Source organism: Rhinolophus ferrumequinum, chromosome 16 (assembly GCF_004115265.2).
Source record: "Rhinolophus ferrumequinum isolate MPI-CBG mRhiFer1 chromosome 16, mRhiFer1_v1.p, whole genome shotgun sequence".
NCBI lineage: Eukaryota > Metazoa > Chordata > Mammalia > Chiroptera > Rhinolophidae > Rhinolophus > Rhinolophus ferrumequinum.
The window spans coordinates 29637776-29863339 of record NC_046299.1 but is presented as its reverse complement, the minus strand read 5'-3'; the positions used below and the strand labels follow the sequence as shown (position 1 = coordinate 29863339).

Below are 225564 nucleotides of genomic sequence, written 5' to 3'. Positions count from 1 at the left end.
AAAGAAACTACTGTTTTAAAATTCCAAGAACCAAATAGCTACCTGGTTGGGCCTAGGTTATCGGTGGGTCCTTCTAGCTCAGAAACCTGCTTTTCAGTGAGTGACCTGAGGGACTTTGACCAAAGTTAGCGTCTTTCATCCTTGGCATTTTGGTTGTTTTTTTTTTTTTTCCTTTTTTTTCCCCTCATCTCCTCTTTTCTTTCTACTTTTACCATTTTTCCTTTTTCTTTTGCTCAATTTTTAAAAATTTAGTTTGTTGGTATTTGCTTTTATTTTTATTTTTGTCTGGTATTGTGTTTCGATTCCATTCTAAAGACCAGCTCATCAGGTGAACTTTGAACTGATTTTCTTTTGAGGTGATTTGGGCAGGGCTTCGCACCAGCGTTTCCCAAATATAAGCTGACGTGAGGACACCGTGACCCCACGCAGGGCAGGAAGCCCGGCGGGCCGCGCACAGGCCTCTCAGCCATCTGTGCGGAGCAGAGGCTCACTCTGGCAGCAGTCTCCTCGAGCGCTGACGGGGGGCGACTCCGCTGCGTCGCTGCGGTGAAGCTGGCCCAGCACATCCCGACTGGGAAAGCGACAGCCGTGAAGATCATTGCTGAGACTCAGCAGAACTCCTCTCCAGCCTCCAGAGACGATCTCACAAAGTGGGAATCGTGAAGGCTTGGGTCGTCCCTACACAGTGAAACACTGAAGTGATGGAGGCTGAGGAAACTGCCTTTGTAGGAAGGATGCTGGTGGAAGAGAGGTGTCTGCGGACCTAGTGGCTCACGACAGTAGGAAAGAGAAGACGCTGCAGGCAAAGTCCACCAGTTAGTGTCTGCTGTGCAAACTGTCACCAGAATGTCTTGTTCTTAGAGACTTAAAGACAGAAAGCCTGCTCTTGCATGTTGACATGAACTTCAGACTTTGGCTTCAGCAGCAAATTCTCCTTTACAACAGGCTGGATACCTTCTGTGGCAGTCTCCCTAGGCTGCCCTCGAACTCTCCCAGGGTCAAAGTATGACCCAGTGGGTATATGGAGTCTGGAAGTTCTTCTACGTGTATGTACACTGGTCTACAGATTCCTGCCTGTTGATGGACAGAACTTCTAGGAGCTGCCAGAGTGGTACTAGAACAGAATATATGTTCATGGAATGTGAAAACCTTTTTAAGAAATTTCTGATTCTCAGTGAGGAGCAAATCATGAAAGAGCCAGGGATTAGTGTGGGTCATAAATATGAGGAACTAAAGCCCTAGATGGAGCAACCTCCTAACTACGAGGACCCAGAGCAGACTGAATTCATGGTGTCCCTGGGTTACACAGGGAAAGAGAGATCAGGACTCACTGACGGGCTAGACAGGCAGTGAGATAACGGCCACCGGCCACCTCTGTGCTGCTGGGTTACACGAGAGCCCAGCCGGATGGCTACCCATCACCCTGAAGCCTCAGCCCTCAGCTGACCTAACCAACAGCAGCACCTCTTCCCCAGCCCACAAGGTACAGCATAGGGTCTTTGCCAACCGCAAGCAGCATGGTTTCCACAGCCTGCCATTTAATTCCACCTTTGATTGCGACTCTAAGACCACTCCAAGGAGCCATGCAGACACTGAGGAGGATCAGAGGACAGGGCACAGCCAACATGCCTGCCAGCCCCCAGCCCTGGCCCTGGCCCGCCTGCCAACCACCACCGCTCCAGCAGCGCAAATCAGAGAAGGATTCCCCACTTTGGAAGCGAGTCAGCCTGGGCCAGGCTTCCATGCAGAACAGCAAAGACAGCCTAACTGAGCCAGGGTCTGGGCACCATGCTTATGCTTCTGCCACAGTCTTCTGGAATCCAAGTGGGTCTCAGGCAGCCCAACCGGGCCTGTGGCTTTCCCCCATGGAGAGGACCTATGAGGAACCACGGCCCGGTACAGCCCCCCAGCGTGTCCCTGTGGCCTGCAGTCCACGAACAATGTCAGCAGCGGTGGGGGAGCCTCCAAGGGTGTCCAAAGGAAACCCCACCCACGCTAGGCAACCCTATAGGTGCTAGACCCAGAGATTTTGCCCTCACATGAGACCCCCACCTCGCTCTATGGCAACAACCACACCAGCAGGGGCCACTGGGAGCTTCTTCAGGAAGTTCAAGTTCAAATCTACAGGCAGAAATGTTTGTTCGAGGTTTGCCACAGGAACCTGAATGAACCTGAAAGCAGAGAGAGAGGGAAGTCACTCTACCCTCATGTGGTGGGCAGCAAAGGCAGTGATTTAAAAAAAAAAAAAAAAAAAAGGATTTCCAGCAGTCAAGCCGTGCTCTCTACACTTTGGGTGAAGGATGAAGGTCACGAGTTCTGTGGAGCCAGAGGAGATGTCGGGGCCCCCCCTACCCCTGAGCAGCTGCTGTGCAGCGGGTGAGCAGGACTAGCAGATGCGACGACCAAGTACACACTGTAGGGAGGCCTCCCAACCCGGTAAATATACACGTGAATCCTGTACCTCCATGGCCTTCAGAAGCCTTGAGACAACACTACTGGGGGGACAAGAGGAGAGGACGCCCAGAGCATGGAGAATTGGACTTGCTGCCGCCACCTGGGCCAAACTGCAGCCCCACTTGCTGGTGTCTCATCTGGAGCCCTGCTCCCTCTGCTGCCCTTCCTTCCCGTCTTCTCCTCCGGCCATGGGAGGGGAGATGGCTCTGGAAGAGACACACACAGAATTCCAGTGAGAACAGGCAGAGGCGATCAACTCAGAGCTTGCTGGGGCAGAGTTGGCCCCCGTCACCTGGGACTGGCAGACTCCAGGCAGGCAGGGCCGTGGGAGAGCTTTCTAGTGAAAAGGGAGGCTCCAGTTGTGCTGCCGGAGGCTGTTGACCAGCGGCCACCTTGCCTCCCTGCTCCATTGGGACAGAGGAGACTGGATATGCATCCCATTACGGCTAATAAAGTTGGGGAAATACCAAAGAGAGGAAGGATTACAGATGTTAAGCGACCAAAAATAGTCACAAGTGTCCATAAGAAAGAGTGTATTGGATGAAGGTCAGTGAATGTGCTATGATTACCAGACTGATTTCCTTCTGTGGCTCTAATCCACACTACCAGGAGGGAATTCCAAGAGAAAAATTACTCTCCTGAAGGAACCACCTTCCTTAAATAAAAACACTTGTTTGGATATTTGTTTAAATATTATTATCAAGCACATGATCATTTTTTTTTCCTTAAAGAGGGCGCAGCTCACAGTGGCCCATGTGGGGATCGAACCGGCAACCTTGGTGTTATTAGCACCACACTCTAACCAACTGAGCTAACCGGCCACCCCACATGATAAAATTTTTATAAAACAATGTGATAGATGGAACAAACGTATATCCTGACAATATCATTTGATATCCCCCTTGATCCAGCGTACCTAGGGTGGAATAAATCCTTGGAATTCCCAGGCATTCAAACAAATTACCTTCTTAATTCCAGTTAGTTTGAGATGATTTTCTGTCACTTGCACCCAAGAGAATCTGGAATAAGTAAATATTTGAATAGAATTTGCACTTAACATTTGTTGATTCTATTTATTTGGACTACAGATATAAACGGACTTATATGAGAACATTTTTTCGTTAAATCAGAAGGGAGAATAAAAATGGAAATGATTATAGATTATTTTTATAACCTGCCAGTTGTGAGAGATTGATACATTTTATTTTCTTTACAATTATTTTTAGTTTATAAGGTTTAGTTTTTCTTAATGTAAGTGGGATAAAAGCACATATAACAAAAAAGAAGAAAGCAGTCCTACCATATTTAGAAAAAGTTTTAACTTCCAGGCAAGGCAGGTTCTATTTATTCCTGAAAAGAAACAAAATTTGACATAGATTTATTTGACATGTCAATGTTGAAAGAATAGATAAATAAAGTGACAAGGAGACAATAGCAAAATTCTGGAAGCAAGAATTCAGGTGTATGAGTAGTAACTTTTTAGCAAACATGAGAAAGCCAAAATAAGCCAGCAGTGGCAGAAGTGTAAGCAGACTCATTCCTGCTGCAGGTCCCTCAAAAGCTCTGAACTTGAGCTGTATCAAACCTTTTTATGAATGTTCACATCTGTGTTTTCTCCTGCCCTCCCACACGTGTGGCCAGTTGGAAATGTCTGGTGTGGGTTCATCTCTCCCTCATTCCTAGAACAGGGTCTGAGACCCCACCCCACATCTCCTATGCTCTGTATCCATACTTCTTTTGGACATTTAAGGTTGATTGATGCAAAAAAAAATTATTTAAGGTGTATTGTCAGGGACTATTCTATGGAGGAACCAGTGGGTTAAAAATTGGAGGAGTCACTGGAAGTGTGGAGACAAAATGACTGGAAGAATTCCCTTTTTCTACTGGAAGGAGACTGGAGGTTTACTCTCTGGAGATGTTAATTCAACAAAGCTCTGGACTTTGGGGCCCCCGTCTCCCCTGTAGGCAGTCAGGCTGTGCTGAAAACATGGGAACAAGTGAGAATCTACACACCAAACAGTGAGACCCTCTCCCCGCTTGTCTACTAGGCTCCCCAAATATTCGTGGTTAATTTAGGGGGCAGCTTTCAGGCTGCCTTTACTTCTGTTTGTATGTTATGAATTCTTTACAATGACATGTATTACTTATATATAAAAACAAATAAAAATTCAGGAGGTAAATTACTTTCAAGTTAGATATACCAGACATCAAAAAATGTGTCGAATTGCTCCAACAATGAAATGACATCTGGCAGCTAAACTGGAGTGAGCATCTGACTAAGTTGATAATAATCCGTTATTCACCAAGATTCATCCACCTGCCCTTTGTGTAGATATAACTGAGCAAGCCTTTAAAAAGGAAGAAATTGGGGTCATGGACACACAACTAATAAAAGTCTGACTAGAATTCCAACGTGTCTGGCTGGTGCCAATGTCTAAGCCCTTGCCCCACACCACAGACCATCAGGGGCTCCGTAATCACTGTCAAGTTGCCACCCGCAAGTCTGGAACTGCGTACTCATTACTACGAATTAGTCTCAATTTTTAGTAAAAACTATATTTAAAATAATTCACCAAATGTTAAATAGGTGGCAAGGTAGTTACCCAAAATAATATCCAATCCTTTCCCCGCAATACCTCAAAGGTTTCCGATGGAAATCCAAATCGTGACTGGCTTTCTAGATGGCCCTTTGGTAACGTACCAATGTCCTTAACGGTGATGATGGGCACGCCGAGCGGCGGGGTTGCCAAGGAGCCGAGTGCCTGCAGCTCGCAGGCCTCCGGGAAATGTCCTCGCGGGGTGCAGTGACCTCAAGTTCCAGCTCCAGGGACTCAGGCCCTGGTGCTTGGCGCAGCTACTGGAGGCACTGAAGCAGCAAAAGAAACTTCGCACGACAAAAAATTCATGTGCAAGTTGCCCAGAAAGGGTAGAAGATCTTAGACGCTGTGGCCAAAGGGCAGGCAGCCTTGCAGAACGTGAAGAGCTTGGAAGAAAAAGCAACGAGTTTCATCCTGTCAGATTAGACTGTAAACTAAGGCGGAAAGCCACTGTGGGAGTGGATGTGGACACAGATAAAACCTAGAATTCTGACTCTGATACTTGACATTTCATGACTAGTTTCTGACTGTTCGGCTGTAGATAACAGCAGGTCATCTAAAACAACCCCACGCTCACAGAGACTGTCTGTCCATGTCCTGCACAAAGAGATGGAGAGATTTCAGAGGCGAAGTCCGCAGCAGGCAAGAGCTCGGCTTCCAGCCACAGAGCCAGTACAAGGAACATTATCTGAGATAAAGAGGGGCATTACATAACGAAAAAGGGGTCCATTCCCCCAAGAAGACATAACAATCTTGAACATGGATGAGAGTAACAACAAAGCACCAAAACATGAGCCAAGAATTGATAGAGCTGCATGGAGAAATAAACCAATCCCCTATTATATTTGGAGACTCCAGTACCCCTCTATCAGAAATAGACAGAGCCAAAGGTAGAAAATCAGTAAGGATATATTTGAACTGAACAGCAACATCAATCAATTGGATCTATTGACATTTAGAGAATGCTTTATCCAACCAGTGCGGAATACACATTTTTCCCTCAAGCTCACATGATAGACCACATTCTGGAGTACAAAACAAAAACTTTAACAAATTTGAAAGACTAGCAATCCTACAGAGCATGCTCTCAGACCACAGTGGAATTAAACTTAGTGGAAATCAATAACAGAAAGATGGCTGGAAAATCCCCCAAATAGTAGAAGATTCATCAACACACTTCCAAATAACACATGGATCAAAGAAGAAGTCACAAGAGAAATTTAAAAAAAATTTTGAACTAAATGAAAATGAAAATACAACTTACCAAAATTTGTGGGATGCAGGAAAAGCAATGCTAGAGGGAAATTTATAGCATTGAATGCATATATTAGTAAAGAAGAAAGATATAAAATCTATAAACTTCCACCTTAGTAAACTAGAAAGCAAATTAAATCCAAAGTAAATAGAAGAAAAGAAATAATAAAATTAAAGCACAAATCAATGAAATTTGAAGGCAGGCAATCAATAAAGAAATCACTGAAACCAGAAGATAGTTCTTTGAAATGATCCGTAAAATCAATAAACCTCCAGCCAGGCTAATCAAATAAGAGAGAAGACACAGAATGCTAACATCAGAAATGAAAAAGAGGCCATCACTACTGATCGCAGAGACATTAAAAGGATAACAGAGGAATATTACGAACAACTCTATGCCCATAAATTTTGCTGATCTTTTTAAAGAACCAAACTTTTTCTATTGTTTTTCTATTTCCTATTCATTTATCTTCTCTCTAATCTTTATTATTTCCTTCCTTCTGCTACCTGTAGGTTTAGTTTGCTCTATTTTCCTAGTTATTTAAGGTGTATAGTTAGGTGATTGATTTGAGATTTTTCTTCTTTGTCAATATACGCATTTACAGCTATACTTTTCCCTCTTAACATTTCTTTTGCTATATTCAATAATTTTTGGTATGTTTTTAATTTAGCTCATGATATTTTCTAATTTCTTTTGTGATTTCTTCCTTGACCCATTGGTTGTTTAAGTGTATTTGGTTTAATTTCCACATATTTGTGAGCTTTCTACTTTGCCCTCTGTTATGGATTTCTAGTTTCATGCCACTGTGATCAGAAAAAATAATTTGTATGATATCAATTTTTTTAAATGTATTAAGATTTGGTGTATCCTGGAGACTGTTCCACTTGTACTTGAGAATGATGTCTATTCTTGTATTGTTGGGTGAAGTGTTCTGTACATGTCTCTCAGGAGTAATTGATTTATAGTGTTGTTAAAGTCCTAGATTTCCTAAATGATCTTCTGTCTGGTTGTTCCTTCCATTATTGAAAGTGGGGGTATTGAAATATCCAACTATTATTGTAGAATTGTCTATTTCTCCCTTTGGATCTGTCAATTTTTACTTCATATGTTTTGGGGCTATGTTATAAGTTGTGTATATGTTTACAATGTTACATATTCTTGATGAATTGAAACTTTTATCAAAATATAATATCTTTTTTTGTCTCTTGTAAAATTTTTGATCTGTAATCTATTATGTCTGATAATAATATAACCACCCCAGCTCTCTGTTGGTTAACTATTTGCATGGAATACCTTTTCCATTCTTTTATGTTCAACCTCTTTGTGTCTTTCTATCCAAAATGACTCTTTTGTAGACAACATATGGTTAAAGTATACATATTTTTCAAAATATGTACAAGACCTACATGACAAAAACTACAAAACTCCAATGAAAGTAATCAAGATCTAAATAAGCAGAGAGATATTCCATATTCATGGATAAGAAGACTCATATTACTAAGATATCAGTTATTCCCAACTTGACATATAGATTCAACAAAATCCCAATCAAAATCCTAGCAAGTTACTTTACAAATATCAACAAACTGATTCTAAAGTTTATATTGAAAAGCAAAAGATACAGAATAGCCAAAACAATACTGAAGAACAAAACTGGAAGACTGACACAACTGACTTCAAGACTTACTATAGAGATACAGTAATGACAACAGTGTGTATTGGTGAAAGAATAGACAAATAGATCAATACAACAGAAGAGAGAGCCCAGAAATAGACCTACACAAATGTAGTTAACTGATATTTGATAAAGGAACAAAGGGAATTCAATGGAGAAAGGATAATCTTTTTAACAAATGGTTCTGGAACAGCAACATGCAAAAAAAAAAAAAAGGGAATCTAGACAATGACCTTATATCCTTCACAAAAATGGACTCAACATGGATCATAGACCTAACTGTAAAATATAGAACTATAAAATTTCTATATAATAGTATAGAAGAAAATTGAGGTGACCTTGGGTTTGGCAATAAGGTTTTAGATACAACACCCAAAACACATGAATGAAAGAAATGATTTTAGACGTCATTAAAATTAAAATCTTCTGCTCTGTGAAAGACATCATTAATAGAATGAAATGACAAGCCACAGACTGGGAGAAAATATTTGCAAAACACATATCTGGTAAAGGTCTTGTATCCGAAATAAACAAGAAAACCTTAAAACTCAATAATAAGAAAACCTCATGAATAAGTGGACAAAACATTTGAACAGACACCTACTAAAGCTGGCAAATAGCAGATGAAAAGATGCTCAACATCAAATGTCATTAGGGAATTGCAAATTAAAACAGTGACATACCACTATACATCTATGAGGATGGCTAAAATCCAAAACACTGACAGCAGCAAATGCTGATCTGGATATGGAGCCACAGGAACTCTCATGTATTGCTGGTGGGAATGCAAAATAGTAGACCCATTTTGGAAGATAGTTTGGTATAACAATGTCTTGCAAAGCTAAACATAGTTTTACCAACCAATCCAGCAATCATACTACTTGGTATTTACCTAAATGAGTTGAAAACTTATGTTCACACAAAAACATGCACACGGATGTTTATAACAGTTTTATTCATAATTCCCCAAATTTAGAAGCAACCAAGATGTCCTTCAATAGGTAAGTGGATAAACAAACTGGTACATCCATACAATGGAATATTATTCAGTGATAAAAAGAAATGAGCTATCAAGACAAAAAAGAAAAAAAAGACTCAGAAGAAACTTAAATGCATATTGTTCAGTGAAAGAAACTATTCTGAAGAGGCTACACACTATATTATTCCAAATATATGACGTTCTGGAAAAGACAGAACTATAGGGACAGTAAGATGATCAGCAGATCACAGAGGTTCCTGGGGGAGGGGTAGATGAATAGGTGGAACACAGGGGTTTTTTAGGGCAGTGAAACTATTCTGTCTGATGCTGTAATGATGGATACATGACATGTGTTTGTCAAAACTCTTTGTACGTTGAATGTACAACACAAAGCGTGAACCCTGAAGTAAACTATAGACTTTAGTTAATAATAATGTATCAATATTGATTCATCAATTGTAATAAACATACCACACTAATGTAAGAAGTTAATAATAAAGGAAATTATGATGGGGGGTGGAATGGGGGAGACTGGGGTATTTTGGAATTTGTACTTTCTGCCCAATTTTCCTATAAACGTAAAACTGCTCCCCCCCAAATAAAATCTATTAATTAAAAAAAGTAGGCTTATTTTTAACATAAAATGGGAAAGCACTAGAAAGACGTTAGTCAGGAAACCAACATGGTCAGATGTAGGTTTTGGATCATGGTGTCTGGATGCAGGAGGGATTGGGATGAGGGGTAGAATGAAGAGGAAGGGGAAAATGCACAAAGCCTGGCCTCAAAGAGTAATGTGTGGTCCTTATAGAAGATGGAGACAGTCTCAACTAGAGTAATGAAGAAGGGAAAGAGAAGATGGGCTTGAAAAATATTTAGGAGGTCAAATAGGGAAGATGTGGTGGTTGGTTGTGTATAAATGATAAGAGAGGGAAAGGAAAGGATGACGTCGATTTTTCTAACTTGAGTGACCAGGTGGGTAATATTCGGCATAATTAGGCATGAAGTCCCCCTGTTGACTCTCAGATAGCACCTGTGTCCATTCTTCATCACCACTGATTGAAATACGTAATTATTTGTGTGCTGCCTTGTTTAATGGCCGACGACCCCTCCAGACTAAAAATGCAGCGGGAAGAACCAGGTCTGGTTTTTTGCATCCTTGTACCACCAGCATCAGCACAATGAGTGGCACAGAGTCCGCAATGAATAAAAGTTGTCCAAAAAGTTTATGGAATGAGAAAGGAATATACAGGAAGCAAGGCTACTTTAGTGAGTTTCTTTTTGGACATGGTGATTTTGAAATGACTCTGCAAATCCCCAGGTGTAGAGAACCAGGAGGCAGCTGGAAATGAGTCTGAAACCCGGGGAGAGGTTAGGTTTGGAGATAAAGATTTGAGAGTTACCAGTATGTGATAAAATCATGACAGTGAGTTCGACACCTAAAGGGACTTAAACTTCCTCCTACTTCCTAGTCAATTACCTTTGCCTGCTATAAGTCCACTGTCACTGTCCCCTGGGCTGCTCACAGAGCTGGCATATGACACGACTCCAGGAGACACATTTCTATGCTGTGCTCAAGAGAGGGCCCAGCTATGCCTTTATGACCTTGCCAAGGAAGCTTCATAGGCCAATCATATCTTCCCCCCATTTTGCCAACTCAGTTCTCCCGAGTCCTTTAAACAGCCCCGGAATTCTGTGAAATCCTCTTCCCTGAAATCTTTGTGAGCCTACAGAATTGCAATTATCCTGAATATCCTAGCTATTAAATTGCAGATTGCCACTCTGCTTAATCAAAACATAGAAATCTTACCCTTTCCCAGTTCTTTTTCCAATTAGATACCTTTGTGTGTCATCTACCCTTAAGATCAAGTCAGGCCTGTGTTGATATAAATACTGCTGTCTATTGCTACTGGGTTTATTGCTTATATTCTGGGTCTGTGTGTCTGGCCCTACCTGGTGTGTACGCTGGTGGAATCACGGGCTGTGTCAGGTAGGATGACGGGACACCCTGGCTTTTTCTAGCATCGTTCTGTTGAAAGTATTCACCCTATAACCAGGTGATACGTCAAACTATGCATTTTAGCTCAGATAATGTTCATCAAGGAAGGATCCAGGCTCCTCCTGCCTGTCCTCTCTGCCATCCTTGGTTATACTGGTTTGTCCAGTATAACTTTGTCATCTCATGGACAGGGATGGTTGTTCTACTTCCAAGTCTTGTGTCCCCAGAAAGATGGGGACAGGAGGAGGGGGAAACAAGGGAGAAAACAAATTTCTTGTACTAAGTCTTTGTCATTTTATTCTGGAAGAGAAGCCTTCTCCAGTGGTTTGTTTCCTGCACCTCACTGACCATCGGCAGGTACAAGAGGACAGAGATCAAGCTTGTAGCCTTTACAGCTTCTATGACAGAGCTGGGCAAGAGATGGGAGAAATGAAAGTGGAGAGCTGCTAATGAAGTATTTCAGATTTAGGAATCAATGTAAGTTGCATTATTACATCTATATATTTTCTAAAACCTGTGAGCAAATCTTACACTAATTTACTCGTGATGACGTTGATTTCTATTTGCATAATTCTTATTATGATCTTATTTCAAAAATTTCCACTCTCTAATATATGGACAATATTACCGTCCTGTTTTATTTTTCAGTCTTTTGTCAGTTTATATGGTCTGTTTTATCAAAATGAGCTAGGAAAAGGATTGAAAATATTTCTAGAGGCTGAATCAGATATATTTCTATCCACATGTTATTTTTTAAAGTTAGTTCCTAGAATTTTCCCCAGGGGTGGGAAGAATATTTTTGGTTGGCAAGCAACAGTACCAAGGATAATTTTACCTATCTTCCCACATGTTTGCTCTGCTTGGTACATTATATAAATTGGAGTTGCTGCAGCTGTAAAATCAGAGAATGGGTTTTGTGTGGTGCTTTTTTATGGAGAAGTGCTTTGTCTCCATCTGGTGGACAACTTTATCTTTGCAATGTCACCCATGGTTCTCAGACCTGGATGTCCTTTAGGATCACCAGTGGTTCTTGTAAACAAGCCCGGTACCCAGGTCCCTCCCCAGACTAATTCAATCAAGTCTGGAACAGGACCAGGCATCAGCACTTTTTTTTTTTTAAAGATCTGTAGCTAATTTTAAGGTGCAATTAAGGTTAAGAACCACTGAGTTAGAAGAAGCTTTAAATTGGTAATGAATACTGTACAATCATTCCTCCTATAAGATTGCCATAAAGGAAAAAGAACTATCTACATAGGTAAATTCTATACTCTTCCAGAGGCCCTTTTACAACTTTCGGAGCAGAGATAATCAAGGAGTTGCTAAGAATATAAGAAATTTAAATCTAAATTACTTCCTGTGTGACTCTCCCTATGATGACATAGAATGTGCCGAGAAAAGACACACGCGCGCACACACACACACACACACACACACACACACTATCAATCAGACTGGTCCCTGGGCAAAACTGTCAAGTAGTTTCAATCTGATTTTGGTATCTTATGTATTTACCGAAAACTTGCTTACCCATTTTCTCATTTAATTCTCTCAAGCACTGGATGAAATGAGTGTTCCTTCTTCCCACGAGTGCTAATACTCACCTACAGAACACAGAGCCTTAGAGTCTCTCAGGTGCCCACTCAGACCCTGCATTTCCCTTCATCGTTTTGCTCTTTCAATCTTACACTGCCAGAATCAGCTTCCTTCTCAGCTTGCTATCTTTTTAAAAAGCTTCTCTAACTAATTCCCACTGACGATGGCTCAGCATTCATTATATAATACATGCATTACTGGTATCAAATGTAGTTATTAAAAAGGGGACCAAGTTCTGCTCCTGGCAATGGTTGACCAGATGGTTCTGAACCCTCTCACTGAAAATGAGCTTAATCTGGAATATGTACAACTCCTACAACTCACTAAGAAAAAGAGTGAGAACACAATTTTTGAAAAGGGCAAGAAAAGGAAAGGGAATATTGAAGTAGTCAATACGCATATGAAAAGGCTCTGAATCTCATTAGTGTACAAAGAAATACAAATTAAAAGTACACCCATCAGAATGGCCAAAAATTGAAAAGACTAAGAATATCAAGTGATAGTGAGCAACTGCAACTCTCACACCGAGCTGGTGTGTAAATTGGTACGACCACTTTGGAAAATTGTTTGGTGGTTTCTCCTAAACTTAAACATACATACATATCTTCTAACATAGCAATTTCACTCTTAGGTACACACACAGAAATGCATGTAAGTGTGTACCCAAAGACATGTTTAAGAATGTTTATAGCAGCATTATTTATAAATAACCCCAAACTGGAAACCTAAATGTTTTTCGATAGTAGAATGGATAAATTGTGATCTATTTATACAATGGAAAAGCAGAAAAAACGATAGCTACACACACAATAAATGGGTAAATCTGACAAATGCAATTTTGTACAAATAAAGTCAGACACAAACAAAGCATTTTAAAATGTCATTTATATAAAATTTAAAGCAGGCAAAACTAATCTATGCTGTTAGAAGACAAGATAGTGGTTACTGTTAGGTAATAGGAAGAGGTAGTAACTGCAAAGGGGGAAGATAATGATATATTTCTTGCCCTGAGTTGTCATCATTACATAGATGCGTTCACTTTGTGATAATTAATTGAGCAGTAAACCATTGTGTGCACTTGAATTTTAAAAAGTTAAAAACCAAAATGAGGTATTCAAAAATAGTTTTGTAAAAATGAAGCCTTCCTTGTGTTTGTCATCTGAAGTAGGGGAGTTTTAACTGATGGGATGTAACCGGCAGTGTTCCTCAAACTTGACTGTATGACTCATCTGGCGATCTTGCTGAAAAACAGAGTTGATCCAGTATTCTGATGTAGAATCTGCCTAAGATTCTTGCATTTCTAGCAAGATGCCCATATTTTGAGTAGCAAGGACCTAGGGCTTTCCAAACCGTGTTCCACAAATAGTAATGTTTTGAACTATTAATAGATGTTATGAAGATTGCTAAAATCTAATCAAAATTAACTTTTAAAATATAATACTAAGTACTTTTAGGCCATTCCTCTTATTTTGTGGTAAATTGTCTTTAAAAATAAGTGTGCCATACTTGAGAATAATAAACTCAATAAACATAAAGCTCAATAAACAAAGCTATGTGCCAGGCGTGGTAACACTACCTTATTGAATCCAGAAGAATATGCCAGAAAGTGGCAGGAAACACCGCCTGATTCTGAACACACACATTTGGCATCTTGCTGAATAAGTAGCACTTAGGAACTGGCATCTCTGTGTTGGATTGTCTATTGCAGGAGCCAGCAAATTTTTTCTGTAAAAAGCCAGGTGGTGAATATTTAGGCTTTTGTACCATAGCATCTCTGTCACAAATACTCAGCTTCGCCCTTATAACGTGAAAGCAACTATAAACAATATGTAAATGAATGGGCATGACTGTGGTCAAGAAAACTTTATTGATGAAACTGCTGGCAGGCCACAGTTTGTGACTCTGGTCTATTAAATCTTTAGTCAATGATATGTGTCCTGTCTTGAAATTTCCACATAGTTTATCTTAGAAAATATTTAAAAATCTCTAATAAAAACCATTTTCTATTAAGATGTCACAAATGAGCTTTAACTTTTTGAAAACAAATATTCCATGTGTATATTACATCTCAAGAAGAACTTTTTGGTGTCATGAATGGTCACTCATGGTCAGATAAGTTAAAAAATGGCCATCTAAGAACAAAAGAGTCCCCAAATTAAATGACATATGGAGTGATAACACAGGGACTAAGTCTCAGTATAAAATTGCATTCTTGAACTGCACACTTGCTAGGCCACTGACTTAACAGCACTATGGTTTCCCAGGACTAGCAACCATCAATCATTAGATTTCTAAGTTGGTGTACAAACAGCACAGAAATAACATACCTGAATTTAGATTCTGTATAGAACTTAATCAGGCTGAATCCATACCATGAAGCTGTCAGAGATAAATAAAGCCGGACATTAGTAATTAAAGTGACAAAAAAACCAGATTTTTTTTTTTTTCTTTCAGTAACTACTGACAGTAAGGCAAGGAACTGAGCTCCATTTCAATTTGTGAGGCCGTGACTGGGCATTTCAAAGGGAGAATGAGTGCCTGGGACTCAAGTGAAAATTGCAAAGGGTTGGTCAGGCCAACTGTGTCTGCTAGCGGGCAACTGTCCAAGTTGAGATTTTATCTTCCCACAGAGACTGAGAGACCGAGGCCCTCTCCTTCCGGGTGATTACATTTCCAAGGAATGGTTTAGAGGTCCTTGAGAAAGACACTCCTGGGTTGTAGGAGATATGTAACATCTCAAAGAGACAGAGGAAGGATTCGCAGTTGTAAACACTTTTTAGTACATGCTCTAAGCAGGGGCCTGTAGTCAGGTACCAGACCTGCAAGAACCAACCTTTGGTTAAATTTGGATAAATTCTTTGACAGCCTTGAGATTTCCAGACAAGAATTCCAAAGGGGGCTGGGTTGTCCCAGGGCCTCCACCTTAGGCTGCTGTTAATAGAAGCTGTGATACAGCTTGGGCAAGTCTCTTACGGTCCGGGTTTGAACACTGTTCATACTGAGAGTTTTTGCCATTCTTAAGTCCCATTTGTTATTGTATGTTGTTTTAAGTTCTTGGTACACTTGGAAGGTATAACCAGAAAGGAAAAATGGTGTTTTAGAACCAAAAGACCAAACTGACCAAACTTTAAGTTAACAATTATAATTAGACTAAGCTCAGCTAGCTCAAGCCTCAGAAAGCCAAAATGAAGACTGACATTTGTGGAAGTTCAGCTGACTTGGCCATGAAACAGGTCTAAGCAAAGCCTAAAGTTGCTTAAAGCCTAAAGTTGCTTAATGACTCTTTTTGGGAAACTAGGGACTTTATTGTGATGAAACTCTGAGACAGAGTTCAGACATTGATTCAAAGGTGCGAGTGACCTCTAAACAAGGAAAGGCTTTGAAGACTCTAATTAGCCAGTAAAACTCCACACTGGTCACTCTTTGGGATTCGGCCAAAGCAGATATATTGACAGCCTCTATGCTTTACAAAATAGGTGGAAAGGAAGGAAAATGCCTATTTTGATCAAATTGCAATCATAGCAATTACAGCTACAGTGGTGGATGTAAGCCGAGTTCAAATAGCTGACGTGCTTTTATCTTGCTCCAAAGTGGCGATGGGAGGAAGATCAGGTTAGGGAAGCCAGCAGCTGGCAGATGAAGCACAATTTGATAGGTTAGGGTAACCAGAACATTACGTTCATCGGGTCCCTGTTCTGGTGGAATTTAATCTGGAGATTAGGGGAGACTCAGGTCAGTAGGAACATTCAGTATGTCGGACTGTGACTTCACAAAATTGGAACAGTTGGAGCAAATGGCGAACAAACCTCCTGAAAGCCGTGGACCAAGCATAATAGAATAGGCTCAGCATGCCCTCCAATAATATTCTGAATTTCCTTGAACTCGTTCTTTTGATTTTAACATTCTTAATTTCTCTTGAATGCTACTGAAGATCATTATAATCAAAATGCTTCCCATTTTTAGATTTACTGTACTTGGCTTTCTTCTCTTGTGATTTTAAATAGTATTTATTATCAACAAGTTTTCATAAGTACTTGCTAAATGACTTCTATCACAAGCACGGGTAGCCCTCTGTAATAAAATAAAACCTTAAACTTGTAAAACAGGTAGATTAGAAAGTGATTATTTTAAGTATTAAAACATATTTATACCCTGTACAAAAGGCTTCATAAGGAGGTTCCTTTGGCTAATTATCTCCCTTAGGGCATTTAGAATTAATGCAATTTACACTTGCCTTATAAACCATTTTGAGTACTATTTACAGAATTTCAAACTGTCCCCAAAATCTGCTATCAACCATTTTATCAACTGGAACTATTAACACTTGTATTCTAAAGTGAACTCCATTAACTCTGTATTTCTAGCTCACCATACCTTACAATCGTCAAAAGCTGCCTCCAAAATATTGCCCAAAATATGATCTTTTACTACTACAATAAAGGACTACTCTACAGAAGGAAATTTTTAAAATACATATGCTAGAAGATATAAGCTTTTACTTGGTATTGTTTTTCTAATTTTAGCTATTCTAGTCTGCATGGAATGATATCTCATTTTGGTAGTATTAAAAATATTTTTTCCAGCTTTTTATTTATATAATATATATATATATATATATATATATATATATATTTTAATGTTTCCTCATGTCCTTTGATCCTATCTCCTAACCATGACGTCCAGGCAATCACTGATCTTCCTTCTCACTGTAGTTCTGCCTCTCCTGTTGATGTTAATTTGCATTTCCCTGATGACTAATGATTTGAGTATCTTTTCAAGGACCAGTGTTTATACCTCCTTTAGTGAAGCATCTATTCAACTTTTACCAGATTTGTGTCTTATGATTTTAAATTTCCCATATATTCCTTCATATATCCTTGGTCTGATTTATGTATTGCACATATTTGCTGCCAGCCAGCAGTTTGCCTTTTTATTTCCCTAATGGTATCCTTTGAAGAGAAGACATTTTTAAACTTAAAAACTTCAATTTGTCCATTTTTTTCTTTGGTTAGTGACTTTTGCAGCCTAAGAAATTTTTGCCTAACTTAGAAAAGATTTTCTCCTCTTTCCCAATAGAAGTTTTATAATGCTTAAATCTAGTCCTTGTTGCATTAATTTTATATATACTATGAGGTAAGGGTTAAGGCTCAATTTTTTTTTCCCATGAAGATACCCAGGTGTTCTTGAACCACTGTTGAAAAAGCTATTTATTCCCCATCAGAGAATCATGACACTTTCATCAAAAAATCAATTGAAATCAACTTGGGGGTCTATTTCTAGACTATCCTCTTCCATTGATCTATATGTCTATCTTTAGGTCAACACCGCACTATCTTGATTACTAAAGTTTTTTTTTTTTTTTTTTTTTTTTAATAAAACTTGCTTTCAGGAAGGATAACTGTTCTTCTTTTTCAGAATTAGCTACTCAAGATTGCATGTCCATGTATATTTAAAACTCAGTCTGTAAATGTCAGCCCCTAAAGGCTGCTGGAATTCTGATAGGCATTGCTTAGAATTTATAGATCAATGGGGGAGAATGGATATCTTAAAAATACTGTCTTCCACTCCATGAATACGATGCATATATCCTTTTATTTAGGTCTTTAAAAATGTCTTTCAGTAATATTTTTAAGTTTTCCAAATTAAAAAAATTTTACCCCTAACTACTTTTTGGTACTATTGAAAATTTGAATTTTGCTGACAGTAAAATTTGAATTCCTGCCACCTTGTTAATTCAGTTAGCAGTAGCATTTTTGTTGTATTTAGAAATTGTTTTTTATGTGCTCATGTCATCTGTGACTAGACAGTTTTACTTCATCCTTTCCAACCTCTGCTGCACTGATTAGGACCTCAGATACAAGTTTGAACACAAGTGGTGAAAGCATACATCCTCATCTTGGTGCAGATCTTAGGGGGAAAGTGTTCAATATTTTATCATTCAATATGCTGTTACCAGTAGGAATTTTGTAAATTCCCTTTATTAGGTTGAGGAAGCTCCCTTTTATTCCTTATTTGCTGAAAGATTTTATTATGAACTTTGTAAAAAATTTTTACTGTATCTATTAAAACGTCTTTTTCTCATTAATTCTGCTACTATGACAAATACTATTGAGTTTCAAATATTATACCAATCTTACATTCCTGGGAAAACCACTTTGTCACCATGTAAGATTGGCATAATTGAAAATGCACTGTATAAAAAAATTCCTTTTTCTACATTGCTGGATTCAAATTGCTAATATTTTGTTAAAGACTTTTGGGACTTTTTAAAGGGTAATTGGAGTTTTCTTTACTTTAAATAACTTTGATGTTGTTATCAAGGTAACGCTGGCCTCATAAACACTGTCCTCATAAATAGGGTTCCCTCTTCTGTTGTAAAATTTTATGTAAAATTAGTATAATTTCATCTTTAAACATTTGATAAAATTTACCAGTGAAGCCATGTGTGCTTGGAATTTTCTTTGTGGTAAGGGGAGTAATTCAATTTCTTAAATAGATAAGGGAATATTCAAACTTTCTATGTCTTTTCATATCTGCTTTGATAATCTGTCTTTCAAGAAATTTATCTATCTCATCTAAGGTGTCCGATTTATAGGCATATAGTGTCTAACCAAAGACAAAGGAGACAAAGGTGAGACCTTCCTTTGGGTGAGGCCAAATTCCTTACCCCACACTCACCTTGTCACTAGGAGATACTTGATGATGTTATTTAGGGGTAGAGTCATGAAATCTGCAACCTACTGAAAAGAGAGAGGAGGCAGTAATGTGCGGCAAACATAAAACTGGTGAATCTAGGGTGGCCGGTACATGGGAATTCATTGTACTATTTTTACAATTTCTCTGTAAATTTAATTTTTTTTCAAAATAAAAGTTAAATGACATATTCATATTCTATAACCCAACAATTTAAATAATCAGAAAAATCACACACGTACTCTGCACAAGTTTTATCACAGAACAAGGTTTGAAAACGCCTTAAACATCCCACAAAGAGGATTCGATAAACAAACTACAGTATGACACCAAACACCCCAAAACAACAAAAGATCACATTTTTTTCAAGAGTATCCATGTAGAAAATTCTCAATACAAGTAGACTACTGAAGGAAAAAGTTGCAGAGCTGAATATATGACCCCATTCTATATGAATAGGAAAAAGACTGCACAGAAACGTAATGCAAATGTGGTTGTCTCTGAGTGGTGGGGTCACAGGTGAACTTGAAATTTCTTCACACTCCTTTTCTGAATTTCTTGAAGGATTCCAAATACTCTCACCACTCCAGGGACAACAGGAAGGAGAGCTTACATTGATTTAGGGGTTTAGCAGGCCAGGAGGCATGGGTTTGGATTAACCCCAATGGGGAGGGGGAATCTTGCTGGCAGTGGTGCTAACTGGCCACAGGGTAGCCCAGCAGAGCGGAACCAGTGGACTGGAGGAGGCACATAGGCTCAGATCCGGTCTCACTCCCTCCAACATAGGCAAAGGTTGGGAGATTAAGATGTTGCATGTGAAAAAATAGCTTCGTACAAACGTAAAAGCTCCTGCTTTTCTACTTTGTTCCACAAATGCATTACTGGACATGGTAGCTATTACTATAGCAAATCCACATGGAACAGTGAGATGCAGTGTTTAAAGATCTGAGTGGAGTTATGAATTTGTCCTTCCTACATGATCCTGGGCAAACGGTTTAGCCTTTCTGAGCCTATGTTCAGCTCTGAAAATCTGAGATGATGATAATTTTTATCACAGTCCTCCTACGTCCGAAGGTTATTGTGGAAAATCTATTGTGGAAGATGTCTGTGAGGGTGGTCTGTAATCTACGAAGTGCTTTATATTTATAATGTTAAGGTTAATTCAGGGCATTAGCTGTCCCAAATGCGGAATTATCTTTGAAGAGGCAGACTTGGATGAGAACAGCAGCAACGCACTACCAACAAGCTTTGCCACAAGAAACCCTGGGCTGTTCAATGTTCAAGTGAACAAGGACAACTGATGAATTTTGTTCGATGGGCAGCGCCGAATACTAGGGATCCTGGAGCCAGCTGGGCAGAGGCCTGGCCAGGGAAGGATTAGGAATAGGAAGGCGGGAACCACCCTTACAAAAGGGAGCTAAGTAGGTGAGAATCCTCGGTTTTCACCATAAACATTTCAAGAAGCTATATTGAATAGTGGAAAGGACCAGATGATTCCCCGTCAGAGAGGGACACTGCCCCAAGACATAAAACTTGGGGTTACTCTGGGCCTCTGGATGGGGCTGCTCCATCATCCCTGAGCATAATGCTGACTGTGGTGGATGGGCACCACTGTCCTAGGCTGGGAACTGAGGAGCGAGCACATTTCCTCCGAGACGCCTGTCTGAACTAGCCAGGCAGCACGCAAGCAGAAAAATTGTCTTGACAGTGTCAGAGGCCAGAGATATCTGCCTAACCTGCTGCTGGAGGTGCTGCAATAAGATGCAATCTCGAGCTGGAGAGGGAAGAAATTCTTGTTTTTCTACCCTTTTTATTTTCCGCCCTGTAATGCCAGGGACAAATCTTTCTGGGTTTGGGGTCATTGACAACACCCATAGCCAGGAGGTCAGCCTCTTACCCTGAGATTCCTGTTTCATAAAAGTGATCTTTTTTTTTTCTCATTAAACTTTGTTTTAATGAGTCTCAAAATTCTGTGGCAGATTTTTGGTCAAGTTGTTTCCACTAAAAAGTACTGATTTTAAAAACTAATAACTTAAAAACTGCCAGACACACAGAAAACAAATGGTCCACAAAACATTCCCTTCTGAAGGATTTATGATGCATTGTAATCATTAGCCAGTCTTTTACTATTAAACTTAAATGGCCAATGAGACAAACAGTTCTGAGACCGTTCTTCCACCACTGATTAAGACTGGGGTGGCGGGTATTGGGGATTATATTCATTTAGGCTTCTGAGCTTTCTGGGAAGACTTGGTGACCTTGCCAGCTCCAGTTGCCTTCTTGTCTACTGCTTCGGTGTCACCACAGCAACTGTCTGTCTCACATCACGAACAGCAAAACAGCCCAGAAGAGGATAGTCTGAGAAGCTCTCAACATATGTGGGCTTGCTAGGAACCATATCAACAGTGGCTGCATCACCAGATTTCGAAAACTTCTGGCCACCTTCCAGCTTTTTCCCAGAATGACGATCAATCCTCTCTTTCAGTTCAGCAAATTTGCACGCAATGTGAGCTGTGTGACAATCCAGCAGAGGTGCATATCCAGCACTGATTTGGCTTGGATGGTTCGTTCAGGATAATTACGTGAGCTGTGAAGCCAGCTGCTTCCATTGGTGGGTCATTTTTGCTACCACCAAACACTTTGCCATGACAGACATTTTTGAAAAACACATTCTTGACATTGAACACATTGTCCCCAGGAAGAGCGTCACTCAAAGCTTCATGGCCCATTTCAACAGGTTGTACTGCAGCTGTAACACTGACTGGAGCAAAGGTAACCAACCACCTTGCTGGGTCTGAGAACACCAGTGTCCACTCAGCCCACAGAGACAGCACCAACACCACCAACTGTGTAGACATCCTGTAGGGGAACATACAAGGGCCTGTCAGTTGGATGAGTTAGTGGCAGGATGCAATCCAGAGCTTCAAGCAGCATGGTTCCACCTGTTGCCATCTTTACGGGTGATTTTCCATCCCATGAACCAAAGCATGTTAGCACTTGGCTCTGGCATGTTGTCACCATTTCAATCAGAAATTGGCACAAATGCTACTGTGTCAGGGTTGTGGCCAATTTTTAATGTAGGTGCTGACTTCCTTAATGATTTCCTCATATTTCTTCTGGATGTAGGGTGTCTCAGTAGAATCCATTTTAACACCAACAATAAGTTGTTTCACACCCAGCCAGAAGGCTATGATCACAGGTCTACCCACTCTTGGAGACACTTGCTTCAAATTCACCAACACCAGCAGCAACACAGCACAGCACAGTCAGCCTGAGATGTGCCTGTAATTGTGGTTTTGATAAAGTCTCTGTGTCCTGGGGCTCAGTGAAGGTCACATAATACTTGCTGGTCTCGAATTTCCACACAGAGATATCAGTGGTGATCCCAAGTTCACGTTCAGCTTTCAGTTTATCCAAGAAACAGGCATACTTGAAGGCACCATTTCCTATCTCAGCGACCTCCTTCTCAAATTTTACAACTGTTCTTTTGTCAATCCACCACATTTGTAGATCAGATGGCTAGTAGTGGTAGACTCGCCCGAATCTACATGTCTAATGATGACAAATTGATATGAGTCTTTTCCATTTTGGTTTAGCAGTAGTTTTCATGACTGCATTCTGGTGACAAACCCATTGAGAAAAAGCATGATCTATTCTTAAGAGTGTGAAATTGACCCATTTATTTGACTAAATCATTGCTACTCAGATATACTTAAAAAAAATTCACTGCTTTCTGCATTAGGAACAATGAAAGCAATAAACATTGTCAAATCAGGATGTCGAAAGGTATGTTGAGGATTCGCCGGTGAAATTGCAAAAATAATACGCAAACTCCAGAGGTTAAATTCAGGCGATTTATTGTAAACAGGATTATCCTAGCACTCCACCATACTGGCTGTGTCATACACATGCTCTCTCTTCCAAATCAACTAGTCAAAAAGACTTTATTAAAAAGTCACAGGAAACTAATAACTTAGTGTGTTTCACTAATCTCCTTCACTAAATAAGCATTGAGTAAATAGCAGTGTCGGGGTAGTCTGTTATTGCTCATGGACTGCAGCTTGGATCCATTTAAATGAACCCATTAGTATGCCTGAGTGATCCAACAGTAGCTCTAGATCCAATTTAGAAACCAGCCAATGCTGGAGCACACTGAACCACGATCACAGGTTCCTGGAAGACCACATGCGATTCCTTTCAGATTTCTTCACGTGACTTACTCATAAAAATGACACTGTTAAATTCCATCCGTTTTTTTTAAAAAGAGCTAAAAGTTACTCAACAGCATATAACTTTCCACAGAAAAGGTAGGTGGATCATCTACTCTTACAGTGGTGGAGTTAAACGCTCAGGACTAATTTTAGATCCCCCTCATATATATTTGCAGTTTGATGAAAAGCTGCATAGTCTACAAATGCATAAAACATGATGATTGATGCACCTTCGGATGGACAAGGACAGGCTTCATACAAGGAAGCTCTTGAAGGTAGGGATAAAGATAGTTACAGCACCACATTTAGGTGACAGAAATGGAGCCCCGCTCTTGAAAGCAGCCTCCACAGCTGTGAGTATATCATTCTGCTCCAAATTTAGATTATCTGGAAAATGGTAAATGTGAAAACTTAAGATGTGAAAAGATATGACTCTACAGAAAGAAGTCCTGGCAAGGCAACTCATATGGAGGTAAAATGTCACTTGAAAATGCCATTCTTTACTTTGCCTGAGTTAGTGGACATCAGGGCCCCTTACTGTTGTTCCTAGTGCCTGTATGTGAAAGTATATTCATAATTTCTCTTGAAGTTTTAGAAACAGTAAATATTTCAAAACAGCTGTTCAATCTATAGTAACAATTTCATCTAAAATAGTATCTCATGAAAAGAAAAAAATTTTTTAAGTCGACTCCAGTCATCATTTGTGTGTTTGTATGTTTATATTTATATATTTGAAAAATAACACTTAAGGCAATATTAGACTGGTAGCAAAAATGGATTTCAGAGTCTTATGGAGATCATGCTACTTAAGAATCCAAGGCTTTATTTTTTTAAACCTCCGAAAAGGTAGCTTTGTATTCGTTGCCTTTTAAATTCATAATGGGGCAAATATTTTGGTTCATATACTCACTGTAATTTCACAATAGTAAAAAATTACAGGTGTCTACAATAGCTAATGTTGGAAAAGCATGTCACACACTCAGTGGGATCTGAAGTTCACCTTATTTGTACTTGTTAAATAAATACAGTAACATATTAATGGGAAAAAGTAAAACTGATAGAACACTGCAAACCAATTATGAACAAGAATGTTCATATAATTCAATCAGAAAGAAACTAATCACGGTAATCCTGAGAAATTCAGTTTGGGATCAAGTTGATGTTAGGTAACTGTATTTCTAGCACTATAAGTAAGTAGGGTGTTCTAGAGTTTTCCAGCATTTGACTAACATGAATAAAAAACATGTTCAAATTTTATAAAAAGATTAAAACCATGCCTTATAATCAGCAATTTCACTAATAAAAGAAAATCACATTGCTTGTACACTGCTTTGTTCATTATCTGCCAAATGTAATGTCTCCACTGATTTACATGAAACTATTCAGTAGAAAGCAAATTTGAGGGCCAATTTCTTAAAAAGGTATTATTACCATTCTAAATGTTTTGAAGCCTTTTTTGGTCAACCTATGAGGCTCTTAGAAAAAAGATAACACATTTTCTTCTGACAAGTGACTATTTTACAGGACAGGGAGGGAAGAGTCTATAGGAATATCACCCATGATTTTAAGTATTGCTATATAAGGGAAATTTCTCTTAGTAAAGAAAAAAACTTTTTAAATATTTAAGAGGCATGTATTTTAAAAATACATCTATAAGATTTTGTAATTTAATTACTTTGGATTTTTAATATTTCTACATAATGACATTTGACAACTTCTCTTTTTCTGTTTATCTCTCTAATAGTGAACCAGAAACTACTAAAGTGGCCAAGATTGTTTTCCTAGCCCCTGGAAGACTCAGGAATGCATCCACTTGCATTTCCCACCCATGGGAATCTTCAGAGTTTTGCAGCCATGAAGTTAATATGTGGCTTCACAAGGGGAAACAGTGGCAAACCACGCTTGAACTCGGTCATGTTCTGAATCACTTCAGGCTGCAAAGAAAAAAAAGTTTCTCTCAGTATGTTTAGCCTAAAAAGCAGACTGAATAGGACATTGACATTTTTCTTTTTTTCATACATACTAGTTTCTACCCCATATATTATGATCTGCTGACCTTTCTTTTTGGATCAGTAGGGCCAGAGGGTCTATGCAAACCTATGGTGAAGGTCCCCAAAGGGACTCTGGGCCAGAAGAAGGAAGACACAGCTTTCCTCTGGGTATTCAGGGCTGGCATACTAAGGGCTCAGCACCAAGGCTTCAGCAGAGTGGCAGAGGCTGCTGTGCCCACCCAGCAAGGACCTGGTTACATTGCCAGTTTCCTCCTCCTGCACGTAAATGCCAACCTTTCCAGATGACTAACATATGCAGTCCCTGTGGAAGGGGCTGGGAACAAATGTGGCTGGAGATGGCTTGCTGCAGAGTAAATTGAGCTACAGGCAAAGGCAGACAAGGGCAGAGGCTGAGTTTCTGTGCAGTTGAAAAGCGACAGGTATGACCACTGGGAACCGTCGGAAAGAATGGGGACCTGGCCTTTAAGGGAGACCTAAAGTAGAGGCTCGAACACCAGGTGACCTAAAACCTCTAGGCCTTATGTATCCTGATGAACAAGCTCCTTCTACGTAGGAAGTCCTTTTAACAGTGCAATCTAAGATAATATTTATATTTCTTACTTGTGGCAAGGCTGGTGCTTGTGACAAATTTATATCATTTTGACATGGGAACTCTCCAACCACAGGACCTATAAGAAAATAAAAGGTTTAGTGCTTTGCACTTACTGATACTAACACACAAAAGCCACTTTCAAAAAATAATCGAAACAAGGTTAGGCTCGTTAAAACCTGTGCCAGGCCCAGTGCATGTACTTCTCAGACCCTCTCGGGCTACCTGCCCCCCTCAAGGCCTTGACTGCTTATCCTGCCTCCTATCCGGAGTGTCCCCATTGATGGTTCATGATGTTACCATGGTTATTAAAGCATTGGCAGCAGGTCTGACCTCACTGGGCCCTGAAGCTCTGGCCACCGAAACAACCCAGAAGGCCGAAGGAGATAATGTTTGTGGGTAAACCTTGTCCAGTCAGACAGGAGACGGGAAGGACTGAATGGATCAATTGCTCATCCTTCCTCCCCACATGCACTGGCTCCATATGGTTTCTTTGGGGATGTCCCGCCAGCAACTAGCTGTGTTTTCTTACAGAACAGTGGCCAGCTTGGCATTGTGCCATCTGGTGTTGGCTCTCTCCTTCACTGCCTCATTCTTTTTTCCCCCCTTATTTTTGCTTTGCTGGAGCAGACCATGTTTCCAGTTAGTTTCCCTTCTGTACCCCTTTACTTTCTGGTGCTCGATAAGCGATGTGGCTATGGCAAGGGACGGCTATCATGTGCCTAAAAATATACTTAATGAAAAAAGTCATTATTAAATACTTACAAGAATCCATTTCTCTGGCAAGAACATGGACGGATACCTTATGTCTCCTCGGGGCATCTACTGCCAACATTTCCTAGACAGAAAGAATAGCAAAGTCATCCTTTTGTTTCATTAAGGAATTTAAACTGAGGTGTTCTCTTATAACTATGAAGAATCAGCTCTTGCATATCCAGAAACAGAAAAGATGCATCTTTTTCTTTCCCCTCACAGTATTTCATTTACGTTCTACAAATATTAGGCAAGAATTATCCTTAACCCCATTTGACAGATGAGAAAACTGAGTCCAAGGAGATTAAGTGACGCACGTTCAAACTCCTACAACTAATAAGTACCTGGGCTGGGATTAAAAACCTATCCTAGTCCTCATTGGGGTGCGATGAAGAGCCCCACCTAGTGATCTTTAGTGTCTGCAGAGACAATGGCCTGAGCTTAGTCAAGGGATGACCACAAAGCCTGCTCTCCTCTAAGAACCTTCTCAGATTCTGCACCAGGGCATTGCTGTGGTTCCTCATCTACCAAAAGCTAAGGAAACTATCACTTACTGAGTTCTGCCTTTTATCAGGCGCTCTCTTATGTTAGTTCACTTGATTCTCTGTAAGCCAAGCATCATGATGATTCTTATTTTAGAGACACAAACTCTAAAACACAGAGAGATAAAATGCCTTGCTGGAATCATACAGCTCATAATGGCTTCCACAGCCAAAAATGGCTCAAATCTCATTGCTAAAAAAAGGTATATTCAAAAAAAAGCTCATAAGGGACAGTGTCAGAAGTGAGGTCCCTCTTGTTCTCTCCATTCCACCACGTGCTTTGAGGGATTCCCCTTAGTTACTACCATGAATACCAGGAGTGGCAGGTTGGCAGAAGATCCTGTGGGGAGGTGTCTCTTCACCTTTCCCTTAACGCTGGATCTTTACCTATCTTTTTTAAAGGGAAAACACAAGTTGTGAAAAAGCTTCCCCTGATGCCTCAGCTAGAAGTAATGTTTGTATCCTCAGCAGAAGAGATCATCAGCGAAGCCAAATCCACTCAACTGTTATTTATGGAGAGTTATTATAAGCCCAGTCCTGTGCAGCTGCAATGGAAGCCCTGCTGATGCTCCATAGCAAACTTGACCATGGTTTCCTCCAACTGGCAGAATAGCCCAGGCTCATCTGATAGCATCTAACTTATTGAAGCAAACTTTTTGATTCGTGATAACCTTATGATTCTTCATCATTTTTGATTGCTTCCTTATCAATCTATATCAGTAGACAGTAGAACACTCTCTTCAGTTTCAGATTGTTCTTAACTTCCCAACCATCTTTGGACCATCCCCATTTTTCTAAAAACCAACCAACTAACAAACCAACCAACCAATCAATCGATCAACTGCATTTTCTTGCAAAATGTACTCTAAAGAACACTAGAGTCCTAGGAGGTACTTATAGATATTCAGTGCAAGTAAAAGGGTCTATGGTGAAATCAGTTTAGGAAATGTTTTGTAGATCAAAATTAAACAAATGCTGGACTAAAGGAGTCTTTACTCTGGGGCTTCTTAGAACTTTTAAAATGCAAAACCAAACTCTGTGATTCTCCAAGAATGGAAATAAAGAGTGTAGACATCTTCAAACTTATGTAGTCACTAAACTCTTTTTTCTAGGTATCTCTATTATTGTCTTATAGAACACTAGTGTACTATGGAACACAGCTTGGGAAATGTTGTTTGAGACTTAGCTTAAGCTTGGTAACAAACACTCAGTTTTGAGACAAGAAAAATTCAGCCTTATAACTGCTATTTTTACAAATTCAATAATCAGGTATGACTTATGCAAATGAGTAATTGAATTTGTGGAAGGAAATGAATAAATAAATTTGTGGAAGGAAAGACAAATCTCCATTTCTTCTGGAAACATTACAGGACATTATATTAGGACATCATTCTTTTTGAACACACATAACTAATAATGCCTTAAAATGAGTGTTTAGAAACCAAAAGGAGCTGAACATGATCACCCTCTTTTGTAGGCAATTGAGAACAGATACCTAATCTCACGGAGTTGGGACAGTCTTAAGCAGTAAATAAAAACAATTAAAACTTATAACATCAAGGAGGAAAACGTATTCTAATTTAAAGCATTCTGATGAAAACATTTTAAAAACCCTAGGATTAAGTATTGCTAATAAAGAGATAACAACAGAGACTGTTTATTAAATACTACTAAGTGTCAATCACTTTACAAACCTCATTTCAATTAATTCTCCAATTAGTCTATTCTCTATTTTGTAAATAAGGAAACTGAGGCTTAGAAGCTTAAGTAACTTGGCCGTGGTCACGGAGCTAGCTAGTTGGTGATGGGGTCGACCTCCCAGGTCTGTATTCAGAGGCCATGTATGGTCCTGCTGTTGCCCCCACGGGTAAAAGCACCTTTGGAGAAGTTGAGATCACTGAGTGAGGTTGGCACTCTAAGCAGGGCTCTCTAGACAACTGAACAGCCTGGCAGTGGACATGTGTCCTCAGCACTGCTCCGACACCTAACGCAGTCCCTCAGAGTCCTACGGTAGCTCTCCCTCATTTACACGACGACTACCTGGGATTATATTTCAGATCACAATTTTGTTTTATATACATTTTATTAACAAACTAGGTATGTATTTTTATACATACGTACATACATAGGGGCGGTGCCAAAAAAATGTATACACATTTTAAGTGATGTTATCTATGATTTACTTTTCAAAGTTGAATTGAATTATGGTAGCACTGTGTAGCATGACATTCGCTCAAAAGATGTTTTTGGGAATGATCGATTTTACTTCCAACAAGTATTACAATTTTAATACAGTTTTTTCCTTTCTTAAAATGTGTATACATTTTTTTGGCACCCCGTGTGTGTGTGTGTGTGTGCGTGTGTGTAGTTTTTTATAGCAGTTTTGGGTTCACAACAAAAATGAGTGAAAGGTACAGAGATTTCCCATACATCCATTGCCCCTACACATGCATAGCACCCCCCCTTACCAAAATATATATATATTTTAAAGACTATTATTGCAAAAGAGCAAGAGTAGTTTAAATGAGACACTTGTCTTCCTTTATACAATGCAAAGGGATCTGTGAAGTAACGGAAATAACTTGCCCAGCCATTTCCACAGCCAACATGGCTCAAATCTCATTGCTAAAAAAAGGTATATTCCAAATTCTGGCTTTTACTATCAAATTTTGAAACTAAAATAGTTGTTGTCTTCCTTTTCTTATCGCTAAGGTGTTACGGGCTATATTATACTTGTTTGCACATATGGAGAACAACAGCCTTGTAGTTTTTCAGAGGATTTGGGGGAAAGAAGTATAAGTGACTTGTAGACAGTGCAAGATCACCATTTTCCTTTAGGAAATTATCAGCTCCCTCGGGTTAGGACATTTCCTTTTTCTCACTCTCCCCATAGCACCAACAGTGGTGAATTAAGTGCGTATTAGAAACTCCAATACAGGAGAAAAATGTGGTTAGCCTTCACTGTGCAATTTCACAAAATCATTCTGATGAGAACTGCAAGTACTGACTCTTGTATTGTCGGTTACACTATATCCCTGGAAAACGCCACTGTAAAGTAGATGATTTCCCTCCCAAAGTGATGTCAGCACAGGCGGGACTGAGTCCCTGATCAAACAACTGGCACCTAATAAATCAGATATGAACCAGGAGACGTGGCTAGAACCCTAGCTAGGATATAATTCTAAGGCACTATGGTAATTAATAATTACAGAGGATACTTTTGCTCCTTATCCTGCAAAATAGACAATATTTTACGCAAATTAGAGGTCCCAATATATTACAAAGTATATATGGAACACTTTAAGCACAACTTTCTTGCAGCTTACATTTTAATTTCTGCACTTAGCATCCTTATTACACATTATACACCCACTTAACGAAATTTTCACTACCCTTAGAATTTTGTTACAGGTGGGGAAAATTTAGATGGTGCAACCCTCTTAAAGCTGTACTGGGAAAACGAATGGTGGTGTTTCTTTTTTCTCCTAAGAAACTTTCTCAGTGGGCACAGGCATTGACAACTCGTAAGATCATAAGACACCTGAACAAAGTCCAAAGGTGAGTCATCATTAATGTAAAGAAGCAGCCACAGCAGCACCGAAATGGTTGAAGATAATTTATAGTTGTCAGAGATTGGAGAATTATCTAATTCTCATGTTCTATTTGTTTTCTTTGTTCTTCCCTCCCACCAAACAAGCTCAGCAATGTTCTTTGTGGGTTGGGATGGGAACAGAGAGAAGAGACAAAAGGGTAGCTAAAGAGATACATCTGGAAGCCAGGAAGGGCCTTCACAGTCCCTGGTCCAGACGGAGAAGGAAACAGTACTGGGTGCAATATGAATTGTCTCTTTCTGCTAACAGTAATATGTGTCAAAAATACTTAAATCCATAAAAATGCCTTCATAAATCCTGCCCGAAAGGATTCAAAGAAACAACATACAACACAGTACATACCAAATTTCTTATCAGTCAAAATCAAAATACATGAATTGAATTTACCTTGTAGAATTTTATGATATCTTCCTTGGTAAGTGTCTTTAAATACGCAACTTCTGTATTATCTAAAAAAGTAATCAAACAGTAATTTACTAAGAGTCCCATTTTAAGTAGCCCAGATACTACACTAAATGACAATATACTTCACTTCAACACTTCTAAGTATCCATATTTTTAAGTGATCATCTGCTCCTGCAAGTAGTGAGGAAATATATTTCAAGTAAAAAGTCAAGAGGATATTCTGGCTCTCTACTTATGAGCTGTTGGATCTTGGGCTACTCACTTTCACTTTTCTGAGCCTCAGTTTCCTCTCTGGGAATTGGGGATAAAAATGACTTAATGGAGCTTTACTGAGGACTAAGAAAAATGATAAATGACAATAACACATTGCTAGGGCACATGAGAAATGCTCAGTAAGTGGCAGATATTATATTTATAGTGAATACAATTGCTAGAAAAATTACAGGTAAGAAAACAAAGGCCCCAAAAAAGGTGAGTCAGCCAAGATCATAGCTTCTTGGTCTTAGAATGAGAACACAACCCAACTCTCCTGACTTCTAGTGTATCTTAGCACACTCACTGTGAATCTCTGCTCTAAAAGAAAGGTGAAAGGAAGCTTTAAATCTTTCAGAAAGATTTAAATCTTTCAGAAAGGGTCACTTTAAATCTTTCAGAAAGGTGACAGGCAAGAGACTTTGGGGAGCATGCACATTTCTAAAAGCAAGGACAAATTTCTGGAGATCCCTACAGGCAAATGTCTGAACCCCTGGGCCTCCAGAGTAGCACCTGCCTCAACTGAGTTCAAACTGCAAATTTTTCTTTTTCTTTCTTTCTTTCTCTTTCTCTCTCTCGCTCTTTCTTTTCTTCCTTTCTTTTTTTTTTTTGGTGTGTGTTACAGGAAACCAATACCTACATATCCACGCTCAGAGCCGCAGGGGCACAGTGATTCAACACAAAAATGAAATTAGATTTATTATTAGTGCATTATTATGTAGATCCAGCTCTAGCTTGAGAGAAGAGAAAAAGATGAAGTTTCTTTTTTAGGAAATTGTTATGTTAAATCACGGTTCTTTAGAAATGCTGTACCCTCACCCCCACTCCCAAATCAGTACTAGAACGTCATCTACAAAACAAATACCATTTTATAGAACGGCCTCAGTGTCCTCTAATATTACACTTATATGCCATGAACGTTGAGGCCCTAATTTTGCCTTACCTCTGTCAAAATTGTATTGCTGGGAGATGATTTCCCCCCAGTATTTAGCACACTCTGCAGAGAGTTTCTTTGGTTTGTCTAGTCGACGAATCGCTAATGCTTGAATGTGTTTTTGGAAGGCCTCTTCTGTCATGTCCTCTATGGACTTTTCCATGGTGATTAAGAAAGCTTCCACTCTGCTTTCTAGGTAGTGAGGAGGCTTTTCTGACTGGATGATGAATCGCAAGCCCTGTATGCCATTGGCTCGACGTGGCCCGCTGAAGACGATATAGCCTGGAACACAAACACCAGCCAGTCAGGACCATGGCATTTGAGACTCGGGTCACTTTAAATCTTTCAAAAAGCATGCTTTCAGAACAAATAAAATCTACTTTAGGGTTTTGTATTATTAACCTTTGAAGAAATATGAACAATTAAGATATCCTCAGTTCCTACGGACACAGCAGAATAGTTAGGAAGTTGGAGATACCTCTTCTTAAAAAAGTAAAACAAAACCTCAATATCGCATAACTCCTCGTTATCTGCCAGTTAATCCCCTTCAATCTGTTAGTTATTCCCTTTCCCATGAAATGCTGAACTCATTTTCATCCCGTAACCATTGTCCTAGAACTGTTTCCTTTCACATTCAAATTCCTTACGTGAATTGGCTTCTATACTGCATTTTTTGTTAGAGAATCCATTCCTAGACCAACTCTGTTCAGACTATAAATCTTTAGAGACCAAGTAATTGAGGTCATAGTTCCATTGTCATCTTGTGAGCTCATGCACTACCTCCTTCAGCTGCCCTCCCCTGAACCACACCTCTGACAGCTGTGGTGTCTCTGGGTTCCACTTCTGAGGAAGAAACTATCTTCAGCATGGCCTTTAGAGTTTAAACACTCTTCGTAGCATTTATCACACTGTACAATAATTACTGTTGTTCCTTTACAGGTCTGCCTTCCTGATTAGACTATGATATGAGGTCCTTGAAGGAAAAGGCCATCCATAACTTACCTATTTCCACTGTCCAGCATCTAGCATGGTGGTTGTTTAACACTTGGCACTTGGAGACACTCACCCAAACCCTTTTTCACTGGCTCTTCCAGTCATACTAGAGCTTCTTTCTTTTCTCACTGATCAAACCCACTAGGATCTCCAAGACTTTTAACAGTGCCTAATACTCTGCCTGAAACATTTCCTCAATACCTACTGAGTACCTTCTATGTGCCTTAGGCTTGGGATACAAAGATGAATGAGAGAAAATACCTGTCCCCTCAGGGAATCCAAAGTTTAGTGCATATAAACTCCTCTGATGGCTTGCTTCCCACTCACAACATCCTGCCTTAGCATCTTCTCCCCTTTACCCAAAATGTCCTCTTTACTGACATGTATGTAATGCAAACACAGTGTTATCTCCTTAAGAATTACTTTACTGTCCATTTAATATTACTTGCTTATCTTTTAGAAGGGGATTCCTCACAAACAAGTTTTTCACAAGTCTTTCTGAATAGAGCACGCCTGAAGCCACATGCTAGCAGACTATTATGTGTGGAGAATGTCCTCTGAGAACAATGGCTGTTCCTCAAGGTCTATGGTACCCGGCTATGCCCCGCTTCTCTCTCACCCAGCTGTTCCTTGGTGCGCAGGGTGTTAAAGCAAGGCTCAGAGATGATCTGACAGAAGAGCTCCAGAAACATGTTCTCCGAGGTGCTCTGCATGTCCGTTTGGTAGTATATCTCGATGCCACAGTTATTGTGAACTTCATTCCTCTGCTGGTAAACGAACCATCCTCCTAGGAAGTTTCAAAAACAGAACAACACGTTCAAACACTTACTTAAATTTTCATAAAGTTAATGTTTTGTTTGGCTTTTTAAAGTTCTTCAATGTGGTTGGTGTTTTTTGGTACTTCCAAACTGCAATTCATGTATTAACAGTGTGAAACTCAACTTACCTAAGAGAATCCTAAACCAGTGATATGCATTTGGCAGGCGCTCGCGTGCTCATTTCAGAAGCACATATACTACAATTGGTAGGCCCTCGATAAACACTCATTGAATTTAAAGGGCAAAGAACTTATAAAATACCCATTTTATGACTAAGTATTAATGTTAAATGAGACCCATAGTTAATAAAATGTACAATGTAGTGCATGTACTAGATTAGAACTAGCTAATACATATAAGAACCTCAGTAGAAATACCACCTATGTTTTAATATCCATATATAACAATTTTTTAAAATTACTAGTTGTGCCTTTATTATTTTGTATTTCTATTTAACAGTCTATTGGTAATATTGTTTACTAATACTCACACTATAGGTCATTTCACAAATTGACACAAACGTGTAGAATGCTTAGAGATAACTCAGACTAACATCTCACTTTAGAGATGAGGAAATTAAGACCCTGAGAAGTAGGGTGACTTGTCCAAGGACACAAAGTCAGATGGTAGACAGCGAAGACTCAGATATGCGGATCAACTATTTCATCAGTTATGAGTATGATGATCATGCTTTGTGATCTGATGACTACTTCATGAGCGATAAATTTGACTAAGCAAATATGTAGTGTTTAGTTTTAGTACTATATAAGACTCATGAATTGAGGATTTCTCAGACACAGTAGTAATGATATGCCTGCTCATTCTTATAGATGCTAATTCAGACATCAACAGAAAAGGGAGGCAGCGGAGCCTGGAATTGCATTTCATCGATTTCACTTTTCTGACCAGGTCCAAGTCTGACTAAAAGTCAAACTTTCTGATCGTACATTGGCAGCACTAAGTTCCCTCCTATCAGACAAGGTCAGGGAACCCAGGCTGCAAGTCCGACATACAAATCTCCAAATGTCTCCTCCTTCATAATGCCTGAAGCTTTTCTTTTTAAACTGTAAATATTGTTCCATGGAGAGTTAAGTGAAGTACTACCGTGTTTCCCCGAAAATAAGACCTAACCAGAAAATAAGCCGTAGCATGATTTTTCAGGATTCTTGTAATATAAAATAAGCCCTGATGCGTCTTTTGGAGCAAAAATTAAATTAAGACCTGGTCCTTTTTTTGGGGAAATACGGTAGAGCTTATTTTATATTACCAGCATCCTGAAAAATCATGCTAGGGCTTATTTTCTGGTTAAGTCTTATTTTCGGGGAAACACGGTATTTAAGACTTTCATACCTGCTCAGTTGACTAAATTAGAATGATTTCCTAACAACTAGCATTTTGAGAATGGGAAGTGAACGGAGTTATTTTTGAGCATGGGCAATTTGAGAGACAGAAAAGATAGGGTCCTAGGAGAGGAGAGAATGCAGGAAGTGTAGTAAAAAGAGGTGAAAAAGATAGATTTCACTTTGAAATTTTGTTTCTAGACCAGCCTCACTGGCTTTTGAATGGCAGACGCTTCCTCCCAGCCACACTGCAGTGACTGAGGAACAAACTAGCAGAAGTCTGAAAGGAACCATCAGCAGGTCTGTGATGACTGGTCATGCAGAACAGCAGAGCTGTGCTCAAGGTATCTCTGTGCATTCAACAGTGATATCCTGAGATAATACCATGCTTGAGTTGTTTTAGTAGCTACTCAAGTGAGCTAGACTCATAGCCTTGTGTTAAGAAATGTAAAGCTAATAAGAGATATGGAGATGCACTTACTTCAATCCTAACTCAAGAGAAGAAGTACTAAGTGCCTTAACTAAGTAAAGGTTCAGAAAACCTGTGCTGGGAGGTCAGAAGAGAAAGTGATAGCTAGGAGTTTTAGAAAAAGTTTAGTGGAATAGGTGGCTTATAAGATGGGCCTGGAAAGATGAATAAGGTGTAGACATAGATCCATGAGGAAACGGGGGGTCAAGGGATGGGAGCATTATTTTCAGGAGGATAAAAACAGCTGGAGAAAAAAGCACAGACCATGAGTGGATGGAGAACAGGCAACAATCAAGTTTGGCTCCCCCCCCCCAAAAAAAATAAAATCAATGCTTCTCCTCCCTGGTCTAATATACTTTCCACTAGATAATTTTGAACAATATTGAAAATAATGCTTAATGAGTTTTTATATCAACAGAAACCATTTTTAATGCAAAAGTAATCCAACATTGTATACTCTAATATGTTTATTATCCATTTTATGTTAATTCCTCATAAAATATGCATGTAATGAATACATTGTGTTATCTGCACCAGTGGTTTTCCTAAACTATTTTTGCCAAAGACCTATGGGCTTCCAATTAGATATTATGATTCTAGTTTTCATGTTTTATAAATAAATTGTATTTCATGATTAACAATCAGCATTTCTTTAGTTTTGTGATGTTTTTATTTCCTAACTCTTCTACACTCAATTACCAGTCAATTCCAGTACCACTCTCTTCAAAATAATTGCCTGCCTCCAATTTCACCTCTATGGCCCTCCTACAGAGAATTTTCTGAGAAATGTCTTTAACCATACTTCAATAAATAGTAGAGGATCCCAGTAGATCTTTACCATAAAACTATATATTATCATCCACGTGAACTCAACCTACCTGTAATCACACACAACATCATGTCCAAGTACTCCATTAACAAAGTTATAGTATTTCAACTTACTGTCAGGGAGCTGAACTTCTCTATACCGAACCAGCTGACTTGGAAGGAGAGGTTTCGTATGAGCATGTTCAATAAGAGTGTCTTCAACCATCTGCATAATTCCTAATGCAGCCTGGGGAAAATCACAGGACACAGTATATTACAAAAACACAAATGTATCTTGTCTGTGAAAATAAAAACAGTATATTGAACGACAGCCCATACAACATGAAAGAAAACATGCTTGTGAAATAAACCAGCCTAGCTTATCATAAAAATGGATGAAAATTGAATTTGTCAATTTGCAGTATAGTCAATATGGTAGTGAAGAGACACAGAGACCCAGACAATCTTGACGCTGGAAAAAAGGCACTGCTAAAGCTGGAGATGTCCTGGTCATGGAAAGTTGGTCCCAAGTGAGTGACACCTGGAGTTACAGCAAAGAAAAGGAAGTGAGCATAAGCCTTTATTTTGAGTAAAACTGACCTTGCTGAGAATCCTGTCTCTGCCACACTTATTAGCATCTGACTTTGGACATATTGTTTTGGAGGCAGCATAGCAGAGTGGTAAAGAGTGTGGGCTCTTGAGACAGACTGCCGTGGGAAAATTCTAGAGTGTTATCCATGTGCTACACATTTGGCCTTTGCTATTTCATTTAATCCTAATAACACTAATTTTACAAATAGGGAAACTGAGCAGAGAGGGGTTAAGAACTTTTCAGACAATTACATTTCTAGTATGTGGCACTGTCAGGACTTGCACCCAGGCTGTCTGATCCCACACCACGTGCTCTTTCTTATAGTCCTGCTGTCCTATACAGCGTTGGGAAAGCTATCTCAACTTCCTCCTATGATTGCACGAGACAGGCAACAACAGAGGCGGCCACCACGAAAGTTGGTCCATAGTTCACCACCATCATTCTACTTCCCTTATGCCTCCCTCCACCTTCCTCCACAGAGCAGAGAAGATTGAGTGAACACTAATGTGCTTATAAACATACTGTGGTAGTTAATAGTCTCAGACAGACGAGGGTAAAAAATCTCTTGCATTGGTCCATAAAACATTGCTAAGGCCTCACCCACCCACCTGCTTTGTTATGTTTCCATGGAGAAGAGCTTCAATATGCAGCCGTGACAGGAGCTGAGGTATGAAGGCCTTAAGGCGAGGAAGGGTGACATCTGTAAAGGAGTTAAGAAATAGTGAGCTGTACGTATGAGCTTTTTTAAAAAAACTTTGAGATAATTTGAGAAGAGTTTGGAGTTCTAAAATAGTACAGAGTTTCTGTATACCCTTCAACCAGTTTTCCCTAATGTTAACATCTTTCATAACCATAGCACAATGATCAAAAGTAAGAACTTAACACTGGCACAATACTATTAACTAAAATAGACTTTATTTGGATTCCATTAACATCTCTTTTCTGTTCCAGGATCTAATCCACAATCCCACCTTACATTTAGTTGTCATGTGTCCTTAGTTTCCTCCAACCTGTGACAGTTCTTTGGTCTTTCCTTGTCTTTCATGACCTTAAGATTTTTGAAGAGTACTTTCAGTTATTTTATAGAATGCCTTTTTTTGGGTTTGTCTAATGTTTTCTCGTGAGTAAGCTGAGCTTATGTATTACTAGGAAGAATACCACAGAGGAAACGTGCCTTTCTCAGGGCATCACATCGGGGGGCACGTGATGTGGATATGTTGTAGGACTGGCAATGTTAACATTGATCACTTGGTTAAGGTGGTGTCTGCCAGATGTCTTTATTGGACGTGCGCTATTTTATTCTTTTGGTTGTTATTAACTCACGTATGCTCAACAAGCAATTAGGAAAAGCCATCTGCTCATCAATACTTTTCCCTCTGTAACTAATAAATACTTATTTGGGGGGGGAAATGTTTCGAAACTATACAAATATCCTGTTTTCTCTTAATTTTCACCCACTAATTTTAGCATCCAGTGGTATATACTGCCTCAATTATTATTATTATGAATTATAATCAATTGATTATCAATTATAATCAATTATTATTATGGCATCCCAACAGTGGGTTTTCTGTTCCCCACTTTCCTTTTACATGTATTGACTTAATTCTTCAATAAGGAAGAACTGTCCCTTTCGCATTAGGACACCATCCTAATAATTGTTACAATGGATGTTAAAACTAGTGGTTGAAATTTAAAAAGAGACATGGGAAAGGAATTAACAAGTGCTTACTATGGGTCAGGCACCTTATAGATGTTATAAAACTGTAAAGCATGTACTATTATCCACATTTTAAAGGTGAGAAAATGGACGTTTGGAAAATTTAAGTTTCTTGTCCAAAATCATCAAGCCAGTAAGTTACAGACCGGGCATTTGACCCTTAGTTGGACTAATTCCAAAGGACACACTCGTTCCTCTCCACTGCACTGCCTTAGGAGCCCCGATACCCCGTTATTCTGGGCAGACCTCTATCACAACACTTACTCTCTTTGCGTTTACCAAAATGATCTGTTTACACTTACGCTTGACCACTAGACTGGATCTCCCTCATCAAAGAAACCCCACCTAAATGATCGTTTGCTTTTTTAATCTCAAGCACCTGGAGTCTAGGGCCTGGTGCATGGCGGGGAATTGGTAGATACTATTGGATCACACTGAAGTCTAAGGTTCTTGTTACCAAGGCACCTGCATAGCTAACAGACTTGGAGTCATGAGGGAGCCAGCTTCTCACATTGAGTTGTCTCCAGATTAAGCCAGGTGGGTATTACTGGATTATTTTATAAGTATACATATCAAAACAGAATGATTATTTATTAGAGTAGAGAATTTCAACTAAGAAGGTGCTGACTTTATAAAATACATTTTAGGAAGGTTTCACATGCCTATGAGACACATTAGAGCATATTCTGATTAAAATTTACATAACATCTCACCCAGAATCTAAAACATAGGGAAACCTTCAACATCTCTGCTTTTTGATCATGCTGAATGTAGGTTCCGTTTCTTAAAAAACATATTTAAAATCAATTATGTGGTATTTTTTTAAAGGTAAAATTCTTGCTATTAACTGGATGTAACTCATAACCATTTTGCAATGAAAGCTATGTTAACTGGCCAGATTAAAAATGTATCTGTTCTAGTTAACGAATTTTATAATCTATACGTCTATCCAATGCCTGAGGCAACCAATAAAATAATGATTCTTCAATACTTTGCTCTTGATTTGTCACTGAAGACATCAAAAGCATAGTGTTACATAATAAGTAAGCACTTGTCATAAAAGATCATTAAAAATTCAAATGACTTTAGAAAAAAATAAAGAAAACCCATTAGGCTGCAAGTAGAAAAGTAGTCTCACCGTCCAGGGCTTCTTTTAATTCATCTTTAGTCCAGGCCACTTCAGTCATCAGCAGGCGGAGGTAGTACATGGCGTGCTGATGCGGCTGCTCAGCTCGGAAATTGTTAAGAGATCGCATATACTAGTGAAGGGAGACACGGGCTCATTAATTTGAAAAGTCCTTAAAAATCATTTCATATTACCTTAGGAGCACAAAAACAATACACTATAAAAGTAAGGTTGGAAAACTTACTGCCTCTTTGATAATTTCAAATCTTTTTTCATCAATCTCAAAGGTAGCCATTTTCTCAATAATCTTCTTTAGCAAAACTGGCTGCTTGTCATTGTAACCTTTTACCGAGAGCTACAGAAAGAGTTCAGGTATTAAAAATCAAAAATATCATGAAACAACTTAAGCTTGTTTTATTAAATATTTATAAAATCCCCAAACCAGGTGTATTAAAATAAAAATTAAATAAGAAATTTAATTAATTTAACTTCTCATAAATATAGTTTAACACTTAGGAAGACAATATTAACCATCTCTATTTACTAATACCCAAAAGCATAATTTTGCTTTTCCTAAACAAAATCAACAGTAAGAAAACTCACCTGATGCCAAACTATGGCAGCACACACCACATCATTAAAATTCAAATTCACATTAAATCAAAATTAATTATAGACTATATTTTAAGTTTAATCTTCAAAAAGAATTTCTAAGGAATGGCAGGGTTAAAGTTTTTATAGGTTTAATAAGAAGGCAAAAATCACAGGGGAGTGATATCTACAAATTATGGGGTACGTCCCCCAAATTGTTTACATTGAAATATTTTTAAAAACATATTTGGAGAAATCGGGCAGCCCCAATTGTATAGCATATGGCATTTTGCCACTTTTCTCATTCAATGTTGCCCAATAAGGATCCATACATCTCACCACTTGCTTGTTTGATGGGTTCTGCTTATGTTCCAAAAGCCAATGGCAAAAAGGATGTGTAGTGAGGACACACTGTATATACCATCAGGATTTTGCCTTAGGACGATCTACTTTAATAGTCCCTGAAAACATAACATTTTGAAAAGTGGGGGATGCCTATTATCGTATTTCCTATCATTATATTTCCACATGGTGCCATGCACAGAAGTAGAGGATACCTTGCAACTAGAACACCTGTGAAAGCCTCTACCTTATGAAAAATGATAGGCAAGAACCTCAGTAGGAGTGAACGTCCTTGGCCATGGAAAGCGTATCACATACTGTGGGAACTAGACTGACAATTAGCAGAAAGCCCATTTTGTCACAAACAAAAAAGTATTTATATTAATGGTAATAAGCCCCTAAAACTCAATAGTGAACACTTAATAATAGATTATTACTTTTCTACTTGGAGTTTATTTTGATCCCTGAGCTTCAAATATCCCTGGACTTTGAGAATGGTTAGGTTATGTACATTCTTATACATTAAACAAAAGCTACCAGAAAATTAACTGTGTGAAGAAAAAAAGGTACTGCAAAATAAACAAAATTTTAAAACCCTAAAACCTTTTGTATTAGAATTTATAAAGAGGAGCACACAGCATATGCTCTCATTTTAGTTGTTACTAAAACATACAGTACATTTGCAAGAAAAGTGAAGATGAATGTGTGCTATAAAAGGGATGTTAATTTGGAAATGAGATACCGTGTTTCCCTGAAAATAAGACCTAGCTGGACAATCAGCCCTAAAGTGTCTTTTGGAGCAAAAATTAATATAAGACCCAGTTTTATATTATATTATGTTAGATAAGACCCAGACTTATAGTATAATAAGACCGGGTCTTATATTAATTTTTGCTCCTAAAGACGCATTAGAGCTGATTGTCCAGCTAGGTCTTATTTTTGGGGAAACACGGTATAAGTTTGGAAACATATCACAAACAGTACCAAGAGAAAGGATCTAGATTTCTTAGAGTGCACTTAATAATGCTTATTTTAAAACACACTTAAAAGTTGTTAATGATGCATGCTACAAAAAAATTAAATGAGAATGTCACATGTATTTGAACTCAGGAACTTTCTGCTACTGTCAGCAAAAAGAAAGGAAGTTTATATGAGGTCTGACAATTAAGTTCGTGAACTTGTTGCAACGATGTTGTTAACCTATTTTGATATCAGAGAGATTATTCATTATGGATTTGTACCAACTGGACAAACAGTTAACCAGTTTACTATTTGGAAGTGCTGAAGAGGCTGCATGAAAAAGTTGGACACCCTGAACTTTTTGCCAACAATTCATGGCTCTTGCATCACGACAATGCACCAGCTCACACAGCACTGTCTGTGAGGGAGTTTTTAGCCAGTAAACAAATAACTGTATTGGAACACGCTCCCTACTCACCTGACCTGGCCCCCAATGGCTTCTTTCTTTACCAAAAGATAAAGGGAACATTGAAAGGAAGACATTTTAATGACATTCAGGACATCAAAGGTAATACAATGACAGCTCTGATGGCCATTTCAGAAAAAGTTTCAAAACTGCTTTGAAGGGTGGACTAGGCGCTGGTATCGGTGCATAGCTTTCCAAGTGGAGTACTTCAAAAAATGGTGACCATAGTGATACTCAGCCATGAGGTATGTGGCACTTGTTCTAGGAGTTCGCAAACTTAATTGTCAGACCCCCATATATAAATAAAATTCAAGCACCCCAACAGTAAGTATTGACATCTTTCACTTACAGATGTTAATATACTCACATATATAAAAAGACCAACATGCTTTCGGGATTATATGTTAAGCATTTCAAGCAGAGGAACATGCAAATAAATGTAGCACACATACATGTTCAAAAGATGCACTAAACTCTGCGAAATCATTCTTTAGTATAGCTAATACTAATTTGAGTTCTTCAATCATTAAAAGGTTGCAAGGAAAAAACCATCAATCTTCTTGTTTAAAAATGCAGAAGTTAATAGTTTTCCCAAGCTCAACATAATGCTTAAATGGTGTGGTGCCTTTTCTTTGGTTTTCATTTTACTTACAAGTATTGCATTCATTCCTGATGCAATGCCATAGCTCAAACCTGAGAGGCGTGCTGCATATGTATACTCTTTTAAATCATCCTTCAATAACCTGATAAACAGGTATGTCATGTTGCAATGGAGAGGATCAGCATAAATGTAGCGACTAACAAAAAGAAAAACAAAAGAAATGCTTTGATACTTCAAGCAGTGGTATGGTAGTGAAGAAACATGACCGAAGAGTATGGATATGCAGCCTCATGATCTGAATTGCTAGGGAAATAGTATAGGCCAACCTTAGGTTTTACAATGGCAGCAAGAGGTCATTCTCTGTTGTCAACGACCAAGAATTCAGATAGTGAATGGGTAAGATCTAAACCTAAATCAGGGTCCAATTTTGTTTGAGGAGAAAAATATGACGAGCTGATGAAGGATGTTAAAAAAAATAATAATAATAATAAAAGAAATCAAGGAAAATTTGCATGGTATGAATGATATATTGCTGAATACTTAAAATAAGAGCTAACTTAAAAATTAAATGAGAAAATATGATTAACCATAAAGATTTAAGAAAAAAGAAAAGAAATTAAACTCATACCCTCAATCGAAAATGCTTCCATCAAATCAATGTCAAAAATGTTGATGAGTGGAAGACTCTAAGACGTGGGTACTTACATACATCCCATAGATGGTATTTTGGAGGTCATAGCTCAAGCCTGCTAGCTCTGCTGCATATGCATACTCGTTGAGTGAGTCTTTGAGGAGCTCAAGGTACAAATGGGCCATGTTACAGTGCAAGGGGTCCACATAAGCAAATGGGCTGGAAGAAAATGTTGACAGGAAAATAGCTGATTTATTACTTCTCACTGTGATGTGTGGCCTTTGAGATGGATCAAGAAACTGAACACTGATTAATACAATTTCCTGAAGATAAGGTTTCAATTCTTGAGTCTGTCTCTTCTTCCCATGCGGAAAAAAATAAGAGGTTTAAAAAAGGAGTCTGAGGTATGTCATGTGTGCTGGTGGTGGTAAACAGGGAGAAGGAGCTGCTTACCCCAGATGGTGTGGCAGAACTGACAAGTTTGAAATGCAAGGCAGGAAAGGACTGGAATCAGCCAAAACGCATGCCTACGTTTAGGCGGGTAGGAGGAGGTATGGCTCAAAGAGCTGATACAGCACTGGCATGTCCTCTTTCTCCTTCTAAACCGAAACCAGGGTCCAATTTTGGCTTCTAACCAAGCCATTCCCTTGGTGGACAAGAGTATGAGATTGAGAAGTCTGTGTGTTATGATTAAGTGAATTTAAAGAGAAAAACTGAGACTTGTGAAAATGTTAGCTTATTTCTGAGTTTCCCCAAACCAATAAAGATAGAGCACTGTGAGTAAAACAAGTGATGATTTCCACCATGTAACTGCAGCCAGAACTAGGAAAAAATATTAAAATAGGAAAATATTTAAGTGAGAAAGAAAAACAAAAGACAAAAAACAATTATAGAGTACAAAAGATAAATAGGACCACAGAGATCATCTAATTTAAATCTTCATTTCCCAATTAAGAAATCTCATTTTCCTCAAGTCAACTGGGCTGCAAGTGGCAGGGTTAGGATTCAGATTTAAGTCAAATGACCTACTCATCTGACTATATGACACTACTTACCTTTATGAGAAGGAAGGAAAAGATTTATTCACTCAACAAATACCTATTACATGCTTACTACAATGCTAAGCTCTTCTCTAGGTACTAGGAATAAAGAAGGAACACATCAGGCAAAGTCCCTGACCTCAGAGTTTATAGTCCAGTTGGAGGAGACAAATGATAAATTTAAATATGATAGATCAGGTAGTAATAGTGCTGTGGAGAAAAACTAAGCAGGCTAAAGGGGGTAGGAGTGCTGGGTGGCAGTGATGGTGGGACAGGAAAGTTGCTAAGATGGTTCATCGCAGCCTCTCTCGTAAGGTGACATCTGGGCCCAGACCTGAAGGAAGCAAAGGAACAAGCCCTGGGGATATCAAGGTAGGGCGGAGAACATTCCAGGCTGAGAAAACAGCCTGTGCAAAGGACCTGAGGCAGAGGCCCGCTTGGCCTGTTGGCGGTATATTCAAAGTTTGACTCTATCCATAACACAGGAAGTATAACTAATGTACTGACAGCAAAGCCAACATTTTAATCAAAAATTGATAATGAAGCAAAAATAGGAGTAAAATGTTTAGCCACTTAGAGAATTAAAATCAAAGAGAAAACTCTACAGCTATACAAATATTTCTTCTTCTGGAAAATCTAAATGAATGCTCTGCCATTGAAGTTTTTAAAGTATTATACATGACGACACACTTCCTTTTTCAGGCAAACAGCAGCTCAGAAACTAAGGGTACAATTCATAAAAGCAAAATCATCAAAACAAAAGAGAGCCCATGAAAGCGCTCAGCCCCACGGGCACCTTTCTATGCACCTCTCTGAGGTGGACGTGAAAAGCCAGAGAAAGCCAAGTCTGGGAGCTCAAAGCATATGGTCAAACTCAGAATGCAATTCTAGAAGTGTCCTAAAATGCTGCGCCCATAGCAGCGGCACTGGTGAATTAGAGAGGGTCCTAAACTAACTTTTAAAAGGGAACATGATTCAACTACAATGCTTAAATTCTGGCTCATTTGTTAATTTAAAATGTATTTTGTAATCTGATGCTATATGCTTAAATATAGACCACAGAGTTTTAAAAACTAACTAAGTATGCATAATATAATCCTGAAAAAATTAAAAGGATGACACACACAGAAAATTTCTAGCATAATGTAAGAAACCTAACAGTGTTTACCTCTAGGGAGACCAGAACACAGAGAGGGATTGGTGGGAAGCAAACATTTTTAATTCTAAGGATTATGCTGGGCAGTTTACAGAATGCAAAAATGTCCAATGGGCTCTCAAAAGGTATTCTGAAGCCAAATCACAGAAGCCAAATGGGAAAGTACAAGCTTACCCTCATTTTATTGCACTTTGATTTATTGTGCTTCACAGATATTTCCTTTTTTACAAAGTGAAGGCAAAACCTTCCACCAGCGAAAGGACGGCAACTCGTTTTATTGAGATCCTCACTTTCCTGCAGTGGTCTGGAACCCAACCCCCAGTATCTTGCCTGTAAGCAACCCAGAAATAGAGCAGTATCCAGGGGCATCAGACAATGAAGGGGCTGGAAAAGACTCAGGCCACTTAGTAACTACCACCTCTTCTTCTGGGCAAGTTCTAGGAATACAAAACCAAAACCACAACAAAAAAACACCAAATTATCTCATTTTTCTTCAGTGAAACCTTTGGGGGAGTCTACAGCCTCCTCAGACTCCAAAATCCTGAAGGTGAGGAAGGTCCTCCTAACAGCTAACTTAGCCATTTCAGTTACAGGGTGTACCCATCAATAGAAAGGAAGAATCAACAACCTTGGTTTGTACAATATCCCTTAACGGCAGCAGCCTTCCTTTGCCTAGGCTAAATAACCTTTTATTTCTAGACATGGGTCCTCAAGGAAGCAAAGAAAACTTTTCGAAATGCAATTGTTGATTTTTATAAGGAGCTTTGTAGCTAGAGTCATCTTACATACCTGAAAAATTCAAAGTTGAGACAAGCCTTCGGCAAGAAAAACTTATCATCTTGTTTGAACCAGAGTTTGCTCATAGCTGTATCCTGTGATGGAGAACACAATTTGGTTATGCAAATATGGGCATATGGGAAAACCACATCACCCTTCAAGAGGAGGAGAACAAAGGCAATAGTCCAGAGTTTTGTTCTGGAGAGGCTGCTGTCTCATGGCCTTGAAGTATATGCACAGGGTCAGCAGGTGGGAAGTGGAGAGAGAAGACTCGGATTCCAGTAGCAGAGAGAAATCACCCTTTTATCTCCCCTGAGTTAAAGAGACAGGAACACAGTGGAGGAAGAGTCAGATTGGAGAAGCCAATACCAACTGCCCTCTCCCTGTCTTTCTGGACCCCTGGGTGGCAGATGCAGGAGTGCTTAGAGTGCTGTGGCTGCCGCCTCCAAGGTGGGCTGTAAGGATCCCCGCCTGCTGGAATCCATACCCTTGTGTTATCCTTTCTCCCACATTGAACCAGGGTTGGTCTGTCTGCCCAACAAAATATGATAGAAATGATGGCACGATACCTCTGAGATTAGGTTATAAAAGACACTGTGGCTTCTATCTCAATCACTCACTGTCACTTTTAGAGCACTCATTTTAGGGGAAGCCAGCTGCCATATCAAGCAACTCTATGGGGAGGCCCAAGTGGTGAAGAACTAAGGCCTGCCAAAAACCACACAACTGAACTTGGAAGAGAATCGTCTAGCTCTAGTTGAAAGTGCAGATGGCTGAAGCCCCAGCCAATGGTTTGACTATAACCTCATGAGAAACTCTGAGCTATAATCACCCAACTAAGCCACTTCCCAATTCCTGACCCTCTCAAACTGCGAGAGATAAAATATTTGTGGCTGTAAGCTGCTAAATTTTGGAGTAATTTGTTACACAGCAATGGATAACTAACACAGCCAGGGATGAACAAATAAGCCACTACCTTGACTTTCCACATTACTCATACTATATTAAAAATAGGCTTAGATGGTCACTTGAAACTCTGACAAGAGATAGAAATGGTTTAATGTTCTCCTTAGTTTACTCTGAGAAATAAAACTAAAACAAACAACAAATAAAATTTACAAGCTTTTTCTTTGAATAACCTAACCTATAACTCATTAAAATGGCATTTTAAAAGAAAAATGATTGCTTTATTAATAATCATGTAGTTGTTTGAAATAAATTAAATTTTGTATTCCTAAACACTAATTCTTATCTCATTGAATTAATTGAATATTAGGTCATTTGAAAAAAATAAAAAGGAAAGCTGTGTGTCTGTGGTGGTGAGTTTAGAAAGAGGTAGTTTTAGCGTTTAGAAAAGAGGATGTGCTGCAATTATCTTATTCATTTTTCTACACAATTTACATTAGGTGTAAAACAATAACATGCAGAACATTCTGAAAAGAAAAATAAACCCCACTTCTCAATCACCCTTTCCACATGGCTTATAACTCCATTAACTTCATGTAGCCACTCTGTCAAAATGAGAATTGTTTTTAAGGGCACGAAATCCAACAGCTCCCCTTGGGGATGCTTTCTTCCAGGCTTCAGAGATTCTTTCTTATCTCTAACTTTCATGATGTAGCATAAAATCTACTTCCTTATTGGGTCTTCAGAGAATAGAAAAGGAGGCCGCTATTTTTCAACAGACTTGTGGTTACTGTCTTTTTTCTTTTCTGCAAAGAAAATGACTCCCTAGATTCTATGTTGCTTAGTAGTTTAGTTTGTTTGCTTTAACATTTCTAGCCTTTTACTATTTCTTGCATCATTCTTTTTGCAACTTTTCTGTCATCTCTTTAGATTGAGCCCCCCAAATCAACACAGTACCAAATGCAAGAAATCATCGCTCTAGTCCCTTCCATGTAATATATCTGTCCCCTGGATTTAAAATCACTGAATCTAACATGTTACCTTAATAAGAGAAGGGTATGGTGCCGCTTCTTTTTCTAATGATAAAATCTCAAAATTCGTAGGAATAAATTCATTCTTCATTGGAAGTTTAAATTTCCCATTCAGCTCAGCATTTTGCCACTTCTGGATGAATAATGAAAAACACAAGCAATTAAAATAGTCACTTTGCTTAATATCCTGGCAAATTATTAAGGGGATAAACGTCACACAGAATTCTTTTCCATCATATGGAAAGAGACTATTCCCAAGATCTATTGATGACTTTTTGTGAAATTTGAGCTGGAGTCTCTGGTATTAATCAAGGTTTTAAACTTATCTGCCTTTCTTTTTTACAAATCTCCAAAATGACCAGCTAAGGTTAAGGAAACATCTGAGACTGTGGAACACTGAGAGCCTAATTGGTCCCCTATAAAAATCATGTTAGCTTTAGCTCTTTAACGAATGGAGAATAACCTATACAGGGATATTTCCCATAACTGCTAAGCAATAGGTCATTTACATGTGAGTTAAAATTTTAGCTACACTAAATCACTAGCCTGAAAGATAGGCTAAAGGAGGCGTCTTTCCCTTCAGTACATCTTCTTAAAGCACGGCCCACACCTCTCTCAGAGGACCATGTGAACTTCCAAGTGAAGTAGTAATTCAAGCAAAAGGTTAAGGACAAAACTGAGACTTAAATCTGGATTGTGAGACCGGCTGTCAACCTGCAGTTCGGATCTATTCCATGGGCTAGTGCCAGAAGCTAAGTGGGACAGGTCACACTGTCTGTTGAACTCTAATTTACAAGACTATCAAAAACAAAACAAAACAAAATAAGAGAAAAAAGAAGCCATCAACTGCCAATAATTCTGGGTTCAGTAATTCAGTCTGCAGATGATGTGGCAGAAGCCTTGTAGTTTCTGCAGTTCTATTTTGGTCCCTGCATTTGTGTCTTCTGGCACTGGGATAGTGGGGACGTTGGCCATATTATTTATAAGTAGCAACTAAAGTCTCCAGAATGGCTGAATAATGGCACGGGTAAAAACTTAGCAAATAATTTCACTGCTGAAGTCCCCGATAAATTTGTTTTGAAAACATTCCCATTCGGGGCAGGGCTGTCATGGTCAGAATTTGGTAAATATGGGTTCTCTCATTTTAGGATTAGTTCAGACCCAGCATAATTCAAGGGCAATCAGCTACCCTCACAGTTTAGCAAGATGGGTATTTTCAGACACTGAAGAGCTCCAGTGATGTGAATATGTCAGAGAAGTACCAGTAACGATTTTCTTTCTTAAACTCTTAATTTTTCTGTTTTGTCATTCCACGGGTATATTTAAGAAATGTCCATTACTTGAATTTAACTAGAATCTAATCAGAGCAAGGCTTCCTGGTATCTCGCCATGAGTAAAGCTCATGTAAATCTCAAAGCTACAGCTACACAGCCAAGAAGAACTGAAAAGGAAAAATACTAAGTAAGTAGATAAGATTCGCAAACAGAATCTTGAAAACTACTGATGAATGGGGTAGTATGCTATCTAAACATACCTGTTTTGAAATGAATCCTAATTCCCTTATGTTGACAAAATGAGCAATGATACAGTATGAGACATAAAATATAGCATCTCCTAAAGCGAAGACAGTAGGAATCCCAGAGACTGCTGCTCCCTGCCTGTGTTCCCACCAAGGTTGTGAGCTCTCTGTAATCCATGCATCTGTTTTTCATGCTCCCTACTTCCATCTCTTCCTGCCTGTCTTCATACCTTTGTTTCTCTGTGTACTTTGGACTTCATGAGCTTTGACTGCATGAGGCTGGGAGTCTGCCTGACAGCCCTGATGATTTGGGTTCGCTCTGCTTTGTCACAGACAGGAGAAGGTGGCCATAGCACCATTTCTTATACAAAACCTAAGTTCCTGCTCTCCAGCTCTTTGTTCACTTTTCCCAGGACAGTATATACAGCGCTGGGCCATCATTCACCACTCCCCGTGCTATGAGTTGGTGACCTAGGGAGCGCATGTTCTTGTGTGTCCCTCACACACCATGCTTATTCGCAGATGAGTAAACCCTACCTTAATGACTTCATCGGGTATAGCTTCTTGTTTGTAGTGGGTTCCATACCACTCTTCTGTGCGATCAGTTTTGCCTTCAAAAGATTTGGAAACTACTGCAACCCTAGAGATAGATGGAAAAAGCAAACAGAAAAAAAACCTATAAACTCATGTTGTATATATAAATTTATAGACCCTGACTCATGAAAATAGAAATGACAGCCAAGAATGTGTTGGGCTTTAAGACCCGGTAAATTCTACAAGGCTTAACTGAAATAGGCAATGTATGTATAGAGTCTGTTATCCTTTCGTTATAGCCCATCATTTTCAGTATGAAAAGTATTCGCAGGAAAGATTCTTGTGGGTATGCTATTAACTAAAATTTTAAAAGTAAGTAGCGAGGGAAAAATGGAACAAGGTCAGTTGAAAAACAGTACTTAAAAAAGCAAAACAAAGTATTTCCTCCCAGGAACAGTGCAGGCCCGGGATTAACAAGAGTGGCTAAGAAAGCCTGTTGGCTCATCCAGAGATCAAAACAAAACAAAAACACACTTTATTACTTGTAAAGTTTGTGCTCTATATTTGTTTTCCTGCCAGAGATGACCATCAAATATATCTACTACATGTACACTGGTCTTCCTGCTGCTAGAAGACAAAGGGACAAGACCAGGAAGCACCTTTCTATCTTCTGGTTTATTAAAAGTTGTTTGTTTGGTTTTTTGATGGGAGAATAGAAATAGCCCAGAAGTCAGAAGGACAAAAAAAGTTCAGGGAGGGAAGGTGGAGGTAAAATAATGTCAAAAGATAAGGGAACAAGAGGAGCAAAAGCAGCTCTGTACCAGTGGAACTCTTGTCCCTGTGCAGGATGATCAAGGACACTTCTGCCCCTGCTATCTTTTAATTATCAAAGTTGGAATCATTACACTTTCACCAGCATACTCAACTCCAGGCTGGAACCAATCTTATTTTGAATCCTATGGACAGAGGAGTTCTAGGCCAATAGCTTCTCCCTTATGTGCCAATTCAAGTAGGTCCATATCTGTTCCTGATTGTTCTCACCTGTCCTCCCAGAGGTTTGGCTGTAACCTCCAAATGCTGGCCTCACAGCTGAAGGCCAAGTACTTGTAATCAAAACTTTCCTCTGATGAAAAAAATACCCATTTTTTGAATCCTAATCTGTATTTCAAATACCTGCCCCTCATTGGACCTCTCCAACTTCAAAGCTTGATTGTCTGAACAACCACCTATTTCTTATTCATTCTATACAAAATACTCTACCCGGCTAACTGGATTTGACCTTATCACCTGCTTTAGGGTAGATATGATAATCTGACATTTATCTGCTAGTATGACTGACTAATATTCCAGTTCAAAGAGTTCCTAATGTGGCCTTGCTGCCGCCGACCACTACTAGTTCTAGAAAACACGCTAAATAAGAACATGTTCCACAGAAACATGGACAGGAATCACAGGGTTTAATGGATGAAAGAGTTCTGTCATCGTGTCCAGAAGTGATGCATGTTGGCTGTTTGAGAATCCCTTTTGGGGGGTATGTATAGAGTATGTATAGAACTCACACAGCCACATGAAGGGTACATGCTGTTTCTTAAGGGCTTTCATTCAATATCTGACAGAGCCTAGTAAGACTCAGCCCCAGAAACTGCTTCCACTCCTGCTGATTTCTCAAAAATGGATGGACTGACTCTCAAGGAGACCTCTGAAAAACGTGTTAAAAAGTAGAATAACCTGGTAGAGCAGCGATAGTACCGTCTTCTCTTCCATGACACACTTGATTTTGGAAAAGTTTGTTACATAGATGGCTTTGGTTTCCCTGAAGGGACAGCCCATGCATCAGAATAAGACACAAGGGACTGATAATAACTTGTGAAGCCTGAAGCATTCATTTATCAGTGCACTTGAGCTCTGAAGCAAGAAAACTTTAAACTCACTTCTGAGAAAGAAGGTGAAAAAGCTCAGGGAAAGCTGCCAAGTGCTTTGGGAGGATGACTCTATGACACAGAAAGAAGCAGACCCTGGAGGCTGCCCAGTAATGCTCAGGTTAAAAAAGCAGGGGAAGGAAGGCGATTTGTCAGGTAGAATCCTAAGGGATTCAGATAGTCACATAGTAAAGTGTATGGGTAACACCTGAAATGCTATTATAAGGAAGTAAATATGAATTAGATAAACATAGTTTCTCAAACTAGGCAAATACTGAATATGGGCCTGTCAAAAAGAGATACCTTTGCAGACCAAGAGTTAGTGTACTATTGAGGAATTCAAAACTGAAACATACAATGGAAGAGTATGTATTTAAAAATAAATGATAAAAGGTAGGGAAGGGGAATAACAACAGAGACAGCACAGACATATACTGAAATCTATGAACTAGTGTGGAAGCACAAGAGCACTTGAATTAGGAGAAAAGAGAAGTCACAATAAAGTATACCACAGATAGCTGCAGTATATTTAACTGCAGACAGCTAAGAAAAACTGGCACAGATATTGTATCATCTTAGACTATATGCTGGGAATCTAATTATGCTAAAAATAGTCTTGGTGAATTTTTTTCTTAAATTGTGATCTGTGTATGCAGGCACCTATGTGTGTGGCAATGCTATTCTTTAATTCTGTTCACAAAGAATCCAATACTAATGTGGTGCTGACATGATCCTTCGAAATATGAGAGAAAATGACCTTTTCTTTTCATACTGAAATTTACAACAGCGAGAAAAAGAAAACAGTGGGCTAGAATGAATGCTGACTGCTGACTTCAAGTCAGCCATTTAGAAATGTTCAGAGAGAATGAATAGCTGTTGGAGCTGGATGGGACCCATTCAGAAACAAGAAATATCCTGACTACAGATGTTAAAAGGCAATATGGTTCCCAAACAATAAATTCTCATGAGATTTTTATAAATAATCCCTGAGAGATAAAAAGGGAGAAGACATCCAAGAATGAGGAGAGGCTTTATAGATAACTGTGATGAATGCAAACAGAATTACTAGAAAGGGCACAGACATACATGGCCATCAAAAACTTAGATTCTGGTAGATAGTTGTGACCCACTTTCTTTGAGATCTTGCCAAAGTCAAGGTTAAGATCTAAATGAGGCAAGTCACAGGGCTTCAGTTTCATTACTTTCTTTTTTTTTTTAAAAGATTTTATTGGGGAAGGGGAACAGGACTTTATTGGGGAACAGTGTGTACTTCCAGGACTTTTTTCCAAGTCAAGTTGTCCTTTTAATCTTAGTTGTGGAGGGTGCCGTTCAGCTTCAAGTTGGTGTCCTTTCAGTCTTAGCTGTGGAGGGCACAGCTCAGCTCCAGGTCCAGTTGCCACTGCTAGGTGCAGGGGGCATAGCCCACCATCCCTTGTGGGAGTTGAACCGGCAACCTTGTGGTTGAGAGGATGCGCTCCAACCAACTGAGCCATCCGGGAGCTCAGCAGCAGCTCAGCTCAAGGTGCCGTGTTCTATCTTAGTTGCAGGGGGCGGAGCCCACCATCCCTTGCGGGAGTCGAGGAATCGAACTGGCAACCTTGTGGTTGAGAGGACATGCTCCAACCAACTGAGCCATCCGGAAGGCAGCTCAGCTCAAGGTGCCGTGTTCAATCTTAGTTGCAGGGGGCAGAGCCCACCATCCCTTGCGGGACTCGAGGAATTGAACTGGCAACCTTGTGGTTGAGAGCCCACTGGCCCATGTGGGAATCGAACCGGCAGCCTTGGGTAAAGTTAGGAGCATGGAGCTCTAACCGCCTGAGCCACCAGGCCGGCCCCAGTTTCATTACTTTTTACATAAGGATTCTAACTACAAGAACTCTATCCTTCCATTAGTAGAATTCTATAATATCACGAAATCAAGTCTTATTTTTAAAAGACGCAAACAGAAGAAGGCAGGTGAAAAACAATTTACTGATAAGACTCAAAATCAAACTTGAAGAACAGTGACATGAAGGCTACAGTGCTAAGGAAATTGAGGTCCATGAAAAACGCTACAAAACATGTTGAAAAAGGGTTTTTCAAAGTAAGAAAAAAGAAAGGTTAGGCTAAAAGTTTAGAATATTTAATCAACTTTTACTGAGCCCATACCAGCTTGAATTCTCAGAAAGACAAAACACAGTGCCCATCTAGAAGGAATTCAGAATCCAATAGGATACACGACCTAAAGCTGCATGTGATATGCTGATCTCATGTTAGACAACAGGGCTACTCACCTCCTGTGTACAGTGATTGTCTTAGAAAGAAACATGGGTCTTAAAACTGCAAAGGTGGACTGAAAACAGAAAAAAGGAATTGAAGCCCAGGATTGGTGAGTGAGCCAGCCATGTGATTCAAATGAACTTACACAGATGAGTCACATTCTCTGATGCTTAGGCAACTAATAAATTCCAGTAGAATATCTGCCCATCATCTTTTAGAAATCCCAGAGGACAGGAAAAGGGGCAGAAGACAGGAGATGTGCGAATGCTCTAATTTTCAGAAAGGGAAAGGAGCGTAGCCTAAAAACCGTAAACCACTGGATTACACATTGACCCCTGTCAAAATTCTACAGTCAACTCTCAGACTATCAAATATTTGGACAAGAAGACAGTTATCACTAGGACCTGCATGGACTCACCAAGAGTAACTCCTCCCAAATGAATGGAATTTATGACTGAAACAAGGCATGTGGCAAAGACTTTACAGCTGTATTTGTAGGTTTAATATGGCAAAATGGGCATCAAATGATAGGATCAAAGGAGATGGGTGATGATGATGATGGAGTAGTAACAGGTAAACATCTTGGAAAAGTAAATCAAGTCTCAACATTCAAAATAACTTTCTAACAATTAGGACTGGCAAAATGGAACTGGGAACCCTGATATTTAATGAATTCCCCATCTTTGGAGGAATTCAAGCTGAGGCTGGTAACTACCTGTTGGAGATATTGCAGAAGAGATATACCTAATGAAGGGTAGATTAAATGACCTTTAACGTTCCTTTCATTCTGAAGGATTTTTCCTGTTTTTTTTCCTACCTGGTTGCAATGTTAAATTTGTCTCAGTAGGTATTAAAGAAAGAAATCTTACCCTCAAGCAACCTCAGTCTGGCCTGGCAGCTGGCACTATTATCGCAGGCTGTTCTGTACTGTATCATTGACCTGCTACAGTTAAAATTATAACAGCCACAGAGACCAATCCTATAGAGAAAACGCTTTTTCTTCAAAGATGAGGGTAGAGAGAAGAAAAGGTTCTCAACTCTAATTGCATAAGATATCAAATTTAGAAACAGGCAATTTAAACAAAAGTAAAATGTATACTCCTGAAAATTTACTCCTACAAAATGTTGCTGGGATAAATTACTTGCTCTAGAGCGGCAAGGATTATATCAATGTAATTGAAATCATTTTCCTTGCAAAAAAAACCACATCTTTAGCAAATAATTATAATCTTAATAGCATGACCTTGTATTTGTACAATACTTTTCAACTTTGTTAAATCATTTTGCATCAGCTAGGAAGATAAAGTACTATCGTTATTTTGCAGATGGGCAAGTTTCAAGGAAATTAAATGAGAGCCTGTGTTCATAACATTATATGAAGTTAACTTTTCACATGTCCCCTTTGTAGGATGATGAACTCTGAGTTTTCACATTAGTTATTCAATAAACATTGGTTAAAGAAAAAAGTGACCCATACAAGATCTCATGACTAGTAAGTAACAAAACCACTCATAACTGGTCACTGAAAAGAAACTTACCAATTGTCTAGTGAGTTCTATTAAGTTTAAAGCTTTTTCTCCTTGTGCTGACAGGAGGTTTTGTTTTTAGAAGGTCTATGATAAAATTCAGCAGGATTTAGGTGTTTTTTTTTTTTTAAAGAATGTATAAGCTACATTGAGGAAAATACAAATATTTAAATTGTTTTCACTTGCCTAAAATGATTTAGTATGTATTCTGAGTATTTTTCTTCAATATATCTTAATTATGTAAGCAAATGCATAAATGACCTTATGAGCAGAAGTTTTTATCTCAATGAAGTCTAATTTATCAATGTTTTCTTTAATGATTATTACTTTTTGTGGTCTAAAAAATCTTTGCCTATCCCAAAGTTTAAAAGATATTATCCTGTGTTTTCTTCTAGATGTCATATAGTTTTAGCTTTTATACTTAGGTCTATAATCTATCTCAAATTCATGTTTATGAATGGTGTAAGGTAAAGGTCAAGCTTCATCTTTTTTCATATGAATAATGGATAATGGTTGATTTTATTCATAAATGACTGTGTCAAAATACGTATCTATTCAATCATTAAGTTCCCATAATTTTGGAAATATGAGCTTGAGAGAGGAGAAAAACTAAAAATGCAAAATATGTGTCTGTCTAGTATATTGCTTTTATTATTTGACTTTAGAACAATATAGATGAAATTCAATTTTAAGGCAGAAATATCACGTGTTAGCTCATAATCTCTTTACGGCTGAACTTCTTCTAATAGGAATACCTCTGTTAACTGTAAGAACTCCTACAACTTCTGATCTCCTGATTAATCACTGGATGGTCAGAAGAATTCTGAAATTGTAATCCTTACTTCCACTTAAAAGAAACAAAAAGAAGGGCTGGACCGGTGGCTCAGGCGATTAGAGCTCCATGCGCCTGACTCCGAAGGCTGCCGGTCCGATTCCCACATGGGCCAGTGGGCTCTCAATCTCAAGGTTGCCAGTTCAATTCCTCGAGTCCCACAAGGGATGGTGGGCTCTGCCCCCCGCAACTAATATTGAACACGGCACCTTGCCTCTGAGCTCCTGGATGGCTCAGTTGGTTGGAGCGCATCCTCTCAACCACAAGGTTGCCGGTTTGACTTCCGCAAGGGATGGTGGCCTGCGCCCCTTGCAACTAGCAACGGCAACTGGACCTGGAGCTGAGCTGCGCCCTCCACAACTAAGATTGAAAGGACACTTGAGGCTGAATGGCACCCTCCACAATTAAGATTGAAAGGACAACAACTTGACTTGAAAAAAAGTCCTGGAAGTACACACTGTTCCCCAATAAAGTCTTGTTCCCCTTCCCCAATAAAAATCTTAAAAAAAAAAACCCCAAAAAACAAAAAGAAGAGTGTTCTCACTTACTTATTGAACCAGATAGGTAAGCTGGGTCCTTTGGGCATTTGAGTTAGGATGAAGCCAGGTTAAGATGATCTATTATTTTATTTTATTCATGATAATGAAATTATGATTATGTTAAAAAAATAAAAGTCTTCATGTTTTAGAGATAGTGTCTCAAAATAATTTAGAGTGGAGGGAGGGTAAGTGAAGCAGGGTGGGTAAAGATAAAAAAGACTGGCCATGTACTGATCGTTGAAGCTTGGTATTGTTCATTATACTATTCTCTCTCCTTTTGTAATCATGCTTGATAAAAAGTTTTAACGTTTTATTTGCAATTTCAAAATTTCAGATTCTGATCATTACTGAAAATTGAGTATGTGACAGTAAAATATGTAGAGTGACTCACCGGACATTTTCTGGTCTGAGTTTATCGAGAACCATCTCTATTAAATCGGGTCTAAATTCTTCCAGTAAACATTCAGCTGTGAGCACTTCTTCTAGGGGATAATACTTTGAAAAAAGAAAATAAATAAATAAATAAAATGTGCAAAGCTAACTTATTAAAAAGCAAACAAATCTCTAATACATTAAATACATTATTTTATACCCCCCTCTTTCCTTCAATGAAATTTTTACTCTACTAGAAAATCTTCTCTTTTTTCTTTCTGACCATATTTTAAGCAGTTTTATATTGTGGCATGATTTTTGTAGTTAATCCCCAAATACACTTACATAATTGCTAAGTGAAATAAGTCAGACAGAGAAAGACAAATACCATAAGATCTCACTTATATGTGGAATCTAAAGAAAAGAATAAATGAATGAACTAATCAGAAACAGTCTCAGAGACACAGAGGAAAAATTGAGGGTTGCTAGATGGGAGGGGGGTGGGAATAAAAGGGAAGGTGAGAGGATTAGAAAGCACAGTCAGTAACCACAAGATTGCCATGGGGTTACGAAAGTTAATTTGGGGAATGTAATCAATAATGTTGTAAAGATTTTGTAGGGTATCCAATGGAACATTTGTCTCATTAGGGAGACCACCTCAGGGATGATGAAGATGCCTGATCACTGCGCTCTACACCTGAAGCTGAAGCCGAACAATAATGAATGTCAACTACAAGTTTATATATATATATATATATATATATATATATATATATATATATATGTACAAGAAGCGGAGTACAGCATTAGGAATAGAGACAGTGGAGATGTAATGACTGTGTGCGATGTCAGAGGGATAGTGGATGGGGGGAGTGGGGTTGACACAGTGTGAGGGATATAAATGATAAACATCTAAGTATTACTTTGTTTTGTGCATCTGAAACTAATAAAAAAAAAGAAAAACAAAATAAGACAGATGATGCCCCTGTTCTTTAAGGAACTTATATTCTAATTGGGAGGGAGGCAGACAATAAACAAATACTGTCATTATATTGATAGGTGCTTTGAAGAAGTTAAAAAAGGGAAGGGGTATGATTGGGGGCCAGGTAAGGTCTCTCTGAGGAGACATCTGATTGGAGACCTAAAGGATAAGAAGAAACTAGCCATGCAAAGATCAGAGAGTATTCCAGGTAGAGAAAACACCAAGTATAAAGGCCCTGAGAGGGAGGAATAAACTTAATGCTTAAAGATTAGGCAAATAGCATCACTGGAGTGGAATGGAAATGGGAAAGGTGGGTTAGGAGTGGTATGGAATATGATCAGAAAGAGGCTGGGGCCAGATCACCTTGATGGCCAAGGTCAAGTTTTGGATTTTATTCCAATTCTGATGGGAAACCACTGAAGGACTTTAAACATCTGATTTTGGTTTTCAAAAGATCACTGAGGCTGGAAGAATAAACTATAGTGGGGACAAGAAGGAAAACAGGGAACCCAGGTAACAGACTATGATGGTAGTGCAGATAAGAAACAATGGTAGTTCAGACTAGAGTGGCAGAAATGAAAACGGAGAAAAGTGAATGATCTATAGCTTTCACGTAATTAGCAACTGATATATTGCAGAACTGAAAAATATTTAAAGTCAATAAGCAAAATGCCTAGGCAATGAAAAATATTACAGATGATCATTTTTAGGATGATGAAAAAAGATTTTAAGCATGTCTTGACATGCTTAAAATGTCAAGCATTTGCCTGGTTGTTGCAAAATCTAAAATTTTATGTTGCAGCTTCAATTTTTATCATTTATGTAGTACTAAAAGATATGTATGATTACTGAAATACTCTATAAACCAATATATACGGTAAAATAACAGCAAACTTACATGTAATATTCCTGCAATCTTAGAGGTATAGCCCCGTGGTCTCTCTTTATCTTTAAACCTAAAAGCAACAGCATTCAAGTCCTAAAATGGAAAGTTAATCCAATTAGACATAAGTTAAGTATTATTTTTAAATACCTTTTTTAGTGTTTGTTTTGCACTATACAATTTCTACTCTATATTTAACGTTATTCCACTTTCTGTAAAATGACTATGCTTGATTTAGAAATGTATAGAACATGAATGAAAATAACATACAGAATATGATTCTATAGCCAAATTAGTGAAAGAATTAGAAAAACTGTGTAAAAGAAACTTGTGAGATACCACAGTTGCATTGATGATGATTGTTGACCCATTCAGAGAATTGCACCCAGATTAGAATTTATTGTCAAAAACTTCACAGAGATTATACCTTGAAACTTTTACCTAGGTAAAGAGGATATTTTTCATCCTAAAATACATTTCAGAATTTTGATAGGCCTTAAATATAAAGTCCATATTTAAAAAAAAAAAACTTTTAGAAGAAGCCTTTAAAATTTTGGAAGACAAATACGTTTTGTTTTATGGGAGAGAGAGAGAGAGAGAGAGAGAGAGAGGGAAAAAAAACAGCCAGGCTTTTCCATGCATACAGTAATAAAATCACTTTTAAGACCACAATCATATATAAAACAAATTCACTATTTCCTTGAAAGTTTGCTACAGATTTTTATTACCAGGTCTGAAAATGAGGGAGCTCATGCAGCTTTGGGCATAGTCAAGTTAGCCCTGATAGATAGAAGCTCAAGAAACTGCTAGCTTTCTTCCGAGGGATAGAAAAGCAATTCAACTTCTTCCCTTTTCCCTCCTGAAAAAGGCTACATGATGTCTTCACCCTTAATTGTGCCCGAGACAGCCAATCAGACTAGTACAACTAAGCCTTAACTAAAGCTACTATGCATTACAAAATTTTGTTTAGATTAGGAAAAAAAAACCCTTCACGATTCAGTGGGCCTTAAATTTAAATTAATTCACATATATATGTTTTATGAAAATTTTGGTGAAACAAAAGTACCTTGCACTCTTGGAAAACCCATTCTTGAGGTCCTTCTGCACGTAACTTCTGAATGTATTGAAACATGTGCAAAATTATATCTTCAACATGTACTGGAAAAAAGGGACACACTTAAAAACCATTCAATCCTCAAATCCTGTAAAGCAGTGAGCTCACTCCTAAGGTAAAGTCAGGTAAGTAGAAGATGGTCCCTCTTACAAATGGAGTTCTCACCTCCGTGAGCCTGGTTTTTAAGGTTCCACACACATGGCCCTCCAGGCACTGGGATATGTGACAGAAGGGGCTTTGGGTCAGTAAACGAGCAAATGAAAAGCGAAGTCCACATTTTACAAGTGCAACATAATGATCAGTCGTTAAGGTGGGAAAATCATCCATGAAATGAAGGCCATGTTACACACGAAAAATAAAATGGATAAATTGGATGAATTAAAATGTTTAAAGTTTTACAACATGAAAGAGATCCACAACATAAAGAAGTTTAAAAAAATAAATCACATGAAGTCAATGTTCATTCAAAAATAAAAAAGTCAATACTTACATAATCCTTCCTCAGTCAAGTCCACATTAATGATAAAAAACATAAAACCTCGGGCTCCTTCCTTCTGCCCACCAACAAGAGTATTAACCCAGCCTGTAACATTCAAAGGACATCAACATGACTACATGTGTAGCTTCTTTTAAGACAAGGAATTAAAAAAAAAATACATACTGTATGTTCCCTAAAGATTAGAGTAGACCTCTTGCAGAAAAGACCATCCCCCAAAAAACCAGAAAAAAGTTCAGAAAAGCAGTTTCAGACACTGCAGAAGACTCGAGGGATTTTTGGGGGGTGGGAGCTTTCCTCAGGACTCCTTAAGTCAGTTCCCAAATCAAGAGTAGATTACTATGTGTGTTATATAAAAGCAGAGTCTGAGATAAGAAAAGCCTTGGAAATCATCTATTAACTAGATCCTAATACATATTCTGGTTCCATGGGTAAGAGCAGGGAAATAAACAATGCGTATTGACATTTCACAGAGATGGTAAAGAATATCCAATGTGAGCTTGTACTTTTTAACCTCTTTTTTATTTAAAACATGCACCACAATATCTTATGAAATATCTAACCTTCACTGCTCAGTACTGAACGGTAAAAGAAATTATGAAAAAAGGAAAAAAAAAAGCGAAAAACAAAGCACACTAACAACTACCACATTACTTTCCCGTAAATCCAAATGGTCTCACCCAAAAACAGTCTTTCACAGGAAATAGTTAGGAGCAATTGAAAGCCAGAGTGAAAGATATGGTGGGGTACTACACTCAGAAGTTGGAGCACAACAGACTTACCCTTTGATTTAAGTTCTGATAACAGACTTCCAGGACCTTCGTGCCCAATGAGATGACCCAGATAATGACCAGGATTTGATTTGTAGTATTTCTGAAGGTCGGGTATGGGAAATGTCACATAAAGATTCCTAATATCCTTAATGGGTACTATTTTGTAAATTTGCTGGGGAAACAAAAAAACACAAATCACAAAAGATTCACTATATCCAACACCTAGGGAATAAAATATTTACGCACTGTGAGAAATACTGATTTTCATGAAAGTATCCCAAATTCAGGAAACAATCAATTGCCACAGAATACCCTACTGATCACAGAGAAAGAAAAGGCCTGGCTTCTTTCTTGTGGAATGTCATTACAGTTGGTATGCGGCCCATGTTTGGTCCCCTGGCCCATGCAGCTAAAAACTTCTGGATGCTTGCCTTCTGGCACTAGATCATAGCTTTTATAGTCTGCCAAGGCTATTGCTACCAAAACTACCTTTAGCATGCAAAGATCAGATCATATTGGTATCTTTTTGGTGATACTTGTCCCTAATAAATGTGAAAGTGATTTGATTATCCAAATACTAAAAGCTACATAATAATGAAACCTCCCAAATTTTCCACCTACTCTTTGGTAAACTAGGCATATATTAAATCCATAAAAAAAAAATACTAGAAATACATGCACTTACTTTAAGATGTTCTTCTTGGAAAGGGTGTTCAGGGAATTCTGGCAATGGGACATTTTTGTTCTCTACTTCAGAAAATAACTTTACCACCAGATTAGTCAAGTCATCTAAAGATTCTACAAGAAAACAAATAATGAAAACAGAACTTAACCTAATAATAACATACGACAAGCAGTATTTAAGACCTTGGGATCATATATACATATATAAAATCACTACATTGTACACCTTAAACTTACACGTTATATGTCAGTTATATCTCAATAAAGCAGGGAGGGGGGAACCAAAGGATCTCCTGAAACATCTCAGGACTATTCAAAGGAAAATTTGGAATTAAAAACAAAAACAAAAACAAACTACTTTTGATAAAATTGAAGCACTCAATTAAGTCCTACCAGTGACTATATAACTTCTAAAGCTGCTAAGCAATATTGATAGTGATTATACCTCATGTGTCTGCTTCTTTATCGTTTAAAAAACTGTTTCACAAATGTTATCTTGCAATAAATTTAAAACAAATATTAGAAAAAAATAATAGAATAATTAGTTGCGTTTGGAAACTATTTTTCCTACAATTCCCAATAAGTATATACTAAACCATCATCAGCTGATAGACTGTGACATTCACTTTATCTTTGCCCATTGTTAGAAGTCAAATATTAGAGCTTGATTTTGTGGGGGAATAGTGCAAAATGATGACAAGAATCCTGGGTGGGGATCAGGGGACTTGGATTCTAACCACGGCTTTAACAAGCAACCATGTCAACTGACCACTTAGACAAAGTGGTTATCCACTCCAGGTTCTATAAAGCAAGGAAGTTGGGTGGGATGATCACAAGTCTCTTCCAAGGTCTAACATTAAATGATTCTATATCATAATGTGTATGCCAAACTCACTCAAAGACTTTTCATTGTTGATAAAATTATATGGCCACCAAAATGAAGTTCTGCTACCTATATTTTTTTAATAAAGAGTTATACTTGCAAAAGTTTATAAAGTTATATGTATAAGATGTTCACTGCAGCACTGTTTATAACAACAAAAAATGGGAATGACCTAAACATCTATCAATGTGTAGATGTTATGAAATGTCTATACATTAGAATTTTATGCAGCTTTTTAATGAGGGAGAGACCTGTACTTGCTAATATGGAAATATCTCAAAGCTCTATTAAATGAAAACTACAGGCAACAAAACAATGCCATGTAATATAATCTTGTTTAACTTTTAACAAACATATATATGTAAGTATATTAACAAAATTCTACTTTTGAAAGCATAATAAGAAATGACTGAAAGTGACTATCTTTGAAGAGGTAGTCTTGGATGGGATGAGGAAGAAGAACTTGATTTCCATTTTATACCCTTCTATGTTGGACGAAATTTTTTCTGTGTATACATTACTATTATTCTAAAAAGAAAAATGTGAAAAAAGGTTCTCTTTTTATAAAGAAGATAACCACTCACCTTGATTCTGTCTCAAAAATAGGTTATTTATAAATGGTATAAACATTCGTCACTTGTTACTTTCAGGAAGCATGTGAATCAAATAAGAAATTTCCCTTGATAATCTATGACCCATTTTGAACTTTTCTATGAACTCTCGAGAGAGCATTTAATCACTATTTGAGAACTGCCTTTATACAGTATGAAATTCTTTTCTAGGCCTATGAATGTGGGCATTTGCACTTTATTCATAAAATGTATGTGTGTTTACTTCAATTTTTTTGGCATGTATGAAGGACCCCAAAATATCCAGATCCAAATACAAGGCAGATCAGTGGCTGCTTGTTATATAAAAAGTGAACTCAGGAATGAAGTAGGAATATTTGGAGTGAGAAATATCAGAGACATCTTTGACATAAAGAGACACAGATGGGACATGTGACATGAAACAAGGTGGGCAGTCAACAAAAGTTTGTTGACCTAAAGTGCTGATGACAGCGAGGCCCTTTACAGCAAGGTTCTACCAGGTATGCCTTTTGAGTATTTGCAGCCCAAAAGCAAAAAAGGTAGATTTTTAAAGGTAAGGCAGCTGTACAATACTGCAGTCTGTCTTCACCACTCAGCTGTGAGCTACCAGATATCAGGGAATTGGGTCTCATTCATCTTTACATCGTAGGACTTGGCAATCAGTGTCCATACTTGATAGGTACCTATTTGCCAAGTGTCCAGGTAATTAGTGCTGCCACAACTAGAGGGACAGCCCCATGGGAGAATAGAGAAAAACATTTTTGTCCCTTTGTGACAGAAATCCTTCCACGTCGTAACTCTTTCTCTACCCTGGTCCCAGAAGGACGGATTAGCTTTTAATTCTTTAAGAGATCCTGCTTCCTGCTAACTCCTCTGTACTGTAAGGACACATCTCCCAGACCCCTCATCAAGTCCACTGAGCTTAGCACAGGTCAGTCACACTGGGAGAGTGATGTGTATGCAATCAGGGAACTGAAAACATCTCGTTTCGTTTAGACACTTATTCTATCACTTCCACTAAACCAAGCAGGGTTCATGTCTGATTCACCCGCTATCATTATCAACTGCCTGCCCAATAAGTGCTTATTAAAATCATGTGTTTTATCTCAGTATGACATAGACAAAAATACAGTTTAGGCACCTATTCCCAGGACTACGCTCCAAATACCACGTGATATTTAGCACTCCAGACCTACCTACATTTAGAAAGTACATAGGATTATAAAGCACACTTTTTTTTATTAGCCCTTACTCCGTGGACCCATTTTCTATCCTGGTTCCTATTACCAAGTTAAAATATACATAATTGTTTATTTTCTAACTACCTAAGTAACATTTGCCAATAGCAGAAAACTTAGAAAAACAAAAGCAAAGAGAACAAAAGTCATCCATAACCTCATGATTATGGGATGCTAAGAGTAGCCACCAGTAATGGAGCTGTTGCTATGTGCCAGGTACTATGCTAAGCACTTTTACTGCATTATCTCAACTAAAACTCAAAGCAGACATGAGGTACCACCTCCATTTTACAAAGGCAAAAACTGAGGTTCAGAGAACGGAAGTAACTTTGTTAGCTCACAGACACACAACAAAGTAGGAAGTATTCCGGAATTCAAAACCAAGCTGTGGGGCTCTGGAGCATGAGTTCTTAACTACTACAGCACACTATTAAATTTCCTGTATGTGTTTTTCTGTTTCCTCATATGCCTACCATTTGCATCCATTAGAATTTTTTTTATATCCCAAATGGGACCAGATAGCACACAGTGTTTTTAGAGACTACGTTTGTTTTCTATTTAATATACTAAGAATGTTTTCCCGTGTTATTAAAATGCTGTCATAAAATTATTTATTCTTACAGTATTTATTTACCAAGTACCTATGATGTGCCAAGGACCATCCCAGGAGGCACGAGGGAGAAAGCAGTGAACAAAACAGTTTCTATTCTCAAGTAATTTACATTCTGATATAGTAAACAACAATAAACAAATAATAGTTTAGGTGTTAATAAATATTATAAAGAAAACTAGAGCAGGTAGACGACAGAAAGTGGGAGAAGGGATGCTATTTTCTATAAGGTGCGCTATTATATTGTTATAACATCAACATTTTAACCAATCTCCTATTAATGAACATATAGATTGTTTCTAACTTTTCACTAATAAATACTATACTGACAGAAACATCCTCACACCTGACCTGTTTGAACAATTCTGATTATTTCCTTAAACTACATTTCTAGAAGTAGAAATATATATTTTAAGCATAGTGCATCTTGTTAAACTGTCCTCCAGAAAGGGTGGAGCAATTGTATGAATTGTATATATCACCACCAACACAAAAGAATACCTCCCCTTCATAATGGGTATTACCAAAAACAAAATTATGGTATTTTAATGAGGGAAACAATATATTATCATTAGTTAATTTGCATTTTTAAATAATCAAACCTTTGTGGTTTACATTACAAAGTTTTTCCAGTTTATCATCATCTGTCTTTTAATGCTGTTTCCAGTTTTTGAATTTTTATCAGGTCAAACCTGTCAATCTTTCCTTTATACTTCCTGTCTTTACTAGTATATACTTAAGAGCACCTACTATTAATTTATATTTTTTTCAGGTCTCCATTTAAAATCACCTAAGCTTCTTTTTAGAACACAGTGAGTTAAAAACAAAATTGCCCTCCACATATTCTCTAACAAGATCATTTTCAAAAGCCTATGAGCAGATAAAGTGTAGTATCTTTCTTCTAAAGGATAGTATTTCTTCTAAATACTATCCTTCTTCTAAATGCTTTGAAAAAGCCAAAATGGAAAACTGTTATTACCCAATTCTATGAAAAAATGCTAAGGATTCTTACCTCGACCTAAAACACAAATAGCCATTAAGTTAGATGAATAATAAGTAGAATGGAATTTCAGTAGCTCTTGTCTTACATCAATGCCTTCTTGGGTTGGTCTAGTCTCCAGAGTATATTTGTTACCTGAAAGGGAGGAAAAACATTTCTTAGAAAAAGCAAAATATGTGGACTTAAAATTTTGAAATTATTACTGACATTGCTATAAGATGAATTTAAAAAAGAGTTCAAACGAACACACATGATGATTAGTCAAATATGTTTGAATGTAAATTGGGTAAACGAGACAGTTTGTACAAACTAGTAACATTTTAAACTAGAGATTTTTCCTCAGGAACTTGACGTGCTTTAGAAAAATTACGTTTCTTAAAATCCCTATGAGATAGTAGGCGTTATGAGCACTTATAAGACAAAATGAGATCCACCTGGCCTCCATTCATACCTACTTTAATTCCCTATGTGCTCCATAATTAATTGAACATAGTCACTTGAGGGATCTTTTTGGAATTTGCCAAGTTACTTGTGGAAACAAATATACTATTCTTGGATGAAGCATTAAATTTGTGATGTGATTTAATCTATACTGGTAAAAAAAAATAGGATACAATGCTATTTTTATAAGTCTCAAGTGATGTATTAGTGTACCACTATGAGATCTCTTATGAAATCTAATAACAAATCAAATTAGGATAAAATATGCATGTCAAAAGCAAATAGCCAAACTCTCTAAGTACTACCTTTCTAATAAAGAGCTTGCAACTTAGAGATTGAGGGATGGAATTTCAATGATTGGTGTCTCTCTGAAAATGGCATCTTGATTAGAAATATCCTCAGATCCTAGTATAATAAACTTTATTATTGTTCCTGTTTACACTCCTAAATTGGCTCCTTGTCTTTTATCTGCAGAGACGACACTATGGCTGAACATATTCTTGATGTAATTTCCCCCCTTGGGTTATTATAATTAGTGGTTGATGAACTGACATTGGGAGAGTCCCTTTCACTAAATTGAATATCTAGAGAGAGCCACCAGATGGCAATCTCAGACCCAGTCTTTAGACCCACAGATCTGCATAGTACTGAGCCAAGATTCATGCCCCAGAAAGCTTGAATGCACAGATCCAGTGGAGTGTGCAAATAACAGCCTAGCAAGTATTCATTAACCTTTTTAACCTTTGTCTAGTCCCAAAGCAATAAACTACTCACATTCACTAGCAGTAGCCTGCTAGTCAAGCTTCCAGGTTCTTAACTAGTCTCAGTTTCTCACTAAAGACCCACTTCAACTCCAGATCAGCTCTACATGGGGTCCTGGGACATCCCCTCACTCTACTTGGGGGGGGGAAGGGGGGTTCAAGTGCTCTTAAAAGTATCCAGAGCCCCAACTCATCAGAAAAAAAAGAAGCTTTTTGCTGGGTAATGGCTTGAAGTTCTCTCATATTACAGTGAAACTTGAGTATTGATGGTGTTTCCTTTTCCACTAAATGAAGATTCTAAAAGCCTCTGTTCTAGAGGGATTAGTACTCAGAGCTTCCTTAATCATTTACATTGCCAAGCTAAGATTCCAGTACATTCATTCTTCAAAGAGCAGCAAAAGTCAAAACCACAACAATTTATCAAAGCCAGATACACTCTGTGTATTTATTATACTTCAAGTTAAATGAAAAATGCGCCAAAGATGCCACTGTCAACAGCAACCTGGCTCACCTAAGGTACAAAAACCTAATGATACTGGCTGGATCTCTGGCCAAACTGGTAAACAGAGACAATCACACTTATTCTGAAAAGTGGCTTTGAGCGACAAATAAATACCATTCCACAAATCCTCATTTCTTTGCTGCCTAGATGTTTTCAGTCTTTCTAACACGTGATGACAAAAGGAAATGGTGGTCTATTTGGGAACGCAGCCCAGACGGGCAGTTCTGTATCCTCAGAAGCTCCTGAATTAGAAAGAGGAGAAGGTTCTCCACTACGAGTCTCCTGGAGTCAGGATAGTCAGCTCTCAATACACTGACAAAGAGAAACATGGATACTAGGTATAAATGGGCCAAAGAGCCAGGCTTGCCACTAAGTTGAACGCTTTTATAACAAGTCCTTTAAAAGGTTTTCTAAAAACAGTAAAGCTAGCTGGTGGAAGTTCTCCAGAAACAGTTAGATGAGGAAATGAAAAGCAGGATATAAAGCACAATTCCATAATTAGTCCTTAAATTACCAAGTGGACTCTCTTACTGTCTGTACCATCATCCCCAGGTAGGGAGGTACAGAGAAACAGGCACTAGCTTTGGTGTTGGCACAGCTATCATCTAATCCAGGGTCAGCCGTCTTTTGCTTGCATAATCTTGAACAAGTTACTTTACTTTTCTTAGGCTTAATCTCCTATCCTGACATTGGTAGGCTTACACCAAATTAGAAAAAAATACACGTAAAAAAGTATAAGACTAATATACTTATAACATCCAATAGCTAGAATGGAAAGTCTGATGACACCAAGTGCTATTTAGAGATGCAGAGAAATGAGAACGCAGACACTGCATGAGGGAGTGCAAATTAAATCAACCACTATGGAAACAATTTGGTAATATCTGTTAAATCTGAAGATTTATATGTAATTCCACTTCTAGTACCCTAGGGAACTGTGTATAACAAAACATGTACAATGCTCACAGCAGCACTGTTCCTTTAACAGGAAAATCATAAGTTGTGGTATATGTGTTCAATGAATTTTTCAAATCCCGCAAAAATAAAAATCTTAGAGGCACATTTACCAATATGGATAACTCTTAAAACTCTAACATTGGGGTCAGACCAGTGGCTCAGGTGGTTGGAGCACCACGTTCCTAACGCCGAGGTCGCTGGTTCAATTCCCACATGGGCCAGCGAGCTGTGCCCTCTACAGCTAAGATTGTGAATAACAGGTCTCCCTGGAGCTGTGCTGTCCTGAGCAGCCGGAGGTTGGCATGAGCTGCCGCGGGGCTGCTGTGCTGCCGTGGGCTACCATGTGCTGTCGTGAGTGGCAAGCAGCTGGTGAGAGCTGTTGTGAGCGACCGACTGTCTCAGCCGGGGGAGCACAAGGCTCATAATATCAGCATGGGCGAAGGAGCTGTATCCTACACAACTAGACTGAAAAACAACAGCTTGAACCGGAGGGGGTGGGGGAGTTGGAAGAAGGGGAAAAACGTGTATATATATATATATATATATATATATATATATATAAAAAACATTGAATGGAAAAATACAAGTGGCAGAGATTACTCATAATAAAATACCATTTTTATAAAACCTAAAAAACTATACAACATATTGCTTAAATATATGACTAGCAAAGTTTTTATAAAAAAGCATGAGAATGATAATCATAAAACTTAAGATAGTGGTGATCTGTCAGGAGCAGGGAGGAAAATGCAATTGGAGAAGTATGTATCAGATGCTCAAGCTGTATTTGTAATGTTGTAGTGTGAAAATAACCTGGCAAATGCATTTGTACCTATCTCCTTTATGACAAATAACAAATCTGTTAAAATGTTAGTGTTTAACATAATATGATATATAGCAGAAAATAAACACACAATAAACAGCAGCTACAACTGCCATGATTTAAACTACAGGAGGGACTCCTGGCTTCGGAATATATCATAGAAACCATGGCACTAACGAAGGGAAGAAAGCTCAGTAAAAGGTCCAGATAACTTTCTTCTACTTAAGAATCCATGTATGGAGAACAACGTGAATATGGCTGGGACAGCAAATACCAGTTCAGTCTCTAGACACATACTGTCCTAATTTAGTGCTAATTCAGCTGGGTCATTTCTATCAAATTAAAATGCTACTACCAAAATCCCAAACCCTACCTTCTGTCTCTGGCACCACTAGAGTGAGCTCCAGTAATGGACTGAGGGTATCAGGGATACCCTGACCGACCAGGCCCCTGCCACTCTGGGCCTGCTGGGAGAGCACTGGTTTGGCGGGTAGGAGGTTCAGGGTTTCTTAGACTCCATCACATACTAATTAAGCAACCTTGGAAAAGTCTCCAAATATCTCCCAGGGGTCATTTATTTTATCTGTGAGATAGGGTAATGTGGATACATGCCCAGTTGTTAAAAGTAAGGGCTCAATCCCTGACTCTTTGGTTTCCTAGCTGTGGAACACAGGGAAGTTTCTTAATATCTATAAATCCATTTCCTTATTTGTAAATAAGAATAATGACAGAATCAACCTCACAGGATTGCTGGGAGGATTAAATAAATAATCTGTGTTAGGGCTCAGCATAGCGTCTGTCAGGCTTAATTACTTACTATAACTTGGGTTTTTTTTTTTTATTTATTTTTAATTTATTGGGGTGACAATTGTTAGTAAAATTACATAGATTTCAGGTGAAACTTGGGTTTTTGTAAAGCTTACGAAAACTAATAATGGATATGAGAGGGTTTCATAAGTTAAAAGCTCAGTAAATACTATTTTATATTTTCATTGTAACGATTTCTTAAATTCTATTTTTGTTAAAAGCTTACGAACTCAGTACTAATGTATATGAATGCTGATTTTCATGGAAATAGAATTTATTTTCCTGAAGCTAGCCATATGTTTCTTACACTCTGAGGCAAAGACTGAATTTGAAGTTTTAGAAACCTGCTTTAGAAACCAGAGCTGTCTCCAACTATGTCTGATGAGGTTCTCAAGAAAAGGTCAGCTTGATAACCACGAAAATCTTAAATATTCTCTGAAAACCCACGATTCCGAAGGTTAGGTTAATATATCTACAGTGAGTTACTTGGAATTATTATAAACTTTTCTTTTTAAAGCTCTTCCTCCTTGGTGTAGCAATGTTCTAAAAATCCTGGAAGAGACTAAAGCCTATGATATATAAATTTTCCTGTAAAACTTGAAAGGACAATTCTTCTGCAAGTGGGTAGGAACACGCAAGTACAAGAGTTATGACAGGGGACTTGAAGTGAAAACCTTTTAAATGCCACGATAGAGCACCTACACACTTGATTAATGCAGTTCTCGCGTTCAGTAAATTTCTACTTTTCCATAGACACATTTCGTACCGAGGAACTCCATGGAAAAACTTAGGGAATAATAAATGACTAAGTGAGCTAAAACATATCAAATATTTTTATATCCATGAGAATATTTGGATACTATAAAAACAAGTTAGTCATCATTCAAAGATGCTAGGGAACCAACTCATTATTTTGAAAACAGGTAAAGGGATGAATCAAACATTTGTCCTGCCTTTCTTATAACAAATGTACCACTGGGTAGCCAAATAGTAGAAAAGGAAATTTTCTTTTTATAGCAGTATTCAAGCTAATCGACATGAGAGGAATAAAATTAGAATTAGAGAGGTAATGCCTTGAGGAGCAATGGTTGCAACATTATAAATAGAGAGAAAACTAGACAGTATGTGCCCCTGATGGGAAGAACACATCTCCACCTATGAAGCCTTGTCCGAAAAAGTCTCACAATCATCTGATCAAGCCATCAAGCCTCTACATCCAACTGCCAAGTTGTGGAAACAGAAGACAGAGGAGATGTTAACTACATTGCTGAGGATGCAGTCAGTAAAACCTACGCTATGAAAAGTTCTACACAACAGACAACCAGATTCTTCAATGAATACATTCTTAGGAAGCAAGAGGAGGGAGTGGGGGGAAAGATAAAGAATGAACCTATAGACTAGAAACTTAAAAGACATATCAGCCACTAACATTTGAAGCTTATCGGAATCCTAATTTAAATCAACTTTTAGAAATTATGATTTTTATGACACAACTAGAAATTTAAACACTAACTGGCTATTTGATGATATTAATGATAATGGTATTTTTGTGTTTTTTCAGAGTCATTATCTTTTAGAAATATATACTGAAATATTTGTGAGTGAACTTGATATGATGTCTGGGATCTCTTCAAAATAATACAAGGGGATGAATGGGAATGTGGATCAGACAGGACTGGCCGGGGCAGAGTGATGCACACATGGGGCTCATTACAGTATTTTGTATACTTTTGCAGGTTTTAAATTCTTCACTTAAAAAGAAGGAGGGAAAGTGGGGAGAAAAAAGTAAATGATTAGCTTTTATCAGTGTCCGACTTTGTGTATCATAATCATCATCCCAGGCTCAACTACGTTCTGGTTCATATTCCACAGTATTTTTTGGTTCTAATCCATTTTCCTACTCTATTCCTTCCTACTTTCCTACGCAAAAGCATCCTTCATTATAGCCAAACTGTACTAACTCATGTTTTCCAAATGACACGGGGCTCACTCCTTGGTCTTTTTTTCTTGTCATAGTTTTGGGGATCAGTCTAAGAATATCGCAAAGAACACAGCTCTGAGTTCAGACTGACTTGCTATCGAATCCCATAATCTACACAGACACTTTCCTCTACCACCCTACCTATCTCCTCCCTGGATCTGCCCTAAGACTATGGAACTTCAGTCTAATTACTCTTTCTCAGTATCAGTTACATCATCTGTCCAAGGGGATGATGAAATTTCAGTATTGTGGTGAAGGATAAGTAAAATCATATTTGCCCAGCAAAAGTAAAAACATTTGCCCAGCATGTGGCACTTAATATTTATTCAATAAATATTAGCTCCTTTTCCTTCTCCTCTTGAACGGCTCTGCCTTCTGCTTAAGAAAATCCTACCCACCCTTCAGGAGAATTCAATTTGCAACCCCTTCAAGATGCTGCAGAATTCAATTCTAGGCAACCCTAAAGCAGGCAGAATAGAGAGAGCAGTGGTAAAAACACCAGATTTAGGGTCAGATCCTGGCTCCGGCACTTAAAAGCTGAGTGACACCAAGCAATTTAATTACCTTGAGTCTTAGTTTACTCATCTTTAAGATGGAAATAATAAGAGCACATGTCTACTGGGGATATTGTGAGAATTTAGTTAAATCATCCAGGTGAAGTGCTTAGCACAGCTCGATAAAAATGAGCAAGGAGGAGGAGGAAGAGAAGGAACAGCTCACGACCCTAGAAATCAAAGTTGAGATTATAATGCGTGAAATCCTGGGTTTGCCTTGCCTCTCCCCTTAAACTATTAGCACCTTGAATGCAAAACATTGAGTACATTTCTTTGCATTTTCTAATATACTTTATATGTAGGGGGACTTATAAAAATTACTTGTCACCTGAGAGAGATAACCTGGGCTCACTTATAATACCCTACTCAGATTCTTGTAATCTTATAGCACATGTGACGAAGCATACAAGAGTAAATAATTAAATTTAAAAATGTCACCCACTTCTGAAATACAGCACCACCTTCTGTCTATTTCTATGTGCTCTCCTCCCACTGATACATGAAGGAGTGCCTGTTTTGTTTCCCTCACCCACATTTCGACTTCCTTCTTTTATTTCCTTCCCAGCTGACTAAATCAGTTGTTCCCACAGTGTCTGTGGGATATGTTTAGAGAAATAGATCACTAAAGAATAACCAGAACTAAGTTGTTTTTTCCCTTTCCTGTTCCAAACTACTTTTAAAAATTCAACTGCTCCTGATTTTATTCCATGGAGAGGCAAATTTTTAAAAAAGGCAAACAGGGCAGAGAAAAAGCATCCAATGTATCAGGGATATGAAACTAAAACTGAAGGCATATGTGAAGGATAAATGAAGGGGGAAAGTCAATGTGGGCAACCACCACGGGTTCCGTTTAAAAAGAGAACAACATTCCTCTAATAAGATACTGCTCTACAGTTGGTTCATCAAACCCACTGGCTCTTCAAGAAGCCCTTGGCTGGCCACCTCTCGCTTCATGTCTTTCACAGCTACCAATAAGCTAGGTATTATATTGTTGTTATGAAGGCTACTATCATTTACTGAGCGCTATTATGACCAGACTTTTTGCTAACCCTTCATATGCACAACCTCCTTTAACTCTCACATCAACCTGACCTGGGAGGAAACTGAGGCTTACAGAAGTTAAGAAACTTGCCCTGAGTCTCTCAGCTGGTCAGTGGTAGAGCAAAGATTCAGTACTTCAGAGGCCAAATTTTAAATCACCTAGGAATATGCTGGTGGGAGGTGGGACTCCTGGTGGAAGTCTGAGGCGAGGGGACATGTGTAGAGACAGATTAGCACAGAACATCTATGAAAACAACTTTCAAATAAAGTAACTGACTCAAAACAGTAAAACAATTGCCAGATGGCAGTTTGAGAATGTGTGAACTGTGATCATGGAAACCCAGGACACAGGAGGAAGGACAGTAATTTGAGGGCTTGTCCCATTTGGTTGGACAAAAGTTTGCAAACTCACATGTTTCCTAGGACAAGACAGGTAACCTACAGGTTTCTTTTGACATAGACACACTTGAGTAGTAAACACACCCACTCCTCACACACGAAAGAGTGCTCTCTCTTGCTTATCTTGAAAGGTGTCACCCTTTCAGTCTTTCATTTCCCCATTTTTGTTAGATAAATGGGTATAAGAAATACTTCACATTTCTCTTTTAATTTTAAAAATGTGAAATATTTTAAAATATTTAAACACACTGAAGTATAAAATTAACACCTATGTACTCAACACCCAGTTTTATCACTCTTCATTTTGCCATATTTGTTACAAATTATTCCCCCCCAGTAACAAAACATTAGGGACAGAGCTAAAGACTTTTTCTTTCTCCTTCTCTCTCTCTCTCTCTCTCACTCTCTTCTCCCTCCCCAGGCATACTAATCAGAATTGGGTGCTTCATCATTTTGTGCATATTTTATACTATCTTATATACATATATAGACATTAACACTATGCAGTACTATTTTGCCTATCTTCAAATTTTAAAGAAAGCTATCATACTAAGCATATTCTGCAACTTGCATTTAGCTTAAAATACTTTGCTCTTTACCTAGTTCGATACATGAGTTCTAACTCACTCATTTTAACTGCTGTAGAATATTCCACTGTACGACAGACCAAAATATATTTATCAACTTATTCAATTGTTGATAGAAATTTTAAGTCATTTCCCATTTTTTTCACTAATTCAAAAAATGCTTCATGAACACTCTTGCATCTGTTCCCTGTGCGCAACGGCTACAGTTGTTTCTCTCTAGGATATACGACAAGAAGTGGATTCCCTACATGGAAGGGCACGGACATCATTTTATTAAATACAGGTATTGCCAAGTTGCTTAACAAGGCAGCTGAACCAATTTATTTTCCCACCAACAATGTATGAGTTTCTGTTTTTCTACATCCTCACAAACACAATACTTGGTTTTGTTTGACTTTCAACTGTTGCCAACGTGATAGATGTGAAAGGGTATTTCTTCATTGTTTTATTTTGTATTTCCCTGATTACTAATGATTTGAGCAGCTTTGTAAGTGTGTTTATTGGCACTCAAATATCCTCTTCTGTGAACTCCATATTCATATTCTTTGCCTATTTTTCCAGTGAGGTGTTTCATTTTTACTTACTGTAGAAGTTTTTATCTGTTATATGCTTTGCAAATATCTTCACTGGGTATGTGGTTTGCCTTTGTTTTTGTGTCTCTATTGAACAGAAAGTTTAAATTTTAATGAAGTCAAATGTATCTTTAAATCTATGCTTTATCTTTATCTCTAAAAGATATGGTTTGTACTTTGTGTACTTAGGAACACTTTTCCTTCTTAAAATTAAAAAAATTATCCTATATTTTCTTCTAAAAGTTGCAAAGTTCTCTTTCTATATTTAGGCCTAATTGACCTGGAATTAATTTTCGTGAAGGTGCGAGATGAGATCTAACTGTTCTTATTTCTACACGGAGAACTAATTGCCCCTGCACCAGTTATTGAAAGGTCCATCCTTTCCTTGCTCATTTGTAATGTACCTCTTTGTCTTATGTCAAGTTTCCATATATTTGTGGATATGTTTCTATTGTCTATAATATGTTCTACTGTTATCTTCGTTTATCCATGCACCAATTCTACTATTGTAGCAACCAGAACTTTATAGTAAGTCTTGATATCTAGTAGAAGTAGTCCCTTGTTTTGTGTTCTTCAAAATTATCTTAGCTATTATTGGCTCTTTACTCTTTCTTATGAATTTTACAATCAGATTATCACATTCCTCAAAACATTTTTCTAGGACCTTCAAATAGCACGGCATTGAATTTAGATAACTTTGGGGTGAGTTTACATCTGTGTGATATTGAGTTTACCTATTCATGAACATGGTTTATCTCCCCATTTACTCAGGCATTCTTTTATATCCATTATATATTTTTTGCTCTTTTGTTAGATTTACTTCTGAATACCTTATAGCTATTTTTATATTATGAATGAAATATTGGTCCTCTAGCATTTTTCTAATTGATTACTATTAAGAATGCAATTTTAGTGTACTCCTCCTCTTTTGGCAACCTTGGTGAATTATCTTACTTTTAATGGCTGATCTGAAGTTTTCTTGAATATTTTTAAGCAGATAATCATAGCATATGGAAATAAGGATAGTTTTCTTTTGCTTCCTTTCTACCTCTTACATATCACAGTCAGTCCCCTCTCCTCCCCCTTCTCTCCCCAGACTTACTGCAACCATTAGTACCTATAGCATGCTGAACAAAAAAGCGATTAGGGGGTATTCTTATTTTGTTTTTGTCTTTCAATGGACATCCTTTTCAAACTTCACTATTAATCATGATGTTTGACAAGGGTTTTTATCAGCTCAAGAGTTTTTTGTTGTTTTGTTCAATAATGAGTGCTGAGTTTTATCAAATGCTTTTCTGAGTCTAACTGAAATGACTGCCTATCACTTTGGGTTACTCAAACTGTGGGTTGGGGCCCATTCGATCATAATGAAATAAATTTAATGTATTGGCAGGCCAGAATCTTTTTTAAAAGAAACAACAAGTATAACAGAGGGTACCAGACTATATCCCAAGAAAGTTTCATAAAACTTTTGTTTCAATTTCTTATACAAACACACATATATGTTCCTGAGTTGCTAAGTAAAACATCCTTCTTATTGTATTTTTAAAAAAGTTTGAAAGTCACCGATATATACTACTTTTGAAAGCATAAATAGTATAAACATCTTATTGTAAGGATAAACATCTTATTGTAAGATTTTCGTAAATATAAATAACACAATGTTTAGTGTTTGTTCATTTAAAAATACCCAGCTTTTCCTGATATTGTAATTATTTAAATATTATTAAATATCATTTTTAAAATGTTATATTTAAATGTTACTAATATTAAAAAAAGAAATCAGGGCCAGCCAGGTGGCTCAGGTGGTTGGAGCGCGATACTCCTAATGTCGAGGTCACCAGTTTGATTCCCACATGGGCCAGTTAGATTGTGAACAATGGCTCTCCCTGGAACTGGGCTGCCATGAGCAGCAGGCGGTCAGCGTGAGAGGCCGTGCACTGTTGTGTCCTGCCGTGGGCTACTGTGAGCGGCCGGCCAACCAATGATCAGCGACCAACCACGTCAGCCAGGGGAGCGCAAGGTTCACAATACCAGCATGGGCCAGGGAGCAGTGTTCTACACAACTAGACTGAGAAACAACAGCTTGAACTAGAGTATGTGTGGTGGAGGGGGGAGGCGGAAGAAGGGGAAAAAACTAAACAAAACAAAACAAAAAAAAATCATAATCCTTTATGGACAAAATGGCCCACATTCACAGAAAAATGTGAAGTCACTCAAAAGTAACAGAAATAAACTAAGCATAAATTTCTGACAAGGACTCTTTTTCAAGGATCACTTTTGCAAATTTTATATGTGTGTAATTTCTAGGACTAGGGTATACAGCTTTCATCATATTTTCAAATGTATCTGACTTTTAAAATGGACATAGCTTCTACTCCAGAAAGTTCCAGAAAATTCACTGTTAGTTTATACTTCCAAAATCAGAAGGTAACTTGGCATTCGTATTATTTAATTACATTTCCTGTCCTGTTGTACTGAGTCTGGCTTACTCATCTCTTAGCTGTTACATTACCTCATCCTTTGCTGACTAACTGCCTTGCCTTGTCAGTGGGTATAAAAACAAATATGCCCTCCACCCATACACATCTAACCATTCAATGCTTCTCTTTGCCAATCACTCTGGAAACCCTTTAGGACATTTAAATGTTTGTTGTGATCAGAAGTAATATTACTCACTCTATTCATTGGATTTATTTCTGTAAGATCTGTCACTGCTTCCTGATTATGCTCATTATGATTTGTCACCAGTGAGACTATTTAAAAGAAGGCAACTCCCAGAGGAATTGCAACACGTTCTGCACAATGGCAGCATGGAGAGTAGAAATATCTAACTCAACAAAGGGACTACTTAAAAGATAACAATCATTTGGGGGTAATAATTTTGTTTTTTAAAACTCATATTCCCTTCTTGATATCCCATGTATGCTGATGTTCTCTATGAAAGCCACTTTTCAAACAATTCAGTATTACACAGACATTTTGGAAACCATAGGGTTCATCTCAGTAATGATGCTGATTTTTTTGAGTGCCCAGTAAGTACTATAAGTCTAAAGAATACAATATCACTGCTTCCAATTGTAATTTTTCAAACTTCTTCTAATTCTGTAAAGCTATGCTAATTCCCTCACTGCTTCTTGATGTATTAGAATGGTATCCAAACTGAAACAAAGTTGTCTTTATAGTCTTAAAAAAAAAAAGTCTCCCAAGTTAAATGATATAATAAGCATAAATGTGTAAGTGCACTAAACAATCTTATTTTTATGTCAAGTTATAATACTCAAAGCAGTATTTTTAAAATCATAGCAACCTGTTCACAGCAATTACATCTGGTAAGTGGGACTGGCAGGAGTAGATAAGGAAAAGAGAGACTTTCTATTTTTGTTTTTTAAATACTTTTGTATTGGTTAAATAGACACTTTTTAGTGGGAAAAAAATGAATAAAGAAAAAGGGTACAATTATAAATTCAAGAATCTCCACATTTCATTCTGCGCCATGTCATCCCCACCTCTAATCTCCTTCTAGACTGCAGCACTTTGAGAGCAGGGACCTTGTGAGAGCAGGGACCTTGTGTGTCTTCTGTACAGTTCTCTCTCCCACAGAGCCATCCCCATAGCAGATGCTCTGCATCTGGATGATCATAGAGGTGGAGGCAACGGGAGCAGGATGATTCAACAAGCCTTGAAGTGAGCATTAAAACAGCACTTCTTTTTAGAAGTGAAGAGGACCAAAGTTTTGCCACCCTGAAGCTGCCTTAAGAAATAAGACGAAGAAAAAAACCTTTGACTCCCCCTTTCCTGTCCAAGAGATTCAGACAGAAAAATCCTGCCTCAGGAAGAAAATCTTAGAATGCTGCTTTAGCCTAATTTGAATTAAGTTTGGTAAATAGGGGACTTCAGGCAGGAGCCTATTAGCTAGATACCCCATGTCCCATGGTTTCTGAGTTGCCTGGCAAGAATTTGCCTGCCATGTGTGTTTCCTCCTCCTCACCTACATTTAAACTGACCATTCTCACTTCTGAAATCTAATACTCTGTCCCCCTCCTTTTCTCTTTTGTCCAAAATGTCACATATACCCAATGTGGCCTCACTGTCTTTGGAATTTTCATGCTTATGTGAATTCCCTAGGTGCATGTATTAAAACTTGATTTTCTCCAGTTAATCTGTCTGGTAATTTGATCATTAACGCAGCTAGAAAGTGTGAGGAAACGTTTTTTTGGTTTTTTTTTAATCCCCATAGAAGGTAGACTTTAGAACAAAAACATCTATTACCTTCTCCCTTTGAAATGCTGGTTAGTATCTATTCACAACTCTAACTGCTCTGCTCCTTGAATATTTAGATCCCTATTTGAATGGGATGGTTAAAGTAACCCTCTAGCAGGCAAATCCTGGCTTAGGTCACAATTACTAAGATTTTGAGAATATCATCCTAAGTGTATGTGTCAAGTCCAATGGACCCAACTCAGGTGTGACATTCTTCTTTTGGACTATTAGCTAAAGGCTAGATGTTGAAGAGATTATAACTACTTCATTCTTAGTATTTCTAAACTCTGAATTCAAATCTATGCCTTGCTACCCAACAAACTCAGTCACACTTGTCAGCAACCTATCACTTTCCCCATGAATCTCATACACCTAAGCTTCAGCCTCATCTTAGGTCATAAGTCACAAATATAGGTGCCTACACAGGGACCAGGCCGAGAGCACAGTGTGGGGCATGGTTGGAGAAATTAACAGCAAGTAACAACGATATATAACAACCACTTCTCAGTTCCAGACTATGAGCTTATAAAGAACATGGCAGGTAGAAATGAGTTCTGACATCTTCTATCCTGAACTGTAAAAGACAATACTATGCAAAGAGGCCATGGGTTTAAATGAGGTCAAGCATGCATGAATGCTGCTATTGACAAACCTGTCCCAAATTTGCTGAAGGGGTGTTTGGGATTCCCCGTAGCTTTTTCCAACTGAAAGAGTCTCCAAGCATCGTTCATTACATTCTTCTCATGTTCTGAATCAACTGCATTCACCTCTCTGTCTTTGCAACTCTCATCAAACAAGGGGCACAGAAAAAACTGTGCAAACCTAAGGGTGTGAAACATAATTTGAAAGCTGTTATTCTAAAAGAATGGCCTTTAAAAAAAATGTTTGAAACTTAACAGATAGGAAATAGGAATTCTATAGAACCAGAAAAACCTACCATTGCTAAGAAAAAAGGAATCTAAAATATGTTCTAAGTAACAGATGAAAAATATAATACAGGACATATATAAATCCAGAGAAGTCAATCTACCCGAGATATTAAATAATTAGTCAAAATTTAAGATTAACACTTCCGATTCTGACACCAATTCCCATGTGTTTTTTTCCACATCACCAAGCAATTCTCCAACACCAGCTGGATATCCTACAATTCAACTGAATTCTGACACTACCTGAAAATCAGACAGCAACACATCCCACATTTTAAGGGCTCAGTCCTACAAGACACTTCCTCCCCTCCCTTCAGATGCCAATCATAAGTCCAGGTTGTCACCTAGGCTTCTGACCAACTCTCTGAGGATGCCACGACCTCCTCCTCAGGTTCAATTAATTTACGAGAGCACCTCACAGGGCTCAGAGAAACATTTTACTTACTAGATCACTGGTTTATTATAAAAGGATATAATCCACAACAGCCAGATAAAAGAGATACAGATGCACAGGGCAAGGTATGAGGGAGGGGGTTCAGAGCTTCCATGACCTTTGAGCGTGCCTCTCTCACCAAATCTCCATGTGTTCACCAACCTGGAAGCTCTTCAAAGTTTGTTCTTTTGGGTTTTTATGGAGGCTTCATTAATAGGCACGACTGATTAAATCACTGACCATTTGGTGACTAAACTTAATCTCCAGCCCCTCTCCCTTCCTCTGACGTCTAGGGTGGAGGATGAGACTGAAAGCTCCAACTCTAACAACTTGGCTGGTTCCCCTGGCAACCAGTTCCCACCCTCAGGCTATAGGGGCTTCCCCAAAGTCCTCATTAACATAACAAAAGACACTTTTTTATGGCTCTCATACCTTAAAAAATTAGGCCCAGAAAAGACCAAATATGTATTTATTATAAATCACAATATCACAATACCAAAAGGCAAGGCTGACGTATGGAGAAAGCAATTATCTATTTAAGATTTGAAATTTGGCATATCTATGAAAATCCTTGTTATATATGGCTAATTCAAAAAGGAAAAAGCAGGTGACAGTTCATAGGCAAATAAATCTTAAATTTAGTTTTAGGTGCAATTTCACTAAGACTCAGACATTTCAGGACAAACTAAGTGACCTACTTTTAAAAGGCTCTACTTGAATTTTTTTTCTTCTTATGGAGAAAAACAAACAAACCTACTTTAATTAGTGGAAAAGATAATGGAATGAAAAACCATGACATAATAGTCTAAAACATAACTATGGGCTTTTGTGAAATATTGAGTATTTTAAAATCTTAATAAGCAGTGGTTAATCAAATTACATGGCACGCAACTCAAACTTAAGTAACCAATACGCTTTTCTTGAGGCTATTCTTTTAATAGCAGTACCAAAGTTTAACTAAGATACTTTTAGTTAATAAATTAACTCTCTCCTATATCAGGTTGCAATTTAAATCATGATTTCATATAGTAATTCTTAAGAAACTTTAGACCCCATCTTATAAAAACATGAATTCAGAAGAAGCTGAGAGCAGAGGCTCTTTCTGAATAAAACTACTATTCAGTGGGCCTAAGAGACTCCGGCATCTATAAACCTCTCAGCAACTGCACCTCATGGTCCAACTGTCAGAGAAGCTATTGTTATTTGATATTTATTTTAAGCATAATACTGTGCTAAGTACTTTACACATACCAATCCAAAGAGAAATCCATCCATCTGGAGTCTATAATCAAAGATACATGGAAACAGCTATTTCTAGACATGTCACCTCTTTTATCTACCTCAACACATTCCGATTGGACAAATGCCTACTAGTTATATACCACAGCTGGATAGGCCCCAATAAAGGGTCACGATTATGACATCGTATAATCAATTTTTTTTTTAAAGATGCTCTTATACAAGTGGTTTTTTTTACTCTCAGCCAAATAACAGACATCCTCCATCATACAGAGATCTATTATATGAACATTTGCCGCAGCATTTGTAAAGCAGAACATTAAATTCAGTGTATGATCCCAGGGAACTCATTCATGTTAGTCTTCTGGGAATACACTGAAAGATGATTACACCTCAAAGCCTAAAGATTGAAACATAAGCTAGAATAAGTAAGACACAGTCTGCTTTGATTCAGCCATGGATCTTGAACCTATGCATTTGCCCTGTTAATGTTCTTTGCACTAGGGAATAAATTCAGATTTAAAAAAAAAAATCCCAAAAAAAACAGAATATTATTAATGTAAATAAACAAAGTTGACAACTACTAAAACTGTTAAGTCAAACTTTATTGCAGACCCATTAAAAAGCTACACCTTCTTGGTAACACAGAAAACTATAAAAACTCACCAAGAAAAACTACACTTTGAATAATGAATCAAATCACAGATATAACAAAAAATTAAAAATTGTTAGCTGTATAGAAAATTGACCAAGAAATTAAATTGGCCTAAGGGAGCTTGCTCCAGAAAATACTTTCACAAATTGTCCCCCGAGGTTGAAACAGCAGGTCAAAACATTCTGTATCTACTAAGCATCCCTGAGAATAGAGGAACTAAAGGAAAATAGAGTATTTAAGTTCTAGCATTCTGGAACAAAAATATGTTTGAAAAGAGATCCATGGCACTATTACAGTTTATTCTTCATCACCTGCTTCATATGTAATACCAATTAGAATGGGAAGAACTGGCGAAAATTTTGTAAGTCAATAAAATATTTTTAAGTCTGAAGGCTGGTTTAAAGTCATGCCATTATTTTTCCTCTATCACAAAGTAAATATATGAGATCACTTATTATTTTTCTTTTTTATAAGACCCCGGGGGGAAAACACTGATTAAAATACCTTTTGTTAAGCTATCAAGCTATGAAAATATCTTTGTAAAAATAGTAATTGTTACTGCTATTATTAATGTGATAAGTGCAGAGTATTCAGCATTACCTGTCTAGAGCACCTTCCAGGTGTTCATGGGAAACATCAAAATAGTAATTGGTATGCTCTCCACTAGTAAAAGCATTTGAACTTCCTGCGTGTTCACTGAGAAACTGGCTGTATTCATTTTCTTTAGGGTATTTCTTTGTTCCCAAAAATAGCATATGTTCACAAAAATGACTTAAGCCAGCAATATTTGGAGGATCTGACAATGAACCTGAAAGAGTAGAGAAAACATATATATAATAAATTATTTATTTATGTTGAAAGATGGCAAGTACGGATAAATTACAGATGATTTGAAACTTCTGTTAGCATAACAACTCCCACCATACAATCAGAGACTGTTAAGCACAGGCTGTTCTAAAATGGTATTGTTTAATTCTAGCCCCATCTTTTCACATTAATTAGTTGGTGACCTTGGGCAGATTTTAACCTCTCTGGACATTCATTTCCTCACATATCACACTGACAGAAACGAAAGAATTGAATTCACTGTTTCTGTTGTTGTTTTGCAGGAAACAATACAGCACAGTGCTATGAGGTTAGCAGCTCTACTGTGAAACTTTGAGCACAATATTTTGCCTCCGTCACTTTTCTATATGTGTATATACCTAACTTAAGAGGTTTTGTGTGACTATAAATTAGATGGGATTTGCAAAGCACACTGCATTGTGCTTGGCAATAATTATTTGTTCAACATATGATGGTTATTACTTTATTTCCTCAATTTTAAAATGGCACCGAGTTAAATAAAAGCTTTTCAGAGAGGCTAAAAGGAAACATGCCTCACTAAATGTATATACAGATAAGAAACAACCTGATTAAAGCAGCATGAAATGTGGAAGAAATGTGCACACAATAATCTAGGAAATACATTTCCCAGTGTACCAAAAGTGTACAAAAGTAAAAGCATTAGAACTGTTACTGTAAAGCAGGGGTGTCAAAACTGCGGCCCACGGGCCAACTGCGGCCCGCAATCCATTGTTAATTGGCCCGGCAAATTCCAAAAATAGATTTAGTTTACTTAAATAAACCAGGTGAGGCAATATGTACTTCACCTCGAGTGAGTGGCCCGGCTGTTTGTGCATTTTACCGCATATGGCCCTTGGTGAAAAACGTTGAAAAAAGTTTGGACACCCCTGTTATAAAGGATGGGAATGAGTTTTCTTGCTGATGGGCCACCTCAGCGGGGAACCTAACAAGATGCCCTTGGTAAATGTAAGATTATTTGACTTAGACAACTATAGATTACCAATAACTATACAGGGCTACTACTGTACAAAGTGAGGTACATCAAACTGCTAAATATCAGGTCTTTATTTGCAGAAATATGGAGTGTTCTAATAAATGTCAACACAAGATCAATGAAACTGAACAAAGCTGAATTCACAATGTTAGATTGTACCTATGTGCACATCAAGTGCTGCTGACGACTTATCCGTGGTGGGATCGCTGATGAGAAGTACTTGGATGCCATTGGCTAGCTCTAGCCCACGATATTCTCGCTTGTCTTCGGGAGATTTGATAATGTGATTTTCTAGTCTCTTGATAGCTGGATTATTCATTTTGCTGTAAGTCCGTTTTTGAAAACTTAAAAGAAAAAAATTATTAATTATTAGATTGTGGCTACTTTTCAGAACAAAGAACATCAAGCAAACCCATATAGTACATCATCAGATTAAAAACAACAAACCTGGAGGAAACTTTTTATAGCCTATCTATACAGATAATACAGAGTATTATCAGTCCACTCCTCCCTCTTAGTCATCATCCTCTCAGAGAAATGCTAACAATACTGTTTCATGGAGCCCTACTTGTATCTAGGACAGCACATGGATGGGGATTTGAGACAGGATGGGTTGGGCCATGAGTTGGTCAATATGCTGACCTAGAATAGTTTTCAATTACCAATAACTGCTTTCCCACACATTTCAGAGGCATCTGTTAGAGTTAAGTGAGGTGGGAGGTGTAAGAATTACTGTCATCCAAAACATTGCTCAACCTTATAATATTCAAAGAGAGGGCAGATCTAGAACTCAGCAGTCTGGTATGCACATGCTCAGAACAGGGAAACATCTCCAAAGAGGAAAAGAATTCTGTGAAGTCCTAACACAAAGAGACTTGGGCTGTCCTATGAGGGTAGCAAAAGTAAGGACAAAAACAAAGTTGGAAGGATCCCAAGTAATTTTTGAAGTCTGATGCAGAGGTGAGTGCCAGAGCAGGAACAAATCCAGATCTTAACAGAGAAGTCAGATAAATTCTCTTACAAAGGACCTCCCTTCCTCTGATAATCCTCTCCTTTCTTCTCTAGGAAAGCTAGAGTTACAGTGATGAGAAGGGACTATCAGCACACAGTCTTGTGCTGTGTAGGGAAGGGATTTTTTCCCCCAGAGCCTGAGGTATGCGTGTTTTTGAGACTAAGAGTGGATGCTATTTTTGTCTATGTTGGGAACTGCTTAACAGATAAAAAACTAAACCTGACCTATTAGTAGGTCAATAAACTGATCAAGTATAGCCAAAAACATACCTGAAACTATAGAGGAAAACTGACCCTGTGCTAGCACATTTGCTTCTCACCTGGAAGACAAAAGAAGCGGATCTGACTGCTCCTTAAAGACTGACAGACATCCAGATTTAAAAGTAAGCCAGAGGGGATGTAAATAGGCACGCAATTATATTGGAAAAAACTCTTTATTTTTGGGTGTTAAAATCTCTGGAGATTAATGGAGGGAAAATTCCAGTTTGTTTTTGTCAGGATACCTTCCTCTATAAAATCATCTGTAACTTTTCTTCTGAGTAATAATTGATAAACCAAAGAGGTTTGTCTGCTCCTATTGTCTCCTGTCTCTTCTTTTGAGGAGTACATTTGTAATATTAAAGATCAATACTGTAGGTCATACTAATTGTATAATAATACTGGTTTTAAAAAATCACATAGTACTTTACAGAGAAAGTGCTAATAATCTTGCCCTATTTATAGTAAAAATGTTTTGAAAAATAAAGTATAAAACATAACGCTAACATTTCTGTAATATAAGGCCACTGTTGGAAAATTCTAAAGTAATCTGGAATGAAAAGGTATTATTAACAACTCCTTTCTACTTCATTAGCCATAAACCACTTTAAAATCAGTCAGAGACAGATGAAAATATCTGAGTGAAAAGCCTTAAAAATTTGTGTTTTGTGGTTAAAAAAAAAAAAGCTCAGGTAACAGAAAATAGTCTATCTAAGCCTCCAAGGAGGGGCACAAGAATATTAGTCCTGGGTAAGGTATTTCCCAAAGGAGAACCTATTTGGACTGCCGCAAATGCCTTCAGTAAAAAGCTGGTTTCAAAAACCTTAATTTGGGTTCAATAGAAATTACTATTTTAAAAAAATAAGTTCCAATCTAGCAGCAACATTAACATTCAAGAAGCCGTGAGGCAGGCTCCATTGAGACCCACAGCCAGGATGGCAACATTACAAGGCGACATTAAGAAAGCTCAGCATGTACCATGGAGAAGGCCTCAGCTCCTCCCTGCAAGGCTCTACTAGAGGAAGGGAGGGGGCTGAGGTTCTAGTCATGGATTCACCAAGTGGGAGCAAAAGCTAAATGTTACTGCTGTTGTTTACAACCAAAGCCCTCTACTGTGCTGGCCCCAGTTAGTCTGACTTGGGGAAACCAAAAGTTACAAATGATTAAAATGTGATGATAATGATGGTGGTGGTGGGGATGGTGGAGCTCTAAAATTTCTGTCCAATCCACAACCATAATGGGGAGATGAAATACAGGTGACTTCATTAGGACAAATTGTCTTATTCTATGGGAGGTGAAAAATTCATTATAATTAAGATAATCACCCTCAATTATAGGCTACATTCTGTACTTTTTTCAGCGTTCAATTTCCCTTGTCCAGATTTTCATTTTCTTAAAGAAAAAAAATACAGTGGATTGCTATTTTTGTCTATAATCATAGCCCATCACAGGATATAACTCATTTGGACATTGAAGCTATGCCTGATTAATATCCATGGTGTGGCTGAGAATAAAAAGATATATTCTATAAGTCAAACATAAAAATTAGTTGAACTTCTTTTAGACATTTGTACACGAGATCCAGGACAGCTATAAATTTCCAAGCTGGCAATACTCCCAAATCAAATAGTGTGACTTCTTGAGGAAGTAAAATCCAAAAGGAAGAGTAGCAACATTTTCAAACGAGACCCATCCCCAGCAATCCATATTCAGTAGGCACAGTCTAGCATTACCTATAGTGTATCTATCAACATGTTCCACCACAATTAGATTCTCACCTGGATAACTGAAGGAAATGACCTGGAACTCCTCTGATGATGAATTCATCAACAGCTTCCCTGTCTCTGTACTCTGTACTTATACTCACGAGATCACATGTCTATCCAATCTCAGCTCATTAGCATAAATAATTTATTTATTGCAAGTATTCTCCAATGTACACCAAAGAGTGAGCAAGCAAGTATTCTGACTTTTAGATGACAAGCTGTTGTAACTCAAATGCTTTCCCAGACATTTATTTGATATTTTTATCTGTCAAAGTCAAAATCTGAGAAGCAATAAAATCAGTTTCAATTTCAGGGACATACATTGGAAACTTCCTAATAAGGCACAGAACTGTTAGTATTCAGCACTCTGATAAACGAGAGAGAGAGTAATCACAGCATATTTTGTAATTTTGTTCAGAATTTAAAACAATGACTGAAAATACAAGAAGGTAAAAGCAGGAAGAGCCGTCAGATGTTATCTAGTCCTTAGTAGTTCATGGACCAGCAGCTCCTACTCTTCCTGGAAGCTTGTTAAAAATGCAAAATATCAGAAACCACCAGGGACCTACTGAGCCAGAATCTGTATTTCTTTTTCTTTTTCTTTTTTTTTTTAAGTGTGTTTTTCCAGGACCCATCAGCTCCAAGTCAAGTAGTTGTTTCAATCTAGTTGTGGAGGGCACAGCTCACAGTGGCCGAGGCGGGGATCGAACCAACCACCTTGTTAAGAGTACCATGTTCTAACCAACTGAACTAAACGGCCACCCCCAGCATCTGCATTTTAACAAGATCCCCAGGTGGGCTAGTCCCCTCATCTTACTTATAAGGAAACTGAAGCTTAGGGACATTAAATCGCTTGTCCAAGATCATACAGCAAAAGTTACAATTATAATTCGGTTCTTAACTCCTAGTCCTGTGCACACTCCAGCCCCCACCCCATAAGCAAACATTTAAGGAGGCCTATCTATTAAGATGAGACACTACACCATGCACATTGGCTACAAAGATGAGTACACCAGAGCCCTTGCTCTGAAGGAACTCAGACTAGCAACAGATATCTTTTAAGTGTGGCCACAAAGTTGTCCCCAGGACACTAAGGGAGCAATTAAAGAGGGGCGCCTAACTGTCCAGAGGGGAGAGAGAAAAAGAGAGTAGACGAGCAGAAGCATGCCAAGTAAAAGGAAGGAAATACGTGAGCAAAGGACTGGTGGTAAGAAAAAAACACGAGGCACATAGAGAAAAAACAGAGCTTGGTGTTAACAGAACTACAACCAGACTTCTACTGAGACATCATGGACTTTTATCTAGACATGTAAAGACCTAAATTTTAGGTTTGCAAAAACAAATTCCCAAACAGGTCATTTCCAAATTCCCATACCAAGAGGAAATTTTTCTGCAAACCACCTTTTCTCTCATATCTTTTGAAGTATTCCACAGTGTATTGAGTAGGAGATTGACAAACTTTACTTTGCCTTTTGTTTCCTACCCACCCCATTGCCCCAGACATATTTAAAGTTAGACCTGGTCCATTTCTAATCTCTAAATGAATGACCTATAAACCCAAACAGGAGAATGATCATGCTAATTGTCAATTATATATCAAAACCTCCCTTTGATGGAATCCATCCACACCCAAAACCACAGGCAGAAGTTGAGCTTACCTATGGCACTCCCGAATGTGGAGGAGGAGTCCAGGGAGAAAATGCCTAGAATCAGAACCACACAAGAAACATCCTTTCCTCACCATAGAAGCCAGAGGTAAGTAAGAGAGAATGTCAAGGTAGTGGTGGTATAAGCCCTGGGAGGCCTCACTAGAAGACCACACATTCCCAAATACTACGCATGTTACTTGACCTAAAAAATAACGACATGTCTTAGGGAACCATCTTCCCAGGGCTCTTCAGTTATAGGGACCAGTACGTCTCACCTCATATCCCAGCTAGATCACAAAGGTTGGTATAAACTACAATCCTGTCAATTAAATCCTATTTTCCCATGATGAGATGCTTTCTTTGCCTTTGTTCCAGGCAAAATGTCAGCTATTCTAAGTCTATGCCCTCTGGAAAGGAGTTTACAAGGAAAAAAATAAACCCTTAAAGGAATAAGGGTGGTTGCAATTTAAAGGAACCCTACAGCAGTATCATTTTAGAGATACGTGCTTTTGCAAATGTTGGTGCACGTGTATCTATGGTTGTTCATTCCCAAAGCGACAGGCTTATGCGCAGGAGGAAGTAATTTTCCTCTACGTTTCCATGTTCTTTTGGCTGATCTAATAATTAAATGGACATGAGACAGATTAACAAGAGAAGATAACCAAATTTAATTAAATATGTATGTATGGGAACCCCACGTACATGAGAGTCAGTAACCCCACATACATAAGAGGTCTAGAGACAGAAAGGTAAAAGTGGTGTGTATGACATTCTGAGCTAAGGATAAGGTAAGGTGCCTTGGAGATTCAGAGGGGAAGAAGGTCATTCACAGAATAAGAGCAGAGGTTCAGTAATTACAAATTTGCCCTGCCCTATAGATCGGTCATCAAAAGTTATTTTTGGTGACAACTCTTGTTGATGTGAGAATATCCAAACCTTTAGAGACTTTTTATGAGCTTATCTGAACCAAACTGACAATTGCTGAGAAACAAAATCTCAACAGATTGGGGGGCGGGAGAAAGCAAAGCAGGGAAATCTCTGGCATTGGATAAAAAGTAAAACAGAGACACATACTTATTTTACATTGGTGGACACAGGACAGTTAATAATGAACATTTATAGCACACAGAGATGGTAAGAAGGGAACAAGATGACAGTGAGGGGTTCGTTCTGTGGTCTCCAGCTCTGGTGGGTAGGTGTTGCCCTGAAGGGTCTGCAAAAAGGGATTATCTGACATTCCAAGGGTATGTTATCTTAGATGCAAAAAGACAATAGAAAACCTCACTTAAGGTCAAGACTGACTTTTGTTAAGGAAGCTACAGGCCTAGGATGAGAATACCCACTACGACTCGCTTTTAGTTAGGAATTTTTGAGTTCAGACCATCCTAGCATGTGGTTACTTTTGGTCTGAGTTTGTAAGGCCCGCCATGCAGGCCTCCCCCAAGCTTGTCGGGTTTCTTATGTGGCCGCTTTTTCGTCCGTGCTCTTATTATGGGCAAGGCCCAAATTTAAATTCTTTAAGGGAGAGGTAAAAATTTCTCTTCAGCCCACAGGGTCTCAACTGCCTTCAGCTCAAAATAATCCACATGGACATGGGCAAAGTAGTACATTTTGGGAGGCCTGTTGTGACTATCTTCACTTAACATGGAACACTTTAAAGACCTTATGAAGGTTTACGCAAATGAACAAAACCTCCATTTTATACCTCTTGCCACACAGTTAACCACAGAAGGATTCTTACAGTTGTAGTTTTGGGACCAGTGGTGTTTCACAAGTGTGCTTCTTCCGCAAGCAGCCTTCAGATGCCACTGGACAAACCCAATCCTCACAATCACTCCATTTTTAACAGGTTACATGCTTTGTAAAACTGCTAATTTAATATTTCCATTCTCCCTAAGTGACAAGTCACAGCAGCTGTTGATAGTCATTCTCCTCAACCCCAGATGAGGGAAAAAAAGCTCAGTGCTGAAGTGACTTGCCCAAGGGCACTTACACCTTTGACTTGTGGCAAAGCTGGAACTCTACAGAAAGAGGACGGATAGGAAGGGGAGGCGAAGGCCATCCTTCTATGGCTTTCTGCCTCAGTTCCCGCTTCCACCCTCACCGCCTCCCCTGACCCCATTCTCCTCCCGTACGATCCCAAAGAACAACATGAGGAAATGAAAATTAAAATAGGTCAAAATACATGCTCCCAGAAAAGTTTTCAGTTTCGTACTTCTTCTCCCCCATATTAAAAAGAGATAGGTCGTGGAAGGAGCTTGGAAGAATGCTTCTAATCTGCCAAAGGAGTCCCTGGGCTGAGAACCATATTATCTCACTATACTTTGCGAATAAAAAAATGAAAAGAAAAATGTATGGCAGGATTAAACACATAGCAGGTTTAAAGGGAGAGACGTGTGTATAGAATTGTCTCATGCATGAGAGGGAATATGAAAATAATTACTACAGTGGATATAATAGGGTCATGGGTAATTTATTTTTTGGATATATAGCCATAGGAAAAGGAAAAAAGGAGAAAAATCACATAATCATCTTGGTAGATGCAGAAAAAGCACTTAACTAAATTTAACAACCATTCATGTCCTTAAAAAGAGTCAGCAGGGGAGAGGAAGGGGGTGGAAAAAAAAAGTCAGCAAACTAGAAATAGAAGGGAGAAAAATTCCTGCATCTGAAAAATTAGCCACAAAAACTGCTATTGTATTCAATGGTGAAATAATGCAAACACCCCCATCTCCACAATAGGATGCCACTATTGTCTCTTCTATTCAACACTGTACTGGTAATTCTGACCAGTCCAATAATACAAGAAAAAGAAAATATACCCAGATAAGAAAGGAAGGAGGGAAAAGAACTAGCATTATTCACGGGTTACATGATTGTGTGCACAGACAATCCCAAGAATATACTGACAATTTTCATTTCTGGGTAGGATATAAGGCAGGGGTGTCCAAACTTTTTTCAACGTTTTTCACCAAGGGCCATATGCGGTAAAATACACAAACAGCCGGGCCACTCACTCGAGGTGAAGTACGTATTGCCTCACCTGGTTTATTTAAGTAAACTAAATCTATTTTTGGAATTTGCTGCGGGCCAATTAACAATGGATCATGGCCGCAGTGGGCCTGCGGGCCGCAGTTTGGCACCCCTGATATAAGTCATGGCAACCTGATTCAGCTTCAAAAACTAGCAAGAGCCCAATAAGTTACAAAAATCACATGTTCAAAGACGTTAGAGAAGTATGGAAGCATCAAGGACTACAGAAACCGGAATTCCCGAGGGGGAGCGCCCTCTGAGCAAGCTCAGGATCCTCACCTGTTTTCTTCTGGGGGGGGGGGTATTTGCCAATTCTGAGTGTGGCCTGAAGATCACAGTTGGCCCAAGCAGAAGGACTTTAATCTAGGGAGAGAAAGCCAGGCTTAGGGGGGAGCATGAGCTTGGTGTGACCGACTAAAGCCCCAAGATGCCCCAAATTCACAGCTGATTTTTGCCACAGGAAATTTTCTGAGCTATCACTACATACCTACCAGAATGGCTAAAATGAAAAAGAGAGAAAGTACCAAGTGATAGAGAAGTTATGGGGCAACCTAAACTCTCATATGCTGGTGGCAGGAATGAAAATTGATACAACCATTATCGCAACCTGGGAGTATGTACTACAGTATATATAAAACTGACAATATGGCCTAACAATTCATTTATTAGATACATACCCCAAATAAATGCACTTATATGTTCACTGTCATACTATTCATAATCACTAAAACTAGAAATGATCAAATGTCCATGGACCGTGAAAAGATAAACTGTGATATATTCACACAATGGAATAGTATACGACAATGAAAATGAATAATCTAGAACACAACACAACAATAAGGATGAATCTTACAAGGTTGACTGAAAGAAGCTACATACAAAAGAATAAATACTGCATCCTCCCGTGTATATATACACGGTGTGAGGACAAGTAAAATCAAGCTATGCCTTTATGTCAGGATAGTGGTCACCCTTCGGGGTAGCGGGTAGTGATTAGGAGGAGGCATGAGGAAGGCTTCTGGGATACTGGTCATATGCTGGTTACTAAGTATGTTCAATTTGTGAAAATTCATCAAGCTGAAAACTTAAGATATATTTCAATTAAAAGTTTTTTAAATAGTTTTTTTAAAAAACATAATATAGTAAAATAAAAGGAGGCGGGAGACACATGAATTACTTAAGACTATAAATATCATCCACCAAAAGTCATCCTGGAAATAGCACCATTTGAATACTGAAAGTACCTATCCATATCAAATAGGTGCTAAACAGAGAAGGCTCACTAAGAAATAATAGTCCAATTAATGTGATAATTATCTAAACCTTCTCAGGTGTGTCCTGAGGCAATTCATTCTGCTGATGTCATTCTGGCCACAACAAATAGGAAGCTCGTGTAAGTACAGCATCAGGCAACTTAACGAAGTCAATAATAAAGGAAGTCTTCATTCATTATGCATAATTTGAAAATTAGTTTTTAGTAATTACGTTATTTAAAAATAGAACTTCATATTCCCAAAAAGCAATTAAAAGTGACAAGCCATAAATGTAATCATGTAAGCAAAAAATAAGTAAAAGCAAAATGATTCAACTTTGAATAAATTCTCCCCTCAACAATTTTCAACATTTACATCAAACAACAACTTCTAACCGGGAATTTGATTTAGATAGGTTCTTTATTTTAAAATAATATAAAAAGAATACTATATCAAGTTAACATTTCTTCAAACTCAGAATTAATTTTACATACAGGTATATCTTCCTCATAGATGCGCCATGATCCCAGAAAAACAAGGACAGCTCAAGGATCCCTGTCATGGTCTCTAAAGATTCATTTAAATCACAGGTGAGGAAGAGTTACCAACCTGTGACTAATTCTCTGAAGATAGCCCTCTAAGGAAAGCAAATCACAAACACCCCGTACTCTGTATTCTGGATGTGTCTCCATTTGAGGGCTCAGTTCCACCCTTATGCACACCCTGCTTCTCACAGAAAGAGTCACGTAATGCTGGTTCAGGAAGCTGGACCTGTACTGTGCTTTAGTATGATTCTCCATGCCAGCACTGATCTACTGATCACTTCCAGCCAGTGTCCAGTAATTATATACCTTCACCTTTACCAAATGACCCATTTGCTGCTTAGATCCTGGATACTACTGGACTCTTCTGGTCAAACAGGGCTTGTGGCCTCATCTTGTTTTGCAATCAAGAGTCACGTGAAGTGTGCATATGGGTTCATTAAATTGACAGAGGTATCTAAAAGTTGCATCAGACTTAGGCAGCCTTTACAGCATTTCTCCTGTGAAACAGGTACAAATAAACTTCACCAAGGTAGTGGCTGGTACATTAATAGGCACCCATAAATGGTAACCTTATATAATAATCATAATTACGGTCCCAGGAGGGTGAGATGCAATAGACCACCTCAGTAACCACCATGTTATTACGAGCATTCTTAACATATACTCATGCAAATTCCAGTTGTATACTGTCACCTACTGAGGTCAAAACAATCACTGGACAGGCTGGTAATAGGAGGGTACTTTGTAAGACTCAGGAAAACAGGTAAGTAATTATCCCTTTATAATTGTAATAGGCAAACCACTGTTTATAGTCAGGGGTTCTCAATAGGTGACAATTTTGCTCCCCAAGGGGACATTTGGCAATGTATCACAACTGAAGAGTCAAACTGAAGGGTGCAACTGGCAACTAGTGAGTAAAGGCCAGGAATGCTACTAAGGATCTGATAACGCACAGGACGGCCCCCACAACAAAGAATTATCCAGCCCAAAATGTCAACAGTGTCAAGGATGAAAGACCCTAGTTTATAGCTCTGACTTTGTAATCCAAAAATAATGAATGAGAATCACTGCAACCAATTCAACCCATTTCAAATAAAACCCAGGGGATAGCTTCATCAAAACACACAAAGCTATCTGCTCCCACCTATTTATTTATATTTAAAAATCTAAACCAAAAAAGACTTAAATGAAAAGAGGAGAAAAAATGATAATGGAGGAGGAGAGGTTTGCAGAAACCTTGTCCTTGAGGAAGCAATCCAGTGCACAAGTAAAGGGACCCACCTTGGAAAGCAGCACAGCCAGGACACTGGGACAGACCCTTCCTGGGCTCAGTCAGTATCTTGCACAGCACGAACTCTTCATGGGAATTGTATTTTCAATGAACCCCTTAGACAGATCCTATTCTCGTTTTTCTTGGGCGGGGAAATTAAACCTCATAAAAGTTATCTGGCTAGGGCCACACAGGTATTAAATAAAAGAACTTGGATTCAAACCCAAGTCTTTATAGACACCAAAGCACCATGTTTTTAATCACTCCACCAAGTTAAATAGTTTATTTTATGTATAGAGACTAAATCTCAGGAAGGATACTCACAGAAATGTTGAGTATGGTTATCTCAGGATAGTAGATATTAGGTGATCTTGATTCTTTACATTTCAGAATAGTATAAAAAGAACCTTTGAAAAGGTAAAACTTAATGGACTCGAATGCACTCGGTTCTGGTTACTAAATTTATAAGCCCAAAGTGAAATTTGTTATTATTATTATTACTTTATTGTTAACTTGGATCACCTACATCACAATATAACAAGGCTAATTAATAAAGAAAAAAATCTGGATTTCCCTTTCATTCACTGTTGTTGCTCCCTTAAGAAATTGGTTTCTTGGCTCACAACTGAGGCAATTTCCAAAATAATTTTTTAAATAGTTTGTGATGTGAGATGGAAGCTTTAAGCAGACAATGGAAAAGAACCCATAGCCTAATTCCAGAACCTACTTCCTCACTCAGTTGCTGACCTACTGTGGTTTGGTTCAATGTTGCTGTCAATTTTAGGATTCATTTTGTTTCTTTCTACACATAGGATGAGGACTTCAGGTAATTTAGAAAGTAACAGCCTAGTTTGTGACTTTTAAAAAAAAATCACAGATGCTATTCTGTTTATTTAGATACAGACCTTGATTCAAGAAAACTCATCCTTCAAGCCCCAACTAGCAGGCTGCCTACAACCATGAAATTATACCTGTGCTGTTTGTTGTGTACAGAAATAAATACATAACACTTTCTTCTCCTCTTCATAGCTATGGTAACACTGTTAGTTCACATTTACTGAACACTTAACTACATGATAGACAATACACATTACATGCATTCCCTCATTTAATTCTCACCACAAACCTGTGAGGCAGATACTGTTATTGTCCCCATTTTGTTGATGAGGAAATGGGCTGAGAGAGGGAAGTAACGAGTACCACAGTCACACAGAAGTAAATGACAGAGTCCAGGCATTGTGGCTCCAGAATCCCAACAGCAGCTCAAGCCAAAGAACGGTAATTATTGACATTCTCACCTGGCCCCAAAAGGATCTGTATCAGAATGGGATGTCCCACAATACTATGACCAATCCATAAATGCAATGTTCAGATATTGAAGACTATTATGTAACAAAGTGAAGCCACTTCATGTCGCCTCAGCACGCAAAACTAGGTTTAATGGTGGGAGTACAAGGAGAGCAACTGATGCTTATGTAACCAAACAATGAGAGCAGTCTTCACTGACTAGGTAGTGGCAGAAGCACCCTGTCAAGTAGAGGCTTGAATACTATTCATGACGTGGTTTTCAAGCCGCTTTTAAAAAAGGAAACATGCTTCCTTCCACTGAAATCTTATGGAAATATAATTCATAAAACTAAACTACTCTGTTTCAAGCGGAACAGAAGTCCGAGACCCTATTCCAGCCTCACAGAGCCCTTCAGTGGCACTGATACTGTCAAGAATTCCCAAGGCTCTGACAAGTATCGCTTAAAAACTAATACAGAATCCCAATACAAATACTAGAATGATGTATTATGGAGTTACACAAATTGATATTAAAACTTATACGGAAAAAATAAACACCTAAAAATAGTTAGAAAAACACTGAAAAATTTTACGTGGGGAACTTATTAGACATTAAAACGTACTCTGTACTGAAAACAGTATGTATAGTACTGCCATAACAAAAGACAAATAGATCAGTAGAAAAGACTAGAAAGAACAGAATTAGACCCAAATACATATGGAAATTTAGTGTTTGACAAAAATGGCCATTTCGACTCACTGGGTAAAAGACAGATGTTTTAATAAATGGTCTTTGGACAACTGAGCAGCCATTGGGGAAAAGATAAAATTAGATCCGTATCTAACACGATTCATAAAATCAAACTCCCAATGTATAAGGGCACTACAGTCACGCGCTGCATAACATTTTGGTCAATGATGGACCACATCAACAATGGTGGTCTCATAAGACTATAATGGAGCTGATAAATTCCCACCACCTCCTGATGTTATAACACTGTAGCACAACGGGTGTAAACAAAGCTAGTGCCCTTCCAGTAGTTTACAAGTATAGCACATACAATTACATACAGTGTATATGTGATAATGGTAATACACGACGGTGTTACTAGTTTATGTGTTTACTATATTATACTTTTTATTGTTATTTTAGAGTATACTTATTTTTGAAGTTTGCTGTAAAACAGTATGCCATGTGATGTCAGCAGCAGCCTCACATACCACGTTTACCGTATCTCGATTGCATAATTTTCTCTTGTGCTTGATTTAATCTTGTTTTGTAGAGTAACACGTTGCACAGGCTTGTAGCCTAGGAGCCACAGGCTGTACCAAGCAGCCTAGGTGTGTAGCAGGCTATACCATCAGGTTTGTGTAAGTGCGCTCTCAGATGTTCACATGATGACGAAATTGTTTTACGACACATTTCTCAGAACAGATCCCTGTTGCTAAGCAGCACATGACTATAAATGTTAAAAATGAAACTATACAAGTACTGGATCTGGATATACCATGTTTCCCCGAAAATAAACCCCAGTTAAGATCATCAGCTAGACGGACGCATTTAGTACGTTATGATGATGTCCCAGAAGATGACATGACTATATTTGAATAAATGTAGATTGTTGTACATGAAAAAATAAGACATCCCCTGAAAATATGCCCTAATGTGTCTTTTGGAGCAAAAATTAATATAAGACCCGGTCTTACTTTCGGGGAACTACGGTATATGCTGACTGGAGGAGGGATATAAGAACAAGGAGTTAAGAATGACTCAGTTGTTAGTCTAAATAAGCAGAAGAATAGAGATGTGATTATCTGAGATGGGGGAGAAAAACTGTGGGAAGAGCAGGTTTTCAGGGAGAAGATCTGGAGATAGGTTTTGGACGTCATGAGTTCAAGATCTATATTGGACACCCAGGGACAAATATTGAGTAGGAAGCTTATTACCTAAATCTGAAATTCAGTGGAGAGGTTCTGACTAGAAATATACATTTGGGAATTGTCATAACATAGATCAGGCCAGTTTCATAGAGCTTCTGTGATGATGGATATGTTCTATATGTGCACTGCCTCATATGGTAGCCATGAGCCACATGAGACTTGAAATATGGCTAAGGTGACTGAGAAACTGAATTGTTAACTTTAATTTACATTTAAATAAGCATGTGTGGCTCATAGCTAAATATTGAACAAAGCATATATATATATATATGTATATGTGTATATACATATATATATATATATATGAGGTGTGATCAAAAAATACGGTGAATGCTGCTGCCGGGTGCATCCAATGGAAAGGCAGGGATCTTCAATACAGGAAGCGGTGCGTCGAACCTTAGTAACAGTGTGTGACAAGATTCAACTTGTTCGGTGCAGTGAGTCGGGTGTGAGCTAAAGTTGAGAGAAGGTGTGGTTTAAAGTGTGCTATAAATCATGGATCGAATAAGCATTAACATGAAATGGGCAAATGGTTTCATCGTCCATCATGACAATGCTCCGTGTCACACATCGCTTCTGGTATGGCAATCTCTGTCAAATAAAAACATTATGGTGTGTCCTCATTCACCTTATCACCAGATCGGGCACCATATGACTTCTGGCTCTTCCCCAAAGTCAAAATGACCATGAAAAGTAAACGTTTTGAATCAATTCAGGACATCGAGGCAGCCATGACAGCGCAACTAAACACACTCACGAAAGAGGACTTCCAGAACTGCTTCAGAAAGGGGCAAGAACAATGGGATAAGTGTGTTCAAGGCAAGGGGAAGTACTCTGAGGGGGATTAATGGCAATGTGTCTTTTACTGTAAATTTTTTTAAATTTAAACATTCACCGTAATTTTTTATCACACCGCGTACATACTAAGATCACTTACCATTACGGAAATGCACATTAAAACCACAATGAGATACCACAGGATGGCCGTTACCAAAACAAAGCAAAAACCAAAATAACAAGTGCTGGTGAAGATGTCAAAAAATTGGAACTCTTGTGCACAGCTCGTGAGAATGTAAAATGGTGCGGCACTATGGAAGACAGTATGGAAGTTCCTCAGAGAATTAGAATCACAATTACAATATGATCCAGTAATTCTACTTATGGGTATATACCAGAAAAAACAAGATGAGCCTGAAATAAAGAAATTCTCTAAAAAAGATGGGGGCTCACTGAAAGTACACAGGAGCCAACCCAAGGAGCTCCTAATGGCCAAAGCTAGAACAATTTGAGCAACAAAATAAAAAATGACAGCACTGAATTTTAACCCATAGAATAAAATAAATATCTGTGAGTTCATACTGATATAAGTAAATGAATGAGAGAAAAAACAGTTCTATTTCACAGAATTTCAGTTAACAAATAAAGAAGGAAAGAGGGAAAAAATTACCATTAGGTACAGTAATAAATGTTGCAGACAAGATCTACCAGTAGATGCTAAAAAGTTTGAGGCACAAAAGGATTTGCATAACCCCAAAGTATCTTCTCAAAGATGTTATCAACTACAAAGGTAAAGATATTCTCTTATTCTTGATAATTACACTATAATTATATATTGAGGAAATATTTTATTTTTGTAACTTTTCTGCAAGTCTAAAATTAGTCAAAATAAAGCTTTTTAAAAATTAAAAATACATCCCCCACCAAAAAAACAAACACCAAAGTTAATGCAGAGGGATGTTTATGCAACATTAGAGATCAGAATTCTAAGCTATTACTAATGATGGCCAAAGGCAGAAAGAAACTAAATGTTTATCAAAGCCTTTCCTAAGAATATGGGCACATACTTTTTTAGTTTTTCTTTTTCCCTTATGCCAGGACCATTAAGCAAAAGTACTCAATCCTGGGCATTTGAAGTACTTGTTTTATTTTTATTTTCGTATTTACTCACATAATAAATGATCTATGCTAGTTGTAGATATAATTCTTTTTTAAGTAAAAGGAAATACAAAGTACCTAAATTCTACCATCCAAAAAGATAAATACATTCTTAATGCATCTCCTTCTAGAAAATAACTTACATATTTTTCCCATATAAATGGTTACAAGTTTAAGTCCAACAACCCACTCTGTACTTAAGATTCCCTATTCATCACCTATTTTATAGCTACCAAAAAACCTTAAGGAAAAAGGCAAGAGAGTGTTATTTTTGAGTACAGGGTTACCCATCCCCTTTTCCATCACTTTCTCTTTCCTGAATTTTGTAGACAGCCAAGTTAGGCCTTATACTCGGGTTTATTTACAAACTTCAGGATATTTAAAATAAAGGCTAATGCATGTTTAAATATCCCCATTCCCAAGTCGGGTGAGTAGTCTTGGCCCCTGGCAGCCCAACACAGTAGTTGAAGCCCAAGCAGGATTAGTAGGCATACTTTAGAGGGAACAGCCACAAGTGGGGTGTCAAAGCTCAAATAAAATAAAAAGAGGAACCACTAATGGAGCAGCCCAACATGGAGTGATAATGGCCAAGAAGGACCTCAAAGGGAAGGGGGTGGCAGCAGTGATGAGATATTAGCTACATTTAAGGCGATGGATTAAGTAAGTATCTATTAAGGATAATGAGAAACTAGGGTTTCACTATCAGGGCAAGGAATCACAAATATGGACAAGAAAAAGCTAAAATAGACTTTGTAGTTTTAGATTGGAATTGGAGGTTAACTGTGTGACTCATGGTTTTCTCATGGTTTTTCTATATACTATATACTATATACTATATACGTCTGCAGATATATACATACACACATTCATTCTCTCTCTCTCTCTCCCCCCCCAGGTCTGACAAGTTCGTCAACTTGTTGCAATGATGTTGTTAACCTTTTTTGATACCAGAGGGATTATTTATTATGAATTTGTACCAAATGGACAGTTAACCAAATTTGGTTACTATTTTGAAGTGCTACAAAGACTGCAGAGAAAAAGTTAGACGACCTGAACTTTTTGTCAACAATGCATGGTTCTTGCATCACGACAATGCACCAGCTCACACGGCACTGTCTGTGAGGGAGTTTTTAGCCAGTCGGTAAATAACTGTATTGGAACACCTTCCCTACTCACCTGATCTGGTCCCCAATGACTTCTTTCTTTACCCGAAGATAAAGAAAATATTGAAAGGAAGACATGTTGATGACATTCAAGACATCAAGGGTAATGATGACAGCTCTGATGGCCATTCCAGAAAGAGTTCCACAATTGCTTTGAAGGGTGGACTAGGCACTGGCGTTGGTGCATAGCTTCCCAAGGAGAGTATTTTGAAGGTGACCGTAGTGATATTTAGCAATACTATAGTTCGTGAACTTAATTTTAGCAATGAGTTTGTGAACTTAATATTCAGACCTCGTGTGTGTGTGTGTGCATGCAGATAACAAATATTTATAGATGTAAATGTGTCTGTGAACCAAATATTCATATATATATATATACATGTGCATACGTGTATTTCTAGCTCTATGAAAGCCTAGGAGCAGCGATCCTGCTCCTGCTCCCAAACAGCAACGAGTACACCCAGCACTAAGAACTTGGTTTCTAAATTTTATTCTCCACTAAAAGGAATAGGTGTTCCTTAGAGAAATGGTTGATTCCAGGACTGGGGCAGGGAAAGTACAAGATGAATCTGGAACATCTTATTGTGCCAAAAAATAAAGTGTTAAAAGAATGATGGATATTAAATGGATACAGGAGCCAGCTTAAAAGGGCCCCTTAAAATAGCCCATATCTGGGATAATTTGAGCATCAGACTAAATAATGATAGTTTCGGATTAAAATCCTTTAAATATGAAAATCCTTTAAATATAATAGAACATCGGAAGTCCATACTAATACAAATAAATGAATTGAGAGTCTGATGAAGATTAGACTTACACAGTTTTAAAGTATCTCTCCTGAGGATACTATACAAAGGGAAAAGAGTAACTTTACAGTGGAGAAGGCTAGCAGGAACTATCTTACTGTGATATAAGTAAATATAATCAATGAAGGACAAATCAACATTGAGTGCCACCTGATAGGATGCAATGAAAATGTAGACAGCTTCATGTTTTGATATTCCTGCCAAAGCTGGGTAATCTGCATTTAATCATGAGGAAATATCAGAAAAACCCAAATTAGGGACATTTTACAAAGTAATTGGTCTGTAGATTTCAAGAGTCAAGGTCATAAAAGGCTTTAACTGTGGAACCATCCCAGTCTGAGGAGAATAAAGAGGTACGACAACTACAATGCTAATTCTGAACTGAATCCATTCATTTAAGGTATCTTCAATAAAGGATATAATTGGACAACTAATAAAATCTGAATGGGATGTGAGGTTTACATGCTAGGAATGTCACTGTTAATTTTCTGATTTTGATGGTGGTATTATGGTTATATAGAATGTCCTTGTTTGTAGGAAATCACACTGAAGAATTACAGGGTATAAGACCTCAAATTGGCAGCTTACTGTCAAATGGTTCAAGAAAAAATTGAACAAAAGAAGTGTAAAACTTATAAAAAATGAAAAACATTATTGTAAGAAATTAATGAATGATAATGGATAAAATGTGGTATACCCATATAATGGAATACTATTCAGCAATAAAAAGAAATGAAGTACTGATACATGCTAACGTTTATATTACTGCAACCCCTAATTTGTTCATTACTCCAAATATTTGTAGAAAGATGTTTTGTATTTTGCTCAATCATGGTATTAATTAGTACCAGTTTGGCTGGTTGACTCATAAGTTTAAATACAAATATCCATTTTTAACTTTTAACAAGTCTATTATTTTAACTGTGTGTCTAACTGGCCAGATTATCTTGTCTATTCAGCTTCTAGGAATCGTATCTTCCCAGTGTCAGTGTTTCCATCTGTCTTATTTGTGACCTGACCCACCAGAGACCCTAATGTACTCATCTTGCTTCTTTCAGTCTCCCCCATGCTACATTATACTCATCTCCTTGATGTACTGTACACTAATTTGTTATCCTTTCCTGGGCTTGTCTTGTTGGCTATCTCTAGAAGCAAACTTAACATGCTCTTCTACACCCACCTACTCTCACTCCACCTTGCTCCAGTTCTAGACAACAGTGAATTCAGAGGCAGCAGAGCTGTCTAAATTAAACTTCTTCAGACTGGGGGACTGTTCATTTCTCTGTCAACCACACACAGTTGCCATAAGGATCAAATACGATGATGTGAGAATTCTTTGTAAACCGGGGGTAGTCCTGATTACATAATAATTTCTGTAGTTTCTGAGCAATTTGTATGTTATTTTGTTTCATTTTTAGTACTACCAAAAACCTGCAGTATCACCAAAAACTACAATAGCTCCCCCTTATCCACAGTTTTGCTTTCTGCAGTTTCAGTTACCCACAGTCAACCATGGTCCAAAAATATTAAAAGGTTCACTGGCATCCAAATACTATTATTTTTGAGAACTGTTTTTCACCATTACCTATTCCCTTCTCTGCATGATGAATACATTTCTTTGTTAAATGTAAAGAAATATATATATATATATATATCAAATGGAAAATTCTGGAAATAAACAATTTATAAGTTTTAAATTACACATCATTCTAAGTAGCGTGATGAAATCTCTTGCTATCCCACTCTGTCCAACCTGGGACATGAATGATCCTTTTGTCCAGCACATCCATACTGTATATGCTACCTACCTGTCAGTCACATAGCAGTTTTCGGTGATCGGACTGGTTATCAGAGAGATAGAGAGACCACACTCACATAACTTTTATTATAGCATATTATAATTGTTCTATTTCATTATTATTAGTTACTATTGTTAATCTCTTACTGTACCCAATTTAAAAATTAAACTTTATCATAGGCATGCATGTACAGGAAAAAGACATGGTGTAGTATATAGGGATGCATACTATCGGCAGTTTCAGGCATCCACTGTGGGGGAGGGCTCTTTGAAAGTATCCCCTGAAAATAAGGGGGATTATTGTAATAAGACTGATTTCCTCCAATCACTTGGGGCCACAAATTTAACTGCTTACCAGGTCAAAGAGGTAATGTAAGTGAGCAAAGCAGAGTGAGGTGGAATTGTGGTGTAAAGGAATACACGCTCATCTGAAAGGAAAGTAAATCTTAACTTAGGCCAATTGCTGCCAGGCAAGAATGTGCACCAGTGTCACCAGATCGCCACATTTTCCCTAAAGGGTCTGAACTCTCGGGATTTTTAAGTGCTGACACATATTTTAAAAATAACAACTGAAAAAAGAACATTATCTGCATGCCGTATCCCAGCATACTGGTCCACAGCAGCCTGCTTTAGAGCTGGCCAGACTAACTCTCTAAAATAAAAACAATACATGGTGAGGAGGTAGTGACAGTTTAGCACGAGGAAAGAAAAGGAACTATACAAGAAGCAATGTTCTTCAGAAATCAAAAATTAGTTCTAATAAGGATTTTGAAGCTACTTAGTCCCATGCCTAGTAAAAAGAGGCCCATGCAAAGTAACCCATTCAAGATAACAAAATGCCAAAGAGGGCTTTAACTCAGGTCTTCTGACTGCTTCAGAATGACTTTTCCACTACATCACACTGACTCCCAGGGGAATAGAATTACAGAGCGAACAGGACATTTTGTTACAGGACAGTAGTCTGCAGAACAAACTCAGAACCAGGAGTCGAGCTCACTGATACCTTCCAGGAACAGACTCTGAGCTCTGGAATATTTTAGCTAAGTTAAATGGTGACCAATACTCCCAGTCTCTTCAGATGGCAGCTAATGAGATGTGAATGGTGACGAGAATTGGCTATCAGCAGAACATAAAAACCAGAGTAGCCCAAGGGAAGTAGGGAAGGTGGGAACATTCACCTACTGAAGAAAGAAGGAAAAAATTAGAACTGACTAATGTTTGTTTTACTTTTTTCTTATTTGAAAAGCAAAATTTCAAATGTACTTGCTCCATAAAAACAAATCTTTAAGTTCAATTGAAAACAAAAGAAAGGAGAACATAAGAGATGTCTATGCCTTTTTTGTCAAAGTCCTGCAAAGGGTCTCTCTGAAAGTTTGTTGTTTTAACCATTTGCTAGATAATCTCTAAAAATCATTTAATTCTCAAGAATTTAGAATCCAAAATTCTAAAGCTGGATGGAGAAGTAGAAGCCATTCCGGTCATCTCTCTCTCTCGATTCTGTAGACTTGTTCTACGAATGTGTAGAATCACACCAAAACGCAGATCTCCACTTTACGATTCAGGAAATCATTAGATCTTTTAAAGAGTTATCTCCCATGTGCTGTTTCTCAAGAAGCTACTGAAAGACACGTTCCAAATATAACATGTAGCTCTTGAATAAGGAGCAGACCAAGATAGAAATAGTTGATCCAGGAGATGGATCCGTTGTAAGAGAGAAGCAAAGGGAAATTCCAGGCAACCCCTTTGCAGCAAGCCTAGAGCAAAATTAGTCTACACTGCAGCTGGGGGTTGGGGAAGGTGTCTAGAAGGAAAGCCTCCAAGGAAAAAATATGGAATAAATAGACCATTTAATAGGTTTGATCATGTGGAAAATTGTACTAACTGCTGTGGGAGCAAGCAAGAAGAATCAGAAATAAGTAAATAGAAAATTAAGAAAACGACAAAACAGCAAAAGCCAAAAGACGAACAATAAAAAGAATATAATCAGGTTATACTGTTTGGCTTGGCAGTGAACACTTTATAAAGTCAGTAATAGTCTAAACACTGCTATATCCAAAATCTGTGATATAACTGTTTTGGTTAAGATGGAGCAAGAGAGAAAGATAAGGAAAGAACTAAATGTTTACCTACCATAAAAACAAATCAACAGATTAACTCCAAAAATTAAGAAATGAAGAAATAACAATATAGCATATTACTTAGGAATATTAATACAAATTTCAAAATAAATAGAGTTGAATAATAGTTGAATAATTTGAAGAGCTAAATGTGCTAGCCTCTGGGAGCAGGAACTAAAGGATGGTGTAAGCAGGGAAAAACTGTTTTTCTCTGTAAACCTTTTAGTACTATTTGACTCTTAAAACTCTGCCTGCATTACTTTGATAAATATCAAAAATTAATTTAAAAAATCAGCCATATATTAAATAGATTAAGTTGTCCTTTAAAGGGAAGGATGTTTGATTTTTAGTATATATGTGATATGTCACATGTTCTTTAAAACAAAATCACTAGTGCATGTACTGAATTCAGAATCTCATTCCTTAAGCAAGTCGATTATGCATTAGGTTTGTCCCACAAGCCATTCTCTTTTGTGAACAGAAGAAAAGAAAATGAGTTACAGGGCCCATTATGCAAGTCACTGAGTTGCTGGATATTTTTTATTCAGTTCACTACTGCAAGAGAACTTGGATCCTTTGTGACATAAAGCTCCAAAATAAGCAGTATTATCTTCCTCATAAGCTCAACTTGACTGAAACGTTGTTATATTACAAAGGAAACCACAGCTATTTAAAAAATAAAACTGTTAAGAGTATCAACTGAATGCAAATATTGATACGTATCACATGAGTTGTCAAAGAAATATTCTTTATTATATATCACTTCAGAAAACAATTATATAATCAATCTCTACTGCCAGAAATTCAACTATACTAGCATCATGACTCTAATCAATTATAATAGCCTGCCTCTTCTCAGAGCCATAGTATAGTTAGAGAGCAAGGCAAAATTCTTTTTGGAGTTCTAACATAGTTTTTTTTTTTTTTAGGCTCAAGTGGTTTATAAAACCTACAAAAAGACTACAACAGCAAAGACCCTACTAATCTGTAGAGTTTAGAAACTAAAACAAGGAGCAACATTTTAGCTTAAAACCTTATCTAAAGAGAATCATATACATTTCACATGAATAAAAACACCTGAAATCAAACATTTTTTAAAGTTCCAATACCCCAAATATAAAGAAAAATTTTAATTCAAAAGACTCAGTCAATCCATGGAATCAGAAAATGAATGGACAATCTTGATGTCCCTCCGTATTAACTATCCCATGGAAGACCAAGGGAGAGCAGACTTTCCAGACCTATGTATCACCTGCTTGCTGAAAAATCCCATGGCAATTTCTTGTAGAATAGCTGTTTCCCATCTTTCGTGACTCCCCTATCATGCAGGAAGCAAGTTTGGCTGTGCTATTCTATTATTACTTGTCACCCATCTGCAACATGATACGGTACAGATAAGTAAAAAGTACATCATCTAGTTCCCTTTTTTCCAGAAGGTTGAGGCTCAGGTACCGGAGTAATTCTCCTGTGCGTAGTTTTTATTTAGGCTGACTCAGTGACTTCAATGGGCTTAATAATGTGATCAGGTTTGTTGCCAGCAGCGTAATGCTCCCACATCTGTAGATAGAGCTGCTCTAGTTCCATTGTGTATTGTTTGGTATTGAACAGAGGGCTACATAATCTCTGCTTCCAGACTTTGCCACGAATCTTCTTCAGGTATTCCAGATCCGTTCCCAGTTTCACAGCTATGTCTTCATATTCTTGTCTATTTTTAGCAATAAGCTCAAGACAACCTAAACAAGTGAGCTGGGAAGCCGCAACTCGAGAAACAAGAGTCTCTCCTGGCAACGTCACCATGGGTGTCCCTGCCCAGAGGACGTCCATCCCTGTGGTGTGCCCATTACAGAGTGGAGTGTCCAAGCAGACATCAGCCAGCTGGCCTCGCCTGACATGTTCCTCTTTAGGAGCAACAGGTGAAAAAATGATACGGTTCTGGGAAAGGCCCATGTTTTTTGCATACTGTTGAATGTTAGGTTCTCCTGCTGCTGGAAAACACAACAGCCATAGCACACTATTAGGAACCCGCTTCAGAATATTTGCCCACAGCTGCAAGGTAGAAGGGTCAATTTTATATAACTGATTAAAGTTACAGTAGACAATAGCATCTTCCGGTAACCTGTACTGAGATCGTGTGGTTACAATAATGGTACGGGGAACCTCCTCTCCAGTGGCAGCCTTACTGCTGATCTGGGTAGTTGCCAGTCCGTTGCTAATACTGAATCCATTAATTGTTATCTGAATTTGTCCTCTGTTAATCATTTCATTAACTGCTTCTGTAATAGCATTCCCAGGAATAACCGGCATATCAAGAGCTGTATTGCTGCTGTCTGCATTGTCTCCTCCATCAGGACATTTCATCTTGACAATTTTCACATCTGGTAGACTATCAAGAAATGCTTTGAGGTCGATGCCATTCAGAACAATCCGATTGTCATAAATGTGTCCGTTGGACTTAGAATCGATGACTGCCTTTTTCTTCAGATGAGGGAACATGTTAGCATGATCACCGATAAAGAAAGTGTGGGGCATATAAGCCAGCTTCTCCGAATATTGTTCAGCCACTTCAGCTGGTGAAGCTTCCTGATCAGTGATGATATAATCCATGAAAATTGCACCACTAGTCCCAGGGTATCCCAGCCACATTGCCTGAATAGGAGCTGGCCTGAGAGCAAAGAGTTCATTTCGAGCTTGCTTGGTATAACCATTCATATTTATAAGGATGTGTACACCATCCTGATAGATGCGATCAGCTGCTTTTCCATTGCATGGAATCTGAGAAAGATCAATGAAATGATCGGCTTCTGTCATCACCTTCACTCGGAAGTTTGTGCCATCATCTGCGCTCAGGGCATAACAGAATACCTCAAATTTATCATGATTGTGCATGCCTGGGATAGACTGCATAAGGTGAGAAGTAGGATGATTCCCAAAGTCAGCACTCACATAGCCTACACGCAGTCGACCATCACTGAGCTTCAAGTCCTTTGGATGTTCATATGGTGGTTTATGAAGGACATTAATCTTATCCAAGCAGAGGTTCCCATGCCTCTCAGCAATAGCCTTCCTGAAGCCATGAGAAAGAGGATATAGCATACTATGGTGAGGATGCACAGAGGGCAACCTATTCTTCTCTAACTGGTCAGCCACGATACTGACCAATTTCTTCATTCGCTCATCATAGTCTGTCCAATCACAGACAATCTGCAGGCAATGAGCCAAATTACAATAAGCATCAGGAAAATCAGGTTTAAGTTTCAAAGCAGTGCGGTAAGAAGCTATTGCTTCGGGAATGTTCCCTGAATCCTTGTGAATGGAAGCCAGATTGCTATGGGCATCTGCAAATGCAGGATTAATCTGAATGGCACGCGTGTAACACTGCAAGGCCCCTTGAACATCCTGCATCTCCTTTAGCGTGTTCCCCATGTTAGAGTAGGCGTCAGCAAAGGTCGGGCTGATGCGAATAGCCTCCTTATAATGCAGCAGCACTTCCTCCAGTTTGCCCTGCTGTTGCAGTACGCTTGCTAAATTTGAATGGGCAGCAGCAAATTCTGGGAAGACTTCTAATGCTTTACGATACAAGCGAACTGCCTCTTCAATGTTCCCCTGTTCTCGTTTGATATTGGCAAGGTTATTCAGAGAGTCTGCATGAGTGGGACACAGCCGGAGAGCTGTATTGTAACAGTCTTCCGCTTCGCCAACACTGCCCTTCTCTTTGAGAGCATTAGCTAGGTTGCAGTAAGCATCAGGGAAATGTGGCTGCAGTTCAATAGCTCGCCTGTAGGTATCTATTGACAGATCTATCAGGCCTTGCTCATAGTATACACAAGCCAAGTTGCCGTGCACCACTGCGTGATTGGGACTCAAGCTTAAAGCACGAAGGTAAGCTGCCACAGCTCTGTCAAAAATCCGTGCCTCTTTCAAGACATTTCCTAGATTGATATAAGCATCCAGAAAATTGGGATCAAGAGTGACAGCCTTTTCAAAGTGATGAGTTGCAAGCCAAATTTCCCCTTGTGCATTGAAAACACAGCCAAGATTACTCCAAGCTACTGCAAAGTTCGGTTGTGTCTCAATTGCTTTCAAATAACATGCCTTGGCTTCTTCCAAGCGACCCAGGGCTTTGAGCAGATTCCCAAGGTCACTGCGAACACAGTACAAATCAGGATTGTACTGAAGAGCAGAGACATAAGCTTGTACTGCCCCTTCCATGTCACCTGCTGCTACCAGTGCGGCTGCCAGGTTAATATAACCATCGATGAAATCTGGTTTGAGACGCAATGCATGCCGGTAATGCTCAACTGCTTCCTGCAACTGTCCTCTTTCCTTGTACACATTCCCCAAATTTGAATAGGCTTCTGCCAGAAAGGGGTTCTGTTTAATTGCCAGAGTGCTAAAGTGAGCAGATCTGTCCAGCCTTCGACACTGGAAGTGTATAGATGAAAGTAATAAAAGCACACCAGTGTTGTCTGGCTCTTGTCTCCACAGCTGCATGCAGTGTCTCTCAGCTGCCTCAAAATCTCCTGCCTGATATTCCCGATGTGCCAACTCAGCTAACCCTTGGAAGGAAAGCATGCGTTTCGTTGGTTCTGTGCTATCGGCCACGTTGCCCATGGAAGACGCCATCTGGAGCTTCTTCAGGGAGGGCGAGAAGGGGGTGATTGGGTCTTGCTGCCGTCACTACTGGCAAGACTGTTTCTAGAGGTAGTAATGAGAGGGCAGCAGCTGTACCAGTGCTTTGGCAGGCTCAAGTGGCGGCAGTGGGTACAGGCTTCGAGCCTTAAGAATTCTGGTTGGCCAGCTACCTCTCACGATCTTGAAAATCTAGAGTTGTTAAAAAACATAAGGTCTCAGATTCATGGAGGTAGTAGGAATTTCAAAGCTGATCAGGCCCAGCACCCACAACCACATAGTCAAGCTAATGGCAAAACCAAGATTAGACTCCAGCTGAATTAAGCCTTTATATGTAGAGCTCTTTCCCACCACACTGTCCTAGTTCTTAGGTCCCATCCCTTTTCAAACCAACTTAATTCCTATGAGTAACTCAAAACCACCAGAAATCTTGGAAGTACACTCCAACCTATACTTTCTTTATAGTAAGAAACACACTGCTACACTGACATTTAGAGCTTGATAATGGCGAATTGTGAGCAAAAATTGAATTGTGTTTATGACTAGGGCTCCCTACTTCCAGGAGTCTGTGTCTTGGATAAATTTATTCAACAAATACTGAACAACTACTGTGTGCCAGAAACTGTGCTAGGTACCACGGATACCATTATAGGGGACCCTTGCTCCTTCAGATCTCCAGGCCCCAAATACAACTCTACATGTCCTAAAATAAAGTAGCCTATAAAGCTGGATCATCCAATTAACTGAACTGGAACCCATACTACCTACTGGACCTTTCTCTACATGGGAAAATAAAAAAAAGGCAGAACTTAGAACTAGAAGGATACTTTCTTCAAATGAGGAAAGCTGAGGCCAAAAGTTATAAGGGCCTCAGTTTACCTTTTTTAAAAAAATTCTTCATAAGCAACTGCCCTTCTAAATTAAGACCTATCATGAACAAATCTTTATTTTCCAATGCTATCCTCTTCACCTGTACCTTCATATCCATTTTTTTTAGGCTCTTTCTTAGACATTGGTCTCTTCTACTAGCTTCCTTTCAGCCACCACTACCAGTTTCCCTATTTCCCCCACCATGCTTTCACTCAAGCCTGCTCTTTTCCAGCTGCCATCTAATTGCTCCAAATTCAATACCTCATTTTTTCAAAATGACTCCGTGGGACTGCATGAAATTTAGCTTGTGTCCCCTCTTTATTTGCAGGTTACCACTGAAATGGTCTTTGACCTTTTGCAGAGGCCCTACTCTTTTCAAACCTCTTTGGCTGGACACATCTGACCATTCCGCTTCTGATGTCATCTTCTGCCTCTCTAGCCCCCAAGCTCTCCAACTGTTTCCTCCTTCCCCCGAAATGTCAGCATTCCTCCAAGTTTAACCTGGGCCCTCTGCAACTTCACACAGATATTTCCAATATATTCATCCATGTCAATGTCGCCAACCGTCTCTTTACACTCAACTCTCAGATGTAGGAAACCAGCTCAGATCTTTTTATCAAGTTCCACCCACATTTCAAAGGCAACCTGCAGTCTTCCCCTGCCTATCCAACAATCGCTTCAGACTCAATACCACCACCTCACCATTTACCATGTTTATCCCTTCCAAAACTATCTGCTTGTTCTGACTTCCCCATCTCTACCAGAGATGCCAAACTACCTTTAAGAAGGTAGATAATACAATCGCCAGACCCTGAGGTTCTTTAGTGAGCACACCTGAATTCATATTGGCAAAGCCACTTACTAGCTGTGTATCTGAACAAGCTAATCTCTCTGAGCCTCAATCTCCTTTTCTGAAAAAAATAAAATAACCACAATACCACTCTCACAGAATTATTGTGGCCATGAATCAAGGCATTATATGGAACGCTCCTAATACAAAGCAAAACCCACCATAGGCATTCAATAAATATTAGCTGCTAAACCCTTCATGGTTAACATTAGCAACAGCAGCGAGAGCCTCACAGCTGAGTCTACCCAGCCTCTACACAGCTCAGTTTTGTTCTAGCCTCTGGACCCATTTCCTATCCTTAGGCAGAGGAAATTTAAGAAACTCCAATAGTAGTTCAAGACTCATCAACCTAGTTCTAATCTTTTAACTGTACTCTTTCTTGAGCTACCAATCTACAAATTGGGTCATCATTTTGGTTTGCTTTCTGGGTATTTAAGGATTGTTCCATCTTGTCCACTGCCCTGGGAGGCCCTGGTTAAAAGTCAGCTCTGAAATGCCTACACCATTGCCCCTGTGCCCCACCACTGCACCTGACCAATCAGTTCCCCTGTCATGTCTTTAGAAAACCAGCCAGCACCAGGCAGGTCCAACATCTCACTACGCCGGACTTCTTTGCACGGCCTGCAGCTGAAATCTCCCCAACAAGAGCCTTCCTTACCCTGGCGGCCCCTCCTAGTTTAGGCTAATCTTGGCACTAATCTCAAAGTTACGCGAGCCCGAGACCTTAGGCTTTTCTGACTCCTCCATCTCCCCACTTACCCAATCAAAGCAGTTGCATCTTCTTTCACATGTATCTTCTGCAGACACTCTCCTTTCTTTGTTTTTTGCACTACTTCTTTATCCTTCGTCAATCTCTGCCTGCATTTCCAACGTGCTTCCAAAAAACAGCCAGATTAATCATCCAAAAACATAGCTTTCATATGTCACTCTACTGCTCAAAACATATCTGAGGCTCTCTACTTCCTATAGGATAAAATCTCACTTTCCCTTGATTATACTGTGAATTTTATTACTTCTGAGCCTTTGCTAATACCATTCTTTCTATCTAAAATATTCTCTCTTGCCCAGAGAATCGGCATCAACTAAATGGGGATCAAATACAAGGTTTTAAGCATTCCCTAGCAAAGATATACGACTTGGATTTCAAAAAGATCATGCTGCGAGTGGTGACAGGAAGGCTGTAAGCAGAGAAGCGAGTACATAAGCAAGGAAACTGGTTAAGAGACTATGACAGTAATCTGGGTAAAAGGGTGTGATCAGAAAGCCAGGGTGACAGTGAGAAGTGGTCTGAATCTGAATCTATATTCTGACTAGATGAGGGATATAAGAAAAAGAAAGGAGTTAAGGACTCAAAGTTGTTAGCCTAAACAAGCAAAAATGTTAGGTAGAAGTTAGAAAATGGAGGAGGGGGGGAGAGAGGGAGAGGAGAGGAGGAGGGGGAGGGGAGAGGAGAGGGGGAGGGGGGGGAGGAGGAGGAGGAGGAGGAGGAGGAGGAGTGGGAGGCGTCCCACAGTGCCTACAGAAAAAGCTCATAACCAGCTTTGATTACCTGCCTCCAGCCACATATCTGTTTTTACAACAGATGACAAGAGGTGGTCTGGAGCAAGATAAGGACCTGAGTCAAAAGACCCCCACCCATCTTAAGAGGTCACGCCCTCCCATGAAAGAGCATGTACCACCTTTTTCTGCCAAATCAATATGTAACTCCCTCACCCCACCCAGCAAAATATAAGTCCTCCCGACAAGGGCTCTCTCTCTCTCTCTGTCTCTGTCTCTTTCTCTCTCTCTGGCCCTTCAGCACTCTTGCCCTCTCTCTCTCCCTTTCTCTCTCCTTCCTCTCTTTCTCTCTCTCTGTCCCCCACCCCATCTCTGCTAGGCCCCTTCTCTTCCCTGAGGACATATCACTAATAAACCTGCTTGCATATTAATCAGCTTGCTGACCTTCAATTCTTCACTACATCGGCAAGAAGTGAGGCTCCCATAACAGAATAGAGATGTGATTATCTGAGATGGAGGAGAAGACTGTGGGAAGAGCAGGTTTTCAGGGAGAAGATCTGGAGATAGGTTTTGGACGTCATGAGTTCAAGATCTATATTGGACACCCAGGGACAAATATTGAGTAGGAAGCTTATTACCTAAATTTGAAATTCAGTGGAGAGGTTCTGACTAGAAATATACATTTGGGAATTGTCATAACATAGATCAGGTCAGTTTCATAAAGCTTCTGTGATGATGGATATGTTCTATATGTGCACTGCCTCATATGGTAGCCATGAGCCACATGAGACTTGAAATATGGCTAAGGTGACTGAGAAACTGAATTGTTAACTTTAATTTACATTTAAATAAGCACGAGTGGCTCATAGCTAAATATTGAACAAAGCATATATAGATAGTATTTAAAGCAATGTGATTGGATGAGAATCCTACATGAGTGAGTGTAGAGAACATGTCCAAAGATTGGGCAGTGGGGCACACTGACAACATGGGTTATTTGTGATGGGGAAAAAGAATTGAAATAACCCAAATCTCCATCAATAACAGAATAGAAAATAATTAGTGGCATATTCACATAAGACTGCCTCTGTAGTGAATGCATACATCTATGTGACTGAATCTCAAAAAAAAAAAAAAATGTTAAGTGAAAAAAGTAACTTAGAGAAGAAATTTTCCTATAAAGGTCAAAAGCAGACAAAACCAAACAATATACTGTTTAGGAATATATTCAGATTGATAAAACTATAAAGATTAAAGGAATTATTATCCGAATTTAGGATAACATCACCTCTCCAGGGGAGGGAGAAGGTTGCAATTGGGAGGTGATCACAGAGGGCTTCAAAGTTACTGGAAACGTCCTATGTCCTAAACTGGATGGTCGGTACACAGGTGTTCATTTTGTTACTCTTCTTTGTCCTATATATATGCTGGCATGTATAATACTAAATAATTAAAAGAGAAAAATATGTAAGGCAGCACATAGTTAAACGTCAAATGGATGTTTCAAAATCTCTTTAAATCATTAAGTTCGGAAAAAGGAAAGATAACTGTGGCTTGTATGTGGTCTAGAAAGGACAGATTTAGTCATATAAAGAAAAGAGAATTGGGAATGAATAGGTCATGTACAAGAGACAGTAAATTAGTGAGTCTGACTGGAGAAAAGGAAAGTTAGGTTGAAAAGTTAGGCTAGGGCCAGCCTACAAGATGCTTAAATGCTGGGTCAAGAAGTTTGGACTTGATCCAAAAATATGGCAGAACCATTGGTGGTATCTAAGCAAGACAATGGCATGAGGAAAGTGGTATATTAGTAGGATTAATCTGATGATAAAGATTAACTAGTAGGAAGATAGGAGGCTGGAAAAATCAGTTATAAAATTTGTAGATGTGAGATGTCACAGAAGGTGATCATGGCCTAAACTAGGATGGTAATGGAAATCAAGTTTACTCCAAGAAAGTGTCTTGGAAAGTTTACTCCAAGAAATGAACGACTCAAGAGAGTTTGGTCTTGGGAATAGGCAGTGAGGGAAAGAGAGAGAGATTCAAACATTACACCAATTTTTTAAGCTAAACTGAGAAAATAACACCAATGTATGCAAAAGTAAGGCAATCAACAGAGAAAGCTAGTTTTGAAGGAAGATCATTCATTAATTCGGTAAATATGTCAGGCCATATTTACTGACACCGTCCCCTCAAATCCCCTCAGGGAGCAGCTTATGAGTCCCTCTTAAAAAAAAAAAGAACAAAAAAAACCAGTTTTACACATTTTTAATAGGCAAAGAAAAACTATACAGTTCTTTGGGGGGATAGAAGTTTTTATAGCTTTGAACTCTGTAAGAATTTTATAAATCCCACTTTTAAAACAAGAACAAGTAGTGTGATAAAAATACTAAGTTGCTTTTCAAAATAAATTGAAAGAAGCAACAGAACACAAAAGTGATGTTTAATAAAAGGGCAGAGATAAAGAAGTTAGAACTACTGTGTTTCCTCGAAAATAAGACCTAGCCGGACCATCAGCTCTAATGCATCTTTTGGAGCAAAAATTAATATAAGAACCAGTCTTATATTACATTATATTATATTATATTATACCCGGTTTTATTTTAATATAATGTTAATGTTAAAATATTTTAATTAATGTTAAATATTATTTTATTTATTAAATATCAATAATAATATGAAAATATAAAAATATTTATATTAAAATAAGCCCAGGTCTTATATGAATTCTTGCTCCAAAAGACGCATGAGAGCTGATGGTCAGGGTAGGTCTTAGTTTCGGGGAAACACGGTACTACTCACTATTGGACTGAAAGCTCCTTTAGGACAGAATTTATCACGGTCTGCATCCCCACAGTGCTGAGTACAGTGAGTGATCACTACAGAATAGACATTCAAATTATGGCTGACCAGAGAGGAGTGAGGATAGACTGAAGACAAGGCAATTAGTAATGCCCTAATCAAGCCTCCAGAATCCAAAGTACCTAGAAGAATCTACCCCTGTGGAAGAAGAGTGTTTTTAGCCGTATCACCCTGGCTGAAAGGTAGGGTGATCCTCTGGGTATCTGTTTAGGAGATCTAAAATACCAACAGAAAAACAGAAAGGCAACCAAATCTTATGAAAATATACACTTGAACTTCTGCTCCCCACCCTACTCCCAGATGAGATTATCCCCAACCCTTTAAGGTAGATAGGCAGAATGTAACATTTTACAGTGTGTGGACAGGGCTGATGCTAATTAAAAATACTCAAAGGTAGCCTGTCCTTTTAGATTATGAAAAGACATTTTTCTGGTTAAAAGTATTTTAAAAGCCTGAATCTTAATAGTTAGTCCCACCTGGCACACCGCTGTTTCCTAAACCTGTAGAATAGAGAAATGCAAATTAGAGCTGCCTGCACAGTGAGATGAGTGATGCCCAGGTGTTTCAAGTGGTTGCCAGAGACTGAGTTATTACCTCCAGGTTCCCCAATAGTTCAGATAATTCTGCACAGCCCAAACTTATCCAATATGGCTGAACAGAGGATAATAAGGCTGCTTTTCAAATGAACTGATCTTATAAATGCTTTAAGATCATCTTTCCAACAGATTAGAACAGGAAATAAATGCCCTAACACTAGCAAAGGCAGTATAATATAACAGTTAAGAGCTCAGGCTCTGGCACCAGACAGACATGGGTTAAATCCCAGCTCTTTAAATAAATAGCTATGTAACCATCTGTTAACACATTCTTCCTATCATGTACAGTAGGATTGATTTACCTTCCTTAAGATTTGAATATATGGTAGCTTCAGATGTTAAGTACTTTCCTTCCCAAAACAACCGGTACACCCTGATCCTTTTAATTGGACCTGTATTTTCCTTAATAGCCTCAGGCACTAATTTTTAGTGTAGAACTTTCTAGATGGTTGATCTCATCATGCTTTGAAGCTCCTGAATTTCCCTCTCTGAGAGCAACCTTATCTTGAAACTCTGGTTGTTCAATCCATGCCGTGGACTTCATCAATGAAAGTAAAGAGCCAGGGGAGAAAACCATAGAGAAAATCAAATTGTAAGTAGAACATTCAAACCTTTTAGTTTTATAAAACTTAAAATCGATGCTTTCTTTGAAATCACAAATTCTGTACACTGAAGACAATATGGAGCTAAACATAGCCTATTAGCAATGATTTAAGAACAAAAAGTATTCTGACCTGAAGGAGGCCCAGGGAAGCGCCCTGCCTATGCTTACCAACCCCACGTCTCTAAGCTCAGTGATCTTTTTGCATGTTGTAGTGAATTTTTCAGTGCAGTGGAAAACACAAGAGGGAAAACAAGTTCCACAGATTCCTCATTTGCATTAAGCCTTGGTAGAACCATTACTGCCATCATAGAGTTTAGGCAATAAAGTCTAAGTCCCAACCGGTTTCTCTGCCTCAGGCCTCTTTACTCCCTTACATCCTGCACACAGCCACCAAACTCATTTCCTCAACTACCAGTTTCATTTGATCACTCCCTACCTCAAAAATTCTTAATGGCTCCCTACCTCCTATTCACTGGGAATAGCCCAACTAAAATTCAAAGCCCAGGCTAGCATTATCCTACTTTTATAATACAGGTTTTGTTTCCTCCTAATTCCCCCACGGAAATTCTCTAAGGCTCCAACTACACTAATCTGCGGTCTCCCTAACACAGACTAACCTGCACACCTAGGCTGGATTACAACCACCCCTGCCCACCCTCTACCCCTTCAGCCTTTCCTTCAAAGGCCAGCTCAGACCCCTCCTCTATCTCTGCCAGGCCTTGTGCTCCTTGAGCACACGCTGCCCATAATATTGTCCATCTTCTGAGCCCCATCAAACGCATGCTTTTTGGCCGGCTATACTCTCGTGCGTGGCAGCTCAGCCCACTCCAACCAAGCCAAAGTTCCTTGGAAGGCAGGCCACATACTTACACAGACGGTCTATCAAGGTCTATCAAAATGCCCTGCACTTGGTATAAGTCCTAGATACTATTAAAACCAGAGGAGTTCAACTGAGGTATCTAAGTAGGGCAAGATAATACTGCCCCTCTTTGCCAGTTCCTTTGCCCCTTTTTCCCAATTTTATTCACGTAAAGGTATTTATTCGTCGTTCGCTACCAGACTGAACATTTCTAGCATAAACAGAGCAGCTAAGCGCAGAGAGCACGCCTCCGGATGGCAAAAAACGTGCGTCCCAATCTTGGTTTTCGCCACAATCTCTGCCATTGTGGGAAAATCACACAATCTCTCTGGGGACTGGGTTGCCTCAGGTGCTAAACAAGGGAGCTGCTGTGATGGATCCCAAGGTATCCTTTCCCAAATTCCCCCGGACAGGAAACCCAACACTCGTCTACTCGCTAAGGCGGAGGCAGGCAAACTTTTACGGTTCCCAAAGCAGGCATTTCCGTATAGTAGTGGAAACTCAGCCCCTACAAGAAAAAGCGGGGCTGAGAGGAAAGCGGTCTCCCTGAATTCGGGATTCCTTTACCCCAAGGCAAGGGAAAGTCCGCCTCGGATGGCCGGCCCCTCACGAGCAGACTCCCCGGAGAGTGGCGCGGCAGGGCGCGAATCCCAGGAGCGGGCCGGGGTGACTCCGTCCGCGCTCGTGCCCGCGCCTCGCTCTCCCACACTTGTGGCACACGCTCCGTGACCCCAGGTCACAGCCCCGGTCCTCCCTCACCGGCCCGAGGGACGCCGTCCTCTCCCCGGAAGGCCCCTCGCTCCGGCCGGGCGAGCCGCCCTTCTGGGCCCTAAAGCGGCCTTAGCGCGGCAGTCCAGGCCCCAGGCCCGCGGGACCGGAGGCGTGAGGAGCGGCGGCGGCTTTAAGTGCTGAATCACCACTTTGCAACCCGAGCTCCAAACCACTGTGACCCGCGGGCCCTGAGGGCCCGGGCGCTGTGCTCCGCTTACCTAAAGAGGCGCTCTGGGGGCGACAGACGGGCGCCAAGGACCAAGCGGAAGGTGCTGGGGAACCCGGAGTGCAGCAGCCACGCTAGCCGGTACCGCATACCCCAGCGCAGCCGCCGGATTACAGCGAACGAACGCTTCCTTTTTGCGTGGAGAGCCGGCCTGGCCCACTGCGCATGCTCAATTCGCCGCGCCGCCTCCCGAGAATTGCCGAGCGGTCGCCGCTCCGGGTTTTGCTTGGAGCCCGACCGGGCGGGGACGGTGCGGACCACGGGCGTCCCAGGCCTCCGCTAGCGGACGAATGGAGTCCCGTTGGGAAGCTGCGGAAGACCAGCAACCAGGTTTTCTCAGGCGAGGAGGGCACATGTGAGGGCGGCGTTGAGTATCTGGCCGTGTATAGGTGGAGGCTAGGCCACTCACGAATACCGTGAGGGCACGTGGGGCCATACTGGCGGAGGCGCCCCCATTGGCTGTCGCACCCGGCGGTGCAGGTGTTGGAACAAAGTCAGCAGACCAAGCGGCCTCACAGAAAGTGAATCCGCGTTGGTGCGTGGCCCGCGGGCTCCCTCTAGAGGGTGGTCGGACGTGGACAGCGCGGGTAGGAGAGAGGGGAGTACTTAGACAACCCGGGTCCTCCAGGGGGAGGCCGGGATCCTGGGGGAAGTTTCTATCGGGGGAAGCTAGTAGCCCTTCAAAGAGCAAGGTGGATATGGGACAGGCCACAGCAAAACAAGGCTTTCATGGACTTTGAAATCCAGAGTAGAAACTACTATTAAAAACACAAACAAACAAAAAAACTAATACATGTAGTACCACTATTATCAATACACTTTAATCATTATTTGTAAGACAAGATTTTTTTCCCTGATGGCTTCATGGTGTTTTGCATCCAAGAAAAATCCTGATTAATAGCTATTGATCTGATTGTGTACTACTTTATTTTACAGGGGTCTTTAAGGAAGAAAAATGTTAGGAATGGTGACTCCCTAGCTTGAGTGCTTTTAGGTTTCTGATGTGGTAGACAAAAGACTGCAGCCAAAAGCAGTGCTCTGAATCCTTTTATTACTACAAATGGGAGTATGCTTCAAAGGTAGGAGGGATCTTTTTTACAATATCGTTTACAATAAAGGCAAACCTTGGAAGGATGAAAACTGAGGAATTGGAGATGAGAAAGCACTCCTAGTGCAGTGCAAAGTAAAATTCCACCATACTACATTCTAGCCCTCAACCCACATGTATTAGTTTCCAGCAGCTGCCATAACAAATTACCACAAACTTAGTGGCTTAAAACAACAAATTTATTGTCTCAGTTTGGAGGTCAGAAGCCCAAAATCAAGATGTTGGCAGGCCCACAAGCCCTAGAGGATCTTAGGGGAGAATCTTGTTCTTTGCCTCTGCCAGCTACTGGCAGATGCCAACTTTCTTGGCTTGTGGCCCCATCACTCCAATCTCTACCTTCATTTTCTACATTGCCTTCTCTGTGTGTCTTCTTTTATAAAAATATTTGTCATTGGATTGAGGGCATAACCAGGCAATCCAGGAAGATTTTATCTCATCCTTAATTATATCTGCCAAGACTTTTTTTCCAAATAATGTAACACTTACAAACTCCTGGGATTAGGATGTGGACGTTATCTTTTGGGGGCAACCACTCAACCCACTACCCCACCTTTTTTGCCTCCACCCCCACCCTCTACTAACTCCAGTTCACACAGCTGTCACAGCTAATTGATGTTTACAATACTAACTTGTCAGTGCTCTAGCAAATTTCATGCCCTGTTGAAATGGCATTGCCTTTGCAAAACTTTCCCTCATTTCCATTCCTTACATACCCTGTTGGAAGTAACCACTCTCTGATCTGAGCTGCCAGAGTAGTTTGCCACTCTCAAAAGGCATTTATTTGGATCTTAGCCTTCCATACTTGTAAGAAGCAGTAGATTAAGAATGATGTCTCAGTCATTTTTGTATCTCACCTGGCAGCAAGCACAGTGCTCAGTTAATGCTTGTCAAATGCATGTTTGCTAAATTTGATTAAGCCCTGAGATAATAACTACCATTTATAGTAAATACAGAGGAAAAATTAAGTCACACTTTATGGATACAATCAGCAAAGTTTGGAACACTACAGGATAAATGAGCTATTTCTTTGACAAATAAATTGCAAAACAAAAAGGAGAGGAAGGAGAAGCCTGTGGATTAAACGGGACTTAGAATTGACAAGCTATGACAAGCTGTTTATAAATTTTTATATGAAAATGCAAAGGCCGCAGAAGACCCAACCCGACCTGGAACACTTACACTACCAAATATTAAGTTACTGTTAAGCTATAGTAATTGAGATGATGATATAATGGCATAAGGGCAGACGAATAGGCTGTGTTAAACTATTTGTTAGTATCTATTAAAACTGCACATATGCATATGCTATGACCCAGCAATTCCATTTCTAGCTATAGATATCCAACAGAACTAGAATGTTCACAGCAGCACAATTAATAATAGTCCCAAACTGCAAACAACCCAAATGCCCAAAAATGCACTGGAAAAATAAACTGGGGAATATTCATACAATGGAATATTGTACAGCAATGAAAATGAACAAATAAAAATTACACTCACGATATGGATGAATCTCACAAGCATGGTGAAAGCCAGATCCAAAAGAGTATATACTGTCTGAGTGCCTCGTATAAAGTTGAAAACTAAGCAAAACTAATCTATCGTATTAAAACTCAAAGGTTACCCTGGAGGTGGCCGTGACTGAAAGGGAGACTATAGGGGGGCCCTTGGGTGTGTTTATGTGGGTGTGTTCAGTTTTTGAAAAGTGAGCTATATGCTTATGACTTACTGTTATTTTGCAGTACTTCAATAAAATCTTCAAAAAAGATAAACTTCAAAAATGCAAAACAAAAAAAGATAGAGACATAATAACCAAATGAAATGTTTGGTTCTTGTTTGAATCCTGATTTGAACAAACCCATTGTGAAAAAAATATTTATGAGACAATCAGAAAAGTAAGAACACTGACTAGATATTTAATGATATTATTTATGTTGAGTTGGGGGGTATGTTAGTGGCTGTGGCTTTTTAAGGGTCCTTTGAGATACGAAAGGCCGGACAACTAAGTTTGTGAACTTTCCACTGCTTTTTCTTATATAGACTGAAATAATATGATGCTTGGGATTTGGCTCAGAATAATTCAGTGGAGGCTGAGGGAACAGGAGGAAGTATAAGTAAAACAATATTGGCCATGAACTGATAATTATTGAAACTGGATAACGGATGCCTGAGGAATTTATTATACTATTCTCTTTGCTTTTGTATATATTTGTAATTTTCCATGATAAAAAGTTTTATAATGTATGTTAGTTTTAAGTACAGCACTATGGTAATAAAATACGTACCTAAAAGCAACATGAATTTTTAAGAATGTTTATAGATAAATGATTTATTATAAATTTGTTAAAAGTTTTCCTAAATTACTCATACTTGCTAGTCCTTAAAGGTAAGTTTGAGTTACTTTATGGACAGTACTTGAAATCTATAATTCGTATTTTCCACAGTTAAGGCTACTTTTGATTTTGTCCATTCAACAAATATGGGCCCAGGCCTTGCTTTAGATGTTGAGGCTACACCAGAAAAAAAAAGAGCAACCAGCTTTCTATTCTTGTAGGGTTTACACTACAGAGAGAGAAACAAGTAAATTAATACTTATGCAAAATAATTACACGTGATTAAAATAATATTAGGGTAACCAAGGTGGGTTTTCCTACAGTCCAGCTTCACCAAGGGACTTTCCCTCCATCACCACTGCTGCCCCTCTGGGTGGGGGAAGGTGGCAAAGATCTCATCATCTCATCTCAGGGGGCTTATGCATGTCCTGGGCACACATGGAGTGTGTGTGTGCAGGGGACAGTAAAGATGGAAGCTCAGCAAAAGCTCACAACATAGGGTTTGGTGTTTGAGCTGCATAGGCAGCTGTCAGTGGAAAGCCAGCTTCTGTGGCCCTTCTCACAGGCTGACTCTCCCCCAGATCCCCTCCTGGGATTACCCTCCATCAATCCTGTTTTCTTTTTGTTTTTTAATGGCCTTTGACCTCCATTAGTTTCTTCTTCCTATATCACTTTCTCTCCATCCAATGTTCCAGCCAGGAGTTTCTCAACTAGAGTTTGAAAGTTGAGGGGCAGTCAGCTGCTTCTCCTTCTGTTGCTGTCTTGCTTAGGGCTCTTCTCAGGGCCTTCCCTTAAATGTCTAGCTTGAAAGTTACAAACGCTGAATATTATTTTTCCTTTTTGCATTCCTGCTATAAGAACCCTAATTCTCCTAGATGCCTTTGCCTGAGGTATGGCAAAGAAAGAAAAACACGGGGAGTAAAATTGCAACATCATCTTTTGCTATGTGCAGAAAAATAAATGGGGTTTTGTGAGAGAGTTTGGAGGGCTACTTCAGATACAGTGGTGGGAAAAAGTCTCTCTGAGGAAGTGACATTTGAGTTGTGACTTGAAAGGTAAGAGGGAACCAGTTAGAACAAGTGAGGAAAAGACTCTAGACAAAGGAAACATTCATCACAAGAGTCTGGAATAGGAGAGAGTCTGGTATATTCTGGGATCTGACGGAAGGCCAGAAAACATCTCTTTACCTTTCTCTCCCAACTAATCTTTGCCATGGAGACTCTACTATTAACACAGCGAAAACATTAACGAAAATTTAGATTTGGGGAAACTTTATACTTGAGCATTTAGGGATTGTTTTTTTACAGGTTTATGAACAGTTCATGAATTGTTTTTTCCTCAGTCTAAGTACATCAGAGATGCTTACTGTTTGTTCTCTTTGGCATTTATACTCACAGACATACAGAACCTAACATGATTCTGGCAACTATAATAGCTAAATTTGAGTACTCCTCAACTATCCACTAAAGAATTGCATAGGTGTTGTTCAAGAGCCTTAAGATATCATACAAATAAAAATGTTTCTGAAGAGTTTTTTAGGACTTGGAAGAATGCTTAAGTTAAATAAAAATTCAGGATGTAAAACTAATAATTATGATTTCAATTATTAAAAATATACATATAGGCAATTGGAAAGAAGTACATCAAGATAGTAATAAGTAGGTAGTAGAAATCTATTATCCACATATAGGAGTTACAGAAAGAAAGAACAGAAAAATGAGTAAAAATGTTCAATGAATAATTCAAAAATATTTCCCAGAACTGAAGGAAGTGGATTGCCAGACTGAAAGGATTCACCAAATGTTCTCAGCCTGGTAGATGAAAATACATGCACACCAAGGCACATTATTGCAGAATTTCAGCCCAATGAAGGGAAAGAGTAGATTGTTTAAGGTTCCAGAGAGGGGGGGAAAAAGGCCACTTACAAATAATCAGGAATCAGAATGGCTTTGGACATTTCAGCAGCAGGAGAACCTAAAAAACACTGTCTTCAAAATTTGGGGACAAAAATGCTCTTACCCTAATGGTGTCATAAAAGCAGCAGAGTTTCCAGGGCTACTTGCAACTGCACAGTAGGCATCTCAGAAGTAACCCATATGAATCAAAGCGCAAAGGGCTCTCCACACATGTTTTTCTTTCTGTGAAACCTCTGGACCTTTGCACATCCCATGAGAGTGTGCAGGGGGATCTGCAGTAGTAATCAAAGTTGAAGTTTCCAGATGGAAGGGGAACTCGGGGTCATATTTAATAAAAGTTAAATAAAATGATGTGATACTTTTTACACCACCCAAGATTGTGGTTGTAAAATGATATCTGCTATAATAACTATTAGGGTAAGATTTTTTTTTGTTTTTTTTTTGTTTGTTTTTTACTTGTCATGGTTTCTAGGTTGAATTTCTTTTTTTATTATTATTAGTTTCAGGTGTGCAAAACAATGCAATAGTTAGACATTTCACCCCTCACAAAGTGATAATCCTCCTCCCCCAAACTATTGTTCCTCTGACAGCATACATACATATCTATTACAATTCCATTGACTCTATTCCCTATGCTATACTCCATATCCTGTGACCATATATATATACATATATGTATGACCATATATATACATATGTATATAAAATTATAGTTGACATACAGTATTATTCAGCTTCAGCTTCAGGTGTACAGTGCAGTAGTCAAACATCTACACCGTCCGTCCATGAAGTGGTCTCCCTAGTAATACATGTACCTATCTGACACCCTACAAAATCTTTACAACATTATTGATTATATTCCCCAAACTGTCTTTCATATCCCCGTGCCAATATTGTAGTTACCAATTTATGCTGTCTAATCCCTTCCCCTTCTCCCTCATCCCCACCCCCGCCCTTCTATGTCTGTTTACTTTGCTCATTTATTCAGTTCTTTAGATTCCACAGGTAAGTGAGACCATATGGTATTTGTCTTTCTCTGTCTGACTTACTTCAATTAGCATAATGTTCTCTAGGTCCATCCATATCATTGCAAATGGTAAGATTTCATTTTTTATAGCTGAGTAATACTCCATTGTATAAATATACCACAGTTTCTTAATCCAGTCATCTACTGATGGGCATTTTGGTTGTTTCCAAGTTTTGGCTACTGTAAATAGTGCTGCAATAAACAGGGGTGTATATATTTTTTCAAATTAGTGTCTTGGATTTCTCTGGATAGATACGTAAGAGTGAAATTGCTGGGTAATAAGGTAGTTCCATTTTGTTTTTTGAGGAACCTCCATACTGATTTCCATAGAGGCTGCACCAATTTGCAATCCCACCAACAGTGCACAAGGGATACCTTTTCTCCACAACCTCGCTAGCACTTGTTTGTTGGTTTATTGATGATAGCCATTCTGACTGGAGTGAGGTGGTATCTCATTTTGGGTTTTATTTGCATTTCTCTAATGATTAGTAGGTTGAGCATTTTTTCATATTGGCCATCTGTATTTCCTCTTTAGAGAAATGTCTCGTCATGTCCTCTGCCCATTTTTTAATTGGGTTGCTTAGGATAAGTTTTAATAACATAAAAATTGTAGTACTAATCATAGGTATAAATTAATTACTATAGAAAATCAAATGTTGGTGAGCTAGTGGATTATATAAAGCACTAAGTTCTCCAGATTACTAATAACTTTCAAAAAGTTCCAAATAGAAAGTCCAAGAGAGCAGCAAACACTTGCCATCCTTCAATTTATCTTCAGAAAGGCATACTTACCTGCTTGGAAGGAAATACGGGGAGAACAAAGCACAAATTTATATTTCAATCAAATATAATTCTGCACTAGGATAGTAGGGTGCTTTCTTTGCTATTCAAAGTATTTCAAAAATAAAGCTTTGAAATGACCAGAAACACTGTTTTTTTCCAAGGTTTTAAAGACTATTTTTTTTAAGAGCAGTTTTAGGTTCACAGTAAAATTGAGTGGAAGGTACAGAGATAGCCCATATATTCCCTGCCCCAAATCATGCAAAGCCTCCCCCATTATCAACATCCCCAAAGAGAGGTACGTCCATTATGATTGATGAATCTACAAGTACATTGACATATCACTGTTACTCAAAGTTCATAGTTTACATTAGAGCTCACCCTTGGCATTGTACATGCTATGAGATTGGACAAATGCATCATGACATGTATCCACCATTATAGTATAATACATAATGCCCTAAAAATCCTCTGTGCTCTGCCTATTCATCCCTCCTTCCCCTCTAACCTCTGGCAACCACTGATCTTCTACTGTCTATAGTTTTTGCCTTCTCCAGAATGTCATATAGTTGGAATCATACAGCATATAGCCTTTTCAGATTGGCTTCTTTCATTTAGTGTTATGCATTTAAGTTTCCTCCATGTCTTTTCATGGCTTGATAGCTCATTTCTTTTAGTGCTGAATAATATTTAATTGTCTGGATGTACCACAGTTTATTAACCCATTCACCTACTGAAAGGACATTTTGGTAGCTTTCAAGTTTTGGCAATTATGACTAAAGCTGCTATAAACATCCATGTCCAGGGTTTTGTGTAGACATGTTTTCAGGTCCTTTGGGTATATACCAAAGAGCATGGTTGCTGGACTACATGGTAAGAATATATTCAGTTTTGTAAGAAACCGCTAAACTGTCTTGCAAAGTTACTGTAACATTTTGCATTTCCATCAGCAATGAATGAGAGTTCCTGTTCGACATCCTTGTCATAATATGGTGTTATCAGTGTTACAGATTTTGGTCAATCTTAATAAGTGTGCAGTGGTATCTCATTGTTTTAATTTGCATTTCCCTGATGACATATATGTTTCATATGCTTACTTGCCATCTGTATATCTTCTTTGGTGAGGTGTCTTTTAAGGGGTTTGGCCCATTTTGAATGTTACCTTTTAAAGCATAAAAGGACTTTGCAGATGTGATTAAGTTAAGGATCTTGAGATGGGGAAATTATCTTGGATTACCTAGGTGGGCCCTAAATCTAATCACATGTATTCTTATTAGAGAAAGGCAGAGAGTTTTGACACAGAAGAAGAGAAGGCATGGAGGCAGAGATTGGAGTAATGTGCCACAAGCCAAGGAATGCCAGCAGCCATCAGAAGCTGGAAGGCACAAGGACCTGATACTCCCCTAGAAGCTCCAGAAGGAGCCTGGCCCTGCAGACACCTTGATTTTGACCCAGTGAAATTGATTTCAGACTTCTGGCCTCCAGAACCGTGAATTAATAAATTTCTGCTGTTTTAAACCACCAACTTTGTTGTGATTTGTTATAGCAGCCATAGGAAACTAATACAGCCCTTGGAAAAAAAATCTGAAAAATACCTAGAATCTGGGATTGTACACATAACACTTAGCAATTAACTGTCAGAATAGAATAAAAACATTTTTAGACAAGCAAGTTCTCAAGAAATGTATGTCCTCTGCACTCTTTCTTGGGAAACTACAGGAGGATGTGCTCCACCTAAATAAGGGAGTAAAACAAGAAAGCACACAGATGAGATCCAGAAAACATGCTTTCCAAACCAGGAAATAGGCAAAGGGATTTCCTGGGATGAAAAAGAAGGGCAAACATAGGATGGCAGCTGGGCCACACGCCTAGAGAGAGTAAGCACCCAATTAAAAACTACTTAAAACTGATTTCTGATGTCATTGAATTGGTGGAAGATTTTACCAAGAGACTACTAGGAAGTCTCTAGATTGGGAAAAGTACAAGGAAAACTAATCAAACAAAACTGGGCAGTTATTAATTTCTGAATAGACCAAAGGTAAGAAAGAAAACACAATCTCACTAGACTGAAATGCCCAGCTATGAATAGGCATAATAACCTAAATACAGATTTTTTGTTTAACAAAAATTGCAATATTGGGTGTACAAGGAAGAGAAAGCAGAGGGAATGGTAAAGTTTGTGAACTAAATCCTATCTTCCATAAGAGGAAACCAGTAAAGTCTAAAGTTGATTAATCAAAAGGTAACAGTATATACAAATTCCTTACAAAAATGGGAATGTGTAAATGCTAAAAGAAATAGCTAAAATGAGTTGAAAGTAGTTTCTGGAGTGGAGGTAGGGGTTGGGGCAGGATAAGGCAGGGAAATACCTTTTTGTTATAAACCCTTTAGAACTATTTTAAAACTACATCTGTGTTTTAAGAAAATTAAAAATCAACTAAAAATAACTTATACAAGAAATACTTGAAAGAGAAATGCCAGATCAAACACACACATGATCAATGATGTATATTAGTAGAATCCAGGTTAACTATTAATTTCTAATCATGGGCAGACTTTCAAGAAAGAAGTGTCGATTAGCTTGAGTAGTTTGAGCTCTATGGGGGAAGTGTAAAATAGCATATCAGAGATAGTCACCTGCCTAGCGTAACAAAACTTTTACAAATGTCCAAAAGATCCTGGCTATCTCCATTTGATTTAGTCTTGAGGGCAGGAACTATAATTCAGCCTTACCTCTTTACTGCCTAGCCCATAGTAAGCACTCAATAAGGGTAAGATGAAAGTGGGTACAGGTGCACTGAGCACATGAAAAAATTAGATGAGGGAGATAGCAATTAACCTGGGATTTGAAATCAGAAAGAATTCTGAGTTCCTCCCCTGTCATTTATTAGCCATATGACTACAGACAATATACTTACGTGGCCTGTTTATTGATAAAACAGTGGGACATAATAGTTGCTACTTCAGAGAGTTGTTCTGAAGATTAAATGAGAGGATGCATACAAAGCCTTTCATAGAATCTGACACATAGTAGCTCTAGATAAATGGTAGCTATAAAACTATTACCAAATGGAGACTCTTGAATTTCTTGCATAAATCCTGATGACTGTTGATGTAAATATTGTTTAGGTATTTACTAATGAGAAAGAAAAGAAGAAAATAAAATTTTGGCTTACTATGTGCCAGGTACTTTATACATGCTATTATTTTAATCCTCACAATAATAGTAATCATTATCTCCATTTTACAGATAAGGAAATCAATGTTGAGAGAAGTTAAATAATTTCCTTCAGGTACTCATATTTATTTAATGACTACTTTGTGTAAGGCTCTGTTCAAGACAATGGGAAAACAGCACTGACCAAGACAATCAGGTCCCTGGTGAAACTTACATTCTAGCAATACACTCACAATGTAATTTGTGGTAAGTATTGTGAAGGAAATAAACAAGGTCTTGAGACATAAAATTAAGGTAGAAATATGCTTTAGATAAGGTGGTCAGGAAAGACCTTTTTAAAGAGAAAGATTAACTGAGATCTGAAGGATGAGAATGGGTAAGCCATGCAAAGAGCCAAACTACAGTTGTAGGCAGAGGGTACAGCAAATACAAAGGCCGGGCTGCACGTAGTGAGCTATAGAGAATGGTAGTGAGCTATGTAAGGTAGGGGCAGCAGTTGATGCAAAGGCCTGATTATGAGGGCCTTACAGAACATGGTAAGGAATTTGGATTTTGTTCTGAGTACAATGAGAAGCTACTGTAGGTTAAAAAGTAGATGAAAGCATGATCTGTTTCGTTTTTTAGAAGATCCTTCTCTTTGCTGAGGGAATGCACTGGGGAGAGGAGAGAAGAGCACAACTCGGGAGACCTGTTAGGAACTTGTTTGGGACAGTTCAGGGAAGAAATAAAAGATTTGAAGTAGAGTGGTGGGCAGAGGTGATAAAATCAACAGGACTGCGCTGGACATGGAGGACGACGGTCTGGTTAGTGCCATTGGTCCAGATGAGAAAGATTGGGGTGGTGGTAAGGGAGATTCCATTTTGGATTGGTCCATTTTGAGACGCCGCTGAGCCTTCTAAGAGGAAATATCAGTAGACTTCTGCCTATGCAGAATCTCCATTGACCAGCGATCTAGGCTTTAGATACAGATGCTTCCCCAGGGGAATGTAGGAGTTAAGTAAGTGGAGGAACACTACTGGGGCCTGCAAGCTTTCCACTCCTGGCCGTTTCTTAAGAAACTAAAATGATACCTACGTTTCTGTGGGCTAAGTATGGCACAGAAACACAGCTCCCGGAGTCGACTACCACAAAGGCCCACGATTCAGTATTTCCGGAACCCACCCCTAAAGTGGTCGAATCACTTTCCAAGCACTGCCAAGGCGCCCATAGAACGCCTACGGAAAGCCGGAGGTCGCTGAGACTTGGAGGTTAACCTCCCGGGGAGTCGGCGCAACCTCCTTTAAACGCCGTCTGGAGGCTGCGCCACGTACCTGGAGGGAAGTGAGCCTTGAATCGGCTTCAGTCACTGCAGAACCGTTGTCCGAAAGCGCCAATCTGATCTTCCTTTCAAGCTTGGAATCATTTAGCAGTGATGACTTCTCATCAGTGAAAGAATACATTTAGAGTCCAAAAAATGACATTCAATGTCCATTTCATCACGAGTTGATACCCGTCGTAGCCTTATCGCGTAACACTTCCTAATTATTCTTCAAATCTATACTGAACGCTGCCTCCGAGAAAGAGGTTCGCTTTGGCCTCTCCTCTGTGCTTCCATAGCACTCCTTTACAATTCTCTAATAATTATAATCATGACCAGCCTTCGTGAGCGCTTACTATATGTTCTAACCTAAGCTATTTACCCGCACTAGCTTATTCTCACATAGCCCTCTAGAAAGGTTGCTATTATTTCCCTTTTGCAGATGAGCAAATTTTGGATTGCAGATGTTATGTAATTTGAGCACCGCTACGTAAGTACCATACTGTTTACTCCCGCTTGTTACGAGTTCCCTGGATTATGAGTTCCAGACTGGTACGAAAGCACCAGATTTTTGGTTTCCCTGAGGGCGGGGCTCTGGTGATGAAACCGCATCCCATGGTGCCTTGCGCGTCCGCGCCGCAATTGGTCGGGGGACCGGGCTCCTTTTTCAAATTGAGGCGCCGAGTCGTTGCTCGGGTTCCTCGGCTTTTGGCTGAGACGAGTTTGGTGATTCGGCGGCTTTGGCTGGTGTGGCAGAGACACCACGGCCAGTCAAAGCCCCTAGTGGAGACCAGGGACGCTGAGCTGCTTGCGTCCGGTCCCCGGGCCAAGCCAGCTCTCGGCAAGAGAGGTGGGCATCCTAGCCCTTGCCAGCGCCAAGCCTTGATTTTTCGAAGGGTTCCGTCATGGCGTCCCAGCCGAATTCCTCCGTCAAGAAGAAAGATGAGAAGGGGAAGAACATCCAGGTGGTGGTGAGATGCAGGTAGGACGCGTCTGGTGGGATTCGGAGTGCGGGGCTTTGCTGCTGGGCTTCCTCTTGCGTGGTGGGAGGAGAGGGATTTTGTTTACAGTTTCTGAGTGGACCAAGCCTTCTTGTTTCCTAATTTTCCGCGTTCTGTTGGATTAAATGACACCATGTTGCTGTGGGGAGTAAATTTCTTTTCGGAAGAAAAGCTATTGGGGGTGGGGGGCGCAAAAAATAATTTTTCTCCCACCTTCTAAGTGGGAGGAAATAAATTAACCTGAGACAGATTAGCAGGAGAGAATGTCCAAAGTTTATTACGTCTATACGTGCAAGGATGCCATAAGAATACGAGACCTCAAGACGCATCGGGCAGTTGAGATTTATATGTCATTTTGGACAAAGGAGAGGGGGCCTGAGGTCTGGGATTTCAAAGGCAAAGAAGGCAATTTACAGGTAAAGGAGAAAGCAAATTCTTGCTGGGCCACCCAGAAACAACGGTACACAGAAGGAAGTTCAATAAACAGACTTTGCTAGATTTCTGTTCCCCACGTTTAGTTTATATTATGATACTAAGGTGATGCTCCCTTCCTTTAAGCAGGTGTTTGTATCTTGAGTTCCTTTAGGCAGGTAAGGGGAGAGTCAAAGGGTCTTTCTGAGTCTTTTGTTTCTTTTGTTTCTTAGTAACCAGCCTGAAAACAGTATCCCAAAAGACGTGTTTTGGAGAGGCAAAACTTTGGTTCCCCTCAGATACTTGTTGGAGGTTATAATTTAAACTGCTGTATTCAGAAGTAGAATTTGATGGTTGTTCTTTAGTGAAAAGTGCATTCTTTTTTAAAAGTAATGTCGACAAAGATTTAGGTGTTATTTTTATATGCCACTCCTTGCAGTTTGTCAGTTTGGAAATAAGACTGCATACCTACTTTGCAGATGTTTTAGTACTTACATTGGGATTACTGTCCTCTACATAACTCTAAAAACGTAATCCGTCACCTGTTTATCCTAAAAGTATTCTAAAATTAAAAGGCTGTTTTAAAAAGGTATCAACGAACTTTCTTAAGTTGTTTATTCAGCTTTGGTGACTTGAATTGTAGGTATCAAAGGTAATACTAGTTTTCTTACATTAGGTGCCAGAGAGAAAATTTGGTGGTAATCTTCAGTCTAGCCAATTACTAGTTGCACTCTAGGGCTTCTGTTAATAGTTGCTTGTTTTAAAGGTTTTAAAAAAAAATGAACAGCCTGCAACAAATCTGCCAACAGCCTGCAGATTTTTAGATTATTTTGATTGTATAATAAAGCCAGGCAATATTACTGTGTGGTTTTATTTTCTTTAATTTCTTTTTTATTGTTAGTTACAAATTATGTCAGGCCAATAAAAAATTATAAAGAACAATGTAACAAACATCTATATGTCCATCCAGATTAGAAACAAAACAGTCATTACAGCTGGAGCCTTAGTTGTATCCCTTCCCAATCTCCAATCTTCTTTCTCTACCTCAAGAGTTAAACATTATCCTGAATTTCATGTTTATAATCCCCACACATTTCAAGCTTACCTTAGAAGAGATTTCTTTTACTTTATCACTATTGAAAAGCGCTTAGGTTGTGTCTAATATTTGCAATAATTTTAGTATAAAGGTGTATTTTTTTCAGAGTATCCTTTTTTTAAAAAAAAAAAATAGACTTCTTAGTGCAAATATGTCCTTTAGCTTTAGTAAATAAATAACTTAAGAGGGCCCGGGGTGTCAAACCTTTTCTGTAAAGGGCCTAGGTAAATATTTTACGCTTTTTAGGCTACACGTGGTCTCTGTCACATATTCTTTTCTAATTTTTTTCAGTTTTAAATTTTTAATTGGCACCAGTTATTGTAGCCTAAGAGGTCAACAAGATTTCAAGAGAGGAGAGATGACTTCATTACTTGATTACATTGAATATAATCTTTATGATGTTCTTTACTTGTACAGTAACTTGAAGAGAAATTTTTATTCTACCTGTACACAGCTCAAGATAAAGGTATAACTTCTGGAGTTGAGGCACTGATGGTATAGAGAGAAATTTTAATAAGGAAATGGCTTTGATACGAATACACAAATACACACAAAACACCCCTTCCCCTTGTATACTGTACAGGTTGGCACAAACCCTATAAAGAATATAATATAAAGGTTTTAGGATTTAAGTTATTCTTGGCATTTTAATCTAGACAGCTGCTTAGGCAATTTAGGTCTTAACATATCTGAGTTATTCATATATTTTAAAGTATATAATTGTGTTTTTTTAAAGGCCCAGGTGAACTTTCCTTAAATAGTAACCCAATATGACACCATAGTTACCAAATGGAAAACAAGATTGTGATTCTGTATTAAATCAGCAGAGGATATTTTAGAGAAAGGACAACTTGAAAAATAAAGACTTCATTATTCCAAGTTAAGAGCATTTTAGTTATTAGCAGCGGTTATCAAATGAGCTAAAAGTAAATCTCCAAGAAGCTGCTTATAATTTGCTTTGTTGAGGAGAGACTGTTTTACTGTTGCAGTATAAGGTGATGTAAGTCTTTTTATCCTTGAAAAGGTTTTCTGAAGTTGGTATCCCTGTCAGCAAAGGGTACTCCTGGCACATTCATCACAGTAGGACATGAGGTCCAATGGTGCTGTTGAAACTTGATTCTTTCAGTGACAGCTTTCCCATCACTCACACTTCCCCCACCCTGCCCTTTCCCAATCAGGACCAATCATTAAATTTTTGCTGTATGCACCTACAGCACCCTTTACATACATCTCCTAAACGTCTCCTCTCTTACTTTTTTTTTTCTTATGTTACTGTTCTCCACTAGACCTCACATTACTGTGAGGACAAACTGAGTTAACACATGTAAATAAAGGTCTTGGAACAGTGAGTATTGACACATAGTAAGTACTCTACATATTAGTCATTATTTGTTTCCATTTTTTGTTTTGTGCCAGTTATCCACTGGCAGGTTAGTATTTTGAACACAAATTTGGCATGTTCTTTTTACTACATCATAACCTAACTTGATCAGATTCTAAGAAGAATGGAAATAGAATTCTGAAAAATAAGTTTGGCATTTTTTCCAAGTTAATTCTGTTAGCATCTATCCAAGAAACTGTCAGAATTGTAATGTTTTATATATCTTTGAAAATTTATAAAAAAAACTAATTTTATCTCTGGGAATTGAAACCTTTGAAATTCTGTCTACTTTTATCATTTAGTCCTCATCACCACCAGTGTAGTCAAAATGCACGTTGTTCTTGTCTAAGGTGTTAATGAAAATGTCATCAGTAGCCTGATAACTAAGAGTTCTTGAAAAACTTTTTGTATTTCTTTTTATAGACCATTTAATTTGGCAGAGCGGAAAGCTAGCGCCCATTCTGTAGTAGAATGTGATCACGCACGGAAAGAAGTTAGTGTACGAACTGGAGGATTGGCTGACAAGAGCTCAAGGAAAACATATACTTTTGATATGGTACTTTTTAAAATGCTACTGCTTCTTTATTATTCACTAATGTAAATTTACCCTAGTATACATATTTCCTCTAGGTTCTAGTGTACAGTTACAAATTTCAGTTGATTCTTTGAGTTGTCAAATGGTTTCTAGTGAGCCAAATGAGTTAATTTATTAAAGAGAGTAATTCTGAAATTGTTTTTCTTGAATAAATGCTTTTTTTTTTTTGATAGGTTTTTGGAGCATCTACTAAACAAATTGACGTTTACCGAAGTGTTGTTTGTCCAATTCTGGATGAAGTTATTATGGGCTACAATTGCACTATTTTTGCGTGAGTGAAACAGTTTTCCAAATTGATGAAAAAAGTTTAGATGTGTATATTTGTTTTTTATTTAACACTTTTATCAATCTTGACAGATATGGCCAAACTGGCACTGGAAAAACCTTTACAATGGAAGGTGAAAGGTCACCTAATGAAGAGTATACATGGGAGGAGGTATTTGTTGTTTATAACAGATTCTGTCTCTAAAGTGGCTGAAATATAACTGAATAAAACTTGGCTGAAGGACACTGTCTTGAAATAGACATGTCTATTTCAAGACATGTCAAACATGAATTTAGCATTAACTACTACTATAATATAATTAAAGAACATGGTATGGCTCCTGTTTAAGACACATACACTCTCATTGGGAGAGGACCAATACATACGGCACAGTTAAGTGATAATAAAAGGTCTGTTTGGGACAGAATAGTTGGACCAGAATATTGTGGAAAAGTGGAAAGTGACTAGGGCTTGCAGGGGAAGGCTTTGCACTGAGGGAAATGAATCTCATAAAGTTAGCATAGCGAGGGTCAGTATGGTATTTTATTCATCACACCTTGAGTGTTCAAGAAATTAAGATCACTATATTGTTGAATATTGTAGAAAGCACATAGTACATTTTACAAAGATTTCCATCAAATGTGTTTAAATGAGTTTAATGACTAAGTCACTTTTCCAAATTATTAACATTTAGGTAAATTCTTTTTTTCTTATGGTTACATAGTTGAGGCTTAACTTTATGCAAGTACAATACAGTTATGGAATTTTAACCATAGAGATATGGAATAAGCTTTTAAAGCAGTTTTAAAATTTAGAGACTTATAACAGTTTTATTAAGGATACTTAACATATTTGAGAAACAATCCTGTTTTGTGTCAGAATTAGGGAATATACTGTTAGATGGGTCAATTTTCTAATTAAAATGGTGGTGTATGTACTAAGAGAAAAAGTGGAAAGGATTATTGAACTTGCTTTTATAAGTAGCTTGGTTCATTTGATTTACGTAATGTTCAGGCATGAAGTATCTGACAGGCATGACATATTAGTGGACGGTATGAAGAAGAATAATTACTGTTTAATAGACTTACAAATGACTTGGGTTGTCTAACATTAGGTTAGGTTTTGTTTTTGTTTTCTTTAACTTGTTTTGACATACTTAGGTTTAAATATACTATAAAGGAGGCCCTTGTTATATGTGTTTTAACTGTCACAATAAATGCTGTTCTTATTTTATTCCTCATTAATATTATAATTTCAGGATCCTTTGGCTGGTATAATTCCACGTACTCTTCATCAAATTTTTGAGAAACTTACTGATAATGGTACTGAATTTTCAGTCAAAGTGTCTCTGTTGGAAATCTATAATGAAGAACTTTTTGATCTCCTTAATCCGTCTTCTGATGTTTCTGAGAGACTACAAATGTTTGATGATCCCCGTAACAAGGTGACTCAGTCTTTGAGAATGAAATGTCTGTAAATTTAAACGTGTGATGCTCTGAGTGCTTTGAGGTATGTGTGTGTGTGTGTGTGTGTGTGTGTGTGTGTATTAACCAATCTAATGGATGCTTTTTGATATTTGGTCAGAGGGGAGTGATAATCAAAGGTTTAGAAGAAATTACAGTACACAACAAGGATGAAGTTTATCAAATTTTGGAGAAGGGAGCAGCAAAAAGGACAACGGCAGCAACTTTAATGAATGCATATTCTAGGTAAAAACAAAAAAACCTCATTGTCTCCTCCACCTCTCCCATTTTCTTTTTAAGAAGAATTGGAAACTTGGAGAAAGTCAAATTGGGGTGGGTGAGTCACATAGCTGGATTTGATGCTAGATTGCGTGCTTTAGTAATTGGCTTGAAATTTATAGGGAAGCACCAATATTGGAAGAATGTTGAAAGGAGAATTAAGATTAAGTTTAATTAAAGAAGGAGTATTAAACTTTTTTTAAGCTGAAGATTTTTCCCAAGTGAAATCATACATGGGAGCCCAGATTAAAATGTGGCTGCTATAGTTGATTTAGGCATGGGATTCTCAGAGGCGTACCTCCTCAACCTTAAGAAAGTTTTTTTCTGAGCATTTTCCTGAAGCTCTCGTATATACTTAGAACATAGTTTGAAAACCCCTCGTTTGAGTAAGGATTAGAAGAAAGTCAAATGGCTTCATTTTATTTTTTTCCAGCTTTATTTAGGTATGATTAACAAAATTATATATATTTAGGTTGTATAATGTGGTTTTTTTCCAAATGGCTTCATTTTAACGTAGGAAGACAGATGGTCACTGACACTGACTTTCAAGGGTTGGAAAGAGCATATTTGAAGCACCCCCTATAGGATGAATCCCAAATTCTACAAATGCAGTTTACCAAGTCAGAAGGGTCATTTTTCCCGTTGGTCTTTGAAGGAGACATCAGAGTGTAATTGAAAGAGCTGTGGGTTGGGAGTTAGATATTTGTTTAGTTCCAGTTCTGCAGTTTAACTAAATATGTGACTTTGTGTAATTAAGTGAACTTATCTGAATATCAGTTTCCCGGAGCTACAAAATGGTTATTAGAACTAGATCTTTATTTCTTTGCTCCCTTATCATTGAAAATTTGTACAACATTCTATAATAGTTATGATTGCAACTATAAAAATACGTATGCATTTAAAGAAAGGAAAAAAATAACAATATGAAAATAATTAAGATCATGGAATTGTGGCTGATTTTATAATTCTGTTTAAATTTTCCTATGATAGCTTTCAATTTTTAAAGCTTAAATTAGAAACCAATCATAGAATGGAAATTTTATTCTATATTTTATTCTATGATTGGTTTATAACTTAATTTTATATAGAATTTAGAGGAATGAATTTAAAGCTAGGTAAAATTTCTTTTCTCTAAAAACATTTCTCTGAAATATACAATTCTTATTCAGTAAATTTGTATAATTCAGGTCTCCTTTTTTTTTTTTTTTTGCATGTAGACTTGAGTAAAGATCTCTTCTTATGTATATATGTGGTAAAGAGGAGGAAAAAATTCATTTTTCCAAAACCAGAGTTGGCATCTATGCTTACTTGTATTAATTGCATACTCTTAGGTTAGGAATGGATAAATAATGATAGTAAAACATGAAATAATATGATTCAGATTTAGAGTTTATGTTTATGTTTTTCCTTGTGCCGCTCCCCTTTTCTGTAATTTTAAATAATTTAAATAATTTTTTTTATAATGATACTATAAAACTTTCCAAGTAACATGAAAAAAGTACAGATAAAAAAATGAGGGCCGGCCGGTGCCTCAGGCGGTTAGAGCTCCATGCTCCTAACTCCAAAGGCTGCCAGTTCGATTCCCACATGAGCCAATGGGCTCTCAACCACAAGGTTGTCAGTTCAGTTCCTAGAGACCCGCAAGGGATGGTGGGCAGCACCCCCTGCAACTAAAATTGAACACGGCACCTTGAGCTGAGCTGCCGCTGAGCTCCCGGATGGCTCAGTTGGTTGGAGTGCGTCCTCTCAACCACAAGGTTACCGGTTTGACTCCCGCAAGGGATGGTGGGCTGCGCCCCCTGCAACTAGCAACGGCAACTGGACCTGGAGCTGAGCTGCGCCCTCCACAACTCAGATTGAAAGGACAACAACTTGACTTGGAAATAAAAAGTCCTGGAAGTACACACTGTTCTATTGGGATAAAGTCCTGTTCCCCTTCCCCAATAAAATCTTAAAAAAAAAAAAGAGAAAAATTACCATATTCCCCACAATCAAAGACATTAACAAATGATGATGTTCATCAAATGTTACTGATACACAAAGAAAAAATGTCTTTGGTTGTCTATATCATCATGAGCCACATAACAACATTGGTCATTAATAGACCGCATATTCAACAGTGGTCCCATAAGATTATAGTGGAACTGAAAAATTCCTATCGCCTGGTGATGTCATAGCTGTCAATAACATTGAGTTAACACATTATGTACATGTTTGTGGTGATGCTGGTATAAACAAACATACTGTGCTTCTATTTGAGTAAAAGTACAGCACATATGGTTGCAGAAGTAGACTATACCATCTTGGTTTTGTGTAAGTGCACGCTGATGTTCGCACAACAATGAATCGCCTTAACAACACATTTCTCATAACAATTCCTGTCGTTAAGCTGCGCTTGACTATAATTTTTGCATGACTATAATTTTTGTATCCATCAGATAAAAGCTGAATACCTAAGATACACTTTGGAACACTTTATAATCTAGCAGTAATTATCTTGTAGTGTTTCGATATTCACTGCTATTTACTATTTGTACTATTCAGGGAAAGAAGTTACCTATTTCTGATGACATTCTCAAAGTAATGTTCTTTTACGACAGTTGACACTGGGGGAGTAATCTGATGGGTTGCCTGGTGCTATTTGAATTTATGGTAATGACATATTTCAAATGATTCTTATGAATAGGAAGATTGATTGAAGCCTTCCCATCTGACACACCAGGCAACTGTTCCAACCCTACCCCATATCCAGCTTTCAGAGGTGCCTGAGGATTCTAGTTCCTAAGTCTGTTAGGGTGTTTTCAGGTAGCTTCTTATTGGGTTCTCCTCTGCAAGCAGCAGGTACAAGAAAGAAATACCTAATCTTTATATTATCCACCCTCTGTCTTCCAAAATCTTATTGATATCTTCTGTCTGATACTGTCTTTTTTTTTTTTCACCCTTGGGGATTTAGATTTTTGGATGTTTTCAACATTTTATGAAAAGCAGATAATGTTTTGCATTATAATAATTGGGCAATTTGATCTTATTTTCTAGCCGTTCCCACTCAGTTTTCTCTGTTACAATACATATGAAAGAAACTACAAATGATGGAGAGGAGCTTGTTAAAATTGGAAAGTTGAACTTGGTAAGCATTTACCTTAATACCACTGTTTCATGCTTTTTGGTTTTTTTCTCCAGCTTTATTGCAGTATAACTGACAAATAAAATTGTATATTTAAAGTGTACAACGATGATTTGATATACGTATACTCTGTGAAATGATTACCACGATCAGATTCGTTAACACATCCATCACCTCCCATAGTTACCTTTCTTTTGGTGAGAACACTTAAGATCTACTCTCAGCAAATTTCAGTGTGGCTTGTTAACTATAGTCACCATATTGTACATCAGATCCCTAGAACTTACTCATCTTATCACTGACAGCTTGTACCCTTTAACCAGCATCTCCCTATCTCCCTGACCCCCCAACTCCTGGTAATCATCATTCTTTTTCGTTTCTATGATTTTGACTTTCTTTTTCTTCTCCTGATTCCATGTATAAGTGAAATCATGTAGTATTTGTCTTTTTGTCTTTCTTTGTCTGGCTTATCTCACTTAGCATAGTGTGCTTTAGGTTCATCCCTGTTGCAGTAAACGACAGAATTTCCTTCTTTCTCATGGCTGAATAATATTCAGTTGTGTATGTGTACCGCATCTTTATTCATCCATCGAAGGACACTTAGTTTGTTTCCACATCTCGGCTATTTTGAATAATGCAATGGACATAGAAGTGAAGCTATCTCTTTGAGATAATAATTTCATTTCCTTTGGATATGTATCTGGAAGTGGTATTGCTGGATCATATGGAGTTCTAGTCTACTGTTTCATTCTTGACTGCCTCATAGAGCAGCCTGAAATTTTGTACTTCTAGGCAATATTTCTTACAATATTGGCTTTGTAGTGGGTTATTAATTATAGAAAAATTACTTTGCTGGCTATGTAATATGTATGAGAATGGCAGTCTTCGAGTCCAAGTCCAATAGACTCACAACTTATCTTTTATTTTTAAAATTCAAGGTTGATCTTGCAGGAAGTGAAAACATTGGCCGTTCTGGAGCAGTTGACAAGAGAGCTCGGGAAGCTGGAAATATCAATCAATCCCTATTGACTTTGGGAAGGGTTATTACTGCTCTTGTGGAAAGAACACCTCATGTTCCTTATCGAGAATCTAAACTAACCAGAATCCTCCAGGATTCTCTTGGGGGACGTACAAGAACATCTATAATTGCAACAATTTCTCCTGCATCTCTCAATCTTGAGGTAAGCCCTTAAGTGTCTGCAAGTATAGTAGCTGTAATTCTTAGTTAGCTATCATATTATTTTAGAAGTTCATTAATTGGCTTCATTAATTTTATACCATAGTATAAAAATCTGGACATTGCATGTGGAGACATGCAAGAGTACACCACTGAAAAAAATGTCTTTCTCCTCCCTGGCAGGGTTTTTAATCGTAGAAAGCCAGTTACTCACTGGCTTTTTCCACACAGTCTTTAAAGAAAATTGCTGTGGTCATTAGCAGTGGATGGTTACATGGGGTATGGAGATTTAATTAGAAACATGTTAAGTGAATGCTAGTGTTGTGGAGCTACTTAGAGAGCACTGAAGATGGGCTTGAGTATGTGGGAACAAGTGGGAAAACCACGAGAAGCAACAGCCATGGCAAAATCTACTCTTATTGCAATCATTTACTTTAAATGGAGTTAGGAAAGCTTTATAAGTGTCTAACTCCCCTGTCCTTTTTAAATTGATGTATAATTCATATACCATAAAATTTACCCAATAAAGATGTGTAATTCAATGATTTTATTATGTTCACAGATTTGTGCTACCATCACCAAAATCTAAGTTTAGAATATGTTCATCACCCCATAAAGAAACACTAGCAATTACTCCCCGTCTGCTCCCACTTCCAAGCCCTTGGTCATTACTAACCTCCTTTTTTTAATCTATAGATTTGCCTGTTCTGGACATTTCATATAGATGGAATCATATAAGAAGTGTTCTCTTGTGACTGGCTTCTTTCACTTAGCATAATGTTTTCAATGTTCATCTGTGTTATAGCATGTATCAATACTTTATTCCTTTTTGTGGATGAGTAATATTCCATTGTATGGTAATAGGACATTTTGTTTATTCATCAGTTGATAGATTCATTGCGTTTTTAGAGAACAGTGTAATGTACAAAATTACTAGATCAAATTATTGTAAAGTTAAAAACCCTGAAAATTGAAGAAAAGGAAAAAAAGATAAGGATGTTTTCTTGAACAATTTTTTTAAAGATTGGGTATAGTAGCCTAAGGGAGTAGATTTTTAGATTAGCTATAACCATAAATTATTACTTACAGGTTATTATATAGTACATTTTAGATAAAAGAACTACATTATTCTCATAATATCTTTAGTAATTGGCCTTTTCATCACAGGAAACTCTGAGTACATTGGAATATGCTCATAGAGCAAAGAACATAATGAATAAGCCTGAAGTGAACCAGAAACTAACCAAAAAAGCTCTCATTAAGGTAATTGTGAACTTTTGTGGAGTAATGAAATATTGTTTGACAAATATGACAATGAGGAACTGAAATAAATAGTTGTTAAAAGATTTGTTAAGTTGCCTGTGGTAAGGCTTTTCATCTAATGATTTAAACTAAATATCTTATACGTTAAAATATTTTTTCTATTGCTAATATTTTGAGTACCAGCTCTATCAAGTTAGCAAACTTTGCAAATATTTACATTTACAAATTTATTTACAGCTTAAGGGTGTACTTACCATACATTAGGGTATAATTACCATAACATTCGACCATTGTAAGCCTACCATTCAATTACTTTTAGTACATTATTAGAGTTGTGCAACATCACCACATTTAGAAAATTTCTGTGGCTCTATAAAGTGCCCTTTTATCCCTTTGCAATCAGTCAACAACTGATCTGCTTTCTGTCTATAGACTTGCCTTGTTGGGACATTTCCTATAAATGGAATCATACACTATTCGTTCTTTTGCATCTGACTTCTTTCCCTTGGCATAACATTTGGGCTTTATGTATGTTGTAGCATGTATCAATAGATTATTTCTTTTTATTGCTAAATAGTGCTCCATTATATGTCTAATATCACATTTTGTTTATCCACTCACCAATTGATGGACTTTTGGATTATTTCCAGTAATGCCACTATGAGCATTCACATACAAGTCTTTGTGTTGATGTGTTTTTTATTTCGCCTGGGTAGATACCTAGTGGTTTATTTACTGGGTTGTGTAAAAGTTTATGTTTAACTCTTTAAGAAACTGTTTTCCAAAGTGGCTGTACCACTCTTAAGTTTTTACCAGCAATTGACGGTTTGCAATTTCTCCACATCCTCTCCAACACTTGTTACAGGCTTTTTAATTTTAGCTCTGTTCTAATAAGTGTATAATGGTACCTCAGTGTGGTTTTAATTAGCATTTTCCTAATGAATAATGATATTGAGCATCTTTTCACATGCTTATTATGCATTTGTATATCTTTTTTGTGTGAAACGTCTATCAAAATCCTTTACCCAGTTTTTAATCGGGTTGTCTTACTACTAAGTTGTAATGAGCTGTTCATATCTTTTATATACAAGACTTTTATGAGATGATTTGTAAATATTTCCTCCCAATCTGGCTTGTCATTTTCTTGGGAGTATTCTTGTTTTTTTTTTACGTGAAGTTTTTATTGAGATAATTGTAGATTCACATTTGGAAACCAGCGTGGGTACTGGAGGTTGTGTTTTTTCTTCAGAAGCCCCTATTTTTATAATGAGTACATTTAAAAGATCCTTGAAAACAGTTGAAAGACTATTCTAAACAGATTAATATTAAATGAAAAGTATGGTTATGGCTTTGTATCATACTTTTCTATGCTTTAGCCATTAGAGAAATGTAGGTTAAAACCACCATTATACGCTTATTAGAACAACTAAAATTAAAAAACCTGTAACACACTTTATGTTTCATATCCTCCCCAAACCGAATTAAAAAAAATTAAGTGCTAAGTTGACACAACATTCTTTTTGTGTAGGAATATACAGAAGAGATTGAGCGTCTGAAACGAGATCTTGCTGCAGCTCGTGAAAAAAATGGGGTGTACATTTCTGAAGAAAATTTTAGGTAAGCCCTTAGCTGTGGAAATTAATTTCCAAGAATGAGCATTTTCTAATAGGCTATTTGAAGTAAAATTTACTTATTTGACAGTAAATTAAGTCCTTATACCTAGTGCCTCCTACAAATGCTTCTTTTGTTTTGACATTAACAAGTAGTTATCGGTTTTAAAATTTTTTATATAACTTTATTTTTTAAATAATTATAAATTCACATGAAATTGTAAGTTGAGTACAAAGAGGTCCTATGTATTTTTCGTCCAGTTTCCCCCCATTGGTTACCTCTTATGTAATTTTAGTCTTATGGAATTAAACTGTGTATAATTCTATGCCATTTTATCACATTTGTAGATTTGTATAGTTCTACAATTAAGATGTAGAACTATCCTATCATCACGAAGATCTCCCTCTTCCTACCCCTTTATAGTTATACCCACCTTCTTCTCCAATGATCTCTAACCCCTGGCAGCCACTAATCTGTTCACTTTTTAAAGTCATGAAGTAGTTTGTTCAAAGGAAAGCTTCTACTGCAGCTTTATGTAGAAGCAATAACAATACCAAGTGAAACAAGGGGCAAAAGGATTATAACTTCCCGAAAATTCCTGATTGTATTTACCCTTGAAGATATTAAGAAGGGTGACTTTCACACTGGCATTTTAAAAAAAAATAATGATAAGGGCTGGCCCTGTGGCTCAGGTGGTTGGAGCCCCGTGCTCCTAAGGCCAAAGTCGCTGGTTCGATTCCCACATGGGCCAGTGAGCTGCGCCCTCTACAGCTAAGATTGTGAACAACATCTCTCCCTAGAGCTGGGCTGCCATAAGCAACCTGAGTTTGATGTGAGTGGCTGGCAGCCAGTGTGAGCTGCTGTGTTCTGCCATGGGCTGTCATGAGCTGCTGTGAGCAGTCACCAATGACTGGCGACTGACTGCCTCAGCCGGGGGTGGGGCGCAAGGCTCCTAATACCAGCATGGGCCAGGGAGCTGTGTCCTACACAATTAGACTGAGAAACAACAGCTTGAACTGGAGTGGACGCGGGGGAGGCGGAAGAAGGGAGGGAAAAAAATAATGATAAAAGATATTTAGAGCTAATTGATAATAACCAAAAACATTTTCATGTAATCTTCCTTTTTTAAAAATATTACATTACATGATCATTTTGATAGTATATAAATCATTTAATAAATTCATTGTTTTCCATGTTATTTTCAATTGCCATAATGTGTTATATCCTCCTGATTGTTTCATCAAATTTATATTTTATGAGCATCACAGATTAATAAACAATAATTCTTTTATTTTTTCTATGTGATTTCAGTTTTGTTTGGTTTTTTTTGATAGCCCAGACTCAGTTGGCAAAAACATTTTTACAAAAATCTTTTGTAAATTTGCACATAATTCTTAAACTTGATAATGGTTTTTTTGTGTGTGTTTTTCTGGTTTTCAGATACAGTCTTTTCACTGTATACACTACAGTATTTTTCATTATATTTTTTAATTGTTCAACAGGTGATCCTATTTGTACCACTTTTATACTTTTATACGTTAACTTTTATTGAATAAATACTTTTCATATTTTAAGTTTGATATTAGAATGCTCTTGGTTGTTAGAATACCCAACTTAAATTGTCTTAAAACAGCACGGTGTAGAGTGAACTTCCAGGTTATTTAATCTAGTAACTCAAGGATCCAGTTTCTGTCTCTTCCCATGCCTGCCATTCATGGTAGTTTTCTCCTAAGCTTGGCTGTTTATCAAGGGTGATGGTCAGCAGTAGAGCAGCTACATGCTGTCATTCAGGTCCATTGTAGGTGAGAGACTACCTGTCCTTTAACCATCAAAACAGGCCAGGAGATCACTTATTGATTGGTTTAGGCCTGAGTTGTGTTCATATATGAACCAATAACTGACAAGGGAGTGGAATTTTCCTGATGATGTTGACCAATCAGTCAGGCTTTTAGTCCCTGGATCTGGAGATGGAGTCAGGAACCACCATGCAGCTTGGCTTCTGTACAGTCTGGGGAGTCATTCTCTAAAGAAAATCTGGATGCTGTAAATGCGCACTAAGTAGGCAACCAATGAAAATCTACAAGGTTTTGCCCTTTGATTTGCTAATCTAGTATTTTCTGCTGTTTATAGTCAAACATGAGACATTGTGGACTAATTGCTAATTTTCTTGTATTGTTCATCTCCTTGATATATTTTAGATTAATAAGTTATTTTTAGTTTGTAAATCCCATGATTGAAAAAACAGTGTTTGATCTTAATAGACATGAGGCATAATGTGAAACAGTTCTTTCTGAAAAAGTCTGAGAAGGACCACAAAAACTGCAGCCAACATTTAAAACAGGATAATACTTTATTTACCCCAAGCTTAATAGATCTTTTTTAAAACTACATCAATGGGGTGGCCAGTTAGCTCAGTTGGTTAGAGCATGTGCTGTTAACAAGGTTGCCGGTTTGATCCCCTCATAGGCCACCGTGAGATGCGCCCTCCGCAACTAGATTGAAACAACTATTTGACTTGGAGCTAGTGGGTCCTGGAAAAACACACTTAAACAAAAGTTTTAAAAGAAAAAGCAAAACTACATCAAAACTATCATCCATGAAATAATAATGTTGCATTACCTCTTATACATTAAATATAAGAAAAGCATTTCAGGTATCTCATTCTACATAAAAGACCCATTTCCAATAAAGAACTAATACAGTTAATCAAAAGACTGTTAGAATTAACTCTCCTCTTATACCTCAGTTCTAGCTTTTCCTTTTTTTTTTTTAAAGATTTTTTTTTTTTTTAAAGATTGGGGAAGGGGAACAGGACTTTATCCCAATAGAAAGAACAGTGTGTACTTCCAGGACTTTTTATTTCCAAGTCAAGTTGTTGTCCTTTCAATCTGAGTTGTGGAGGGCGCAGCCCACCATCCCTTGCAGGAGTCAAACCAGCAACCTTGTGGTTGAGAGGACGCGCTCCAACCAACTGAGCCATTTGGGAGCTCAGCGGCAGCTCAGCTCAAGGTACTGTGTTCAATCTTAGTTGCAGGGGGCGCTGCCCACCATCCCTTGTGGGACTTGAGGAATTGAACTGGCAACCTTGTGGTTGAGAGCCTGTGCTCCAACCAACTGAGCCATCCGGGACGCAGCTCAGCTCAAGGTGCCGTGTTCAATCTTAGTTGCAGGGGGCGGAGCCCACCATCCCTTGCTGGACTTGAGGAGTTGAACTGGCAACCATGTGGTTGAGAGCCCACTGACCCCTGTGGGAATCGAACTGGCAGCCTTCGGAGTTAGGAGCATGGAGCTCTAACTGCCTGAACCACGGGGCCAGCAGCCGGCCCCCTAGCTTTTCCTTTAATCAACAATATCTCTAGGGGATAATTTGAGGAAATTTGCATTCACAAAAGAATCTTTGTCATTTAGGCACAGTGTGGAATAGACAGTTGTTGGTAGTTACAAAGGAACTAGAACATAGAAGAATAAAAAAAGACAGCACTCACGTCTGAAACTTGGTAACGCTCAAGAAATCAGAGACGTGTTAAAGTGGATTAGAGCTATCTCGTCCAAAATGACAGTAGTGCTGAGGCTGAGGAACTGTGTTGTAGAGAATAATCCTTTGTTCTCCTGAGGATGTTTGTGGTGGTGTGATGGTGGCATGTGTTTTGAGGTGTGTATTTAGGTATGTATGCAGGTAGCAAGAGGTGTAATTGCTCTGTCTACATACTTTAATTCAGTTCTCTGGTTTTTAGCCCCTTATTTCATCTCTTCCTCCTGTGATACATGATGCCTTCAAGTCCCAAGCCTTTCCTGGATTCTCTGTTCTATTTATGCTTCATATTCCTGATTTCAGACACTTAAGTTGTATTCTCCCCACCTCTACTTTATGAGAGTTATATTCCTCTGTCAGCTTTGTTGCTTCTCAAATTTTATATACACACAATTTTCCCCCCCTTATAAGTAGGTATTCTTGGTTTCAAAATGGAGATAACAAGAATTTAATTAATTATTAAAACAAGGAGAAGGACTGTATTTGTTTTCCAGTTTGTATTCATTGCTTATGTTTCTTTTTTCCCCTTCTTCTGCCTCCCCACCACACCCTCCGGTTCAAGCCATTGTTTCTCAGCTCAGTAGGACACAGTAGGAGCTCAGTAGGACACAGCTCCGTGTCCCTGCCCCAGCAGCTCACGCTGACGTCTGGCTGCTCGCTGCAGCCCAACTCCAGGGACAGCTGTTGTTCACAATCTTAGCTGTAGAGGGCGCAGCTCACTGGCCCATGTGGGAATCGAACCAGTGACCTTGTGTTAGGAGCTCAGCTCTTGAACCACCTGAGCCACCAGGTTGGCCCCATTGCTTATTGACACCTGTGCATAATTATCACAATAGTGGTAAAATGCTAGAGCACAATTTTATTAGAATGAATTTTATAAGAATTAAGGAAAAATACAATTAAACTCATATTAAACTTTATTTTAGAGCCATGAATGGAAAACTAACTGTTCAAGAAGAACAGATTGTAGAATTAATTGAAAAAATTGGTGCTGTTGAAGAGGAGCTAAGTAGGGTAAGCATTCAAAACAATATTGAATGTTACATAAAAAGAAAATATTTAAAGAAAACTTTAGAATGTGAGAGACTTGATATTTTTCTTTACGGTTTTTTTCTTTCTAATCTTTATACTAAAAGTAAGTTTTATCATAATTTTATTATAATACCATCAATCATCATGAAGAAGCTGTCTATTTTGACACTTATATTAATGCAAGATTATCATTAACTGAATTGTGCGATTTTTACTGTTAAAACTAAATAGTGAATGCTGAGACATTTTCATTAACATGTTTATCAGATGAGAGAATGCCAATGTTGGGAGAAAACAGATGTTAAATAACTAAGATGTGAAGACCTGACCCTTCTGTGCCACCCTCACATTGGCAGTGTTGGAAAATCCTGAAGAATAAACACCACTATACTAGATCTGTTATTTTTAATTTATTTGCAGGAAGAAACCAGATGCCATATAAAAGGTGCTAACCTACCTAGTAACTTACAACTTGTTATAATTTTGCGTGGAAATAATTTGGTTCTTCAAATATATTATGAGCTAGCCAGGTGTTTCACCAACCAGCTCAGCGTTTTTAATTCTTTTAAAAAATGTTTATTTTAATGTGTTGTATTTAGGTTACAGAATTATTCATGGACAATAAAAATGAACTTGAGCAGTGTAAATCTGACCTACAAAATAAGACACAGGAGCTTAAAACCACTCAAAAACATTTACAAGAAACCAAATTACAGCTTGTTAAAGAAGAATATATCACATCAGCTTTGGAAAGTACTGAGAAGAAACTTCATGATACTGCCAGCAGGGTTTGTCCTTTGTTCTGATTTACACTTACGTTAAAGAAATTAGAGAATGGGTAGAAGTAACTGACTTTGCTTTAGCATTAATTGTGAAATTCTATTTATTCACCCCAAATGACATTTCTATCGATTTAAAAAATGTTATTTTACTATTTAATGTAAAATGTTCTCACTGGAGATGCTAACTTAAGAAAAAACTATTCCTGGAACTAGAACGTGATTTTAATATACTGTGGACATTTAGAATAATGATGTCATGCTTCTTCCTGTGGTCATGATTGAAATTCATCAGTCATCAAGAATTTAGTACCTTCTAATGATGGAAGATTTTGAAAATATTTAATTTTTTATTAGGTGTATTTTTGAGGAATTAGTAACATAATAGGGAAAAAATTGTGAGGGAGTGTAATTACACTATTACACTAACTGATATTGGCAAAATCAGTTTTCCTTGCTTAGTTTAGATGGCTAGGGAGGGGAAATAAACATTCCTGGATAAATTAGCATGAGTTTAAAATTTCTTCTGATACAATGTATAAAGCTTACTAGTTCTCATTAGGAGAAATCCTTATGTAGCACAGATATTTTCGTAAGATGGCTTTTGTAATATCCACCTTATCAACATTCATTTTTGAAAATCATATATAGTTGCTTAACACAGTTGAAGAAACTACAAAAGATGTATCTGGTCTCCATACCAAACTGGATCGTAAGAAGGCAATTGATCAGCACAATACAGAAGTTCAGGATGTTTTTGGCAAAAATCTGAATAGTCTGTTTAATAGTATGAAAGAATTAATTAAGGATGGAAGCTCAAAACAAAAGACCATGCTGGAAGTTCACAAGACTCTGTTTGGTACGTTCAAGCATTTCTAATTATTCTAGTCTCTGTGTGTTTAGTGTGAGACTAATTTCAAAACTGATAATTTAATATCATAAACTCAGAATGACTAGTTCCCTCAAATGCACACACTATCCATTCAGACTAGGGATTAATGCTTTTGCTGTCTTCGAATTAAAACAAATCTTAGTTGGTTTTTCTTCCCTGTTTTTTAATAACATGTTTATTAAACAATAACTAAATGCATAAACTTTAGAAGTCAAAGTCCCTTTAATCCTGACTGTTTGTCATTCTCCGTAGATATTACTGTTCAATTTCTTGAGTTTTCTCCTAGAAATTTTCTGTGCATAAACATTCTGTATCTTTTCTTTTTTTGAGAATGTCTATCTTGTATGTTTGCTATATTGTCAAAATATGTGTACGTATCATTTTTAACCATAATTGTTGTTATCTTCATTTAGAAAAAAACTGTTAAGTATTAGTTTATCATGAAAGTATTATCCTCATGATACAAAATTTGGGAGATGCAGAAATGTAAAAATTGTTTTAAATCACTTAGTGTCTAGTTATTCTAAGCCAAATCACTATGAATTTTGTTTATTGATTTCTACTTTGTCGTTTCTTCTATAACCTCTTTTGCCTACTATAATCCTATGTATTACTTTTAGTTAGAGATTAATTTTAGAATATTCTAATTCTTGGTTTACTGTGAGTTATAGTTATGGATGGGTCTGATATACCTACAAATATGTCAAGTGCTTACAGTATACTATAGAACAAATATAACTTACATTTATAGTATTTCCTTGCTTGTATAGTGTGCCAATTATGTTAAGCTTATTTGTTATGACAAGTTTCCACAACAAGAATATAATTTTGCCAGCCTCTTTGAAGTGGTTCCAACTGAATTTAAATTTTTATGTTAAAGTTTGTGTCTTTTTAATTTAATTTCATTTTTTTGGTATAGGTAACCTGCTGTCTTCCAGTGTTTCTGCATTAGACACCATTACTACAGCAGCACTTGGATCTCTCACATCTATTCCAGAAAATGTGTCTACACATGTTTCTCAGATTTCTGATACGATATTAAAAGAACAGTCATTAGCAGAAGAAAGTAAAACTGCACTTCAGACATTGATTGTTAGTAAATTTTTTTTAAGGATTTTTGAAGGGTTCCTTTTGATAAATCTACGAAAACAATGTTAATTATTATTCTTTCATCTTAAGCTTTACACAGTGATAAACATATCACTTTAATTGAATACGTTTATAATTTTGAAGATAAATCTCTCTACTGTTTTTCTTTCCCAGAAAGAGTAATTTCCAAATGCATATAACAAATCTTTGAAACTTTTTTCACTTATATCTTGTAACATTAAGAGTAGGAATTAGTAAACCTTCTAGTATTAGGTAATTGTGGTTTAAAAGGTTAAAAATAATTGCAAATACTGCAATTACTTTTGCACCAACCTAATAATTAAAAAGGATAGGTTTAGCTCCAGATGAATTCAAGGGACCATGACTTGCCAGTTGGCTCAGAAATTGGTAAATCATCCTTTCCAGAAGGGTCCCGGAATGGTCCTACTGATGTAAAAAGAGGTGTTAAGTGGTTAATTTGAAAACTACAGCAAGATAGAATTATGTGCAAGAAAAATAACTTAGAATATAGAATTCTAGAAACATATATAACAATTTGTGGGGTCCGATCTTTGTGATCAAGCCCTCCTGTGCCTTTACTGTAAGGCTCTTTTTCAAGTTCTATAGAAGTCACTCATTTAATTATACTTAATATTACCTCCTCCATACCTGATTTGTGTACAATTTTTATTTTGTAATTGTGTGATTTGTCTAGGAAGTTTTGGGCCGTATCCCTTGCTGTGTTTTCTTTGTGCAGGCTATTTGCCTCCTTTTTTGAGTTTAGCAGTGTTTGTTGAATATTTTCCAAGTGGATACTACAAATGTTAGCTGACACTCTGCCTAAATTCAGTGCTTGTATAACACTATTTGATAGATTTCTTCAATCACCCAGATTTGACAAAGTTAAAAGATCCTCTGTCCATACTAACGTTTTGGAAATTGATTCATTCACTAAATGATAATCTGTGTTTATTGATGTCTTCCTACCAAGTTATAAGCATTGCATGAGTCAAAGAGATGACCGCTGCGCCCACAGAATGAGTTGAAATTAGTGTGATAGCTCTTTCCAAATGAATACCAGTAGCCTTTTTTTAAGTATTTACTAATAATTTCTATCATAGTTCCTCACCCCTACCCTAGTGAAGGAGCTTAGGTCAGAATTTTTTTCCTTTTTATAAAAATTCTCAGTCTACAGTACATTTTCAACTTCCCATATACCTTGATGAGAACTTTGACAAATTCTTCTGATACAGGATGTAAGTTACGAGGTCTTCAAAGTTAAATACCTCCAGCATAAAGCCTACTTTGAGGCTATTTGATCTCAGCCTTTTTGACTAGTAACCTAAACTTGTTTGAAATTTATTTTGTTAAAATGTATGTGTAGGTTTTTAAAAATTTCCTGTTTGCAATATAGAAAATTTTTTAAATGACTGTCATTTTCCCCTCTTCTGAATTCTTCTGACTTTTGTTGTGTTAAACTGTTAGGAATCTGTTTTACATTTAGTGACCATTTTCTTAATTACTATAGGCAGGGTTAAGTGATTTATGCAGAATATTAACTCTAGGAAAAAATAGGCTCTAAAGAGTAGAGAATGGATAATTAGAATTGTAATATGCGTGTGTTTAGTTAACAAAGTATTTAGGATATTTAACCAGCCAGGTTTATGGAAATGAAGTAATATTTTTAAAGATTTGTTTGTTTATTTTTAAAACCAGAATGTACTTAAGACCGACCTTTTAAGTTCACTGGAAACAGTTTTATCCCCCACCGTGGTGTCTATAGTGAAAATCAATAATCAACTAAAGCATATTTTCAAGACTTCATTGACAGTGGCTAATAAGGTAAAAAAAACTTTGTTATTATCTCAAAATCAAATTATTGTTTAAGAAAAAAACAATCTGTGGCCACACCTGGAGGTTTGTCTATATGCAAAACCCATGGGTTCTTAGAAGGAATCTGGAGGAGGGAGGATATAGGATGTTCTCTGCCATTGATGTAGTCCTCAGAATCATGGCTAAGAAAAATGAGGATGATCGATATAAATGTTTAAGTTGACAAAGTAACATGTAGCATGCTATCACATGGTGGGTGAGGAAGATATGCACATAAATGTAATATACGTGCATGCATATATACCTAAATATGTGTAAATTATCTGAAAGTGTTTTAAATGGTAGCAGTCGTCTCTCAGGTGGACGTGGGACTGGAATTCCAAGGGCTGGAGAGAAAAAGAGACTTTGCTTACTGTTTGCAACCTTTTCTATTTTGTATAGATTCGAAACAAAAACAAATAAACATTTTTTTTAATTAAAAAAAGATTTTTTTCCTTCAAAGATAGAAGATCAGAAAAAAGAAATGGATGGCTTTCTCAGTACGCTATGTAACAATCTACATGAACTACAAGAAAATACGATTTCTTCCTTGGCTGAATCACAGAAGCTATGCGAAAGCTTAACTGAAGATCTGAAGACAATAAAGAAAATCCATTCACAGGTATCTTATTTAGGTGATTTGGAAAGTGTAAAAAGAAAGTTTTGTGATCTTTAACTTGATAATCCCTGTTATACAGTCTGAATGCTGTATAATTTAGAAACCTGAAAATAACATAACCACTGTTGCTTATAATAGTAATTAATGTAAAATAATTGAATATTTTTCTTGATCAGTTAATATTTGAGGATTTGCTACATGTAGAACCCTATGCTAAAGCACAATAAGACAAACAAGACTATCCTTTCTTTACACCAAGAGAGCGAGAACATACCTTTGGCAGTACAATTAGAAGAAAATGGTTATAGCATTTTAAGTGAACATATGTCTACATTATAACTTGATAAATTGTTTTTTTCTAGGGTAACATGGATAGTTAGTCTTATAAACTATGCCCTGCTTTCCTCTTACTATCTCTGTCTCATCCATGTCAGGCATGTTTTTAAATTGTAAATTAATATAATTCTTAAATTTTATTGATTGATTATAAATGTAATTCATGACTTACCTTCCTCCATGTAAACTCTTCCTCAGTATATGAGCCTTTAAACCAAAACCAATCCTTCAAACCAGGAAAGTCGTAATCTATAAACATTAGACATATGGAAAACAACTCCAGGTATTCTTAAGGCCTTAGTAATGAATGTCTAAAGTTTTACTAAGTGAGGCTATTACTGCACGACAGAACTCTCTGGTCAATAAAACTGTTGACATAATTTAATGGGTAGTAAAGGATTTTTTTTGGGGGGGAAGTAAGGGACAGGGAATGCATATCCATGTCACCAAAAATGAGAAGGGGAACACACCCAAGATTTTTAGGTAAGAATTAAAGCACTTAAAAATAAGATTATTTGTTTTCCTAATTGATATGCATGAGACTTTTCAGAGAAAGGATTAATATCAGAAATTAGTAAAAATAACAGTTAACATTTATTGAGCAACTCATGTTTATTCCTCCCACCAATAGGTCTTATTACTAAACCAGTTTTCTAATGAAGAAACAGGCCTCAGAAGCATCTAACGGTATTTTAGATAATCTTACAGTGGTGGTGGTGATTGTATTGCCTGAAAGGCATCCATTTTTGAGTGGCTCTTTTATATATTTCTAGAATATATTCTTGTAATTTGAAATTGCAACAATTTCTAATACCTCTAAATAGGATTTTTACCTTAAACTTGTCTAGAGTTTTTTAGATATATATTCTAAGATAGATCAGCTTTTTATAAATAAGCTGTTTTGAAATATTTAAAATTGGTGATCAACTGTTTAAAAACAAACAAAACACCTATGATCCGAAAAGTATTTTAGCATGACTGGTTTGATTTTCTGACTTTAAGGAAGCAAGTTTACTAAGTAAACTATTTCTTAGATTTTCTAGAACTTGAAGTTAGCACTAACAAAACAATTATGTAAAATTCTGAACACTTATTTGCATGTAGATAAGTCTAATAATACCTGCATTTTCCTCTACTCTGAGACTAGTGAAAATACTGACAGACTTCATTCATAATAAAAATGTTAGATATGTATTGTCAGCTGATGTGTTATTCAAAGATGTTGGCCAACTAATGGACTGAACAGTGAATAAGACTGCTGGGTGCATTTTCAGCTCTTCCTTGATCTTTAGTGTAGCTTCTTCACTTTGCGATGTAAATCCCTAGCATGTTGTATGTCTATACGAGCTTGTTTTTAAAGATGCCAAGTATGAGCAAAGGCTAAACTCTATTTACATTTTATTAATATGCTCTAACTAGGTTCTGTAAAATGTTACAACTCCAGTAGTTGATAGTAATTTTGGACTGCTTGACCCATGAGATTATCAGCATTACTTTTCCCTTCTAGTAGTGTTATCAGTTACAAAGCAACTGTATATCTTTCCAAGTGGCTCTCAAGTATAATGTGACATTTTGGTGTGTTTGGTTAGTTTAGAGGTACATCAAAAGTAATTTGTTAAAATAGCTAAGTTGCTAATTATTTATTTTTGTAAAAATCCTATAATGTTATCCTTTTACTATCTCCACTGCTTTCCTCTGTGGGAGAGAGGTGTAGTTAAAAGATCTCTTGTTAGCAATTTGTATAATTCTGACCTATGGGAAAATACTTCATGTCAATATAGAAAAAACGTTCACATATCATAATTTCAATCTCTTCCCCTCACCACCCCTTTCTTATAGGAGCTTTGCCAGTTAATCAGTCTTTGGGGAGAGAGATTCTGTGCTTTGGAGGAAAAGTGTGAAAATATCCAGAAACCACTGAATAGTGTCCAAGAAAATACAGAGCAGTAAGCTGTTTTTAAATTCTATTTAACTTTCTCTATCTGAGATTATTTCAGAATAAAAAGCTTCAAATAGTACAAAAACAATCATACCAATTTCTCATTTAACATTTTATTATGTTTGCTTTATGGTTCTCATTCCCTCTCACTCTTGTCCCCAATGTTATATATTATATTTGGCTTTTCTGAACTAACTGCAAATAAGTTATAGATGTAATGCTCACTTTCCCCTAAATACTTCAGAGTGTATTTCCTAAAAACAAGGATAGTCTCTTATATAACTACAGTACGATTATTTTAAATCAGAAAATTAATATTGATAACTATTACCTAATATACATGCCTAATTCAAATTTTGCCAGTTGTTTCACTAATGTTCTTTATAGGAAAAGAAAAATTTTCCTCCTGGTCCAGTATTTAATCCACGATCACACATTGGATTTGTCTTGTCTCTTGAGTCTCCTTTAATCGGGAGCAGTTCCTTACTCTTTGTCTTTTATGACCTTTCCATTTTTCAAGAGTATAGATTATTTAGTCCAGTGTCCCTCAGTTGGGATTGTTTTTCATGATTAGTTGCAGTTGTCAAGAGTACCACAAAAGTGACGTGTTCTCAGTGTATCTCAGATATCAAGAGGTACATATCTGTTTATCTCATAATTCGTGATGTTTTATTTAACTTTGATAACTTGGTTACAGTGTTTTCCTCCACATTTCCCCACTGTAAAGTTACTCTTTTTCTTTGCGATTAATAAAGAACTTATGGGGAGATACTTTGAAACTATCTAAGTATTCCATTCCTATTAGCATCTGTTGATACACATACTGTGTTTGTCAAATCTTTTTTCTAATTTCATCATTTCTTCTACATTTGTTAGTTGGCATTCTTCTGAGAGGAAGAGTTTTCCCTTTCCCCTCCCATTTATTCTTATTCATGTTTATGTTACCATGTACTCAGGGATTCTTTTGTCCTCTGGGTTATTTATTTTAATGCTCAGATTATCCCAGTTTTGACTAGCTAGTGCCTCTTCAAGTTGGCTCCTGTGTCCTGTTGATATGACCTATTCTTTTTGAGCATTTTCTTACTTTGTGGTATGGGAAAATGTTCTTGTACTTTCTCAGCCCCAGCTCTGGGATCATGTTAATAGAAACCAAGATCTGGACGCTGAGTATGCTTATTGCTACTGGGGTGTCATTTCTTCTAGTCTTCCTAGGTGGACACAGCTAGAAGTTGTGTGTGTACGTGTACATGCATATAAGTATCTTTCTATTCCATATGTGTGCTCCCTTTTCAGACAGAAAACTGGATCCTATCCACAATATATTTACTTATTTGCTCAATCTTACAATACACATTAAGTAATTTCACCATTTCTAACCCATACTAATAATGAAGTGTATACTTACTAATTAGGGCAAGGTTTGGCAAACTATGGCTAGTGGGCCGGATGCCTGTTATTGCAAATAATTATATTGCACATAGCCATTCCTATTTGTTTAGATATTGCCTTCGGCTATTTTTGGCTGCCTTTTTACTGCAAAAGTACATCAAAGACTACATAGCCGTTAAGCCTAAAATATTTGTTATCTAGACTTCTAAGAAAAAGTTTGCTGATTCTTGCATTAGAGTTTAATGTTGCTTTTATAGCCTATTGCTTGCCAGTCGTATATACTAACCACATATTCCATTCAGACTTATTTTTTCTTTTAGAAGTTTTATAATTTTATATAAGATTTAAATCCATGATTCATTTTGAGTTTTTTGTATAAGGTGTGAGGTTTGTCAAGTTTCAATTTTTTTGCCTGTGGATATTCTAAACTCACAAGGAGAAGGATTTTCTATTATATTTACCCCTGTTTTTGCCCATTAAACTGTTCCTACCTGAAGTTCCAAGCTTCCTTCTGTTTGGAAAACTTCCTTTAATCTTTAAGGGTAGGTCTGCTGGCCACAAATTCTGTTTTCCTTTGTCTGAGTATGTTTGATTTTCCCATTCCTTTCTGAAAGGTATTTTCACTAGCTGTAGAACTCAGGATTGACAGTTTTCTTCAGCACCTGGAATACGGTGTTCCATTTCCTTTTGGCCTCTATGAGAAATCCTCTGTCTTTCAAATCCTCTGTTCCCCTACAGGGAATTTCTCTGTAGCTGCTTTTAAGATGTTTTTCTTTTTCTTAGGTTTTAGAAGTTTAATTATAGGTTTGCTCAGCTTCTTGGATCTGTAAACTCAATGCCTTACACCAAACTTGGAAATTTTCATCTATTATTTCTTTGAACATTTTTCAGCCCTTTGCCCTTTCTCCTCTGCTTCTAGGACTTTGATGGCACAAATGTTAGATCTTTTATTATGGTCCTAGGTCTCTGAGGCTATAGATATATAGTCTATTTTTTCTTTGTTGTTCAAATAGAATATTCTATGATTTTTCTATGATTTGTCTTCAGGTTCACTGATTTTTCCTCTGTCATCTCTAAACCACTGATAAATCCGTTCAATGAGATGTTTTATTTCAGTTATTACATTTTTCAGTTTTATAATTTTCATTTGCTTCTTTTTTAAATCTCTTCTATTTCTTTAAGAGTTTTTTTCCCCAGAAGTGTTTTAATTGCTCATTGAAACATTTTTATGGTGGCTGCTTTCAAATCCTTGCCAGATAATTCCACCATCTGAATTATCTCAATGTTGGCCCGTGTTATCTTTTCTCATTCAGGTTGCGATTTTTTCACAGTGATTTTTGATCTTGAACATTTTGGTTATTATGTTAGGAGATTCAAAATCCTGTTTAAGTCTTCTTTTTTAGCAGACATTCACTCTGTTTTGGTTTAGCATGCAGGTCCTGGACCACTTTTGTGGGCTGTGGTCCCAATAACTATTTAATTTTTATAGCCCCTGGCAGTATTTGTGGACTACCCATGTGAGAAAAATATGTATTCTGCTTTTGATGGATGAGGTGTTCTAAACATGTCAATTAGGTCAGAACTACTAAAAAATTACTAAGAGAGGGGTGTTGAAATCTCCAACTATAATTGTAGATTTGTCTATTTCTCTTATAAATTTATCAGTTTTTGGCATGTACATTTAGGGTTGATATCTCAGAGAATTGACCCCTTTATCATTATGTAATGTCTTTTTTTTATATCTGATAATCTTCCTTGTTCTGAAGTCTACTTTATGAAATTAATGTAAGTACTTCAGCTTTCCTTTGATTGCTATTTGCATAATGTATTTTTCTCCATTCCTTTACTTTTGGCTTAAGTCTTTATATTTAAGGTGGATTTCTTATAGACAACATATAATTAGGTCTTGCTTTTACATCATATGTAACAGTTGTGACTTTTAACTGGTGTGTTTAGAACATTCTCATTTAAAGTATTGATATAGTTGGATTAAAATATACCATTTTGCTGTTTTCTGTTTGTTGCATTATTTGTGCTTTGTTTCCTTTTTTCTTTTCCTAAGTTGAGCATTTTTATGTTTTCATTTGATCTCTTCCATTGATTTATCAGTTATACTTTTTAAATTACTTTTTAAGTGGTTTTTCTCCTATTAATAATAGACATTTTAAAATAATTTTAATCCACCCTCAAATAATTTGCTGTTTCATTTATAATGAAAGGACCATAGAACAGTATATTCCCAATTTCTCCTTCCCATCTTTAAGCATTGTTTTTATATATTTTACTTTTACATATGCTATATACACTCAATACATTGTTACTCTGATTGTTTTATTATTTTTTTAAACATGGCTACTAGAAATTTTCTTTTTAATTTTTTACAAATTTTATTAAATTAATTGGGTGACATTGGTTAATAAGATTACATATGTTTCAAGTGCACAGTTCTATAATACATCATCTGTATATTGCATTGTGTGCTCAGCACCCAAAATCAAGTCTCCTTCTCTCACCATGTGTTTGATCCCCTTTACTCTCTTCAACCTCTCCCCTGGCCCCCTCCCCCTTTAGTAACCACCATACTGTTGTCTATGTCTATGAGTTTTTGTTGGTTTATTTTGTTGGTTTGTTTATTGTCTTCAAATTGCGTGTGTGGCTCACATTAAATTTCTATTGAACAGTGCTGCTCTAGAATTCGGGCTCTCACCGTCTTACTACCTGATTCCTATCATCTGTTTTTCAGTCTTGTTGGTCCTGTCCTGTTCATTATATCATGTTCCATTCTGTACTCTTCTTGAATCTGAACCTAGAAAGTGTTTCCCTGCTTTTTATTCCTTGTGTCTAGACTTAAGAGTTTCTTAAGTATATCATAGTTGCCTTCCCATTTCAATCCTACCCTACTATTCCCTTCAAAGCTATGGCTCCGGCTTCTGTAGCTTTGAAGGGAATAGTAGGGTAGGATTGAAATGGGAAGGCAACTATGATATACTTTCTTTAAGGCCTCGGCAAGTCATTTGTCTATCTTCCTGGCATTGTTTACACCAGTGTTTCTCAAAGTGTGGTTCAGGGATCCTGTAAAAGAATTAGGAGTAAGGGCCAGGAATCCAGGTGAGGTTTATGTGTACTGAAGTTTGAAGTCCACTGCCTTTGGCGTTTATTGTCATGGATCGATTTGTGTTGATAGGCTCCAAGCTTACCACTTAAATTTTTTTCTCAATCATTTCCACTTAATCTGTAGTTGAACTTTGGTTTTCAACACATTTGCTTGCTAACTTGGCTTACTCACTTGGTGTACCATCTCATGTAATAGAGAGTAACTGTCATTTCCCAAAGTTTAATTGTGTGGTCCTGTTGATGACTTTCAATGTTATTATTGGGAACCTTACTGAGAGAACGAAGCCACCAATAAATTTTGAATGTATATTCTAACTGACATTAGTTTTGTATCAGGCTTATGTTGCTGTGTACTATGTGTGGTATAGGTATAGTTTATCACACACTGATATCACTCCTTTAATTATTAGAAAACTTTATAGTTGACTTTGTCTTATAAGATTTATAATTTTTATGATTTATTTTATGTCATAGGCAAGGCAAAACTGCTTAAGAACAGAATGACTGACTGGACAGCAGACTAGAGACTGTAGGAGATGCCCTGAAGTAGCATAATCTAGTAGGAGGAATAAAACACATAGGCAGATTTCATTTTAATAAAACGGTATGGTTAATACTCTAAAAGGTGTAAAGTAAGGCATCATGTCTGGAGGACAGCCGAGAAAGGCTTTATGAGAAGACATTTTCAAAGGTAATGGCAGATGTGATGTCAGTCTACTGTGAAAAGACACTGGCGAAAGCATCTGTTCTCAGTGTGGAAGACTAATGAAGAATGTGGGCTCTGGAGCCAGACTGCCCGGGTTCATATATGCCATTTTTGAGCTGTGTGATCTTGGGCAAATTATGTGTCCTTTGATTCTTAATTTTCCATTTTAACAATGTTATTCTCTTTTCCTATAGGAAATCAAAGGATATAATCAGCAAAACAACTTCTCACAATACAAAATTTTGTGCTGATTCTGATGGCTTGTCACAGGAAGTCAGATATTTTAACCAAGAAGGTATACAATTGGTTGATGAGTCTGCGAAGCACTGTGATAAACTCAATAACAACCTTGAAATAATATCTCAAGAGACTGAACTGAGATGTGAGGCTCTGAACACAAGCACAGTTTGTTTTTCTGAACAGTGGGTATCTTGCTTAAATAAAAGGAAAGAGGAAATTCAGAACTTATTGGAGGTAAGAACTTTGTGACTGGAACCTACTTTGGGGAAAATAGTGATAGTCAAAAAATTAAATATTCTTGTCTAATTGGTTTCAAAACAGACCACATTTTAAAATATAATGAATGACTTAAATCTTTAAGGATAATAATTGGTATGCTTATGCATGATCTTGTTTCATGTATGTCTCCTAGAACTCAAAATTATTTAACATTTGTCTGATCTGTATCTGTCTTTGGTTTTTGACTTCTTAGTTCCTTCAGTTAAGGGCACTCTGTTTTTTGATATATAATAACTTCCACTTATATATACTTTTTACTTTTCTCCAGAACATTCAAATCTGTTATTACTTTAAGTGTTCAGGATATTGTTCTGGTTGCTCAAAGGATACCTGATAGGTTTGTGGGTTTGTTTGAACATAACACTTGCATGAACCCTATGTTGGCTTGGTTTTTCTTTCTGTGCAATAACAGGATTTTACTAAAATTCTTAGGAATGAGGTAAAATAATTTAAGTATTTTAAGCTATATAAGTTATGTTCACTGAAAGGAACCAGGACTAATGGAGAAATAGCTGATCTTAGGTTTGGCGCAGAAAATATACCAGATGAGCCTAGAGATCTTGCCATACCAGACAATGAGGAAGTTATTAAATATTAGTGAGTTTGTATCAAAAAGACTTAGGAGCCAATCTGATCAAACTCCGCTGTTTAAAAATGGTATAATTTGAGCATCAAAAAGAATAATTGCTATGACAGATTAAAATACATCAAATATATTAAAACTCACAAATTCATAAAAATTTCACAGATCTCTGGAACATGCTGGGGAAGCAATGCATTATTCTGAAAGCTGGTATATAAAAGGAAATAATTGAGTATCCATCTGTCTTTCTCGAAAGAATTCTCTCTTGGTTTAGCAGGGTAATGAATGAAGAAAAATGTTTGGTGACTACACCCAAACCACAAATTAATCTTAACATAAGAGACACAACCAGGCATTCTGTGCTTTTGGTGCCACCTATGAAATATTCTTGCCAAAAAATTATACTTAATTTAGATCAATCTTTTGGATCTAATTCGTTTGTAGAAAATACAGAGGATAAATGAACATACGAAAATACAGCATAGAGATGCAGTTGACCAAATCCAGATTTTGAGATATTCAATAGAGCAAAGACCTGGTTTCTTCAACAACAAAAATTTATTTTCAAGGAGAAAAATATGAGGAAGGATAAATTTTTTACATTAAAAGACTGTTAAGACTACAGGGCCTTATGTCCTGGTTTGCCTGGGATAATCCTTGTTTACTACACCTGTTGCACAGGGGTAATTATTATTAACATTGGCCCCTTTCACTGAAAAATATTCCAGTTTCGATGATAAATTATATAGTCAACTACTTAAGACATATCAACCAAATCTAATGATAAATTCTGATTCAGACACACCAGTTGTGAAAAGCATTTGAAACAAACTGGTGAAATTTGAACACTAATTAGACATTTGATATAAAGAAATCAATGTTAAATTTCTTTAATGTAAGAATGGTCTTTAAAAAGCTCTTAGAGGTGTGTACTGAAGTAAATGGTACAGGATTTGCTTTGAAAGAATCCTGAGGGAAGAAGGAGTAAATGGCCAATATTGTTTGATTTATACCCTAAATGCTGAAGCTGTATAGTGAATACAAGGAGGTCAATTATACTATTTTCTTTATTGTTGCGTGTGTTTAAAACTTTTATTATGGAAAATTTCAAGGTAAGGGGAAATTATATATTGAATAAAGCAGTGACAACTTCGATTTTAATAATGAAAGCTCATTTGCATCATTTACAGGTTGTAAACCAAGGTTGTGAGGCTTCAAGTTCAGAGATTACTGAAAAATTAAGTGGACATACAGCAGCTAATGAGAACCAGCATAACGTTTTTCTTCGTCAGATAAATATTGATGAAGAAAAGTTAATGACACAAAGTCTACAACTTAATGAAACCATAGAAATTGGTTTGACTAAGCTTGATTGCTTTCTACAACAGGATCTGAAACTGGATATCCCAACAGGTACTTTAAGAGGGAAATGTAATTGTTAATATTTTTGACGTAGAATTCAACCTTATACAATGCAGATGTTCAGAAAAAATAGGTCCTGTCATTGCCTAGTTGGAAATTATTACCTCACATAATCAACTCAAATGTGGAAAAATTGGAACCCTAAAATATTTTTAATGAAGCATTAGATGTCATGATATAGGTGACATATAATCCTAGAAATTTGGGCATCATAATTCAGCAAAATTTTACAAACATTCAGGATCTGGCTTTGTTAAGAGAGGACATTTTAAAAACAACTAAAAAGAAAACCAACCATCTATCTATCTGGCACTGTTTGTCAAAGGACATTTCATACCAAAAAAGTAATAGAGGCATGTAATTAAATAAATGGCTTAATGCAAAGCTCACCACATTGTGCATTTTCTTATGTGTACCTCTCATTTAGTCGTGGGCTGTTAGATTGACATTTATGAATCACCATTTGGGGAGGTCACCAGTGGCAAATATCAGTGCAAGCTATAATGATTCAGGGAAACCTTGGAACAAGGTATGTAACAAGCTATTTAGCACAGGAGGAGTAATTGAGTTATTCACTGGATTGTGGTAGTGGTTGCACACCTTGGAAATTCACTGAAAAAATCATTGAGTAAATTTTATGCTATGCAAACTGAAAGCTTTTTTAAAATTAATTATGAAAGGAGTTGGTGCTAAAGGATGTTCTTTTATTTTTTCCTCAAGAGCCTTGTAATAGTTATTTTCAATAAAATTAGGAATATAAATATTAAACAAAAAGGCAAATACCCATGTAAATTATGATAGCATGAGTTCGTTATGAAGAAATTTAACTGGTTAATATTTAGCTGTCACCAAATTTACAGTGAAATGATTATCCCTACAAGGGATCATGTTGGGAAAACTGTCTTCTTATTCCAATAATGCTGCTATTTCTCAAAACACTCCTTTTAGAGCCCACACACATCTTTTGTACCTCCTCAGGGATGGAAAATTTCATGTTTTGGGGTAGATTGAATCTTGAAAATAAGCGAGTCCATTTAAGATCAGCTGTGAAGTTAGGAAATATTAGTTGTAAGCAACGTATGCCTGACAGGTAACAAGACTGATTCTGATTCTCGTATGGCAGTGGTTATATTTTTGGAATGCAAAGATTCATTGGGAAATATAAGTTGTAGCATTAAAAAAATTTCTTATTCCTATCCCACACTTCAATTTTTCCCACTTACATAATGTCCACTAAAGGTACTACACCACAGAGGAAAAATTACTTATACCCAACAACACTGGTGCGAACGGAACCACGTGAACAGCTCCTTGATGAGCTGAAAAGTAAACAGCCTGAGCTATTAATGATGCTAAGCGGTTCAGAATACAACAGAGAAGACACCAGTCAGGTAAAATTTAAAGAATTATAATTCGCCCGTAAACTCTTAATATTAGCGACTGCACGTGAAAAAATTTGTTCTTTGCCCTTCAATTCTACCCTGTCTCATTAATGATAGTTATATGACCCTTAAGCCTGTTTATTTTAACCTGGCCATTTTATTATTATTAGACTAATGAATAATAATGATATCTGATATTTATATTGTGCTTATGATGTGCCAGACACTGTTCTAAGCACTATATGTGTGTGTACTCAATTCTCTCCGTAACCCTGTGAGGTGGATGCTGGTACTATCCCCATTTTACCGGTGAGGAACCTAAGAATTATATTGTCCCAAGTCACAAGGAGGGAGTTGGAAGTAGAACCTAGACAAGCTCCATAGTCTGTGCTCTGGAATATAATATGTAATTATAGGATAGTTGGGAAATTACAAAGTATCAAAGAAGAAAATAAACTAATCCCATTTTCCTGAGATTTCCACTTTTAACATTTTATTATAGGTACTTCTCTATATGAAAACATGTGAGGGATTATCTTCAATATTTTGTAGACTTTCTACCAATTTTGTTGAGGTTTAATTTTTACACAATGGATATTGTGTTATTTTCAGAGAAGAAAACCGCCTTTACTTTTGGGAAGATTTTTTAAGCCCTTGGATTTAATCACTCATCCAGCTTCTTATTGTAGGACTCGGATGAAGAAAAGGCCGTTTTGGAACACACAATCGAAGAACCTCTGAGTCAAGAGCCATCTGTAGATACCAGTGTGGATTGTTCATCCAGCGGTGGGATTCCCTTTTTCCAGGTACCTGATTATATCCTATCAGATAGCCCTTCCACATCTGATGTCAGTCAGTCATTTGCTATTCAGTATAAAAGCATTACTCTTGGTAGGTGGAACAGCAGAATATTTTCAGTCATTCTTTTCGGATGGCACATAAACTTTTTTGGTTTATATTATTTACACAAATATGATAATTGATCAAGGGTTTTCTGTAGGATAAATCAAGGCAGAATTTGACTTAATCTCCATCCTCAGTAATATTCAACTCTTTATCCCTTTTCTGCTTCCTGCATGCTCAGAATGGATGAGCAGTCGTTTCCATTGGCTTTTCCTTGACATGGAAGTCCTGGAGCTTATCTCTGCCCATAATCAGACTAAAGGATTGAGAGACTAAGGGCCTCTCAGGTTATGTTAGTGATTTCTTTAGCCTGAGGGTTTGCTCTTGTTACTATTCCCCCATGTTTCCTGAGCTCCTTGCCTGCCTTCATCTTGGCAAGTCAATTCTGTGACCTCTCCTACCCCCTTTTAAACACTGTTGGGAGTATGGCACTATAAACTGCCTAGCCTCTTTCCTACTATTTTTGGAGACATGAGCCTAGACAGTTTGTTAAGTAAGGCTTTCCTTACCTAAGACACCCATGTCTCCATTTTACAGTGAAGTGCTGCTTCTGATACGTGTATGCTTGTACCTGTCCTTAACAGACTTGCAGGTCTTTCCACTGAGGTCTAATTTAAGCTGTTAAAACTTCTAGCTCAGAGTCTATTAAATTCCTCTCTGTCTGCCTCAAGGCAATCTTATCCCAAAATTCTTCCTACCTACCTTTTACTTTATTCATTATTATTAGAGAACTCGTCTATATATTTCTTTCCAGTTTTTAACCTCCTCTTCTATCTTATAAAGTTAGGAAAAGGGAGAAAGATAAGAGAACCTTAGTGACAACTTCAGAATCGCTGGTTGGAAATCTCTCATTGTTACTGTTCAAGGCATTTTGAAGGCCTGCCTTAGTTATGGCAAAGACGTCCCTAGAGAACCAGAAAAGATTTGGGATAGGATTTCAAACTTGCAGCTGAAGTTCGGAAATTATTTTTTCCCTGCTAGCAGTCTGATGTGGGGCTGTTTTCTGGATGTAACACTCTAAGGTAGGCTTAAGGTTTGTCTCAGCATTGATGACTGGTTCTGCAGTGGATGTCATCTGTCTTTTAAAGTTCTGTATGGGTAAGGGTGAGGATTTCAATGAAATATAATTTCCAAATGAGAAATATGAAATAAGTTTAAATAAAAGATAAAATACAGTGTTTTTTTATAAAGTGTCTTGAGGTAGCCTATATAGCAGATTCTCTGCTTAAAATAGAATTGCCTTTTTCGCATGATAGCAAATCTTTTTTTCCCTACAGCAGGATTTCTTCACAGCATCGCTATTGATATTTTGAGCTGGATCACCCTTTGTTGTGGTGTCCTGCGTATTATATAATGTTTAGCAGCATCCCTATCTTCAACCCAGTAGAAGCCAGTAGCACCCCATAGTTTTAACAACCAAAAATGTCTCCAAGCATTATGAAATATCCGCTGGGGGAAGGGGTAAAGTTGCTGTCTGTTAAGACTGCCCTACAGTAAAGTCTAATTATTCCTTGGAATATCATAGAGAAAATTAATATTTCTTAATATTTTTTAATATATGTACTCTAATAGTATATAATATATTGTAAATTATACTATTATATATAACATAATATATTACATTATATATTTATTTACATTTATTAACATTAACATTTCACCCCACTCCTATTGGTGGTAAAATGAAGCAGGCATTCATTTCTACTGGTCAGACAAATTGTGGACTCAAATTTGTGCTGCGCCTTTCCAGTTTTGCACACTTAATTTATTTCCTGTAATCCAGAGAATTTTGAAAATAAGAGTATAGCAAGTATGTCTCAAATGTTACTTTATATTGACTTTTAATTTCTCTCCTTAAATCCACAGCATAAAAAATCACATGGGAAAGACAAAGAAAACAGAGGCATTAATCCAGTGGAGAGATCTAAAGTGGAAGAAACTACAGAGCAATCTGTTACAAAGAGCAGATTACCTCTACGAGCCCAGATAAATCTTTAGTTAACTTGAGGGTTGGTAATTTTATTTTTAAGAAACATGAAAAATAAAACCTGTGACCCCAGAACGTGAGCCTTCTCTGCAGATTAAAAACAAATAGAAAAAATATCAAGGCAGTATTGTAAATTGAGTTGAATTAAATATTTCTACCCATTTTTTCTGTCATCCCTGTAGTTTATTGAATATTAAATTGAGTTTCTTTGGGGATTTGCATTGAGTAAATAGGTATTTCTAGCTTTTGATATAAAATAGTTCTTTCATAACAAGTGAAAATTGTCTCGTCTATTACTAACCAGCAAATACATAGAAGCTGCACTATTCTTCTAGGCTTGAATTTATCTAGGTAAATATAATCAAAGCTTGGTCTTGGGAAGGACCATCTCCTTTTTCTTGCTATGACTGAATTATGTCTATTTGCTTGCCTCCTTCCCTAGACTTTTCCATTCTGCCTTCTCAGCTCACATTCTCCCTTTTTATTTGTCAACAAACCATTTGTAGAGCTACAAAATGATATCTATTCTTACTATGAGATAGCCAGAATTTTACCAGATGTCTTTAATACTTTTCTATAGTTATCTCTAAAATTTCTGTCAACAATAAACATAACCGTAGAAGTTCCTTTCACTATTTTTAATTCGTTTCCCATAGATGTGAAAGCATTTCATTCCTTTATGAGGACACACATGAGCCTCTACAGAGTCCAGAATATAGATTGAGGTTATGGGAGAAGGACCTCTGATTAATGGCTGTGTGACTCTGTTTTGAGGCCTGTGTCTTGTGCAGTGGTTTAAGGGCTTTTTGAAGCTATTAATTATGACTATAATTTGTGTTCTTTTTTTTTTTACTTGATGATACATTTTATTATTCTTTGTATATAATAAAATATGTATATGTATATTTTTTTCTATTGAAATCTTAACCTTTAGAAGGGCTCTTACAATTTTGATCTTGCAACCAGATTTGTGGAAGTTGAGATATTTCAGCATGAAGAACCAGAACACTTAGAAGGAATACAATACTCACCCATTACCGTGATTTACGTTTGTGGTTTCAGTTACCCACAGTTAACCACCGTCCAAAAATATTAAATGGAAAACTCGAGAAATAAACAATTTATAAGTTTTAAATTGCACGCTGGTCTGAGAAGCATGGTGAAATCTTGCGCCGTCCTAGTCTGTCCCACCTGGGATGTGAATCATCCCTTTGTCCAGCATATCCATCGTGTATACACTACTGGCCTGTTAGTCTCCATATCAGAGTGACTATCTCAGTATAGCAGTGCTTGTGTTCAAATAACCCTTATTTTATTTAATGGCCCCAAAATGCAAGAGTAGTGATGCTGGCAAATTGGATATGCCAAAGAGAAGCCATAAAGTGCACCCTTCAAGTGAAAAGATGAAAGTTCTCAGCATAATAAGGAAAGAAAAATATGCCAAGATTGCTAAGATCTACAGTAAAAACAAATTTTCTACCCATGAAATTGAGAAAAAAGGAAAAAGGAATTTGTGCTAGTTTTGCTGTTGCACCTCAAACTGCAAAAGTTACAGCTGTAATGTATGATAAGCACTTAGTTAAGATGGAAAAGGCATTAAATTTGTAGGTGGAAGACATGAACAGTAAATGAGTTGTGCCAGAAAGCATTGAGCCTATACGAAGACTTTAAGGGATCCCCAGAAATGAATGACACCAAGCCATTTACTGCAAGTAAGGGATGGTTATACATTCAGGAATAGGTTTGCACTGAAATATATAAAAATTATTGGAGAGGCTGTGTCTGCCGATGAGGAAGCTGCTGCCATATTTCTGGTAGAGCTGAAGTTGCAGTTTCAGGCATCCACTGGGGATCGTGGAATGTTTCCCCTGCTGATAAGGGGAATGTATGTGCAAAGAATAAAATTTTGTGCCCACATCAAGTTAAATATAAATTTAGAGAGGTATGACTTTGATAGCTAAGTAAAACCAAGCCCTACTGGAGAATTAGAAAATGGGCTACTTCGAGGAATAAACTTAACCTTGCTTAAACTTAATCTTTATAGAAATGATATAATTTTTTTTTTTTTTGCAAAATCGAATATCAACAAGCTATGGATAATATATAATAAACTGCCCTCAGTAAATCCATGATTAATAAATTTGGTTTCTATATTAACTTTCTTACCCCATGATTTCTTATTTGGCAATGGGTATATTTACAGAGGTAAGCAAATTGTATTAAATTCATAAAATAAACTATACAGGTACCACCAAACTATACAGGAGGAAGGGCCTTGTTAAACATCCCAGGCTTTCAGTTCCACTCCAAAGGGCTACACCTTGGTTTAAGATTAATGAGAAATAGATTGGCACTCAGAGGGCCTGAAGTCCAGCTTTGAATCATCTCATTTCCTGTTTTAAAGTTATCTAGGAATGCTAAGGTAACTAATGCCTGGCAGAAGCAAAACTAATCTGGAGAATCTAAATATCCAGAGCCTTAAATTGGCTCTACAGATTTTCATATACAATGTTAAGCTCTCAAAAAATAACTATCTGAGGCAGCACAGTTAGCTCAGTTGGTTAGAGTGCGGTTCTCTTAACAACAACGTTGCCGGTTCAGTTCCCACATGGGCTACTGTGAGCTGCGCCCTCCACAACTAGATTGAAACAACTACTCGACTTGGAGCTGGTGGGTCCTGGAAAAACACACTTAAATAAAAGTTTAAAAACAAAATAACTCAGCAAAAACAGGTAGCTTTAAGGACCCATTCTTCCTCAGAAGTAAAATCATTCAGAAACAGCTGTCAGAATTCTGGAAGACAGGATTATAGCAACCAAATGCTGAATCAAGAAAAAGGAAACCTAAAAACTAGGGATGCTTTTTGGTGTTTTATTTTCTATTGCTCCACTCCCTTTCCCAGCTCTGTGGTGGTCTTAAAGATAGACAGCAGCCCACCTTTTTAGAATGGGACCTTGGTACCTGGTCCCAAAGAAGCAGAGATCTTTATCTCAAAAAATGGTTCTATCTGGAGCAACCTGAATGACAAGCTAGGCACTTGCCTTTGTTTCGTCGCACTTAAAACTCAGGCTAGAAAAGAGACAGGCATTTCTTGAAAATATTGTAGGGCAAATGAACAACCTGCTGCTACCTGGGCAAAATACTACAGTTGAGGTGAATAAAGGAGTATCTAAAGTCTGAGAGGAAAAAATGGGGGAGAGGATCTCTTAAGTGAACTCACCGTTCAGAAACATCAGGCTAAGCTGGGAAATGGAGAAAATCACTCATGTTTAGGCCAAGTTGCATTTATAGAAGACACCTAAGCTTACACTGCTGGCTGATCTCTAGGCTCAGCACAAGCAGGAAGCAAAAGCTAAGGCAGATTTAAAATGGCCTGGCTAAGCTTTGAAGGTGCACTCCAACATAGCCAATACGCAAAGACTGACAGGATTTTTTTTATGATTCTTATTTATATTTTGGCCATTGGCATTAAAGGAAATCTGTCAACACACTAGCTGAAAACAAGCAAAGGAAGAAACTTCAGAGACTCTGTAAGTCACTAAAACTGCCACAGATCAGAGCAAGCAACAAAAACCCTGAGGCATGAAAAATCTGATTCCAGAGTTGCCACATTATAATATTCAAAATGTTTCATTTTTAACCAAAAAACTAAGAAGCATGCAAACAAAGTATGGCCCATTCACAGAAGGAATTACATAAACCATTCCTGAGGAAGCACAAACATTGAACTTTAAATCAACTGTCGCATATATGGTTGTAGAGCTAAAATAATCCACGAGAACAATTGTTTCAAGAAATAGAGAATATCGGTAAAGAAACTAAAAAACAACTATACAAATTTGGAGCAGAATGGTATAATAAGTCACTAGAGGGTTCCAGTTGCAGATGTGAGCAGACAATAGAGCCAGTAAACTTGAAGCTAGGTCAATTGAAATGGTCCAATTAGAGGAGCAGAAAGAAAAAAGAATGAAGGAAAAATAAATACAGCTTAAGAGACTTGTAGAGCACAATGAAGCATGCTACCATTTGCAAAAATGAAGTACCAGAAGGAAAGGAGAGAAAAAAAGGGGCAGAGAGAATACTTGAAGAAATAATGGCTGAAAACCTCAAATTCTTTTAAACACTTTGAATCTATATACATTTAAGAAGTTCAACAAATCCAAACAGGATAAACTCAAAAAGATCCACAAGATACATTGTAATCACACTGTCAGAAGCTGAAGACAGAATCTGGGAAGCAGCAACAGTGTAGTCTTCAGGGAAATGCAAATCAAAACCACAATGAGATAGCACTTCACATTCACAAGGATAGCTATAGTGAAAAAATAAAATAAGTTGGTGAAGTTGTTCATCAGGAACCCTCATACATTGTTAATGGGAATGTAAAACGGTTAAGCCACTGTGGAAAAGTTTGGTGGTTCCTAAAAATGTTAAACATAGAATTACCATATGACCCAGAAATTCTAGGTGTCTACCCAAGAGAAAAGAAAAAAATTCATCCACACAAAACTTTGTACATAGAACACTACAAAAATGTTCAGAGAAGCATTATCACAATAGTCAAATGCTATAAACAACCTAAGTTCATCAACGTAAGAATGGATAAACAAAATGTGGTTGTGGGAACAGAGCCCCAAAAAGCAGTTTCCAGGCTCTCGGCCTCACATAGAAAGGTGCTGGCTCAGGTAGTAAGTGGCCATCGACTGTGATCAAATGGCCAGCAGCTGTGGCTAGTTGACCGTCAGCTGTAACCAGTGAGCCATTAGCCATGAATATAACTGCCGTGGCTAGGCTAGTAGCAAAAAGAAAAAGGGGGGAGCTAGCAAGAAGATGGTGGCTGAGTCTGCAAGCGGCACAGTGAGGGTTGAGAATTGTGTTGCTCCTGGTTCCTGTGTCTCCAACCCAGTTGCCAGTGAGAGTATAGTGGTGTGACTCCCCTATCTATGACTCCGTGGGTGTTCCTTTTTGGCCTAGCCATATCCTGCATTCTTATGTGGGGAGCTGAGACCCTGCAGACCCTGCAGGCCGCCCCACATGACACATGGTGAAGTCGGCAGGATCCCCTGCACTACAGTGGTATATACATTCAATGGATTATTACTCAGCCATAAAAATGAAATACTGATATATGCTACTCTGAAAATCAACCTTGAAAATAATGCTAACTGAAAGAAGTCAGATGCAAAAGTTCATACATTGTATGATTCCATTTATATGAAATATCCAGAACAGGTGAGTTCATAGAAACATATTGATGTTTGCCATAGCTGGTTGAAAAGGGAAAGGGGAATGACTGCTTAATGAGTACATTTCATTTGGGAGTTTGGAAATGTGTTGGCACTAGATAGATGTGGTAGTTGTACAACATTGTGAATATACTAAATGCCAATGAATTACGTACTTTACGATGATTCATTTTAAAAAATTGAGCTATAAATGGCATACTCCTGTCAACAGGCAAAGACTGGCAGAATATACAACATTGGTTTCAAGTGTACAACGTGATTCTATATTTATACATTGCAAAATGGTCAAAAGAAGTCTTTAAATGATTTGTTTTATATTATTTGTAATGATTTGTAATTATATTATATTATGTGATTTTTTTTTTTTACCTAAAACCAAAAGGCATTCACTATATAAAGGGATCCCTGTCATCTATTAAATAAGAAGTAATTGAACCATAGAGGCATCAATAGTGTAGGTAGAATTAATTAGCAGAGAAAAAAGTTCTTAAACAAATGCTACAATTTGAAAATGTATACTTTGTGTGCCCATAAAATACATATGTTTACACTCCTTTAAAAAATAACCTAGTATACAAGGAGCTTGACCAAAAACCAAGAGAAAAGACAGACAACAGAAACAAAGCACACCATGGGGATACAAAAGTCAATTTGGGGAATGTAATCAATAATGTTGTAAAGATTTTGTAGGGTATCCGATGGACACTTGTCTTATTAGGGAGACCACCTCAAGGATGATGTAGATGCCTGATCACTGCACTGTACACCTGAAGCTGAAGTTGAACAATAATGAATGTCAACTACAATTTTATATATATTTACAAGAAGCGGAGTACAGCATTAGGAATAGAAACAGTGGAAATGTAATGACTGTGCGATGTCAGAGGGATAATGGATGGGGGAGGGGGGTTGACACAGTGTGAGGGATATAAATGATAAATGTCTAACTATTGTTTTGTGCACCTGAAACTAATAAATGTTAAAAAATAAAATTAATTAATTAAGTATCCAAAAAAAAAAAAAAAACAGAAATAAAGCACAGAAATTGCAGCTAATGGAGTTGCCAAACAAGATCTTTTAAAATTAAACATTTAAAGAACCTAAAGACATGCTGGAATATTTTGGATGAAAATTGGAAACTATAAAAGGTAATCATGGAAATTCTAGAACTGAAAAATACAGTAAATTATAGACACAGGGAATGTTCTTAGTTGCTGAATAGTCACAGTTAAAGAGATTTTTTAAAGTGGATGGTAGATTAGAAGAAAATAGTTACACTAAAGCACGGCAAGACAAAAGGATGAGAAAGGAAACAGGTTATGGTGAAGAGAGAATGGAACCGACGCCCTGTAAATCCCAAGAGAATAAATACAAAGTCACACCTCTTGGCAATGGCTGGAAGACTTACTGGATTCAGGAATTTAAATAAATCTATTTAATTGTTTGCTGACCACTAAGCTAACAGAGGAGAGAGTTCAGTGGTCACACATGGCAAAGAATACAGACTTTACAGTTTAGTTCAGAAAAGTCCTTAAACAAATAACATCAATAACAACTACAGAAGAGAGAATTTGACTTCCAGAGTTGCCACATGATATTTTAAATGTCCAATTTTTCTATAAAAATAAGGAGACATGCAAAGACATGAAGTATGGCCCTTACACAGGACAACAGCAATCTATAGAAACTGTCCTTGAGGAAACCCAGATGTAGATTTACTAGACAAAGACTTAAAACCAACTATTTAAAATATATGAAGAGCTAAAGGAAGCCATGTTTTAAAAAATTAAGAAAAGTATTAAAGCAATGTCTCACCCAATAATCAATAAAGAGATAAAAATGATAAAGAACCAAATAGAAATTCTGGAGTTGAAAGTGAAATAATTGAAATGAAAACTTCACTAGAGGGGCTCGAGAAAGATTTGCGCAAGCCGAAGAAAATTCAGCAAATTTGAAGATAGATAAGCTTATCCAGTCTGAAGAACAGAAATAAGAGTGAAGTAAAATGAACAGCATCAGAGACTTATGGGATAGCATCAAGTGAAGCAACGTACTCATAATGGGAGTCCCAGAAGAAGAGGAAAGGAAGAGACAAAGAATATTTGGAGAAATAATTGCTGAAAAGTTCCCAAATTTGTTGAAAAACAAAGAAAGTGAAGAAAATGGAGCTATATAAGAGCAATTATTTTGTGTACTATTGATATTAATTTGGTGTTAATTGAACTTGATTGTTAAGATACTAATTGTGATCTCTAGGACAACTAAAAAATGACATATAATATGTATAACAAGAGAGTTATAGTATACTAGAAAATATCAAATGTGAAAGAGGGCAAGCTTTCAGCGCTGGAGGGATAGAGGGGAAAAAATTTAAGACAGAAAAATTTCAAAATGGCAGACATAAATCCTTCCTTATCAATAATTATATTAAATGGATTAAATACTCCAGTCAACAGGCAAAGACTGGCAGAATATATATTTTAAAATGATTCAACTATATGTTGTTTACAAGCAACACACTTTAGATTCAAAAACACAAATAAGTTAAAAGTAAAAAGATGTTAAGAGATGCACCATGTATACAGTAACCAAAAGAGACCTGGAGTGGTTATTGTAATATAAGACAAAACATATTTAACACAAAAATTGTTAATACATAGGTATAAAGAGGGACATTTTAAAATGAAAATGTAGCAATCCATCAGCAAGACATGACAATTATAAATATATATGCAATTAACAACAGAGCTTCAAAGTATGAAAAGCAAAAGGAACAGAATTGAAGGATGAGATAGACAATTAACAGTTGGAGACTTAAATACCCTACTTTTAATAATAGAACAATTAGGCAGAAGATCTATAAGGAAATAGAATACTTGAATAATGCTATAAGCCAATTTGACCTAACAGACATTTATAAAACACTCCACACAACAACAGAATACACATTCTTCTTAAGTGCACATGGAATGTTCTCCAGAATAGACCATATATTAGGCCATAAAACAAGTGTCATTAAGTTTAAAAGGATTGAAGTCATACAAAGTATGTTATCCAACCATAATGGAATGAAATTAGAAATCAATAAAAGGACATTTGAGAAATTCACAAATATTTGGAAATTAGACAACACACTCCTAAATAACCAGATCAAAGAAGAAATCACAAGACCATGAGGAAATAAAGTTGTTGTTTAAATTGACTATGACTTGAATTAGACTATGATAAGTAAAGTGTAAGTAAAATATTAAACTTGAAAAGAATATAGTCTCCTATCATTGGGTAGATTGTTCTGTAAATGTCAGTTAGGTGAAGTTGATTGATAGTTCTTCTATAACCTTACCGATTTTTCTATCTAATTGTTCTATTGATTTAAGGAAGAGGAAGAGGAGGAAAAGGGGGAGGAGGAGAAAATGAGGAAATCACAAGAGAAGTTAGAAAATACTTTGAGGTGAATAAGAACAAATATACAACATACCAAAACATATGGGATTCAGCTAAGCAGTGCTTAGAAGGAAATTTATAGTGGTACATGCCATTATTAAAAAAGAAGAAAAGTCTTAATAGCCTGATCTTCCACCTGAAGAATGTTGAAAAAGAAGTGTAAACTTGGTACAAAACAAAGAGAAAAAAGGAAATGATAAAGATTACAGTGGAGATGCTTGAAATAGAGAATTTAAAAAACAATAGAAAATATTAAAGTGCTGAAAGAAAATGCCAGTTACCACCATAGAACTCTGTGCCTAATGAAAATATTTTTTTCAGAATGATGGGGCTTTAAAGTCATTTTATGTGTCTAGGAAATGAAAATTGGTTTTGTTGCCACCAAACTGGTGCTAAAGAAAATACTAAAGAGTGTTCTTTAAGAAAAAAAAAAGCACCTCAGAGATATAGGAAAGAATATGGAACAATGGAAAATATAAATGCATCAGAAAAGATAAATCATTATAAAGCATAACAGTGTTTTGTAGCGTCTAAAATATACATGAAATTAAAATCCTCAAGAATAGCACGTAGGATGGAAGAGAGTAAGAAGAGTTAGTGTTCTGAGGTCCTTCGGGAGATAGTAAAGGTTCTAATTAATATTAGACTATGATAAGTAAAGTATAAGTAAAATATTAAACTTGAAAAGAATATACTCTCCTATCATTGGGTAGATTGTTCTATAAATTTTAGTTAGGTGAAGTTGATTGATAGTTCTTCTATAACCTTACTGATTTTTTTTATCTAATTGTTCTATTGATTTTAAAAAATGAAGTCTCTAACTATCAATGTAAATTTGTTTATTTCTCTTTTCACTTCTTTCAGTTTCTAGTACCTCTGTTGTAAGGTACATACATATTTAGAATTGTTATATTTCTTGGTGAATTGACCCCTTCATCAGTATGTAATGTCCCTCCTTATCTTTGGTGATATTCTTTATTCTAAAGTCAACTTCTATATTAATGTAAATACTCCAGCTTTCTTTTGATTATTGTTTGCATGGTACATCTTTTTCCATTCTTTTGCTTTTAATTACCTATGTCTTTTATATTTGAAGTGGGTTTCTTGTAGATAGATTATAATTGCTTTTTATCCAATCTGATAATCTCTTTTAATTAGTTTATTTAGACCACTTACATTTAACATGGTTGTTGGGCTTAAATATATAATCTTGTTAATTGTTTATTTGTTCCCTTTGTTTTTGTTCCTTTTTCCGCCTCTACAGAATTAATTGAATATTTTTATGATCCATTTTATCTCCATTAAAAATTTTATTTTGTTGTTGCTCAAAGGCTTACAATATACATCTTGAATTAGTCATAGTCTACCTTCAAAAAAATTATATTAGGGCTGCCAGTTGGCTCAGTTGGTTAGAGTGCGAGCTCTTAACAACAAGGTTGCCCAGTTCAATTCCCACATGGGATGGTGGGCTGCACCCCCTGCAACTAAGATTGAAAACAGCTACTGGATTTGGAGCTGAGCTGCGCCCTCCACAACTAGATTGAAGGACAGCGACTTGACTTGGAGCTGATGGGTCCTGGAAAAAACACACTGTTACCCAATAAAAAAATTTTTTAAAAATTATACTAATTCATGTATAGTGTAGGAACCTAACAACAACCCACTTCTTTTTCCCTCCAACCATTACTTTATTTATAGTACTATGCTTAAGTTTCATGGAAAAGACAACCAAGCAGTTCTTCCCCATTTCAGGAAGTTTCCAATCAACACCAATTATGTGATGACAAATAACTAGGAATGGTGACATCGTTGGGTCAAGGCTTACAAGGAAGAATGGGCTCTGCTCCTACGGTTCATCTCTAACAAATATGGCACAATGACCAGCACAAGCCATACTGACACTGAACCTTTAGCTCTGGTCACAAATTCAGATCTCAGAGGCCAGCAAATCAAGTGAAATAACTGGGTTTAAAAAAAAAGTTTTAAAATGAAGCCCAAATAAATTTAAAAAACATGCTCTTGACACATTTTCCTTTCAAAATTTACATAAAACATACATTTTCAGTCTAATAGCCCAGATTTTTTTTCCCTTATGTAGCCCACCATGTATCTGCAGACTATTCTGCCTCAAGGTGTAAACATGGGGTGTGTGGGGGGGTGGGGGGAGGGAATGGACGGCATCTGCATATTATTCTCTCTACACACTGCTGTTGGATGAAAAATAACAAATTTTAAAAGGAAGGAAGGAAGAAGGAGGAAGGGAGAGAGAAAGAGGGAAAGAAAGGAAAGGAAAGGAAAGGAAAGGAAAGGAAAGGAAAGGAAAGGAAAGGAAAGGAAAGGAAAGGAAAGGAAAGGAAAGGAAAGGAAAGGAAAGGAAAGGAAAGGAAAGGAAAGGAAAGGAAAGGAAAGGAAAGGAAAAAAGAAAAGGTTCTAATAATGTATTACAGAATTGTACACCTGAAATCTATGTAACTTTACTAACAATTGTCGCTCCAATAAACTTTAATTTAAAAACAAAAAAAAAGAAAAAGAAAAGAAAGGTTCTAGAGAATCTCTTCTGATTTGACAGTTATTTTCTTTCAACACTTGAAAGATGTCACTCCATTGTCTTCTGATTTGCACAATTTCTAATAAAAAAAAAGCCTGGTGTGTAATTCTTATCTTTGTTCCTCTATATTTACTGTCTTTTTTTCCTCAGGCCGCCTTCAAATTTTTTAATTTTGGTTTTCAGTAATTGGATTAGGGTGGGTTTAGGTTGCTAGAGGGGTTTTCTCAATGTCTGTGCTCCACCCTCAGCTTTCAGCCTCCTCTGTGTGCCTGAGCCCAGGAAGCGTCTCTAAGCACACTTTTGCCCTTCTGCCATGGAAAGGCTGCTGTCCCTTGATACTCTGGGCTTGCTGGCCTAGTGGTAGGGGTTGGGGTGGTTTTCTGCTGTTCAGGTCCAGCCTTACTCCTAAGCAGACCCTGTGTCCTGGGTCTTGGGAGAGTCAGACTTTCTCAGTGATCCTGTCCCTTCCTGGAGTAGCCAAATTCTGCCGGTATCTTTGGCAGGTTTTTTTATAGGAGTGTTAGTTCCCTGCTTCTCCCCTAGGAGTAGAGGGGGTTTTCTGTTTTCTTTTTTGTTTTTGGTTTTTACCTTTATCGCAGTCACTTGTTCCCCGGGAGACACAAGGTTTGCTGCCCTTCTTCCTATAGCTTTTGTCTGCAAAAAAGAAGGGTCTGGGCAGAGCTTCATGCCTTTCTTGTGGTGGCTGCTTCCTTTTCCAGACCTGCATCACAGATGGAGGCTTTGTCTGGTCTCCTGCCCAGCCTCTAGTTTTGCTTGAGCACCTGATAAAGTCTGAAGAAGAGCCTGCTCATGGGTGCAAATTCCCATTGTGTCTGCAGCTTCTAGGAATTCTGTACTTTCATGTTAGCGCACATGAAGCCTTTGGCAATTTATTAAAACTTTAGCTGAATTCTTATCTACTTGCATGGTATCTGGTGTCTCCTCCTCTCAAGTTCTGCCACAGATCAGCTTCTGCTCATCTCTGTGTTTCCTTGGAAGGCCTGTCTTTCCTTAGTGTACTTGGCTGTCCTGAGACCTTAGCTCTCTGATGGGTTCGAGAAAGTTATGTGTAGTTTATCTAGTTTTTTCTTGTTAGAGTGGAAACAATGCTCTTTAGCTTTCAACATCCTAAATGGGAGCAGAATCTGTGTAGTCTCCCATTAATATTTTCTAACTTGTTAGACAAATAGTGAAGCTGATTTCAAGAGAGATTTCCTTTTCCAATGTGTGCCTATTTTGTTCCCATTTTATTTCTCTTAAATAAAATTTTTATATGTTTACTTACCATTTCTTCTAACCCTTTGTTAGCCAAAAGGCTTTCCCGGTCTTTATGGTCACCTTCCATGGCTTCAAAGTTACTTATCCAATGTATACTTGAAAAGACCTCAGAAAAGAAGAATTTGATCTAATACCTTGTTAGGGTTAACCTAACCTTTTATTAAAAAGCTTTTGTTCTGAAGAAAACTTAAAACCTTGCTGCTCTACCTTGGCTTAGAAAATTATCTGATGAAGCAAGCAGCTTTGTTAAGTAGGATCATCACTTGGGACATTTTCACCCAAAGAAGAAGAGAAAGAAGAGAAACGGGTAGAACCATTTCATGGATATTCTATTAAAAAGATTATTTTATGGTCGGCTGGATGGTTCAGTTGGTTAGAGCACAAGCTCTGAACAACAGGGTTGCCAGTTCGATTCCCACATGGGCCAGTGAACTGAGCCCTCCACAACTAAATTGAAGGATAATGACTTGGAGCTGATGGGCCCTGGAGAAACACACTGTCCCCCAATTAAAAAAAAAAAAAAAAAAAAAAAATATATATATATATATATATATATACACACACACACACACACACACACACATATATGTGTGTGTGTGTGTGTGTGTGTGTGTATTATTGTAAATGGCTGTTGTTACTTTCTCACTGAATTATAGATCACTTGCTTGGATAACTCAAAATTAGCATCGTAAAAACAAAGTCAAGCTACTCTTGTAGAATCATTTTTATTTTTCTTTATATCAATAGGAATAGAAAATGAATTGATAAACCTAATAATTCTTTCTTAGATTTCCTATAAAGACAAATAATAGGTCTGTTTCCTATCCCTTATATGAAAGAGTTATCTATCACTTATTTAAAATAAATATTGGATAATTAAATGTAATCAAAATATTTTAAATGTATGGAGTTTGAAATAACAGTGCAATTATAATTTTTCAAATAAAAGATGATAGAAATCAAATTTCTTTGATCATAATAGATGATTAATACTCGCTTAATACATTAAGATTTAATAAAATTACTTTGCTTTTTTTGGGGACCGGCCTGGTGGCTCAGGCAGTTAGAGTTCCATGCTCCTAACTCCGAAGGCTGCCGGTTCCATTCCCACATGGCCCAGTGGGCTCTCAACCACAAGGTTGCCAGTTCGATTCCTCGAGTCCCCCAAGGGATGGTGGGCAGCGCCCCCTGCAACTAAGATTGAACAGGGCACCTTGAGCTGAGCTGCTGCTGAGCTCCCAGATGACTCAGTTGGTTAGAGCACGTCCTCTCAACCACAAGGTTGCCGGTTTGACTCCCGCAAGGGGTGGTGGGCTGCGCCCCCCTGCAACTAGCAACGGCGACTGGACTTGGAGCTGAGCTGTGCCCTCCACAACTAAGACTGAAAGGACAACAACTTGAAGCTGAACAGCACCCTCCACAACTAAGATCGAAAGGACAACAACTTGACTTGGAAAAAAAAAAAATTACTGTTTTTCTTTTGTAGAGACTTCCTGTGTTTTACTTTAGTATTCCAGATCACCCAGAAATGGGTGCATACCCAAGGAATAAAACGATAGGTATGGGCTTCTTGTTTAGAAATAACACTTGTGTAAGTTACCATTGCTTAGCCAATAGCAAAGTGTTATGGAACCACAGAATGTTCTTGTTTAAGAATCATACCTGAGTTAAATGCTTGCTTTGCTATTTATTAACTCTGTGCCTTTGGACAAGTTCTCCGGGTCTGCTTCCTCATCTATAAAATGGAGTTATCTATCTGCTGGACTATCAAATGTAACAAAAGTTTCTTAGGCTTCCAGGCTTGGAGGTACAATAAGGTGGGAAGTAAGGAGCAGTCATTTTGTGGCTGGTGTTCCAACAACTCCAAGGCTAGAACTCCATGTGTGACATCCTCCTGCTCTACTTCCACAATCAGGCTTTCTGAAGACCACCAAAGAGATGGGTCTGAGAGACTTAGGTTCAGCGCCATGAACCACCAAGTTTAGGAGATGCTGCTTTTCATTCTGACCTTGGTCATTTTCACAGCTGCTGCCATCACAGCAATTGCCATTATGGTTGATGCTTCTGTTCATATTTCTTGTCTTCATTCCCTCTGAGAATTTTTAATTATTTTGCTTCACCCAAATGTTCACCCTATCACTCAGAAAAATAGAATGGACTTTTCTCCCTAGAAACCCAGGAAGTCCATGTCCTCAGGGTTGGGCTCTCAGCCTGCTCTCTCCTAGCCATGAAGGTGTGATACTCAGTGACCCACATTTCATGATGCCAGCTTGGTACCGGCTACGGTGCTGGGTGCTGGTGAGAGGCACGGATGACTAAAATTTAGCTCCTGCTCTTCAAGAAGCATTAGTCCAATGGTGTCCTCTCCAATCTTGGGGACTGTACCCTATTTCATTAATTCAGACCCCCAAATCAACCTAGGCACTCCTCTTTCATGCTACTCCCACTTCAACCATTCAATCCCTCTTCCCTCTGCTTTCCCTGTTCCCTGTCTCAGACATGCTCTTCTCTTTTTCAGCTTGAGTGACTGAGTGGCTGGAGGTACCAATCATCAAGATGGTGAACCCAGAAGGAGGAACAAATCAGAACTATCTTTCCTAAACCAGCAAAGATTTAGAAAACGTAGAGCGCTGCTCCTGTTATCAATTTTTGTTTTTCTTCAGCATAAGCCACACACAACAGTATTTTGCCTAATTTATGAAGTTTAAAAAAAATCAACCAACCAAAAATTTTTCAACCTTCAACTTGAAGGAGAGATGGACTAAATTCATCCCTTACTGTTTGCTGCCAGGCAAAATTTATTCTACTCCTCTCAAATAGAAGGCAGTTGAGAACTTACTGGTTCAGGCATGGTACCAAAAATTTTAAAGGCAGTGGTACATTAATCCTCACAACTGTATGATATAGGTGTGATTATTAGACTGGTTTTTTAGGCTAAAATAAAAAACTACAGGCTGAGAAAGTGTAAATGCTTTGTCAAGTTCACAGAGGTAGGAAGTGTCAGAAAGGTCCATGATTTTAACATTACATTCTATATCCATGAATATATACAAACAGTATACAAAAGCCCAGATGCTAAACAAAGAAAAGGGAAGATTAGAATGTTGTCCATGTGATAGCTGGCTCATTATTACACTAATCACTGTAATGAGTGCAGAATCTTGAGTATTAGCTTCATTGAATTTTCCAGCTCTTAAGTCTTCATGCTGTGTTCATTTTAATTCAATTTGCTACAATATTTTAATTAAATTCACTACAATAACAATAACAACAACAACAACAACAACAACAGCAGACATCAGATAGTCTGGAGTTTGTTTTCAGGACATTCATTCACCAATACTGAGCTCCTTTGAGGGCAGGGACCTTGTCCTATTAACCTTTATATTCCCTACAGTATAATAGACCTCAGATACATTTCTAATTGAAAAAACTCTCTGTAACGAAACATTCCCCAAATCCAGACGATGTACATTTATTTTGAGCAAAATTTACTAGAGCAATGCTCTGTTATCATAAAAGAATTAGGAGAGCCCCTTGGTCTACTTCTCTTCCACCATATTGTAGTTCTTTGGCATCATTATAAGCATTGTTGTCATCACAGCACCTACCATTTATTGAGTGTGTACCGAATGCTAGTGATTTACATGCCATAACTCATTTACTCTCAGCAGTATTATGAGAGAGACATAATTACAACCCTTATGCTACTTTTGAGGAAAGAGGGGCTCAATATGGTTACAAAACTAATCAAAGCTTACAATAAAAATGGTGGAGCCAGAATTCAAAATCATACTTGTTTGACTCCATTCATTCACCCTTTTAAAAATCTCTATAGAATACTTTTACCACATGCCAGACACGGTTTCGCGAACTGGGTTCAAAATTTTAAAAGTACAAAAGGGTGTGCAGCATAAAGTCACCTCCCACCGTATTCTTATTCCCACCCCTATATAGGCACCACCATCCCCTCTAAGCAATCAATGTTATCAGTTCCTTGGGACCCATAACTTCAGGTAGGAATTTCCCTTTTATGTCAACCCTTGGCATGTTTAATATTTCCCACCTCTCCTAATAGTCCTAGACTTCTTTGATGAGTTGATCTTAAGTAATTCAATTGATTTTAAGTAATTGCGTCCTTGGGAAGCCAGATTATGTTTTATCTGAGATGAGGTCATTGCTAAGCAGGAGAGTGAGTTCTTGTAGGCTAACTCATGGTGTTTTTCCCGAAGCCCGTTTTTCTAGGAGGTGATTATCCCCAGCTCCAATGGATTTTCACACTTAGGATTTCCATACTATTTCCCCTCCAGTTCTCTCTCTGAACTGAAGCTCTGTGACCACAGCAGTCCAGCTGAACAAGGCTTTGTGACTTCTTTGTGGTCCTGGCATCCTAACATTTGTTGCTTTCTTCTTTTCTCAGAATAGAATCTTTATTAGAGTGCTCCTTAGAGTTAAGGATGGGGGATTTTTTTGCCCGTAAGATCTCAAACGATTTCATGAAAATTAAAAAAATTAGGACCAGAATCTGAACTGGCTTAAAATTTTTCCATCAGACATTTGTTTCCTTGGCAATAAACTTCCTCTTTCTCTCCTTTCTGGGTGGGATTTAGAAGGACACCTGACTGGTGAAAAAAGAAATGTGAATGGAGGAGTATGGGATCCAAGGGAATGGGTTTGTGTGTTGAATAGAAAGGGCCCACAGTCCAGAGAGCATGAGTTCTTGCTCATCATTTCTGATGCTTTCTCAAGGGTTGTTGCCTAGGAGTTTGGCTGCATATTCACAAATTTGGATTATATGTCAAAATATCACTTTTGATACTATAACCCTTTGTTAAAATTATTATGATACATTCTTGACTTTCATGTGACATCCTTTCATCATTTAGCAAATTATATCACTTTATTGAGATATAATTCATACCATATCATTCACCCATTTAAAGTGTTGTGAGGTTTTTTTCTTTCAGGATATTCACAAAGCTGTGTAACCATTACCACAAAAACTTTTAGAACATTTTCATTACCTCAAAAAGAAACTCTACCCAATAGCAATCACTCTCCATTTATTCTCAACTTCCTTAGCCAACAACTAATCTACTTTCTGTCTCTATAGATTTGCCTATTGTGGAAATTTCACATAAATGCATTCATCTAATATGTGGTCTATTGTGTCTCCCTTCTTTCACTTAGCAAAACGTTTTCAAAGTTAATTCATGTTGTAGCATGTATTGGTACTTTATTTCTTACTACCAAATAATATTCCATTGCTTGGATGTACCACATTTTACTTATCCATTTGTCAGTTGATGGACATTTGGGTTGTTTCCATTTCTTGGTTATTATGAATAATTCTGCTATGAACATTTGTGTACAAGTTTTTGTGTGGACATATATTTTCATCTCTGGTAATTCTATGTTTAACCCTTTCAGGAGCTGCCAGATTGTTTTCTAAAGCAGCTGCTTCATTTTACATTGCCATAGCAATGTATGAGGTCTCTAAATCTCCACATTCTTATCAACATTTGTTATTTTCTGTTGTTTTATTTTTTTAAACTATTATAGCTATCCTGGGGGTATGAAGTGGTACGTTACTGTGGCTTGATTTGATGACTAATGATACTGAACATTTTTCACATGCTTATTGGCCATTTGTGTACCTTCTTTGGAGAAATGTCTATGCAGGTCTTTTGCCCATTTAAAAAATTGGGTTCTTCGTCTTTTTATTATTGAGTTCTTCATCATTATATTAATTGAGCAAATAAATATCATAAGCTCCACCTAAAGCTCCATGGTCAGTACAATTCACCTGCATTCTGTTAAGGTACATTGTAGTATGTAAAATGTGGACATCACTGAAGCCACTGCCCATGTGTTCCAGAGCTCTGATCCCACTCAGGACACAGACAAGACATTTCTATTCGATCATACCAGCATTTTGTAAATTAGTAAACCCGATAACCCTATTTAGATTTTGTCCAATTTTAAATAAAATATATTACAATGATTTGATATGTGATTAAATGATGTAGTCATTTCAACAGCTGAAGATAATAAAACTTTTTTGTAGGTAAAAATAGAACGAAATTGTTACAATACAAACCATTGATGCTTTCAAACTATTCCTAATTTGAAGTTTTTCCTCTGTGTATATTTAATTATTGAAAATAAGTTGCAAAAATTTTACCTGTTTCTACTAGATAAATTAGAGGTGAGAACTACCCTCTCTTCTTACAAAGTTTGGTCTCTTACACAATAGCAGTGACTAAAATAAATGGTGCCAAATTTTGGAGAGAGTCTTGTTTAATTCAGAATATAATTAAAATCTCATGTAGCTTTATTGGTTTTAGTATCCAGCAGAGAAAAAATATTGAAACTCCAAGAGATTTTGAATTAAATAGCTACAACAGTTTTGTTTTATTAGTTCTGACTGTGTGAAAAAAATTATAAGGACAACTTTGGAAAAATCTTGTTCCTTGAGAGCCCCAAATGACTTTTAAAACAATAAAACAAACTATAAAACCTACACGAGTGATATTAAAAATTATGTAGTTCAATAAATGTGACATTCACAAATGTGGTTGTAATATTTTTTTACCTATAGCAAAATGAACATGGATCTGACGATTGGATTTAGAAGAGGTAGTGTTATATAGCTTAAAAGAATTAAGTGCCACAATTTGCTGGTGAGGATTATGTAGCTGACTTGGAATGTTATACCACTGCCTTTTAAGATATCCATCTACCTCATAGCTTCTGTGGCTAAATCACAGAAAGGGATGATGCTTCCTTTTCCTATATTAGTAATTATTTCCCTAGCATTTAATATTCGTTTTTGAGAGCTTTGTAGACTTAGATCTTTTTTTTTGGCTAAGTCATGCACAGACTCAACTATAAACCCATACTACTTTTGAAGATAGAGAATGAAGGCTGGCTAGTAAAGGCTATAATGAATTGTAATCATCTCAATTACTCGCTAGGTGAGAAAGAGGCAGAAAAACAAAGATGAGGGAGAAACATTTTGTGAGAAAAATAATGATAAGTTACCTGCCTAGTTCACTGAGGTCCAAATCATCAAAGACCCAAACATAACTTTTGAAGGTATTTTTGAGCTTTAGGTGACAATAACTGTCTTTTCTTTGTTTCCAAATCCTGTGTTTATCTTTGATACATGGAGGAGCACAATTTACTTGCAATCTCCCAGTAACTGTCTAAATTCTCCATCAGGCCATGTGATGAGAATTATGATTGGTGGAGTGGGCATATCGGACCAGATCACAGAGGGACCAATGATTTGCAAACAGCCCTCCACTGATGGTTCCCAGGGGCAATGCACCACGTGAATTTGTACGCAGACTTAATAAATAATTTTTATCTTAAGAAACGAGACAATGCTTTCATTTTAAAACATATAATCATACTTACTTTTAAGCCTTTATATTAAAAAATTTACAATCTACAGAGAAGCTGAAACAATGAACATCTGTATATTCTTCATTTAAATTCACTAATAAGTTAATTTTCTAATTTGGTTTATTTCCATATATATATATATATATATATAACTATTTGAAAGTAAGTTACAGATATCATGAACTTTCACCCCTAAATATGTTTGCCTGCACCTAAGAATAAAAACATTTACCCATAATACTAATCACTACTAATACAATAATGTCATCTAACATACAATTTATATTCAGTTCTTGCTTATTATCTCCCCAAATGTCTTTTGTAGGTTTTCTTTTTAAATCCAGAATCTAATCAATTGGGGTGATGCTATGAGATCTTGTGAAAATCCTTATCCTCAACAATGTTTCACTCAGCGGTTTAGGAGTTCAATGCTGATTCTTTCTTGAATGAATTATTACATTTTCTGATTTTTATCAATCTTTCTACATTTGTTAGCTGGCATTCTTCCAGCTTTACCATCCACCATCCCTTTCTCCACCGAATATCACCATGGATAGAAATAGTATGAGCTGTTATAGTCAATAGGTTATAATCCATAATGTGTTTTTGATGCTTAAATCACCCCAAATTTGGCCAATGGACAACCCTTCAAAGCAGTTCCTGTTTTCTTCCCATGGTTTCTGGCATAAGGTGCTTCTTGGGTTTTTCCTGCCACAAACCTAGAATCAGCCACTTCTTCAAGAACCTGCTTTTACTGTGAATAGGTCACACATCCACATGGCTCAATTCTCCAAATACAAAGTATAGAGTACATTCTCCCTCCAACTCCACCTCTCTCTCTTCATAGACAGTCAATGTTATTAGTTTTCTCCATATCCTTCCAGAGATAGTTTATATAATAGAGCACAGGCATAGATAAATGTTTATACCCTCTCCCAACATGTTAACTCCAATGATAGCATGTTACACTCACTGTTTGTCTGTGCTTGTAGCTGTTGTCTGTCCTCAGATTCTGAAAGATGCCTATGACTCCACCCCAGAAAGATTAGGAAACTTTAGGCTGAGTCTTAAATGTTTCAGATGAGTAAAGCTCAGGAAGGGACTTGACCAAAGTTGTACTAGAAACACTCACATGCTATTCCCTGGACTTGTAATATGCGTCCCTCTTTAGGCTCTTTGACAACTCGTTTTTCAAATCTCACTTCCTTGGGCTTTCCTTTTCTTAACAAGCCCCCTTTTCCTACTAGGTGATGTTCCCTTGTTATAAGGTTTCAGATCATTATGTACTCTTCCTTCCTAGCACACACATAAGGCACTGTATTAAAATTTATTTCCTGTCTCGGGGAGGACAGGAACTACATCTGTCTTGTTCAAAGCTGGCACACAGTAGTTGCTCAACAAAAATGTGCAAAGTGCAACTCGAACTCAGGCCATCTGGCTGGGAGTCTACTCTCCTTCTTAATGTGGTCCTGCTGCAGTCGGAGAAATGGTTCCAACATGTAAATTTAAAAAATCTCAATAGAAAAAGCTTGGAAGTCTTTTCATTTCCACAATTAATGGAGGACCTTAGCTGAAACCGCTCACCGCGAGGTGTGACGACCGCAGGAGGGCGTCAATCAAGAAAATGCCCCCTTGCCCCGCAGGCGAGCGGAGCTGCACAGAGGCGAGGCCACACGGGGTAGCGTCACAGCTTCAATAGAAAACACGTGCATAACGGGAAAGCGGGCTGCGCACAGCTGCGACCCCTAGGACCCGGGGACAGGAGACATGCAGCCGCCCCCATTGGGTCGGAGAAGACTGGACAGCTTCTGCCTGGAGCCATAGGACCCAGGCCTTCCCTTGATTCCTGCCCGAAGAGGCTTCTTTCTGCCAGCGTCCCCAGGGAAGTGGCTAAATCCGGGGGCTCACAGATGAATCGGGCTGGAGCGGCTAACAGTCCCGAGCACCTCAAGCCTAGTCGTCCTTACCCCACTGGAACGCAGCTAAGGACCGTGGATCTCTCTGCTTGGAGCTGCCCCAGGACCCCAAGGCACTCCCTCCCTCTACTAACTCCAGAGGCGCCCGGGGCAACAGTCAGTGCCACCTTTACTTCGGGAGCGCGCCGACCAGGGAGGTGCGGCCCTGCCAGTGGCCTCTATGGCTGCCAGGTCGAGTCCAGCTATCCCTCGCTTAGGACCGGCTGCCGCCACTGTGGGCCGCGTCCTGGATCAGTGACCCCGAGTTTCGGCAGAAATGCCTCTCGGCTGGAGCTAGGACTGCTTGAGTTCGTGTTCCCGGCAGCTGCTTTCTTCTCATCTCCCCCGACGAGCGCGCCCTGGGCTTCCTACGAGGGCGTCCGGGCCAGGGTGCCGGGAGCCCCGACCGACGGCGTCAGCTGGGCACCGGGACGCAGGGTCCTAGGCGGCAGGGAGCTAGCGCGTCAGGGAGGCGGGGAGCTCGGCCGGCGGGGGCGGGCCAAAGGTGGGGGCGGGAGGCGGCTCCCGGGGCTCCGCGCCATTGGCCGCAGGGCCCGGCGGCAGGAAGGGGCCAGAGAGCGCGGCCCCACCCCGCGGGCCGCAAAGCCTATCGCCGGGAGCGCGGAGCGCGGATAAATGTAGCGCCGGAGAGCCGACCGGCAGCTCTCAGAGGGGCCGGAGCGCAGCGGAGCCATGCAGTATCCGCACCCCGGCCCGGCGGCGGGCGCCGTGGGGGTGCCGCTGTACGCGCCCACGCCGCTGCTGCAGCCCGCGCACCCGACGCCGTTCTACATCGAGGACATCCTGGGCCGCGGGCCAGCCGCGCCCACCCCTACCCCCACGCTGCCGTCCCCCAACTCTTCCTTCACCAGCCTCGTGTCCTCCTACCGGACCCCGGTGTACGAACCCACGCCGATCCACCCCGCCTTCTCGCACCACTCCGCCGCCGCTCTGGCCGCAGCCTATGGACCCGGCGGCTTCGGGGGCCCTCTGTACCCCTTCCCGCGGACGGTGAACGACTACACACACGCCCTGCTCCGCCACGACCCTCTGGGTAAGGCGGCCGGGGTCATGGCGGGGCCGAGCCGAGGCAGCGGCGAGGAAGGCGCCACCCGGCAGGTGGCAGCGCCCAGGAGGCGGCGGGGGCGGAGAGGGAGGTAATAGAAAGTTGTGGGAAAAGCGATTGAAAAGCGGTTCTCGAGCGCGCGCGGGCACAGGAGACGCGGGCCCCGGCAGCGCGCGGCTGGGCTGACCGCACCATGACTCAGATTGGTTTTCCTGCACCTTGCAGTCGTCGGGGCTCCAGGGCCGGCGCGAGACCTCGGGCGCTGCCGCTGGGGCTGGCTATGGAAGGCAGTCCTGGGGCGCGCGTGTCGCCCTGGGTGAGGTCCCCTTAGCTGGAGGGACAAGGAAGGGAGTGCCAAGGCGCCCCGGGCTGGCCCCTGGAGGGCTAGGAGAGCTGCGGGGCCCGGGTGGTTACGGGGCTGGACCTGGTTCAACAAGCATGTGTAGTGCAAGAGCCTGACCCTTTCCGTTCATACAGGAAATCTTGAGTTCTCGATAGGAGTAAATCTGGTTTCAGAAGCTGTTAAGTGTTTTCCTGGCTGCGTGAAGCAGACCCTTCCCCCGGAGTAGTGCACGCTGCTGATTATTTTATCGACATCCTCAATACAGACATATTCAGGAAACACTCGACTTCTGATAGCCGGGATCCGTTTTTCTGATATTGTTCATTTCCTCTGTGTGGGATGTGACTTTATGGCAGCTAAAATAACCAGTTGCTTCCTTTTTTTTTTTTTTTTTTTTGAGGCTGTTTTGCACTAGTCTGAAGCCTGACGTAAGCAAAATCTCGAAAAAAAAAACATGAAAAAACAATGCCAGCTTTCAGAGCGTTTAGGCGCAGGCCTCTAGACCCACGGACCGACGGACTGTCGGACAGGTATTTGGAGTAGGAAGGGCAGCGCGGATATTGGACGTACAGAATTTGCTGGGTTTGACACCCCGCAACCCCTACTCCCCCCAGTGTGCGGCCTAAGACGTGAGGCACCCTTGATCCGCGCTCCGGGTGGCCCTTGGCGCCTCCGGCATCTGAAGCCCCGGGGTAAATAAGGAAATGGGGGCTTCTTGCATTGGGCCACCAGGGTTTTAAATCTACTCTTTGTTATTGGCAGCTTTTGTAGCAACCCTGAAGACAATACTATTTTAATTAATTGACATTTTAATATCATGATGGTTTGCCTCTGGCTCAGTCTTCCACCTTCCTTTCTCATTCTTAGATTGAGGGTGTGGATTATATTTTAGTTATTTTTTTTAAAGAAGTTATATTGTAGTTTTGATTCCAGCGTTGGGCTTGGTGCTGCGGCCCTGGCGTGACCCTGTTGGCTTGCTGGGGCTGGAGGAGGACCCTCAGCCGGGCCGAGCCTAAGGGCGAACGTTTTCACTGAGCGCGCTCTGGGTTTCCTTGGGTTACTGCTGGGACTGCGCAGGAGGAAGCAAAGGGTTTTTCGAGATAGACCAACAGGAAACACATTGACGGAAATGTTGCCATAGCCCACGGGGTGGCTTTAACTGGCCGCCCCCGCGCGCCGGGTGTGAAATCAGAGGAGGCCGCGGCGCCCTGGAGCCAGGATTGGAAGCTCCACGCGCGGCCTAACGCCAGAGCCGGGGCTCAAGGGCTTCCCGCGTAGCCTGGATCGTGGATCCCCGGTCCAGTTCCGGCCGCCGGCCAGAGGCTCCAAACACCTTGGCAGTGTAACAGCCCGGCTCCTCCCCGACATACACACATTCGCGGTATTTGGAAAGTGCGGTTCACCGTGGGAGATGACCTAGAGTTGCAAAAAATTGTGGATAAATTCGAGAACGACTGGTTAAAGACGGTCATGGTATTTTAAGCTCAACCCATAATAGGTGTTCTTTTGGTGATCAAAAATTTGTGTGTTGGTATCTAGTTGTGGGTGTGATGGGTGTGTGTGTGTGTGTGGTCTATGCATATGCAGTGTAAGTGAGTGAGTTTGGGTGTTTCTGTGTCTGGGCATGTATGTGTATTGGTGGCAGTGTGTTGGGTATTTGTGTCGGTGGATGTATATGAACGTGCCCGGTTGAGGGTCCTCTTGCGTCCCCTATCCCCTTTGTCATCCCTAGAGCCAGGTAGGTCTAGGGTCGGCCAGGCTGCTCCGGAGCCATCACTGATCACCGCTCTTGCCGCAGGCAAACCCCTGCTCTGGAGCCCGTTCTTGCAGAGGCCTCTGCATAAAAGGAAAGGCGGCCAGGTGAGGTTCTCCAACGATCAGACTATAGAGCTGGAGAAGAAGTTCGAGACCCAGAAATACCTCTCCCCGCCGGAGAGGAAGCGTCTGGCCAAGATGCTACAACTTAGCGAGAGACAGGTGAGCGCGCCGACGGCATGGGGCTGGCTCCTGGGGCGGGGGTCTCAGAGCTGAAGAAAGACGTGGAGCCACCGAACACTTTGGCTTGGTCGCACCGCGCTGTCCAACTCCTGGAGCGCTGGTCTGCTCGACCGCCCGGGATCTGCTTCGCCCCTCCTCCCTAGTTCCCCGGGGTCTGCTTCGCCCTTCCTCTCTAGTTCCCTCGAGATTCTGGGCTGGTGGCAAGTTTTCTTTCTTTTTTTCCTGTAGGTCAAAACCTGGTTTCAGAATCGTCGCGCTAAATGGCGAAGACTAAAACAGGTATCCACATGGAAATAAATCCACAGTATCCACTGTTTCTATGGAAATAAATATTTTTATCATGTTATCTCAGTGCGAGGCCTGTTATAGGTTGTATGCAAAAGTCATTTGAGAGACTATTTAACCTCTTCACCTTGATTAAAAAGGCAAATAGTTCTGCTGAAATTCAGGATGAGTTGCTCAGGTGGCAGTAATGCTAAAAGCACCTAATGCAGTTCCTATATCAATTATGCTTGGGTTTTCACACACTGGCTAGTAAAACTCCTGGCTAATTGTTTTATAAACCCCATATGTTGTTTATCTAATTAACGCAGGAAAGATAAAGTAATTGACAGTAAATGACTTAAGCAGTTATCTTTGGGAGAAAATTGTTTCTTTTATTTACACAGCCATAATAAAACCAGGCAGAGCTCAAGGGTAAATATAAGGAAATAAACACCTTTAAGTCTTGTTTGCACTGTTTTTTAGAAGAATTAAATATCAAAGAGTTTAACAATTATTTTCCATCTAATGCATGCTCTTAAAATGAATATAAAAACATGTAAGGGAATATCCAAGCCTGTTTGGAAAGTAGCTTAAACTTTCTAACAGTCTTTCTTCCAATGACCTTGTTACGCAATATGTGATACAAAGTAAAGGCTAATTCAGTTTTAAAAGACACTCTATTGACTTAAAGCTAAAGATTGTTTTTGATGTCCTAATCTGGATATCTTCTCCAAATTTATCTGACAATTGATGAATTGTTCATTTGCCAGTATATGTACAGTTTATAGTAAATAAAATATTTTTGAAACAATATGAGTGGGGAAATTGAGAGCAGTGTGCATTTTTTTATTTGTATTTTTAAATTTAGTGATTGTAAACCTTGTTCATTAAAAGCAAGATGGTGTCATAAAGAACATTTTGAAGTAGGAAATAAAATTCCCATGATTTCATTATTCTGACACGACTTAAAAATTTTCAGGTTCCCTCTCAATTGCTGACCTTGTGCACATACTTGTTACATAGTTGCAAGCCTGGAGAATCTATTATACTATAGTGCTTTAAAAAAGAAACCTTAGCAGTATATCACAATATTTCTATATAGTGTTTTTGTCCATTTTAGACAAACATATGATTAAAAATTCACTAACCCATTTAGTTCTTGGTCAAAACATTACTGCAGTTTACCAGGGACTTTTAAAGTAGTGGTTCCTATATAATATGGGAATGTTTTCCAGAAATTTCCCCTAGATTTTAAGTAAGTTGTAGTTGTTTCCCTTTTCAGTTGGTAACATTCTTCCAGTTCTCTATTTCTTTGCCATAATTTTGTAACCTGCTACCCATATTTATGGGTTTATGTGTTTATAAACTTATTCCAGAAAATGGATGAAAAAGGATTCAATCTAATAATTCTGAAACTTTATCGTTACTATTTAATATTCACATTTTTAAAATGTCTACAAGGCCCTGTTAATTGGCAAGATTTAAATATTTGAAGAATGAAGATATGAGTATCTGCAGTGATCTGATTTCTTTTTCCCCCTAAACTTTTAAGAATCTTGAGATCATAGATTTGGGCTGGAGTTAAGTGTTCATTTGACATAATACGTTTACAGTTATATTTGTGATTGGTTGTTCTAACTTGGCAAGAGTATAGTTTTTCTCTGATATAACAAGAACTTCTTCCAAAGTGAGAAAGAAGTATGTATTTTCTGGATAAAAAGATTATAGTTGAAAGAAGTTGATAAAATTAAAAATCAAAAAAATGCTGAGAAGACATTTTGATTTCTGTCTCATCCTTTCCATATTTCATGATCCTATCCATCTTCATTTTCATCCTCCAATCAGGAGAACCCTCAAAGCAATAAAAAGGAAGAACTGGAAAGTTTGGACGATCCCTGTGAGCAGAGGCCAGACGTGCCCAGTGAACAGAATAAAGGTGCTTTGGATAGCTCTCAATGTTCGCCTTCCCCTGCCTCTCAGGAAGACCTTGAATCAGAGATTTCAGAGGATTCTGATCAGGAAGTGGACATTGAGGGCGATAAAGGCTATTTTAATGCTGGATGATGACCACTGACATTGGCATGTTCAGAAAATTGGAGCTGGGAATACTTGCTACCGAAAATTTCCATAAGGCGAACTGGAAAACTATATGAGAAATGGAATTAATTTTCTGGTATTCCAGAAACCAAACATTTGGTGCACTGCTTACATAACAAACTCACATTGAAACCTTAATTTCTACTTAAGAAATAGTTTATATATTGATTTTAGGTTGTATGATAAAGGGACTCTTCACTGATTAAATTCACCCCCTTTTTTAAAAAAGTAAATTGTGTTTTTCTATTTATGAAAAGTAATTTTGAACTTTTTTGTTAAATTTTTAAGTTATAACTTTAAAGATTTTAATAGAATCTTCTTGAATAACTTTTCTATAAGCTGTATCTTCATCTCCCTTAATGGAAAAGCATAGAGCACCCTAAATGTGGAGGTCTGACTTGGAAAGGGGCTATTATTTAAGGCAGTCTTGGACTATTTTAAAAGGAAACATTCTTGACTTTTATATGACATTCTTATACTGCTGCTTTAAATTCAAAAGTGGCTCAGAGCTCTAGGATGTGTGCGTGCTTTTTGTCAGAGATAATAGTTGATATTCTTAAATGCATGTTTTGTACTATCACTTAATACCTGTTTGACTAAGGTGTTAGGATAGTACTGTCCAATTCAAGGAGAGAAACTGACTCATTGGTGACTAAAAATAATCACAGATTAATTAGAAGTAGCGGATTAATTAAATGTACGTAGATTGTAGATATTGTGTTTTATATCAAACTGTTTATATGTGTGTATATATAATTGTTCACTGTAAAAAACATGTCCAGAATGTTTTCTTTTTAATGAGTAAATTGCATATAAAAGAAATCCATCGGTGGGACGACTGACTTCTTCAGACCCTTCATGCTTTGCTTGAAACAAACCCACACCTCTTCTCACAGCGCTGCCTCCGGACGCCTGGCGTGGTGCTGGGCGCCGGCGGGTCGGCGCTGGAGCCTCAGGTGGTGCGTCTCTTCTCGCTGGGGGCTCCTGCAGCCCTGAGCGCCCCGGGAGCGCGGTTCTGGGCCGCCGCCGGTGGGTGGGCACCTGGAAGGTATGTTTGGTCCTTTCCATGGAGTTTGCTGGTAGCTGGGAGTGTGTGCGCCTGGGGCAGCGGGGAAAGCTCCGGCCCGCAGACCCCGAGCTCGGCAGGTTGGAGCCCCGGCAGCGCCAGGCGGCGAGAAGAGCCCCATCGATTCGCCTGGCTCGCCGGGCTGGCCCTGCCGCTGTCCTTGACCGGCGTGAGTCAACACTGCGTCAGCCGAACCGGGGCGGGGGGGGAGGGGGTCCTGCTTAGGGGGGTGGGAGACCCTGGCCGGTAGGAGCGGGAGGTAGTTCGAGCTAACACGGGTCTCACGCCTCGGAGCTTTAGAATCACCTGCAGAACTTGCTGGAACTCCTTGCTGGCCCAAGCCCCAGAGTTTCTGATTTGGTAGGGCTGGGGTGTGACAGGGAATTTGCATTTCTAACTAGTGATCAGGTGATGTCAGAGTTGTTGGAGGGGTGTGGGGAGGCTTTGTTTTGAGAACCACTGTTGAAGGTGCTCCTGTGGAAGAAGCAGAAGCAGGTGGGCCTGCGTTTCTCCCTCACTCCTCACCTGCTTCCCTCAAGTGACTAACTCCTGATAGAGGCTGGGAGGACTGAGGGAGGGAGAGGGAAGCAGGGTGTATCCAGGGTGGTGGGAGCCAGAGTTGAATGGCTCCCTTTCTTGAGGAGAGGAAGCAGGGTTGAGGAAGGGGTATTGTGAGATGAGGGAGAATGAAAGTGCTGAGGTCAGGGAGGGTGTGGGGCTGACAGGAAGGGTGGGCCGAGGGGGGCTGAGTTTTCTGACGGGCCCAGGTGTTGCTGTCCTGCATCCAGCTGCTTGCCTGGCTGAACCATCAGGTCCCTGACATTCCAGGAAAATGAGGGAGACCTGTGAGGGGAGAAGCCCAGAAATCTTCTCTAGCTTGTGCCTCCAGGGAGGCCTCTACCCTGTTGCCCCCAAAATAAGACCTAGCCAGACAATCAGATCTAATGCGTCTTTTGGAGCAAAAATTAATATAAGACCCGGTGTTATATTTTATATTACATTGTACTATATAAGACCTTATAAGGTTTTATATCTAATAGGAGCTGTTTGTCTGACTAGGTCTTATTTTCAGGGAAACAGTGTAGTTGTGGAGCTGGGTGCCTCCTGGTTGAGGTCCTATGAAGGAATGACTCTGACCTTGGCCTGACTGACCAAGGCTGTGACTCCCCAGACATGGGTGCCCAGGTGAAGATAGAATGTAAATGTCATTGCTCTTACGGGGTTGTCACTTTCTGGCTCGTTAGAGTCCAAGAAGGCCCCTGGACTTGCCTGTGAATTTAGATTCCTGAGAAAATTAGTACTGGATCCTTAAGCAGAGAGGTGTGCATAAGCCTGGAAGTTTACACATTTGGGTAGGAGTTTTAGTTCTTTGTCTCAATTCTCATCTGTAGAATGAAGATGGTCTAGTTGATCTACGTGACCCCTTCTAGCCTCCAAGTTCCCAACTTATTCAAGCTGTTTATCATTATTGTTCCCCCTATTCTCTGTGTCTCCTCAATGTTGGAGCTCACAGTAGACATCTAGTGGGAGGGTCTCCTTTCCCATCAGCTGCAGGCTCCAAGCTCCCTGACCCTGCCTGACAGGTTACATCAAGATTTCAAAGGTCGTAATCAGTCTCGTTTGAAAATGGGACTGTCTGTATCAGAGTTTGAAAGAATGGGAGGTTTGTGGGCCTAATATTGAATTAAAGCAATCCTGAAGTCACTGTGTGTGTGTTTTGCTCCTGGAGATAACCTCTGGTTAATGTTTATTCTTGAAAATAACTATATCATGACTATCAAGCAGAGAAATGTAGGCTTATGTGTTGATGGACACTATAACAGTTGAGGGGTGAAATCTGGCTTTAAAGTAGACAATCCTTGAAACCAGGCTGTTTTCCCACTTAAAGCTATTCCTAACTCCAAGTTGCTCATATTCTAAATCTGAACATGTCCTTAAGAATCAAGAGTGTGTCAACTGGAGAAAGTACAGTGTTCTCAGGATATAGGTTGGCATTAACTGTTGTCTAAAGTGCCCCATTGCAGATTGCCAATGAATATTTACAAATTCTTCCTACAATCCAGGCATTTTTCATTTGTTTGTCTTTTGGCTACTTCATGTTGAAGCAGCATGTATGACCTTTACAGCACAACTCCTGTCTTGTTTTTAACTCTTTTTATCAGGAGATTCAACTTGAAAACGGTTATCATTTAGCAGAAAGACAAACAGAAAAGCACATTTTTGTAAGCAAAACGTTAATGATTGGAAGAATTGCCCTAATTTCACCATGACAGTGTGTGATTAATCCCCTGGGTCATGTACTTATATTTTAAGTTATTCAGTTTGTTGGTCTTTGATATTCAGAACCCTTTCTAACTTAATAGGATATTGATTTTGTTGGATGATGTACTTTGACTCTTTAAACAATATCACTTTTAGGGATAACTAGCCTATTGTGGAGTATTTTATTTAAAGAACCATTGCATAGGTTTCTTTTTCTTAGTTTTTATGGTTTTCTCAGGGTGAAAGCTGATAAGACATCTTGTGGGAAAAGAGGAAACCATCTCTGATAGTGAAAGTACCTATTCTCTCAACATTTCTGACAACCTTTTTTTTCTCTTTTTTTTGTGGTTTCATTGCTGTGAATATTCATTTTAGTTAATGGGGGCAGGGCAGGGATTCAAGAAAATATATTTGGACTTGGGGGAAATGCATTTTGCTGGGGATAGACTGTACTTACCAAAATTCCTATTCCAGTTATACTGCCTTGGGGAAGATGACGCGAACTCAAAAGCTCACCCTTTTGATTTTTTACAATCTAATAATCAATGTGATTGGAAGTGATATTTATGTGACTACTGACAACATGGAAAAGAATGTGGAAAAACAAGCAATCGCCAAGGATGCTCCTAAATGGTTAGGAGTTTTGTATCTTGTAGTAAAAATAATCAGATGTCTTAACATTTACTTTTCATCCCTTTGGGTTTCATGAAATTCTCGCTGGACTCTGTACTTGTCTAATCTAATTTTGTCCCTTGATACATTTTTTTGGTATTGTTGAATTCAGATGGGAAGTACTTTGGAGATTCCTCCCACCAAAATATCAAGATCCAAGGTCTATAGAATAGCAGTTACCCATTTAGATGGGCTGTGGGGAACCCTCTCTCAGGAATTACACCTTTGTGGATAAGAGCAGGGCTGGAAGTAAGACAGACAGTCCCCTACCCCTCCCTCGCTGGTTGGGGGCCTTGGGAAACATGAATTCTAGCCTCAGTTCCTCAGACGGGTAGGCAGCTCAACTGAGAAGAGGCATCAATACCTGGCACACAGTGGGCACCAAGTGTTAGCCACAAGGCTGAAAAGCCCCCACAGATTCCTTTATTTTGAGGCAGCTCTTCGATTCGCAGTTGCAGGCGGGGGAAACCTCCAAAGTCGGATGTACACAAATCTTTCCAGACAATAGAGAGGGCTGCGGGAGGAGACCTTGGAGCTGGCAAAGGCATTTCCTGTCTGCGGAGGATCTTGACTTTGGAGCATCCGGCGGTAGCCGCGACGTTTTCGAGGTGGCTGAACCCTATCCTGTGTAGCTACTTTAAAAAAAGAAAAAAAGTCACTGCCAATTTCAAGCTGTTTTCCATATGAAAGCCAATGAGACAACTTATCACTTAAAAAAATTTTTTTAACCCTATTTTCTATCCATTAGAGTCTTTTCTAATTTAGAACAGGAGTTGGGTATCTTTCAAAATCTTAAATATTAAAAACAAAGAATCTCATCACTCTGTAAAGACTACTACAAGAAAGGGTTAACGGTAACACCCCCGCCCTCCCGCCCCCCCATTCATTGATACTTGGCCGGAAGAGAAATGCCTATCGAGTTTGTCTCCGGGAACTTTGTTTATATGTTTCTTATAGTTGAATTATCCCCTTCGTTCTTCCTCATCTCACTTCTTTTTATTCATTCCCTTTCTCCTCCCCTCTGCCCATCTCAAGATTCCTCTTCCTCATTCAGTTTATTTCCCCACTAAGAATAGAAAATGACGAGTCTCAACTCTTCAGACATCACAATTAGGGCCACGATTTTCTTCAAAGATACAGAAAATTTCAGCTTTCATTTGGAAATTCAAAGTTTGAGGGAGATATTGGGAGTCCTAATACATTGCCCCATCCTTCCAAGGGCAGTTCTTTAGCTTTTTTTCCCCTTTGGACGAGGATAAGCAATAATAGTGGTAATAATCATAGAAGAGTAATAATACTTGTCTCCTTAGGGGTCAAGCCCTCAGTAGCACTGGGGTTAGTGGAGCTGCTGCAGTAAGGAACAGGCACAGGATGCCATGGCAGAGCTTTCCAGAGGCTCCTCACACACGGAAAAGGACATGGAATGCTGTTTCGGGGAGAGGAATGACAGTGTTCACAGACCTGGAGGTGAAAGAGGGCAGGGGATAAGTATGACTAGAACCTTCAGAGGTTTTCTGCATTCCAGAATTTTGGAGAAAGAATTAGAGACGGCTGTTCTCCCCACTTTAGTTACACGGATCTCTTTGCTTTTGTGTTTGTAGTTCCCTCTGTCTGGCATTCTCTGCCCTCAGTCAGCCTCATGGCTGATTCCTCACCTCCCTCTGGCTCGGCTTTCCCTAGATATCCTATTTTAAACCACAACCCCTCTCTTCCCTATTTCCCTTCCACAGTTTACTTTATTTTCCTTATTACAATTGGGTATAATATTTTTACTTATATTCATCTCTCCTCATTGAAATGTTAATGCCACGAGGGCAGGGATTTGTGTCTGTTTTGTCTACTACTGTATATATCCAGCCTGACAATAGGTGCTCCATAAGTACGTCTTGAATGAATGAATGAATGAGCTTATCTTGAGCACTTACTATATATTAAACATTATGTAAGTCCTTCACATACTTTTATATCATTTAATTCTCACAAAAAATCCTATGAGGTAAGTACTGTCATCAGCCTCATTTTCCAGATGAGGAAACTGTCACGGAGCAATTAAACCCAAGACCTCAGTTACTAGACTAGTCAATGTTGTAATGTGAACTTCGTCATTTAATCTGTTGTACCCTTGAGAAGGTATCAAGCCAGGTCTAATTCTGGCTATAAGAAGAGAGTTGAGGGTTTTTGTTCATTTTATGTAATCTTTTACCTTAATTCAAGTCTAGTATTAAATCTGGAAGGGATTACAATACACTATAGGGGATATGCAATTTCTCTGTACTTAGCATGTTATTCTACTACCCTAGGAAACTAATAAACTGACTAGGGTACCATTTCCAGTTTTCTAAGGAAATGAGCTTTATAAAATATGCTTTATATCTTTCAAAGTTTTTTTTTTTTTAAGTCTGTCTCTGGTCCATGTTATTTGGTGTTTCTATAATATTATATACACTGTTTAGTATCGTTATATTTCTTCTTCATCTGACCCATTGATGCATGTTCCAGAGGGCCTATGAACATACAGCAGTGCAATGGCTTACTATGGTTTTCCTGGCATCTAGCACTGTTTGGCATGCAGTAAACTTTTAATAAATATTGTACTACAGAATGAAAGTGAAAACCATGTGCCTTCTCCCACAGAGAGGAGAGACACTTGCCTCCCTCCCCAAGCTTTGTATTCTCATTCAGTTTCCTATTCCTTGGCCACCAGAAACACAGCTTCCCTGGATGGCTCCAGGAGCACAGCCGAAAGCATAAGTAGGGGTTACATGTGCAGGACAGAGAGTCTTTGCGGGGCCTGGGCATGGGTGGCTGGAGGACATGTTTAGGTTGACTTAAGCCTACAAGCCCTCAAAAAAGATGTTCCTCCCTCTCTTTTTACAGACATGAATTTTAAGAGGAAGTGCTTCTGTGGGTTTATATTGACCATCTTTCCCTTCAGATTTGGCAATTTCATTCCATTTCCAATTCACACTTCTCAATTTCAATCAAGAGTTTTATTTAAAATATACTTAGTTTACTGAAAAATGACACTGTTTAGGGTAGCCTGTTATTACTACTATTTTTATGAGCATCATCCATTTAGCAAATGGAAGCAGGAAACCCCAGTGTTTTTAAATGATTTATGAAAGTATTTCATGTGTTGCAAATAAACAAATGTAGATGGAGCATAAAATGTGTTTGCTTCACACCCTGGTTCAAAGTTTTAGCTTTCCTTAGCTGCTTATGGAATCTGCATTACTACAGACTTTTCATTAATTGTAAATTAGACTAGACTAATTCGATAAATGTTTAAAAATGGCTCCTGAGTGCAGGTTCAGACATCCAGAGGAAGTGGTTTCTTAGACACCTGCCTCCCATATATTGACTTGGTGGCATGTAGCTGGAAAGTAGTGAGATAGTTATGATGATGTATGGTGCTGTTGATTAGTTAATTGAAGGTAAAATTTTTAGCTTCACCAAGCAATTACCTGGTCTCATTAATGTCTTTAAGATCACCCAAATACAATTTTGCCTGAAGCAGCTGCCTCTTGTTTAGATGTTATTTCGGGCATTAAGAAAAACATAATGTGATTGGTAACCAGGGAATTTAAGCCTGCAGTTTTGGGAATATATTGTTCCGAATCTTAGCCATTATTCAGTATTATTCATCCTGTATGAAAATGGGACACTAAATTATATTTACATTTATGTGGTGTTTTATAAAGTTATTATGTTTACAAAATACGTAATGTTTAACAAATAAAATTGTTTTTAAAATGCCAATTTTAATTTTTAAGGAGATGTCTTATTGAAGTCTAACTTGCATACAAAAGAGTTCACAAATTAGATACATGGCTCACAAAATGAACACGTCACGTACCTGGAATCCATATGAAGATATAGAACAATTGGACCCCTAGAAGCACCTTTATCCCCTCTTTGGGTCACTGTCCCCACTGCTGTCCCAAGGGAAACCACTATCCTGACTCTAAACAGCACAGATTCATTTGCTGATATTTGAACTTCATATAAATGGAATTATACTGTATGCCCTCTTTTGTCTCTGGCTTCTTTAATTTCCTTTTTGTTGGTGAAACTCGTCCATGTTATTGTGTCATGTTGTGTATTCATTCCAACTGCTGTGTGATTCATTGTATGAATTTTCATGCTACTTTAAATAATCTTTCTGAACATAAAACCGTAACACAAAACTTACAAACATGTGAAAACAATAATGCTGTTCACATATGATAACCAGACACTTATTTTTCAAAAGGCATGATCTACATGTAATTCTAAGACTCCTGGATGCACAGAGGTAAAGAGAGTAGAAGACCAGGGTATCATTAGGCAACCTTTCACATATCAGGAGGGTTGGGAATATGAGGGAGTAAGATACTATCTATTTTTTCCACTCAGGGGGGTTAAATTAAAAAAAAAAAAAACTCTTTTAAAGACAACTTTCCAAGATTAATTTGTGTTGTTACACATAGTTCTTCATGATAAAAAAGCTAAGTAAGGAGTCAAGTGAGCAAAAAGAACCTCAGATTTATTTTAATTCTGAATGTAAGGTCTCTGTAGTTACAGTATTTTTATGCAGTAATTTTAGAAATTTAGTTTGCATCCTACTCCACTTTTATGTTCCTGTTAATTTGCAGTTTATAATTATGAAGGTGCTCTGAAAAGGTGGCCTGGCTTTGACTCCTGGGTTTGCTGTTAAGTAACAGTGTGACTTTGGACATGTCACTTACCCTCTTTGAGTCTGTTTCTTCATCATAAAGTGAGGGGCTTGGACTGGGTCATCTTTAATTGCAAACAGCACATTAAGATGCTGTTTCTCTGTTCTATATCTTTCTAAAGACTACATTAATCTCCTAAGTTTCAGTGGTTATACGTTTGAGGAGTTGAAGGTGTGAGAGGAATCTCTCATTTCGCTGGCCCTCTGGTGTTAAGTTCCTGAGTTGAGCTGTTTGTTACACTTGCACTCAGTACTAAGGTTGAATCAAGGCTCAGTCTCTATCAAAGGCAATGATAACCTACCCTACGGAAGTGTTCTAAGGGGAAGCATTTCTAATCATCCCCAGACTGTCCATCCAAATAAGAGTATTTCAGTGAACTCTAAGTGTTGATTACAATTCTTTGGCCAAATTATTAAATCAATTCAGCCATTCATTCAGCAAGCATTTATTGAGCACCTACTATGTGTCAGGTGCTATTAGAGGCACTGGGGATATATACTTGCATAAGACACAGTAACATGAATTTGAAGTCCAGCGAAAACATCCTTTATATTTCCCATGTTTAAAGACAAGCTTATTTCTATTCCAAGAATAATTATGATTCACTTGCTATATAATAATTCCATTTCAGTTTTGAGTTGGTCTTTACAAAAGCTCTTAAGCAACTAATCCATAGCAAAACATTTAATGATACATGGGCATTCCAAAGTTATAAATAACCAACCAGGGCAGCCCTGCTTGTAAGATTTCCCCACGTACTGTATTTGACCTCTTCACTCCTCATTTTCATCCTGGGTCTTATGTGTCCACTTTATCCCTCGACTTAGTGTGGTTTGAATGACAATCAAAGTCTCTTGAACAAATGACATTTTCTAGAATCCCGCACTCAGAGCTGTCATCTCTTCCTCACCATTTCCTTCCTTTCCTATCTGCACACCATCCCGGGTTTCATCCAAGTGACCCTACCTTAGGCAGGTGTGTGGTTGGCTGTCTCTCCTCCTTCCTCCTCCTGCTCCTCAGACCCTGCTCTGACTTTCTTTTCTGCCAAAAAATCCTTCAAGTAAAGTTGAGGAGAGTCTGATCCAATCAAGGCTCAGTCTCTTTCTTATCATGAAGGCTCAATTTCACAGATTGGATCAGTGAAATCTGCTTTTAGGAAAAGAAAAATTATAGTTCTTGAAGTGCAATTAGGGAAAGTGTTCGTAAATGCCTTGGGCATTGTTTTCTGTTCTTATTACTAAAATTATGATGGTTTGTTTTCTACTATCTGCCTTGTAGATAAGGGCTATTTCAATTACATGAGGATTAAATAGGCTACAGTGGACTACACAGAACTTGATCTTTTTATCTATCTGTTTGTCTAAAATCATGTTAATTTTTCTTTGTTATGAAAGTCATACATTCTATGTGAAATATTTACAAAATAAAGTATGTAGAAAAAAACAACAATAACCCATAATCCCACCATTCAGGGATTAAAGTCTATGGAAACTTTAAGACATTTCCTTTAGTTGTTTTTCCCATGTGTTTATATGGATAATAATTTTAAATGTTGACATTTTTCATCTTAAAATTGTTTTTGAATAGTTAAAAATGTAAATAGTACAAAAGGTAATATAGTAAAAAGTAAGTGACCCTCTCATTGCTCTCTCCCTGCTCCTGGCTATCTAGTTCACCAACAGGGGCAATCTCTTAGTGATTTCCTTTGTGGTCTTCCAGCAGTGGTTTATTCATACACCAGCACATTTGTAAGTATCTTCTCCTTTGCCTCAATACAAATCCTAATGTGCTGTGCATTCTTTTCTATACCTTTCTTTTTTCACTTGGCACTAGATCTTGAAGATTGTCCCATATCAGTACAGATAGAACTTTTCTTTCTCTTTTTCCTTTCTTTCTTTTGGCTGCCTGGATTGTGTTTCATTTTATGTCTGAATCCTATCTGATTTGATGCACATTTAGGTTGCTTGCAGCTTTTTGCTATTACAAACAATGCTATAATAAATGTCTTGTATACATATCTTGTCATTTCTGCTCTAGCGTATCTAGGACAAATTTCTAGAATGGGAATTGCTGCGTCAAGTGGTATGTGTATTCTTTATCTGGATAGATATTGCCAATTCACTCCTGATATTTTATCATAATTGAGATTATGCTGAACATGCAATTTTGTTTCCTGTGTTTACAATATTTAAATATACAAATATGTTCGTTGATAAACATTATTATAATGGTTGCATAATGTATTCTTATGACGTGATGCCATCATTTCTTAATTCTTTTATTGTTACATTGTATGACTGTTTTGGTATAAAATTTTCTACAATGAGCACAATTTTCTTCCATGTTAGTTTAATTTCTTCTAGAATATATTCATAGAAAATCATTCATTCAGCCAAAAGGATGAATATTTGATGTTTATTGTGAGGACTTCCTGGGGAAATTCTATTAATTTACATCAGTGGAGAAGAAAGTTTATTTCACCATACCTACACTAACAGGGAATTTTGTTTTTCTAATCTTTCTTAATTGTGTAGGAGGAGAATGGTATAATTTTATGTTTAATTTTTTTATTATTAAAAATTGAATTATTTTATAAGCTAAGTCTTTATTTCTTTTTCTTTAGCATATTGTCTTTCATGTCTTAGTCCTTTTCTTACAAATTTATTTGAACTCTTTACATTGGAGGATATGACTTTTTGTCTTATTTATTATAGAAATATTTCTCAGTTTCTTAAAAATGTGTTTATAATTTTGATGTGAAAAATTTGGTGTAGTCAATTGTAGCAATATCTTCTTTATGATTTCTATCATTTTTTTTAAGCTTAGAAACTCTTCCCTCATTCAGAGAGCAAATGAGCATCCACTTGCATTAAAAAAAATTCTCCTTAAGACTTTCCCTTCTTCTATAATACATCATCTATATATCACATTGTGTGCTCACCACCCAGAGTCAGTTCTCCATCCATCACCATATATTGACCCCCTTTACTCTCTTCTACCAACTCCCTCCCCCCTTACCCTCTGGTAACCACTAAACTGTTGCCTGTTGTCACCCCCAATAAATTTAATTTTAAAAAATTACACATCCACAATTTGAACACCAGCATCTACATCCACTGTGTGAGACACAATAAAAATATATATTCTACATTGAGGAAAAAAAAAAAGACCTTTCCTTCTTTCTTCCCTGCCTTCATCTCCACCACACTTTCTCTCTGAATTTAACTCTTAATGTACCTGGAACTTGTTTTGCCTCCCAGTAAGAGGTGAGGAACCATATAAAAAATTTCTCTCAAATATCTAACCAAGTGTCCCTTTCATTCAATAATCCTTCCTTTTTAGTCCTTTTCGTAAATTAAATGTCTAAAATGTTAGTGTATGGACTAATTACAATATTCTTACAATCTGGTTTCTGTATTTCATATACCTGTGACTGACTTTAAAAACTAGAATTTCCTTCTTCCAAGGTGTGGGCTAGCTTTTGAATACAAAACAGCTAGCATCAGATTCTACCGTATCTGGGTCTTCCCATTCGTTCATCTTGTACCAGGATGAAAGGACTGTTAGCAGGTACAAAGCACTGAACTTAAGAAACACAAAACTTGGAAGCTTTATGTGTCTCACTGTCTGAATCATCTGACATGAAGGAGCAGGTGCTCCGCCCTCAGTCCATTCAGATTTTAAATTATACTACATCAGTGTCGTAGCAGACAAAACCTTAGATTAAAAAAAATAGCTGACGGTTACTGGAGGCATATGTACATAATTTTCTCAAATCTTTATTCATGTTCTCAGTAAAGTTAAATATTTTCTAGATGTAATCAATACTCATTACCAAAATTTTAATTTATTGAGGTGAAATTCACATAACATAAAGTTAATCATTTTAAAGTGAACAGTTCAGTGGCATTGAGTACATTCAGAGTGTTGTGCAACCACCACCTTTATTCTGTTCCAAAACATCTCTATTACTCCAGAATAAACCCTTGTACCCATTAAGCAGGCATTTCCCATCCTCTCTTTCCCCAGACCCTGGCAAACTCCAATCTGCTTTCTGTCTCGTTTAGTTTACCTATTCTGGACATTTCACATAAATGGAATAATACAATATCTGGTCTTTTTTTTTTTTGTCTAGCTTCTAAAATATTAGTATAATGTTTTTGAGGTTCGTGTTGTAGCATGTATCAATACATCATTCCTTTTTGGAACTGATTAACATTCCATTGTATGTATATACAATTTGTTTATCCATCTGTCAGTTGATAGAGATTTGGATTGTTTTTACCTTTTGTCTGTTGTAAATAGTGCTGTTATAAACATGTATGTACAAGTATTTATTTGAGTACCTGTTTTCAGTTCTTTTTGGTATATACCGAGGAGTGGAATTGCTAGGTCGTTTTCTATATTTAGCTATTTGAGGAACTGCCAAGCTTTTCCATAGCAGCTATACCATTTTACATTCCCACCAGCGATGTACTATTCTTCCAATTTCTCCGTCCTTGCCAACACTTATTTTCCATTTCTTTAAAATTATAGTCATCCTTGTGGGTATGGGTGGTATTTCACTGTGGTTTTGATTTGCATTTCTCTAATGACTAATGATGTTGATTATCTTTTCACGTACATGTTTGCAATTTGTACGTCTTCTTTGGATAAATGTCTATTCAAACCCTTTGCCAATTCTTAAATTGGGTTGTTTGTCTTTTTGTTGTCAAATTGTAATTGTTCTTTATATATTCTGGGTAAACTAATTATACAATGTACTAGACCCTTATCAGATATATGATTTGCAGATATTTTTTTCTCATCCTTTAGTTTGTCTTTTTACTTTCTTGGTAGCGTCCTTGAACACACAATTTTGAAAAATTTTGTTGATGTCCAATCTATATTTTTTCTTTTGTTGTTCATGATTTTAGTGTCATATCTAAGAATCCATTGCCAACTCCAAGGTCATAAAGGTTTACCCCTATATTTTCTTCTAAGAGTTTTATGACTATAGCTCTTATGGGGTCATTTTCAGTTAATTTTTGTATATGGTGTGAGATAGGGGTCCAACTTCATTCTTTTGCAGACAACTATTCAGTTGTCCCAGCAGTGCTTGTTGAAAAGGTTATTCTTTTTCCATCAAATGGTCTTGGCACCGCAGTCAAAGATCAATTTCCCATAGATGTATGGGTTCATTTCTGACTCTCAATTCTATCTCATTGGTCTATATGTCTATCTTTATGCTAGTACCACACTGTAGCTTTGTAGTAAGTTTTGAAATTGTAATGTGTGAGTCTTCCAAGTTTTTTCTTCTTTTTCAAGATTGTTTTGGCTGAGGGTTTATTATGTTCCAGATACTACTATCAACATTAGTGCACATTCTGTTATATAACGAATGTGGCAACTCTGTAATGTAGCTGTTAATATCCACATTTTACAGGTTAGATTGATTTGGCCAAGGTTACAAATCTGGTAATAGATCTAGGATTAAAACTAAGGTTATCTAACTCCAGAACCTACTTTCTTAAAAATTATATATACTGTCTCTGTCAAAGATTAGGGACCACTGGAGCTTAAAAACATTTTTTTCTTTAGGTAAAAGGTTAGAAATCTGTTTGTACTAGTGAACATTTCTCAACTGGTAACCCATGGTCAGGCTGACCTAGTAATAGATATACTGAAACTCATTTTTCCTTTCACATTTAGTACTTAATTTTTCTAAGGTTTGTGACTGCTCAGACAGTTTTGCATCCTCCTCTGCCTTCCTCTTTTTGTGATCTTATTTGTTCAGATGGATGTTTTGAGGTTATTTTCTATTTTGAGAAAGTTGCACAAATCTGATTATCACAACAGCTTAAAAATGGTTCCTGTTGAAGACCTCCACGTTGTCAATACTGTAAGCTCTGTCAGTCTCCATCACTCAACAGGAAACTATGGGTGATGCTCAATAATGTGTTTTGAACTAAATTGTTGTTGAAGGAAATTTCAACCTTCTTAGATGCATCAATGCAAGTATACAAGTGAAGATTTTGCCATCATAAATGTTCATGACATTAAAAGCAAGTACACAATACATATTATATCAGCAAGCTCTTTCTATATCTTTGATGGAGTATCTATCTATAATTTATATTCAGTAAAGTTTACTCTTTGAGATATACTTCTGTGAATTTTGATAAATACATGGAGTTGTATAACCATTACCACACTCAGGATAGAGAACAGTTCCATTCCCCCCATACACACACACACACAAATTCCCTCCTCCTCTTCTTCCTCCTTTTCCTCCTTCTCCTCCTCCTCTTGCTGCCCCTTTTAGTGAACCCCTCTCCTCTCCTCACTCCCAATTCCTGGTTACCACTAATTTGTTCTTTGTCCCTATAGTTTTGCTGTTTCTAGAATGTCATATAAATAGAATCATGCAGTGCGTAGCCTTTTGACGGTGGCTTTTTTCATGTAGCAGAATGCATTAGTGATTCATCTGTCTTCTTACATTTAGCAGTAGTTAGTTACACTTATTGCTGAGTCGTATACCACCGTAGGAGTGTGCCACAGTTTGTTTATCCCTTCACCACTTGAAAGACATTTGGATTGTTTCCAGTTTTTGGTGATTACAAATAAAGCTGCTATAAATAGTTCACCTAAAGGTTTTTGTGTGAACTTAAGTTTTCATTTCTCTTGGGTAGATGTCTACGAATGAGATCCCTTGAGTTACATAATAAATGTAGATTTAACCTAATGAGAAACTGCCACGCTGTTTTTCAGTTTCTTAGAGATGTTTTTAACAAATTCCCACAAACTTGATGGCTTAAAACTACAGAAATTTGTTCTCTCTCAGTTCTGGAGGCTAGAAGTCCAAAATTACGGTATTGTCAGGGCCATACTCCCTTTGAAGGCTCTAGGGGATAATCCTTCTCTGCTTTTTGCTAATTGTGATGGCTCCCGGCAATCCTTGGCATTCCTTTGCTTGCAGCTGTATCACTTCAATCTCTGTCACGGTCTTCACATGGTCTTTTCTCATGTGTCTCTCTGTGTCCTCTCCTCTTCTGTTAAGGACATCAGTCATTGGATTTAGGGCCCACCCTAATCAATTATGGCCTCATCTTAACTAATTATATCTGCATAGATCTTAGTTTCAAATAAGGTCACATTTTGAGGTTCAGAGTGGACATGAATTTTGGGAGGACACTTATGTAATCTTATCACAGTGGCTCTACCATGTTGCATTCCCACCTGTAGTATATGAGAGTTCCAGTTGCTCCCAATCCTCATCAGCACTTATTATTGTCAGTTTTTTTTAAAAAAGCCATTCTAATAGGTATGTAGTTGTGTCTCATGTGGTCTGCACATACATTTCTGTAGTGACTAATAATGTTGAGCATCTTTTCATGTACTTATTTGCCATTTGTATGTTTTCTTTGGTGAAGTGTCTGTTCAAATTTTTTCCCCCATTAAAATTTTTTTTGTTTTCATTTTATTGAAAGTTTCTTTCTATATTCTGGATATAAATAAACCCCTTGTCAATATGTGATTTGCAAATATTTTCTCCCAATCCGTGGCTTTTTTTTTTCATTCTCTTTGCAGTGTTTTTTGTAGAACAGAAATTTAAAATGTTGATGAAGTCTAATTTATTAGTTTTTTCTTTTATGACTCATCCTTTGGAAGTTGTATCTAAGAACTCTGCCTAATCCAAGGTCACAAAGATCTTTACTTTATGTAAGACAATAAAGATTAAATTTGGTCAAATAACAAGCTGATTTGAGAGAAAACGCTTGGGCTCATTCAATAGTGTAAACACATTAATTCAGCTAAATTATTTAATGGTCCAGCATTCAAACAATGTCTTCAGGACTCCAACATTATCTCTCTCAGCTCTTCTTTTTTTCTGAACACAGAGGTTTCCATCCCAGGGAGGGTCTCTCTTCATAGTAGCAACTCTAGGCTTAGCAACTTCAGAGATAGAAGATTTTTTCTTTCCTAATAGTTATATCAAAAGTCCAGGACTTTCTTTCATTCTGCCTTGGTGAACATGCATTTATTTCTGAACTGATCACTATTGCCCAGAGAGGGAAAATGATGGTTGGCCAGGCCTTGGTCATGTCCCCATCCCTAAAGGTAGTGATGGAGAGGGATCATCCCCACCTGAATCACATGAATTGAGAGTGGCTAAGTGGCTTCCTAGAAGAAAACTAAGCAGATGTTAACAGAAAAAGAGGAACCAAATGATTGTCAGCTAAAAACAACTAATTTTCACTATAGCTGGGAAAGTGGCCTTTGTAATTTGTTATGGACTGAATTATGCCCCCTGCCTTATTAATATGTTGAAGCTCTAATCCCTAATGGGATGGTATTTGGAGAGGGGGCCTTTGGGAAATAATTAGGTTTCAATGAGTTCATGAGAGTAGGGTGCTCATGATGGGATTACCATCCTTACAAGGAGAGACATCAGAGCATTCTCTCTCTCTCTCTCTCTCTCTCTCTCTCCCTTTCCTCCCTGCCATGTGAGGACACAGTGAGAAGGTAGCCATTTGCAAATCAGGAAGACAGCTCTCAGCAGAACCCAACTATGCTATCACCATGAACTCAACATTTCATTCTCCAGAATTATGAGAAAATTCTTACATTTTTCATTTTTCAACTGGTGGTTGTTAAAGCCACCCAGTTTATGATATTGTTATGGCAGCCCTAACCGACTAATACTCAACTGCTCTTTATCAGTCTCCAACAACTGCTGTAATCAAAGCAACAGCTACAGCTACCCGTTGACTGCTTTTCGTGTGCCAGGCACTGTGCCAAGTGTTGTACATGACTCTAATTTCCCCAACAATTATCTTAGGAAGATATGTTACTCTCATCCTTATGTTTACATAGGGAAACTAAGGTTCAATGACTTTGGATAACATGCCCAAGATCAAATAGCTATTAGGTTGTGGATCCTGGATCCCAAGCCAGGTCTGTCTGACTTCAGAGCCCACCCTAGTAACCATTATGATATCCTGTTCTCTCTCCCCAGTCTCCCAACTAGCCAGTTTGCACTCTTCTACGTTTCATTGTCATGGATAAATTCATGGGGGTGATGATTTTTCAGCATTTTAGCCCTTCCCCCAGTGACAGACAACCTCTGCCTCCTACCAAATTCTGGATCCAAAATACTGGCAGGTTTCCTGCTCTGTCCCCATAGCAACTGAAGTCTGCTTTGAATTGGTAGGGGATCTTAGCCCAATAGTGTCTTCTGTCCTTCACCCAAGAGCGGCAGACCTCTGTTTGTTTCAAAGCTGAATCCTGGGCACCAGTGTGTCTCTTTTCCTTTCCCTGGGGACAGGCAACCACCATCTTGTTTTCATACAGGGCTTGGAGAATGAATGGGTACTCGTACTTCACCCTCAAACCTTGGCAGGTGTTGTAGGACTGTACCGCCAAGAGAAAGGATCTCTCAGCTCTACTGTCTTGCTTCCAATCTTTCTCATGGACACCAAGTGGAGGCCAATAGAAAAAGATGGCAAGTAGGTAGGGATTTCTCTTGTATCTCAAATGTTTAGGGATTCTAAATTGTCATGCTAGCTCACATTCAGCCTTAAAGAAGTTTTCTTCTTACTGAGTTTTGCGGTGATTACCTATTTTTCCCATTCTTTTCCACCAGAGAAATAGTTGATGTGTTTGGTCTTTCCTCAGAAGGGCTTGTCATCCTTTGAAATTTAGTTCCCCTGGTTGCTTTGCAGCTCAATTCTCTGATGGGCTCCAAAAAAACGATAGTTTTGTAGATTATTCATCTTTTTCTTGTTGTTAGTGTGGAAGCAACATTCCTTTCAGACTTTCTTTCTATATCCTAGGCGGAAGTAATACTTCCCAGTTCCAACCTTAGGAAAATAGTTCCAAAGTAATTGTTAGAAAAATACCAGCCTCACAGAGATGGGTTATGAAGAAGAAAAGACTCGGGTCAAATAAGCTTGGGAAATTTGGCATATCTTATTCTCTTCTGGATATTTACAGGGCACATTAACATCTTAAAGGCTCTGAGGAATCCTACAGAATAGAGAAATAAATTTAACGGTGTTTGATGAAGTATCCTTAAAATTTATTTGGTCATAAAACCCTTTGCTTGTGTAGTACCCATTGTTTCCCTTAGTATTACGCTTCTGTGAGCACAGCTGAGAAAATAGAGGTCTAGATACTGATGCTTTGCCAAAACAGAAAGCAGAGATGCCTCAAGAGAGTACAGAACCCTGTGGGTATCCCTAGAATCCAAAGCCATCCTGATGATGGGGTGGGGTGCTGGGGGGTACTGAAACACTCAGCAATGGCCTCAGTCAGGAGTTAGTGTCTAATCTGGCATGCTATGACTTCAGAGAGGATACCCAAATGAATGAAACAAAGAGTCAAAATAAAATGTCTGGAAGTCTGTAGATCATTCCACTGGCTCTCCTCTCTGACACACCCCTTCAATTCTAAAATCAACATAAATCTCTTCCTGGACACTCTGTTTATATAACTTGCTCTGATGGCTAGTAGGCACCATTCCTGCTGTGCTTGGGGCACACGCTAAATATAGAGCTGCTATTGTTGACAAGTGCTGGGTGGGAACCTATTTCCTGGACCCTCATGCTAGTTTGAAATGAATTGTCAGCCTCAACTTTAAATTCTTTAGCTTCCGGGCCCTCCTGGGTGAGTTCTGTGGATTTGAGAGTGGGCCTTTGGTCCTTGCCCTTTACCCCGCAGTTACATTATCATTATTTGAAGTAGCCTAGACATATGTTGTTTCCATCTCTTTATATCCCTTTCATTTTTCCTCTTGGGACAACCACCTCCCTCCCTTTGAAGAACTAACCCTTTTCCATTTCATATTTAGGTAAATCTACCAATTAGTAATGGTTGGCAAAGACCAAAGCTGGAATTAGAAACCAAGGAGTCTGACTCCTAAACCTACTTTCATATAAATTACACTAACCTGTTTCCTCGTTCTGAATCGTATCACTTTTCCTTTATATAGCATTTACTCTTTATTACTCTAAATAATGAAATACAGTAAGTCCTCACTTAACATTGTTGATAGGTTCTTGGAAATGTTAAGTGTTAACTGAAACAATATATAACAAGACCAATTTCACCGTAGGCTAATGGATATAAATAAGAGTTCCTATGGCATATTTCTGGTCACAAAAACATCATCAAACTTCTAAATAAAGATCCCGAACATTCCTAATATTAAACATTGACATAAATGTGAGCTACACATATATTGAAGAAAAATGAATAAAAACAAGTCAGGCCATTATTTTCCAACCCGATTATTCCAGTTCAGGGTCATAGTGGCAGGAGCCTATCCTGGCAGCTCAGGGCACGAGGCAGGAACCAACCCTGGGCAGGACGTTTTTCCATGCGGGGCACCCTCACACACATACCCACACTCAGATTGGGACACTGTGGACATGCCAATTCACCTGACACGCACATCTTTGGGATGTGGGAGGAAACTGAGTCCCGAGAGAAAACCCATGCAGACATGGGAAGAACGTGCAAACTCCACACGGATAGTGACCCTGGTCGGGAATTGGTGTTTTTTCTCATCACCTTTATAACAAAATGATGTTGGACGAAATGATGTTACCTGAGGACCTGCTGTATCTTACATTACAGAGTTTCTCCCCAGTCATTTGGATAACCACATATAAGACATATCTGAGTCCGGATTTAAGATGATAAAACACAAATAAATAAAAGTTCTCATCTCATAATGGGGGAAAATCTCATCTTACTAGTTTTAGGGGTGATACAAATTAGCTTCTATTTGAAAAATGTTTTTTTTTTTACTCTAAGGTCTTTAGTCCTTTTTATCCCTTACCTACTTCAGCTAAACTGTGGCTGTGAATGATGATTAATGAAGCTAACAGCTTTTTTTTTTTTTTCAGGATGATACTAGCTTAATTACCCTGGAAATATTAACTATGAATCAAGAAGTATCATGACTTAATTGTTCATTGCACAAAAATTATGTGATTCCTCTATTTTTTTTCCATGTCCTCTATCTCTCAGTCTAAAAAGGTATTTAACTAAGCAATCAGGGATATTAACTATTCACAGCCTAGGCAAGTATGGGCAAATAACCTGCAATAACACATTGGCAGCCTGGGAAATGGTTGGTATGAATAAGCACACAGCACTTAGTCTGGTCCTTCTTATGTGTTTGCTGATACATTTGCAATTTCATGCACAGTTTTAAATGTTAAGCATTAATCTGAAATGGGCACTGAAGCATCAATAAAGTCTACATTTTGTCCCTTTTAATGAAAATGCTAGATATAGGTTTAATGCAAAACTAAACATCTGGCTCAATATGTTCTACTCCAGTAAATTAGCCAGTGTTTGTCATCTTTTTAAAAACCCGAGAGTTTAATGCCTCATTTCACATGGTTTTGTTAGGGACAGATAGAAAGCTGATAAACAATCCATTTGTTCTATTACAGTAGCTCCTAGCCACACCACTGGAGTTAAGCCTCACTGCTCATTTCCTTTACAAGCCCTGTTGGGAGTTGAAGTGGCCTGCTTTTGAATTTTGACTGAAGCTAAGCCTTGACAAGAATGCTTTTTCAGAGGCACTCTTGTCAACACAGACTAGGCTTTGTTGGACAATGGCCCCAGAGCAATGGGTTCTGAAATGACTCATTGATCCCAAAAGGGATCAGAACCTCAGCGAGCCTCTCCTGTGTGCTGTTCTAGATTTTCACATGCATTATCCCCACAATGACCATCACAGCCCTGAGAGGTCTCTGGCGACTTTCACTTAGCCAGAGGCTCAGAGATGAAGCTGCACCGCTACCATGTTTCCCCAAAAATAAGACCTAGCCGGACCATCAGCTCTAATGCGTCTTTTGGAGCAAATATATTAATTTTTGCTTCAAAAGACGCATTACAGCTGATGGTCCGGCTAGGTCTTATTTTTGCTCCAAAAGATGCATTAGACAAATATATGGTGATGGAAGGAGAACTGACTCTGGGTGGTGAACACATAATGGGATTTATAGATGATGTAATATAGAATTGTACACCTGAAATCTATGTAATTTTACTAACAATTCTCACCCCAATAAATTTAAAAAAAAATTTAAAAAAAAAAGATGCATTAGAGCTGATTTGTCCGGCTAGGTCTTATTTTCGGGGAAACACGGTAGCAAGTAATGGCACCTGGATTTGTGCCCACTCACTATACCAGCTAGGGAGTTTACTCCCCCTTCTTTACCCGTAGTGCATTATTTGTCATTCAAGAGCTTACATATGCCACCTCCTCTAGGAAGTCATTGCTGATTGCCTGCTTGTCGACTATCCTTCTGTGTTCTGTTTTCATGGTACTTTATCTGTGCCTCCAGTGTAGCCTGAAGACATTCTGCCTTTTATTATATTAATTGTCTGACTCCCTCTTAAATCACCTTTGTAAACACTGTAGGAACTTCCCTCTCAAAGGCACTCAATAAACTCATTGAAATCTTTATAAAGTAGATGGTTCTCAATACCTCAAATCTTATTTCCTGAACTATGAGGAACACTACGGTGAAGGGGGCAGGTCCTGCAGTAAGTCTGCCGGGATATGAATCCCAGCTCTATGACCTTAGGCAAGCTTCTCTGAGTTTCAGATTCCTTTATAAAGTGGGGATAATAATAGCACCTACCTCAAAAAGTTGTTGCAAAAGTTCAGTAAAATAAGGGGTATAGAGGGAGTGCCTGGTACATAGAAAACACTCAGTAAACATTGGCTATTATTTTCCTCAAAACTGGAAATTTTACAGCATCGGCAAGAAACTATGTGGCACTTGATTTGTCTACAATTTTAAAATCTAAAAAATGGGGGGATTGGATTGAGTAATACTAGAACTGACAAAGCTGAAGAACATTTAATGATGACCAATCAGATAAGGTTATGGAAAGAGACATGCCTGGATGTGGGCATGAGATTTATGTAAGGAAGGAGCATAGGCAAGATGGGTAATGCTTTCTGAGAATGACTTTCTAGATAATTGTGTACCCACTGACACAGATGTCATATTTTCCAAACCTACCTAATCAGTATGTATCAGAGAAAAGACAGAGAGAGATGTTCACCCAGTATAGAGAGCTAATTGGGTGAACCCAAGAGCCCCTGTTCTGGCTAGCTAACTACTTGCCTTTTTAACACTATTTGACTCAGGGTAAGTCTCATCACATCTCTTTGAGCTTGACTGAGTCTTCTCCTATATAAATATGGGCCAAAAGATAGATACCTCCTGTGTGTTTCCCTCTCTGAGTGTCAGCTTCCTAGCCATCAAATGACCGGCTAACTTTCTGTGGCCCTGCCTTCCCTGGGATGCTGTGAAGCCAAGTCAATATTATTAACAAGCTGTGGGGGACTTCCTGACCCAGGCTCTGTGGGGCACCAACAGACTAGAAGATGATGGACACACAAGAAGAACTGGCTCTCTCCCTGAAGGAGGACAGCTGTCTGACGGGATTCTCCTGAGTGGCTCCTCAGAAAGGAGAGGGTGGGCAACTGGCGATGACTATGTCTTCCCCCTTCTCCTGGCCACCTGCTTGGATGTAACAACTCACACTTTGGCCAGCAGGCAAATGGCAGGAGAGCCCAGATGTCTGAATTTTCTGAAGCAACGAGGCACATGACAGGACCCTGGCCCCACCACAGCACCCTGGCTCTCATGGAATTACATAAACAGTCCACTGTGAGGGGAAAGAAGGGCAGCAGGTCTTGCAGCCTAGACTCTTTGGCTCCAGCCAGCCAGAAAAGTCAACAACCTTAAACACAGGTTCCTGAGCCTTTTGTGCACCAGCACTCGGGGAGGTGGTTTTAAGACAGATTGGGGGGCTCTAGGCTAGAGCGCTCTGATTTTGTAGGTGAATGGTGGGCCTGAGCATCTTATTTTTAACAAACGCCCCAAGAGGTTCTTGTGCACAGCCAGGGTTTGGGGATCTTGTTGGTTTAGGTCATGGGGAGATAGAAGATATTAGAAGAGTCTAGTTGATGAAGCATATCAGTTCCACCCATGCTCCACTGAAGTGGGCAGCATGCAGTGTCCCAGCTCTTTCTAACTGTGTCCATGGGTGAGTCTTCAGATCTCGAAGCCTCAGTTATCTCATCTCTAAAATGGGACTCATGGTGACGACCTCAGCGTATTCATGTGAAGGTTAAATAGACAATGCCCGCAGAGCACCTGGCACAGGGCTTGACCTAGACAGAGTAAGCATTTACTAAATGTTAGTTATTGTCATTATTATTGTTTTCATTGTTAAGACTTCTAAAGAAGCATGAAGCCTCTCTGATTCGTGTGTCAGGAACTAGCCCTATTCCAAAGAGTCTTCCTGAGGCGAGGTCAGTAAATCTTATTCTGACTTAAAAAAATAAAGAGTAGCTAGATTTTGGGTGGGGCCTGGAGATTCTAACAAGGCAGAGGGAGGTGCAGGCAAACATCTGGAGAACTATGGGCAGCTGGTAGAGTGGCAGGAGCACTGAATGGCTGTCAGGAGACATGGGTCTAGGTGTGCTCTGTGCACATGCCAGCCCTTGGGTCAGTCATTTGACCGCTCCTGGCCTTCTTTTTTCCCTCATTTGTAGAGTGGGGTTGCCCTGGATCACACTGAAGTTCTTGTTCACTGCATGATTTACCCTAGAGAGCCTCCTGAGGAATCCCGTTTCCAATCCTATTTACATAGATGGCTCATGAAATTAGGCTAAAATATGTTAATATTTATTCAGTCTGGGTAATAAATACATAAATGACTGTTAGAATATTTCTTCAATTTCCTGTCCTTTTGAAATATTTAACAACAGCAACAACAACAAAAAACTAACGACAGCTGATCAGTTCATGTCATTCCAGCTGGCATGACCTTGATCAAAATGGGGAAGCAGGCGAAATGGCCTTCAGTAGCCCTCCAGTTGTGTGACTGCACCCCCTCTTCCCCTTGAGATTTTTCCATACTCTCTCTCAAGTTCTCCAGCCACCCAAGGTCTTTCTTCGTAAAGGGCTCGCTTTTCCAGGGTTTCCAATCTCATCATGGAACTGGTTTGACCTGAGGTATGAACAGCTGATGCTTGCTTAATTTCAATTCCTGCTTCTACTCAGGAACCAAATAGCATGTGTGTCACACCCCTACCTGAGAGTGGGGAGGCTGGTGAGGACATTTTATCAGAGGAGGAAGGTGGCACACTACCCCTCAAACTGCACCAGGTACAAAGCTGCTCCCTCATTGCAGGGCAAAGGTCAATCCTGTCTCCATGTTATGATATTCTGTTCCTGCACAAAGCCATTCAGAATGATGCGAAAACAACTGCTCACTTCAAGCATGTGTGTGTGTGTGTGTGTGTGTGTCTGTGTTTGTGTGTGCTGCCTGTCAATTAGTTGGATGAAAAACAATGATGAGTTGCCTTTATGTTAACAAAATAGCCAGTTTATCAAGAGCGATATTCCTATCATTTAACCAATTTTATTTGTTTGTTTGTTTGTTTATTTATTTATTTTAACATTTAACCCAGCTCTGTGACTTGGTTTTTTTTTTTTTAATTGGGGAATATTGGGGAATGGTGTGTTTCTCCAGGGCCCATCAGCTCCAAGTCATTGTCCTTCAGTCTAGGTGTGGAGGGCGCAGCTCAGCTCCAAGTCCAGTCCCCGTTTTCAATCTTTAGTTTCAGGGGGCGCAGCCCACCATCCCATGTGGGAATTGCACCAGCAACCTTGTTGTTAAGAGCTGGTGCTCTAACCAACTGAGCCATCCAGCCACCCCAACCAATTTTATTTATATCAACTCACTTATAAAATAAAATCATCTTTAAAGAGAACTTGAAATTATTACCATAAGTGGGAAACTAGTATTACTTGCCATAAATGGAAGATAGTTATAAAAATAAATACAATGGAAAACAAACCCTAAATTCTAGTTGAATTCTCTAATAAGCACCTCAGTCTAAGACCTGCCTTCTCTTCGTTAAAAAAAAAAAGGAAGTAGCAACTTCAAAAACATATGAACACCAAACTCAGATTTTTTTCCCCTTGATTTAAATCCAAACAACTGATCTTGAACTGAAGAGCTAATATCCTTTTCTTTAAGTGATTTACTCTGGACACCTATAATCCTGCTTTATAAAACAGGTAGTTACGTCCCCCACTTTGGAGCTCTGGACTCTTGCAGGTGGTCTTCTAACGAGTCTACCTAATTCTGTCCTGGCCTTTACTTGAATGCCCAAGCCATCTCCTCCCTTATTAGCTTTGAGTGTCTTACAGTCTCTCCTACAAGCTCTTTTACAAGTCTCTTGGGCCTTTATAACTTGCTTCACCCACCACTAATTCAAGTCTGCATAGAGGCAACTTTTGCCCAGGGAGCAGTCTTCCTAACCTCTGCCTCCAAATACTTCCAAGGAAAGCTGACAGCGTAGCCTCTTGAAGCCTCCATTTCCTCATCTGTGAATTGAGGAAGTCTAATCATACTGGCCTCACAGACTGTTGCAAGGATTAAATGATCCAATGAAGACGAAGTGCCTTGTGCAATGGCCATAATATGTGCTCAATAAGAAGTAGCAACCATTGTTAGCTATTAAGACTTTAAGTCTGACCCTAGTGCCAGCTCCTTTCAAATACTCAGTTCTTAAGTCATCTCCTTAGCTCTTGTGACATGCATTCACTGGCTCTTACAAATGCCAACAAGCGATCGGTTTACTTAAATTCCTGGTCAGTGGTGGTTGATTTTCTGGAATGCCATTTGTGTTTGCATGGTACATCTCAGATCTGAAT

General features: G+C 38.2%; 4 protein-coding genes and 1 pseudogene across 10 annotated transcripts; 2 read left to right on the top strand and 3 right to left on the bottom strand.

The window, feature by feature from the left end:
- Positions 1-21206: 21206 nt before the first annotated feature.
- On the bottom strand, positions 21207-25013 carry LOC117035851 (elongation factor 1-alpha 1-like; annotated as a pseudogene).
- IDE (insulin degrading enzyme) lies at positions 23083-133825 on the bottom strand. 7 transcript variants are annotated; one of them, XM_033130861.1, is made up of 25 exons: positions 133703-133825; positions 86614-86798; positions 85215-85422; positions 82011-82180; positions 67683-67805; positions 63351-63463; positions 62675-62837; positions 61887-61979; positions 61349-61440; positions 60298-60378; positions 58437-58540; positions 50974-51076; positions 48928-49050; positions 46993-47075; positions 44082-44226; positions 40661-40771; positions 40429-40549; positions 38179-38270; positions 37114-37225; positions 34164-34331; positions 32561-32833; positions 31348-31409; positions 26820-26892; positions 26057-26133; positions 23083-25387 (listed from the first exon to the last, which is right to left on the bottom strand). In XM_033130861.1, the coding sequence occupies exons 2-25, from the start codon at positions 86771-86773 to the stop codon at positions 25292-25294; spliced, it is 2946 nt and encodes a 981-aa protein (XP_032986752.1). In that variant the 5' UTR covers positions 86774-86798; positions 133703-133825; the 3' UTR covers positions 23083-25291. The 7 variants fall into 7 exon arrangements, with proteins under 7 accessions (XP_032986752.1, XP_032986749.1, XP_032986748.1 ...); XM_033130858.1 differs by lacking the exons at positions 44082-44226; positions 133703-133825 and adding exons at positions 43428-43572; positions 122043-122213 and having other exon boundaries at positions 26066-26133; XM_033130857.1 differs by lacking the exon at positions 133703-133825 and adding an exon at positions 122043-122211 and having other exon boundaries at positions 26066-26133.
- On the bottom strand, positions 109125-115514 carry LOC117036164 (UDP-N-acetylglucosamine--peptide N-acetylglucosaminyltransferase 110 kDa subunit). The gene is made up of 2 exons (XM_033130854.1): positions 115398-115514; positions 109125-113110 (listed from the first exon to the last, which is right to left on the bottom strand). The coding sequence occupies exon 2, from the start codon at positions 112910-112912 to the stop codon at positions 109772-109774; it is 3141 nt and encodes a 1046-aa protein (XP_032986745.1). The 5' UTR covers positions 112913-113110; positions 115398-115514; the 3' UTR covers positions 109125-109771.
- A 547-nt stretch (positions 133826-134372) lies between the features above and the next one.
- On the top strand, positions 134373-172574 carry KIF11 (kinesin family member 11). The gene is made up of 22 exons (XM_033130853.1): positions 134373-134671; positions 138002-138134; positions 138347-138444; positions 138531-138609; positions 139697-139882; positions 140023-140147; positions 143217-143307; positions 144243-144485; positions 145649-145744; positions 147273-147361; positions 151814-151901; positions 152519-152707; positions 153350-153557; positions 154510-154682; positions 156396-156521; positions 157015-157173; positions 159346-159452; positions 164849-165128; positions 166947-167169; positions 168418-168569; positions 169250-169366; positions 171330-172574. The coding sequence occupies exons 1-22, from the start codon at positions 134595-134597 to the stop codon at positions 171459-171461; spliced, it is 3171 nt and encodes a 1056-aa protein (XP_032986744.1). The 5' UTR covers positions 134373-134594; the 3' UTR covers positions 171462-172574.
- Positions 172575-193883: 21309 nt separating this feature from the next.
- Positions 193884-199945, top strand: HHEX (hematopoietically expressed homeobox). The gene is made up of 4 exons (XM_033131326.1): positions 193884-194385; positions 196539-196717; positions 196967-197017; positions 198848-199945. The coding sequence occupies exons 1-4, from the start codon at positions 194025-194027 to the stop codon at positions 199064-199066; spliced, it is 810 nt and encodes a 269-aa protein (XP_032987217.1). The 5' UTR covers positions 193884-194024; the 3' UTR covers positions 199067-199945.
- The last annotated feature ends 25619 nt before the right edge of the window (positions 199946-225564 follow it).

Coding starts and splice junctions, on each gene's coding strand:
- LOC117036164 (XM_033130854.1), bottom strand. CDS start 112,912: ATGGCGTCTTCCATGGGCAACGTGGCCGATAGCACAGAACCAACGAAA.
- HHEX (XM_033131326.1), top strand. CDS start 194,025: ATGCAGTATCCGCACCCCGGCCCGGCGGCGGGCGCCGTGGGGGTGCCG. Junction 196,718..196,966: donor TACAACTTAGCGAGAGACAG/GTGAGCGCGCCG, acceptor TTTTTCCTGTAG/GTCAAAACCTGGTTTCAGAA. Junction 197,018..198,847: donor AATGGCGAAGACTAAAACAG/GTATCCACATGG, acceptor TCCTCCAATCAG/GAGAACCCTCAAAGCAATAA.
- IDE (XM_033130855.1), bottom strand. CDS start 122,140: ATGCGGTACCGGCTAGCGTGGCTGCTGCACTCCGGGTTCCCCAGCACC. Junction 47,076..48,927: donor CATACCCTTCTCTTATTAAG/GTAACATGTTAG, acceptor TCTCCATCACAG/GATACAGCTATGAGCAAACT. Junction 40,772..44,081: donor ATACCATCTATGGGATGTAT/GTAAGTACCCAC, acceptor CTCTTTCTGTAG/CTCTCGGTAAAAGGTTACAA.
- KIF11 (XM_033130853.1), top strand. CDS start 134,595: ATGGCGTCCCAGCCGAATTCCTCCGTCAAGAAGAAAGATGAGAAGGGG. Junction 139,883..140,022: donor TTGATGATCCCCGTAACAAG/GTGACTCAGTCT, acceptor ATATTTGGTCAG/AGGGGAGTGATAATCAAAGG. Junction 159,453..164,848: donor GTCCAAGAAAATACAGAGCA/GTAAGCTGTTTT, acceptor CTTTTCCTATAG/GAAATCAAAGGATATAATCA.